The sequence below is a fragment of the Lepisma saccharinum genome, chromosome 4, assembly GCF_977018435.1.
Source record: "Lepisma saccharinum chromosome 4, izLepSacc3.1, whole genome shotgun sequence".
Taxonomy (NCBI): Eukaryota; Metazoa; Arthropoda; class Insecta; order Zygentoma; family Lepismatidae; genus Lepisma; species Lepisma saccharinum.
Window position 1 is genome coordinate 77,860,147 of NC_139232.1, and position 246,939 is coordinate 78,107,085.

The window sequence follows — 246,939 nt, forward strand, 5'->3', positions numbered from 1 at the left end:
CTTGTCTTTGTGCACTGAGCATTCCTCTCTGATCTAGTTCTCAGATAACTGGATAATGTCAATAATATTCTGTTTTACCTATCATTATATAAGCTCGTAATTGCTTTTCATGTATACCCTCTCTAGAGAAATTTTCTGAATTTGGAGCAATGGAAAGTTCATAAAAATGAAGTTTCCTATTATTTACTCTAGCTTATAAAAGTCAGTAATATTTTTTTCTATTTCTCCTAAGGGGTACTTATTTTACTAAGTACTGATTTTACATATTGATTGATTTATTTGTACATATAACTTGTTCAATTACAAGTACTTCATTATATAAAACTATCTTCATTCCTATCAAAAACTTTCACCTAAGAGAAACTTCTACTTTAGATAGGAAGCGCTTCTTGTATGTTAATATTAATACATATCTTTGACGATTATATATTAAGTCAGATTGCTAAGTGTTCATTTTACCCTAGCTCTGACATTTTATTATGTCACCTTCAGACCTAGTTCCCTATATTTGATGTTCAACTCAACCTTAATAGGTTTTAGATTCCAATTTTATATGACTTATTCTATTGGTAATAATCTCTCCAACGTGCCCTATCTTTCCATTTCTTTCAATTTCTCTTCACCTAAACCTTAATAGGTTTAGTTTACTATTTGATATGGCTTATTCTATTGCTAATAATCTTTCCAACGTGTCCTATCTTTCCATTTCTTCCAATTTCCTCTTCACCTAAACCTTAATAGGTTTAGTTTACTATTTGATATGGATTATTCTATTGTTAATAATATCTCCAACGTGTCCTATTTTTCAATTTCTCTTCACCTAAATTTTAATAGGTTTTAGTTTACTATTTGATATGGCTTATTCTATTGCTAATAATATCTCCAACGTGTCCAATCTTTCAATTTCTCTTCACCTAAACCTTGATAGGTTTTAGTTTCCTATTTGATATGGCTTAATCTATTGTTAATAATCTCTCCAACGTGTCCTATCTTTCCATTTCTTTCAATTTCTCTTCACCTAAACCTTAATAGGTTTTAGTTTCCTATTTGATATGGCTTAATCTATTGCTAATAATATCTCCAACGTGTCCTATCTTTCCATTTCTTTCAATTTCCTCTTCACCTAAACCTTAATAGGTTTTAGTTTCCTATTTGATATGGCTTAATCTATTGCTAATAATATCTCCAACGCGACCTATCTTTCCATTTCTTTATATTTGCTGTAACTAAAGCTAAAGTGTAGCTAAGTTTAGGCCCAGCCTCGTTTCGGAACTTTCGTCTAACATGTTTTAATTTCAATCTTGTTTGCATTGCAACATTCAATTTATCAGCTTGTAAACGTTTTTCACCTCTCCTTTACTTGAATAAACGATTTATCACTAAGCTGTTAATCATAAAGAAGCGACTGGTCGGTACTGGACGGCATTTTTCTATACCCTGGAAATGTATCTATTTTAGTTCATAACGAGTTCTTTTCAATAACTTTATGAGATATCACAAGCTTTCCGTGATTTAGCATAAACCCTGCTGTAGATCACTGTTTCCACAATTGTGATTTGTTCACACTGGCGCATTAACGGTAACAAAACTTACGGTGGAGGGTACTGCACGACTTTCCCCTATGCTAATCTTACACGCTATTTATGTGGTTGTTAGGTATGACGTGTAATGAGACTAATGAAAATGCTGGAAAATTATGTGATAAAGAATCAAATTGGAAAAAATCAAGAAAGATGCATAGGTGTAGTATAGAAAATGATTATGGAAGAGATATTATATTTCCATGGTTAAACATGGCTTCGGTAGAAAAGAAAAATGTATGTGGAAGAGTCCAAAAACATGTAGGTACAGAGAGAGAGATAGAGTAAGACAGAGAAGATGGCAAAAGAAAGCAAGTAGGAAACATAGAAGCAGTCCGGTCTCCTCTTTCATCGTTTAAAACTGAATGTAACGCCTGCCTCCGTTGCGGAGTGCTTGGCGCTACGAAGCCAGAGATCCTAGGCTCGAATCTTTCATAAGACATGGGGTTTCATGAATTCATGATCCATCCTCATTGCCGCGATTAAACTAGAGAAGTACAAAGCGGCGTAAAATAACAAATAAACAAATACAACTAGAATGTAGCCTATGAAAGTGACAGGAAAAGACTAGAATCGTAGGAATGCAAGTGAATGAGAGCAAAATGAGAAGGAGTATGAACAGGACCCGGGTGTAAAGCTGTTCGTACACGATTCATTTTTTATTGAATCAGAGCATTCACGATCCAACAAAATCGACAATTGAAAGCCGTTGAACTGGGTTCTTATTGGAAATCTTGAAAGGTCTGAAAATTCACGCGTACACGATCAATGAAAAATATCAATTTCACATTTTGTACGTCAAGAATAAAATAAACAGATTAGCTATCAACCGCGAAAAAGAAATGTTTTTTCCAAAGAAAAATGTATAAGTGGGTTTCATGTAAGGTCAGGATGTGCACAGCCGCCATGTTTGCTGCTAATTTTATTTGCAAGGAAATATCCACGACGTAGCGTTCGTTACAACTGCACCAACTGCACGTTTGTTTTAAGGCTCCTTCATACCGCGACGAAAACGCGCAGTGCAGACGTTCCGTTTTAAACAGATTTTTCAGTTACGAGCAAAGATAGGACCTCGGGGTTTGTTTTCTATCCTTCAGAAAATATGGCTGCGTATCTCCTACAAAGCAGAAATTTAAAAAAAAAACCTGCTTAATAAGTAAATTGGGCATAAAAATGGGGAAAACCGTAATTTTCACATGCAATTATCTCGTTAACCACACAAGCTTATGGAAAACTGTTTTGTTGGGGTCATGCAATGTTCATTGTTCTTGACATTAACATCATCACTGTAGAAGTCAGTTTTCCTATTTTAAGACTGTTTGAGAAAAACGAAACCCTTGCAATACGTAAAAGAGTCCCTGCACTGTGGCGACACCTCGTGCAGATAGTTAGAAGCGCTCTAAACCGCACCCACAGTAGAACGCGGAGGGATACAACAAAATAGCTCGTGAAGACAAAACACGATCGCAAGTGGCAGGGAAGTGTGCATGCGTCAACTGGACGTGTTCAATTGCAAAATATGGGTGACGGCAGCAAGTGTGTTTGGCGTAAGATGCGGGCTCCGAGAAAATCGTCTGCTGCAGAAACAACAATGAAGTTTCAAGCGCTACAAAATCGCCGGCAAAATAACTACACAGACGTTCACGTATTGTGGAAGGGTTCAGAATGAAATATAAATAATACCTATCCGTTTACTACATCATCAAATGTGGAAGTATTTATCGCTTTCCATTAGACGTTTACATTGTACGTACGTAAACAGTAACGTTATTTTGAGTAATTCAATTAAACCGGTCTCCTTGGCAAATATTACGCTATAATACATAGAACAAGTTTCCTGGGGGTCCGGATCCCCCGAAAGGATTATAAAGTACTAAAATTAAATAATGTAAATATACTCCATTAGCAATTTTTGCATATTCGATGGATAATTTCCTCTGAACGCGTATTGGAAGGGAAGGATTATAGCTATAAATATAATACGGCTTTGAAGTATAGCATCCGAAATACTTATCAAGTACAACTATTTTTACTCTGAATATATTGGAAGGCAATGATTAGGATTGACATCATACGGCTTTGAAAGACAAAGGATTTATTTAGGGCGTCTGGACATCCTCCCCCAAACGAAAAGATTACCAAGTAATAAAATAATAACAATACTCGTTTAGCATTAGTGAATTTATTGGAAGGCAAGGATTATATTGGGATCGTACGGCTTTGAATGATATTAGAAAGAAGGTTTATGCATACTACAACTCATAACAATATGTATACAATATTAATCACAAAACTTCACTGTATCTAACATTTATTTCGTTATGCAATAGTATTCAATTCTTCTTCTATTTTACATTAATTTAATTGCCAGGCACTTGTTCTTATGTAAATGTTTCTACTTTTAACTACAGGTAAGCTACAGAATGAATATACACTGTTTGCCTCTTTACCTAGTCACGTAATAATAATATATTAATTTATATATTGAAATTAGTATTACTTTAATTCAATTAAAATATTATTATTATTATTATTATTATTATTCGTAGACATTTCGTTCATATCCCCTCCGAAACATTTCTGGATACGCCACTGATTGTGCAGAATTTTCTTTGTTCCACTTCGAAACGGTTTATTACGAGGTGTAAGAGCTATCACGAACACAACACAGCGAGCGAAAATAAACTACACAAACAAACGCACACAGATGAAATATCACAGCATAGGATGACCAGATATTTGTTGACCAAAAAGAGTATAGTCTATAGGTTGAAGGTGCGCATGCACAAAACAAAAAGGAAACTAAAATAAGGGTGGCTATTTGTTATTGCTTCTATTATAGCCCCTATAAAATAGGCCTACACTCTACAGATTTAAATTACCTATGGGTCTAATGTAATTAGCTAATTACAAATAATTTCTCACCAATGGCACCATCGTTCATACTTCTGGGATGATTTTGCTTTCTTGAGTATGTTTAAGTCGTCCTTTATTGCCTGTCCAAACTCTTCACAGGTCATGTCCACATTGAATTTCACTTTCATTACTTGTTCGAGTGTTGACACCAGGGGTGTACTTTTTTCCTCTCGCCAGTAAGTTTTAATAACACTGAAGAGTCTTTCAGAACCAACATTTGTACCAGGCAGAGTAAACAAGAATTTTATAAGAGGCACAATCACTTTTAAATTTGACCCAGCCTGTACTAATTCTTTGCACACTGACCTCCACCTCCACATCATTGATTCTTTTCTTTCCCCCCAATCTTCAAGATGTTTTTCAACGGCTTTAGAAATTGCACAGTAAGTTTCAAAAATATCATTATTAAGCCTATACTTTCCAGCATTTTGGTCTTTCACGGGGTCCGCAAAAATCCCGTGCGACTTCTTGACAGTCTTAATTATCCTGAAAATTATGCAAAATTAAAACTTCCTTTTTATTTTATACTATCGGTGGGAATTGGTAAGAGTATCGCTTCAAAATGGTATCGGCTCAGCCCTAATCATTATCATTAAATTCCAATGAATTTGAAATATGTTTTGCTTGTTGATGGAATATGAAAATGACTCTTGAAATTGTTCATAGGAAAGTCTTGAGTCAAGGAGTAAATACTTCAGTTTGTTGACATCTTGACGTTTTCCGTTCTGTGGATTTTAAGGCATTTTTACGCGTAAAATAACGAATGAAATTAAATAGCAAGGAAAATAGTATATTTGGGGATTTTTGCAAATTGAAAAGAGTATAGAGTATATGAACCTCTAAAAGAGTATAATACTCTTAAAAAGAGTATGTCTGGTCACCCTATCACAGCATTGTTTAGAGCTTGTTTCTACCTGCTTCCCTTCTCGCGTTTGGAATAGTCCTTCCAGATGGTTTTGTCTCCCGTGGCCAGACTGTCCAGACTGTAACTGCTACTGAAGTGTCGTGTTCGTTTCATCTTTTAGTGTAGTTTGTAACATGAAGCCGAATATAATTGTGGAGGGCTTTAAACGAAGTTTGGAGTTGTACGGTGTGAAGTTCGCTACGCTTGTGACTGATGGGTATTCAAGCGTGTATGTACAACACACACACTCCATTTTACAGCCTACACAAAGAAATGTGCGCCGAGAACAGCCCAGGATTTTTCACGAAGTTGCTAGAGTCAAGGCGAAAGCGTCGACTAAGCCTCTCCAAGAACCGGCAGCATCCCAGAACCAGAAAGAGGTTGCGACTTGAGCCTACGTCTGTTGGTAATACGCATAACAAGGATTACGGTCCAAATGCCCAAAAACCAGACCTTTCGCCTGATATGCTACAGCAAAGATGTCAAGAGTTCCTGCAGTCGTTATCACGCACAGAACAGGAACGCCAAGAGCTCGAAAGGAGCACTGTAATGCAGAGGAACTGCGGGCTTTGGAAGCAAGAGAGGCGTAAGTTACTCACAGCATCCCATTTCGGGGTAGTGTGCAAGAGCTACACTGGCTGCGAGAAACTAGTCAAAACTCTACTCTACAGTGACTGGGACTGTGAAGCAATGCGGTACGGTAGGGAAAAAGAACTCACTGCCATTGAACATGTGGAAAAGGAGGTTAACGTGACGGTAGCACCGTGCGGCCTGTTTGTTGACCCCACCATTCCCTATTTAGGAGCGTCCCCAGACGGCCTGGTAGGTGATGATGGCATTATCGAAATTAAATTTCCCTTTTCTGTCAAACATATAAGACCTGCACATGCCATCAAGACGAAGAAAGTAACTTTCTGGAAATTTGACGAAGAGCTTAACGCCAATATCGTGAACACCGCACATAATTACTATTACCAAGTGCAGGGGCAACTCCATGTCACACGGAGAAGGTACTGTATCTTTGGTTTGTGGACACAGAAAGGTGTTAAAATAGAATACATCCAGAGAGATGATCAATTCTGGAAGAATAATATGGAAACGCAGCTACAACAATTCTATGTTGAGTGTCTACTACCAGAACTTGTCGATCCACGGCACACACGCTTAGAGGCCAGCATAGTCTGCATTTTACCTACCCACTGCCCGCTTGCCCGTGAGGACAGGTATACCTGCTAGCCTGCCCACGGCAACGAGTCGACTTGCGTCTTTACCCGGGTTCTTCGTCTTCCAGGCGCTCTGCGCTTACAAGGTAACTGGCCATTCAACAAGACCCGGGCGCCTGCAAAACCTGCTGGAAGGAAACAGCCCTCCGGCAGCGTGTCGCTCCAGGTGTTTCATCACCACGTGGACAGCTTCAGCCAGTGTTGCCTACTTACGTAGCTCGTAAATCCTACGAGGTCCTAGGAGGAGCTCTCTCCTCCAAGGAGAATTTATATACTTAGCGATTTCAGTTCAGCGTAAGCAGTTTTTATCTTATTGCCAGGAAATGCACGCAGTATTACAGCTTCATTTATTTAAATGAATGATCGAGCAAACAAAAATCTCCTCACTGAAAACTAATTGCTTTTCATTGCATGGTGCCTTAACCAGGCACGCAGTGGCGCAACCAGAGGGGGTAGGGTGCATTGCTCACAAGCTTGGACGGAAATTAAGTCTAGCGGAAGGGTCAGGGTGGGGGTCAAACATTAAAGTACAAGAAAAAACAGACTAGCAGAATTTAAGAGTAGCAGGGCTAAAGGGTACTCAAGATGGAATTAATTTTCATATTTTTCTTGCATTTTCCTTCCAGACGGCCAAGGGCACCTGCAGAGGGGGAATGGAGGGGTAATTGCAACCCCTTGATTTCAAATTTTATGAAAGTAGAAATATATTATAAAATATTATCCAGTCTCATCAAGTTCAATGCCGTAGCAAAGGGGTAGCGGGAGTCGGCCCTGAGCGCCGAACGATCTAAGTGAGAAAAGTTTTAAAACAGAGAATGCTATGGCGGCCCGTGATATTATTTGCTATTAATGTTGGTTTGTTACGAGTTGGATGAATTGATTATGTAATACGTCGCTCCATGTGAAAAGAAAATATTGTAGATGGAAATTTTACATGCCATATGTCTGTACATTCGGAATGCATTTATCATGCACTTTCTTTCTTTCAAAAACAGTTTGTGTGCTTGTTTTCCATTATTAGCTAATGTGAAATTGACGTGTTGAAAAAAATATTTCTAATCCTCTGTTTCAACACAAATGCGCGTGAGAACCGACTTCTACCCCCTTTTTGCGTGATTTATGAGGATTATAATGCCTTTCATGCTACTTTATTACTATTATTGTGATTGTTCTTGTTGGCACGTTTATCCAAGTACTTGGCCCTACCCCCCAAACGAGGGTAACGGCAATGGCCCTGGCTGGCTACGGCCCTGGTGTTCGCAGTAGAACAGTGTGTTGTTCGACTCGCGACCTCAGCGTCGAACGTGACATGTTTCAGTCCTGTCCTATATCACTATATATACGTATATTGGTTGTTTACGACATATACTTATGGATCCTGTGCCACGGAAAACCTATTTCAATGTGTGTGTGTGGGGGGGGGGGGGGTAGCAACATTCGTAAATCTCATTTCATTGGTGATGTGGCTTACGAAGCTTCGAGTTCCCTTTTTTAAGTAGTGAAAATCTATTGCAGTTGGCAACACTGCAGAACGGTGTGGGCCAGGTGCAGTTTCTACTCGAAGCAACTACGTCATGCAGAGGGAGGGGTCTGCAGTTGATGGAAAGAACGAACTGAGACCTACTAGGTATCGTAAGACTGCGGGTACCCGGCGGGTCTACAATGCCTGCCAGGAACGATCTGTGCAGGTGGGCATACAAGCTCCTCAAGCGAGGGTGTTGCGCAGGTTGCATGGCATTTCAGGAGCGATGTCTCGCGAACGGGTCTGCTCCAGGTCTTGTGCAGGCCTTTATTCATGTTTGTGGAAGACTGAAAAATAATGTAAATTAGCAGTTTGAAATTTGGGAATTTCTTAAAACTAACCATTTGGCGACCTCTCCTGAAAATTAAAGGAGATGCACCACACAATAAATATTGTTTAAAATAAAACTAAAATAGTTTAAAATGGAGTTTTATTGTGAAAAATACGTATCAAAGCAACCTTTTTGCTGAATTAAAAGTAAAATACTGTAAAATCATTATATAACATGTAAGCCTAGGATGAACGTTGAAAATTTATCGACAAATTTCTTTTTAAATAGAAATTGAAAGCATTTTCTAAATAGACATATTCATATTCACCCAAGGCTTATTCGTAGTTCTTTATTTCCCCCTTTCTCTCACTGTCACCATACAACGTGCATGTTTCGTGCATACACTTCTGACGATGTACTTTGGATATTCCCTTTGCCAGTCTTCCAAGTATTCTAAACATTTTAATTTCTTTCTTACTTGATTCCATCTTTTCTTCGTCACATGAGGATTCCAGAGCATAGCACCTTTCCAAAAATGCAGCTGTTTTATTCCGATGGTTTGCGAGATGTATGTATTTTATTACATGAAATCAAGTAAAATGAACACTCTTTTTTGTACCTTTTCGTGAGATTAGCACATTTATCCCCTTTTACCTCCTCTTTGACGCTTCATCACCCATTTCCTTAATTTTCTTTTATATTTTGTTAAAAATTGGACAAAAAAATGAATGATTTTCACATCTTGAGCAGCTACATAAAATCCTATAGTCTCCTCTTTCATAGCAGAACGAGAGCTATAAAATGGTATAATATAATCATTGCGGCCCCAATAGTTCCCAAGATAATGTAGCAAAACCAACAAACTTCAATAAAACCTTCTCGGCAGAACCACAGTTCTCTATGCGGTCCACGCGCATTATTTTCAGAAGCCGCAGAAAAAGAGAGCTCTGAATAAAGGCATTTTATCATAACCTTTTTGAAAATATTTTCAGAACGTTCTTTTTTCCTTCCCGACCATGATTTTGCACCTTAAAATCCTTTCCCTATTCATCACTTATTGGCTCAACTAGTATTCTTCATCGTGCAGATTTCCCTTTAATATACCTTTCGTCTGGAATTTCTTAGATTTTTCTAAAATTTTACGAAATATCTTCATTTATTCATTCTTAAGAATTATTACAATTAGGCTATTCTTTTACAGTAAATTAGAAACAAAATAAGTTGGGACATCTCTTCCCACATGAAATTAATGGGGCCCCTTTCCATTCTCTCAAAACAGGCATTTGTCCCTTTGTCTAAGGAGAGATGCCTCGCTCTGTCGTGCTCGTTGAAACGACGACATGCGTTGATATCGTAGGAAGAAATTTCAAAATGAAGCTAAATTAACCATTACTTTAGAAGTGTAAATGTAAATAAAACGTTGATCTTTTACTCTTGAGGTAGAAAAGTGATACAACTTATCTTTTGCCTCAGTAATTTAAATAGATAAAAGATGCGCCAATTCAGACTCCACATGCGATAACGTCCAGGCTGCACTCGAGATCAACGATTAACTTTTAGTTTAAAAACCCTAAAATTTCAAAAACCAATTATTCAAGGAGTCATTTAAATATCTGTGACTGTTCTCACTCGTACTCAAGCTGTACTTGGAACACAGTTTGCGATAAATGAAGATATTTCGAAAGAAAACCACACAACCATTCAATTGAATGCTCTACAATGAATTCTAAAGAGATGTATTTTCTTTTTTGCCATTTTGTATATCGTAGATATCGTAGCGAGTTTTCAAAATTAGAGGAATTTGAATGACAGATTCCTTAAGTCAACGATGCCTCAACAAAATTTTCTTTATAATATTAAATGAGAAATTTGTGGGGTCATTGTATTAAAATTTTGCGTTTCGTACATAAACGTTTAAAATATAGCGAAGAGAATTACTTGTCAACGAAACAAATGCAAGCAATAAAGAAAGTTTCTGTTGATGTCCTCAGCATGTCTTTTAATTTTTTAAAATACTTCACCATATCTAATCTGCTGTATTTCACAAAATTATTGAACATGTTAACACTAAGCTTGCTGCAAAATCGACAGTAAACTAAATTTGCAATTTTAAAGAGAATATGGAGTAAATTGTACTTGCCAACCATTTATGACTTTTGTTCTCCCAACATGCAACATTTGGAGTCTGACTGTCTTCACATTGCCCATTGACTGTCGTTCATGAGTCGTCCATGCCTCTGAAAAGTACAAGGTGAAACACATAGAACCAAATACTGTAATGTTATTTAATAGCAACTGAAGCTAAATGCAAATAGAAGTTAACGTCAGTGAGACCAGAGGCGCAACTCAGGCACTCGCTAGAGGTCCCGCGCTACAGTGAACCCCGCTTTAGATATAGGGTAAGAGGGGGGAATTGGGAGGTATGTTTTTAAAACGAAGCTGTGATACTTGTTTTAAGACTTTGGACCCAATTTATTATCTTGAGAACCTTCAATTACGATCTCTTAAACACAGTGGCGGTCCCTCCATGGAACAGAGGGAATAGGCTGTTCCCTCGTATTTGTCGCCCTTTTCAACCACTTACAATTAGCTATATATTAACATAATAAGAACGTTTCTTTCTCGCGAAATCAACGCTTCCAAAAGTAACACTTGAGGAGAAGCTTTCACCCTGGCTGGACCTTTGTTTACATGTACCCTCGTCCACCCACGTCGTTTCACCCTACTCGTCTACTGCTGACCCGAGTATTTACGAACACGCGCAAAGGTAAATGACCCACTGCGGAAGCTGAAACTCCAAGCTGTTCCCCCGATAGATATAGTGAATTCGCTTTTCTTTGTGTTTTTCCTGAGTTGTGGAATTTAACCGCCTGCTAGTGATAGTTTTGATTGTGGTAAGTCAATAACATTCTAATCTCATTACAAACTTGTGTCTAACATTCCTAACGAACTAAAAAAATCGTCTACCGTGTAAGTGCCTGTTAAATCCTTCGAAATGAGCTGGCCATGGAACAGCTCGCATCCACCTGTTCCGCCAAATCTAATCCCGAAGTTCCAACGCGAGCAGCGGTAGGACAAGAAAGCAAGGGTCTCGAGTGTTGTGTGATAGATCAGCTGAAGGCGAAAGCTTTCAGTTCATTGAAGTTTTCAGAAAAGACAGCGGTCCTTTTATATGGCAAACCGACACCTGATCTATGTGAAGTAAAAACTAAAACGAAGTCATACACAAGACATTTTCAAACTAGCTATTATAGCTCTGTAAAATGGTTAACCGGGTGTTCGTCCAGCAGCAAATTATATTGTTGGCCTTGTTTGTTGTTTGTTAGTGAGAAGGGGGTCTGGAACGGTACGGGGTTTTGTGACATTAATAATTTCCACAAATCTAGCGGACGTCATGAAAAGAGTCAGAGCCATCTGCATGCCATTACTGCATTAAAAACATTTGGATTCACAAGAATTGATACGCAACTCGATGAGCAACGTCGTCATGATGTAGCCATCCATAATGAAAATGTAAAAAAGAATAGGCAGGTGTTGGAACATTTGATAAATGTCACTTGTTTTTTATCAAAACAGGAATTGGCATTCAGAGATCACGATGAAAGCAATACTTCGCTTAATAAAGGGAATTACATCGAACTAATAAATTTGATTGCGGAATATGATGAAAGGCTTTCAAACCACTTGTCTACCGCAAAGACATTCACAGGAATGTCCAACAGAATTCAGAACGATATGATTAATTCTGTAGCGGGAGTTATGTTTAATGAAATAAAAAGGGAAATTACCCAAACTCCATTTGTTGCGATATTAATTGATGAAACTACGGACATTGCAAGCAAGTCTCAACTTTCAACAATGATGCGCTATGTGACGAACAATGGCAAGGTTGAAGAACGTTTCTTGGGCTTTACGGATGTGAGTGGAGATAGGTCTGCAGCGGCTTTAGCTGAACATGTGTTTGAATGTCTTCTCAAATACGGCATCGGTCCAAATAAACTGGTAGCCCAGACTTACGATGGAGCTGCAGTAATGTCTGGAGAATTAAGCGGCTTGCAATCGCGTGTGAGACAGAATTATCCAGATGCTCTCTTTGTACATTGTTTTGCGCACAGACTTAATCTGGTTCTTTCACAAGCCATAAACAATTCCAAGGACTGTAAGATATTTTTCAAAACAATAACTGGGTTCTCAGCATTTTTTTCAAAATCTTCGAAAAGATCGCATGCTTTAGATAGAGAGGTAAAAAAACGACTTCCCAAAGTTGCACCCACAAGATGGAATTTCAATTCTAGAATCGTTCAAACAGTTTTCGAGCATCAATTATCATTGGAAAATTTCTTGCAAAACATTATTGACAATCCTGATGAATGGGACACTGAAACATATCTTACTTCTCGGGGGTTTCTGGCTTCACTTCAAGATTTCGATTTCTTATTTCTCTTAGAAATTTTCAATGAACTCTTCTCTATCACTGACACTCTCTTTGAGATTCTGCAAAAGAAAGCAATGGATATCAATTACTGCTTGCACAAAATATCTGAATTTAAAGTTATTATTAATGGAAAGAGGGCAGATTTCGACATGTTTTGGGAGAAGATACGAGATAGTCATGAACTACCACCAAAAAGAAGGAGAACAAGCGATCTTGATGTCAAAACAAGTTATGTAAGGCTATATAACAAAATAGTAGATAACATTGCACATCAAATCTCTGAAAGATTTCGAGAATTAGGAAACCTTCAGTTTCTAGAACTTGTTGACCCAAGCAAATGGAGCGAACATAAAAAATGTTTTCCTGAAAGTGCATTCAATTCTTTAAAGGAGACATATGGCCAGCATTTTGATTTTTCCCGCTTTCGTAGTGAACTTATTGCATCCTACAATATAGAAGACTTCAGTGGGAAAAGTGTGTCGGAAGCAACTACTTTCTTGAAAACAACTGAGCTGAGTGAAGATGGTTTTCCAGAACTTTTCAAATTGTGTTGCCTCATTTTGACTATTCCCGCGTCTAGTGCTTGTGTTGAACGGTCCTTTTCCACTTTAAAAAGAGTGAAAACTTACGCTAGGAATACCCAAAGCGAAGAAAGACTATCAAATTTGTCCTTTATTTCGATAGAGAAAGACATAATGAATCATCTCAAAAACTCACATGGCTTCTACGATGTAGTTATCGACAAGTTCTTAACGAAAGAATGGATTTGATGTACAAATAAAAAGATGACACAGGTATGTTCGACAAAACATTTATTTCTCTGATCAATAAGTTTTAAATTATTATTTTTTGCTTCTTGTTCATCAACGAAGTATTTTGTTTTGAATGTTTTCTTTACATTTTCATATTTACTTTATTATTATAACGGCCATATGTAAAATAAATGTGTCTAATATGTGTCACTTCTGGTAAGAAGGTAAAGTGCTCCCCTGTGCTTAGCACCACGCCATGAAGGCGTATAGGGGGTGTGGGGGTAACGCCCAACACTTTCTTGATCCGGTCATGAGTGGGTGTGATGAGATCAGCATCACGACCCTGACCGCATTTACCCCCCAGGGTTTCCCCCAGGTACCCATGTTATTCGACGCTGGGTGGGCGCCGGGGCCGCTTCCAACATTAGAAAAGTTCCCGGATTTGAACCGGCCGGGGATCGAACCCGGGACGCGTTACCGACTGAGCCACCGTGGCCTCTGACAATATGTAATATTATGCATCACATAGTATTCGTTATTTGATTTATTTGCAATAATTGTTGAATTTTACAGGTTATGCTGCTTTATATTAACGGACACACATACCTGTACATATATGGGGGGTGAGGGTGCAAGTGAGGTGACCTGTTCCCCTGCCTGATCTAGCACCGCACGCCACTGCTTAAACACACTTTATTTTTTTACCTCCTTATTCTATGCATTAAAAAAAAGTAATTTACAACCCAATTACCCCTATGGGAAAATTTGGAGGTATACCTAAGAACTAACAAGATATTAGTGCTACAGTCTGTGGACAAAAGGGTATTAAAAATAAAGTAAAAACTACATTTTACACTCAGTTTTAATAGGAGAAAAAAATAATATATTTTTTTAAAATTACAAATGTTTTTTTAAGAAAACCTCGCAATTTTGTTAAAACTAAATAAAATAATATTATCCCAGTATTCTAGGGCTTTGAAAAACTTACTGCTTACAGTTTATATATGTATGTAAATGATAATACATACAGTAAATTTTTTTGGTACAACTTAGAATTTTTTAGAGTATCTCAAAACTTTGAAAAACATGTGGGTAATTGGAAGGTAGTTTTCTACTCTCCTTAAACCCCGCCTCCCTTTAAAGTGCATGTATTAAGATTTTTAAAAATGATTCATACTCCTTGGAGTATATTTACTTGTTTTAAGGCTAAAAATCAAACAATTCCCACTTGACAAAAAATTAGTGTTACATTTAGTTAAGACAGGACAAACTTACAACGTAGTTTTACAATTTTAAAGTCAGAAAAGTGCAGTAGCCGAAACAATTCTTTTTTACTCGCTAGAGAATTGAAGCAAAATGCTGAAAAAAATACAATTAGTGCCCAGTGAATATAGCTATCATTCTATGTACTAGTTATTTTTTATGACAATACAGGAAATTAATAAAAATAAAATAACATGATACCACCCAGTTACCCCACCCACCCAATTCGCCCCGCTTACCCTAAAAGTTAGTTGTTTGTGTGCGATTTATCAGGAATTTAGAGGAGGCTAGTGCTTCCCACCTTGGTGTCATTCTAGATCTTCATTTTCATAGCTAGAAGCACCATTCTACCGTTGAGACCATCATGCATTCCTAGTAATGCAAGTGAACATTCGCACCCAAAAGTATCTCGGGCATCCCTGGTGCGTGAACGAACGAAAGCAAGTCTCTGCGCAAGTAGCAGGGACGGCGACAGGGGTGGGCACGGGTGGGCGAGCGCCCACCCAAAAATTCCTGTGCCCACCCGCTTGCCCACCCTATCAAATTCACTAAGTATTTACATATAATTGGGATATGTGAATGTTTCAATAAATAAGTGTATTCTGGTATTCATTACACGTATATTTTACTCATGAATATTATCTATACTAGAAATGTTCACATATCATCATCCCATAAAAAGCCCTCTTAAGTTTATCATTAGAAAGCAAAAGGAATTACTAGAGATTTTGAAACAAAAAAGCTGTGATCATTTGAATACTTCTATGATTAGAAGCAGCTACTAGGCTTAGGAGGTGCAAAATTATGCAGGGTATGATCATGATGAGGTCAGGATTTAGGGTGACTTTGAGGGCTGCATCTCTGGGCCTTCACTGGAAAAAAAAATGCTTGGAAAAGTACCACATAAAGAAAAAAATAGGTACTTCGGATGTGATGGAAAAATGTAGAAATACGTATAACTAACCACCTCATGTAGCTTGGCGAGAAGTTATAACTGAAACTGAGGAGGGGATTGGGGTGGGGTCTTGGTGTTGTAAGCTCCGGGCCTTCACATAGCCTATATAAATTCCGGCCTGCGTATGATTAAAATAATCTCTAAATAAACAAATAAAACCCCATCTTACCGTTGCTTCCTCCAGCAACACAATAAATTATTTCGACTTTTTAATTAGGTCTACATTGAAATTCCAGAAGTGTATTTTTTTTTATTTCATTACAATTTTTACTTACATGTCATCTTCAAATATCTACATGGTTTACAAAATAACAACTTTGAACCGAAGTGTATAAATTTTAATGTAACAGTTATCTGGGTTTGGGAATATCTGCAGAATTATTGAATTAATAATGGGTGGCTACTTCTATTTAGAAATCTTCGTTGCTCACATAAATTTAACCTATCAGTTACGTAATCATGCGATTTTTCTTGTGATTAGCTTACGTAGAATTAAATGAAGCAGTGACGTGCACTGAGGAGTAGCTAGTCTAGCAGAGATAGGTCAATCAATCTCACGTCTCTAAATATTTTCAAATCACAATATTTATTGTCTTGAAGCATCAGTTCATATGCAACACTTCTTTCCACGCGCTTCTCGTCCCTCGGTGTGATCAGCTGGCAAGGCTGGATACCCTAGCTGGTTCTTCTTCCACCTTACCAGATCCAGGTATAGACAACCGCCCGAAGCGAAAGGGAAGATTTCTGCCTGTACCTCCCTTGTCCCTTCGCCCCCCGCTCCCATTGTTTAAAGCCCGTGGTTTCAGGTCCTCCAGTCTATCTCCTATAGGACAGATAGGGGATTGGTTTCCCTTCGATTCCTTTGTAAATCCTCTAAAGAACTCAGGGGAAAATTTCCGGAGTACTTATGTTCTCTGTATTTACACAACCTTTTAAACGTTGTACAATATGTATGTATAATATGGGATGTAATTTTACTTGTATTATGTGCAGACCAAAAAGTTATGGTTTCTTTTATCTTTTTGTCAAATATGGAATATATAATGATTAAATAACAAATATTTGCTCACGCTCTCTCTCACTCTCGTTTTAGTAGTGTTTTATTTAAATATACTAATAATTTGGCCTCCAATAAAAAATGGGTAAGCTAAACAGTCATAAATACGGATGTATTAATTTGGGCAAGAAAACGCGCGATCTAATTGTTGTTGTTGTTTTGGTTTATTTTCCTTCACCTTTCTGCCACATTTGGTTATCGTGAAAATGAGGATGAGTGATGATATAATGAAATTGATGAGGGGACCTCACAAAGAACAATTCTGGCCGGGATTCGAACGTGTGACGAGCGCGCATTCTTGTTCATATGTGTTGTACTCTGCAGTGAATAATGAAATAATTTGGAATGAAAAATGTATCCCAGAACTCAAAAAGCCAAATGAATATCATTCAAGAAAGTAGAAAAAAGTGTGTTTCGTTACCTGTTTATCTCCTCTAATATATTGAATTTTTGCCACCTCCCATTGCTTTTTCTAGCTGTATAGATTTAATCGCGATAAGTAGCTAATGAGCTTATGGAAGTCACTAGGGACAATCATAAACACAGAACTCTGGACTCCTGATTTCACAGTGCCCTGCAGATGCACTGGGAGGAAATTATTTGTATCCCCCCCCCCCTTTCTTTAGCGTTGCTTTTCCATCACTTTACCTAAATTCTGCCATGACGATGAACGTTGATTAAATTAAACGGATGAAAAGTAGTTACAAAGGAACACTCATGCACAGGCCAGGGCTCGAGCCCGGATCCTTCAGTAACGAGATCGTGAGATGGAGAAATTAGGGAAATCAAGCAATACAATTTTTTTGAAGAAACGTTAATCATATGCAAATACGGTGTTTCAAAAATTCAATTGAAATTTACCACTGAGGAAAAAATGCAGTTTACTTTACCGATACCCACGTATCCGAATAGTTAGAGCTTTCCACTCATCCTTGTTGTCGGCCGACCTCCGTGGGGGAAGTGCAAGTGGTTCCGGATCGGTACCCGGTGGAGGCACATAGTTGTTCGCATCCCACTTAAACTGTAGGTCCAGTCCCAATTAGCTTTTATGTACATAAAGTGGACTTAAACACCAAATCAACCAACCGGGGGGGAGTGGTTATCACTGCACGCTAGGAAGGAGTTCTGGGTTCGAATCCCGACCTCGGCACGGGTGTTATTTGTGTTTGTCCCTTCATCAATTTTATCGTATCATCTTGACGATTTTCGAAAGTGGGTGGGATTAACGTGTGCTTCTTTTCAGTAGTCCTTCCTCATTTTGCAATCCTTTCCTTTCTTTGACGTTCTATTTTTAGGAATACTGGGCCCTATAGGGGGAGGGGGGTTTATGACCCACACCAACCTCTCTTGGGCACGCCACTGATTGCTACCCCAAGTGTCGACATCACCGCACGTCACTGAAAAGAAGGAGAAGTTGGTAGGAAAGCTTTGTTTTGAGGGCGTCAAAGAACTAACCAATCACGATAATAATGGTTTAAACTGTAGAAGCATCAGAGGTTCAGCCGAAAAGGTCAACAGAATCTGTAGATGCAGATGAAGTAAAGAAAAAAGGTAATATCACGAAGTATCCAATAGAACATTTTCTTTCTTTGTTTTTAAATCCACTTTTATGTTCGGATAGGCTAATCGGGACAGTTTAAAGTTTAAAGTGGAGTCCGATTCACCAGGGGAGGGGGCAGTACAACCCAGAACTTCTTTATTTATTTATTTATTTGTCTCTTATTTATTTGTGGCGGATACATACATAGGTTTATATACATAACAGGCCATACAAATATTTATTAAACATGTATTAATTTGACAAAACAAAAAAAATCACTCCATAAGACTTTCTCTTAATCTTCTTTTGAAGATACCTATGCAAATTGATTTTCTCATTTCATGTGAAAGTGCATTCCAGTCCCTAACCACTGATAGAGTAAAAGAGTTACTAAAAATTCAGTTTTGTGAGTTTTAATTGTCAGAAGATTGGAACTTTGGGATCTCTTGTATGATAACTCTGGGTTTCCTAAGAGAAGCAATCTGCCTGTGAGATATAAAGGACTTACTTTATAAAGTATTTTATTTTATTCCGTTGACCCTTGATTAAATGAGCATTATAAGGCGAAAACATTATGCCAGTGAAGAAAAAATATATACAGAAAGAACTCAAGGGAAAGGTGTCATCTTATCACCACAGAAGATGCGTTCATTTAAGAGGGTGTATTGCCAGAGGGAAGCATTTAAGACTTTCGGAAAACAACGTTATTGTTCACGGAGATAGCTGCCTTCATCCAACAATATAACACTGTGAAATTGAAACTACCACCTAAACTTTGGAAGGGGTATGAACTAATGCAGCTCCACTTTTGTAAGAGTAAATTGTTGCTGATTCGCCTGATTTGTTCTATGTGAAGTCACTTTTCTGCTAATTTTGGCTAATGGCGGCGATGAGGTTCAATGGTGATTAGATGAAAGTGACGAAGGGCGAAAACAAATACACGCAGACACTGAAAATACAGCACCCCACAAATTATTATTTTTACTGTGGTTTCAGGCGCCAGAGACTCGTTCGCCTGCAAGATTAAAGTTTCCAGGGTATACTGGGTAGGATAGAGGTAGACATTTGAGTGTGTTCGAAAAGGTCGCGCCATACAACCCAAGTCGTCTGTGAAAAAGAGATGAATTACCGGGTAAAGTGATCAATTTCTATGAATTCCTTGTGTCCAAAATCACATTCTACAAATGTAAACTATTTGTTACCAGTGGCAAAGCGTGACATTTTTACGTAGTCATCGCAAGATTTGCCAAACGTCAGGGTCGATCTTTCAACGGAGGGGAAGGGGGGAGGTACAATATATTTGTGCGATATACGCCAAGGTAATTGCCAATTCAATGTACAGACCTTACGACTACAAAAGACACATAATTCTATCCCATACGATGAGAATTATTAAATATGATCGAAACTGAAATGAAAACACCTCAATTGTCACCTGTAAAGGTAAGAACTTTAATGGTCCGCCGTCAATTGTTGTTTTGATAATGAAAAGCAGATTTCATATCGTTCAATGTGTGCTTTTCCTCTTAACAAGTGGAAATAGCAGACATTCGCAGTGGTGCGTAAAGGATTTTCGAAGGGGGAGGGGTTACGTGTACTTTTTAGTAGTCATTCCTGAATTCCTCATTTTGCCATCATTTTCTGCCTTGGATGCTCTTTTTTTTTGTAAGATTATTGAGCCTAAGCAGGGATTATGACCCTCACCAACCCCTCCTTGAGCACGCCACTGTACACTCGGAAGAATCTTGATGACTCCAGAGAAACCTTGCCGTGGCTGTAAGCATGGGGATGAGGGCTGAAAAAAGGGCCTGTTATGACCCAGACCTTCAAGAGTGGTGGAAAGTAGAGGTTGTTGACCTTGTCGTAGGGTCTGCCTGTTCGGAAGCGTTCGGCTGTCCTCGGCACCGGCAAAGACAAGAGGGATTCGCACCACTTCTGCGATGAGCTGAGATTTCTAACACCATTGCCTTCAATGGGAAATTTGGCAGGAGGGTTCGGCGCGAGTGGTAGTACTGGGGCCTCTTTTCGATGAGCTAAGATTACCGAATCTATTGCGTATTTCCAGCTGTTTCATGCTGTCACTTGGCTTATTTCGCACAAATATGCAAGTATGCTTACTTATTTTTTACTTCTTCTCTAAAATATATACATATATTGCGGAACAATATAATACAGACATGTTTAAGCAATATATGTATACCTTAGGTACTTTAGGCTTTCATGTTTGCTAACATAAAGCGTACAAAACTGCCCAGGCTCACTGTTAGCGTACTGAACCTTATTCTTAACAGTTTGACTGCTTGACTAACCTTGTATTAATGCGAACAGCACGCCTCCCCTCCCCTCCCATCCAAACCGATTCTATAGGCATAAGAGTGTTTCATTTCAACCCCAACGCCGCGATCAACCACAGGTAGGAAGAGAAACTGTACATAATAACCACAACTAGAAATCAATAACAAGTCAATCAAACGAAACGACCTCCCCCATTTTTGCTTTGTCTGAAGATTTATAGAATTGATATAAAATCTTGTCCTCCCCCCAAAGTTCCTATGACGCAGGTGCGTCAATGATCCCCCTGAGTGCATGTGTTCATCTAACCATACGTGTGTTACTTCTCCCGCATGAGTAACAAAGACTTACTTCAGAAAACGAATAGCAACTTAGCAAATCTATTCAATTCTTAACAGATTTTTCAATGTTACTTGATTATTACTTTTGAGCGATATTTGATCAAAATAGCCTTTCATAAGCCTAGGGATAAGAATAAACAAAAAAATGGTTCTTCCGTGTGTGTGTGTGTGTGCTTACATTCCCAATAAGACATTAATTTTAATCCAAATACTTAGTAGCGGCGATTAGGAGGAGCGAGGGGGGAGTTCCCCCCGCCACATTTTGCAACTTGCTGCAACCGCACTATGGCCTCTTAATGCTAAGACTGTTATACCAAAAAAGTAAACTGTCCTTGCCCCCAGGTTCTGGCATCCGTTACTACAAACATACATTCAGATACATTTGTCAGTTGCAAAAACCTTGTAAACAAAGAAAAGTGATCATTAACCCCCAAGTTTCAGTCAAACTCATATGATGAAAATAATATAATCAGAAACATGTATTTATATATGGCCTTGCATTTATACCTGCCCACCCTAATCTATCAATATACAGCTTCTGCCCACCCGGTCTAAAATTTCTGGCGCCGTCCCTGGCAAGTAGTAACTCAAGAGGGCTCGATCAATAAACGCGTGAGAGGGAAAGGGATTGCGTGGAGGAGAAGAGCGACTGCAGCTAACATTTTCATTGATATCATAGTTTACCTGCTTCTAACAAGGCACTCCTCTTGACAGGCGCTGTCGCTGGGATGTCTTCCTCCATGTTGCCTTCTTTGACATCTTAGCTCGGATAGGAAGTCGAATTTAGTTGCATCATCCAGCATTTCTCGGTTGGTGAAGTGTGACAATGCCTGTGAAATAGAAATGGAATTTCGTGTACAATTCAATTCGTTCCCTGAACTTCCAATAACAACTGATATGTAAAGCTAAATAAAAGTTTGTTTCTTTATCCTCAAATACGCTAGTTGAACTGTGAAGTAAGGATCGAACCAATGCATTGTGTCTTCACCAAGAATCGAATCCCTTGTCTTGATTACAGAAGACATCTTTTTACTACTATGTTGAAATTCATCCTATGTTATGATAATTGATAGGATAAATGTATTTGTGAAACTACCTTCTGTAATATGAGTTTATCTCTGTTGATGGCAGCAACTAATTAAATAAATATTTTAATATTCATTTCATCAAACGTTTGTCTTGTTTTTATGTGTAAGTAATGTTAATAGATTTGGCGTCATTGTCAAATTTAACGAAGTAAAGGAAACAGTAGTATAAAAACGTACTTTCACACAGTATACAGTGCTCGAAAAATTAATGTAATAAGTTTATGTTCTTCCTTTACAAACCTAACAAACATGTCTTAATTTAAATCTTTATGGAAATATTCATGGAGGTACTAATATTTTGTGTTGCTATTAAGGAAAATGAAAATCAACAGATATTTAGTTCATCACTAATTAGCACAGTCAAGTGGCTGTTCATTGTGGTAACACGTCACAATTAATAATTGAGCATCAAGTGATAATTGACAATCGCTTAAATATATGCTTAATATCATTTGAATGTTTAATTTTCTATTAATAATAATAGGTATTGAATAGTGATTGAATTTTATAGTCGTGTCATGTTTCTGTGACGGCATTTACCATGCACCCCCTCATTATAACAAAATAAAATTCCTGATGCAAATGAAATTTCGAATTCTTGAAGTTTACTGAGCGAACAAAAAAACAAATATGTTCAATTTCTATTATTATTATATAACCCTTACTTACATGTATTTTTCGTTGATTGAATTTTGAGATCTATTTTTTTTTTTTTTTAGTTTCATGACAAAACAGCTTTCATTTTAAGATGATAAGTTCTATAGAAACAACATGCAAGTATTGTTGCCTTCTAACAATAACAGAGTTCAGATAAACCCAGACCTATCTCCAAGGGAACCAAGAATTAGTGACACACTGTTGTGAGAAATGACGTGCAGTGGGCTGTATAAGCATTATCAAGCAAATTGTCCATTACCATGCTCATTTTATGTTTTAACCAATGAGAGGTTTTAGAATTTAAAGTATCAGACGCTGCTGACAACCTACACCAGTATACATAAACATCTATTCCTTAAAAACTCATAGGATTCAAGCGAAATTAATAAAAATAGCCATGGACAATTTACCTAGTAATACTTGTGCATCCCTATGTACTCTTCGCGACATCTTATTGTCCGCCCTGAAAAAATTCAGTCCTGAATTCGTAAATTTGGCAACATAGTACTTCAGAGCCAACTTGTAACAGTTCTTCTTTCTAAATAAAAAAAATACTCTTGTGAATTTTCATTCTTTCACATTCCATGATGGCAGAAACCCTAAACTAGTAATACAATACATAATTAATTAAACAAAACTCGTAAGTAGATATGAGAGTGCTGAATTCCTTTTTACGGTTCTTCGTTCTGAAATTGAAAGTAGGGAAATTCATGTGCAGTTTGAAACACTGAACAGGTTCTCCTCCACCTGGAGGAAATTATAGACATGACATCATGTATGTATTGGCTTCTTTAAACTGGTAGCTAAGTTTATCGTGATCTACTTGGAGTAGATATAGCGTGATTGTTCATAAAGAGGGTGGGATCCCGGGTTCGATAACCGGAGGTACATAGTGGTTCGGATCCCACTTTAAACTGTAGGTCCAGTCCCGATTAGCCTTACTGTGCATAAAGTGGACTTAAAACACCAAATCAACAAATCAACCAACCATGAAGAGGGTGATCGTAGGTTCGATTCTCTATGGAGGCATGACTTTTCTTTTTTTCAAGAGTGTAGCGTTGGGCGTAAAGTTTATCCACCGTGCTTGGAAATTAACTTTGGTGTGTGTATTTCACGAGGTGAAAGGAAACAGTAAGAGGTGCAGCATTTCCTGAAGCTATTTCGATGGTAGGAGGCAATCATGTGTCACGTGGAATGCGCAGAATCAAGATAGGTAGAGCTAAGTCTGAGGGGTTGGTTCTGAATATTGCGAATTTAGTGGAAAGATTGTTAATTCAAATACTTCGTTGAAATAAGACAAGTATTTTGGATACAAAGCAGTGGCGAATTAACGATCATTCTCTGCTTTGCATATCGCATGAATCTTGGTCACAATAGGCATTTCCTTACGTGAATTGGTGATTTGCTATTAGTTTTAGACGCATCGGAAGATGGAGGTGAGAGTATTATCAGTCAGAAGAAACGGACACAACATAACCAATCTTAGCCATTTGAACCTTAAACATCCCCTTCGTTACAGTACTGCACTACATGATTGCTTAACATAATTCTCTCAGTGTCTGTGTGTGTTAGTATATCGAAACGAAATAATGAACACTTTAGGTGTGCAGAACAATACAATACATATCTTAAATAACATTACATACAGCATTCCGAATACATGCGATATGTGAATTGGTCATACTGTGTGTGTTAACTCAACTTATGAACACTAGCTAAAATGAAAAAAGTTTTAACCGTAAATCATGGGAATCAATTTAATAACCATTAAGCTTCTAAGGGGAAAAAATGCGCACAAGGGACATCCCTCGAAGTGTGCATCGGATTAACTTTTAATGTTCTAATACCAACGGCGTGTTTTCAGCTAGGAAAAAAAAAGAGGAGAGGGTTCGATTTGAACCACACGACCTTTCATGCTTGACGAAAAATAAGGATACTACGTTCTAACCAACTGCTCTACAACAACCTACTCAGAACATGCAATTAAAAACATGTTGACGTGTGTGAAAGCATAAACTTTCTTCTATTCCAAGCACATTTTTCTCCACAATTTGTGAAAATCATGATTTTTTGAGAACTGTTTGATATCATGCAGGGTATTGTGAATAAAATCGCATAAACTCCTCTTTCTGCTCAAACTTGATGGCAATTTCCTTTAGGTGGAGAAAAGTCCTATTCAGTGTTTCAAACTTATCTAATTTAAAGTCGAGCACGCAGAATCGTAAAAATTACTCAAGATACTTAATCCAATTTACTATTTCTGTTTGGCGCTTAAGTGCAATGTTGCTACGTTTACAAATTCCGGACTTAGAATTCTTTCTGAGCGGTCAATTAAGAAGTTGGGAAGAGTGCATTTAATTATTATGTAAGCCATACTTACTTTCTTTTCCCTTGTTAATTGAATTTGCCAGTTAATTCTGCCATTCTTTGAGACATTTTTACAAGACAAGCTCTAAGAAACGGTTAACATGTGAGCATTGTTGTGCTGTTACGTACATTTTTGTAAGCCACCACAATGAATCGGGCAAAGGTATGAATCATTATTCTTTAAATAGTAAATTTTCACTTGAATACCTTGTCCACAGATTTTCCTTCTTAAATTTCAATACACCTTAAATGCTACTTTGAGACCTTAAATGCTACTTTGAGGTACAAATTTTTTATATAGTTCATTAACTATATCGCAACAATGAAAAAGATTTTGCTGTTTTTGATAGAGATATTCTACAAAGGGATAGTATATATAATATAATATCCATTGTTTGTATTGAGTAAATAGGTACAAAATTATCCACAATATATTTGTGAAATAGGCTATTAAAATTTAATGAAGTCGTAAAACTTCATTGTTGGATATTATATTTATTTGACGTAACATTTACCATAATGTTATAGAACTGGAACATAATACGAGTAAGTAGGGCTATGTTATTAGAGAAGGAACTGAATATCCTTTATTATGGGCAGAAAGTAAATACGTGACCTATACACATCGATCTACACAATTTCCGACAACGTTTGCTCAAAAATATGGACATAAAAATTCTATTTTTTTCGTGTTAAATAAAGCAATATTAATAGTAATATGGTCGACATCCATGTAATCAACATGTTCAATCAGCTAGGTCCGTACTTCGCACTGGTTGAACTCAAACATTTTTGCACTAACATGTAACTGAAATTTGTATTACACACAAGGCACAAATTCATTTGTAAATTATCAGGATATAATCATTTTTAATTTGAGATTGTAGTTATTATTCTTACTCTGAAATAAATACATTTACACGATCTGTTTTTCGAACTACTTGGTCATTCAAATAGGGTATTTCCCCAAAACATAGGCTCATTCTTTTGACCTCATCAGTAAAGCCCGGATTTTTATGTAATATCAACCCCTAAAATATGTACATAAATATGTAATAAAAATGTCTGAAATATGTAAAAAATATGTAAATTCATAATGAAATATGTACTATAAATATTTATTCCAAACGTTACTTCCTATTTTTGTTACATTTTTTCCTCACAAAGGGATATGTCTATTTCAAAAAGACTTACAAAAATTGAAGTTACAATATTACAATGCTTACATTAAGTATTTTTTATGTTCTTATAGAGCAAAAATATTAACCACAATTTGAATATATTCCATATTTAATATACAATGTCACCAGGTACCATTCAAAATGTTCAGTAGTAAATTTTCGTTGCCCAAATTTTTCACTCAAAAAGGACTTACAAAAATTCAGGTTACCTTTGATCTTGGGGCAGGCACTGTATTTAATTATTTAACTTACAATATGTTACCAGGTACATTTCCAAATATTCAGAAGTAAATGTTTGTCGCCGATCAGATATGTTCTTGTACGCAGAGAAACTTCTCTCCACGTCACAAGAAGTAACCGGAGCGTACTTCAGGAGGTGAATGTGGTCGGGAGAAATATCATTAGGAGGGTTAACCGTTTCACCATTGAGAATGCGCCTCACTGTAAATAAGCTGACGTAACCTGGGTTTCTTTCAGTCACTGCGTCAAATTTTCTTCGAGCTTTCTCTCCCACATCTCCTCCAACAGCAGACAGTTTCTTTCTTGCATCCTCATATATATCCATGGCTTCCAGGAGAGGAAGCCCAACAGTTTCAAGTTTTTTTATGCTTGTATCAATCCAACCAAAATTGCTGTTTATGTATGACATATCGCAAGCAAGTTTGGTGTCCTTGAAGAGATTTTGAGCAGTGCGTACCGATACAGCTGAGTCCGCCGAAAATGAGTCAAGCACAGATTTCACTTCTTCAAAATGTTCGTTGTAAAACTTACTTGCCCGGATCCAAGTGCCCCATCTAGTAAGAATAGGTTCCGGAGGAAGTGGTACACCTGGCAATTGTTCCTTGTAAACTTGCACAGGTTGTGGTGCCTTCAGAAACACCTTTTTCGTGGAAGAAATAAGTTGGTTGACTTCCGGGAAATTGCCTCTCACCTCCTCAGCAATGCGTTGGAGAGCATGTGCCAAGCAAGTAAAGTGGATCAAGTTAGGATAAAACACTTTAAGTGCCGTAGCAGCTTTTAACATGTATGACGCACTGTCTGTGAACATGAGAAGAACTCTCTCTTCTTGTACGCCATCCGGATACAACAATTTAAGACTGTCATTCACAAATCGTGCTATGGTGGAATGATTAGTACGCTCTAGAACTTTGCATGCAATGAGATGTGGTGTAGATGGAGAATCAGCAATTAGCGTTCCAACAATGAAATTACTTACATACCGTCCCAAAGCATCAGTTGTTTCGTCGATGGAAATCCACACATAGGAACTGCCTACTTCTGCCCTAATTGATTCTAAAGTTTCTTTGTAGGAATGTGGAAGATATCGCTTTTGAAGGGTTGACTCGTCAGGAAGTTTACGGCCACAATATTTTTCCAGAAAATCCCGGAACTTCGGTACTTGAATTTTATACCAAGGGATGTTTGCTGCAATCATTGCTTCGCACATTTCCTTGTAAAACACACTGAATGAAGAATCCTCTTGCATCTGGGTTAGTAAAACTTGCTTCTTTTCACTCCGTAGTTGTTTGTTTTTCACATGAAGTGAAGTGCGAACATGTTGATCTAATTGAGACTTCATAGTGCACCCAACTTTTTTATCGCACACTCGACAAAAAATAACTTTACCATCCGTAGTAAATGCATCATCGACTGCTATCCAAGATCGCAACTTTTGAGATAACGAGGAGGTAGGCGGAGCCATTCCAGCTTTCTACAGCTAAAACACTGTTTAAATACTGAGGCAAGCTTTCTTAAAACTCCAATGGTTAAAATGAAAAGGCGACGCAACGAAATATATATACGAAATTCTACGGTTGAGTTAACAATACTTCATTCAAGATTTGTCGCCGCCGGCTGCAAAAATCAAAACGATCACAACAATGTACGGATGAAAGGTAAGTGCATCTCAGCATTGTACTTGCCGCCTTCCATTGTTGGTTCTCTTCGTTCGCTGTGTGTTGCTTGCCGCTCCATGTTACAAACTGGAAACTGAAACACTGTCAAATCTTGATGTAATTGTTACGATGCGGAGTAGTAGTATTGGCTATAATATAAACTCGATAAAGTATGAACCCCCCTCAGGCAGATTTGGCTACACTTAAAACTAGCTCAACATGCCCATATGAGTTTTTTGCTCAAGTGTGGCACCCTGTCTAATCCAAGATTTTTGTAAAAATGCCCTCGGGAATTTCCCGTGAAAGTATGACCCCCCTCAGATTGATTTGCCTACACTTATAAAAGGCACTTCTGTGAGATTGTTGTCCATAAATTTGTCAAAAATATGCCCCTCTTGATATTTTTTTTGGATACACTTAAAACTAAGCCAAAAAGTCACCCACACACACCCACACCCACCCACACCCACCCTTATTTACTTCCGGTCCACTTCCGGTTTAAGTTCAATTGGGCACCAGGCTCAACTTGCACATCTAGTACTAAAACAATGTAATATGCAGAAATCTTCTAGAATTGCTCTGTGACTCTCTCATTTCTTACATCATAAACATATGATTTTTCACCTATAAGGATAACACTACATATGGTGTCATCGGGGAGTGTATCATGGAATTCACAGATAATTTTAATGTTTGTCCTGTCATTAACCACAACTTGTTTCCTTTTTGAAGTGTTGATGACAAACATGGGTCTCTGTGCTTTGAATTCATCTGGTGCGTAATACATGTCAGTATTGCCAGTAGTGACCCTTTTGTATGCTGTAAATGCCTCGTATAATTTAAGGAAATCATCCTTGGACATGTTTAAATTATAATTTTCTCTAGGGAACACCTCATTTCTGCCATTTTTAAGATATATGTTCTTGATGTTGCAGCTATCAAACTTACTTGAATTTTTTTCCTGATTATTGTGTCTTCCAGTCTGAAACAGTACCACCACAAAATCCGGCATGTCATATTGTATACTGGAGAATGAGTTTGTAGCATCAAACTCATAATAGCTACCAGTGGCAGGCTTCTGCACACATTGATATGTATAAAATTGTAAAGGAATCTGTGGATTTTTTAGGATATCAGCTTTGTATTTAAGAGCATAATTGGCTTCATATTCAACAACTGGAATTCTTAGCTCCATAGTCTGAATAATGCACTTGCCTTCATCAGGTAGGGTATTAGGCAGAGCTTCCCCTGTAGGGTTTAATGTACTGTACCTCATCAAAGCATTATTATCATTGGCAGCTCTTCTAAATGTAATTCTTAAACCACCCTTCCACACAATATCTTTGTAATCTGAGAAGAATCCTGGCAACAGGCGCATGGGGAACAGCACTGTGTGGCTTTCAGATATAATTTTATCACCAGCCTCAAATCCACCTATTTTGTAGTAAGAAGCCTCGGTCTTGGATAATTTTAGTGTGGCCAAAGCTGTGGAGGTAATGCCGGGGTAATCTACTCTGTTTATAACAACACCATGTTTTCTGATCTCAATTTCAGAGAATAGATGTGGCACAAAATTGTCTACCAATCTTATATTTGAATTTGCCGGATAATCTGTACCATCGAGCTTTACAACATCAAATTTGATGTATAGATCTGCTCTGTGGGGGTGTATAAAGCCATCCCCTACATCAAGATCAACCTCAATCTCTGTGTTGGGTTGATTTAAATTTGCAAATGTTCTCCTGTTTGGGGGGAATGATTGTAGCTCATAACTCTCAATATTTTCCATTTTTTTTGTATGTATTTTTATTTAAATATTAATTTCTATGATAGCAGTTGTTGTGGCTCCAGCAAAATCAACTAATTCTTCTTTTTCATTAGTAACCATCAACTCAATATAATCTATTCTATTATGGCATACAGGAAAATATAATGTTGGTGATGGAGTGTAGATGATGGGCTCCATAAATTCAGAGTTAGGTTTGAATGTTGCAATGATGCCAGTTTGTTTGTGAGTGCCTATGCCATTTGATTTGGTGATCATACCCTCGGCCACATTACAGTGAATATTTAGAGTCTCTATGGCTAAGAATTTAGGTATATTAATAGCAGTGTGTTTGATGGCTGGTTCAAGTTTTGTGTTGTTCTCAAAGCCTAACAGCTCTCCTATAGTACCCAGATCCACTGTTTCTGTAGCAGACACAATCTGTACTCTGTGAGTGACAGAATTTTGAGTTAATACTATACCTCTGGGTAACTGAGCATTTAGAGTAGACAGATTAGATTATGTCCACAATTAACATCTTTGAAATTTTGAACACGGGCATTATTGTAATAAAGATTAGTTGATTTTAGATATTTTACTAAATTTTCAGGTGGAACACCTCCAAATGAATCAAACACAAATGCCTCATCTTTTAAATATTTAAGATAACAGATCCAGTGTGTGCCCTGATTTTTGTACTTATCCAAATTAACTACGCCACACTCTTTGTTGAGTGGTTGTTCTGGTAAAGAATCAGACATGTACACACCTCTAAAATTTTTGATGCCCAGTGGCTTGATTAAAGCTTCAATATCTTGGTTTGTAAGCGGCTCTTGTTTTTTTTAAACTTATTCATGGCTCTCTTAACACCTTTGCCTTGTTTCTCAATGGCCAGGTTATGGCGCTTTAATTCATCTAATTCTGCCTTATTCTTTTTGGCATCTATTACTGTTTTTGCTATGGCAGCTGATCCCCCAGCCAAGCTCCCAACAGCCCCCAAAGCTGCTAAGATGGCCGGGATAGTAAATATAAATCCACCCACATGTGATTTTTTTCTAGATTGCTGTAATTTTTTTAATTGGGGGGTACTAAGCAACAATTTCATACCATGGCCCTTGGCAAGACAAGAGCTTTTTTTCTTGCGCTGCTTTTTGGTTAAAATACTATCAATAGTTTTAAGAGATTTAAGACCTGCATAAGGTATCTGATACATAACACCCTTGGCCTTCATCGTAGGTTTATTATATATATATTCACAACCCCCACCCCAGTTTTTGTTTGGTGTTCATAGCTATGGTGATCCCCAATGCTGCTATTCTTTCACTTAAAGAAGCATCTTTACTTACAAATCTACCAAATGCAGCCTCTTCTAATTTCTTGTCTGCAACATGTCTCTTGTCAAGATCAGAATGTGTGTTGTATGCTATGTCATGGTCTCTACAAGCAGCATCTAGGGGATTAACACCAGGATCACCTCTGTTTAATCTATGGTCCAATTTTGTGCCTGGACCACAATACTAATAGCCTGGAATGTGTAGTTCAAATGGCAGCTTGTTTATGATGTCATTAACCAACCCCCGACCCTCAGAGATATTCCAAAATTTAGGTGGTAGAGTATTAATAATTTTTATAAGATATCCAATGCCCTTAGTGTCATTCACTATAAAATTAGACAATTTGGTGCTTATCATGTCCATAATTCCAACCTTTTCATTGTAAAAATTGTGGTTGCCAGCATTTTCCTCCACAGCTATCACCAATAACCTATCTACAAGTTTCCTGACATCATCAACCCACACAAATTCTTTAGGCAGGGTGTTGTATTGTTTGATTCCACTGCCAGTCTTGATCTGTGACCATATGGGCTTGATTAAATTGTTGTATTTTGCTCCACTGCTAGACTTGACTCTTTTTTGTGTGGGATCATTGTTCTGGTATAGAGCATCTGATTTTATTAATATTTCTTTGTAGTGCTCATAATCTTGATCTGTATAGTTGCTAGGCCTTTTCCTAGTCATCAGTTCCCACAACCCAGGTGTGCCGGGATATTTAACAAAACCACCTTTTTCTCCAAGATGAGATTCTGAATATACAATGAGATCATCTCCCATAAATGTTACTCTGAAATTGCCAATTCTATGTATGATGCTACCATCACACTCTGTGTCAGCATATAAGCCAAAGACCTCATCTTTGTTGTCTTTAGGTGTGCTTAAATATTTTTGAGCAAGAAGACCCAATTCAATAGGATCCTGAGTAGCTTCAATTCTTCAAGGAGCAACAGGACTAGGTGTATGAATACTAGAAAGTGGGGTGATTGGATAATCTAATATGTTCCTAGCAGCTACAGGTACAAGCTCTGTGATCAAATTTTGATTTTGCTCTGTAACAGTTTTGATATTTTTACCTAATTCACTAATAGCATCAATAATAGGCTGTTCTGTTTGCTTGTGTTTTTCATAGATTCCTCGGTTCTCTGATTTCCATCCCTTAAATCTTTTTACAAGATAATCTCTTAATTTAAGATCATCAATGATTGGCCTTTTCATGGTTATTTATATATGTTTCAATGTCTAGAAAATTGTTAATTTTATTTCTGTATTTACCAGTATTGGCTTTCCTTGTCATATCAATTGTGACAAACCCATAGCTGTCCTGATTCCAGCACCTACTGCAAAACTTAGAAAAATCATTGTAGCTCAAGTCCCCACCTACATATTCATCATGTTTGTGTTTGAGGTTGGTATGATCTTGATGAAACACATATAAAATTGCTGTTGTCTCGGATCAGCTGCTTCGGTATTTTAGAAAAAGTCTGTGCCAGGTAGAAGCAATCAATGTTTTTGTGTCGGCCCTGTGTAAAGAAATTTCTAACCTTGTTTTGATTATCCAGTATAATGTCATCAAACACAACAACAGAGTTATCAAGACATTCATGGAGTGGCTTAACATCTGGTTCAAAAGTGGCTATATCCAATCCACATATGTGTATCGGGTCCCAGGTTTAACTTGAACCACTGTAAATAATTCAGTGCTCCAGTTTCTGGTAAAGCCTCTTTTGAATAAGTGCTTATATTTGCTGATTCTTACTTGATCACCCACCTTGTATTTGGCTTTTCTTGTTGTTGGCTGGTATCTAGGATAATAAACAGTGCTGATCAATTTTTGCTCATCAGATGAAGTTACCTCAGAGGGCTTCATGTTGATTGTGGAATGGACCGAGTTGTTATATTTATGTAGAAGTTCTGGTAGGATTGTAAGCCATTTATAATTACCTTGCAGGGTGAATTGTTTATACATATGATTTTTTAGGGTTTTGTTGAATCTTTCTACAATTGAGGCCTTGAGATCACTGTAACTCGAGTAATGTTGTATTGACTGGCTTTTAATAAATTGTTGGAACACAGAATTATAGAATTCTTTGCCATTATCTGTTTGCAAATAGCGCGGTGATCTTCCACTCTGATTGATGATTGTCCTGAAGGCTTCTGTAACACATGCTCCAGTCTTGGATTTGAGTGGCACAGCCCAGGCATATTTTGAAAATGTATCTATGACAGTGAGTAGATACTTGTAGCCCTTGTTGATTTTGTCTAAGTTTTTCAGCTGTCCACTTGCCATTTCCACCAAGTCGCACTGCCATAAATCATCTATGCCTTTTGTAACCACTGGCAGTCTCTTATAATTATGTCTGGCTTGTCTGTGTAATTCATCAACAATAATTTGTCTAGACATGGTATGTAAACAAGAATATTGCAACTATAGGGTGTTCAGCAGCTGATACTACAGGATTTTCTAAATACAGTTTGTCTCCTATTTGTATTTTAAATTCCAGAGAGCCATCATCTTCAGCATAAGATGTTTCTAATGTATTGGGGTCTGTAAAATCCTCTAACTCTACACTGGTGACCTTTGCTTTGTTATCAGCATTTGTTATTGATAAGGTAGGGTAGTGGTGTGCCTGTGGTTGTAGCCAATATTTGATCTTGATTGGTCTAAGTGTGCCCCCAACAAAAAACTGGTAATAAAATTGTGCAGGGGACAGCATATATATTTTGCCACCTGGTGTAAATGGTGAATCATATTCTTTGTTGGGGATACTGTACAATTCAAGAATTACTGTATGTTTAGGATTCTCGATTAGGCCAGTTATTTCTTTTTCTGCTGTAAGCAATCTGCTTATTACAGATTCAAGGTGCTCATTGATAGTCCTAACAACATCATCATGGCCTGGCTTGATCTTTATGTCCACAACAAGTTTCTTGTATTGTTGCACAATTTCTTGTAGCTGGGTGGCAAAAACAGACAAAGCATTTGCTTGATTGGATTCCATGGTCCCTAGCTGTTGCTTGATATTAGCTACAATTTGCTGTAAATTTTCAACAACTGCCAATTTTGAATTTTGAGCAGTAAGATCATGGACTTGTCTTCTGATATCCTCAAACAGGGCATGCAGTTCATTAATATGTTGATTAGTTGGTAGAGTGGCCACTGTCTGAGTGAGTTGTTTGATCTCTGTCTGGATATTCTTGATATCTTCTGATTTCAATATGCGATTCACAGCTCTCTTAATATTTTTAAGTTCCTGTGATGTAGGCAGATTTGATACAGTATTTTGCAAAGATTCAAGTGCCAATTTTACATCATTTAATTCAGAAGCATCAGCCACACCATGCATAGCATCTTGAAGCAGGGCTATATCTGCCTGAGTAGGTGTTGATTGTTGTAAAATTTCAAGCTTTGTTTGGATATCATCGATCAAGTGATGAAAATGAGATAGCTCAGATTCAGTGTTGAGGTTTTCAAGTTTTGTGATCTGTTGCTGGACACTGACAAGGGTGTCTACAATACCAGGCAAGCGGGATTCTAGAGATTCTTGTACATTTGTCAAATCACTTTGCACTGCTGCTATTGTACCCTCAAGATGGGTTATGGTACTTTGAATTTTTCCAAAATCTTCATATGTTTCAAGTTGCAGCTTAATATTGGCAACACTCCGAGTTATTGCACTCAAAGCATCAGAAGATGGCAAGTTGTTCATAAAATTTTCAAGTGTCTCAATTTTTTCTTTAACCTCGGCTATGGCATTGTTCAGAGGGTCCAGATTAGGTATCTGGAGTGATTGAATCTGTTCCTTTAGAGTGGAAATCACTAGATCAAAATCTTCTTGTGATTTTATGCTTTTGACAATTGTTTGGAGCTGTGTCTGGACATTATTTATCTGCTCTTCCAATTGTTGTTTCAATTGCTCAGAGTTGGTGGCCTGAGTCTTAAATTTGGCTTGAAGAGCTGCTACAGCTTCCTCTAAACTTTGAAAATTATCTAATGTGGCCAAATCAGTATATTTCTGAAGCAGCAATTTGAGTTCAGAATCAATTTTAAGAAGAGGGTTCATGCATTGTGATTGTAAATTTGTAATTTCTAGTTGAAGACTGGCATTGAGTGTGGTTTGTAAAGCTTGTAAATCACTTCTTAATTTTTTCACTCTGACATCAAGCATCAGAATCTCATCACTGTGATCTTCATGCCTTGTATGGCCAAATATATCATTAGGCATTTTGATTTAGTGGTTATTTATTATTGAATATCTAATTCTTAATTCTATAAAAAAAGGTATAAGCTTGTCATAGGATCCCGGGACCTCAATATATAAGCAGTCACCAGCAGAAACAGTATATACAGTGCCAGAAATCATGTTTAAGTGCTTTATTCTATAAATATTTCTCCCTATTGAAACCTTGACATTACCCTCGGGGGTTGTAATAAATTGTAATTGACCACCTACAGGTAATTGGTAATGATTTAAATTATTGTTAAATATGTACAATGTTTTACCTGTTTCATCATCAACATCTGTAAGTATGCTGTTCAAATGAATAATTATCAAAGCACTTAGTTTAGATATTATATCAGAAGAGGGTTGTGGTGTTGGCAGGTCCATAATAGCCTGTTTTTTGAACCCAAATAAGTTCATAGGCATGTTTATTTATTTCAAATCATGCTCTGTAATTGGGCATTGTTTGCCACTTTTCAAATCACAATGACCCCATGGTAAAGTATGTATGCCACATGACAAAATGCATCTCTTATCATCATGTGGGTCCAGAGCTACTTTTCTTACAACATTTGTAGTCAACAAGTGATCCACACTCTGAATTCTGCATTCTGATGTTCTGATTGTGCTACATGATTTGAGGCAATTTTTGTAATCTTCAAATTCAAGGTCTTTGTCAACAGTTACTCTGCCAATGCCCTTGGCCTTTTTTGCAACAACACCACTACATGTTTCAAAGCTGTACATCTTGGCCCTTAACCCAGCAAATGCCACAATAACATCACCAAGTGTCTCATCTTTTAACTTGCCAGGCACCTTTTTGTTGTGGGGTTGAATCTTTGTATGTTCACTGGTATCAAAATATTCAAGCAATGCAGGCTGGGACATATCTTTATAAACATCTTCTGTTTGAATATCAAGGATAAAACTATCTGTGTCCATGTACATCAGTTTTACACAATCACCATAAAAAGGCTTCAACACATCATAATATAATTTTAACATGTGTAATTTGGCCAATTCCAATATCACAGCCCCTACATAAATAGGCTTATCAAACTTAATCTTTGTTTTTTTCATGTTGAAAAGTGCCATATGCTCATCATAAATTCTTCTGTAATAGAAGTTGGGCTTTGCTATCAATTTTTTGCTCCGGCTGGGGTCAGTAATTAATTTAACATCAGTATGTTTTCTGACATTTTCTATGGTTTTGCCATACACAGAATTGACCATCAATTTAAACAAAGATTTATCAAATTGGCTCATTGCAGATGTTCGAAGCACTGTGTTTGTATCAATATATGGATTCAACCATCTTGAGTGCCTGAACCTCAAAACTTTTCCAACTTTGGTCACTTGAACACCATGATGCATCAGGAACTGGAGGTTTTTGTAATATATGACATAATCCTGTTTTGGCTCTAGAGTCATCATCAATTTCTTCTGTTTAGAGCCAGGTGAACACTTAACCTCAGGAATTGGGGGCAGATCAGAAAATGTGTTGTGTAAATCATCAGGAATTGTCAGATCAACTTCTAAGAACAGCCCATAGTCATTGTCATCAAAATCCTGAAGATCTTCAATGTTGATATCTTCAACCCACTCAAGCCCTGCATATGGCAATTTATCCATCATAGCATAACCATACAGGCTGTTTGCATCCACATAAAGTATATAATTTGATGGCAGTGCTGGGTCATAATCGGAAATATACTTGTTATTTGCTCTGGCATATCTCTGAGAACATTGCACCATGCCTCCTCTTATACATTGTTCCATAAACAGATACATGTCCTGATCCTGAATGAGATCCAACTGCATTTTAGTGTTTAAAAACATTGCAGACCATGCTAGGCCTGGAGCACTGTAAAAATACATTGGATCCAGCTTATAATTTTCCATGGAAGATTTTCTAAATGCCTGAAGTATATCAGCTAAGAGAGTGACATCAAGTTTTAAATATGCCTTGTGATAATCACCAAATGTCTGGCATTTTAAATTGTTCCACATCAACTGGGCATGGCGATAACCATCATCAGTGATTCCAGATGCTCTGATTTTGCTGTAAAACTCTTGTTGTGGTGGCAGAGAACACTCATCAAATTTAGAAAAATCTGTAACATAATCATATGGATATACACCCTTCCGCCTAATTAATTTCAGGTCCTGATTTGGAAACAAAGCACATGTGATTTTGAATTGATCATCAGATAATTGACTGGCCAGTGTAGCCAGGCTAGCCGATAAAATTCTGTATGAATCAAGAAATCTTAAGTGAAAGGGAACACCATTAACTTTAATTTTCTTGCTAATAGCAATATATTTCTCATTATTTTCTGCTAAAATATTTAAATTCTGCTTGTCAAACCCCTTGTACCTGATCAGATGATGGAAATCATAATTGGATGCACCATGGTAAAATATAGGGACAAATTTTGGTCTCTGGATCTCTGAATATTACAGCTATTACACAGGGCCATTAAGAATTTACCATCTGTATGGGAATGGTGATGCACCTTGATATTTGTATCTGAAAATTCAGAATCACAAACTGGGCATTTTTCTGCATTATTGAAATCTTCAATCTGATCCTCTGTTAAAGGCAACATAGGTTTTGATTTTAATAAGATATTAGATGCTATGTCATGGCACTCATTTTCTATTCTATGTGCAAATTCTTTGATGGCATCTGCTCCCATGTATAAATATTCTTTACTAACCACACCATCCTATACAATCACATAATAAAAACTAGAAGGTTCATGTAGCTGGTATGATGTACTTGAAGATTCATCAGAATCTGGGCTGCAGAATGCAAGGGGTTTGAGGTTTGATTCAAAATCACAGACTATATATGCTGGGTGTTCCAACAAGGCTTCAAATTTTTTGAATTTGGCATTTTCACTTGGATTAGGCATAAGCATATGAACAGGTTTATGATTGCCACAGTATTTCAGATACTCAATTAACTTGTTTTTAGCAATTTCTGTATTCACTTCCCGAACCCCATTCACCATTTTTCTACCATCAAATACAGTTAAACATCTTCTACACAACTTGAATATTGTCTTAGATTTGTCTAGTTGTGTTCTAATTAAAGCTTCAAGATTATGTATCAGAGTGTAATGGTGTGTGTCGTCCCCTTCAATTAAGAGCAGATCAATCGGAACAGCAGAATCATCATCAAGTGTACTGATTCTGAGAGGATCTATCAAGCAATTGCCACGGCCAGTAGAACAAATAAATACATTAATAGATAATTGTTTACCATTGATATCCCTGGCCTTTTTTTCAAATTTATCAATATTCTGAACTGACATTGGATATTCTAAGCCCTCCATTGCTTCATCAAAATTGTGTTCATATTGTTTATAATAAGTTATTCTCTGAGGGTTCCTTAAAACTGGATATAAAGCAGCTAAAATACACCACAAAAAGCATTTCTCATCATTATTTTCTATGTTAACCACGGCTCTTTTGTTTTTAATATTGGCAGGTAATGGCAGATATGTACATCCTTGTAATGGGCTGAATTCAGAAATATTAACATAGAGCTTGTGTGGAGTTCCGCATAAACTCCATCCCGATTCTTTTGCCGCAAATTCAGTGTGTTTAATATTCAATTGATCTATCAAACTGCTTATTATTTTGTCTGAATTTGTATTTGAATATACAGCTACAGTTTCTGTTATGTGGGGCTGTGTAAATTTTGTGCCATTTGGTTTCTTATATTGTGTAAACAATTTGAGGGACAACTTATAAGAGCCATTTTGTGCATTTAGAATTGCCTGCACATCAGGATTTATACTGTTCAAAAAATTCTTAATACCACATTTTTGCTCTGATACAAACCGGTAATCCCTAAGTTGGCCAGCAAAACTGCTATGGATGGGTTCATAGCGTGGCTGCTTTGCTGCTCTAGCATTAACAGGTGCTTCATGCTTCCTTTTCAGACCAGATGTAGATGGTTGTGGGGGCAATGTTGATGACTGCGCAGAACAAGTATCTATATGTTTATATGTGAAATATTCCATGCTATATTTTCTATGGCATTTAGGGCATATTTTAGTGGGAGTTCTGCATTTGTCTGGATTACAATTCTTTTGATGCTTAGCCCAATTGGGGCTGGATATATTCTTTTTGCATTGATTACAATGTTTCTGATTTGGCATTTTTGTTGTTGGTTTATTATATACAATTTCTTGGGATTCAAATCAAAATTCTATACTTAATAAAAAATATCAGTTGGGTTCAGCAGTGTGCTTTGTATACTTAGTGTGTGTGTGTGTGTGTGTATGTGTGCGAATATTTTTGCCTTTGGTATTTATATAAAATTTCTTGGGGTTCAAATCAAAACTCTATACTTAATAAACCTATGACAGGTTGTATAAAGCTGATAGCCTACATGCACAAAGGTAGAATAAGTACAGAAGCACTGCCCTAGCACAAATGCATGTCTACACAGGCATGTCCTAGAAAAACAATGACCTAATACCATGTATCATGTATAACAAACTGGGGCAGATATAAACCCTTTGTTCAATATGTTTGATATAAATAATAAAAAATTCTCTATATTAAATCAAACAAACCTATAATTCAATTTATACAAATCTGCTATATTTTTGTGTTTAAAAAATATGAGGAGCACTGCAACAACACATCCGTTCTCTTCAACAACTCTCACAATACTGGCTGATATGCAATGCAAAATCTCTTTATATAGCCTAAGCACGGACCGCATTGAAAACATCTGAAACAATAAGCCAATCAGAATATAACACATCATCACATTATGTCATAACCAACCAATCAGAAAACAACACATGCCTAATAATTTATTGCATAATATTGGGTAATAATTTTTTGCACATGATGCAATAGAAATAAACCAGAAATAGACCGGAAGTGGACCGGAAGTGGGCAGAAATGGCCGGAAATGGCCAGAAATGGCCGGAAATAGACCGGAAGTGGACCGGAAGTGGGCAGAAATGGCCGGAAATAGACCGGAAGTGGGCAGAAATGTCCGGAAATGGCCGGAAGTGGATCGGAAGTGGGTAGAAATAGCCGGAAATAGACCGGAAGTGGCCAGAGATGGCCGGAAGTGGACCGGAAGTAGGCAGAAATGGCCGGAAACGGCCGGAAATAGACCGGAAGTGGACCGGAAGTGGGCAGAAATGGCCGGAAATGGACCGGAAGTGGGCAGAAATGGCCGGAAATAGACCGGAAGTGGGCAGAAATAGCCGGAAGTGGACCGGAAGTGGCCAGAAATGGCCGGAAATAGACCGGAAGTGGGCAGAAATAGCCGGAAATAGACCGGAAGTAAATATGTGTGGGTGTGGGTGTATGTGGGTGGGTGTGGGTGTATGTGGGTAGCTCTTATGAGCATCTTGGCTTAGTTTTAAGTGTATCCAAAAAAAATATCAAGAGGGGCATATTTTTAACAAATTTATGGACAACAATCTCACAGAAGTGCCTTTTATAAGTGTAGGCAAATCAATCTGAGGGGGGTCATACTTTCACGGGAAATTCCCGAGGGCATTTTTACAAAAATCTTGGATTAGACAGGGTGCCACACTTGAGCAAAAAACTCATATGGGCATGTTGAGCTAGTTTTAAGTGTAGCCAAATCTGCCTGAGGGGGGTTTATACTTTATCGAGTTTATATTATAGCCAATACTACTACTATGCGGCGAATCAACGAACTGCTATGTACGTACAACGAAGGCAAATCGCACTTTTAAGTTACTATATTTTTTTAGACCTGGAAATGGGGAGGGGAAATGAGAAGATACTTTTTTAACTAGTAAGCCAAAAGTTCATTGGATTTTCCTCTTAAGGACTGTTTTATGTAAAAAAATATTTCATATCTTAGGAATATGTAACATTTAGTAAAATATGTAAAAATATGTAATATAAAATTTCACTGTGACATCTCTACTGACGTAATTCGTCAAAATATTTTAATTCCACGCTTGTACATATAAAGGAAAAAATATGTAATTACATAGAAATTCGGGCTTTGCTCATCAGCCATTCTCGCATCGCAGATTCAGGCCTGTAGTCGGGCTGCCTGTTAGTTTTCGCCCCCACACGTAGCAGACAAGCTAAAAAGATGGACGAGCGATTTGAAGAACGTTCATTTCTTGTCTGCGGTTGTAGGAGATTAGCCACTGCTGTAGATGTAATTAAAAATTAAAACAAAAGTATGGGCTATAGATTGGCTCGAAAGAATATATAGTAAATAAGGTATTCACGATTAAAATTATAACTACGGCTATTTTATGTGCATCTTTCCAGTAGGGGTGTGCGGCATCCCGTAAAGTCGGTACCGGCATCGGGAAAAAACATTTCCCATCCCGATCCCGACTTCGGGAAATGACTTCCTGACTTTTTGGGATCCTGAGCAGTCTGGAAATACCGAATGGTTATTTTAAAAAGTATTTAATTTTCGACGTCTTCTGCGTCTAGAACTTATCGGAAATTGTTAGTTTTTATTCCAGAAATGCAAAAACAATCATTCAAGGTGAAAATGACATGTAGAATCCGAGATTTCCAGGGCTTCGGGAAATTTTGAACATTTCCCGTCCCGACTTAAAATAATTCTGTCCCACACACCCCTACTTTCCACCGGGACATTCCTACCCCCTTCTGCGGGTGCCATTGATGGTTGTCCTAACAACTGTGTGAACTTGTGTATATACCTTATATTTTCTATTTACTTTGAACAATTTTGCTCCTAAAGTTTCTGTTAAAACAGAAGAATGAATGGATTTTTACATGCATATTTTCTAACAAGTGATGTGAGAAATTTTATGAAAGGAACTGGCTATATAGAGGATGTCTACCTGGCAACTGTGATGGAAGCAAAACAACGTGTTATTTACAAAAAATATTTTAAGGGGGTTCTAAAGCCATGTTAAAGAATAGGCCCAAATTCCCAGACACAACCGTAGCATTAAGATAGATTCGGTAAAAAAAAAATTTCTGATATGAACCATTGTTTTATTCACTAAAACCTGGACCTACCTATAATTTTGTTACGATTAAAGGTATTTAAGTAAATAACAGAAGTTATAAGGTCTCTGTCATGTTCAAACTGCTGCGTACAGATGGCGTTGAAGCTATCCCCGTGGCGGAGTGATTAGCGCATCGCGCTACAACGCCAGGGGTCCCGGGTTTGAATCCTGGCATGGATGTTTGTGTCTATTCATTAATTTCATCATCCAGTGTGTAGCCGCTAGTACTTGAAATATAATATGAAAAGGTGAAAACATTTCGTATCTTCAGAAAGTAGTGGTTATGTTTATGGTTTTTGAAGTGCCATATCGCCGTGGTGCTAATTTTAGCATACACTATTGCCAAAATTTCACTCCGTGTTTTCTAACGATATGATCATTACAAGTGCTTGATTTCCCGAAACTCAAACCAAGCTACCAGAGAATAACTAATGCAACTACTACATATAGGAGAACAAGGGGACAAATATTTCATCGGGGATGTGAGAAAAATGGAATAACTTGAAAGGTAAGTCCCTTGCCTAAAATAATAACACTTGTTTTCGTATAGCTCAAAATGGCTATCTCTGGATCCTCTCTGTATTTGCATTTACATTTTTGTTATTATCGTCGTTCTTGTACGAGACGATGATGATGAGAAATTATGAGATGCAGTTGGTTAACGCACAGTCACAAAGAACACCGACGTCCAGCCTGAGATTTGACCTCGGAAGCATCGGTGACGACATCGTGAGAGCACAAATCGCGGCGTTGAGGCCTTGTAATCAAGGGGTCAGGGTTTCATTCACTGCGGGGTCCACATATAGTCAATTAAAGTTTTCACTAATATTAGTCGACTGAATACACCGACTAATATTACTCAAATTACTACTTCTATTAATATTAGTCGAAAAAGTAGTCAAGTTATTAGTCGACATTTTTCTTCGACTAACAACAACTTTGTCGATTGAAGAAATTAGTTGATGGGTGCCCATCACTATAAATGGTTTCCATCTATAAGGAAAGGATCCACGGGGAGGACAATAGGGGCGATCGCCCCTCCCAACTGCCAAGTTTTTGGATATATTATTATGCTTAATATTTTCGAAGACTCAATTGTCTTGTCTTTTAACACGAAGTTTAACAGACTGGAGAATATTTTTAAAGTTTGATTTAAGGTCAGCTGTTGCTCATGATAGACTAATCGGAACTGGACCTACAGTTTAAATTTGGACTCGAACCACTCTGCAAGATGCCTCTAAAAGAGGATCGAACCCAAGACCGTAGTAGATTTTTCTTTGTTTGTTTATTCACTTTACTCGTAATATCTGATCGCTCAGTTTACCTTGACAATGAATTTATGATAATAACAACACAAAATAACAACCATCCATTCCAGTCCCGAACCCCTATTTATCTAGAACATGGTTGATTTCTGCTAACAGAACAACATGTCATTTACATAAAACAGTGCAAGTGTAGGTTAGAATTGATTCGAGGTGAGGTGAGGTACCGACTGAAATTGCCCCTCCCAACTGTAACTTCCGGATCCGCCACTGCCCTTGATGTCTTCTCATTTCATCCGAGGAACTTGGAATGACTTTTCATCTATACTCTGTCCCAGCTAACTGTGGAGAAGGCAAAGAAAACAAGTCTCTGCGCAAGTAGTGACGCGAGACGGCTCCACCAATGAACACGCGATAGGGAACGGTGTATCGTGAAGGAGGGGCAAGCGACTGCAGTTACCAGCCTTTCAGCAGCGTGTACAGCTTCGCTCTGGCCACTCTATTTCCCCCGCTACTCCGACGCTATGCTCAGCCTTGCTCCACAGTTAACTGGGACAGGTTATAGCTTCCTCATTGTAGTGATTAGTAGAATTACGAGGTAAATATAAAAAATACAACTACATCCATCACAAGTTTTACAAAAAAAAAGCCTATCTAATAGAATCATACGACTTTAAGTTTCAATATTTACGAAATGGTAAAATATTGTGTGAACGGATACAACATTTTTGGAAAAGTACGTTACGTTTGCAGCGTGGAAGGCGAATCTCTTTGGTTTTAGTAGTATTTTCCAACGCGAGACTAATCAATGCAATTGAATAGGCATGCAATGGGAAATGTGTGTGTGTTAGTTGTAATACATTTCACTGAAAAATGCAAAATTAATATTATTGTAGAAATAGCAAAAAAAAACTTGTTTTCAGTTTTTGGTGCTTTATTATAATGCATTTCTTCCATTGTAGAACATTTTTCTAGCCTTTAAAATTTCATATTGAAGATGAAACTGGTTAATGAACTCGTGGAAGTGATGATAAGGGAGACAATCGTAAAGATAGCCATCGTTTCTTGTGAGGGAGGGTAATGATGTACATTACCCGATTTGTTTGATTGATTTACTTTATCTTGCTTCGCTTGTAGTGCCACTTTTGGCTAATTTGCGAAGATGGGGATGAGTGATGGTGTGATGAAATTGATGAATGGACACTCACAAACATCCATGCCCAGGCCGGGATTCGAACCCAGGACCCCTGGTGTCGTAGCGCGATGTATATTACCCTTAATAAATAAAATTCAAGTTTTGCCAAATTATTTCTTCCAACGAAATCGCCAAAATCGTTAACTGCAATCCATCAAATTTGTGTGTTTGTGTAGGAAGGGGGGGAGGGATGTAATGTTTTATTAAATCACTCATTACGAACAGTGCTAATAATGAACCATTGTCACTAACTTTCAGAGAAGCACATGTTACGAAGTTGATAAATTTAATAATATCAATTTGTTCACACATGAATAAAAGAGACATTTGAAATGTCTATTCAAAATCAATTTCTACCTCTAATGCTGAGGTCACCGCACGTTCCTATTTCTTATTAATAATAAATAACCACACGCGGAGTGTCAAGCAGATGAAGCAGTTACATAAACGACATGCCCCCAGCGATAAAGCATGCACGTGGGAACAATTATCTTCTGTTATCATTGCATTTGCACTCTTGCAAATGCACGCTTCTATATTTCGTACTTTTCATAAACCAAGCAACGTCCATATATTTATTCCTCCTGAAGTAATTCGATAAACAAATGCTGCAACTTACAACCGTTTCGTAGTTTTATCAATAATAATGTGGGTACTAGGCGACTAGTCTAAGTCCATCGCAATTATCAACTAAATGAAAGTATTCACCATACACAGCTTGCACCTATTTCCATTCAAATTTAAATCCTCTAGTTTCAGTGGTACTGGCGGTCGAATTTTAGATCGTTCATTTCATAGACTGTTTCACTTTTCCAAATGTTGGCATGGCAGCAAATTCTTCCTGCCATATGCTTAATAGAATTTAATCGGTCAATAAAATCATATGTGGTCATGAAGTAAATACATTTCAAAACAGTTTGGATATTACGAAGGCCTACCAATGCAATTAACCAAACATTCCAATCTCACCTAAATATTTTTAGAATTCAAACTACTGGCTATTCAGCTGCGCATTTCTTCATTTTGTTTAGTTACTCTTTTAGCTGCACTTGATGCCTCTTGTCGTTCTTGTGTACGTGTGTGCATTCCCGACATCCTTCCCACTTCTTCTCCAAGAATAACAGAAGTTTTGTATCCGTCGTTACATTTCCAGAACGATTTTGTGCGAACAGGGTAGTAAATATCATACACATGGCCATCGTAGTACCACAAATAAACGTATTTGTAGAGCAGCAGTTTACCACGATGCTTTGGATCAAGGAAACATACGGATATATTTCCTGCAAAAAATTTCACTTCACCATTAGTTGTGAACAAATGTTATTTGTAGTCTCACAAGTTCGTTTTGCATGGCGTGGATGGATATGTTTACAAACGAATATTTCGATGAAGGATCGAAACCCATCTGTAGAGTATCCTTCACGTGAATTATTTCTCCCTCTGGTTTCAAGGAAAAACGGGAAAAGGAGACTTCCCTTTTCGCCTACAGCGTCTCTCAAAAGTTTTAGGATAGCGATATTTTATACTAGGCAACCCAACTTGCACAAAGGGCCTCCCCCATGGCGCAGTGGTAGCGTCATTGCCTTGTAATCAAGGGGTCCCGGGTTCGATACCCGGTGGAGGCACAAGTGGTTCGGATCCCACTTTAAACTGTAGGTCCAGTCCCGATTAGCCTTACTGTGCATAAAGTGGACTTAAAACACCAACTCAACTCAACTCAACCAACTTGCACAAGACGTTGTTGGGTTGTGTGGCGTTAGGTTCAAATTCAGGGTTGCCACAAGCACAATAGATATGTATGAAGTACGCGAAAGGGATAAAACCAAGTATTATGCACGTAAAAATATTAAAAATATCAGTATTATATCGCAAATGACACGTACTTTCTGAAAGAAAGAAAATCGATTTCCTACTATTTCATCGCTGATGAGGAAAATAAAAAAAACAGAAGAAGCGAAAGGAGAAGAGGAAAAGTAGTAGCAGAGGAGAGATTGATTGAATTGTTCTTTTAAGTCCATTTTATGCACAGTAAGGCTAATCGGGACTGGACCTACAGTTTAAAGTGGGATCTGAACCACTATGCCTTGTGCCTCCACCGGGTATCGAACCCGGGACCCCTTGATTACAAGGCAATAACGCTCCCACTGCGCCATCGGGGAGACCCAGTAGTAGAGGAAAGGAAAGAGGAGAGAAGTAATGAGAGGAAGTGAAAAATGCGAGGATAGATGGGGGTGGGGGAATGGAGCAGAGAGGAGAAAACGAGATGAGATGAGAGTAGGAAAGAAGAGGAGGAACCTAGAAGAGGGTAGTGGATAGTAGAGAAATCTAATAATCACATAGCCTTTCAAATCGCAAAGAAGCGACGTTCGTAAAAAAAAAAAGAAGTAATTTTAGAACCTGATTTCTTGAAATTACCATTCCATTTAAGTGAAAGTAGATGTATAGTAGAGACTTCAAACGTAGTGTTAGTAGGGGCAAATAGAGAGTACTGAATCTTCTTTTGAGGCTCGTGAGGCTCGATCGCCTTAATGGATTTCTCTCGTAAGGCATGTGTTGCCAACTCCTTACCCGAAAAAATCACCAAGGTTGTGGCGCTCGTCGTAGCCTTTTATGATGTATATTTTGAGGGGTAGAGTTGGCAACACTGTGGGTTTACTGTAGTTTTTTATGAGGGGGGGGGGTTTATTGCCCCCTGTTTACATCTGGCAACACTACCGTAGATTTTTTGACAGTGTTGTTAACCTACTGGGTTTTTTCACTGTAAATTTTCATCAAAGGACCTGAGGGGTCCATGTATTTTTTATGTCTGGCAATACTGTTGGGGGCCTAGTGTTGGCGACACTGTAGGTTTACTGTAGCTTTTTATGAGGGGGGGTCTATTGCCCTCTGTTTACATCTGGCAACACTACCGTAGATTTTTTGACAGTGTTGTTAACCTACTGGGTTTTTCACTGTAAATTTTCATCAAAGGGTCTGAGGGGTCCATGTATTTTTTATGTCTGGCAACACTGTTGGGGGCCTAGGAATAATTGTACAACAATTTGTACCTAATTGTACAACATATACACAGACATAAAAGAGAGAGCCTTCCCGTAACTTACTTCATGTACAATTTATATGTTTTTACAACTGTGAAAAGAAAGCATATGTGTTCTGTATGCATACATTTATTCTTATTTTTCGAAGTTGAATGAAAGCACGTGTTTTTACGCTCTCGTAATACTGACCTTGCCCCAGTGATTTTAAATTGCTTCCATCCGCTTTTTTTCTGTGTTATTTCCGTATGCACGCAACATTCGCTTTCAATAGACAGAAGGAGTTTTAGTATAGCAGGCTTTGAGTTTACAATTTATTAAATTAAACAATAATTTATGTAAGAATATACTTGTACTTACCGAACACAAAATAATAAAAAGCACATGTGAATCTTTGCGTGTGTTCATGTTATATGACGACTGAGTAAAAAAATAATGTTGACTCCCCGAAAGATAAAAGTTCTTAGTTCGACATCAGATGCATGCAAATTTTATGTTTTGCTCTCCAAAATCTTGATTTTTATGTTTGTGCTATTTGTCATACAGCAGAGGAGAAGAGGGGAGAGGGGAGGGGAGGGGGTACTATTAGCGCCATCTATTAGCAAACAATAGAAATAAAAAAGTAGGGTCAAACTTTTTCAACACCCAAACATTTTAAACGTCCTCGTTTAGTAATACGATCAGCAGAAGACGTTTAAAAGAGTACTCTTAGTCGAGAAAGCTAATTGCTAGGGCCCATATATTGCTAAAATGTTTCTTGATTTGCATATTTCTCATACCGCCATATGTTGTTCTAGTTGACTTCTTCCAAAAAAATGCTAATTAGCGAGAGTTAATTAAGCGAGGCAAGTAAAAGAAGCAAAATAGAACAGCATATGTGCCGGCGTGAGAATATGTAAAAATTCGACTCGATTCGAATTAAAGTTGGGGGATATTTTGCATTTTTTTCCTATAATGTACAAAATATTTACCGTACATAATTTTTTCTATTTACAACAGTATAAAATAAGAGGAATGTGTGACAATATCCATATTAATTAGGAAGGTATGTTGTATGCTAGGTTAGCTAATTGTGTCTTCTACAGCTTCACTGTATAGAGGAAAGATGGAAAAAGAGAGCTCTACGGAAACTGACGCTCTTAACAATATTGTACGTTTGTGAAAAATTATATATATAAATAAGGCATAAGCGTATTATCTGCTTTCATGTCAGATTTTCCCAACCTGCGAGCTGTAGTGTTTAGGTGACAAGCGACCTGCTCAAATATAATACTGTTGACAATATTGAACGCCCCGTGAAAATTATATATAAATAAGGCATAAGCGTATTATCTGCTTTCATGTCAGATTTTCCCAACCTGCGAGCTGTAGTGTTTAGGTGACAAGCGACCTGCTCAAATATAATACTGTTGACAATATTGTACGCCCCGTGAAAATTATATATAAATAAGGCATAAGCGTATTATCTGCTTTCATGTCAGATTTTCCCAACCTGCGAGCTGTAGTGTTTAGGTGACAAGCGACCTGCTCAAATATAATACTGTTGACAATATTGTACGCCCCGTGAAAATTATATATAAATAAGGCATAAGCGTATTATCTGCTTTCATGTCAGATTTTCCCAACCTGCGAGCTGTAGTGTTTAGGTGACAAGCGACCCGCTCAAATATAATACTGTTGACAATATTGTACGCCCCGTGAAAATTATATATAAATAAGGCATAAGCGTATTATCTGCTTTCATGTTAGATTTTCCCAACCTGCGAGCTGTAGTGTTTAGGTGACAAGCGACCTGCTCAAATATAATACTGTTGACAATATTGTACGCCCCGTGAAAATTATATATAAATAAGGCATAAGCGTATTATCTGCTTTCATGTCAGATTTTCCCAACCTGCGAGCTGTAGTGTTTAGGTGACAAGCGACCCGCTCAAATATAATACTGTTGACAATATTGAACGCCCCGTGAAAATTATATATATAAATAAAACTTAAGCGTATTATCTGCTTTCATGTCAGATTTTACCAACCTGTGAGCTGTAGTGTTTAGGTGACAAGCGACCTGCTCAAATATGATACTGTTGACAATATTGTTCGTATATTGTATTGTATAGAAGACTAGAAGCATATAATTTGGCGAAAAAAAAAATAGAAAATAGTTAAAAAAAAAAGTGAACAATTATATTTTGCATTGCACAGCATTAGGTATTAAATAACATACCCCCAAAAAATCTCTGCATTATGTGTTCTGTAAAAAAATTGCCCTACGTGCCAAATTGCTGTGTTAAGTAAATATTTTCAAAAGCACTGTCGTACTTGTGTGCTGGGAAAGCGAATATGTGCGACCAAACTGTGCTCTAAGTGTGGAAAAAAATATTTCTATTTTTTGACACGTATATATATTATTATTTTTTTAACAGAGGAAGAAAGTTCGTGCTTCGGAAAACGCGATGATGTGCGTAATGATATTTTTCTTCTCCTGCTCAGACTTGTACCAATCTACTGTGTACCGTCTTCTTCCCTGCATCGCCTCGTTCAGTTCGTCCGACCTCTTGTTCAATTTTTCCCCAGCAGCCGAAAGCAGAATGTTGAGATTATCGCACCTCAGGCCGCTGATCTCCCGAAGATGGTCCTTGAGAACCATTTCACAAGGGATGCGAAATTCCGGTGTTGTTCTTGCTATGATTACAAGTTTCCCTACATCCTCACAATCTCCGTTTACTGCGTGTTTAAATATTTTACATAGTAGCTCGGGCGGCAAATCAGTTATACGAGACATGTTGTTATTATTATTATTTTTCACTCTATGTTATTTATATACCCTACCCCAATTTTTTGTTTCGTGTTCATGGCGATGGTGGTAGAGTGCCACACACGTAAATTTGCCGTTGCGTAGAAACGAATTTTTGTTTCGTCCCCCTCTCTCTTAGCATCATGTGTTCTACCCTGCTCGATAATCTTCGCTATTGTTGCCACATTGTCATTCCATTCCTGGACACACTCGCGCAAACATCATTGAAAACAATTGAATAGCGCTCCAGCTTGCGGTTTGGTAGGGACGCTAATGTGGCAATATAGCACGGCGTAGTGCTTGCTTCTTTTATGCAGTGCATGTTTATTGGCTAGCTAGTAACTAGTGTTGCCAACTGTAATAATGAAGCACTATTTCTGTCATGGAAGGGGAAAAGGCAGGTAAAGTGGCGGTGAGTTTTGTTGGATTGGAAGCACCATATTTTTATTTTATACTAAGTATTTGACTGGTTTGATGTTGTGTGCGTGTATTGCGTGTGTGTATGTAAAAGTGTGTGTTTGCTAATGAACGTTAAATTCCATAATGCCTCCAGTTCTGTCGAAGTTGAAATCAAAAACCTTGCATAGCCAAGCTCGGGAAATTCTAAGCAACGTGCACGAGTTCATGAAGGAGGAAGCCAGTCATGGTGTTAGCATCCCAATAAAGCATTTTGGCAAGAGAGCAGCGAACAGCAGCAACAAATTGTTCATATTTCATAATTTTGGAATTATTCAAAATAAATAAATTATGTAGCTCCAACATTATTTCAACTCTGGCTCCGGCACGTGTTCTTGTAGAAATTGCATAGAGGAGGCTGTTATTTTTGCTGCTTAATGCGATACATATTGTTTTCTGTGTTAAAATTGCCATGCTTTGATGGGTGATAAGCCTATTGAAAACTGTGATCGAGCGAGATATTCTTTTGCGCTGAATAGTATTGAAATAGCATAAGAAGTCTCATTATTTATTTTATATTTTGATGTTTTAGTTAGGAATATATTGATTTTCAATTTTCTGTTGCTGCGTAATGACCGGGGGGTCGAAATAGAGCGGCATCTGCCGCCACCCCCCAGGGAGGCAAAATGACTAGCGCCGGCCCTGTTTCATAGCAAAAGAAAAAGCCGCGCAGCTCATCGTCTAGTGGCAGTATATGTACTTGTTATTGTTGTGGAAGCCGGCATTCTTTGTAAATGTACAACAAAGGCAACCGACTGTTGCCGATCTCAGAGAGGAAATAATAATACTGCTTCAGGAGGAGTGTTATGGTGCAATTGTAGCGGTTTAACACGTTGGCATGTTATTATCTGCCGTTGCAGTTCCATACCAGTGTATACGGGTTTTGGAAGTGAAAAGTTAAAACGCCACCAGTGCATTAATGCAATGAAAAATAATATATATATTTTTTTATTTTGTTTGAAATCATTCAAATAAGGAATCGTATGAAGAAGTCTTCTTTGCAGCATTTTTGGTAATTTTACTTATGTGTTAGTTCATATTTTGCGAATTTTTAGTCCATATGTATGTAGCTACATACAAAGTCACTTGTTAGTACATATTAATCCTAGTCCTGGTATAATGCATGACGTTTAAAACTCAACGTTAGATAGACCTGAATTCTCTAATTTTATTGTTGTACGTAACAGCTGTGCATCGGCGCACTGCAGCGATTTTTCTATCTGCTCCATTAGCAACACTGCTTCTTTAGTTGTTTCGCACATTGCACGGCAGAATTATCTGCGCTGGACTCTACCCAGTGCGGCGACCTGTTCACCCAGTGATGCGTCTCTGCTCACGAACCTTTCGAAAGCTGCGTGCTCTAACTTTCTGTCTGTTTCGTGACGTGCATCCAGATCCGTCTGCGTGGTGTTGTAAGCAATGTCGTGATTTTTGCATGCGGCGTCCAACGGATTCACACCCTTGTCCCCTCTCTCCAATTTTTTCTCAAGTTTGGTACCCGGTCCGCAGTACTGGTAGCCAGGTAAATGTACGTGTTCTCGAAAAGTTTGGAGCAATCCAAATACTAGCAACTGATGAAACTGTACGATGGTCTGGACATTGCAACGTTCGCCTCGGAAATAAAACCACTCGACGATTGTCGTGAAAATTCAGTCGTTGTGTTCGACGACGCTATCCTGGAAAATCAAAATGAAATTCGCAACTTTTTCACGCAAGGTCGTCACAAAGGAATGGATTGTTTTTACCTAGCTCAAACGTTTTCCAAAATTCCAAAACAAACAGTTAGTACGCGACAACGCTAATTTCATATGTTTGTTTCGTCAAGATCACACCAACCTCAAGCACGCGTACGATGACTACGTAGGCGGAGACATGAACTACAATTAATTTTCGGAACGCTGCAGCTCTACTTGCTGGAACGGTGACGATTTCGGATTCGCGACGATCGACATGACGAGGAAACCCAACGACGGAAAATACAGAAACAAAATCAACGACTTTCTAAACGTTGCAACGTTGTGAGAAACGACGTTTATTTATATACGTTTGAGCTAGGTAAAAACAATCCATTCCTTTGTGACGACCTTGCGTGAAAAAGTTGCGAATTTCATTTTGATTTTCCAGGATAGCGTCGTCGAACACAACGACTGAATTTTCGGCTGCTGGGGAAAAATTGAACAAGAGGTCGGACGAACTGAACGAGGCGATGCAGGGAAGAAGACGGTACACAGTAGATTGGTACAAGTCTGAGCAGGAGAAGAAAAATATCATTACGCACATCATCGCGTTTTCCGAAGCACGAACTTTCTTCCTCTGTTAAAAAAAATAATAATATATATACGTGTCAAAAAATAGAAATATTTTTTTCCACACTTAGAGCACAGTTTGGTCGCACATATTCGCTTTCCCAGCACACAAGTACGACAGTGCTTTTGAAAATATTTACTTAACACAGCAATTTGGCACGTAGGGCAATTTTTTTACAGAACACATAATGCAGAGATTTTTTGGGGGTATGTTATTTAATACCTAATGCTGTGCAATGCAAAATATAATTGTTCACTTTTTTTTTAACTATTTTCTATTTTTTTTTTCGCCAAATTATATGCTTCTAGTCTTCTATACAATACAATATACGAACAATATTGTCAACAGTATCATATTTGAGCAGGTCGCTTGTCACCTAAACACTACAGCTCACAGGTTGGTAAAATCTGACATGAAAGCAGATAATACGCTTAAGTTTTATTTATATATATAATTTTCACGGGGCGTTCAATATTGTCAACAGTATTATATTTGAGCGGGTCGCTTGTCACCTAAACACTACAGCTCGCAGGTTGGGAAAATCTGACATGAAAGCAGATAATACGCTTATGCCTTATTTATATATAATTTTCACGGGGCGTACAATATTGTCAACAGTATTATATTTGAGCAGGTCGCTTGTCACCTAAACACTACAGCTCGCAGGTTGGGAAAATCTAACATGAAAGCAGATAATACGCTTATGCCTTATTTATATATAATTTTCACGGGGCGTACAATATTGTCAACAGTATTATATTTGAGCGGGTCGCTTGTCACCTAAACACTACAGCTCGCAGGTTGGGAAAATCTGACATGAAAGCAGATAATACGCTTATGCCTTATTTATATATAATTTTCACGGGGCGTACAATATTGTCAACAGTATTATATTTGAGCAGGTCGCTTGTCACCTAAACACTACAGCTCGCAGGTTGGGAAAATCTGACATGAAAGCAGATAATACGCTTATGCCTTATTTATATATAATTTTCACGGGGCGTACAATATTGTCAACAGTATTATATTTGAGCAGGTCGCTTGTCACCTAAACACTACAGCTCGCAGGTTGGGAAAATCTGACATGAAAGCAGATAATACGCTTATGCCTTATTTATATATATAATTTTTCACAAACGTACAATATTGTTAAGAGCGTCAGTTTCCGTAGAGCTCTCTTTTTCCATCTTTCCTCTATACAGTGAAGCTGTAGAAGACACAATTAGCTAACCTAGCATACAACATACCTTCCTAATTAATATGGATATTGTCACACATTCCTCTTATTTTATACTGTTGTAAATAGAAAAAATTATGTACGGTAAATATTTTGTACATTATAGGAAAAAAATGCAAAATATCCCCCAACTTTAATTTGAATCGAGTCGAATTTTTACATATTCTCACGCCGGCACATATGCTGTTCTATTTTGCTTCTTTTACTTGCCTCGCTTAATTAACTCTCGCTAATTAGCATTTTTTTGGAAGAAGTCAACTAGAACAACATATGGCGGTATGAGAAATATGCAAATCAAGAAACATTTTAGCAATATATGGGCCCTAGCAATTAGCTTTCTCGACTAAGAGTACTCTTTTAAACGTCTTCTGCTGATCGTATTACTAAACGAGGACGTTTAAAATGTTTGGGTGTTGAAAAAGTTTGACCCTACTTTTTTATTTCTATTGTTTGCTAATAGATGGCGCTAATAGTACCCCCTCCCCTCCCCTCTCCCCTCTTCTCCTCTGCTGTATGACAAATAGCACAAACATAAAAATCAAGATTTTGGAGAGCAAAACATAAAATTTGCATGCATCTGATGTCGAACTAAGAACTTTTATCTTTCGGGGAGTCAACATTATTTTTTTACTCAGTCGTCATATAACATGAACACACGCAAAGATTCACATGTGCTTTTTATTATTTTGTGTTCGGTAAGTACAAGTATATTCTTACATAAATTATTGTTTAATTTAATAAATTGTAAACTCAAAGCCTGCTATACTAAAACTCCTTCTGTCTATTGAAAGCGAATGTTGCGTGCATACGGAAATAACACAGAAAAAAAGCGGATGGAAGCAATTTAAAATCACTGGGGCAAGGTCAGTATTACGAGAGCGTAAAAACACGTGCTTTCATTCAACTTCGAAAAATAAGAATAAATGTATGCATACAGAACACATATGCTTTCTTTTCACAGTTGTAAAAACATATAAATTGTACATGAAGTAAGTTACGGGAAGGCTCTCTCTTTTATGTCTGTGTATATGTTGTACAATTAGGTACAAATTGTTGTACAATTATTCCTAGGCCCCCAACAGTGTTGCCAGACATAAAAAATACATGGACCCCTCAGACCCTTTGATGAAAATTTACAGTGAAAAACCCAGTAGGTTAACAACACTGTCAAAAAATCTACGGTAGTGTTGCCAGATGTAAACAGAGGGCAATAGACCCCCCCTCATAAAAAGCTACAGTAAACCTACAGTGTCGCCAACACTAGGCCCCCAACAGTATTGCCAGACATAAAAAATACATGGACCCCTCAGGTCCTTTGATGAAAATTTACAGTGAAAAAACCCAGTAGGTTAACAACACTGTCAAAAAATCTACGGTAGTGTTGCCAGATGTAAACAGGGGGCAATAAACCCCCCCCCTCATAAAAAACTACAGTAAACCCACAGTGTTGCCAACTCTACCCCTCAAAATATACATCATAAAAGGCTACGACGAGCGCCACAACCTTGGTGATTTTTTCGGGTAAGGAGTTGGCAACACATGCCTTACGAGAGAAATCCATTAAGGCGATCGAGCCTCACGAGCCTCAAAAGAAGATTCAGTACTCTCTATTTGCCCCTACTAGTGTTCCTTGTATGCTATTAGTATTATAAATTTCCTTTACCGTATTTACCATTTAATAATTTGAGACTCAGAATGCTTCACCCTTCGGCGTAAATGTTAATATTTTTGGAAAAGAATTATACATATTGCATTGTAAATTGCGTATCGGGGTATGGAACAGTGGCGTAGCATTATAGTACGCCCGTTCGCCGACGTTCCCAGATTTAAAATTTCAAAAATGTGTAAATGCTGTGAATATAAAGTAAAACGTGACTAATTTCATATATGTTTGACCTTCATGCTACGACCCTGGGGGTACGTACTTAAATTTAAATGTTATTTACCACGGCTATAGAAATATCTTAATCTCAGGTGATAGGTTCTTTATTCGAGAATTCCAAATAAGAAAGCGTTTTATAGCCAAGAGGATATAGTTAAATGCGGATCTATATTCTGAAAACTTTACACAATACAGAGAAAATATATAACGAAGCTTGTATATACATTGAAATATATATATACACACACACACACACACACACACACACACACACATATATGCTGATTCCAAATTTACGTCGGTTATATTCTTCTTATATACAGGGTGTTGCAAAATACCTGTTACAACGCTTGGGAGGTGATTCTACAAATAAAAACAAGGAAAAAATGCCATGTGAAAAAATGTCGAAATCGGCACCGTTTTCGAGTGACAGGCGTGCGAAAATCGCCTCACACCATGTTTATGGCACAATAACTCAAGAAGGAAGAAAGATATCAATGTCGGATTAAAATAATACAAACAAAATCGTACCTGGCGAATACAGTGGTGCATCAATTGAGGCCCAGTGTAAATTGCGCAAGGGGACTCTCAAAGAAAGTGGGGAATCCCCTGATGGAAAATACAAGAAATTTACTACTATCTTCTACATAATGTTGAGATCGGAATGTAGCCAATAAAAAATGGCGATGTATGTCCACATGTCCCACTACTGCTGGGACACCGTCCCAAACCCGGGAAATAGGAAAATAACTGCAAATCTCCTGTTGTACACGGTTCACATTGCGGTACGAAGAAGAAAATAAACCAATTTGTCGCATGTCTCATTACTGCTGGAACACCATCCCAAATGGAAAAAAATACTGGAAAATCATAAAAAAACGTTTTCAATCCCTTAATGTTGACACACTACTTTGCAGTACGAAAAACAAAAGTTAAACAATGGCCACATGTCGTCAGGCTGTACATATACTACAAGAGAGTTCCCCAAAGAAAGTGGGTAATCCTCGAAGGAATGAAGACGGAGAATGGCGAGAAAATGCACACAATGGCATGTAACATTTCCAGGCACAGCACATCTGGAAGGGATTCCACTGAGAAGCGCACAACCTCCGCACATGCAGATCGACGGTATGAAGTACAGCGATATCCAGCATCTTCACTCGCACCTTTCACTAAAGGACACTATGCGGTGCTGATAGGGGCTCACAAACACCGGTATACTCAGAGACGTTGTTGAAAATGTCTGCCATTGACTTCAAGACAAAGATGGCATCGGCGAAGCACTGATTGTCTGGTACGCGCAAATACCTCTGGCATGTCACCAATTGTCCCAGCAGCGGCACTAACACGAGCAACGAGATCCTCAGCACTTTCCACAGAGGTTTCATACACGAGCCTTTTCATTTCTTCCCACACAAAAAAAATCCAGTGGTGTGAGGTCGGGGGAACGAAGTGGCCACGGTAAAGGTCCACCCCTGCCAATCGAACGATCGCCGAAAATATCGTTGAGTAAGGCCCTGGCTCCCCGGTCGAAATGTGCGGGGGCGCCGTCGTGTTGAAACCAGATACGTTGTCTACCTGCCAGTGGCACGTTTTCCAAAAGTTCAGGTAATACGTCATGTAGAAACACCCGATAATTCCAACCACACAAAGTAGAGGGCAAAATGTACAGGCCTATCAAGTGGTCACCTACTACGCCACACCACACATTCACTGCGAACCTATGTTGATGATGGCGCACAATGATTGCGTGCGGATTGTCCATATCCCAGACGTGGCTGTTGTGGCTATTGAACATGCCGTCCCTGGTGAATATTGCCTCATCGGTCCACAAAACTCTTGTTGGGAAATCTGGAATGGCAAGAGTGTGTTGCACGTACCATTGGCAGAAATCCATGCGTAGGGGAAAGTCCGTGGGCAGTATGTGGTGCACCTTATGCAATTTGTATGGGTGCAATCCCTCCTCCTGAAGAACGCGGAACACATTGCTATGGTGGGTTTGTTGAGTACAAGCAATGACACATGTGCTGGTGTCAGGACGGTCTCGTATCGCGTCCAACACGTCCTCTTCAAATTGCACAGTGCGCACAATGTGGGGTCTTCCACAATCCCACCTACGGGGTAGTAGAGACCCAGTTTCATGCAGTCGAGCATCAAGTCTTTGAAAGAGTGCATGTGCTGGTAACCGCCTATTGGGAAAACGTTCGTGATACGAACGCCGTGCTTCACGGCTGTTTCGGTTTACCTCTCCATAAACGAGATGCATATCAGCAAGCTCGTGGGTGGAGTACTCGACTATTGTCATGTTCGAGAACTGCCCAGCAACAGGGGCACTTTCCCTCCGAGTGACGGATCACAACTACCGTGATTAGCACCCATGCAATGTCACACAGGTGTCCATGCAGTTGTTGCAAACCGAGAAAGAACACGAGAATACGTACTCTACTTACAATATTCCTTGGCGCAATTCAACCATACACACACGCCAGACTAAACTCCACGCTGCGAGACGCAGAACAAGACATGAAAAACAACGGTCGACTACACTCTCTACGTAGTATCCACCAACACTAATACGTAACAGGTGACCTACAGTCACAGCGCCTCTAGTGGGGCTTTTTGTATCAATTAGCTGAAATCAATCTCAGCGTAATCTGACGGCATAGCATCATTTTCGAGTGAATTTCCTATTTCCCGAGTGTGGGACGGTGTCCCAGCAGTAGTGGGACATGTGGACATACGTCGTCATTTTTTACTGCCTACATTCCGATCTCAACATTATGTAGAAAAAAGTAGTAAATTTCTTGTATTTTCCATCAGGGGATTCCCCACTTTCTTTGAGACTCCCCTTGCGCAATTTACACTGGGCCTCAATTGATGCACCATTGTATTCGTCAGGCATGACTTTCTTTGTATTCTTTTAATCCGACATTGATATCTTTCTTCCTTCTTGAGTTATTGTACTTTACACATGGTGTGAGGCGATTTTCGCATGCCTGTCACTCGAAAACGGTGCCGATTTCGACATTTTTTCACATGGCATTTTTTCCTTGTTTTTACTTGTCGAATCACCTCCCAAGCGTTGTAACAGGTATTTTGCAACACCCTGTATATATGTGTGTAATTGAAATTAAACCATCTTCTTCTTTTCTTCTCACAATTTTGGGAAAAAGGCTTCTTCTTCTTTTCTTCCTTCTATTTTGGGAAAAGGCTTCTTCGTCTTCTTTTCTATCGTTGATTTGGGTAAAGACTTCTTCTTCTTTTCTTCCTTCTAATTTTGGAAAAGGGTTCTTCTTCTTTTCTATCGTTCTATTTTGTTAAAAGGCTTCTTCTTCTTTTCTATCGTTGATTAATGAAATAGGCTTCTTCTTCTATTCTTCCTTCTATTTTAGGAAAAGGCTTCTTCTTCTTTTCTTCCTTCTAATTTGGGAAAAGGGTTCTTCTTCTTTTCTATCGTTCTATTTTGTTAAAAGGCTTCTTCTTCTTTTCTATCGTTGATTAATGAAATAGGCTTCTTCTTCTATTCTTCCTTCTATTTTAGGAAAAGGCTTCTTCTTCTTTTCCTTCTTCTCATTTATTGTCTTTCTTTTTAAAGCGTAATCTTATTTATTTTATATATATGCGCTCGTTTTCCCCGCTTCTTTGGCAAAGGACACAAGCTATACTGATAGAAATAGTAGGGTCGACAATAGCGCCACCTCCTATGTAACGACCAAAAGGGGAATAGCCCAGGATCGCTAACAGCAAGCGCTGCCTATGGCCCAGTGCGTCTAATAAGAAGCTCAACCGTAAGTGCTTCGGGGCGTCTAATTTGGACACAGCGCCACCGAGGGACGGACAAATACAAAAGCTGACGATATTCTCCTCGTCAGAGGTATTAAATCAAATTTTGATCACTAGGATCAAAAAGGAGAGAGATACATTTCTGAATTCATTTGCTCACTTATTAACTTTCCTAATTGTTTCATATATGAGCATGTTCTTAATTATCTTAATTGGTTATATACAACATTTTATTCACTCCTTCTATATTTTTTATACTCCTCCTTTACATATTTTTCATTTACTATAATATATATAATCACTCTTCTCCGCTCCAAGTTTCTACAATGAACTCTGCTCTTCTTTATATGGCATGCTGCCATCTGTCGTCGCTCTCGGGAAATATTTCTTCCTAGCATTTTTCATTGTGTCGTCGGAACTGGCACGTGACATTCATGGCATTATAATAGCTATTTTTCGCGATCCGCTTGCAACGCTCCACTAACAACACTTGTTCTAGCATATTTTTTTCAATGCCTTTCCTTGCCGGACGCCGAGCAGGTTCGGCGTAAAGGACTCTATATTCCTTGCTGCCTTTCTGGAGGAAAAGCTTGGATCTCTACAGCACGCGCGTAAATGCTCTCTCGTACAGCAGCGTACGGAGCAGGGCTACGGTGATTGGTTCATGTGACCCTTCCTGCCTTCTGAAGCACACGACAGAGGCAGAATTCCTACTCGGTTCTTCGCGCTCATGCCACTCATGCTATGTGATGTTACAATACGTAATATTGACTGACGTAACTTTACCAAACTCAAATATACCACTTCTTAATGGCCACTGCATTGTATAATTTATTGCACGAACAGCGACGTGCATTAAAAACTAAAAGATCAACACAGGTTTTGTCAAATAAGTTGGTGAAGTCCTCGTGGTTGAAGTTCAGCCTGTGGCTGCTCCACCACCTAACCCGCAAACTAATATTTTATTATTATTATTATTATTATATCGTTAGTATCTAACTGCTTAATATTGTGTCAATGGAAATGTTTATCATTGATTTGAAAACTTAACATCGAATGGTCTCTGGACAAAATTATTTCTAAAATGTTTATTAGCATTCTCAAGATGTAATAAACAGTGGTCTGAATTACTAATTGACACTGTTACGTCAATAGAGTGTACGATAGTTGAATCATCCACCCACCTCCGTGTCAGAGTGTTTTGCACAGCGCGCCAAGATGACAGAGGCCCCTGATTCGAATTCTGGCGTGAGCACGGGTGTTCTTTGTGAGTGTCCCTTCTTCAATATCATCACTCATATTCGTATTCGCGATTAACCAAAAGTGGTAGAAAAGCGAAGTAAAATAAACCAAATCAATCAGTAGTTGGATCACCCACAACAATGACGTCTAATGTTGTGCAGAGGCGCTTGTGATTCAGGTAGGTTTTTAATGACTTGCGTCATGCAGAAAGGTATAAAACACCAGAGTTCAAAACATTTGTGGCATAGTGAGGCATCTAATTGTTTAGCTAAAACATGCATGGATGATGTTTTATTGAAAACCCAGCCGACTTCAAGCAAATAAACAATACCTATGGCGACTAATACCATAAGTAAATTATTAAGCAAGAAAGGGCCGACCCTTCCTTCGGACTTGGCGTTCCCACCCGAAATGTCCATGCTACGCCACTGGTATGGAACGTGTATATTTACGAGTATTTTGTACAACTATTTCGTAGGCACACAATGTCCATAACCATTAAATAAATAAGATTAGAAATTACAAACCCTGAATGTGTCTATATACACGTATTTCCATGTAAGTTTGTTAATGATCACTAATTTCATATTCCAGAAAATTATTTTCATGTGAGGATTGAAAGTGTAGCGCGGAGATGCTCCCTCTACAAAATCCAGATAAAACTGTGTGGTGAACTCGAAGTACTGCAGATTTATATCAGATTCACAATTGTCCGTTGATGGCTTAGCTTGGCTTGGGTTTCCGAAGAGATGAAATGACCCCGGCTCATTGTCTCGAAATGCGGTCACAGGGCGTGTCTTCGGTTCTTGCTAGCTTGGGCTCTAGCTGAGTATCCTGGTCATCCGTGAAGCTCCGATGAAAAGTAGTTTGCCCTCCCATGGCGAATCCTCTGTTGGTCCTGACAAAAATAAGTCCATCTTTTCTCCGTGATGAGCCGCTTCGGTTGCAAATATGCCATGTACTTTGCCATGTTGACAGTTCGTGCTGTCACTCAGAAAACCCATCTCCCAACTCCCGATGTCTTGCTCGGATATCAATTTTACCACATATGCATTGGAAATATTCAGATAACATAAACCAAACTTCACACTTTACAGTTAACCATAATATGATTAAATAAACAAATTGATTAATATTGAACGGTGATTTTTGACATGTCACTGGATACCGTGACATGCCATCAACTGAAAAATGGTAATAATTACAAATTTTTCAAACACATTTTTCAGGTTAATGTATGGCTCGCTGTAATGGCATGGTTTCTTTCCTAAATCTGTTAATAATATATATATATTTTTTTGTGTGTAAATTATTTAAATCTACAAAGCACTGTCATCCAATTGCATTTGTTCTGTTATACATTACTGTCATTAGGTACCCAATAAAGTTCTGTCGGATTTTCACAGGGTGTCACATGCTCAGGACACATTTCATTTCAAGGTGAGACATGTAAGAAAAAGGTAAGGTGTTAGTGAGTGTTTCCTCTTGTAGCCTGCTGGTTGTGTTCACCACAGGTCAACAGGGACGTCAGTGAGAGCTTGTCAAACATAGGAACCTCAAACAGCGTTACACGGGCCTCTGTGCTTTACGAGTTTAGACTGAAAGCACTGGTGAATGGAAAGAAAAATCTGCTATGCATTCTGTAGGGACATGGTAAATAAGTGAAAAGTACAACGGTGGTTTAAGAAATTTAAGAACAGTGATACAGTCCTCCAGGATGCACCACAACCCATAGATAATAAGGCTTTCAAGGCAGCACTGGGAAAAGCATTCAATTGCAGTGCAGATAACATTTGCTAATATCTTCATCAGCTTGGAAAATGGTATAAAGTGGAACGATGGGTTCTACATGAGGTGACAGAGGCTCAGAAAGAGGCTAAGGCCTGTGTTACTTTGCTGCCACATCAGAAGGCTCCATTTCTGGACAACAGAGTGCTGATGTGCGATGAGAAGTAGGTTATTTACGATACTCCACGGTGCCGTTATTATTGGTTGGCACCACATTAACCCCTTCCCAAGCAACCAAAATCATCACTGCATCAACAGAAGGTTATGCTCTGTGTCTGGTGGACTGCTTGGGGGTATCGTACATTGTGAACTGATGCAAACCTGGCCAGACGATCAATTCAATTGTGTACTCGCAGCGATTGGAACATGTGCATGAAAATTGGAAAATTGTGAAGGCAGGGCTTAACTACGGGTCAGGGTATGTTGTGCCCCAGGCCATCCTTGCGTCCGTCACTGGGTATGCAGGAAACATTTCGAATAACTCACTCAAGTTATGACCAGTTAGCAATAGGTCATCTGAGAATGCTTAGTTGATGTGAGTTCTGCCCAGTGTTCTGAATGTCATGTTGAAGAAATTTAGGGTGTTCAACCTTCTGAATATTAACACTTCTGCAACCTGTCATTGTGATCGTGGTTTGCCCCTGCTAGCACCAGGATGCTTACTGTCAGGATATCCTTGCTATACAAATTCGTAACCTTGGATCCTTGATGGAAAAGGTAACTGATGGTCACATCGTTATGTTATGTCCTGTTTGCCATAGGTTATCTGAGAAGGCTCAAACCTGCATCCAACCACACAGTTCCATGTCGAGCGGGAATAGGTAACAGACTCGGTGGCTCACAGGTTACCGTTTCAAGTGGAGAGAATCGATTATTTTCAAAGCTCTGCACTTGCTTGCAGAGTTCTCATGGGGTACATGTGATTTTTCGCTTTTAGTTTCACCCTGCACACGACTTGGGTGCTACACCACTTACGTATCAAGTAGCCCCTTCCGTGATTGGGAAACACTAATGCAGCCACCATATTTCCTGGACATTGCACCATTGGAATACCATTTGTTCCATTTGTCAGTTAACCCTCCAAGGGGAAGACGGTTCTGAATTCTCGACGAGGTGAACTATGCACTGGACAACTTCTTTATTCATGTTCGTCTGAATTCTACCAGCATGGAATCCATGGTCTGCCCAAACGTTGGAGACCGGTTATTGTTGCTGATGGGATTAATTCTGATTTTCCACCTACATCTTACTTCATATTGCGGCCTTCTATTTCCAGTAATGTGTTATCATTGTCTATTTTATGTCAATGATTTATCATGATGACTTATTTATGATAATCTGGTAAAATAGTTGTCAGAAGAAATATCCTTGCATTAGGGGAAATCGAACTCAGGATTCCTGACTTCTTAGTGCAATATAATAGCTACTACACTACTCAATGTTAATATAAACTACACCATCTAAAATGTTATGCAATTTTAAAAAGTGCTTCCAATTTTCATTATCCTTTAGGAATTTTTCTGACTAACATTGCATACCTGATGTTATATATCATTTTTGTAATTTATTTATTGCAGATCATTTTGAAAGAAAAATTGTAAACTTTTAGTCTATAACTCTGCTTATACTTTGTTAGGGTGACCAATCTGTATAACCCTGACAATCAAGTGAGGTGGAGATTCGTCACTCATCATGGAAAGACAAGGCGAAGGATGAGAATTGTACGAGGGATGGTGGACATTGCAGGTGGGTTTGAATATGTTGCTAGTTACTTATTACTTTTTTTACCAAATACATGAATAAAATAAGTATGTTATAATTTATAATTTTATAATTGGTATAGGATATGATCTATTTCTGTTTTGTATTAATTTGCATCTCTTTTCTACCTCTTGTAACGGTCTGCTTCGTTGCACGATACTGGGCCCGAGGAAAAAAAACGTGGATGTTAATTTTAATAAGTCGCAGAATGTACAAAATCTTTGGGTTGAAGTATACATACCGAGGTTACGGTACACTTCAAGGCTCTATGGAACCTCTTCGACAAATCCACTCGAGATTGCCAATATACAAATTCGAAAGATGATTACGTAAATAACAATCCTTTGAAAAGATTTTCCAAAAATAATAATAAGGCGATATTCAAGATTGCAGTTCAAGTACCCAGATATAGAAATTATTAACGCTACAAACATGCACTGTAATTAACACACAATACACCTATCAAGCAACAACAAACCATACTTTCACTTCAAAAGGTGTATCATAAATATGCATCGTACTGTATAACTCTAAATACTCTTGTAGTTTACAGTTGTTAAGAAAAAGGAATTAGAAAATAACGTATCGTCTAGAATTTCAAATTTCCAACAATGATTTTATTTTCTCATAAACTTTCCACAAATATACATATATATATACATATTGCTCGTCAACAATTATTCTTACAAACATGCGGCAGTCATTTGCTCTTTTCATTTACATGCACACATCTGGACATAATTAAATTTTCTATCTAAAATTGTGTCAAGAGTGGGAATACCGAGAACAGTTAACGTGTAACTACTTTCATCAAATACAACAGAAGTACAATCTAACTCAATAAGTTATATTTTCTCGTGCATTTTTTGACTAGACACAAATTTTAATAATTTAATAATATGTATTAATATTTCGACCAGCGAAAATGCAATTAACTTAATTCAAACAATTACATAAACTTCTACCAAAGATAAAGTCATAATTTTGCACACAATTATTTAATCAGAATTATACTACTCATTCAAATGCTCAGGTACATCAATTTTAAATTGAATGTGGGGTGTTAAGGACGTGGGGGGAGATTTTCCAAAAATGTTGCTCTCTTTTTAATGAATTCGACTCTAATTTTACTTTGCTACAAAGTCACTCTCCAATTTAACTAGGTCATTATCGCACGCATTATTTTACTATTCGTTCAACGACAATCTTGCCTATCAAGTTTCACGCAATTGCCACTCTTTTAATTCAGTACGAAAACTAGTGAAAAACGATGCACTTTTTTGATAAACCAACGATGTTTGCAAGAATTCGTGCACTTGTCACATACCTGTATCTTTAGTTCCCCGTAACCATGTTGACGCATCTACTCTTTGACGTAATATTTCACTTTATCCCTGCCTTTGATCTTGTCATCTGCTTCCCAGGAGGGTGCATCATATTCGGAAATGTACATGGAATTCTTGTGTGAGACCCCAACCTGTCACAAGGAAGGGTAAACCAACTTTTGAAAAGAACAAATATTGACAAATTAGTTGTTTCTCTTGGATGCTCTAGCCACTCAAAATCTTTGGTATCATCACCGGCCCCGCTTGGTGGAGGGGTTAGCACATCACACTACGATGCCAAGGGTTCTGGATTTGAATCCCGACCTGGGCATGGATGTACATTCATCAATTTCATCCCTCACTCATCACTCGTTCCCATCTTAGCAAATTAGCCAAAAGTGAAGTAAAATAATGGAAATCAATCAATCAACCTTCGGTATCGGATGGTATTGGCAAAAAAAATTGAACCGATACTTACCGATACAGATACCACAAGGAACATCCATGCCCTACCTAAAACTCGAACCCATGGCTTCTGGCCCCACAGCACGGAAACATTTTGGGGAAATGAGGCATGATACAACACTCACACACACGATAACACATATTTAAATAAAACTTATAGCCACTTTTCATTTCTAAACCTGCATTATTTTTGTAATTCAATAGTAGTAAAATCCCTTTTACAGTGTCAGTTGGAGGTGTTATTGGACTCTTCATTGGGGCTAGCTTAATGAGTGTGGCGGAAATCCTCTACTTCCTCTGTGTCAGACCAATCTTCATATTCCTCAAGCTAAGAAATGGAACAAGGAAAAATAATGACGTATGATACATTATAGTGTTAAGCCAGTATCTTTCTGGTGTAAATTGTTAATGTAGATATATAATAATGGTATACAGTGGTGTAGAAAATTCTGGGTGCACAAATTGTAAAATAGTGAATGGTATATTGACTCTATGGTGTTCATAATTTTTTTTACACACAATTCGCAGTTTTCAAGATAATAATTTTGTGTTTCATGCTTTTGATATTTTGTGGGTGTACTTGAATATCAACAGACTTTGTAATATATTTAAGCAAAGTATGTAATTAACAGGGAATGGATTTTAAGGTGCAGCACCTTTCCAAAAACATAGCTGTTTTCATACCGATCGTTTGAGGTATGCATTTTAGGACATGGTATCAAGTTAAATGAACACACTTTGTTGCACCTTTTCATGAGATTAGCACATTTATCCCCATTTTAACCCCTCTGTGATGCTTCAGCACCTTTTTCCTTGCCTTCTTTCATGTTTTGTTAAAAAATTTGACAGAAAGATAAATGATTTTCACTCTTCTTGAGCAGGTACATAAAATCCTATACTTTCATTTTGCAGAGCAGAACAAGAGCTATAATTTGTATAATATAATCATTGCAGCTCCAATAGCTCCAGAGATAATGTAGCAAAACCTGCGAGAGAAGACAAGAACTTCAACAAAATCAATTCGGCAGAACCACAGTTCTCTATGTGGTCTGAACACATTATATACCGAAGGTGCAGAAAAAGAGAGCATTGAAAAAAAGCATTTTCATCAGCACCTTTTTTTGCACCTTTTCGAAAACATTTTCAGAACCTTCTTTTTTTTCCCTTTCCCAACCATACTTATGCACCTTAAAATATTTTCCTTAGTAATTAAATATAGTAAAATTTGTTCAATATAGGATGTAGAAGATATCTCATTAAACACTTATACAAAGACATGTTAAAATATATACTGCAGGGTGAGTCATAAGCCTCCATACAAATGGTGAAAATGGTGACTAATGTTTATTTTTTTTTCCAGGCAGGTGAACCAATGAAAAAGAGATTCCACTAACGAAGGAAGAACGGATTGACATCATTCTGTTGGCTGGGAGTGGTACCACCCGTCATGTAGCACGTACATTCAATGCAACCCACAGAACGCAGATAACCCATGACACCGTGGCCAAACTTATCAAGAAATTCAGAAGGAGAGGTTCCGTCATCAACAAAAGTAGGCCTGGAAGACCAAAGACAGCAACAGATGAAAGGAGGGTAATGCAGGTGCTGACAGCAATGACCAGGAGTCCCAACAAAGGGGACCTGACGCCTCTCTGCAGAAATTTGAGTCAGCCAAAGCAGTGCCATGCGCAGTTTCCAAGTGAACAAGTGGCACCCATACAAGCTGCAGCTCTTGCAACATCTTACAGAGGATGATCCCGACTGTAGAGCAGAGTTCTGTGAAAGGGCACTGAACATGAACGAGAATGTTCCTGGTTTTGTTAGTTCCATTCTTTTTTCAGATGAGGTTAATTTTTTTGTCACTGGTGAAGTGAAGAGGCAAAATGTCAGGTACTGGACGGATAGCAATTCACAATCCAATCTGTTGCTGTATTTGGTCTTCCAGGCCTGCTTTCGTCGGTGGAGGAACCTGTCCTTCTGAATTTCTTGATAAGGTTGGCCATGGTGTCATGGGTTATCTGTGTTCTGTGGGTTGGATTGAATGTACGTGCTACATGACGGGTGGTGCCACTCCCAGCCAACAGAATGATGTCAATCCGTTCTTCCTTCGTTAGTGGCATCTCTTTTTCATTGGTTCACCTGCCTGAAAAGGAAAAATAAACATTAGTCACTGTTTTCACCATTTGTATGGAGACTTATGACTCACCCTGTATATGTTATCAGCAGGAAATGGATTTATATGTATCAAAAAATATATGTCTATATTTAGTTATTTTAATAAAAATATGGAATTAAAATTGTAATAAAATTCAATATTCATTAATCATTTTCCATTGAGCAAGTGGCTGGATTACCTAGTTAAATAAAATGCATTACCCTTACATGATATTAATTTTAATGTAAAATTAAGATACAAAGTGTGATTTTATTTTCAGTTACCAAAACAATGGATTACTAAACTTGTCTTACATGACTAATTGTAATGCAAAATGCAAATACAAAATGTGCTTTATCTTTTGTTACCAAAACAATGGATCAGCAAACTTTCTTAAGTGCTGAAAATTGAATCTCCTAAAGATGAATCTCCCAATGATATATACTGCTGGACAAAAAAAACCGGACACTTGCATTTTATGTGATAACACAATGGGTCGATAAAAGCTCTGGTACAAGGGCTAACTAAATGTTGCAGAAACTGAATTAAGTACGAATGCATAAACAAAGTCCGAGCCTAGGAATGGTGCATATGGTACTACATGATCTGCCGAACATTCTGTAATATACCTGCGAGCTGTTATTGCAATTCAGATGTCAAATATTAAAGTGTCCGGTTTTCCAGCAGTATATTTGTATTGACTGAAACTGCATTCAATATCACATTAAGTCAAGGTCCGTGAAGACTTTCCCCTACCCCGCTTCAAGAGGTGTGACCATAAGCACCCCTTTTCCACAGGAGGCAGGGATTGTAAACTCGTGACGTCACCGCAGAAGCAAGCTTTCCCTCTGCTTTGACAAAGTCATTTGAAAACAACGACTGTGTGTCAATACTTTTCAATAGTTACAACAAAATATTTGATTCATTACGTCGTTCACTTCATTTCATTTCAGGGGCATGGCATGGACTAGATTCTGCAATGAGCATTTTTCGCTCGAGTGGCAAATAGTGTGGGGGTGTAAAGAGTGACCCCTTCTCATGACACCCAAATGTCAACCTCACTGGACTCCATTATTCAGGGGCGTCTGAATCCATGGCCAGTATAATCCTCATTGGGTCTTGTGTTGTGTGCTGTCAATAGGTATTTGTGATTGTACCCTCATATATATATCTTACCACCATTTTTCCTCGTCTTCACAACTAGCCAAAAGTGGCAAAAAGCACCAAGTGAAATAAAACAATTCGCCATTCATAATTGCTTGTGCAAGAGAAAAATAGAGTGATTATATTATTATTATCATGATTGCATCCTATAAACACAAGATCTATCGCATCTGTCACTTCAGGAAATTAGGTTCTCAATTAAAACTTAAACGAATTACACTGAATGAAATGTATATTTTATTCTAAATTTGTCAAGAGACAAATTTAGCTCTTTCCTCTTTACCTATTGTTTACAAGGTGTAACACAGGGTGGACTTTCGTGTATTATGTCGCAGCAGGAACTGAGTTCCGTCAACAAACTGAATTCCAGAGGGTTCCGGCTCACTTTAAACCCTGCATACTGCAATTGGTTATTTAATTTTCGTACTTGGCAACATTTTCCTGGGGAGCTTGATCCCCTCGGACCCTCTCTCTAAGTACGACGTTGCCTACAAAAACTTCAACAATAATTGCATACACATATGTCTGTATACTAATTGAAAACATTTGTGCCTCCAATGCGCTTCCATGTAAAAAGACTGGCGAAGGAAGGCAAGTGATTCTGCGATGACGTCCCAGAATTCTTGACCACGGGGGTTGTTAGAAAGCCCACTTATGGCGGGACCTTCTCAGGCAGGGAGGAAGACTGATTCCACGGACCTTGGCATGAAGTAATGGGAGTATATTTAAAATATACAGTGGATTTCACCACAAAAGCTTGAACTTGCACAGGAAGACACATAAATCTGTTATGTCGATGATAAGAGGTTTACTTTTCTGACATCTCAAACGGATCACTCTGTATGTTTTCTTAACTGTTTACTTAACAGCATGAATACGTGAGTGTGCTTTCCAGTGACAGTGCTGGTAGAACTGTTTATGACACACTGCACATGCATAAGGTTTTCCCCCTGTATGGTACCTCATATGTTTTGATAAGCTGCTTCTACAGGAGAAGCTTTTTTTTACAAGTGGAACAAGAATATGGTTTCTCTCCAGTGTGTGTCCGTTCATGAATTTTTAGGTGATGATTTTGTCGGAAAGTCAAACCACAATGTGCACACACAAAAGGACTCTCCCCACTATGCAGTCTAGAATGTGAGGACAGGCACAATTTACTGCTGAATGTTTGCTTATATATCGGACACACAGGCCTTTTTTTATCAGAAGAATGTATTTCAAAGTGTCTGCTAAGAGCAGACTTGGAGTGGAATCTCCTGTTACATACAGAGCATTCGTATGAATTGTCTTGCATGTGTGAGCGAATATGAGTTGCCAAATTACTCTTCTCAGTGAACGTTTTGGAACATATGGAACACTCAAAAGGCTTCTCTCCTGTGTGAGACCTCATATGACGTTTGAGTTGGTCAGTTGAAGAGAACTTTTTCCCGCAAACAGAACATTTATGTTTTTTTTCACGAAAGTGAGAGTTTAAATGGCGTTGAAAACTGGATTTCTTCATAAATTTCTTCTTGCAGACTGAGCATTCAATTGTTGCATCTTTCTTGTGCATGGTTTTGTGTATCTTCATTTCCATCAGGTTGGGTAGTGTTTCTAAACCCACAGAACATTTATATGCTCTGTGCACACGCTGATGCGCTTTAAGGTGTGCACCTTGAGAAAAAGCTTTACTGCATACAGTACACTTGTATGGCCTCTCTCCACTATGGTTTCTGTAGTGGATTGTCAGTAGCTGCTTGTATGGAAATCCCTTTTCACAATCAGGACACTTGTAAGGCCTTTCACCAGAATGCCTCCTCAAATGATATCTTAAACTGTGTGAATGCATAAACTTTTTAGAGCAAATATTGCATGCATATGGAGTCTCTCCAGTGTGTGTTCTGAGGTGAACTTTGAGATCCCTCAGAACATAAAATTGCTTTCCACATTCTGAACATGTGTAATGTCTCTCTCCCTTATGCCGTTGGAGGTGAACTCTCATATTGCTAGAAAAAGTGAATTTCTTACAACACACTGAACACTTAAAAGGTTTTTCTCCGGTATGAATCCTCTGATGGACCATGAAAGACCATTTACCCATAAATCCTTTCTAGCAGAAAGAACACTTAATTACTTCTTTATGACTCATTACATGCATTGCAATCCAACGCTTGTGGCAATATCTTTTGGAGCATTTGGAACACTTGTACGATTTATCACATGTATGTGGACTTGGATGATACTGAAATTCTCTTTGGGCAGGGAAAACAGTCTTGCAAACAGTACAGTTGTAAGCACCCTTTTGCTCCTTCTGCACTGACAATCTTGATTCATCATTTTCAAAAGATTTTTCACTTTCACACCCGATACAGGAATTACTAACTAAGGTTATCTGCATTTCACCATTTCCTTCACGTTCCAAAGATTGTGATTTTAGTCTCTCTGTGACGGGAGTATTACCACATGAGGAATTTTGTTTCTGCAAATCTAGAAAGATCTTCTGTCTTCTGCTGCCATTACAGGTGTCGACAGGAATTGCTCTTTCAAGAGAGTGTTGTATAATATATGGCTTCTTTGAAAATAACCTTAAAAATACATAAAGCAAAAATATAAGTTATTTCAACTAATGTGAAATTTGAATTGTGTGCAATGTAAATATAGGGTTACCAGATCGCTGTAAGGGAAATGTACGACAAATGTCCCAAAATGTAGGACACAAAACATTCTCAATAAATAATACATATTTCTATAGAACACTTTAGAAAGTAGTTGAAAAACGACACTTTTCAGTTTTAAAAAAAATGAATTCTTAATGAATTTTTAAATGCAAAATTTCAAAACTTGCAATCATACTAATCAATGCACCTCTTGCTACATGATTTAAGTGGTACTTCTCAGATGAGACAATTTTTATCAAAATTTCAGATTTAGTCAAATTATATTTAGTATGTTAGAGTAGACAGTCACACTCTTTGAAATTATAAGGACCAGTACCAAACAAATATTTTACAGACTTTATGAAAAAAAAAAACAATTTCTCTCGTGAGTCTGTTGTGCTGATGGTAATGAAAATACCCTCTCAACATTTCAATTATGACCTGTAATGGCAAACAAATATTCAGCAATTAATAATAATGGTTCCAGAAGTTTCATCTTGGGTAGTTTTTAGTTCAATAACAGGGTGTATACGAAAATAACACATCCAGAATTCTTGACTGTTTCTGGACTTTTCTAGACCTTTTTTCCATTTTTCTTAACGTCTATTTATTCAACCCCTACTTAGGTAAAGTTGGAAATTAGTAATTAAGAAAATAAATGTTTATTTAATGAAAACCCTTGTCGGTTGTCCCTATATGTTTGTGACAGTCCCTTCATCTTACCATCATTCATCCTCATCTTCGCGATTAGCCAAAGGGACAGAAAAAAGTAAAGTAAAATAAACTAAATCACCCAATCAGTCGTAATGATAGCAAAAATTCTTGACCACAAGAATAATCTATCACCTTTTTATTGACTTCTTGACCTACTTGTTGATTTCTTTACTTTTTTCTTGACTTCCATGATTTCTTGACTGGCAGACACCCTGAATAACTTTGTTCTCTATACCCCTTCTTTACAATCAAATGATATTGAATAAGAATGGGCAGTACCTTGTTCCATCAGTATAAACCCTAAGGTAAGAAATTCTGCTGTCACTGAACAGTGATGTTATCAGAAAGTGGTCCCAAAACTTTGTTCATTAATTGCTTCCGTTTTCCCATTTGTTTAATACCAGGACAAACTTTTCTTTTTGGGCAATGACAAATCAAAATAAATTTCACTATTGAGTTTGGAAGCGCAGTCCATAGACTGTAACTTGCATGATATTTTTTTTTTACGTATTTTCCTAATTAATATTATGTGATACTCAAAATGTAGGACATGTGTGGGGAAAACCAGACATCTGGTAACCCTATGTAAATAACACACTCATGCACAAATTAAGTTTCTACACATAATACTCCTAATATGTATACTGGTCAGAAATGTTTCAATTTTGGAGGCAGGTGAGAGGAACTCATTAAAGGATGTGTGTGAACAGCAAAAAATGGATTCTCAACGCCCATTTCTATTCATTCTATAACAATTAGAGAATCTGTGTAATTTCATTTACAGGAATTGCAAAAGGGTTTTTATTTTTTCATTTCTTTTTCTAATCTTATGGGACACTTTGTAGAGTACAGTTTCTTTGTGAGAAGTTTCAGAAAAGAGATACAAACCTTAAAAAACTAGGGCAGAAACCACAATCCAGTTGTATTTCAGACTGAATTTAAAATGCGGAGTTTAAACTGAGACATAAAAGTTTGTTGTATTAAAGCTTTGAAGCTCAAGATTCATATACAATGACAAAACTGTATTCTTGTTTTATTTAGTTCAATAAACCCTTAGTACACATGCACATTATACAAAGAAAAACAAAAAACAACAAACTTCAAACTTTATGAAGTCTGCCCTCCAGTATTTTTGAGGGTGGCAAATGAACAAATAAATTGTTACTTTATTGTTGCAATCTTTTTTATTATATTGGGAAAAGAGGAAGATTATTATTGGCAATAATAGAAGAAAATGTAGCAGATATATTTAGGCTCGCAATCCTAAAAATTAATACATTTATTGATTTTGAACACTAGAAAAAATGAATAAGTAAGTACTAGTGTGGATCCTCTTATTAATATTATTGTTTCAACCTTTAGATAATTGCTGGTATACTGTATGCACCAGTACCACATGGTGGCATTTAACATGCCATTTCTCAAAAATCTTACATGATATTTTGAGTTCTGGATTTATCTTTTGTTTAGTTTTATATGTGTGAACACATGACATGCTCACATTTCAATGCAATATAAATATTAGAAGTTTGGCAACAAAAATATTCAGTATAATAAATGGTACAGTGTATAACACTTCCAGAAACCCTGTTAGCTTTTCAAAAGTGTGTTTGTGTTCCTCCTGCATTAGTATTCATGCATACTGTTGCAATTAAGATAAAGGGGGAGAAAAATAATATGGAATAATCAGTATAAAAAAATGTCATTTTGAAATATGCACTGTACTTATCCTTGAATGGGACGAGGGAGTGGGGGCAGGGTGTAAAATCCTTATTATTAGAGTATGAAATGTGTAGAATTAAATTTAATTAATACCTGTTGAGTTTTGTTTTTAACTTTATTTGTAGATATGCTAAATGGAGTGGACCTAGTACTTAAAATGGGATTCAAACCATGATGTGCCTCCAATGGGTATCGAACCTGAAACCCCTTGTCTATAAGGCAACGATGTTACCACTATGCCACGAGAGAGGTTTTACTCGATATTAAAATTAATGTATATAGCAAATGAATTCCTTCACCTGTTGGTTTAAAATTTCAATAAATTACAGAATACTTAAGGCGAAGAGGGACAATAACGCACCAGGCATGCATTTATTCCAATATCGTCGGAATGAGCAATGCTACTAAAAAGATCTCCGCCAGAAATGAAGAGTATGAATTTCTCCCCATTTGGCAAGTGAAAGCGGTTTCTTAAGTTGATTATTACGCCTTATACGGTCTTTGAAAAATATGATGAATTAGTATTTACAGAATCCCATGTATTCCTTATGGAGGAGCAAATTTAAATTCAAGTTACGGCTAAACCAATGGGAGTTTTGTATTTTCCTTCTGAAAATATAATCTTCAATGGATCCTCTACCCCATCATATGTTTTTTTCCGCCATCGGAAGTTTGATATTCCCAAGAGAACCAGTAAAGTAATTCTCCCATATGCGCAATGTTAAATTTCTGCCTATCTGCTACAGCTACCCCGCACACGCTTCACCCCTCGAGGCTCGTCGCGGAGGGCAGAGGGGGAGGGGCGAGAAGAGGTCTGTCTACTGGTCACCGAACGAGAAACACATGTTCGTTTTAGAGGAAAAATCTTTCTGATGGGTCCACCAGAGTAAACAAGCTTGCAGGGTGGGATTCGCGACCAAGGCATGCTAGGCAAGAAGGCCCTGGAAGCTATGAAAAGTAGGGACGGTAGAAAAACAAAAGCAGACAGCAGGGAATAGATTTCAGGTAGAAAGGCAGGAAACATATTATACAGTTTCTTGTAATATGCAGTAACGTACTTGAACAAGCCTGGAAAATTACAGGCAGAATACGGGAGAGGCATGGAGTTACTATAATAATTATGTAATTCTTCATGGATTTGTCTCAATATATATGTAACCGAACAAATACAGTACATATTTACATTATATCTATATTTATTTGGTTTACCATTGTTTACCTATTGTTTTACTGCAACTTGTACTTCTCCTCATTACAATTTTTCGTTTCCGCACAATATATATTAAACTTTGGGACATCTCTGTTTCAAGAACGATGATTTATTAGTGCTGGGGTAGGAAATAAAACCAGTAGCGTACGCAGGATTTCATCAAGGGGGGTGTTATTTCGAAAACTTTCTACAAATTCACATCACCATTGTTTTATTACACTTTAATTAATTAATAAAAATAAATTAATTAATAATTATTATAATCAATTAGTTTAATTACTACTAATAATTACTACTAATGCAGCTGCTATTTATGAAAGAAATAGAACAAAATTACATTTCTTTTGTTTCTTTGTTACGAAATAATTGTCTAGTCAACGGTTATTTGTATATGATAAGTGAGACATTTTAAGTGTGAAAAAAATCCATAAAAACAAGCAACTATATTAAATTTATTGAAATAATCGATCGAAATATGAAATTCATTCAAGGAGCCGCGCTGGTCAAGTTTGACAACTTCGTGGGATATCCGGGTTCGATTCCCGGAATTGGTTGGAATTTATCCAACCTTGTCTCCGCACCCAGCCTCATAGCAATGGGTCTGAGAGCAACCCTGGGGGACGAAGGCTGCCGGAGCATGGTGCTGATCACATCACCTGCAAAATAGTTCGAGATCGAGAATCTTTGGGGCCCACCACACCACTACGTGTGCCTTCATGGCACGGTGCTATATGCACGAGGGAATTTACGTTACCTTTACCTATGGAACTCGCCCAGGATGATGATGAAGCGCGAGAATACATGTTGCTGAATTCCACTGAGTCTATGTTTTCGTTGAAAAGTAAGTTTATAGACATTCCAACACATTTATCACTTCTAGGTGATTCACAAAGCACTTCTTCAACATTATTTAATGATGTGAATGTAGACTCAGCATCACTTGAGAGTGCACAAGGGGATGTGAAATCAGTACCGGGAAGAACGTTTGAAATAAGGTCGGCACACTGCGACGAAGCAAGGAATTTTCACAATTTTCGCGAGAGTCACTGCGCGACTTTTTGCAAAACAAATTGCAAAATTGAACTTGGCGGCCGCTTAGATTGTGTTTGGAATGTTGTGTTTTTCTTCATGCTGCATGGGAATAATAATTCAAATTATTATTATTAATACTGTCGCAGATCTTTGACTGTGATAAATTAGCCATTTTCAATTTTTTTCTACAGCATTTTCCATAATATTTCAAAAGCTCAAGGGGGAGGTTTGAACCCGGTAACCCCCCCCCCCCCTTGCGTACGCTACTGAATAAAACGGTGTTATTTTGTTCACAGGGCTTTTTTAAATCTCCCTGAACAAATTGTTCGGATAATTTTGGGATGCTCTGTGATTTCGGACGATAAATAGACAGGTTTTTGTGTATTGAATGTTTATTTTGCTTTTACTGAATGTGAATTTCACACTGAACGTATGTTAAAATAAAAAAAATAAAAAAAAATAATAATAAAAAAACCTTTACATTTCCTACTTTCAAGCATACTACTACAGAGCATTCCCTGACATTCGCTACGAGACTCGGCGCCAAGCTGCCCGGCATCAGCGCTTGTCTTTCCCGGTGAACGGGTCAGCGACAGTCGCTAGAATCGGCTATTAAAATTACAGTTTTTATATTGTGTACTAACCTTGACTACAGAAGGTGTTAAAAATGATGTCCCTCTGCTGCAACATATTCCTGGCATCTCCGAAGGAAATTGACATTTACACGTGCAAGTTCGTCTACTGTAATTCTCCCGATTTTTCGTACAATACTCTCTTTTAACTCACGGATGGTGTGCGGATTGTCTTTGTATACTTTATTTTCCCATTTTTCTTTCCTCTTTTATTCAGAACTGACCCTGTTACTCTAAACATTTTTACGAGGTTTAATATAAGCGGCTGTCGCGGACCCATTCACCGGGAAAGACAAGCGCCGATGTCGAGCCGCTTTCCGCCGAGTCTCGTACCAAATGTCAGGGAACGCTCTGTATTTTGCCGAATTTACTTTCCATCATGGAAATACTTTGGAAATGATCAGAATTCCATCGAATACTATGTTTACTTTTTCTTCGTACCAGGGAACTATTTCAAACAGATTCATACAGTGATCCACAAATAGACAAACTTTGTCAGATTTTTTCGTGTATTTTTCAAACATTATGCTTTTCAAGGAATACTGATTGTAGCCGCTTGTGCGTCATAACCGATGAGTCCTTCAGGAACAATGGACTGGCTAAGCGTGGATCTAAAGTGCATTTTGGAAAACTTGAAAGTGGTATGTTTTCCATCGAAGTTCATTCTCTATGTATGTATGTGTGTGTGTGTATCAATCCTTTTTTAAAAAATATCCGGTTTCCTTGCATCATTTGTTCATAAACTCCTAATCTGCGAAAAATGGGCAAATTATCCAGGCATTCTCCAGAATCTAATGTTTACACTGATACATGATAGCTGTTTCCTAACTTCTGTCACTCTAACAAAAGATAACCTTTAATAATCAGTTTTCAATTTCCCAAGCGTTTACAAAATTAAACCCAATTTTCTTATGTTATTACTTAATTAACCCCTAATCTGTAAGTAAGTATTAATATATATACGGGAGATAGGGCCAAGGTCCTTCAAGGGCTATCAAGCCATGGGTTATAATATTTATATATATATATATATATATATATATATATATATATATATATATAAACACACACACACATATATATATATTCACTGATACTTTATTTTCTAACTGTTGTCACTGTAACAAAAGTTACCTCTTTCTGATACATTTTCAAGGACAAAGGCAAGAAGCAAGCGGGGTGTGAAAGTTTGTTTGGGAGCTAACATCCAGGGCATTGGTTGCTACTGTAGGAATGTCAACAATTAGTCAGTAATAGGAAATAATTTGTTTCCAAGAGTAAAAAGAGAGGGTGTCGTGTTAGTATAAGATGTTAGTGACGTCATGGGACTTACAGGTACGAATTCCCCTACATGTTTCGAACCTTCTGTATCTTTATTTACAAACCCAGGCCAGTACTTCACTCTTGTTACTTTTGTTAGCAATGTATAGAGAAGTGAAGTCCTTACCTTCAATTTTTTATACTTTGTTGGAGTCCCGCTTGGTTTTTAAAGTTTTGCTATTTACCGTTGGGTTTTTTTTTGCCACTTTTTACTAATGGCGACGATGAAGATGAGTGATGATGATTCGCTGGCGAATTTTTGCATATTTCTTTTTTTCCTTGAGGAAAATTCAAATGCTTTCAACGAATTAATTCATTTGACTCGATTTGAAACACTTTGTGCATATTTGGGTTTGATGTTCATATTAATTGCATATATTAGAAGACTTGGCAGTTTCGTACCAGGTGTACATTTATTTCTACATCGTCGGAATGGGTACTGCTACTAAAATATAACCTTACCACATGATATAGTGTGAATTTCTCCCCCATGTTGCAAGTGCAAGCGATTTCTAGTTCATTAGCAATACACTATGTTTGAAAATCATGATGAATAAATGTTTATAGAATCCCATTCATTCCTTATGGAGAAAAAAATGCAACAACTTCAACTTTACTTCACATGACGGAAATCTTCAAACTGAACAGTTCATATGCCGGCCTCCGTGGCGGAGTGGTTAGCATGTCGTGCAACGACGCCAGGGGTCCCGGGTTCGAATTCCGGCCAGGGTGTTCTTTATGAGTGTATCTTCATCATATCATCACCCATTCACATCTTCGCGCTTAGCCAAAAGTGGCAAAACAGCGAAGTGAAATAAAATCAATCAACTCGCATTGTGAAAGGATAGTTGATTTATTATAGTATGCTTCTCTGCGCCATTGGAAGTTTCATATTTCCAAAATTCCAAGAGAATAATAAAAATTATAATCCGCATTTTCTCCGATTCTTCACAACCATCTAACTACAAACCCCTCCCCCTTCCCAGGTCGCGGCGGAGAACGGAAGTGAGGGAGGGGCGAGGTGTCCGGTGAAATGACGAGAAACATGTTCCTTTCGGAGGAAAGAGTCCTGCATAGTCCAGAGTAAACACGTTGCCAGTTTTAATGAAATAAATTAACCACAAAATGTACAAATAAAACACAGGCTTCAAAAAAATAAAAATTTCGCTTTTCCTCTTTGTGAGTGAACTAATGGTGTTTACGGATGAAGAAATACCTAACTATTGCAATTTTCATTTTACGAATCTCAACTATGTGGCAACTGCCTCTTTTGCCTTCTTGGTCAGTTCCTTTGATTTTCAGTGAGTCTCAACTTAGTCTACAGTCGACTGCTCAGGAGTACATTTGTGAGTGTGTGCGTGGTTATCTTCTAAGATTTGTTTGTTTGTTTGTTTGCTGCATCTCGAGAATGGGCAATAAGACAAAATGCAAGGGAAGCTTGCAGAGCAAGGCACAGAAGAATCAGAGAAAGCTATCACTTCGCAAGTAAGTTGTATTTCATTTTCAGAGAGTTTTGCTGTGGTAGTGGACATTACTATTTACGACAATATATTTTAGTTTTATTGTACTGAACAGGCTAGAGAAAAACCGGCAGTGATTTCTTTCGCATTTCTCGAAGTCTACCTTTTAATTTTGCCCTATTGGGCTTCTTTACTGTAAGACAAGGGTGAAACAGAGGGCGGGGTAGTTGATGGGTCAGTAGGCACCCCTCCAAAATACATGATCTGAAATTATTATTTTTTTTAAAAAAAATGGGTTTAGCATACATCACATAGAAATATAGATGCTAGAAATTAACAATCGAGATATTTTTCTTCATCAAAAATTTTGTTGCAATTTATTGAATTATATGTATCAAATCAAACAAACAAATCAATGGCATTTAGTTGTCGTTGATTAATTTACAATTCTCCATGAACTTTTTGTGCATGTTTTGATTTAAAAGTTGTAAACTTTTATTATTTCATAACATTTACACACTGGGACTAGTTATACGATTATCTCAATTCGAAAGTTGGTTATATTGCCTCACACTTGTACCTCTCCAATTAATCGCGACGATAATGATGAATGATGAAATGGTTATTGCGCAAACACAACGAAACATTCCAGGTTTGAACATGGGATTTCTGGATTGGTAGCCATTTACGCTTACCATTTTGCCACGGGGATCGGATTGTACGATTATTTGTTGAATATCATTCGTGCACGTAGTAATTATGTGTAAAATGTGAAACAAGTGACCAAATTCTGATTGTAAGTATCGCTAATGACAGGCGTGTTTTTGTAGGTTGTATTTCTTCTCTTTGTATTGGTCCCTTTAATATCGGTTTCTGTGTCAATTAATGCGACGATGAGGGTGAATGGTGAAATGTAAATTAATTTAAATAATGTTATGTGAAGTAATGTACCACATCCTTCGCTTTCAGGGCTTTGGAAGCGCGGCACAACAAACGAAGGATGGCAAACCAAGTGCCACAAGAAGAGTGGAACTTTTGCAATAAGTAAGTATCTAAAAATGAAGCTGTAAATCGACAATGCTTGTTCATGAAACAACAAATCAATCAATAAATCAATATTTCTTCTCAAACGGAAAACTGATTTAATTTTCAATAAAAATAAATATAAATTTCTTATGCTCTTACAGAGCGAATGAAGCAAACAAGATAATTTCGCGATTACATACCATCGACACGCTACAACGTTTTTAGTGTTTTCAAATATCAAGATATAATAGCCTATTTGTCTATTGATTAGTCATGATGACTACTTCAACTGCTTATGAGAATGACTTCTTGAGGACAGATATGTACTCACTCACAGTATTTCAAGAGGGGAAAGAAGTTTAGTAAGCAAAAAGGAAAGTAATATGAAATCAGTAAAAATAAATAAAAATATGCAAAACAATATTTTCAAATTCACCCCCCTCACCCCGGTATGATTGATTGATTTCGTTTATTTTACGAAGATGGGGATAAGTGATGACATGATGGAATTGATGAATGGACAGTAACAAACTGCATGCGCCGCCCCCCGTGGCAGAGTGGTTAGCACATCGCCCTACGACGCTAGGTATCCCGGGTTCGAATCCCTGGCTGGGAATAGATGTTTGTGCACTTCCATTCATTAGTTTCACCATATCATCACTCGTCCCCATCTTTGCGATGAGCCGAAAGTGGCACAAAAGCGAAGTAAATTCAAGCAAATCAATCAAATTCCAATATTACGCCGGGATTGAAACCTGGGACTCCTGGCGTCATAAGCGCAGTGTGCTAACCACTCCGCCACGGAGACCGGCCCATGTTTGAATGAAGGTGAAGTGGGAGCAAGAGGATCACCCCAAGGGCTTGGAAAGAGTTTCCTCAAAATTCGACAGGCAGTTTACTACAAAGAACGTGTTAGGCGGTGTCTTGATAACTACAGAAACTAGGATGTGTTCCTAAAAACCTATTTGTTGGTCTAACATTTGAACTTATCCCCATTCGACAATTGCACTATAAGTGACATACATTGTGAACGCTTCCATCAGGAAATATACTCCTGAACTCTCAAGATAGATGTTCCTCAAGCTAAATACAGCAGAAGATCCCTTACAAGTAAGTACATTTTACGTCAGTATACAGAATGTAACATATATTTGTTTCAATAAACAAAGTTATTTCATTACAACAAATAATTTGCATGATGATAAAACAATCTGTGCCCGATAGAAAAAAACAGTAAACAGATTTGAAATCAGCTGAGAAAATGCTATCAGAATCACTCATTCTTTTCCATTTTTGTTTTCCATATTCATTGTAGCTTTTCATCTTATTAACGACGATTGCAAAGATTGGGATTTATGATGATTTTGTAAATTATTTATTTAAAAAAAAAGTGAATTGACGATTTCAGGAGATAAATGTAATGAAAAAGGTTTAATGCTCCTTATATGCACAATTGTTTTACATCCGAAGTTCTTGTCATGCCATATTTTTATTACAGCGAACAAGACTTGCCGGAACTTCTGATTGAGGTGGGACCACCCCACCCGAGCACAGATCCTAAGGTGGCAACTTTAGAAGGGAGGAGAATTGTGGATATAAAACACTTCCTCACCCAAGTACGAGACCTTGAAAGGCACAGGTAAATGAAAAGAAATTATATTACGTAGTATTTTGAACACTTTGGAGTAGCTTGGAATTACTAAATATCAATACCACAAGGCACTGCTGAGAAATGTATATTAATAAGATAATCTAATATTAGTGTGTAAATTAAACTTTTTGCTGCAAGAGGTATGTGATAGCAAGCATTAAAATAAGGTATTAATAAAAGGTTCCCCTGTGCATAGCACCACGCCATGAAGGCGTATAGGGGGTGTGGGGGGAAACGCCCCACACTTTCTTGATCCGGTCGTGAATGGGGGTGATGTGATCAGCATCACGCCCCTGACCGCCTTCACCCCCCAGGGTTTCCCCCAGGTACCCATGTTATTCGACGCTGGGTGAAAAAATACTTCAAAAGAAAAGTTTTCTGAAATTAAACATACATTTCCCACCTACTTTCCCTTGTGCCTGTCTCTTGTGTATGCCAATCGCGATGATAATTACATGAAATGGACGAAGGGATACACACAACCAACCATGCCAGGACAGAACCTCAATCTGTCTTTTTTATTTGTTTGTTTGATTATCGTTATTTTACTTCGCTTTTTGTGACACTTTTGGGCAAGGTGAGGATGAGTGATGATGTGATGAAATTGATGAATGGACACTCACAAGCATATATGCCCAGGCGGGGATACGAACCTGGGACCCCTGGCATCCTAGTGCGATTTGCTAATAAAGGCCTGCACAAGACCTGGAGCAGACCCGTTCGCGAGACATCGCTCCTGAAATGCCATGCAACCTGCGCAACACCCTCGCTTGAGCAGCTTGTATGCCCACCTGCACAGATCGTTCCTGGCAGGCATTGTAGACCCGCCGGGTACCCGCAGTCTTACGATACCTAGTAGGTCTCAGTTCGTTCTTTCCATCAACTGCAGGCCCCTCCCTCTGCATGACATAGTTGCTTCGAGTAGAAACTGCACCTGGCCCACACCGTTCTGCAGTGTTGCCAACTGCAATAGATTTTCACTACTTAAAAAAGGGAACTCGAAGCTTCGTAAGCCACATCACCAATGAAATGAGATTTACGAATGTTGCTACCCCCCCCCCCCCCCACACACACACACATTGAAATAGGTTTTCCGTGGCACAGGATCCATAAGTATATGTCGTAAACAACCAATATACGTATATATAGTGATATAGGACAGGACTGAAACATGTCACGTTCGACGCTGAGGTCGCGAGTCGAACAACACACTGTTCTACTGCGAACACCAGGGCCGTAGCCAGCCAGGGCCATTGCCGTTACCCTCGTTTGGGGGGTAGGGCCAAGTACTTGGATAAACGTGCCAACAAGAACAATCACAATAATAGTAATAAAGTAGCATCAAAGGCATTATAATCCTCATAAATCACGCAAAAAGGGGGTAGAAGTCGGTTCTCACGCGCATTTGTGTTGAAACAGAGGATTAGAAATATTTTTTTTCAACACGTCAATTTCACATTAGCTAATAATGGAAAACAAGCACACAAACAGTTTTTGAAAGAAAGAAAGTGCATGATAAATGCATTCCGAATGTACAGACATATGGCATGTAAAATTTCCATCTACAATATTTTCTTTTCACATGGAGCGACGTATTACATAATCAATTCATCCAACTCGTAACAAACCAACATTAATAGCAAATAATAGCACGGGCCGCCATAGCATTCTCTGTTTTAAAACTTTTCTCACTTAGATCGTTCGGCGCTCAGGGCCGACTCCCGCTACCCCTTTGCTATGGCATTGAACTTGATGAGACTGGATAATATTTTATAATATATTTCTACTTTCATAAAATTTGAAATCAAGGAGTTGCAATTACCCCTCCATTCCCCCTCTGCAGGTGCCCTTGGCCGTCTGGAAGGAAAATGCAAGAAAAATATGAAAATTAATTCCATCTTGAGTACCCTTTAGCCCTGCTACTCTTAAATTCTGCTAGTCTGTTTTTTCTTGTACTTTAATGTTTGACCCCCACCCTGACCCTTCCGCTAGACTTAATTTCCGTCCAAGCTTGTGAGCAATGCACCCTACCCCCTCTGGTTGCGCCACTGCGTGCCTGGTTAAGGCACCATGCAATGAAAAGCAATTAGTTTTCAGTGAGGAGATTTTTGTTTGCTCGATCATTCATTTAAATAAATGAAGCTGTAATACTGCGTGCATTTCCTGGCAATAAGATAAAAACTGCTTACGCTGAACTGAAATCGCTAAGTATATAAATTCTCCTTGGAGGAGAGAGCTCCTCCTAGGACCTCGTAGGATTTACGAGCTACGTAAGTAGGCAACACTGGCTGAAGCTGTCCACGTGGTGATGAAACACCTGGAGCGACACGCCGCCGGAGGGCTGTTTCCTTCCAGCAGGTTTTGCAGGCGCCCGGGTCTTGTTGAATGGCCAGTTACCTTGTAAGCGCAGAGCGCCTGGAAGACGAAGAACCCGGGTAAAGACGCAAGTCGACTCGTTGCCGTGGGCAGGCTAGCAGGTATACCTGTCCTCACGGGCAAGCGGGCAGTGGGTAGGTAAAATGCAGACTATGCTGGCCTCTATTTGCTAACCACCCCGGTGCGGGAGCGCGGCAGAACTTGAATGTGGAACCTGCCGTGGTTTGTTCGTTGAGTCGACCACTCATCATTCTCGGATCCCGAGCGGCTAGTTTCATTTGTAAAACTGCGTTCATATGTATGCCTAATCCTTTGTTGCACTTTATGAATAGTACTGAATGATTTGCAGCTATATAACAAAAATATTCTTCATTTCCAGATGTCCAGTTCATCCGGGGGGAAGTATGAGGTTGCAGAAAGAGAAGAGGTACGGGCTCATGTCCGTGTTCGACTACAAGTGTGGTTATTGCAACCACACTTGTTCAATCACCACCGACCCCGTGGAGCGTCTCCCTAGTGGACGGAAGCCTCGCCTCCAGGAAACAACCAAGCTGGGAGTCACCGATGCTGCCGTTTGGGGGTCGGTGAGCACCGGCCATGGACATGGGCCCTTGGAGGAATTTCTCTCCATCCTTGGCGTTCCCCCCATGAGCGCCAAGACATACCGAAAACATGAGGACTCACTGGGACAGGTATATTCTTTGTTAAAACTATTCCAATTTCCGTATGCTTTAACGAAGCAAAATTTAATATCATATTTATATAACGTCGCCTTTGTTCCACTCTCTGTTAATCGCGACTATGAATATGAAACGTATGGGTGGCGCATAATGAAATTTTCAGTAATTATTATAGTTCTCTTAGCGTTATTCGACAATCTTTTCTCGCAACGGCAGCAGCGATGTTCATGTTTTCTTCCGTATGAGCACTGACCGGAGTTCCGGGTCCGCACATTCCTGTGAAATTGATTGCCTTCCCTCTTTACACATTTTAAAACCACTTGTCTTCGATCTATGCTATAGGGAAGAACACACTCTCCATAGGCCTCCTTTAGCATTGCATAACCCCCAGCTTTTCATACGAAATCATAATTTCAACGCAGCGTATTGTTCGTCGCGTGTAACCTACGATATTTAAGTAGGCGGAACTTGATGTCTGAACTAGAACCTTGTATACAATACACATTAAGCTATCTATTTAACATAACATTAACTTCTAGCGCGAGAAATTATGTCAATAACAAAATAACGACCATTATTTCTTTCTTGATAGAATGTATATGCCACCACGGACATATAGTATGAGAGTGTACATTTTTTTCTTTTTTTGATAGAACGTATATGCCAATCTTTTTTATAATTCCTCTGTACAGACACTATCATGTTACTGTTTAACATACCCATACCTTTTAATAAAATATTTTTCAATTCTCTGGTTGTCTCGTCAGTTCTCGATCTACTGACGGAGTGTCACAATAAATCAGATTCAAACTTGTGAATATTGTCGTAAGTGAAAATAAATATTAGAGAGTAATTAACGGCAATTTCAATTAAATTAATAATGTTAATCCAAAGAGCACACAACAATATAACATTTTGCATTTTGTTTTCTTATTTATATGTTTTTATCTCTTTTAATTGCAGAAATGGGAGGAAATACTCTCACAAAGTATGAAGAAAGCTGCCGAGGAAGAAAAAGAATTGGCAATGGCGGCAAATAGGCTGAATGACGGTGTTCCATGGACAACAGGTATTGTCGATGGGGGCTGGAGCCAGCGGTCTCATGGACATCGCTATTCAGCCAAATCTGGATGCGCCGCAATTGTCGGCTTTTATACAAAGAAATTGTTGTACGTAGGAGTGAGGAACAAGTTTTGCATTGTGTGTGCCAAAGCAGCCAACCGATAAGAAGATGCGGGACTACACAAATGTTTCAAGAATTGGAATGGCTCTTCTACAGCTATGGAAGCTGATATCCTTGTAGAAGGCTTCCAATTCTGCGAACAAGAATATGGCCTCCGAATAATGGAGTTTGTCGGTGATGGTGACTCCAACGTGCATTCGGCTTTATTGAATTCAGTTTCCTACGGGAATAGAATCAAGAAAATCGAATGCGCTAACCACGTCATAAAGAATTTCACCAAAGTTCTTTATGACATGGCAAAAGGTTCGAATGGGAAACATTTGAGTGCGTCCCGCATCAAGCACCTATCCCGGTGTGCACGCCTGACAATTTCCAGGAATACTGGAAATAAAGAAGGTCTCGTTGCAGATCTCAGGAACGTACCTGATCATGTATTTGGAGACCATAGTCGGTGCAAACCTGAGTTCTGCAAGAACGCCGGGAAGAAATTTGCCCCCCTTCTGCTAACACAACTTCCACCGGGATTGCTAGTGGGTATCCGACAAGCGATAGCACGCGTACTTGGAAAAGTGGACTCGCTTGCTAGGAACTGCACTTCCAATCTTGCGGAGTCGTACATGTCACGAGTTGCAAAGTTCATTGGAGGGAAGCAAGTGAACCGATCGCAGCAGGGCTCCTACACTCGTAGGTGCCACGCGGCCGCACTTAGCTTCCAGCACGGGGGCAAGTGGCATGAACGGACGTGGAAGGCGATCACCACCAAGAGTCCTAACCAGGTGGTGAAACGCTTGTGCGACAAGACTTTTCAGCGCCAGGCAAAGTGTAGGCAGAGGTTGTTTCAGAATCCAGGCAGAACAACATTTCGCCCCAAAACAAAGGAAGCACCTAAGCCTGACGGGGACAAGTACTATGGTCCCGAAGCGACTCAACCGGATGTAAGTTCTGAGGAACTGCAACTTCTGGGTGAGGAATTTGTGAGTAACAAAGTACAGGTTACAGCTGACCAGAGAAAGGAAATAGAAGAGGCGACCCGCGACCAAAGTGGAGGCAGTGAGTCTGCTCATGGATTATGGCGGGAAGAAAGAAAGGTAAGGCTCACTGCTTCCAACTTTGGTGCTGTTTCTAAGATGAGAGATTCGACGCCTTGCAGAGCTACAGTTTCGAGACTTCTTTATCCCGAACCTGTCCAATGTTCTCCCGCCATCAGGTTTGGGATAGCCAATGAGCCGGTGGCCATTGCACAGTATGAAGCTCAAACCAACTCGTCAGTAATCAAATGTGGTTTGATTATTGACGAGGAGCTCCCTTTCCTGGCTGCTACTCCCGATGGTCTTGTGTCGACTGAAGGTGTTTTGGAGGTGAAATGTCCTTTCAGTGCCAGAAATATGACACCTGTTGAGGCTGCCCGGTGTCTGAAGCAATTTTGTAGTGTAGTTGATTCTGGAAATCAACTGTACTTGAAAGTCTCGCACAATTATTACTATCAGATCCAAGGACAACTTCACATCACAAGAAGACAGTGGTGCGATTTTGTTATTTGGACTCCGAAGGGGACCTCGATAGAAAGAATTGTGAGGGATGATACGTTTTGGAATAGTGTGATGTACCCAAAGCTCCATCGCTTTTACCACTGTTGTCTGCTACCCGAGCTCGCAAGTCCGCGCTATAATATAGGTGGGATTCGCGAGCCCAGGTTTGTCAAGGAGGCCCAGGAAGCTCTGGAAAGTAGAAAGGGAAGAAAAAGAAAAGCAGACAGCAGGGAGTAGCTACGTACCTGAATACAACTGGAAAATTATGGGTAAAATGCAGGAAACGCCTGGAATGATTACAATTATGCAATTCTTCATGGATTTGAATTCAGTGGCCACAAAAACGTTTGAACTAACTTATGTGTGTACTAAAACCTGTTTTTCTCCTCATTGAAATTTTGCCGTTTCCGTAGAATGTATTTTAAGCTTTGGGACATCTATGCTTCCAGAACGATGATTTATTGGTGCGAGGGTGTGAAATGAAATCATGTTATTTAATTTTTATGTTTTTTAAAATTTTCTAAAGAAAAATATTCGGATAATTTTGAAAGGCCCTTATATTTAGGACGATAAGTAGAAATGTCAATTTCATAATGAATTTGCAACATTTCATAATTTTACATTAAGTGTTCTACTTTCAAGCATACAACTGTTTCTTAAAATTAATTTTTAATCGTGGAAATACCTTGGAAATTATCAGAGTTTAATGAAATGCTATGATTATTTTACTTAGTACCAGGTGCCGGCCCCCGTGGCGGAGTGGTTAGCACATCGCCCTACGACGCTAGGGGTCCCGGTTTCGAATCCAGGCCTGGGCATGGATCTTTATGAGTGTCCATTCATCAATTTCATCATGTCATCACTCATCTCCATCTTCGCAAATTAGCCAAAATACAAAAAGCGAAGTAAAATAAAGCAAATAAAAATAAAAAACTTGGTACCAGGAAACGATTTCACACCCCGGTTGATACCGTGACCCACAAAGATATATGTGCACATTTTTTTTCCACAATTTTTCTGGTATTTTACATAGTGCTTTTAAAGAAATAAACTGTACTCATGTTGGTACCCACAGTTTTGTTTTCCAAATTTCTCCTTCAACTTCATGTGTTTTACAATGGACAGTGTAAATCTATTTATGAACAAACAAATGGACACATCTCTATGGGTTACAGCTACTCTATCGGTGAGCTTTTGGCACATACAAATCAGAACTTTTACCTAGTGTTTCTTCCCAAAGTGCACTGCGTGATGACGTCAAGTTGAATATCCATTGTGCTGCTATTGAGGCAAAGCGTGTCCTCTGCTTTCTTGGTTATCTCTTTTTAATTCGCTGTAAAACAAACCGATTGATCAAAATAGGAAGCATTTGGCCTACTATGCCGCTTGTTGTATTTTCGCTTCAATATAAGCAGGATATTTAGCCTTTAGCCTATTTGACCCAAAGTATCGTATGTTCACAATATTTACTTTTGTATCCTCACTCCACGTGACGTTTCACGCTCTTCATAATAGAATATGTAGTTATGATATATGATAGAATGTTTCTTCATATTTCTGACTCATAACCTGGTGAATTCAAATCAAAAATCTAATGGTTAGTCCTAAATATACGTACTAAGCATATCTTCTTGCATATTTTCGCAGAACATTCTGACAAAGTTTCACAGTCGATATAGTAATCGCCTGATTTTATATAAAGGATGTGCAAATTTCAATTTGCATGAAAATTGTCAATGAAGGTGAAGGTCTTTGAAATATCTTGAATAAACATGTGTGGGTTTCAAGTAAATTGCTACAGAGAAGTTTTGTTAGTACTGTTAGTTTATGTATTCTGCGTAAAATTGCCATATTGTGTTGCCAAAAATTTCAATGTTCGTAAGAGAAAAAAAGTATCTGTATTTGTTTCGGTCACTTAAAACAGTTGTACATGTTGATTAGAACAGTTTTTTTTGCTTCGAAAGAGAATAATAACTCACTTTCAAAGTTATTGTAAATTTTTCATAACAATGACGTATTGTATATCTGTCCATTTCAATAGATTTTTAGCATAACTTATGTTGTTTTTTTCATTTTCCTAATGTTCAACCTCAGCCATGATATTATTATACTTTCTAGTAATTACGTGTTGAATATGTTACACAGACAAATTATGTATGAATATTTTTGTGTGTGTGTGTGTGGTTTGCGTGATTATCTGTGAAATTGAACGTAATTACTTACATCTTTATTTTTTTAACCTGACACATTGTTTTAGTTTGCAGTAAATTGTGTTGTGACAAATAGTAGTTAATAATAATAATAGTAAATAATATAATATTTTGATCTATTTTCCGAAGGAAATATTATTGCGGAGACCTTCATGGTATAATGTACGTGAGCCCTAGATCATGCAATATGCACAAATCTCGATTTCAAGGACAAAGGCAAGAAGCAAGCGGGGTGTGAAAGTTTGTTTGGGAGCTAACATCCAGGGCATTGGTTGCTACTGTAGGAATGTCAACAATTAGTCAGTAATAGGAAATAATTTGTTTCCAAGAGTAAAAAGAGAGGGTGTCGTGTTAGTATAAGATGTTAGTGACGTCATGGGACTTACAGGTACGAATTCCCCTACATGTTTCGAACCTTCTGTATCTTTATTTACAAACCCAGGCCAGTACTTCACTCTTGTTACTTTTGTTAGCAATGTATAGGAGGTGAAATGTCCTTTCAGTGCCAGAAATATGACACCTGTTGAGGCTGCCCGGTGTCTGAAGCAATTTTGTAGTGTAGTTGATTCTGGAAATCAACTGTACTTGAAAGTCTCGCACAATTATTACTATCAGATCCAAGGACAACTTCACATCACAAGAAGACAGTGGTGCGATTTTGTTATTTGGACTCCGAAGGGGACCTCGATAGAAAGAATTGTGAGGGATGATACGTTTTGGAATAGTGTGATGTACCCAAAGCTCCATCGCTTTTACCACTGTTGTCTGCTACCCGAGCTCGCAAGTCCGCGCTATAATATAGGTGGGATTCGCGAGCCCAGGTTTGTCAAGGAGGCCCAGGAAGCTCTGGAAAGTAGAAAGGGAAGAAAAAGAAAAGCAGACAGCAGGGAGTAGCTACGTACCTGAATACAACTGGAAAATTATGGGTAAAATGCAGGAAACGCCTGGAATGATTACAATTATGCAATTCTTCATGGATTTGAATTCAGTGGCCACAAAAACGTTTGAACTAACTTATGTGTGTACTAAAACCTGTTTTTCTCCTCATTGAAATTTTGCCGTTTCCGTAGAATGTATTTTAAGCTTTGGGACATCTATGCTTCCAGAACGATGATTTATTGGTGCGAGGGTGTGAAATGAAATCATGTTATTTAATTTTTATGTTTTTTAAAATTTTCTAAAGAAAAATATTCGGATAATTTTGAAAGGCCCTTATATTTAGGACGATAAGTAGAAATGTCAATTTCATAATGAATTTGCAACATTTCATAATTTTACATTAAGTGTTCTACTTTCAAGCATACAACTGTTTCTTAAAATTAATTTTTAATCGTGGAAATACCTTGGAAATTATCAGAGTTTAATGAAATGCTATGATTATTTTACTTAGTACCAGGTGCCGGCCCCCGTGGCGGAGTGGTTAGCACATCGCCCTACGACGCTAGGGGTCCCGGTTTCGAATCCAGGCCTGGGCATGGATCTTTATGAGTGTCCATTCATCAATTTCATCATGTCATCACTCATCTCCATCTTCGCAAATTAGCCAAAATACAAAAAGCGAAGTAAAATAAAGCAAATAAAAATAAAAAACTTGGTACCAGGAAACGATTTCACACCCCGGTTGATACCGTGACCCACAAAGATATATGTGCACATTTTTTTTCCACAATTTTTCTGGTATTTTACATAGTGCTTTTAAAGAAATAAACTGTACTCATGTTGGTACCCACAGTTTTGTTTTCCAAATTTCTCCTTCAACTTCATGTGTTTTACAATGGACAGTGTAAATCTATTTATGAACAAACAAATGGACACATCTCTATGGGTTACAGCTACTCTATCGGTGAGCTTTTGGCACATACAAATCAGAACTTTTACCTAGTGTTTCTTCCCAAAGTGCACTGCGTGATGACGTCAAGTTGAATATCCATTGTGCTGCTATTGAGGCAAAGCGTGTCCTCTGCTTTCTTGGTTATCTCTTTTTAATTCGCTGTAAAACAAACCGATTGATCAAAATAGGAAGCATTTGGCCTACTATGCCGCTTGTTGTATTTTCGCTTCAATATAAGCAGGATATTTAGCCTTTAGCCTATTTGACCCAAAGTATCGTATGTTCACAATATTTACTTTTGTATCCTCACTCCACGTGACGTTTCACGCTCTTCATAATAGAATATGTAGTTATGATATATGATAGAATGTTTCTTCATATTTCTGACTCATAACCTGGTGAATTCAAATCAAAAATCTAATGGTTAGTCCTAAATATACGTACTAAGCATATCTTCTTGCATATTTTCGCAGAACATTCTGACAAAGTTTCACAGTCGATATAGTAATCGCCTGATTTTATATAAAGGATGTGCAAATTTCAATTTGCATGAAAATTGTCAATGAAGGTGAAGGTCTTTGAAATATCTTGAATAAACATGTGTGGGTTTCAAGTAAATTGCTACAGAGAAGTTTTGTTAGTACTGTTAGTTTATGTATTCTGCGTAAAATTGCCATATTGTGTTGCCAAAAATTTCAATGTTCGTAAGAGAAAAAAAGTATCTGTATTTGTTTCGGTCACTTAAAACAGTTGTACATGTTGATTAGAACAGTTTTTTTTGCTTCGAAAGAGAATAATAACTCACTTTCAAAGTTATTGTAAATTTTTCATAACAATGACGTATTGTATATCTGTCCATTTCAATAGATTTTTAGCATAACTTATGTTGTTTTTTTCATTTTCCTAATGTTCAACCTCAGCCATGATATTATTATACTTTCTAGTAATTACGTGTTGAATATGTTACACAGACAAATTATGTATGAATATTTTTGTGTGTGTGTGTGTGGTTTGCGTGATTATCTGTGAAATTGAACGTAATTACTTACATCTTTATTTTTTTAACCTGACACATTGTTTTAGTTTGCAGTAAATTGTGTTGTGACAAATAGTAGTTAATAATAATAATAGTAAATAATATAATATTTTGATCTATTTTCCGAAGGAAATATTATTGCGGAGACCTTCATGGTATAATGTACGTGAGCCCTAGATCATGCAATATGCACAAATCTCGATTTCTAGAACAAGAATATATGTGCCGTTCAAAATGTTCTGGTTATATTGTTATATACAGAAGAGGCGATTGAGTGCCAAAACTAGGAGGGAAGGACAGCTTACTTTCTCTTGATAAATAAGAGGCCATAGTGCGGGGACAAAAAGTAGGGGGCAACTGCCCTCAACGTCTCCCTAATATAATAGCCGCCACTGGTATAATATATATATACAAACACATTGAATTATTGTAAGGAGTATAGTTATTACTCCTATTAATAATAGCATTATATTTTGTGGTTAAATGGGATAATAATAACAAAAACAGAGGGAAAAAGTAATCATAAATAAATAAATATGTTGTGTTAAGAAACAACGTGTTTATATAATATGCTCTACGTCATTATCACTGGTTTGCAATACGTTTCTCCCACTCTTGATGAACAACCATTAGAAATGAACACGTTAAAGAATAAATAAATATGGAAACTTAAAAGCATTTTTCCCCCTATGTATTGCGACTTTTGGCCCACCCTGTATGTGTGTATATAATGGTTGTACGCTCGCACACACATTTCTCTATCTCTCTCTCTCTCTCTCTCTCTCTCTCTCTCTCTCTGTGTGTGTGTGTGTGTAATCTTTTCTCATTTGGCGTTTTTTTTTTTACTTTTCGGATGCTCTTTATGGGTCACATTTTTAGATTGCGATTTTCAAATCAGCAATGTGGGAGAAAGCCAGGAAACTTATAATTCGGTACAAAACGATAGTTTACCGGTTGACTGAAGGGCAGGTTTTTGCGACTAGTCGGTATGGTATCTGACTGCCACGCGAGATACCCGGATTCGATTAAGGTTGGAATTTTTCCGGCCTTGTCCCCATTTAAAACGGCTCCGGTTTTCACCCAGCCTCAAATCAGTGGTTACCTGGAGGAAACCGTGGGAGGTGAAGGCGGTCGGAGAGTGGTGCTGATAACATCACCTCCAAAGCGGTCGAGATCGAGAATATGTGGGGCCCTATACCCCACATCCACTAAATGTGCCTCCTCTGCACGGTCCTACATGCACGGGGAACTTTGCCTTGACTTCCAAAAGACGAGACCAACGTTGAGACGTGCTTCTCTAAAGACTGAAAACACCGAGACCTACTGTTCGACACTCTCGTCTCGTTGGATAGCTGGTCAATCAGAATGTGTGGCCTTCGAGAAATTAACCTAAACCAAAGTCGCGCTAGACCTCAGAACTCGAAGGGATTGGTACAAGTTTGTTACATCTCAATATTGTAAATTGTAATGACAGGGCCGAGAACAAGACAAACTTTGTAAAATCGAGACGAGACAGAGACCTACTGTTCGATAATGACCCCCGTTGGAGACTTTGGTAAACTGTAATGTAGGCTATGGTGTTTGAAAAATACCCAAAAACATAAATACATTATTATTTAATTTATCACATAAAAATGGGAGTAAAGTTAATTCATTTCATTCCTCTGACGACCTAGGGCGCCCGAAGATTTTTTGTCTGCAGGAAGGTGAGGCATGTCTTCATCTTTAGTCATTAGGAAAATATATATTACCTATATTAATATTATTATTATTATTAGGGCTGAGCTGATAGCGATGCCGATGTATCGGTATCGGCCGATACCAGTGATATCGGTATCAGAAAGTATCGGTTGGAATTCTTCCACCGATATCAGCCGACACTTTCCCGGCATTTTGGTCCTTCACGAGCTCCGCAAAAATGCCGCGCAACCCTTTCGTAGAGTCTAATTATCCTGGAAATTATGCAAAAGTCAAACTTTCTTTTCACCAATTTTTGCACCAATTTTGCAAGACAAACTATATTTCTTTATGACATAATATATATTTTAATATTCTGATGCAATTCTTGAATATTATAAAGCAAATTTCTTGGTAAATCGATACATATAATTGGAGAAGAATATTTACACACCAATATTGATCAATATTTTGAACAAATTTTAATTATTGCAATTTTCAAGTATCGGTATCGGTGAGAGTATCGGTATCGGTGAGGGTATCAGCATCGGTATCGGTTCAAAGTGGTATCGGCTCAGCCCTAATTATTTTACAGATCATAAAATTCTAATTGAATTCATAATACTTTGGCATTGTTGACAAGTTCATATTTGAGTCCACTATCATTATAAAATAATCGAGAAAATAAAAACATATAGAGATCACTTTCTCTGCTCTCCTTCATGGTATCCCTGATGCATGATTTTACGCGCCGAAAGATTCTGCAGAAGAAAAAAAAGTAATTGAAAATACCGTCGCGTGTATTGTCAATGTCAGTTTCCGACTTCCGTAAATGATTTCTGCACTTTCTAGATCCCGAAAACGAAAGTCTAGAAATGTCAATACAAATTCAAAATTTAAATTTCATGAACTTGTTCCAGATATCTCAGGGGGAGAAGTTCTTTCCCATCTGGTGGCTTCTTTCCAGACGCCACAGCAACTCTCATATTGCAAGAAAGTTGACCGAGGGTTTGGGTGTTCCTCGCTCCCATCAACAGTCATAAATTATATTGCCGCTAAGTGGACGAGGGAGGCAGCTGTGGACTTTGTTTGCTCTTCGAACGACCCGCCTCTTGTGCAGTGTTCCCTTGCGCAGTGTTTCCAACGAGTGTAAACCTCGGCAAGTTTTTAATTGTCCCCCATCGCCTTAAAATGGTTTTATTAAGTATTATTTTTTTCTGAATTTTTATTCTCTATTATCGTTTTACAGGTCAATGTTCCATTTTTAAAACATTTTTCCTTTTTCTTTCTTTTACATATTTTAGTACACCATATTATATGGCCGTTGTCCACCCAAAAGAGTAAGAACATTTTTTCATACACTGCCGGACACCGTGGCCAAGTGGTTAGCACATCGCACTGCGACGCTAGGGGTGCACGGTGCATTGTCTTGATGAAACAGCACTTTTTTCTTCTTCAAATGGGGCCGTTTTTTCGTGATTTCATCCTTTAAACGCTCCAACAACGCTATGTAATAATCGCTGTTGATGGTCTGGCCCTTTTTGAGGTAATCGATGAATATAATACCATGCGCATCCCAGAATACTGATGCCATAACCTTGCCAGCCGACTGTTGCGTCTTTCCACGCTTTGGATTCGGTTCATCATGTGCAGTCCACTCAGCTGACTGTCGATTGGACTCTGGAGTGTAGTTATGGAGCCATGTTTCATCCATTGTAATATATCGATGGAAAAAATTCGTGTTTATTACGGTTGAATATCGCTAAACATTGCTCCGAATCATCAAAACGTTGTTGCTTTTGATCGATTGTGAAAACGCGCGGCACCCATTTTGCACACAGCTTTCGCATGTTCAAATATTCATGCACAATATGTCCAACACGTTCCTTTGATATTTTTAAAGTCTCAGCTATCTCGATCAACTTCATTTTAATTTCATTTAAAATTATTTTGTGGACTTTTTTTATGTTTTCGTCGGTAACAGCCTCTTTGGGGCGTCCACTGCAAGCATCGTCTTCGATGCTCATTTCGCCTCGTTTAAATTTAGCAAACCACTTCTCAACGGTTGATTTTCCTGGTGCAGAGTCCGAATAATGTTTATCAAGCCAAGCCTTGGCTTCAACAGTATTTTTTTCGCCAAAAAGCAATGCTTTATTAACACACGAAATTCTTTTTTATCCATTTTTTCACAATAACAAAAGCTGCTTCACTCACAATGCTATATCTCACGAACTAATTATCCGGCAGCTGTGAAATTTATACACGTATCTTTTGAAGGTTAGTACTAAGTAAAAATCACATGGATTTAATTCTAGTAACGCCATCTATGAGTCAGCCTATGAACTTTTCAGCCCAACTGTTAAGAGACAAAAAAAATGGCCATAATAAAATATCTGTGAATTGATATGATGAATTTACTTATGCAAAGAAATCTGTTTTTGGGAACCCATTGATGTTTTTTTTCTTTTTGTATTGCATAGTGTGTGTGTATGTATATACATGTAGGCTGGAAATTTTTAATAGTAATCTAATCACAGTACTGTAGTGCCAAAAGGAAATGGTCATAGGTGAGATCCAGGTCATGCAAGACTGAACTTCCCCTCTCCATGCTGTCATAAGCAATGCCCTGCCACATGATGCACAGTAACACTATGCAGTCAGTGCAGAGCAGGAAGTTGGTGGTGTAACATGTTTTCTAAGTCAGAGCATCCAGGGTCCCTGGTTGAAAATTGAAACTGCGTGGAGGTTGTAGCACACAAAAGTGGTACAGGGACTAATAAAGGCCTGTGGAGCTGATGCATTACCATAAACTACAGTAAGCATGTGGATGAATGCATTCAAGTTGGGACGTGATAATGTGCACAATGAACCTAGGCTAGCAATTAGCACTTTCACTGACAAGATACGCATATGCTGGGCATCAAGTTTGGTTCACTGTCAGGTTGTGGTGTCCATTGTATGGGCACAATGCTAGTCTGTTTTTTGAGCCATGGTGCCTAGCTTAAGGGCACCAACATCTATGAAGTTTCATGTGTACTTGAAGTAGCTTGCCTGGCAGTAAACCAAACCAACATTGGCAACTTAATACCTGTTTTATTTAAGTCATTGAGCACTTTTAAGATATTCGTAATACAGATCAATACAATGGTCAGAAGCACTTGGTGAAAATTTTGTGTACTAACAACTTGGAATCTAAAACTATATGTCAATTAAGGTTTGACCATGAAATACAATCCACAAATACAATGTTGCTGGCTTCTGCTCAGGCCAGTGAAAAATAGAAATCTGTTCCACCGTCAAGTTAGCACTGTATAGTGGTCGCAATTAGGTTTCAAAACTGGTGGGTAAGGACAGTTACTACCTCTTGGCAGATAAGGGTTTGTATAGTGTGAGGGCAAAATGTGGGTGCAAACTGTCCCCTTCATGCCCCTCTATTTGCTGCCACTGGGACAGTACAATGAACATTCATACTAACTGTATTCCGCAGGGATCATGATGCCTAACATCTGGGCACCATTACAACTTGTATTCTACTTCATAAGTGCTACACATACAGGACACTGTGTCTGTCATATGGGCATCATCACAAATGCGAAATATTCACATTATTTACAAAGTATAAACAATTTAGATCACAATATGCATAGAGACATTGGGAACTAAATATTGCACTATATACGAGGGTTGGAACTTAAATAGTGGCAACTATTTATTCACAACCAATACACAAGAGTTACATGTTTGTACCTGTTACTGTCCTTCAAAGTAGTCACCAGCGTTGTGTAGAACCCGTTGCCAGCAATATGGAAGGCGTAGTATACCGTTAGCAGAGCCTGTTCTGTTGATGGTGCGAATGGAGCGGTCTACTGCCTGTTGAATCTCTGGAACAGTTCTGAAGCGAATGCCACGAAGTGGTTCCTTCATCTTCGGAATCAAATCAAAGTCACAAGGACTTAAGTCCGGGGAGTATGGTGGATGGTACAGTACTTCCCAGTCCCATCGACCGAACAGAGCAGCCACAGCTTGCGCTGTATGCGCCCGTGCATTGTCATGCAAAATGATGGGTGGGTTGTACAGAAAGTGTCGCCGCTTCTTTCGCAAAGCTGGTCGCAGTTGATGCTCCAAAAATGAACAGTAATACTGGGCATTGACAGTCTGCCGTGGAGGAACGTAATGCGTTAGGATAACACCATCACAGTCGTACACGAGAATCACCATAACTTTCACCACACTGGGGCTCTGACTTTCATGGCGACCCATAATGACGCCATTCGATGGATTGGCGTTTCAGTGTTGGCTCCTAAGATCTGGCCCATGTCTCATCCAGTGTTACGATACGGCGTAAGAAAGCCTCACCTTTGCACTCATAGCGCTCCAAGTGTGTCTGAGCAGCGTCGTAACGCACCCATTTCTGAATTTCCGTCAACTCATGCGGAACCCATCGTGATGCAATTTTGCGCATGCCCAGGCGTTCCTTCAGGATGCGAAGCACAGTTGTATGCGCTAATCTGGTTTCGTGGGCGAGCTCACGAATCGTCATGCTTCGATCACTGTCCACTAACGCGGCAACAGCTTGCACTTCTTCTTCAGAGACGCTGGGACGACCTGCCCGATGCATGTCTGCCACAGTTTGCCGACCTTCGTTGAAGGCTTTTACCCACCGTGCCACTGTTCTGTACGGCAATGCCGATTCCCCGCACGCCTCTTGAAGCCCTTAATGACACTGTCGTGCTGTACGACCTCTGGCACATTCAATCTTGATCCAACTCCGTTGTTCCTGTTTGGAAAACATAGTGACCTTCACGTTAGACCGCTCGCTCACAAGTGACTGTGTTTCCCTCGCTTGTGCACTTGCCTGTGACGTGGGACGGGCGAGTCCATTTGCTCGGAGGTAAGGTAGGTATGTCAACAACGTGTGCTATCAGCGCCACTACTACATTCCATTGCATAGTGTCTCCACAGCAGTGTTGCCACTATTTAAGTTCCAACCCTTGTATGTAATCAACTTTGTCCTGGGGATAACCTTCACTGAAACCTCTGTGAAAGTGTTAGGGACACACAAGTAGAATCTGTGCCTGCCTTGCTGGGTCGATCAGAAAAAGTGGTCCCAATTGCATAACCATCCTAAATATCCTCAACGAGCACCTACAGATGCAGAAAAATGTGGCATGAGGTTACTCACATGTTGGTAGATACAAAGTGGCTAGGATCCATCAGGAATGCAGGAGACAAATTCTTACGAAGAATTATTGCCTTGGATAAAACATGGGAACACTTGTATGATGAGTGGCACAATGACACCTCTTCATGTTTGAAAGGAAGTGCATCCAAACCCCACACATGTAAAAGTCAGGATTATTATTGCATACAATCGCAACAGAGTGATCCTTACTCACCAAGTACACAATGGACAAAGTATTGCTGCTGCATATTGTGCACATTTATTGTAACGCATTCTGCATGAAGTCAGCCCTGTGGAAGAAACTGCCACTTTCTGACCACTCCACCCATTATTCTCCATGACAATGTCCATTGTCATGTGGTTGGTTTAACTTCTGACCTGGTCACAAGTTGGAGTAGGGAAGAGTTGTATCTCACCAAATACATATATGGCTTTGATTTATTCCCTAAACTTAAAGAACCTTAAAAGGCATTCCTTTCCACAAGGTTCCTGGCATAATTGCGCAGTACACCCCTCCATCCATGGTATCAACACATCCAGCACTGTTGACATCCTTATGAAGCTACCATACGGATGGTAAGGGTCATGGACAATGATAGAGACTATATTGAGGGACTGTAAAGCGATTCTGTACAAAACCTTTCCTGTGCTTACCAGTAACATTGTGATCACTACTAAAATTCCAATACTATCAACTTGTGTTTACATGAGCCTTTAACCTCTCAAGAGTGGAATTTGTTGAACAAATCGCTACTGGAAAATGTAGGTTTCTCGTCAAATTCAGTATACACCCTCCACATTGTACTGCTGAAGTGCAGAAGGCGTATGTATATATGTACTTTATGTTTGTTTCAACTATATTCCATTTCGTGTGGCGTATATAGTCACACAGACATTTGGTGAGATAGTTCTAGCTGTAGTAGAAACAGAAAATAGTAGCAACAGAGGAAAAAGAAGAAGACAAAAAGAAAGAAGAAGGGAAAAATTAGTTTCATCTTCTTCTTTTTCCTCTCTTGCTACTACTTTATTGTTTCTACTACAGCTAGAACTATCTCATCAAACGTCTGTGTGACTATATACACCACAGTAAATCGAATCGAATATAGTTGAAACAAAGAAACACACACGCACACACACACATATACAGGGTGATTCTAAAGGTATAGTACAAACGAAAACCACAGATACCTCCCATGAAATAGAGACGAAAGTTCCCCTTCCACTTTGACGAGAGATGCTTTCGTGAGGAGCTAGACAACGCCGAAAACGTGTGAAAATGAACTTCACACCTCTGTACAGCCAGTACCAGTGAAGATAGAAAGGCGGAACAAACGAAGTCAAAAGGAACACCAAAGTCGCCCATCCGAAAAACACTAGGCGGCAGCTGCGCAACGCATGCACATGAGGTTCCACAAAGGAAATAGGAGTGTCCCGCAAGACAAGTGAAGGGAAAGGATAGCGATCGACAACGGTAGGGAGAAAAGAAGCTATGAAGCATGAAGTAACAATTGCACAGCGGGAAACAAACACCATGACTGAAGGAGTGCAGTCAAGAAAAGTAGTGCGGGGTTGCAGAACCACGGGAGGACGACGTAGGATGTAAAAACACACCGAGAATGCAAGCAAAGTGGTCCGTGATGTCACACCTAGAATTTTAGTCACCCACCAGAATCGAACTCAGTAACTTTATTCCGACTACCATATTCCTTTAACCATAACTTTCCTTTATGTTATTCATTGTTCAGCAATGGTAAGTTTTTAAGAGGCTTACAAGAGCTCTTTCGACAAGGAAAATACTTGTTTATCAACTTGGCAAAAAGCCACAACAGGATACAGTTTATCTCATATGTCAGAGGTCTGCCCGCTTTGGTTGATAATCTGCATTGTTTGTCTTCCGGAGGGAAGCACACGCTGTCAAGGGTTATCCCAGCCAAGCCGCAGAAAGAAATAATGAGCTTCCTGTTTGTTTGTAGAGTTGATAAGATCACGCCACACATATGCTCGAGTGAATGATCAATTACCATGATTTCCTTATCCAACCTTCCAAGCCCAAAGAGCCAAAAACATTAACCTTTCATATATGGTAATAGGAACTTTCCCAATTCTTTAGAAACTTGTTATTTCTTAGTTTTTAACATAAGTCAGAGTTCAAAGAATAACACGTCAGTCAGAGGGTGCCAGTAGATAACCCCACCCAGTGACAAGCCTTTCCAAGTTGTATAAAAGCTTAGGTTTTTGTCTAAAATGAGAGCGAGACAGAGCTTCAGAGCTTCAGTCAGAGAGACAGAGGAGTAGAGTCAAGCCAGATTCAAGAGAGAGATTCAGAGTCTTTAGTTCGAACTCAGGTTCAAAGCCTGAGTTATGAAGCCAACTTCACTAGAAGCATAGCTGCAAGGTAATGTATGTGTTCTTGTATATTTTTATATACTACTAGGCCTAACGAGCCCATGTAACTTTAATGTTCATCGTAACACTCCAAAGGAAAGGAGATTCGATCAAGCAGATCGAGATGTACAATTCGAACCATCACTCAGGGCGAGTGAATACATTAGGGTCTGTATAAAGCCCGATCTTGTAACATTTACTAAAGAATATATGTTTATTAAGTTTATCTTTGTGTTTCTCTTTTATTTGTCTTGATTTCAGAAGGTAATGCATACAAGTCTCGTTCCGACAGTCATAGCTACAGATAGTGTCTAATCTCTACGGAAATGGTAAAGGTGAATGTCCATTGCTTTAAATTCTTAACTCTTAGAAGTTAAGTGGTGGAACCCCCCATAGATATATATATTGCCCTTTTCTCTTTGTATCTTGTACTCTTCTGCCGGGAGTACAGATGAGAAAAGAGTGTACAGCCCAAGAACCTAGTTCTGTGTTAGGTGAGCGCAGTGGCTGTGAGATCCCTGGTGAGCCCCGGCAAACATATGTCCCACGGACTCTGAGGGTAGCCTAGTGGTAGACTTGGGAGTCTATGGTTCGAGTCAGGGTTCGTGACATATTAAATGGTGGAGGTGTGGGGCATCTCACCAAAAGTAGTAGGAAAAGTGAGAAGGCATCTCACCAAAAGTAGTAGTAAAAGTGAGAAGGCATCTCACCAAAAGTAGTAGGAAGTTGATTGACACTCAACAAAATAATTGGTACATGTAATTATTGAAATTGTGGAAACTATGACTTTGGAAATACTTGGATGTCTGATCAAGAAATAAAAGAGACAAGACGTAGTGAAAGAATTGCATCACGTAGACAAATAGAAATTCCTTGTATTCTTAGTGAATGTAATCAGCCTATAGCAGAAACAAAATCACAAATAGTCACAATGCCGACCGATTCAGAAAGCACTAGTACAACGACAACGTCAGTTCCATGTCACGGGCGAGTACCGTCCGTGCAGCCCGACACGTTTTCAGGAAATAAGGGTGAAAACGTCAGACAGTTTATTCAAACCTATGAAAGGGTAGCAACCATTTTGGGATGGTCCGAAAGGGATAAAATAAAGTACCTTCCAGCATATTTAAAGAACAGCGCATCTGATTTTTGGGAATTGCATAAGAGCACCTTAGAGGCATTAAATTTGTTTTCTGAACTAAAAGCAAAATTAGAAGAATCCTTTTCACCCGTCTATCCAGAAGGCGACGCTTTGATAGAACTTAGTGCACGAAAGAAGGGTGATGATGAGACAATAAAGCAGTATTACTATTCCATGTTGAAATTGTGTCAGAGAGCTGACCCACATATGAACACTGAAAGTAAAATGAACTATATTTATAGAGGACTCAATGAGGACCAAGTTGAGAAACTAGTCCCCATGAGACCGGAATCGTTAAGTGATTTGCTAAATAACCTTCGATTAATGGAAAGAGCTAAAAAGCAGGCTTCGTTAACTAATAGTGCGTTATCAAAGAAAAAGGTAACTGAACAAAAAGAGAAAGATGTTCCTTCATCTTTTGATAATAAAGGACAAAATACCTCTTTTATTAAGGCAAATCAAGGGTCTAATCAAACACAGAATCGACCACAAAACCAAATAGTGCATCGACCCCAGAACCAACCGGTATCACAGAATAAGTTCTTTCAAACCAGGTATAATCTTAGGCCCAGGCCAGAAAGACAAGACAACCAATATCAGCGAGGAACAGGTAGGACATTTAGGAATCCACGTAGAAGTGATTTTCCCAAGCGTACTTTCACAGCAGAAGTAGCCACGTCACCTAGAAACGAGTATAGAGGCAATGATTTTAGAGGGAATAATTATAGAGGTAACAATTACCGAGGTACTTTGAATCAGTATAATCGCAATGATAGGGGTATAAATTCAAATCAGAATTCTAGAAACAACGATAAGAGTAATATTCAGTGCTTCTCTTGTCGAAATTTCTGTCATTATGCAAGAGAATGCCCACAAAGAAGAAGGTCCGACTTCGATAACCGAACACACGCAGGTAATCAAGTTTCCTTCAGAAATCAAAAAGGTGTTCAAGAGTTAGTACAGAAACCAGTAGAACACCAAGTCAACGAAATGTTAGCCGAGATGTTAGTGTCAGAACTGCTTGGAAAAACGCGTTTGACGGAGGGTAATGACGCACTTGCCCATGCCGTTCGAACCCCAAACGAGTAAGGACGGAGCGAGATGGGGATCGTTTCGTAAATCAGGCGAACTATGTAAAACCCCAAAAACCATTAGAGAACCCGTTAAAGTCTGTGATATATGAGTCTCACCATTATCCGAGACCACACCTATATGTACATTTATTTGGGAAAAAGGAATTAGCTTTATTAGATACAGGATCAGAAATTAGTATCATTAATCCTGCATTACTGCCAGAGAATTTCGTCAGCAACAGTAAAAAGATAGGTTTAGTGAGTATTCGAACCTTGCTTGACACAGATTCAGATTTGTATCCAGTCCATAGAGTATACTTTAGAGCAGTGGTTTCCAACTTCAAAAGGTCCGAGGGCCAAAATTATATCCAGCAGTTGATAGGCGGGCCGCATTTTTTTTTTGGGTGGGGATTAAAAATTACAAAAATTGTAAGTACTGAACTGAAAATGTAGTACTTTCGCATGACCTAAATTTCTAAAATGAGGCAATAAAACAATGGAATTACAATTCAAAATTGTATAATTACAATTTATTTCACAAAAACCCAATACTTATTGATGAATTGAAAGAAATTAAAGACACCATACAAATAAGAATCCTTCATAGTAAGTGTTCAATGTGAAAATTAAACCCGATCTGCTTCTTTTATTAAAGTTGTATTTGAATTTCTGTATTTGAAAGTCTCAGAAGGTGAAGCAGTGAAGAATCTGCCAGTCGGCTTCTGTAGCGGTTCTTGATGAACTTCATTGTAGAAAAAACACTTTCACATGTGTATGTGCTGCCAAACATCGATGTCATTCTTTGCCCAAAACTATGAAGGTTTGGAAAACTTTCCTTTGACAGGTATTTGAAAAACTCTGGCCCCTTTTCTTGCCTAGTTTGAAGGAACACATCGCCTTGCAAATCACGCAATTCAAGTTGGAGAGAAGCTATTTTAATTTTCAATCTTACGTTTTTTGGAGATATTGCTCATTTCGATATTTGCACAAACTTTAACAATCAGTCACAGTACAATCCGAGTTGGAACACTGGAAATCTCTTCGTACTTCGTGCGTAAAGAAACAGATCTCTATAGCGCCTATCTGCAGTTTGTTTCTGAACACAAAGAGTGAAGCCTTCTCGGAAGCAGACGAGTTCATTCCACATAGCGAAGGGATGGAATGCATGGTGTGAAGAGAAAGTTACGTCACTTTAGATTCTTCTGATTATCATTATTGACTGCAAAACCAATTCTACCTGTGATATTGTCTTTATTCACAGAGCATCCGTTCCTTCAGTAAAAAAAGAACGTATTTTAATAAAAATAAATAAAATTAATGTATTTTGCAAACTGGCTTCGCGGGCCGCAGAAAAAGGCAACGGGGGCCGCATGCGGCCCGCGGGCCGCCAGTTGGAAACTCCTGCTTTAGAGCAAACGGCTTAAAAACGTGGATAAACTTCGTTTTTATGGAACCAAAAAGAGGAGAAAAGTTCTCCCCTGTATTACTTGGTAGTGATTTCTTTAATAAGTATGTGAAATGGATCAGTCCAAAGGAAATATGTTTAAAACGCCCAGGAGAATTCCAGCAAATGGAAAGAATAATTCCGTTGGTAAAAATGGACAGTAATGGCAATATTTCTTCATACTCTGGTCTTATAAAAGTTGTCAGTTTTCAAGCCCAAGTAAAAGAAAGACAAGAAACATATTTTAACCAAAAATCTTCATATGGAGATAAGGAGTGCGGATCCCTAATGAGGAGTGATAGTGACGTTCAAAATAAAGGAAGGCCCATTCAGATAATCTTAACTAAGCTCATTAATATTATCAAGAAGCTGAAGCAAGCTAACGCTTTCCTTATCAATCAAAGCGACCTAACGCCAACTTTTGATGGCCACGTGATGTCGAAGCGACGCCAAAATATCACGCCACTAGGCAGCAAACACGTGATAACGTCCGGTAGCAACGCAATGACGCCACACCAGCGATTAGGACTTAACCACTCAGGGAACACCGTCGAGTCTTGCGACCGCACCCAGTTGCGCGCGCATATGACGCCATCATGTCGCCAAGAGGGAACACATGATCGAGTCAACCAACCAGAGGCTATCTCAAGGAACGCCTACCGCACCCAAGTGCGTACGCAAACAGTAACGCAAGATAGCGCCGAACATAAAGTGTCGAGTAAATCAACGCAAATCAACAGTGAGTCTGAACTTAGTGAACTTTCACGTTGTGATTGTGATCCGGCACCTATTGGGAAGCCACCAGCTACAGAGATTTTGAATTATCCAACTTCTTTACCAGATGATCAGGTAAATATAACTTCTTTGAAATGTTCAGGTTTTGATAATTTTGAAACTAGTTTAGAGGCTAGAAAAGAGAGAAGAAAGAGGAGAAAGGAAAAGAAAGTGTTTAAAGTAATGGTCAATACGTTTCTTCCATCTCGTCAGCATACGCAAATCGCCGTAACTTATCCATATACAACTTCAAAAGAAAATGATCGTGAGTATTTACTGGAACCTTCCGATGGTCTATACAATCAGTTTAGGTGTTTAGTGCCACGAATGTTTGTGAAACCTTCCGATCTGAAAGCTGTGCCAATAATTAATATGGGTTATACCAGTATAAATATCCCATCCGGAACAGTGATAGAAAAATTGGAATGCCTTTCACCGCTAACGCAACCCCAAGTGAAATCTTGCTACGCAGTGGATTTAGATGTTTTACACAGTGGGACCACTCCAGGGAAAGAAGATGAACATGACCTAGCAAAAGAGTTAGACATCAATCCCGAATTGACACCAGCACAAAGGAACGAAGTTCTCGATTTAGTGACAAGGTATAAAGACTGTTTAGCATGGACTGCCGATCAACTAGGAGAAACAGACGTTTATGAATTTACCCTGCCATTGAAGACGGAAACTCCTGTAAGTCAACCGCCTTATAGGACGAGTCCAAAGCAGCGTGAGTTTATAAAACAAGAAGTTCAACAGATGCTTGACATAGGAGTCATAGAACCTAGTAAATCACCTTATGCTTCACCTGTAGTGTTAGTACCGAAGAAGAATAACGAGATACGCTTCTGTATAGACTACAGAAAGCTGAATGCTATCGCAGAAGAAGATTGTTATCCTTTACCACGCATAGATGATATCATACACTTTTTGGGAAATATCAAATATATAACATCTTTAGATTGTCGTTCAGGATATTGGTCAATTCCAATTAAGGAAGAAGATCGACCCAAAACCGCGTTTATCAAGGGAGATGGTTTGTATCATTGGAAAAGAATGCCATTTGGTTTACACAGAGCCCCAGCAGCATATCAGCGATGCATGGACCAAATTTTCGCTTCTATGAAATGGAACAGCCTTGCAGTTTATTTAGATGATTTAATAGTCTTCGCAGAAGACTGGGAAACAATGGTATATCGCTTGTCAGAAGTGTTAAAAAGACTAAGAAGTGCTAATTTAAGACTATCACCAACTAAATGCCATTTCGGATACTTTGAAACGGAAGTATTAGGATTTATCATAGGGAGAGACGGAGTTAAAACCGACCCCAAGAAAGTTCAAGCCATCAGAGAAATTCCGGAACCTCGGAATGTCACAGAGATTCGTAGATTTTTAGGAATGTGCGGATACTATCGACGATTCGTCAAAGACTTCAGTCAGCTTGCACAACCGCTTACAAGACCAAGAATTTATTTTTGGAGAAGAGCAAAGAAAATCTTTTCAAAAATTAAAAGAATGTTTGATGAATGCTCCTGTATTAAGACATTTTGAACCAGGTATTCCAATAGAATTGCACACCGACGCTTCAAAATCTGGTATAGGTGTTGTACTATGTCAGAGTAGACCGAATCCAAAGGACCCGTCATCAAAGAAGAGAATTGTAAATCCGATCGCTTATGCTAGTAGAACCATGAATGGGCCAGAGAAAAATTATTCTATTGCGGAAAAAGAAGCATTAGCTGTAGTGTTTGGAATCACACACTTCCGAACGTACTTAATAGATCAAAAGTTCACAGTAGTAACTGATAGTCATGCTTTATGTTGGTTAAAACGATGTAAAGATCTTGTAGCAAGATTAGCTCGATGGGCAATAAGATTGCAAGAATATAGCTACGATATTGTTCACAAATCAGGAAAATTGCATTGCGCACCAGATTGTCTTAGCCGTATTCCATCTACTTCGCTATCAGCTCAAGAAAGAGAATGCATAGAAGAAGGAGCCATTGTCGCCGTCGCCCAGGTTAGAAAGGAGACAGACGACACGGAGAAGGAAATAAAGGATATCGGAAAATTGCAGAGAGAAGATCCAGTGGTAACACAATTAATAACAGATAAAGAAACCGACCCCGATCAACTAAGTGTGCGATACTTTGAGATTAAAGATGGCATATTGTATCGAAAGTTTGGAAACCAATACGTGTTAGTTGTACCAGAAAAATTGAAGGGAGAAATTTTGAGAGAAGCTCACGATTCTCCTCTTACCGGAGCCCATTTAGGAATAAGTAAAACTCGTGGAAAAATCACGGAACGTTATTACTGGCCTAATATGAAAAAGGAAATTATTTCATATGTCCAAGGATGCCCGACTTGCCAGCAAAGAAACCGTAATGTTGGTAAACCTCAAGGTTTATTACACCCGATACCTATTGGAGAACCATTCGCTCGTGTATCCACAGATATATTAGGACCGTTGCCAAATTCTAAAGGATTTCAATATGTTATTACTGCAACATGCTATCTTACAAATTGGATAGAAGCAAGATGTCTGAGAACAACAACAACGAAAACAGTAGCCAAATTTCTTCTAGAAGATGTAATATGTAGACACGGATGTCCCCGAGAGATACTCTCCGACAGAGGATCTGTATATATGGCAAAAGTAACAGAAGAATTATTGGAACTCATGAAAGTAAAACATGTATGTACCACAGCTTACCACCCGCAGACGAATGGTAAGGTAGAGAGATTCAACGCTACGTTAGCACAAATGCTAAGCAAATACGTAGAACATCATCAAAAGGATTGGAGTGATTATTTGAGATTGTGTGTTTTTGCGTACAACTGTTCAAAGGTAGATCAGATTGGTTTCTCGCCTTTTGAACTAGTGTACGGTAGAAAACCGGTATTCCCTTTAGAAACAATGGGAATAGAATCACTTAAGACACAAGATCCCACCGTGCATACGACGCACCTATCTCAACATTTGGAAGACATACGCCAAATAGCAAGAAAAAGACATGAACAAAGACAGGTATATGATAAGAAAAGATATGATGAAAAAGGTAAAGACGTACAATTCGTCGCAGGAGATTTGGTTTTGGTATACCAACCTGCACACAAAATTGGATTAACAGAAAAGTTAAGACGAAAATGGAACGGACCATGGGAAATCATCAAATATTTGGGAAATAACGTATTCCATGTAAGAAAGTTAGTAGGACGAAAGGAAATGAACGTCAATGTTAGACGTTTGAAGAGATATTATTCGCCGAATCAATGGTAATTACATTTTGTTTTTGAAATGTAAATCAGTAAAGACCAAAATCACAAATAACTCAGAAAGGAAAGAAACTCATCCTAATCACACGTAATTTTGTTCCTTTGTTTAAAGAAGGATCGAACTAGTGTTTAACAGAAAAGATAATCCAGGAAACTAATATTTCAGTTATGCATAAAAGAAGAATGTATATACATTCTCTTTCAATATGTATTTCATTATCATTATCATCTTCTCGTCAATTGAATGAACTTCCCATTCATTTAAAAGACAATCATTTCCTTATCATCTTTTTCATTTATTACTTCGTCGACTAATACAACGACGAAAATATATATTTGCTATTTATTGCAAATCATACGTATATCTTCGCCTATATCAGGATTTATCTTTAACAGGTTCTACTTAAAGATTGACCCAGCTGATATCTTCATCTGAGACAATTTAGGATCTACATCCTGTTTCTTCTCACGAAGAGCAATAAGAAGTTAGGTGAGTTAAGAAACCTTATGAGTTGTGTCACCAAATCAGTGTTTTGTGATTAAATGTCTGAATCTGCATCCGAAGGAGAGTTAAGCAAATTAGATATTTTTGAAGTGTTATTAATACCAGACGCCGTCAGAAGACGAGTGCAAGAAACGATAGATGAGATTCTAATCGAAACGTTTATTGGTTGTTCTTTAATTGAAGTTAAGAAGAGTATAGGACCAAGTGCTCTTGTTTTTTTTTTGCACAGAGCCTTTGTTCATATTATGTACCATTTGCTAACTATCAAATAAATCCCGAGATTAGTGGAGGAGTTCAGGAAATCCCCTATTTAGAGTGGAGTAGATTATTGTTTAACGTTAAGAGAAATACAGAAACAGTTCTCTCAGAGTGGAGAAAGAAATACGGATTAAATTGGAAATTAAAGGTTACCACCGATTCAACAGGACATATAAAACTTGCACGAATACCACATCCCGTTAAGAAAAGCTCAGGTTACTGAAAGTCAATGTCATTGCATTACACTAAGAAATATCCTCATATTCCATTGGAATTGGAAGATAGGAAGATTAAGTATAAAGAATTCTTGCCCTATTTCTTTGATACCAAGAGGTATACAGTAGATCAAGTCTTAGAAAACCAAAGCATTGCTAGATTCGAGTATGTGTTAAATGATATACTTGCCAAGGTTACCGTAATAAACTTCGCCGATGTATATTTTGTACTAATAAGAAGATTGTTCGAATTGTGTACGCCATACGGTCCACAACCGTTAGTAACTATACAAACAGTACAGGGAACAGAACTAAACCAGTTAGATACTTTGTCTAAACCATTTAAGAAAAGAAAATTAAACAATGAGTCTTCAACCTCTAGCCATTCTACACGATAGAAATAAGGTATATTGTCCTTATTGTGAGAGACAAGAATTAGCTGAATTCCATGATTTTGGACATAATAGGCTGTATTGCATTAATATGCTTTGTCGATATTATAGATATGTCCTAAGACAAGAAAAGTAGTACTTGTTTAAAGCGCCATACACATTAAGAATACCTAGAAGCTATTTTTGCAGATTTTGTAAAGAGTTTTGTTATAAAAGTGTTCAGCAACATACAACCTGCTTACGGTTTTATGACGAAAGACCTTGTTCTTTTGAAAAATGAATAACTCTGTACCCAGCAATATGATTGAAGTTATGAGTATAATACCTCCTCGATATTGGACGAATAAATGCAGTACTTTAATAGCCCACGTAGGTAGATTTTCTCTGCCATATTTTTGTTACCCACCAGATCATCAAACAATAATTTACACTACGAGAAGACATTTCACTTTCCCTTATGAACCTCTAATTAGAGCAACGAAAGTCATACAAGAGTATGGGGAAAATCCACATAAAGATCTGTATGTTTATGAAGTACGAAACTTACAACATGAAGACGAAATTCATGTAGTCCAGTCTTTTAAGGATCTTGTCAATGATGTTTTATCTGAACAACATCCTACCTTGGTATTGCACCAACCCGGAAACCATGTTGATGATATATGCTTGTTTATAAGGGACTATAATGATAGAACCCCAAAAGTAAAACTTTTTCCATTTAGCAAAGTAAAAGGAGACCTTATGTATACCGGGTAATGTTATATTTTCTTCCTCCCCAGACACAAACCAGGGAACCCACAAGATTTTGATGGCTTTGGATCTTACCAAACCCGACTTATGGACTTGGATTCTAAAGAACGTATACGCTCTGTTTGACGTACAACATTTGCTATTTCGAGGAAATTATATGATCAAAGAAGGAACATTGTTTGAATGGAAACAATTCTTAGACGCTAATGTAGAATTTGCCATTATAGATGATATGGACATAAATGTTTTTCTTCAGAAAGTTGCAAGTGATACTAAGAAATTTGTATTAGAGAATTTCCAGAGATATGGTAGTAAATGGTTATTTACGTCTGCTTTTGATAGGGAAACAAACACTATCAAATTGATAGCTTATATCAACCCAGAGAAAAACATTCCAACCTCAAAGTAAACAGTAGTAGTACTATAGAATTGTTGTAAAATTATATAAGAAAAATGGCTACAAGTAATAAGGATGCTCCCATCGAACAGCTATTGAAACAATACGCCCAAAAAGAATTAGAGCAATTACACCCAGAAACTATAACTCTTAGTGATTCTAGTACAGGTTCTAGAGCAAGTATTATAGTTAATGAAACTTTACCCTCAAGTGTTACTTATAGTATGTTTGAAAGGGATTTACCACTAGCAACTTCTAGTCCAAAGACATTTGTGAGTAAGGAAATGTTAACGATGTCAGATCATGATACTATTATAGATATTTTGGATTCATCATGCATTGAGAAATCATTAGGGAGAGGGACTATCACTATAAGCAGTGATGACCCTTCTTCCAAAGAGACAATTACAATTTCTTCCGAAGAAGAAAGCGATATTGTCGAAGTCACATCTAGATGTTCGACAATGTCTATCAGTACACTATCTTCAGAATTTTCTGATTATTTTGACGTAGGAAGAGCCCATAGTTCAATTGAACTAAGACAAACCCAATTAGAGAGTAAAGAAAGTAAGGAGAATGTTGAAAAGGTAAATGAAGGAGCAAGTACAAGTGGAGATAGCGCTACTTCCAAGGTAGTAGAAAACCAAAATTTATCAACAGCCCAAACCATAAAAATAAAGGATATGTTAGAAATAGCTAGCCTTGCACATAAATTTATGAAAAGTCCTTTTAAGAAGTGTTTCATAGCCAGAGAAAATAAACACATTCCGTATGGAACCAATGTTTTACCTTTAATAGCACCTAATCCGATTCAAGGAAAAACTACAATTGAAAGACATTATACGAATTATATTCGTTTTGGTTTAAGTTTGAGACCAAATAAAGTGGATAGAGAGATATGGCTTAAGCAAAATGCCTATCAATTAGACGCTTATATACAACGTATAGTGATCAGTGGAAATTTAGTTGCCACTTTGATCCAACTATAGCTAGGCTAAGACTTGCTAGTCTGCCTATAGAACCACACCCTACTCAAGGTATTTGTTGATTTATACGCGCCCGAAATGATTTGAGATTCCCTAGTAATGATCTGATAGTAATCTATGTTACTAAATTTCTAACTCTGTAATAACTAATAAATTGTATTTTTAGTTTTCTAACCAGTTTCAGAAATCTCAGTGAATAAATTGGTATAGGTTCCAAACCTATTTCCAAAGATACCAATCAACCGGATAGATCAAGACGAGACCGAGCCAGAAGATGACTCGCCTATTGTTTTTGAAAATCTACTTCGGTATACTGGTAACTATCTCTTTTCAGGTTTATGGAAACCCATTACCACCAATACGTATAGTATCCGGAGGATACTGGAATATCATTAGTGGATTAACAATGTATGAAGCCACGATCCCATTAGTATATGAAAATGTCTTAGTCAAACCTCCAGTTATAGAACCTAGTTTATGGAAAATTTCAAATTCAGAACGAAGTCATTTATGTAATGAACATGAGGAAACAGATTCACTATTTTGTTTTATAGATGAAGCCATAGGACAGTTAAAATAAGCTTTTCTTGCACATTTGAATAAATCGTCATTAGAATTTCCTACAGAGGAATATTTTGAGTATGAACCAGCTAGAAAGAAAAGAGGACTTCTGCCATTCTTAGGAGACTTCCTTGGATGGTGTTGCTCAGTAGCAACAGATAAGAAGTTCAAAGTTCTAAAGTAGAAAATCGTAAATTGAAACAAGCAATTTTAAAGATCACTAGAAGCTTAAAACATTTTGATAGAGATATAGTCACCATTAGATATGGATTAAAAGATATGGCTAAACAGATAAACAAATCACTTGATGCAGTAGAAGGAAAATTTGAACAAATTCGATCATTAGAGAACTTTCATTTCGCTGAATTAAAGAATATGTCCGAGAATTTGCAGTATAAAGGATTATTGGAACAAATGCGAATCATGTTATTTCATAAGATAGTGTTAAATCAGGTAATAGAACAGGAATATAAAGAAATTCAGAATGCATGTTTTCATAATACTTTACCCATGACTTCTATTAGACCGCCAACTTTAAGAGACGATTTGATGAATATAATAGAGAAAATTTCTAAGAAAGGTTTTACATTAGCCATTCCACTTAATAAACTAAGTCAATACTATAGCTTACCAATAACGCAGTGTATTTTCTCAGATACAAACGTAGTTTTTCATGTTAAAATCCCTATAATCAGGATAGGAGAAAGAGTGTTATTAGAACGATTTCAGACAGTACCATTTAGATGGCATAATTCGACATGTATATTATTACATTCCACAAGTTACGCAGCCACTACAAGTACGAGTGTTAGAATGTTGTCAGGAACCTTCCTTTCAACATGTAATCCTCACACAGATAAGTTATGTTACTTACCACGCTATGGACACGATGCTGTAATAGGCACCGGTTGCCCACAGAAGATAAGAGAAGGAGCTACTATAGAAGAGTTAGCCAAAGTTTGTGCATTTCAATGTACCCAAGGAAATCCTATAGTTATCACTGAAATATCGCCAGACAAATATGTAATAACCAATGCTTTAGATGAAATTGAAGTAACATGTAATGGAAACAAGCGTAAATTTCCTACTCATGGCAATCAGCCAGGAGCTAGTAAGTTAAATTTGCCTTGTACATGTTCTGCTAAGATTAGTGATGATGTATTCATCCCTCAAACTTTTCCATGTTCAGACAATGCTGAAACGACTTTCAGATATCTAGAGTTATCCCCGCCAGTTGGTCTCACATACCTACATTAAAAGTCACAGATATGAAGACAAAACAAGAAATGTTAGAGTTCAAATCATTTCAAGATTGTTTAGATAGTAATTGGACACAGAAACTACCTCATATCTATATTAAACCCACAACTGAAAATCAATCTGTTAACGATAGAAAAGAATTGTTAGATGAAGTTGAAAATATGGTTACAGACATAGGAAGTGAATTAATACTTTCAGATACCACAGATAATTTGGTATTTTATCTTTGGAATGGAATAATTAGCATTCTATTATTATGGTGTATTTTTAAATTAAATCGCACTAATCGATTAGTACAAAATGTTGCTATACCTATGAGTGCTATACCAGTAAGTCAAGTAGAAGCTCATGCTTGTGAATTAACCACTATCAAAGAAATTGCTGTTTATATCTGTGTAGTGATAGCATTTTTAGTCATCATAGTTACAGTTTATTTGATATGGATGACAACTTGTAAAGAGATTCGAGAATTCAGGGATAGTACATTACGAAGAGCAAATGTAAGATCAAGTCTCGATGAAACAAAAATAAGATTTCATAGTCCAAATTTTGAAGGAAGGCCCAGTTGTGTATCATTTGAAACTAACGCTAATCCTACAATGGAACCACAATATGCTACATTAAATAAAACACCTTCATCCTGACTATCTACATTTGTACTTCTTATGAATTTTTCATTATTGTCAGCTTTACAAATACCTAATTATATAAATTCAGGATTGCAAATAGAAGAGTTAAGCTCTCCTATATATTATGAAACATCTTTGCCCATTATATATGAGATAACCGTTTCAATACCACAACCACATGTAATTGATTGGGAGAATATAATTTCACGCGTTGGTAATCATACCTTTAACGCTGATCCTCTTACATATGGTTGGCAGTATTTTAGAATTGAAAAAGTGCATGTTAAAACACTTTTTGTAGATAGAAAAGGTTATGACATTATAAGAAGTAAAATTTATGATTCACCAGCCTTATCATGGTTAAATTTTAAAACTTTATCAGTATGTACGAATGAAAATTTGATGTTATTAATAAATTCTTGCCAACAAAAAGGCATAAATCCAAAGTTAATATCATTTGCTAAACTTCAACAAGATTTGTTAGATGTACAGCAAAAGTTTGTAAAAACTAATCATTCTATCAGTATAGACGTTACGAATTTAGGACAATTCTACAATGTACCTTTAGTTGAATGTGTAATATCAAAAAGCAAAGTGTTGTTTGCCATAAAAGTTCCAATTATCTCAAACCAAAGACATTTACGTAGTTTTTCTGTAAAACAAATCTACTTCAGAAAACAAACAGAAATTTGTAGTGTGTATAATGAAGATGTAAACATAGCATACGATAATAACTCTAAGAGTTTATTAACAACTGAATGTGATATTGTTAAAGATACTTTATGTTTCGTTCACCCGAAACATGGATTTTTGAGTAATTTTGAGAGGTGTATAATAGCTACTATAACAAAGAATGTGCATGAGATGTATAACTGTTGCAATATGACATGCACTAAGAATAACAATGATCTAGAGTTTTACAAATTTAACGTTTCTACCCAAGCTTTTGTTGGAAACAAAGAATATAATCGTACTTTACGCATTGTATGTAAAGATATTGAGATCAATTTTCAAATAGAATTTCAATATGGTGTTACCTTAATACATTTAGGTTGCTCATGTTATATTAAGTATTATGAAAGACTTCATATTATACTGCTTTTCCGGATTCTCTGGAGTACAGACGCGCAGAGGGGTAAGCTTGTGGGCGGGGCCAGACTGGGTGGGGAAGGGTGCGGGATGAAAGCAACGAAGTGCTGCGCGGTATAAGGGCCGTAAAGCTAAACGCTTTCTGCTGCCAATTTCTTCTCTTATTCTCAACAATGGCCAGTCATGCCCGTAGCCAAATATTCTTTGTAGGGGGGGGGGGGCGAAGTCAATCCTAGAGGGGGCTTTAATATATTGTGTCGCATTGGCATATATAGCAGGGTACGCAGAGGCACTTGCCCCCTCCCCCAAAAGAGATAAGTAACAGAAACTGCATCAAACAAACAAACAAAAAAACATCAAATAGCAATATTTCGATAATGACCTTTCAAGATTGCCAAAGAATTTGGAATATTGTATAAGTTTAACATAAATAGGCTAATAGGGACTGTATCTACTTGATATTTACAGGTCGATAATGTTAATAGATGATTATTATGTACCAACAGCTTTGGGCCTCTCTGCAGAACTGATTAAGTGAGTCCTTTCAAAATAATGCTTCATAATGATTCCGTCTTAGTTTCCAGTATGTAAGATTTTTATGCACAAAGGAATCTAACGAGAATCCAGCAACACCATTGTGTTGTGTTATGCAAGAAAAATTGAATTAATTAAATATTAATGGTTACATATTATCTACACTTTGATGATTTGTGTAAAAATTTGTAATACATTTTTTTGAACTTGCTAAAACATTAAAACATGAGTCCCTTAGTCCACCACGGACTCTATTTCCTTCAAAGGGGAGACTCTTGCATCACTACACACAACGTTTGCCTACTGGTTATGTTAACCATTTTGCAAAATATTGTGTGAATTGTATTATATTATAGTTGAAATACATGTTTTGACACCTGACAAATAAATAGTAATCCCTTGATTGATTCATGACTTCAGGGATTACAGTGTCATCATTAATATTTCATATTAAGTTTCACAGAGAGAAATTCTTTTAATAGGGCGCAAATAACTTTACGGAGCGCCATGGCATTATCTTTAACATTTTTTACTATAGATCGTTTGGCTCCGAGGGCCGACTCCCACCGCCCCATAGCTATGGCTCTGAACTTTGACTACAATAATAGGAGAGATTGCGAGCGAAGCGATCAAGAAAATTTTACGAAATGTATTTCTATTTGTATAAAATTTGAAATCGAAGGGGGGCAATTGCCCCTCTGTGTCCCTTGCAAGTGCCCTTGGCCGTCTGGAAGAAAAATGCAAGAAACACATTAGAAACTAATTCCATCATGACTACCCAATTGTCCTGCTATTCTTAGATTCTCCTAGTCTAGTTTTTTACTTCAATGTTTGCTTCCCCTAGAATGGACTTCGGTCCAAGGTTGGGGGGGGGGCAATGCCCTCTGCCCCTGTGGTTGCGGCACTGTTTATGAGTGTCTCTTCATCAATTTCACGTCATCACTCATTGTTGCGATTAGCTAGAAGTGGCAGAAAAGCAACGCTAAGTAACAAAAATTGAATATCCACTCCCTCTTTCTACCACATGAATCACTATTATCAAAAGGTAGACTTGAGAAACAAAAATTTAAGGCTTCGTAATGCCTCTAGCGCAAACTCATCGAAGTCTGCAAATCGTTGAGCTCGTTTCGGATGCTTCTTGCCCGGCGTTTCCAACAGGGATGTTCCATCCTTTCCTCGCGATTGTTTCGCTTCCTTCCGGATATTATAGACGGTGGATTTCCCAATTCCCGTTAGGGCAGCTGTCTCCAAAACACATTCAAGTACTGTTTTACCACCTCGTTCAAATAGGTTCTCGAACACATTCAACACTATGCGGCGCTCTCCTGAATGCAGAGTTCCCCTAGACTTCCGAGCTGACATGTTTACTACGGAACTACTATACCAAGAATGAGCAGTCGAGTCGCAACCTCCCGTGGATGCCCCTCCCCTCCGCGCGGTCATTGGACGAGGCGCACACCCTTCAATATGCGCCGAGAACGCGAACGCGTTCTCTTACTCCAGAGAATCCGGGAAAGGAATATAGAAGTACTTTTCCTTGTATATTACCTACAGATACTACCGCTAGTATAAGTCGTTTAATTCCATTAACATGGATAGATATAAACAACAAAAACTTAACCATACCTTACTTATGCCATAAAGAAGAATGTCACATAAATTTAAGAGATACAAGATATGAAATATCTGTTATTTTATGGTTAACAATATTAACTTTACAAACATATCTACTCATATTTTATATAATATGGAAAGTATATATAAACACATGTGAGTGTAAGAGACCACGGTCTCATAATAAAAGGTTAAGAGTAAGAAATATGAATATTTCAAGACCGTTACCTGCCTCACCTGTCATTCGTTATGAATCTGACAGAAATTATGAAGAACCAATTCATGTAGTAAATCAAGTAGATCCAAACGAACCAGAGTATATCACTGTTGAACAAGCCAATAGGCTACATAACGTGTAAAATCCTAAAGACATTATTTTGTCAAGTGTGTAATGGTATAATACTATGTTATACAGTTATAGAAAGTATATATATATTAATATATTGTGTGTATATTCCTTTGTATAGGAATGGAACATGTCACTATATTAATTAACGAGTGAAATCTTACAAGGACTCAACAAAGTTCATATTACTATGAAAATAAACTGTGTAGAGTAGTGCTACGATTTAATCTAACACAAACAATAAAAACAATTTCTCAGAACTATAAACAGTGTCAACTACAGACGTAAGTGAACTTACGAGAAAATATAGTGAAATCTGAACTGTGTTATAAAAACAGAAAATAGTGTAAACATTATATATTCTTTTTTTTTCTCATATGAACTTACCTTATATGAAAATAATGTTACAAATATCTTACGTACTATAATCAAGCAAATTAGCAAAAGATACATATATCTACTTACATATTCAATGTAATCAGTATAATCACTTAACTACATATTAATCTACTATTTGTGTTATATCATATATATATTAACCTTCTATTGCTAATAACAAATATGTTATGTTGTCATATATTTTTAAGTGATAGAGTTTAATTACTTTATGTTTGTGCAATTATGCAATTGGTAAGGTTGTGAGATGATAGTTATTTCTCGTCGAAGGAAAAGAAATAACGAAATCATGAATATTCCCGGCATAGATTCTCAAGCTATCATACAGCTCATGTTAGCTGAAAATGACCCATATGTCAAGTGGCATATAAATAAACAAGTAAGAAAGGCTAAGAATCGTAGAGAACACAAATTGTTCACAGCATATATAATGCAAAATCCAATTTTAATACTGGACAAATTTGTTCAATATGCCTACGATAGAGCAAACATTTTCTATCGATATGGAGACATTGAACCAATCTGTCAACCTTTCAAGACAAACTTAAAGGAGTTTATATGTTTTGCCTTAAGTAAATGTAAAAGGACACGAGAACAGCATTTGTTACATCAACATGTTCTCAAATGTATATTCAGAGTAATAGAAGAATATCATGAGATTCTTGTACCAAAAGAATCTAGTGTGTTTAATAGCTTTACATTGTTATGTACGGAAGAAAAACCCTTCCCTACATTGATAGCCTATTCTCATGTATCAGAAACAGAGTCTAAGCCCAGTCTGCTTAGAGCTCTTCTTACAGACAATAGTGTAAGGATCTCATTAGATCCCTTTGATCCTTTTCATGCAAGGAAAAACATGTATGATGCTATGGAATTAGTATCACTTAGCTTTTTGGTCAGGTTATATTCCTGAATATGATTAATTATAATGTCTAGCATTTTAATCAATTTCATTTTTCATTAGTTACATATCTTAGGTTTAGGTATTACAAAAAAAAGGGGTATAGAGAATATTTCCATATATGTATAATCATCATTCCAACTTATAAGTTGGATTGACTATATAAAACTTTTTCATTTTTTTTGTTCGAGTTATGCATATAACTGTTTACTCTTTTTGAATATGCAGCACTTTATTTGTAAGCTCCAGTGAAGTTAGCTTCTCAAGTGTTGAACCAATAGCTGATTAGTTCTGAATCAAAGAAACACCAGCACATAGTGTATCTTCGACAATATAATCCAGTATAATCTGCATAAGTAATGATATTAATTACCCATTTGTTTGTGATAAAGTCTGAACAAATATAGAAGCTATTGCAGCATAAAGCCTTGTAAATGTTAACGAGACAGATTTTGTTTCACCCAACTTTAACATGGAAGCACTAGAGAAAAAGAAACATCGGGAGATATTTCAATCTCAGGTGGAGGGTATTGTCACACCTAGAATTTTAGTCACCCACCAGAATCGAACTCAGTAACTTTATTCCGACTACCATATTCCTTTAACCATAACTTTCCTTTATGTTATTCATTGCTCAGCAATGGTAAGTTTTTAAGAGGCTTACAAGAGCTCTTTCCACAAGGAAAATACTTGTTTATCAACTTGGCAAAAAGCCACAACAGGATACAGTTTATCTCATATGTCAGAGGTCTGCCCGCTTTGGTTGATAATCTGCATTGTTTGTCTTCCGGAGGGAAGCACGCGCTGTCAAGGGTTATCCCAGCCAAGCCGCAGAAAGAAATAATGAGCTTCCTGTTTGTTTGTAGAGTTGATAAGATCACGCCACACATATGCTCGAGTGAATGATCAATTACCATGATTTCCTTATCCAACCTTCCAAGCCCAAAGAGCCAAAAACATTAACCTTTCATATATGGTAATAGGAACTTTCCCAATTCTTTAGAAACTTGTTATTTCTTAGTTTTTAACATAAGTCAGAGTTCAAAGAATAACACGTCAGTCAGAGGGTGCCAGTAGATAACCCCACCCAGTGACAAGCCTTTCCAAGTTGTATAAAAGCTTAGGTTTTTGTTTAAAATGAGAGCGAGACAGAGCTTCAGAGCTTCAGTCAGAGAGACAGAGGAGTAGAGTCAAGCCAGATTCAAGAGAGAGATTCAGAGTCTTTAGTTCGAACTCAGGTTCAAAGCCTGAGTTATGAAGCCAACTTCACTAGAAGCATAGCTGCAAGGTAATGTATGTGTTCTTGTATATTTTTATATACTACTAGGCCTAACGAGCCCATGTAACTTTAATGTTCATCGTAACACTCCAAAGGAAAGGAGATTCGATCAAGCAGATCGAGATGTACAATTCGAACCATCACTCAGGGCGAGTGAATACATTAGGGTCTGTATAAAGCCCGATCTTGATTGATTGATTGATTTGGTGTTTTAAGTCCACTTTATGCACAGTAAGGCTAATCGGGACTGGACCTACAGTTTAAAGTGGGATCCGAACCACTATGTGCCTCCACCGGGTATCGAACCCAGGACCCCTTGATTACAAGGCGACGACGCTACCACTGCGCCATCAGGGAGGCTAAAGCCCGATCTTGTAACATTTACTAAAGAATATATGTTTATTAAGTTTATCTTTGTGTTTCTCTTTTATTTGTCTTGATTTCAGAAGGTAATGCATACAAGTCTCGTTCCGACAGTCATAGCTACAGATAGTGTCTAATCTCTACGGAAATGGTAAAGGTGAATGTCCATTGCTTTAAATTCTTAACTCTTAGAAGTTAAGTGGTGGAACCCCCCATAGATATATATATTGCCCTTTTCTCTTTGTATCTTGTACTCTTCTGCCGGGAGTACAGATGAGAAAAGAGTGTACAGCCCAAGAACCTAGTTCTGTGTTAGGTGAGCGCAGTGGCTGTGAGATCCCTGGTGAGCCCCGGCAAACATATGTCCCACGGACTCTGAGGGTAGCCTAGTGGTAGACTTGGGAGTCTATGGTTCGAGTCAGGGTTCGTGACAGTGACACTCGACAGGCAACAGACGCGTACATGGTTCGGGGCAGAAATGGCGGCGCTGGCGGTGCAGCGCAAGGGGAGTCCCCAAAAGACAGTGAGGAGACACCGCAACAAGAACAAAGCACGGTGCAACCAAAAAGAAAGAGGACCGGACGGGGAATGGTACCAGCCAAGGAGACAACAAATGCGGGACGAGGGATTCCCCGTAGCAGCACCGAGGGGATGTCACACAGAGGTCCTGCGCCAGCAGGACAAACACAGCAACTACGGGCACAGGAGGTTATTGCTAATGAAAGGTGCACATACAGATAGGACCACGTACCCCGTACTGACGTAACAAACGTCGTGATGGGGCCCAATCAGCCTCTTAGAAATGAAGCCGGAGGCACATCGCTGGGTGGGAGCGGGCGAAAGGCTGCTGGAGTGTCGTACGGACCCCACCACTCCGTACGGTGGACGACACTAATGGACGAGGTCGGAATGTTTCCATCCCGATCACCAGGTCCACCGTTCCCAGACCTGGCGCGGCTGCTTGCTTCCGAGCGCAACCCCAGCCGAACAACTCGAGTCCCTCCTCGGCTGCAGCCTTCCGCTCCGAAACCAAGCGTGGCCTCACACCACCGCAGCCGCACACTGCCGCGTGGGTGTGAGACCGGGCCGAGCAAGGCTGGACAGATAAACTGCGTGGGACAATCGTGTAATGAAGCTACGTGGGGGTATGCACGTCTGTTCAACTCCTGGGTTACCCCACATTGGTGTACACAAATACCACACAATCGTACGTAGTGCTCCCCGTCGGCTCGAGCAAGACGGACGAAGTACGTGTTGTGGGGTAAGAATGAAGGACGCTACATGTGTTCCACGATGACAAGGCCCCACCTGACGGCAGTGGTCAGGTAGTGAAGAGAACAGGCACGGGTGGTTCAGGAACGTCAGCTGATTGTACCACAGCGCCGTGCGGACGTGTGGGCTGATTGGAAGTGCAGCGTCAGGGAGCGTGTCAGTGAAAGAGCCGGTGCGGTGGTGGTGTGCTTGACGTACGACAATTGAGTATGTTGTTTCGAAGCCGTTGTGACCAGTGTGTGTGTGTGTGTGTGTGCCACCTGTGCACTGCAGTACAGTATTCCATAATTGGCACTATCCTCACCGTACCATGGAACGCTACACATTTGTAGAACTGAGGGACATGCATTTTGTCTACGGCCTTGCAGATGGCAATGGCCGAGCAGCTGCACGCCTTTATCGCGGACGGTATCCGGAGAGGCGACAACCCGACAGCAGGTTGTTTTCGAACGTGCACCGTACCCTTGGTGAATCGGGTGTGTTACGTGCAGGCCATCATGTCGGTCACCCAAGACATGTGCGCACCACGGTGGTCGAGGAGGACGTACTTGCTCGCGTGGACGACACACCGTCCACTAGCACCCGTAGCATTGCACGTGCAGTGGGAGTATCACAGTCGACAGTGTGGCATGTCCTTCATGATGATCTGCTGTATCCCTATCATCCACAGCGAGTCCACGCGTTGCAGGCTGGGGATTACCCACGACGTGTGGAATTCTGTCAACGACTGTTGCAGTTTTGTACCGACGATCTCCGTTTTTTGCGCCAAGTGCTTTTCACGGATGAGGCAACATTCACCTGTGAGGACATCTTCAATTGCCGAAACAGCCATGTGTGGGATTATGAAAATCCACATGCAGCAGTCGAGGTGCACCATCAGACCCAGTTTGCAGTGAATATCTGGGCAGGTATCATCGATGAACAGATTATCGGTCCATACCTGCTGCCACCACGTTTAAATGGCCGCCTCTATCGCACCTTTCTTGCATCAGTCCTTCCAGAGCTGCTAGAAGATGTACCCCTCAACGTGCGACATCGTATGTGGTTTCAATTGGATGGAGCACCTGCACATTTTGATGGCACAGTGCAAACCCTTTTGCACCATACCTACCCACAGCGCTGGATCGGCAGAGAGGGCCCCGTCCCCTGGCCCGCCCGTTCGCCTGACCTCACACCAATGGATTTCTTCTTGTGGGGCCATGTGAAAACACTCGTCTACGAGACCCCGGTGCCTGACAAGGAAACATTGGTAGCGCGGATACTTGCAGCATCGGCCGAGGTGTGTACCATGTCAGGGATTTTTGATAGGGTTCGCCAGAATTTCCTGCGATGTTGCAATGCCTGCATTGAATGTGGTGGTCGTCAATTTGAGCAACTTTTGTAACAATGTCAGTCCGGGGTACGACTACGTACTACTCCTATCTGTAAGTGCACCTTTGCGTGGCAATAAACCTCCTGTGCCCGTAGTTGCTGTGTTTGTCCTGCTGGCGCATGACCTCTGTGTGACATCCCCTCAGTGCTGCTACGGGGAATCCCTCGTCCCGCATTTGTTGTCTCCTTGACAGGTACCATTCCCCGTCCAGTCCTCTTTCTCTTTTGTTGAACCGTGCTTTGTTCTTGCTGGGGTGTCTCCCCACTGTGTTTGGGGACTCCCCACGTGCTGCATGTGTTTGTTTCCCACTGTGCAATTGTTACTTCATGCTTCATAGCTTCTTTTGTCCCTACCGTTGTCGATCGCTATCCTTTCCCTTCACTTGTCTTGCAGGACACTCCTATTTCCTTTGTGGAACCCCATGCGCATGTGTTGCGCAGCTGCCGCCTAGTGTTTTTCGGATGGGCGACTTTGGTGTTCCTTTTGACTTCATTTGTTCCGCCTTTCTGTCTTCACTGGTACTGGCTGTACAGGGGTGTGAAGTTCATTTTCACACGTTTTCGGCGTTGTCTAGCTCCTCACGGAGGCATCTCTCGGCAAAGTGGAAGGGGAACTTTCGTCTCTATTTCATGGGAGGTATCTGTGGTTTTCGTTTGTACTATACCTTTAGAATCACCCTGTATATATATATATATATAAATATATATATATACGTCATCCACACTTAAAGGGTTTCACATACATTTTTGGGAACTGAATTACTTTAAAAGAAGTCTGCATGGCATAATATGAAAACCAACATGTTGTCAAGGGATTGTTTAGACACTTGTACAATAAAAATATTTTTAATAACTTACTATTTATCTTCTAAGTATCATTATAAATCTACTCAGTGAGCCACCAATTATTTAATAGTAGGAATGAACTCTATAAGGCATTAAACATTAATGTTCTTAAACCTGCATAATGTAACAATTCTTTCAGGAAATTAATAAAATCAGATAAATCATTTTTAAAGTATTTTCTTTTATTTAGAACTTGAAGAAAATTTTTGCTACATTCATACACATTCTTGGCACAATCTATACCTCTTGCATAGCACCCATTTTACACTTCAAACAAAGCTCCTCAAATTCAATCTAAGTTATTGTAAAACAATGTGTGTGTGTGTTTGTACTTCTTTTGATCAAAAGGCTGTGTGTTATAGCACTTATCTGTATTGAAATATATTGATTGATTGATTTGCTGTTTTAAGTCCACTTTATACACAGTAAGGCTATTTGGGACTGGACCTACAGTTTAAAGTGGGATCCGAACCACTTGTGCATCCACCGGGTATCGAACCCGGGACCCCTTGCACCTGTGTAGCATTTCAGAGACAAGAATTTCAGTTTTGGTTTTTATTAACACTAACATTTCACCAAAGTGAAGAGCAAAAACTCCTAAGAGCCTTGTGTGTTTCTTAAATTCTAATTAAAAATATCACAAACACATAGTAACATAACATAGCACAAAATAATAATTATTTAGTGCTGATCAACATTAATAATCACGGCTATGCAACACAAAAAATATAAACTGGTGAAAAAAAGAAATTTGATTAAACACTGACAAAATACTACACACTGTATGTTGGTGCTCAGACAGGTTTTATCATAGAAATATGAAGGCAAGGTTATTACTTAAAACACAAGTTGGATTTTGCTACACACACAAAACATTAACCACCATTGTGAAGGCTAAAAGAAATAATAATATTGCATATGTTTTTAATTGTATATCTTAAAAATATCATTAATGCACATTATCATATCTTAGAATAACAGTAATAAAATAATAAAAAAGTATTGATCACCATTAATAATCATTATATAAATATATTTTTGTATCTATATTTATACACAAATATAAGATCTGTCAATAAGCAGTCACACAAAAATAGAAAATATAACCTCTGTCAATAAGCATGTCACACAAAAATGGTAAAGGGTCATTAATTATTAAAATATAACATTAGTACTACTCTAGTTCAACAGCTATGTGACAACTCCTGACACAGTCAATGTGAAAACAAAATGGTGCTTCGGTGGAAAAAGTTACACAAGGGGATGTGTGTCAGAGTGAGGTGATAAAGGTGATGGTGATAGATACGTAGGAGAAAGTTCTAGCACGCCTTCATGACGATTGATTTCTCTTATGTTTTCGCATTGGATCTAATCCACACGTTACAAAACTCAAGGGTTAAGATTACTAGTACAGTCTTCTTCTTCTTATAAGGCGCTACAGCTCTTTATGGGCTTTGGCCTGCTCAATTACATCCTTCCACTTTTCTCTACTCAACGCACATTTCTTCCAGTTCTGTATCTTCAGTTTTCTTATGTCATTTCGGACATCGTCTATCCATCTGGTTTTGGGCCTTCCTTGTGATCTTGTAGCAATAGGTCTCCAATTGTAAATTTGTTTCACAATTCTTTCTTCGGGCATTCTTTCAATATGACCCAACCAGCTCAATCTTTGTGTTTTTATAAATCTTCTTATATTCTTACTCTTTATTAATATTTCGAGCTCTTTGTTTGTTTTTATTCGCCATATATTATTAGATTGTCTCGTTGGGCCATATATTTTCCTTAATATCTTTCTTTCAAATACCATTAGTTTTCGAATTATATCTTCTTTCAGCACCCAGGTTTCACAGCCATATGTAACCACAGGTCTTATTATGGAATTATACAGCTTTAATTTTATTTTTCTGGTAACTAGTTTGGATTGAAATATCCTCTTCTTCGCATAAAATGCTCTGTTTCCAGCTGCAATCCTTTCTTTAATTTCTTCTTCAATTTCATTATTTCCATTTACTATTGACCCGAGATATTTAAATGACTGTACCTGCTCTATGTGCATTGTATGTATATCCTCTTTTTGTTGTTGGATTTTTCTTCTTGTACACCTCATATATTTTGTCTTTTTTTCGTTCACTATTAATCCATATTTCATTGCCTGTTGCTTTAGTTTCACTAGTGAGTCCACCATTGCTTGCTTAGTTCTTGTAGTAATTACTATGTCGTCTGCATATGCACAGACCTGTCTTATTCTTGTTGAAATGTTTCCTCTGATTTCCAACTTCTGAATTATTTCATCCATGACTATGCTAAATAAAATTGCTGATAATGGGTCTCCTTGTTTTACTCCTCTATTTATTGCAAATTTCTGACTAAAATCATTGTTTCCTTTTACTACTGCTGTAGTGTTTTGTAATGTCATCTTTATTAATCTTATTAGTTTGTTAGTTATTAGTACAGTCTACTTGAACATATTCTTCCCATCTGGATTTTGATTCGAGTAATTTGCTTTGTTTTACTTTGCCTTTTGTGCCACTTTTGGCTAATTTGTGAAGATAGGGATGAGTGATGATATGATGAAATTGATAAATGGACACTCACAAACATCCATGCCCAGGACAGGATTCAAACCCGGGACACCTCTTCGCATCCGGAGTCTTGGTTCTTGGAACCTCCAAACCAGATGTTGAAAAAAATTCACAAGACAATTGAGTGTTTATAAGTTTTGAAAGGGAAGCACATTGTGCTGTAGTCAGTGCACACATTAAGACAAGCTGACTTTGGCCACTAATCTGAAGATCCACTTTCCGAGCACATTTATTTTGGACAAATTTTATTTGAGAATTTTCCAAGGTTCCAAATAAAATAGAAACTGATGAATAGTTTGGTATTTTGACTTTTACCCCAGATATTCTTTCCACTGGCATGAGCTCCCAAATCTTATTTTTGACTCTAAAGACAGTTTTACAACCAGAGCGCTCCCCATCCAGACACTGACATGGGTCCTGTACTATTACAATTATGTTTTCGTAGGAAGACCAGAAATATCAACACAGTTGTTCAAGAGAGATATTGTCTAATAAAGGACCAGTTTGATTGGCAGAAGTAACAGAGCTGTTACAATTACAGTGGGTGCCCTCTTAACCTTGGTTCAACCGGTCATCTGTTTAACCGGCTGCTCGGCTGAGGGAAAAAATATTGACTTCTTCTTTAAATACAAGGTCCGCCCATAAAGAAACCGAAAAAGAAAAAAAAAGGTACCATATTCTGGCAACACTGCAAAAAGCTATATCTAAACTTCCTGTCAGTAAATGTTTCAACCTGTTACAGGCAATCAGTATTGGAGCAAGCGTGCGTCAGATGCAGGTCATGTGAAGGCGGAGTATAAAATACGTGCTCCAAGATGGAACAATGTTACAACAGAAAGTGTTGGGTGAATCATTTACCGAAACGTTACAGATGGTACGGGCAGTGTATGGTGATGCAGCATTATCAAGAACCCAAGTGTATGACTTGTACAATAGTTTCCTCTGGACCAGAGGTCCTGGACCTCTGTGATTCTGCCCAATGGTTTCTGTTACACGATAATGCTCGGCCTCATACCGCATTGTCTGTACAACAATACCTTGCTAAGCATTCAGTGACAGTGATCAATCAACCTCTATATTCTCCAGACTTATCGCCTGCTGATTTTTTCCTTTTTCCCAAGCTTAAGATGACTATGAAAGGGTGAAGATTCGACGATGTCGCTAACATTAATTTAAATGTTACGCGTATTTCGTGAACACTTACTGTCAATGACCATCAACAGTGATTCCAAGACCTGTACAAACACTGGTCAAAGTGTATTGTATCCTGTGGTGATTATTATGAAGGTGATAGTCATTTGAAGGTAATTACTTGTTTTCTATCCTAAAAAAAAAATAATAATAATAATAATTATGGACGAACCGTGTACATGTATTTTTGTAGATGTAGTCTTCAATTGTTTACTTACGCAAAATTTAGAAATTCCGTATTTCCTCGTAAATAATTATAAACCGCGTTTACCGTATCCATCATGAATTCAATTGTTTAGTTTAAAAAATAAAACTGTACAGTGATACAGTAGTGTTCTGTGCTTTCTTTCTGTTCATCTTGTGAAGTGATGCAGCGATGTTTATCTGCATTACATTACATAATTCAGTTTAACTGGCAATTTCATTATCTGGCCAAGGGTCTGGTCCTGTGGTGGCTGGTTAAGAGGGTGTATAACGGTACATAGTAATGCACCATTATAATCTGATCAAATTATAAAAATACAATTAACATTGAAATAATTTATTCACTAAATATATAGTGTTCAACAGCAGTGGAACACAAGTTGTTAAATTTTCTTTTGGTAATATTTTAACAGATTATAATTTTTATGTAAATTGCAGAACTGCGTTGAAGTTTTAAAATGTTTAAAAATGAAACGTACATTAATTTGTGCTTACAGCAGCAATATAAAGTGCTTACGATCACAAGAAAACATACATAAAAACATTGAAAAGGCAGGATTTATCTAGTTTTGCAGGATAATTATGCTATGAGGTGATATTCTTGGTGATTTGCGTTCAGATTTTTCTGAAAAGGGCATGTTTAGATCTTAATTCAGTGATAAATTCAACAAAATGCATGAAAAGTGCCTTAAATTCTAAGTTAATCCTAATCCTACTCTTAAATTAGGTAATTCCTTGTAGCCATCTCTCTCTCTATGGGAAAAATCTAATAGGCGTGGGGAAAAAACTTTTTCCCTCCATAGCTGAAAATCTTAAAACTAACATTTTAAAAATGAAAAATAACTAAAAACTTTTGATTTTGTATCAAACTATCTTTATATAGTACAAATAATGTTTTATAGTAAAAATATCAATTTGACAGTGTATACAAATAGGTTTCACATGTATATATTTTCAAAGTTGTTAGCCTGTGACAATAGGGAATGAGTGATAGGTTTGGCAACAATTGAGAGAGCTGTGGAAAAATGGAAGGAGTGTAGAAGTGTAACACTTTCGGTGAGCCTAAAACAGTAGTCGTTTTGGCTCAAGGACTGGTTATTGGTGAGTTCAAGGTCTGAGAGTGTTATACAAACACACAGAGGTGTATTTGGTCTGTGAATTTGGCCATAAGTGGGTCCAAGCAATAATTGAACATGAATTTATTTGATCAAACCAATTGCAGATGGGTACTTTTTGTAACTGCTTCTAGGTAAAATTTGTTGAATTTGACTGTTTGAGAAAGGAAAATAAGTGATAACGCAAATGTGGGATAGTCTCTCAGAACAAAAGTGAGATGATTGATGCAGATCTGTGTTTCCCATGGCCAAGTTATTGATCAGAAGTGATTGCACCAGCTGTGAAGGCTCATGAAACATAATTTGGATGCTGCAGGCTAGCATGGAGTGACATAATCATTTTAATAGGGCATCTCTTTGTACATGTTGAGGTATATATGTGAAAGCTTTGATCAGGGTATGTATATATTATGTGTTGAGGACTGTTGAATGTTTGTTTGGCCAAACAGAACTGTGATTGTATTTATAGATTGGAAAAGGTTAAATATAAGAGTTACTTATTAAAATAGTTTATATTTTTAATGAAATTCAAATTGCAACTTGATGTATTATGTATAATTTTTTGCCAGACGTTGAGCTAAAGTTTTCCATCCAAAATTCCCATTCGTTATGAGGGCATGTCTCTCTTGCTTGTGCAATTGTTGAATTTTGGCAATTATACAAGGCAAAGTTCCAACATCTTGTGTAAATTGTCGTATAACTGAGGCAAATTGAATTATATATTTATAGTGGATGAGTAATGTAAAAGGTGTCCACACTGTAATGACAGTAAGGCACATAAATACAACTGTGTATCATCTACAAAGAACTGCTGAACTATGTATACCTTACTAGCTGGAAAGATTTTTAGCGTTGCCATCCTCTAAACAGTTCAAAGCCTACACTCATGTAAAGTGAAATGTTTTTTGTCTCCTTAACCTTACAATTTTAGGTTGCCCAACCATACAGGTTTATTAGGACATATATGTCTGTTTTAAGGCTACTTTCTGATAACATAGGCTAACTGGAAATGGACCTACAGTTTAAAGTGGAATTTGAACCATGGTGAAATGTTGCATCTAGTAGGAATTAAACCTGGCACCCTTGGATTTCAAGGTAACAGCATTATCAGGATGACAACTGGAAGGCCTAGGTTTATCTGGGACACAACAAACTTTGAAATTCAGCTTAAGAAATCAAATTCACAAGTGTTAAAATGTAAGAAGAAATGCTAAACCCTTATGCTTCAAGTTAATTTCACTAGCCTGCAATGGTTCTGTGGTAAAAATGGAAATAGATGATTCAAATAGACATCAATGACTTAAACCCTAAAATAACAACAGTTTTAGTGTATCACATCCAGTTGTTGCAAAATGTAAGCTTTTTTTTTTGTTATGTAGTTACATTATATGTGCAGCGCAGTAATACTATCCCATGTCTCCACATTACACTGAATATGAACAAATATCTTGAATGAAACAAAAAAGAAATGAGAAATACATTAGATACGATGCACAATGGCACTGTTGAAACGTATGTGGGTGTTCAATGGAAAGGTACGCAAAATAGATTCTTTCATGAAGAAACTGTACTTCTTGTATTACAGAGTGAAGGTAGGTGATCAGGATAAATCTTTTGCTCCACATTGTGCATGTAACACTTGTGTCGAGGGACTACGGTATTGGTATGAAGGAAAACAAAGGAAATGCCTTTTGCAATATCTATAGTGTGGCGCGAATAGGAAAATCACCATGATAACTTTTTTTTTTGTCCTAAGTTACTGGTTACAACAAAAAAAGAAAGGAATTAAATGCCCCCATCTGCCATTAGCTAGGCAGCCTATTCTGCATGGACCTGACCTGCCAATACCAAAACCACCAGAAAGCGTAAGTGACTATGAATTTGAAAGCAGTTCCTTTTATTTAAGCAATGATGGAAACAGAAGAGTTAGACACTTCACCAAAACTATTTACCCAACCTGAGTTGAATGATTTGGTAAACGACCTAGAGCTCATGAAAGAATAGATTAAATAATTACTTGGCTCAACACCACACACCCAAAAAAAAAATCTTGGCTCCTGGGGTTACATTTTCTTGGTGTAGAAATAGTGACAAACATTTTCGGAAATACTACACATAAGGAGGTCAACTGGTATTTTGTACCGATATCCCTAATCTTGTGCAACAGTTAGAAGAGGAAGCATATGATTCCAGTTCCTGGAATCTTTTATCGATTCCTGCAAACTAAGTTTTACAGCCATTTTGCTACACAATGTCAGGTGACAATTATTAGCACATCATACACTCAAGTGCAAAATAACTTGAGTACATTTCAATGTATCAACACATTATTTCTTAATTTGTGAAAATTTTGATTTTGATTCTCCAGGAGAGTTTTCACTTATTTTTTGGTTTACAATAAATTATAGTTGTCTGTACACCTACGTACATAATTTTCACGATTCAACCTATTCATCACCCATGGTGTATTTCATTATTGTTACCTGTGTGAATTTACTCGCAGTGCGGGGGGGAGGGGGGGATTCTCATGCATATTCTGGGGGGAAAAAAAAGCTGTGAACATAAGCAGGAATGTCTCACTATTTGCCGGTGGCGGTCCATCCATAGAACAGAGGGAACAGGCTGTTCCCTCCTACTTATCGTGCTTTTGAGCTATTTAAATTATTTATATTAACATAATAAGAACACTTCTTTCTCCTGAAATCAACATTTCCAAAAGTAACGCTGAAGATAATCTTTCACTGTGGCTGGACGTTTGTTTACGTCTACCCCCAGCGCATCATGGTTCTCACCCTCTACTGTCTGACACCCAGTATTTCCGACCATGCGCGAAGGTAAACGATCCCAACGGCACCACGGAAGCTGAACACACTAACTGTTCCCTCAAGAGAAATATTGCGGATTCACTTTTCTTCCAGTATTTGCTATGTGCTGAAGTTTAATCGTGTCATAAGTGATACTTTTGAGTGTAGAAAGTCTCTAACTTCCTAATCTCATTGAAAACTTGCGTCTGACATTCATAACGAACTGGAAAAATCTCCTACAATCTAATCGTCTGCTAAATGCCTTGGCTAAACGATGGGAAATAGCTTCCAAGGGAACAGCTTTTATGTTCCACCAACCCCAAGACCAATGTTTCAAGTCACGCAGTGGACAAGAAAGTGAATGTTGTGAGTCTTGTATGATCGACTGGCTGAGGACGAAAGCATTTAGTTCATTGAACTTTGCAGAAAATACAACAAACCAACACACATCCTAACTGAATTAAAAACTGAAACGAAATCATACACAAGGCATTTTCAAATGAGTTACTACAACTCTGTAAAATAATTAACTGGATATTCTTCCAGTTGCAAATAATATTGTTGTCCTTGTTTAATCCTGAGAAGGGAGTCTGGAACAGTTAGGGTTTTGTCACATTAACAACTTCTACTAATCTAGCAAACGTCATGAAAAAAACTCAGCCATCTATATGCCATTATTGCATTGAGGACGTTTGAATTACAAGAATACTCAACTCTATGAAAAAAAAAATGTCAATTTAATCTACGAATAAAGAGATGAAACAGGTTCAGACAAAACATTTTTTTTTATCACTCATAAATTTATATTATCAAATTTTTCTTTGTTGCGCATCAACAATTTTATTTTTAATGTTTTCTTTATATTATAGCCTATCACATATGCTTTAAAATTATTATTGTCATAATTTTAACATGCCTCATGCTTGTCACTTCTGACAATTTGAACTGTATATTTATTTTGTTTATTTCAATAAGGGTTGAATTTTACTTGATCTACTATATTGTATTAAGACATCCATGTGGTGGGGGTGGGGCAAGGCAGGTGACTTGTTCCCCTGCCTGATTAATCACCACACGCCACTGCTATTTGCATAACCTTAAAGGGGCAAAATTTGTAGTTTAACCAGTTCTGGGAATTTTCTGTTTAATCTTAAGTATTATCATAGTGGGTAGTGGGGGGAAGGTTGCTCACTCCTTCCAAATACGTGATGAGATAAACAGGGTGTTCTAAAAATATTTGGTCCACGAACTTTCTAGTTTGAGAAAGCCAATATAAAATAAATATTTTACTGCTTCAAGGGCAATTTTCTTTTGATTAATTAAAAGTTTACTTATTGGACTTCCTAAAGACTGTAACCCTCCAGTCTGTGCACCTCAGGCTAACGAGGAAAACGTGTGAGAAACCATTGAAGAGAGGAAAGTTCAAGTTTGATTAATTTTGGGAAGGTTGGTGTTTAGATTGGAGGTCTCTCATAATTCCTGTGGGTTTGGGGTCCACTTCACCACGGGAGTGTCGTCTCAATCTGAAATTCTTCCCTGGACAATGTTATTACAATGACGATGTCAAAGAAGTCCTTACCATGTGGTTTGTATCACAGGCAGCATTATTCTACAAAAATGGTGATGCCTTGCTGTAGGAAGTGCACCTCCAATGGTGGTAACTATGACAAAAAGTAGTGTACAATATGTACATCCAACGGCAATATAAATGATTTGTAATTTTTTTTTAATACCTCACCTGAACTTACATTTTGGATAACCCTTACAGGATATTTTGAATTTCCCTTAACTTCTTTTCAGAATGTAAAAAATGAAAAATTTCTTCACTTTCTCCCTTGATAAATGAGAATATATGAAAATAAAACCCACAGTGTTACCATATGTAAATGTATAAGAAGAAACTTGCTACATGTTAGAAATGTAAAAGAAAGAAGGAACTATATTAAATTATGAACGTGGCTTGCATAGTCATATTAGGGTTATTTTACATTTATACCCATATATCATTCTTCAAGTACTATAGCCAAGGATAGCTTACAATTGTAACATCTGAAAGGATGTAACCTAAGTGCATATCTGACATGAAAACAGCAAGTGTCACATGTAAATATACCATTATATTCAGTATAATACCTGATATAGTGTAGATAACACCCAGAAACCCATAAGAAGAGAGAAGAATAAAAATTAATGAATATGTATTATCCTTGCACCTTGCTAGCTCTTCAAAAGTAATGTAGGAAATAAAAACTGACCAGCAAATGATGATATAATGGAGAGACTTGGTAGAGCATAACAATGGCTTGCTGTTTGATCTGTAATGGCATCAAGAGAATATCAGTACAAACACAGATCAATTTTAGAGCAAATACAGGATTTCATAAGTCTGCTCACAAATTAATTGCCCCTACATGAATTCTTAAGTATGAATACGAGTGTGAACTTTCCAATGACTATGTTGAGAGAACTTTTTTTGACATACATTACATGTATAAGGCTTCTCCCCCGTATGGTACCTCGTATGTGTTACTAAGGCAGATCTGCAGGAGAAGCTTTTTTTACAAGTGGAACATGAATATGGTTTCTCTCCAGTGTGTGTCCGTACATGCATTTTTAGGGAATCGCACCGTGGGAAAGTCAAACCACAATGTGAACACTCGAAAGGTCTCTCCCCACTGTGTAGTCTAGCATGTGATGAAAGGCTGGATTCACTACGAAAAATTTCATTACATACCAGACACACATGCTTTTTGTGATTAGAAGAATGTATTTCAAAGTGTTTCATAAGAACAGACTTGAACGGGAATCTCTTGCTACAGACAGAGCATTCATATGGCTTGTCTTGCATGTGAGAACGCATATGAGTTACCAAATTACTCTTCTGGGTGAACGTTTTGGAACATACAGAACACTCAAAAGGTTTCTCTCCTGTATGAGACCTCATATGAGATTCGAGGTCACCAGTTGAAGAAAACTTTTTGCCACAAACAGAACATTTATGTTTTTTTTCCGCAAAGTGTGACTTTAAATGGCTTTGGAAACTGGATCTCTTCAGAAATGTTTTCTTGCAGACTGAACATTCATATATTGCATCTTTCATGTGCATGCTTTTGTGTATCTTCATTTCCATCAGGTTGGGTAGTGTCTCTGAACACAGAGAACATTTATATGCTCTGTGCACATGCTGATGCCTTCTAAGGTGTGCACTTTGAGAAAAAGCTTTACTGCACACAGTACACTTGTAAGGCCTCTCTCCACTATGGTTTCTGTAGTGGATTGTCAGTAGTTGCTTGTATGCAAATCCCTTTCCACAATCGGGACACTTGTAAGGTTTTTCTCCAGAGTGGTTCCTCAAATGATGTCTTAAACTGTTGGAATGCATAAACTTCCTAGAGCAAATATTGCATGTGTATGGAGTCTCTCTGGTGTGTGTTCTGAAATGTTTTTTAAGCTCCCCTTGACCAACGAATCGCTTTCCACATTCTGTACATGCATAAGGTTTCTCCCCCGAATGCAGTCGTAAGTGAACTCTCAGACTATCACTAACACGGAATTTCTTGTGGCACACTGAACACTCATATGGTTTTTCTTCCGTATGAATACGGCGATGCTTCTCGAGATCATTTTTTCCCGTAAAACCTTTGTGGCAGAAAGAACACAGATAATGTTTTTCTCCGCCGTGTCTTTGCATGTGAATTTTTAGTCCTTTTCTTGAAATAATTTTCTTACACACAGGGCATTCAACATTTTTGGAAGAATGACCTGCAATATGGCTTGCAATCCAGCTCTTGTGGCAAAATCTTTTGCTGCATATGGAGCATTTGTAAGATTTGTCACATGTATGAGGACTTTGGTGATACTGAACTTCACGTTTCCCAGGAAAAGCTATCTTGCAAACAGTACATTTGTAAGTTCCTTTTCCTTCTTTCTGCAATAAAAATTCTGATTCATCATCCTCAACAGACTTCACTCTTTCACACCCAAGACACAAAATATCTCCTTCAGTACCTTGCTCTGCACCACTTTCTCTGTCACACATATTGCTTTGTAAATTATTCTCTTCTTGCATCTGCCAAGCTGTGTCCTGTTGTCTACCACCAGTATAGGTATTGTCAGCATCTGTTCTTTCAAGCAAGTGATGGGTAACACGTCGCTTCTTTAACAACCTTAAATTAAGTAAAGTAGAATTTATAAGTTCTTTCAAATAATGTACAATTTGAAATTTATATACATTCATCATTGCAAGTAGTGAAAGCTGAAAGAGTACGTAAAAATAATGCAAATATCCTGTTCATACATGTAATAAATACAGGGTGATTCAGAATTCCTATTACACACTTCTAGGGGTAGTAGAGGGGACTTAGTAGATCAAGTTTTGATAAGGAACCCATGTCCGGAAAAGGACAGTTTTGGTAATACACAGATGACAAGATCACATAAGTCTGTATAAAGACTGGACTGGAATTACAAATTCAAAACTTTCTTTTAATCAATTTCCAACAATACAATGCACATATTAAGGTTTACTACAATGAATAGCCAATATCACTTTGAACCAATACCGATGCCAATACTCTCACGGATTCCCACAGATACTGATACCGATGCTTGAAAATTGTTATAATTAAAACTTCTTCAAAATACTGAACAATATTTGTGTGTAAGTATTCTACTCTAATTATATGGAAGAATTTACCACGATTTGTGTTTCAAAATTTTCAAGAATTACAATAGAATATTAAATTACATGTTGTGTCATTTAAAAAAATCAGTTTTTTCACACAAAACTTGTGCAAAATAAAAAGAATTTTCAAATTTTGCATGATTTCCAATGTAATTGGATCCGCAAAAGTGTCTCGAAGGCCCAACTACCAGAAAAGTATCAGCCAGTATTGGTAAATAAATTCCAACAGATACCAATGGCTTCAGCAGGATACATCAATACTGATATCGGCTCAGCCCTAATATTCATACTGAACATTGGTGACAGCAGCAAATTAAATGCTGTGGGATTTAATGGTACATTCACAAGAAAATTTCCTTGGTTAGGAGTTTACTGAGAAACATGTTGAAGTTCCTACAAGTAACACACCATTCTGAAAAACAACCTTGCACAGTGCATTCCCTCTTATTTTTTTTTATTGTTGCTTGGCTTGTCTGCCAAAAAGAAATGTAATTTATAGGAATTTTATGGTGCTTTGATTCCATGGCAACGGCAATTTTCTTGTGACTGTACAATTCTGTTCACATAAAATTGACTTGATTGTGCTCAAGTACAACTGAAATGACACTTGGGTATGTCAGTACATCAACAGTAAACATTCAGCAACAACAATATCCAGTGTTGTAAACTATCCACAATAACCAGGCAATTTTGGGCACAACCCAATGCATGGTAATAGATTTTCACTGTAAAGTTAAAACATTGAAAAATAGTGACCTTAGTTTGACATTCAGTTATATTGCAATGGACCTGGTATGCCTCTTATTGCAAGCACTTCTTTCAATGATCCAAGACATGAGACCTGACGGGTCAATAAGAAAACTGTAAACCACTGCTTGTAATCAAAATGTCATGATTCATTTTATTATTGTTCTAGCTACCATTTCTCTGATTAAACAGGCTTACTCATTTAGTATAGACATGGAAATATGAAAAAGGAATTGCTCTCAAGACATTTAAATAATTTAGTCTCTTTCATGCCCCTCCCCCCACCCTGCCTTGATAGCCAGACCTTGGTTCTCCAGGTCCAACTGACCGTCACCTCCTATGTGTGAATCCTGTCTTATGGCTCTCCTGGGGGGATGGGAGGCTGAGATAAGTCTTGTATAAAGTGAGCATGAGAAGTTTGTTTTAACATAATCATCCCACATAGATGGACTTCGAGACATATTCCCCGAGAAAATCAAGTCTGGAAATACTGAAGGGAAATATTCTCTTCCTGTATTTGGTTGTGATATTATCTATGTCTGCACATGCTTAGCCTGGGGATCTTCACCATTACACTGGAAGGTATACAACATAACCAAATTTTCTTCTTATCTAAATGAAGAGTAGACTCAATACCAGGCAGTGTGCTTCAAGTCTCAAATTGAGGTGCTGATTAACAAAGGCTGGAATATATTCTGCCTCTGCACAGTTACTACAGATGGACTTAGTAGCTATGAAGGCCATGAAGATATATCTAAATTGCAGTTATTTGAAGCTCCTCAACTGACCTGGTTGATTGATTTAGTTTATTTTACTTTACATTGATGGCACTTTTGGCTAATTGTGAAGATGATGATATTACAAAATGGATGAAACGACAAACACAAAAATGGAGAGCAAAAACCCCAAACTCGCTCTAATTTGCATAAAATGTTAATTTTTGATGTCCAAGTGAGGTTGTACAAGCATGGACACTTCTGGGTTGTAACGATTCCATTGAAAATTAATTGTCATTGACAACTTTGAAGAAGTCTGCTGCATGTTGCTGATCAGGCAGGAGATAACTTATTGCCTGTGCAACGTGATAGAAAAACAACTGGCAAGCAAGCCGAACTCTTTGGCATCCTCTACCGAAAACATATAAATGTTCAGGTGTTAACTTCGGGCATAGTTTCATTTCGGCATTGTCTAAAGACAAAACTTCAACAATAGATTTTCCAATATGCTTGCCATCAGGAAGCGTAATTACATCGTCTCGGAAATGGTTCCTTAACAGTTTTAGAATGTGGGGAACATCTGCAAAAATCCATATACGTTTTGATGGATCTGCAGGGTTTCCAAAACAGCTATTCTTGAAATCAATGTTAAGATCTTTCCATGTTTTTGCATTTTTACCTCCCATGTCACAAACAACAGCAACAACTGTGAATCCTACCTTATCGATGTTTTCTATTATTTCTTTCAGTAATTCGCCGGTCATCTGCACATCGAAATCGTAATATATAGGCTGCTTCCAATTTGTGCAAAGCCCGCAGACCATAGCAACCAGTACCTGACTACAGGGACCATAGATTCAATCTTCTTCTTGGTCATAACAAACACGAAGTATCCACATTCATTTCGTCAAAACTCACAACACATAACTTCTCTCCCTCACTAAGTTTTGTTGCTTGTGATTTCATCAATTGCAAAACATCACCTAAAATACCTGTCTGGCAAACAAAATGAATTTGACACCCATCTTCTTAACGTAGAAAGTCCAGGTAAAGGTATACCAACTGTACTTCTCAAATAAATGTAACATTTTTATTAAATGGATCAAAGAGTCAACACTTTGCTTATATCATCTTTAGTCCATTGGGATTTTGTTTGCATTTTATTTGAGTGTCACTGAACACTTTCCCCAAGATATTCGTGATTTTTGTTGTCGTACTGTTGGTTAGGTTGTTTCGTTCTTTTGGTTAAAGCAAGTTGCAAGAGCTTGTTTTTAATCTTCAATCTATTATTTCATTATGTAAACGTGTCCTGTTCTTCTGTAAACGATGAATAGTGTTTTCCAACAACGAAACATTGCTTGCAGTTTCTGTTCCTACGTTTTTCTTTACGTTCATTTTTCTTTCTTTCGGCGACATAGTATTTAGCATATTTAAGAAACGTTTCCTTCTTTCACACCTTCAGCACATCCTAAAAGCAAATCATGTATTGAAGAGGATGGTTCAGGAGAATTTGCTACACCACATTCTCTATTATTTTGCACTGAAGTAATATGGTGTAATTTTAGCGATGGCACTGCAGTTGACTTCAGTACTTTCTTTGGTGGCAAACACAGAAGTTCTGCTTTTAGATTTCGCACTTTACAAAAATTGGTACTGTACACTCTCGCATTTTGAATATTAAAACTGTGTTCTCGTTCACAAGCATGAATCAACTGTTCACTTACACGATTATTAGCTGGAAATCTGTGATATTTTATATCACCTCCTTTAGCCTTTTGGTTATAGTTCTCACAGCTTACTACTGCACAATTTGTCATGGTTATAGGTGAAATGAACAAAACAATCTAATTTCAAGAGAGACAATACAATAAAAATAAATCGAAAGCGACAAAATCAACAACTAGCTTGCTCCAATTTTCTTGATGTGTTAGCAGCTGAATGTGCCCTGCACAAACCCGATCCTTCCACATGATGTAATGCATCCACGGACGACTGCACATACGTACTGCACATAGCAACAAGCAACCCCTGAATGTGGTCCACGTTGACTCAAAATAATAAAAACTTTTTTTCATATGCTAAAGAAACATAAAAAAGCAAATTTTCATTTAGCACTCCCACCTCAGATTAATTTGTTTATTCTTTTTGAATAGGCACACAAAATTATGTTAATAAAAATTAACAAGTTGTAGAAACATGTGCTAGATTGGCAGTGCATAAGAGGCAAAAAAAATCGACCATAATATAATCGTATCTGTAAATTGATAGTATAAATATAATTACTGAAATAAATCTATTTTAGGACATCAATTCATCAAGTGCTTTTTGCTAATGCATAGTGTGTGTATGTGTCTATACATGTGGGCTGGAAATTTGCCAAAAGGTAATGGTGATAGGCGAGATCCAGAACATGTTGGTACATGCAAGGCTGAACTATCCCATCCCCATGGTGTCATGAGCAATGCCCTGCCAAATGGTAAAGGTATGCAGTCAGTGCATAGAAGACGGTCGATGGTGAAACATGCTTTCTAGTCAGACCAGCCAGTGTTCCTGGCTGAAAATTGAAAATGCGTGGGGGTTGAGGGGAGTGGTGCAGGGACTAATAGAGTCCTGTGAAGCTGATGCATTACCATAAACTACAGAAAGCATGTCGGCAACACCATGCTAGTCTGTTGTTTGAGCAATGGTGACTAGGTTAACTCATATCTGCCGACTGTCGACATAAAACTTAATACTCCCTCTGTCCCATAATTATTGTCCAGTACACCTTTGTTTGTTGTCTCATAATAATTGCCCGATATTCAAACTGTGACATTGGTGTATACAGAAGAAGAACATGAAAGAAGGGAATGAGTCATACAACATTACTACTCAAGGATCAGTACAAATTGTGCTTTCCATCTGCCTCTTCGTCTGTCATTTCTGTACTACCATTTTGACATACCGGACTATAATTGTGGGACACAGGGAGTAATTTAGTATATTTTCTTTGCTCATGTGTTTTGTGGTATTTCTTTACAACGATAAATTTCGTGGATGAGTTGGCAACTACTTCAGTGACTGCAGCAGAGTGACATTCAATTTTCTTCCACAGAGCTTGGAGATTCATTGTTCTTCACACATGTTTCCATTGTGTTTGCATCGTGCGTTATGGCTGCTAACAATAGACATGTTTTTTCGTATTATCCTAAAACTTAATTAGGTAATTTTTATGTGTGCATAAATAGCACATATTGGTTATATTTACGCTATGTTCAATTTAGTTGAATGGTTGTTATCATCTTCTACGTACGTCGTTTATAATTTAGTGTCAACATTTGTCGACAGTGAGCACTGTTTTCATCACCGGCGGTGTTACGATATCAGTTGTATATTTTTCCAGGTTGACTGTAGAGCAGTTCGCTTGAATATTAGAAGAGACAGACAACCTCTTTGATGCAATTGTATACACCGAGCCTCCTGAGAATGTTCTTCTAAGCGATGGTGACAGTGATGAACCCGTTGGAGATCTGAACAAACTTTCTGGTAACCAACTTCGGACAGGTGCAGTGCTGGTTTTGCTCCAAAATCACCGATAAGGGAATAGTGCATTTGAGACAGGGTGAACCAGATGATGATGCGAGCAATAATGTTGCAGCTATTTCAGTGTCTGATGTGCCTCAGTTTGTTTTTGGAAGTCCTCCTCAGAAGCGACCAAAATCTGAAGGGTCAACAAGCACAGATCCAGGTAGTTGTATTCAAATCAAGAGTAAACAAATCAAGACTGGAGTAAAAGTTATACCTTCACATCAGTGAATAAAGTCTCAAGTTCGTAAGTGGGAAAAGAGTGACATCAGAGAAACTTTCGATCAAGCTCACACGGCCCGACTTTCTTCAAAATGATTTCACACCTGTACAATTGTTCGAAATGTTTTTGGATGATGAAGTTATTGAATTTATAGTTCAATTATGCTGTACAGAAGGGAAAACCTACATTTACATTTGCAATATTATTCCTTTCTGGATACAATGTAATGGCTAGAACCAGAATGTATTGGGAGTTAACTGAATATGTACATCACAAAGGTGTTTCGAAAGCAATGTCGAGGAATAGGTTTGAAGAAATACTGCGATACATACATGTTTGTGACAATTCAAAACTAGATGCTGTTGATCGTTTTGGGAAGATAAGGCCAGTTTGGTCAATGATAAATGAGCATTGGCTCCAATTTTATTCAAGTGATACATATCTCTCAATTGACGAGTCAATGGTGCTGTATTAAGGGAAACCTATTCGCTTTGGTTTCAAAGTATGGACATTGTCGACTCGTCTTGGATATCATTATCAAGGTGCTGCGACGGGAAACATAATACCAGAATTGGGAGTAGGCGGCTCTGTAGTCATAGATTTGATATGTAGTCATGGATATCCATACATGACAAACCGTCCACTAGCAGGAAGGCTAAGCGTTAAAGTCTCATCACATCACATCATTTGGAAACTGTTTCCAAGCAAGTCCGTGGTGGACATTGTCGAAAGGCTACAAGGAAAAAATGTAAGAAGTGCAATGTCGGTTGCCATATACAGTGTTCAGAGCCATTTCACACACAAAATAGATCGGTAACACTTACACAAAATATGCATTGTTTTCTATTTCCAAAATTTACTTATGTTTTTATTTAGTTAGCTTCGAAAGTAGCAACTCAATTCAGAAATATTTGAAAAAAATTTATTATGTACTGCTGCAAATGTAAAAAATGAACGAGCACTGTAATGTCTTTTAAATATGTTCATGTATGAATATAATCTGAATGTCAAACAATAAAAATATAAAATATATGGAATTTAGTTATAATTACTGCCAATATATTTAGTAAAATAACCATGTTTAATAAGGTTTTGTTATTCAATATTGATCAAATTGTACCTCAACTTGATGGTGCCATCCGTGCTCACTGTCGACATTTGTTGACATGCTATATCTAAAAGACTATTGGCCGAAAAAAAAATAATAATCATTATTTTGGTATTATTTTAGACCAACTACAAAAGGTTTTCAAAGGATACAAGAAATTTTGAAAAAATAATAATTTGGGCAGTAATGGGTTAAGGGCACCAACATCTATGAAGTTTCATGTGCACTTGCCGTAGCTTGCCTGGCAGTAAACCAGTAAGCATGTCTGTGAATGCATTAAAGTGGGTACATGATGAACCTAGGTCTGGGCAGCCTGTCATTAGGGACACACAGTGTCCTGCCTTGCTGGGTCGATGATCCGAGTTGGACTGCTTGCGAGATCACCTGTGAAAGTGGTCTTAGTCACATGATCATCCTAAAAATCCTTATATGCAGAATTTTAGAATGCTGACGATTGAAGCTTGGCAGCAGTACAAGGTGGTTAGGATCCATCAGAAATGGAACGGACACTCGTACGACAAGTGGTACCATAACAGCTCTCCAAGTTCATAGAAAGTGCAACCAAATCCCATACATGTGAAACATATGAAAGTCATCGTTATTGTTGCATACAATTGCAACAGGGTGATCCTTACTCACCAAGTACCCAATGGACAAAGTGTCGCTGCTGCATACTGTGCATGTTTCTTGCAATGCAATCTGTATGAAGTACTGTGGAAGGAACAACCACTTTCTGATCACTCCCCTCAATATCTTCTATGACAATGTCCATTGTCATGTGGTTGGTATCACCTCTGACCTGGTCACAAGCCCGGGTAGGGAAGAGTTGTACCTCAACAAATACATACATGGCTTTGATTTATTCCCTAAACTTAAAGAACCCTTAAAAGGCATTCCTTTCCACATGGTTCCTGGCGTAATAGTGCAGTCCACCCCTCCATCCATGACATCCACACATCCAGGACTGTTGACGGCATTATGAAGCTACCACACAATGGCAAAGGGTCATGGACAATGATGGAGGCTATATTGAGGGACTGTAAAGTGATTCTGTGCTACACCTTTCCTGTTCTTACGAGTATCACTGTGATCACTACAAATATTCCAATACTTTCAACTTTTGTTTACATGAGTCAAGTACCCTTGTTTCACAGGCATGTACTTTTGGGTATTGAATTACTTGTAAAGAGGTCTCATAAAATGAGATAAATCAGATTTACTATATTTTTTATTATTTCATTTTTTTAAGAACTTTTCTATTCAAGTTTTGCTACATTCAAACACTTTCTTGGAACAATCTAAGGCTCTCGCATAGCACCTTCATAGCACACTTCAAAGCTCAACTTCAACCCAAGATATTGTAAAAGAATAAGTGTGTTTGTTACTTTTCTTTATCAAAAGGCTGTGTGTTATAGCACTTATCTGTAATGCAGTATCATGTACACAATGTACAGGGTGGCTCAATAAGTCACTTAACACCCTCAGTACAAGGCCACTGCGGCATGGAATGTGAAAATGGCGACGACCAATCATTGCCTGGCCAAGGGGGAACCACATTGACGCCACCGACATGGTCGGCGGCCATCTTGATGTCCGCCATCTTGAATTCAACTTCAGAATTTTAAATGGGAAGGGGGTCATGCGACATATCAAAATGGGCTAGAATTTCACGAGAAATGCAATGGTGAAGGTTTTTTCGACGTATTTTTAACCAGTAAAAAGTTATGACTGAATTCTTGAACCAATTTGCTCCTTTTCGAGGTGTTAGAAAAATGCCTTAAAATTTGTTTAGTGCATCGGTAATGCATCGAGATCAAAGTGACGTCTAGGGAGAGAAGTTCGCATGCCATTGAACACGATTTTAAATCGGATATATCCATAAAGAGCTGCGCATTATAAATGGTTGTCGCGAACAATTTACAGTGTGATGCTTCCATTGAATTAAAAGTCCTTCACAGTGACAAGGCTAATGTTTATGTTCAGAAGGAAGTTCATAAACAGAATATTCGATGCTTTTTATCTGATAACCCATTTTCGACAGATCAAAGCTGAATGGTTAGTGTTGGTAAGTTAATGGTGTGGCGTGCTTTGTGGAACACGATTGGTTAGTCAATTTTCCATCAACGGAACCTTAAATACTTAGGGCTACTTGGATTTGTTAAATAAACAGTTTCTTTCATCCTTGCTTATGGAAGAAGGTACTTTTTACAGAGTTTTTTCAATAGGGAAGAACACCAGAACACTTATGGGAACGTTATGAACCTGTTTTTGTCCAAAGTTAGTTATCAGATGACAAGGGTCACATATTTTGTTTATGAACTTCCTTCTGAACATAAACATTAGCCTTGTCACTGTGAAGGACTTTTCATTCAATGGAAGCGTCACACTGTAAATTGTTCGCGGGAACCATTTATAATGCGCAGCTCTTCATGGATGTATCCAATTAAAATCATGTGCAATGGCATGCGAACTTCTCTCCCTAGACGTCACTTTGATCTCAATGCATTACCGATGCGCTAAACAAATTTTAAGGCATTTTTCTAACACCTCGAAAAGGAGCAAATTGGTACAAGAATTCAGTCATAACTTTTTACTGGTTAAAGATACGTCGAAAAACCTTCACCATTGCATTTCTCGTGAAATTCTAGCCCATTTTGATATGTCGCACAACCCCCTTCCCATTTAAAATTCTGAAGTTGAATTCAAGATGGCCGCCGACCGTGTGGGTGGCGTCAATGTGGTTCCCCCTTGGCCAGGCAATGATTGGTCATCGCCATTTTCACATTCCATGCCGCAGTGGCCTTGTACTGAGGGTGTTAAATGACTTATTGAGCCACCCTGTAGTTTACAGAGTAGAGAACACCCACAAAATGCAAAACATTGCATTTTGGTGAACACACAAGTATTTTCGTAGACATTTAATGAAATATGAAGGCATGACCAAGTCTTGAATGCAGCTGTGTAGCATTTCAGAGTTTCAGTTCTGGTTGAATTATATTTCTATATATGACACTAACATTTCACCAAAGTCAAGAGCAAAACTCCTAAGCATTTTGTGTGTTTTTAAATTCTAAATTTTAAAAATATCATGAATACATATTAACGTAACATAGCATAAAATAATTAAAATTATAATTATTAAATGCTAATCAAAATTAATAAACTGGTGAAAAAAAGAAATTTGATAAGCATGTGGCTGGGATCAATAACTGAACTCTTCATTACCAGCAGATGTATGTCTAACAACAAAAATAGAGGTAACTATGAATGTAAATAATACTTCATATGATCAAGGCATTTCCATACAGGCTTCCTGGGAAAGTGACAATGACTTTCATTATGACACTCATTTTATAAAAATGTTGCGGTAGCTCCGTCGTTAGGGCGTTCGATCCCCAGTGGGGGAGAACCGGGACTTTTTCAACCTGTTCAAGCTGCTCTGGCACCCACCCAGCATCGTATAAAATGAGTACCTGGAGGAAACTCTGGGGGGTAAAGGCAGCCAGGGGCATGGTGCTGATCACATCACCCCCACCTCGGCCATGATCAAGAAAGTGTGGGGCGCTGATCCGACACCCCCTATTCACCTTCATGGCATGGTGCAAAGCACAGGGGAGTACTTAACTTTTCTTTTTTATCTTATGAAAATCGCATGCATATGTTAGTTGAGGCAAAAGCAAAGTTCAAACAGGAAAAATTTTTACAAAAGGATTTCAATTTCTGGTGTTCAGAAATTGGATTGATGCTGTATCTACCACTGTGCCAGTGACCATTATTTAGTAATTGCTACATTAAGACAAAGACTCTCGGTGATAAATCATATGCATCAAAATCTAAAAGTTATAAAATTTAATACAGAAAAATTTGCTGATGAAAGAATTAAGAAAGATTACCAAATTAAACTGTCAAATAGATTCGATATTTTGCAGGATTTAAATGACCATGAAAATATAAATGAAACAGATGTAAATAAGAATTGGGAGCACATATGTAATGTAATAGTAATAGTTTTTCTTGTATGTATGCATTTCTTGCATTATAGAATTATTTTCCTGTAGTTTACGGTTATTACAAGCATAAGAGAACAGTTTTTCTTTGTGACGTTTAAGGAGAATACACGCTCCTTTCATCAGACATTTATTTTCATTTTGACTAAAGATACAGTTATAACAATGGTTAGTAATGTAATAGAATCAGCAGCTAAAGAAAGTACAGGATACCATAAACCAAGAAAAAGTAAGCCATGGTTTGATAATGAATGACATAACCTAATAGAAATAAGAAATCAGGCTAGACTTAGGTGGTTAAATAACTCTGATGATACAAATCTAAACAATTATAATAGAATAAAGCGAGAAGTTAACCGTACGTTTAGAAGTAAAAAAAGAGATTACTTGAAAAGCAAAATTAATGAAATTGAAACAAACAGCAAAAATAAAAATATCAGAGATTTATATAAAGGTGTAAATGAGTTTAGAAAGGGTGCCAACCTAAAGTAAACTTGATAAACGACAAAGATGGCAATTTTTGGCTGACCCAAGCGATATTTTAAATAGATGGAAGAACTACTTTAATGACCTTTTAAATTTTCATGTAGGAGATAAATCAGAAGTAAATGAAGTACACACAGCAGAACCTTTAGTTCCAGTACCTAACTTGATAGAAGTTAGAGATGCTATTAAAAGGCTAAAGAATAACAAACCACCTGGCATTGATTTAATACCAGCTGAGTTAATTAAATATGGTGGGAACTCGTTATTATGTCAAATTCCTAAATTATTTTTTTTTTAATATGGAATAAAGAAGAAATCCATCAACAGTGAAAATAATCCATAATTGTTCCTTGTTTAAAAAAGGTGATAAAATGGACTGCAATAATTACCAAGGAATTTCTCTACTCTCAACAACATATAAAACATATCTAACATTCTTTTAACAAGACTAACCCCATATGCTAATGAAAATATATGTGATTATTAGAGGCAAGCACATTTGGTTTTTGACAAAAACACGAAATGTGAAATAACACATTGTAATGCTAATTTTTCATGTTTCAGAAAGGTGTGATGTGCATTTTCATACCCTGTTTTGTCACAAAATGATGCGAAATGAACTACAAAATGCGAAATAGACTCTTAAACACGAAATTTAGCGTTTTTATACCGACGTGACACTTTCTGAAGTCTGAAGTATCCTGTGAGTTATGCAATTCACGGACAATTGATTAATTCTGCTGCAAACATTTGAGAAGCAAAAATTGACCCCTTTATACAGGAATAAACTTAATATTCTGGTAATGATTTAATGTGCTATTATAAGGGATATGTTTATTTTGTGTAATAGACTATTACTAATAGTGCAGTTTTTAAATCAAATGTTGGGATTATATTTGCATTTTTAAAACAACAACAAAAAAAAAGCCGAGTGGTTAGCACATCGCGCTGCGATGCCAAGGGTCCCGGGTTCTAATCCCGGTCGGGCTTGGTTGTTTGTGAATGTCCATTCATCAATTTCATCATTTCATCAGTCATCCCCATCTTCGCAAATTAGCTAAGAGGCAAAACGCAAAGTAAAATAAACTAAATCAAATCAAAATCAAAATTAAAACCAAAATGTCATTTTATACGCTGCTTTTTCAACGCTGTAACAGCGAAATTTCATTTCATTTACTGCTTTTGAACCCGAAATTGACTGTTTTCGTACAGATATTTTGCTTTTTTATTTACCAAAAATATGCACCTCTAGTGATTATCAATGTGGATTTAAACATAATAGATCAACAACAGATCAAATTTTTCACATCAGACAGACACTTGAGAAAAAGTGGGAATATAATAAATCAAAATGTCCATTAGCTATTCATTGATTTTAAAAAAGCATATGATTCAGTCAAAAGAGATAAATTACATAATATATTAGTCGAGTTTGGAATACCTAAGAAGCTTGTTAATATGATAAAAGTATGCACCAGTGAAACAGAAAGTAAACTACGTGTGGATATTAATATGTCTGACAAATTTACAATTCATGATGGGTTAAAAGAAGGAAATGCATTATCTCCATTGCTCTTTAATTTTGCCATAGAATATGCTGTTAGGAAGGTAAACGAAACTAAAGAAGGACTAATATTAAATGGTATGACTCAGTTGTTAGTATATGCAGATGATGTTGACTTACTGGGGGATGATGTAAATACAATTAAGAATAATGCTAAAATATTTTTCAAAGCAGCTAAAGAGATTAGTTTGGAAGTTAGCAAAGAGAAAACTAAATATACGATTACAGACCAAAACCAAGTTTTAGGTAATAATCAAAATCTAATTCTTGATAAAAACTCATTTGAAAAAGTTTCCAAATCCAAGTACAGTAGAGCGTCGATTATCCGAACGTCGGTCAACCGAACGACCGCTTAACCGAACTGTGTACTCGCTCACTTTCAGATATCTGTAATGAAAAAAGTACGTGACTTAGCTGCTCATAAGCGTGTAGGCTTGCTTAGACAGACCAAAATAAAGGATTTTTTTAAACGTTAATTTTGTGTACTGTGTGTATTGTTCATGCAAAATGCGTATGTAATATGTACATATTTTTGTTTAATAAACTGTACCACATACTATATATTCCTACTAAAGTTGCCTTTGTACGTTACTTTGTAATACATACTTAAAGAGATGCCTGTTTTTATGAATAAATTTACTGTACAGTACTTCTTTTTGGCAAATAAACATGTACAGTTCGATTATCCGAACAAACCAGTTTTCCGAACACCCATGTCCCCCAATTACTTCGGATAATCGACGCTCTACTGTACTTAGGAGTAATACTAACAAGTGAAAATGATATTAAACAGGAAATAAAAAGTCGACTTAATTCAGGAAATGCATGTTACTTTTCTCTTCATAAACTTTTGTCGTCTTGAGGAATATCTAAGAAACTAAAAGTTAAAATATACAAAACAGTAATTTTGCCTGTAATATTATATGGATGTGAAACTTGGTCCCTTACATTGAAAGAGGAACATAAATTGAGAGTATTTGAAAATAAGATCCTTAGGAAAATATTTGGGCCTAAAAGGGATGAGGAGACAGGTGAGTGGAGAAGGTTGCATAATTTAGAAGTAGATAATTTGTATTCATGTCCAGATATTATTACAAATTATGTCCAGATATTATTAGAATGATTAAATCAAGAAGACTTAGGTGGGCAGGTCATGTGGTATGAATGGGAGAGGAAAGAAGAGTTTACAGGATTGTTGTTGGGAAACCTGATGGTAAGAGACCAGTAGGAAGACGAAGATGGAGGAATAATGTTGACATGGACCTAAAGGAAATTGGTAGGGATGGGAGAGAGTATATAGATCTTGCTCAGGATAGGGACAGATGGAAGGCCATTCTAGTTTTTGGACTTTTAACCACTGTTATTTTTTAAAGAGATTTAAAAAGATTTAAAAAATGACAGTGGTTAAAAGTCCAAAAACTACAATGAATAAATCACCACTGATTAGCTACAAAGAAGAATGGAAGGACTGTGTTGCTGCAACCATGAACCTTCTGGTGCAAGAAGGCTAGAGAGTTAGTTAGTTTCTGTGTCTACCATATAGGGAAATATGGTTCCAAACATTTGGGCCATGTAGTTGATGGATAATTATACTTTTGGGTCATTCAATGTCAAATCGACCAATTTCAGAAACGTTTCCAGGTCATGGTTTCTTGATTTGGATGAAATTTGGAAGGAAGGCTTGTATTCCAAAATTTATTAGGTTCCTCTGATGAATAGTTCTGGAGTTATAGTCTGGGAAGAAGGCAACAGAAAATGAGATCAAAATATGAGAAATGAGCCTCAGAGCTAACTTCAGGACTCAATAACGTTGGAACTATTGATCACACCATAGTGATATTAACACACCAAACAAACCTTCCATCAAGGAACAAGTGTATTGCATCAAAATACCCTCAGTGTGTTTAGACCTTCCTCTGATGTGTGTCAAAATTTCAACTTGTTATTGCAAGGCCCTAGTGCACAGTAAAGGTAGACCTTAAATGCCCTGTTTGATTGACTTAGTCATAAATATCAATAATCAGAGGAAGACATATACTTGTATAGTGTGTGTATGTGGTTAATAAGGGGGGAAAAACATCAAATATTCAATTAATATTTATTAAAAGAAATGCTATGCAACCCACCCACTTGCCATTAGATCCCCTCTTTTTCTTCTCTTCTGTTTACTCTCATCTAAACTATTTCTCTTCAAACCATATGATGCTTAGTTGAGCAAGAAACTGTGATAATAGAAGAAGATAAATGATGACAATATGAATGATGAAGATAATCTGAAGACCATACTAAGAAAGATGTACTTGCACAGAGGGGGTAACCTGTAATCATGTCAGAAGGATATTAGTAGGAATAAATTATTCATCTTTGGCACAAATCAAAGAATTCATGGGAAGCTTTTGACTTACATGCTATCTTTTCAATCAGCTTTTGACTTACATGCTTTCTTTTCAATCTTCTCAGGTATGAATATGCAAATGTATATTCCAGAGACTGTCCTGGGAAAATCTTATGACATATGTCACACGAATAAGGCTTCTTCCCTGGGTGACATGTGTAACACCAGGGCACCTCTACTCGAGAATCTTTTTTCACACATGGAGCAAGAATATGGTTTCTCTCCCATGTGTGTCCGTACATGAGATTTTAGGTAATCATGTCGTGGGAAAGTCAAACCACAATGTGAACACTCAAAAGACCTCTTGTAAAATATTCATGTAATGAATATTTTACAAGCACATTTGTTCAAATGCCTTCTGAAATAATTATAAACAAACGCCACTGAATGATGGGACAAATTAAGTGGCTAAATATGAGGTGTTGCATACAAACCAAGGAGTGACTAACTCATCCTATCATTCACCATGGATACTGTGTCATATATTGTGGATTGCATATCCTTTATTCTAAAGTCAACGGTTGAAAATTTTGTGGCCTGGAAATTCAAAGATTTTTTTACCATCTTTTCACACTGTATAATGTATATATTGTTGTCAGATGCCTGCATCATACTGTAACAGACCAATTTACAAGGACTAATGAGATAGCAAAACACACGGCAAACAATGTTTTGCAAGTTGTATAAAGTGTTCCCCTGTGCATAGCACCACGCCATTAAGGCGTATAGGGGGTGTGGGGGTAACGCCCCACACTTTCTTGATCCGGTCGTGAGTGGGGGTGATGTGATCAGCATCACGCCCCTGACCGCCTTTACCCCCCAGGGTTTCCCCCAGGTACCCATGTTATTCGATGCTGGGTAGGCGCCGGGGCCGCTTCCACCGTTAGAAAAGTTCCCGGATTTGAACCGGCCGGGGATCGAACCCGGGACCTTGAGCATGGTAGTCAGACGCGTTACCGACTGAGCCACCGCGGCCACACTTGTATACGTAGGTTTTCTTTAAGGAGACTCGCCAGGAATCGAATGGCTGATATGATTTTCTGTTACTTGCAGTTGCTTCAGAACTTAGGAGTTTCATGGAAAAACATTCAGTTACATATGCTAGAGGACATACAAGGTGGTCAGAATGAAAGTTCCCCTACTCAGAGCCCTCTAGGAGCCCATTCAAAGCAACAGATTGCAGTTAAAACATGGTGTAGAAACTATGCAGACCATGGAGGAGTGAATATCAATGAGAAAAATATTAGTGCAAATTTTAGACACCAGGTGGAAATGTGGGTCATAAAACAGGAAACAAATGTTAATACTAAACTATCATGCAGAAGTATGCCTATTATGAAGGTAATTTGATTAGTGAAGTTTGTCCAGGTGAACTTCATGGAACTGAAGAGGCTGAGGTTCCTAGACCAACTCAATAACTTAACTCCAGTTCCATCGAGTTCCACTGGACTTATAGACATGTGAACTGAAGAAGGTTATTTGAAAACATCCATCGACATCAAATCTACCATCCACATCCAGTACTTCCACTTCTCGAGGATATCTTAACACCTCATCCACTTCCCAACTCAACTACAACTTCCACCTACTTGGTCAATCATTGTTATCCATCCGCTCTGGTCACAAAACCAATCTTCCCCTCCAAAAAAACTAAGAAACCTAACACATACCCACTTGTCACCCGATACCACCCACACCCTACATTCCCTCCTCTTTACCAGTTCCATAGAGATATCTAAATCTCAAGAAAAAAATTGTTACGCCCCCCTCTCAAAGCAGACCCGAACCTGTACACATCCCATATGCAGAATCCAAAGCATAACACCTCAGGACACACAGCTACTGCGCAAGACAGTCAACTAAAGTAATAGAAAAAATTCCTTCAACCCTGTACATTTTTTCTGCGTGTAAATACAATATGTAATGTTCTCTTACTCACCTGTTCGAAGGAATATTCTTTTTAAGAAAATTATTCATTTATGTTCTTGCTAATTATATGATTTAATTATTTTTTTTTGCATAATTTTTTTTGAGAGTTGAATCACATGTCAAGTAGCGCAGGCAATGGAATTTCCCACCATCATTTTATTAAAAATAGTATTCATACTATGGGAATGAGAGATGTGGTAATAGATAATTAAGGTACTCACATTCTCCGTGAAGCTGTTTTACATTATTTTCTATTAATTTCGGTAGCTACTGCCACCATCCTCGTTGCAATTCATTGTGTTGTTGCTTGCTGCATTTTTGTTGTTTTTTCCTAAATGGCCGCTAGGTGTGCTGCTGTCGCCTATATGTCCTCGTCTGCTGTTCACCTGTGTTAATTGCTGCAGTAACGGAAGCCAGGCGTGGTGTGCCTGACCACTTTCTATATCCATTCACTATCCAACCATTCACCCAAGCAAAAGGCCAATGTATGGCTAAACTTCTTCCGAAGAGCCTTCTCCTACTGTTCCAGAGAAGAAGACCTGAAGGACGAGATAGCAACCATCATGGAACTGGCACTAAAACATGGATATACTGAATGTCAACTCTCCACATGGTGCAGCAAAGCTGAAATCCAAGTCAGACAACCTGCACCATCATCACAACCCGCACAACCATCACAACCAGATCCCAGTAACAAAACCAAGTGGTTTGCCTTTGCCTACCATCCTACCACATCCAACCGCCTTACCAAAGCCTTCCGCCCCTACAACATCCCAATAGCACACAAACCAACCTCCAAAATAGCTGACCAACTAAACAAACATAAACGGTACTTCCTCTCCCCCTCAACTATCCAGGCGTCTATGATGCTGAATGCGAGTGCAAGGCTCATTACATCAGCAGATCCATCAGGGCCATCAGTGAGAGAATTCAGCAGCACCTATCAAATGCAAAAACTGCCCAACCCACCACCGGACTTGCCAAGCATATCAAATTCCACAACCATAAAGTTGAGAAAGTACATGTCAAATACAAGGCATACACTCTCATAGACACAAAATTTAAAGAAACATGCGCTAAAATGCACTATAACCATGAACTGAACATAAATAGTGGTCAGGTACACCACGCCTGGCTTCCCTTACTGCAGCAATTAACACCGGTGAACAGCAGACGGCATATATGCAGACATACAGGCGACAGCAGCACACCTAGTGGCGATTTAGGAAAAACAACAGAAATGTGCCAAGCAACAACACAATGAATTCCAACAAGGATGGTGGCAGTGGCTACCGAAATCAATAGAAAATAATGTAAAACAGCTTCGCGGAAAACGTGAGTACCTTAATTAAAAATAGTATGTATGAATCCTTACCTTTTAGATCCTATTTCAGTGCTTTCAGAGTCTTCTGTAACATCATTACGTAATCTGCCTCCAGTGTTCACCCTTCTATTACTTTGTGATCTGCCTTGCTCATGAGGAAGTGAAGATGTGGAGCAGCTACTGACCTCATTATCATCAGATTCATCTGCCAAACTGTTACAGTCCTGCTGAAAAGAAAACAAACTTCAAGAAAGAAAATTTCATAGCATGTACTGTATATAAAATCTCACAGGTACTATTCCCTGAAAGCAGCAGTGAGAACCTTTTAATTATTTTCCATTTCTTTCTCTTGTGACATATGTGAGCACAGTGTAACAAGTAAGGTTAACTAAATGCATGGCCATGAAAGTAGCCACCTGGGCAGAACTGCACTGGTGCCACATATGGGAAAAGCAAAGTGAGTGCGGGACAAAAATCACTGGTTCCTGCCCACTGTGAGGAAACGTCCACCAGGCTGCATTGCCTACTTTGAGCATCAGACCGATCTCTCTCCGGGGCACTTTTGTGACATCCCTGACCTTTCGAGCAAACACTGTCAGTTGGTATCACATGGATTACAAAGACCAACTCTTCAACGAGATCTTTCATTCTCATAAATCCCCAAACATACAAAGTTGTGCTATGATGTGTCAACAGATTCTGCCACCTGCCTAATTTCATGATCATTCGTTTAGGTTTTACTGTCATTAATATCTTCATTGTTCATGACCAGGGACTCCATAAGCGGTAACATTAGTCCCCCCCCCCCCAAAGATGTGTTACTATCCCTAACATGGCACAAACTTAGAGAACAAAGCTGCACTTCACAAGGGAGATCAGCTGACACCACCTCCCTTCAAAATCAGATAAAACTTTTCTTCTATTTTTAAATTTTGGTATATTTTTTCTAGATTTACACCTATTTTTCCTATGATTATTTCCATTTGCTTTTTCACTCTCTTGTATTCATATGTTCGTTATTTTAAGTCTCATTGCTACCACTTTTGGTTAATCATAAAATAAGGAGTAGTGTGATTACATGAAACTAATGAAGGAACACTCACAATGCATGCCCATGCCCAGCTTGGGACTCAGACCTGGGAACTTCGTTGATGAGATCGAAAGTTGACCACCAAGCCTGGAACATATACTCCATTGCATATGAATAGGAGAAGCTGTTTACATTTTGATATGAATGAAAAAGTGCACATTCCCAGAATCTGCGCAGGTGCTCACACCTTTGCAAGAACATGCAGTCATGAGCATAGTTCACCAGGTTCTCTCAAAAAGTGTATCTATCCATCAGAAGTAGATTGGAAAGTATGCAATGCAGTGTTTGCCTGGGTGGGACCAGCCTAGTTTTCGCCACGTTGGTTTTTGTTTTAAAAAAAATAATATATGTTGTAAATTATTGCCTTAAATACTTGTGAGGTATTGTCAACATTTTTTGGAAAACTTGAGAAGAAAATGCTTAGCATAGCACATAATAATAAAATAATGAATGTAGTACAAGTCACACGGGGTTCTTCAGGCTATTTTCCTCAAATCATTCTAGAAATGAACTTTTAACAGAAATAAAAATAATATACCTTCAGTACAAAAAGTACCCGGAATTTGGCTGCTAAAAGTCCCGCATTGGAACAATCGAGAATTAATTTTGTCCGTAGGATGGCAGCACTGTACTGAATGACCACGCAGAGGGGTAGAGTAATCTATCCATCAGTTTGTGCACAGAAGCTATTTACGTTAGTTGTGTTGACGGGTGTCCTGCAATTTGCAGAATGGAGACAAATATCGAGCAAAGAATTTGTTTGAAATTTTGTGTTGCCAACGGACTGTCATGTACTGAATCGTTCAAAATGCTACAAAAGGCCTTTGGTGATTCGTGTTTGTCGAAAACACAAGCGTGTGCATGGTACAAGGCTTTCAAAGAAGGCAGAGAAGTTGTTTCTGATTTGCCCCGTTCTGATCGACTTTCCACATCGACGACTGACGAAAATGTCTGAAACATCAGGACAATGGTGCTTGAAAACAGGCGTGTGAGTGTGGTGGCTCATGAGCTTGGCATATCACACATGCCCATTCACAACATTTTGACTGATGTGTTAGGCATGAAACGCATCACAGCACGACTTGTTCCGAAGGAGCTGAATTTCCTGCAAAAAGCACATCACAGGGATGTTGCTGAAGACATGATTTTGTGAGCCTCTAGTGACTCAACCTTTATGAAACGCATCATAACTGGTGATGGGACATGGGTGTATCAGTATGACATGCAAACAAGTCAACAATCTTCGGAATGGCACTTTGAAAATGAACGAAAACCCAAAAAACCACGCCAAAGTCGCTCAAAAATTAAGGTCATGCTCATTGTTTTCTTTGATTATCGTGGTGTTGTGCACTCAGAATTCCTTCCAGCAGGACAAACTGCGAATAAAGAGTTTTATGTTACCGTTATGAGGCGTCTGCATGAGAATGTTCGCTGGAAAAGACCGGAGTTATGGAAAAACAATTCTTGGATTTTGCATCACAATAATGCATCGTTGCACACGTCAACTCTTGTTCGCCAGTTTTTTGGCCAAAAACTCAACACATGTCCTCGCCCAACACCCATATTCTCCAGATATGGCTCCATGTGATTTTTTCTCTTTCCGCAACTCAAGTTACTACTTCGGGGAAGGCATTTTGAATCAATTGAATCCATTAAAGGAAATTCGTATTAAGAGCTCTGCCTAAACTACATTTTTGGAGATTAAGAAAAAATAATCTATTAAGAATTTTTGGGGGAATCTTAAGCCAGAGGTTCCCAAACTTTTTTGTTTCACGGCACCCTTAGTGTTTCAAGATTTTTACATGGTGTCCAAGTCAGAATGTAGGTCTTTCAACGCTCAGTATGGTTAGTTTGTTTGTCTCAGCTTAAAAAATAAACATATATTTTAAATTCAGAAATATTTTATGTCTAAAAAGTACTAAATAAGCTCATATTTGGAAGAATCATATCATTGATTGAATTTCAGTGAAAATATTGGAGCATTTCGTGCCCCTATAAGGCAGCCATGGCACCCCAGGATGCTGTGGCGCACACTTTGAGAAATACTGACTTAAGCTATAGTTTGACAATAAATGTCTTGAAACATAGTGCATGTTTGGCCAATGTTGGGAACGAAATTGGGATCACTAATGTTTTGACCATGGAAAATGCCATTTTCATAGCGGCCAGATATTTTGGAAGATGGATAAGATATTCCATTTGGATTAAATCTGCCAGATAATTAAATATTGTAGACTTATAATTGAAACAGAGGAGGTATTTATGCTTGAAAAATCCAGAAAAATAATGGGAAAACACAACTGTGAACAAACTGTATTGAAGCAGATTTAAAACCTTGTGTTGTGTAGTATTTTTGGATTATTTAATGGCCTACGGCAGCTTATAAGGAAATGAAATAAATGAGATAAAAAATGTGTTTGTACTGTACCCAGCTTCCTAACATTTCTGCCAGAACTAAAGTCCTCAGTTATCATACCCAGGTTAATGACCTTGTCAACTGGTAGTTTCTCAAAGAACAGACAGAGATAGTCAACTTTCACGAAATAAGCTGACAACCCATTTTTGTCAAGAAAAGTTTTGACCACAGGGAAGAGATAAGTTAAAATATTAAAAGAGCACATGATGAAATAAAATACATACCTCATTGTCACTAGAATCAGACGATATGTCACCACTCCCTGTCAGTGTACAGTTACTGGTGACACAGGTGTTATGAAAATTGTAAAACAGTTCTAGTCTCCTAATACATGTAATGCATGCATGTTGTATCTGCATTTTATTGATGCTACCCTGTAAAGAGAAAACAAATAACTTATGCCTCATACAAATATTGCTTCCATCCTCCCCCTTCCCCATTATACATGGAATAACCATGTGTAATTTCATACCTTATAGTTTAAGGAAAATAAGTTTAACCTAAGACTGGGATTTATGCATTGACTTCAAGGTGTAGAACACAAATATATATGCTGTTCAAACGTCCTCAATATCAATAATTTCCCCCCAACCTCTTATTAAACAGGCACCTGGGGGTAAACATAGCCAGAGTGTAATGTTGATCACACTATCCTCACAATGGAAAGATTATGAATGTGAAGAGCTATACCTATATCTATCCTAAGGTCATATCTGTATTGGATGTAAACTACAGATTGTTCATTGTAATTAGTAGAGTGCGGATTTTCCATATTTTATTCCGGTCCTCTAATTAATATGAAACCGGGTTCTAAAGTTGTTTCAGAGCATTCCGAACCGAAGTAGGGGGTTTTAAAGTGCATATAAATGCATATTTAAGATGTTCATGCATATTTACTGCGTAAGCGCATATAAATGCATATTACGTGAAAAAAATCATTAAATTGATAGTTTTTTTAAAATATATTTGTTTACTTGGTTAATGTTTCGTCTGTGGAGTGTTTCTGAGAGTAAAATTTTCAAGCACAGGTTTTCAAAAACCTCTGTTTATGCACTGCAGGGCAGACGGTCCCCCCCCCCCCCTCCCTCATGCATACCTGGCAATGACACAGAGAACACATACATCCCCTCCCCCGGCCTTCTTCCTTGGCCTATATTAGGCAACAGAGATTTTTGCTCGTAAACAGTCTGTACTCCGTTGAATTAGTGTAGTTTGCATTGTGTGAAGATGCCGAAGAAAAAATCATCGAAGATTGTTTTACTGAAACAGTGGATTATAGGAGAGCCTACTTTACAAACAGAGGGGAGAGCGATTTTTTGCAGAGTATGCTGTAAGGAAGTAAGTATATTTTTTTTTTCTTTTTTATACTTAACTTGGTCTCTCTGTTTTTAGAACTACAGAAGGTTGTTCGCTTTATATCCAACCATTTTTGATTCGGTGCTGCCACTTGGCATATCATGCTGGAACTATGGGTCTGCTGGCGGGAGCAGTGTTGTGTCTGACCTTGTAGGTGCGTGAGTGTTGGTAGTGAATGTTATCAAATGGCACCGAAAATCAACTGGTATTGGGAGGGTTACGTAATGGCCCTTTCCATGCTAAGTTTTCATACGTATGCATTGTGAAACAGTGTCGGGATAATGGGTTAACACTCAGGGTGACTACTGCGAAAGTTATTGTGGCCCGTTGAACAAAACAGGCTCTCCTTGCGAAACATTCACCCGCGAAAACCACTAGGAGAAGGGCTGCAAGCAAAGTGTCACTGCTGGTGATCACATTCGGGCAATCACATACCGTGATATTGAGGGCAAGGGGCGCAGCAACTTTGTTTCGTCAGTGCAGGGAAAGTTTCCCTCGTGGCTTTATGGTTGTGAAGGGATTCGGATATGAGGGTAAGTTGATGATACGAAAGGTGGACATAAACGTGAAGGTCAATGCCAGATACTTCCAAGACTCCCATTCTGACACCTATCTATCGCAGAGACATCCCACAATTGTATGGAATGGACGCAAACCAGGTGATGGTCCATATGGACAAGGCTTCGAGTCATACCGTCAGAACATCACAACGTTTTTATCAGGAAATGGCAGAGGAATTAGGAATTCGTGTCATTCCGTTTGAAGACATTCCTGTGAAAAGCCCAGATGTCAGTCCAATGGATTTTTGCGCATTTGGACTGTTGAAACGATGTCAATATCGCCACATGCGACACCCTGGATGGTCCATGGAAAGCTTGCAGGGAGGAGTGGGTCAGAATTCCCATGCCTGTCTTGCACCAGAGCTTGCTGCAATGGAAACTGTGATGCCGGGCAATAGTCCACAATGCTGGGGGTCCAATAGAACATGATCGGTGGTGGTGGCACGGTATCTCTTAAGGTGAGTACCCGTCAAAAATGGTCGGATATAAAGCAAACAACCTGTATTACAAGATCTCACGCCAGAGGACATAGCTGCATTGAAATATTGTCCAGTGACAAGTTGTAGTGTGGAGAGCACCTATTCTTCATACAAGGATAAACTAACTGATAAACGGAAAAATTTCACTCTAACCAATGTTGTAGTGCACTGCAATTTACATAAATTCAAAACTACTTAACGATTTTCGTTATATTGTGTTTAACAAATGGAAATAGAAAATTCAATTTAATACAAGATTTTGCAACCTTACTTGACATGGAAGCTGTTGTTACTTCGTCATTACCTTCAATGGTCACTATGTGTGTGTAGTACTTTAAAAAATAAATGTATTTCGAAGAATTTTTTTGTGCCTATATTTTTCCTTTAGTGCATAATTTGAATATTTGAGTGCATATTTTACTTGTTTTTAGTGCATAGATGCATGCATATTTTCCACTTTTTTAGTGCATATTGATCCGCACTTTAGTAATTAGAATGACAATGTTTCTAAATAAAAAAATACAATTTAGAAATAACACTTTCATACCCATCTATGTTCCTGCTATTGCAGCTTGATTGGTTTGTTTTATTTTTTTTTCCTTTTGCCATTTTTGGCTAATCATGAAGATGAGAATGAATGGTGATGAATTGAGATTGAAGTTTGTGATGCATATTTTGCAACTAAATAATTTTATATAGTGTAACAGCCAAGAGACAGATATGAACCATTTCTTCTCCTTACTCATTTGTTTTTCACATGTGTATGTATGAGTATGCAATGATGGCACAGTAGTAACGCTGATATTTTGCAATCAAGAGGCTCAATCCCAGTGGAGACATATTGCATAGTGGTTCAGCTTCTATTCTGAAACTGTACATCCAGTCCTGATTAGCACATCCTAACAATAAAATAGTCTTAAAACAACTATTGCATGTTTGTGACACTCATGTCAAATTTAAATGTTAATGTCATGAAATATGAAACAATGTTAACATCAAACCATTGGATATTTCAGGACAATTTAAAACCTTTACTATTCACATGTATGAAGAAGTATACTTATTACATAAATGTGTGTATACCCTCTTTAACAGACCAAAGCAACAAAGTGTCTCTTGGAAGTTAACCCTCCGAGGTAAATGTAACCTTTCAAACCGAAGTGACACCGTACGTCACACTTGGCCTGAGCCGTTTTCTCAATGGCATGCATCGTGTTGTCTCGGTCTTCTTCACACATGCATGATGAATGCTTACTTATAGACTGATGGGGCGCATATTGCTTGTCACTTCGATGTAACCCAATTGTGTGTTGCTTGTTGCTTCAGTCTCAATTCTCTCTATTGCTTAACAAGATCTCTTTGCCACTTCAAGGAAAATTAAGAATTAATTTACACTCTACATTGTAGATTCTATTTTCAAAAATATACAAAACTGCTCTAGTTATGTGAATGTACATATTATATAGATATATATCTAATAAGCCTACTGAAATATGAAGATAACACTTAGAAAAAGCAACCATTAAAAAAAACTAGCATTTTGAAACCAGTGCTTATGTCTAGCCATGAATTTAGGCTATGTTGTAAGTTGCATTATAATTTTTGAAATTAGTGTCTTTCACAGTAGAGAGATAAGTGAAAATCATGTAACAAATTCTGACAGCACATGTACTTTCACTGATTTGAAACTTCTTTTTTTAAAAAGAAAACAGGTTTTTTATTGACCACTTCCAACTCTAATGCCCGACAGACATGTACCTAGAAAAATATTTTGTATGTGGTCCGAACCAAGTGTCTCAATAATAATAATAATAATAATAATAATAATTATATAAAGTATAATAATAAATATATAAAGTATATATAAGTAAGTATATAAAGTATTATAATAATAATAATAATAATAATAATGTTTAAATTAAAAGAATTATATTAAAGTAATATTAAGGTAAAAAAGACTGCTTGAGAATAGAGACATAATCACACGTATTCATTATCTAGCTTACATGTAGTCTATATCACCAAAATTTGAATATAACTGCCAAGGAAAGTTAGCCTATGTCAAATAGATAAAGAATTGAATATTTATTCAACAAATAATAATAATAATAATAATAATGTTAGATCAAGTTGACGAAAAGTAAAGTTTCTGGTTAATATTTGCATGTATTATTATAAGTATGATCCCAATCTAATCCTTGTCTTCGCCAGTAATTTCCAAGAAAATAAATAACCCTCATAACACAAAATATGCTAAATAAGAATATTTTCATCATTTAATATTCAGTATCCTAAATACATCCTTGATGACACCATTTGTTAAGGATGACAAGAGAATGGAATTGTCTCTTAATCATTTGTTGGTTGTTCAGAGCTTCAGAGACAATCGTGGTTTCTTCCGAAAAATTCACCCTACCTGTAAATACCATTCAAGAATGCATGAATTTAGCTAGAGAGTTAATATAAGGGTTTTCATCCAGTTGGCTTTTCTGCTATCATGATCATGTTATCTGATAAAAATAATCAAATACCAATGGCAACAATCTGTTTGCGGCACATGGCTGCACAGAACCGTGATAAAATAAATTTCTCAAGGACTCTTAGAGCCAAAACAAGACCGCAAATAGCAAAACATTTACCAAGGAAAGTGGTAATGGTTTGTACTTGAGATTGCATATTACGTAATGAGATGTAAGCATTTATGTACATTTTTTTAAATGCTAGGAGCAGGGTTTGAAAAAAACCCGTTTCTTTTAAAAAAAAAAAAACCCACCTAGGCCCAGCCATCACCCCCCAGAGCTAGAAGGCCACTCCCTTGCCACGTGACGTCACGCATATCCGACCCTTCCAGCAGTAGCCAGAGCTGTTCGTTTCTCAGCAGTTCACGATATTGCTTCTACAGCGGGAAAGAATTACTACATAATGTTGAGCAGAATGTTGTTAAACAAGAATAGTAAATAAGGATATACTACAAATCTGCTGAAAGTCAATTATTTTAATATACCAAAATATAAAGTAATATATACGTACATTGTACTAGATAAGTTCGAACATCTAATTTTTTCTTCCAAATGTAGTGATTTACATTTATGTACACACATTTCTTTGCATTTTGATCTTAGCATTCAACCGCATTTGAAAGAAAAATATTAATAGATAAAATTGAGGAGGATATACTGATTTTCAGCCAGCTATTAATTTAAACAAGTTAAGGCATGTATGTTTATTCTTTCATTGTCGTTGACACACATTTTCATGAGCTCATTCTCAAATTTACTGGCAAAAACACATAATGTAAGTAAGCTACAATTACATTAAAACTAAGCAGATTAAATAAAAAATAAATCACCTCTAAGCAAAATGTTAGAATCTCAGAATAATCTCACACAATTAAACGCAAAGATTCCTCCCTCCTACAGTGAGCAGCCCCTCACAAAAATAAAGCACAATTACACAATATAAGTAAGATACAATTACATCAAAAGCATATTAAATTCTCATTTTTTTCATAGTTTGATAGGAATGTCTTTCTCGGTTTCGTATCAAGCTGAAAATGTTTGTATCGTTCTCAGTTTCTTTCTTCTGCAAAGATGTTTGTCTCATTTTCGGTTTCGTCACAAGTTTGAAATGAATCTCTCATTCTATCGAGCTGAAACTGATTGTCTCATTCTCGGTTTTTCATAGTTTGAAATGTATGTCTTTCTCGGTTTCGTATCGAGATGAAAATGTTTCTTGTTCTCAATTTTGTCATACATTGAATTGAATATATTTCTAGGTTTCTTATCGAGTTGAATATGTTTGTCTCATTCTCGGTTTCGTATAGAGTTGAAAATGTTTGTCTCGTTCTCGGTTTTTTCATAGTTTGAAATGAATGTCTTTCTCGGTTTCGTATCAGGATGAAAATGTTTCTTGTTCTCGGTTTTTCATAATTTGAAATGAATGTCTTTCTCGGTTTCCTATTGAATTGAAAATGTTTGTCTCGTTCTCAGTTTTTTCATAGTTTGAAAGAAACGTCTTTCTCGGTTTGGTATAGAGTTGAAAATGTTTGTCTTGTTCTCGGTTTTTTTCATAGTTTGAAATGAATGTCTTTCTCGGTTTCGTATCAAGTTGAAAATGTTTGTATAGTTCTAGATTTTTTCATAGTTTGAAACGAATGTCTTTCTCGGTTTCACATCGAGATAGTTTGAAATGAATGTTTCACTCTCGGTTTAGTCTCAAATTGCAATTGTTTGTCTCGTTCTCAGTCTCTTTTCAAACTGCAAAAATGTTGAGCCGTTCTCTGTTTCGCCACAAGTTTGAAATGAATGTCTCATTCTCAGTTTCTTCTCGAATTGGAAAAGTTTGACTTGTCCTTGGCTTCATAAGCACTTCTGCTTGTTTGTTGATATATCTCATCAATTCACTGTTTGTACTCATCATCGTGATTAACCTAGAGAGTCTGAAAAGCAACGTATCATTTTTATAAAGTACAAAATTATTCTAGATTGTCTTTAAGTGATACAGATACCCAACTAAATATTAGAGAGAAGAGAAAAACATATCAAGGGTGAGTTTCCGTTTATTTAAGTTAAGCATAATGTAGTGTAAAGTATGTGCAAATGGAGGATTATCATAGAGAGAGCTACGTCTACAGAAAAGTAGTATTGTCTATAACAATGAATAGAACATAGATTCTTGTCTAGTTAATTACTCATGTAATAATTTTAAATGAATGAGAGGAATTGCTAGCTGTTTAGGAGTATACAAAGGCAACTTGCAAACACCATTTCAAACAAAACATGCATCTTATACTAGCTATTTGAAATTACCTTGGAAGCTTTTGTTGGTGAAAAATATTTCCTGTAGATAGCTCTAATCCATTTTTCTCGGCTTTCTGGATGGTTTGGAAACAAAAACATTGTCACTGTTGACTCATTGTCGTAATTGCCTTTACAATATGGCACACAACTACGAAATGGCATGATGCCATCAAAAGTTTACTTCTTGTACAAAAAACAAGAAAAACCCAACTAAAACACTAAATGTAAGGCGAAAGCACATTTACCTGTAAAAGCACACGTTCACAGTACACAGCTAGAAGCTCAACTAAGTAGCACTTTTGTAGGGTGTGGAGAATTTCCACCCTCATTTCCTTGACCCCCAAGGGTCTGCTTATCACTATGTCATGAGGGGGAGGTTGTTGACCGAAATGGCCTTGAGTTTCAGTGGGTGATGGCCCAGGTGGGTTTAATCATTTTTTTTTCAGGTTTAATTGGATTTTTTCAGGTTTGATTGGGTTTTGTCGAGCTTTTATAAATAAAATGTGAATACATGTAATAATTCACATTTGTAACTGCCGTTCAACCTACCCACTATTACAAAATTTTATACCAATTGTATATATCTTCACACAAAAATGGGGGGATCGTATCGTTTGATTGACTTGTTATTGATTTTTAGTTTTGGGGGAGGGCATGGTATTCACATTATAACAAGGTTAGTCGAGCAGACAAACTGTGCAGAATAAGGTTGACTAACAATGGCAGTGAGCCTAAAGTATCTAAAGTAAACATATATTGCTTAAATATGTCTGCATTATACATTGACGCAACCACAGGGAGCAGGGGCCATTGCCCTTACCCCCCCCCCCCCCCCACCTTTGACGGAAGTCAATTCTAGGGAAGCAAGGGGGACAAACATTGACGGCCAAGGGCACCTGCAGGGGAGGCACAGAGGAGCAATTACCCCTTCGATTTCAAATTTTATGCAAATAAAAATTCATTTTGTAAAATTTTCTTGCTTGCTTCACTTGCATTATCTGCTTTTCTACTTCTCGTCACGTTTAGAGCTGTAGCTAGGGGCGGCGGGAGTCGGCCATGGGTGCCGAATGATCTAAATGAGAAAAAGTTTTCTGACAAAAATAATTTGAGTAATTAATTCAGCATAAATGGGGGGGTGTTCTACCCTTTGAGGGGGAGTGCATCATGGGGCTTGGGGGATGGGCACCCCTGGTTTAACATACATATTGGAATTTTTTGTCTAAAGTACCCGTAGAATCTACAACTTAATATAGGCCTAAGTAACTTCTTAATAAAGATTAAAAGTTTGTATTGGTGCACTGAGCTCTGATATTTCATTCTACTTCATTTCAATATTACAAGTGTTGTGCATTAAAATAGCAAAATTAATCTCAAGTTATAATGACAGTCGTGATTGTATTCTACAGGGTGGCTACGAACAAGCAGAAATAAAATTCTCTGCCTTTTCAAGATTTTCCAGGACAAAATTTACATTTTTCCCTGACAATTAAAAAATAAAGTAAATGGATGTTTTTGCAAATGGAAATAATAAACTCATACAGATCCAGGTATGGATTTGATAAGTACCAATATTATCTTCTATGAAATTGACTTAATTTCTCTATTCTCTATGATTTGAATTCAAACTGCAAAATAGTGAATTTGGAAAATGATTACAATTCACAAGCTATGGAAGGATTATGGAATTTTATCATACACAGTAAGTTTAATATAAAAAAAAAAGGTAAAGTGTTCCCCTGTGCTTAGCACCACGCCATGAAGGCATATAGGGGGTGTGGGGGTAACGACCCACACTTTCTTGATCCGGTCGTGAGTGGGGGTGATGTGATCAGCATCACGCCCCTGACTGCCTTTACCCCCCAGGGTTTCCCCCAGGTACCCATGTTATTCGACGCTGGGTGGGTGCCGGGGCCACTTCCATCGTTGGAAAAGTTCCCGGATTTGAACCTGCCGGGGATCGAACGCGGGACCTTTAGCATGGTAGTCAGACACGTTACCGACTGAGCCACCGTGGCCAATGTTTAATATAAAATACTTGATTATTTTTATAAAGTTACAACTAAATGAGATTAGAGTGAAGAGTGATTGATTAAGAAATACATTTTGTAATTTATCAGTCTCCTTATCGATTCTCTGTATTATATGTTCCTATTTCCACTGAAGTTTGGAACCCTCTGCTTGCAAGAACCATGAGGTCTGAATCATTTTTCGATGCATAAAACTACTTCTCTCTTCTCTGTAAAGCAAGCAACTTTCATATAAGTGAAACAATTGAATTGTACAAAATAAAGTGGTATATTTCCTTACATTATCAATGGGATTACTGCTTCAGTGCAGTATATCCAAGTGAAGTACTGTGAAACTGACAACATGCAGAAAAGGGTATCTAGGTATTGGAAATTTAACGCAAGCAATTTATAGAATTGCATTGTATAGGTACCTTATTTAGCTAACAAAACATTAAAACAGGAACACACTGTTAATAACAGCTTCTGAAAGCTCATATACGAGGGGCATCCTGAATGAAGCTCCAACGGGGCCTATACACAGCACTAGTGGTCGGAGAGCGACACACACATGAGGGCAGGAAGAAGTGGCATGTAGCTGTTATCTGGTAAAATCGCAATGCAGCAGTTTTAGAACAGTTTTAAGTTAAAGATTGCAGCTCTCATACAGTCTCCCACCAACTGCGATGTAGCTTACGCATAGTAATCAGATTTTTGCACGCTCAGAATTTGGCACAGAGCCAGCAACAATTGTGTGAGGTGTGCAGGCCTGATGTCGTGAGTGATAGTATGGTCAGATGATGGTGCAGACAATTCACAGAAGGTCAATCGAATGTGCACAACCCCATACAGCTAAGTACATGTGGGCCCTTTGCATCACCTCAGGTGAGAGATCTTGGACCAATCCCTGTACAGCCCTGGCCTTGCATGTACCGACTTTCATCTATTTGTTCAAGTGAAGAGGTTTCTGGCAGAACAAGGATTTAACAGCTACACTGCAGTAGAGATAGTTCCAGTCTTTGCTGTCAGACACATATACCATGGGTATACAATATTTAGTGCCATGCTAAGACAAATGCCAGAACAACGTTGGTGATTATGCCGAAAAGTAGGTTAGGACTCACTGTTACTAATGCAATAAATTACTACTGATATTCTTGTTTTATTTATGCCTAATCGGTAGGGACCTTGATTTTTCTTTCACATTGGTGATTTTTTTTACTTTTTACTATTCTGTGTTATTTTCCCCAAAATTCACATTTCCATTTTAGTGCACTTTCTGGAAATAACTGAAATTATACCTTCATTGTGTTTTTAAACTACTGTTTCAAATTGTAAGTCACATGGCCTACGCCTCTTTGTGAGAGTATGGTATCCTGGAAGTTATTTTGAGAAAGTTATTTTCCATACCCCCTTTTTAATTTAAAGGTAAAGGTTTTAGATGATGGAATTTTCCTCGCATATACTGAAGGGTGCATAATGACCATTAGTGGCGAGGCACCCAAAAATTTTAAATCAATCAATCTCACGTGACAGATACCGATACATTATGGTACAAAAAATGGCATTTTTTCTTTTGACTTGTTAGTGTTATTTTTCCCAAAATTCACGTTTTTGTTTCAGAACATTTTTCTGCCAAATATACCAAAACTTAATACTTCCATTGTACTTTGAAACTATTACTTTAAATTGTAGGTCACATCATCTACATATTTTCGTGACAGTTTGATATGTTAGAACAGATTATTGAGAAAGTAAAAGTTAAGTGCTCCCCTGTGCTTAGCACCAAGCCATGAAGGCATCTAGGGGGTGTGCCCCACACTTTCTTGATCACGGCCGAAGGTGGGGGTGATGTGATCAGCACCATGCTCCTGGCAACCTTTACCGCCCAAAGTTTACTCCAGGTACCTGCTTGATACGATGCTGGGTGGGTACCTGAGCAGTTTGAACAGGTGGAAAAGATCCCAGTTCTCCCCAGCAGGGTCTCTCGTATGGTAGGCAGATGCCTTAACGACTGAGCTCCCTTATTTCTCGCTCGACAAATGCCAATGGTGCGCACTTATCTTGGTAATTCAAAACACATCTCGCACGACAAATACTGAAGATGCGGCTCCTGTGTGAAGGTAGATACGCACTAGATCTCCTGTTAGATCCCTGCCACTTTGCTCTGTGATGCAAATTGTTTTGATATAAGTTGAAAAAATTGTGGGAAATAAACGATTTAATGTGGATGTCGGAATTATTTCATGTATAACAAGCAATATAATTTACTCTTGAATAAAATGTTGGAAAACTTGCATGTTCTATGTACACAAATATGGCACACTTTGTTTCTTTAAGACAAAAATGTTGGATTTCACGGAATTTTTGGTTGTTTTAGGACATTTGTTTAAAAAATCGCCAAAAACACCAACAATTCTCATTTTATGCCAAATCCACGTAATTTCGATATTTCTAACGGGGGAGAAATGTGTCCAGACATCACTGCACATTCATAAACACAACTTCGCAGCAATTAACATTTTTCACGGTTTTCACGTTTGCGAAAAATCAAGGTCTCTACTAACTGGAAATTACTTTCTGGACACCCCTCATATAAACCAGTAGATGAAAAGTGAAAATTTAGCAGGGCTGGCAGAGAAAAGTCAATTCTTGAAGAAAGTGATTTGCTGGTCTGACAGGTCTGTCGCCACCCTGATTCTAAGAATCTCAAATGCAATCTTCATTTGTATACACCTCTATGACGTTCCTTCATTTCAAAAATCACTCTTGGCGAACCCTGGCTAGGAGGGCTCAAGTTCTGAATGTTTTATTCTGAATTTGTCATGCTGCACAGACATTTTTCACATGATTTGATTTCCATTTATGTCATATACTTCAGAGGCATAGTGATTGCTTACTGCATGCTTTCTGGAGAATGATTTTTTTCCTTCCATATAGTACACTTCGCAACATCTTATTTGACCGCCACGAAAGAATTCTAAGTCCCGAAATCGTAAACTTAGCAACATTGCACTTCAACTCCAGGTGAGAGTAGCCAACTTTGAGTAGGTCCTTCCACTAGACGAGAAACGTTGCGGTGATAGGTTTTCAATTTAACATGGAACTTAGAAAGTATAAACCGCTATTATAATACACAATCAAACAGAAATAATAAATTGGAAAAAGAACCATTAAGGATATTTACGATTCTGCTTGCTTGACTTGAAATTTGGGAGGTTTGAAACACTGAACAGAGTTTTTCTCCACCTGGAGGAAATTGCCATCAAGTTTCTGCAGAAAGAAGCAAATTTGTGAGGAGTTTATGCAACATTTTATTTACAATACCTTGCATAATATCGAACAGTTCTCAAAAACATATATTTTACACGACTTATCGAGAAAATATGCTCGAAACACAGGAAGGTGGGAGTCTTCATAAACGTCAACATGTTTTTAAGGGTATAATGTCATTAAGTTAACGTAGAACAGTTGGTTAGGCGCTGTTATCCTTATTTTTCATCAAGCGTGAAAGTCGCGGGTTCAAATCCCACCCTCTCCTCTTTCTTTTTCTTTTTTGTTTGCTGAACAGATACCGTTGATATTAGAATATTAAAAAAAATGAATCCGATGCACACTTGAGGGACGTCCCTTCTGCACATATTTCCCCTTAGAAGTTGGAGATTTCCAGGATTTAAAGTTAAAACTTTTCTTTTTAGTTATTGTTCATATGTTGTGTTAACACACACATTATGATTAATTCACAAATCACATATATGTATTCAGGATGCAAAATGTAATGTTATTTAAGTTACGTATCGTTTGTTCTTCACTGACACCTAAAATATTAATTATTTGATTTCGATATACTAAAAAAAGATACACAGTTATGTTAAGTACAGGGTGGGAAATAACCTTTTGCTAGGGGTCTGCAGGAAAAAGTAACAACAATTAAGAAATTATGGTAATACCAAATGTTTACTACGACAATTGTGGTTACAAAAACAAAATTAAAAGTTAGTTCACGACAAAGCACCTTGCTTCAAGGCAAGTGCTAAAACTAAGACCTTCTTCGGCGAAGTGGCACTGACTTCTTCAGCAGTTCTGAATGGCCGGGTGCATCACCAGACCTGAATGCAGCGGAGCATTTTGGGGCTATTCTGAAGGACGCAGTTGAGTCCTTGATGATAGTGGAACGCGGACCGGACCGCTATTCCCGGCCAACACTCCTTGCACATCTGGAACAAGTCCTCCTTAACATGGAATGGAATACGGACTGTTTGCGAATCTTCTGAGCTCCTACCCTGATCGTCTTCGTGCTGTGAGAGAAGCAAACGGCGGACATACTAACTTTTAATTTTGTTTTTGTAACCACAATTGTCGTAGTAAACATTTGGTATTACCATAATTTCTTAATTGTTGTTACTTTTTACTGTGGACCCCTAGCAAAAGGTTATTTCCCACCCTGTAGTGATGTAGTGCTGTAACGAAGGAGAGCGTTTAATGAGTTCAAATTGCTAAGATTGGTAATTTTATGTCCGTTCCTTCGTAATGACTGTTGTCAATCCTCTCACCACCATCTTACCATGCATCTAAAACTAATAGTAAATCGCTAATTAACATAAATAAATTGTTAGTGCGACGAAGGCCGATTCGATAAGAAACTACTAATAAGTATTTATATAGTGAGTGACAAACAAAAAATTCAAAACCTCATAATGATCGTTAATTCCTCACTGCTTTGTATCTAAAATGTTTGACTTCTTTGAACAGAAAGTACGAGTATCAGATATAACAAACTTTCCGCACTAACTTCGCAATATTCGAAACCACCATTACAGACTTAGCTCTACGTAACTTGATTCTGCGCATTCCACGTGGCATGTGACTTCCTCCTATCATCGAAATAACTTTCTCTTACTATTTCCTTTCCTCTCGTGAAATACAGAGACCAATGTTAACTTCTTAGCACAGTGGATAAACTTTACACCCAACGATACACTCCTGAAAAAAATCCTGCCTTGTTGGACCTCCCTCGTAAGAATCAAGCACGTTACCTCTTTTCCAGGTAGCTCATGTTAAAATTTGCTACCAGTTTGAAGAAACCAATTCCCATATAATGTCATATCTATAATTTCCTCATGGCAATTTTCATGGTCATGAGGAAACGAATTCAGATAAAATCGAGAAACGCTGAAAGGGATAAATGATGAACATGTCTATTGGCGTTTTGTCATATTTTGTAAATTGTGTAAAAATTCCGTGTTTTGAACAAGCAATCGTTTAGTTACGAATTATTTTGTTGTTTGTTTAAAGTAGGAACAGGAGAGCGAAAAGGAGTCATTTGAACCAGACCTCGTTTGACAAGAAACTTCAGTTTTTTTCCAAAGACTGTATGAAAAGAGAGAGGAACGTATGAAATATAAAATATGTGTGAAATTAAAACAATGGAAACCTAGAAAGATAATACTAACGAACATCAAACTATGAAAAACATATTTTCGTGGTGGAAAACTCCAAGTCATTTTCGAAATATGAACTTGATAATAATCCAATAGCGCAACAGCCCAATATCGGGCCAAGGCTTACCTACCGACTGCTGGCCTCCCTCCCACGCGAGCCACCAAGGGGGCGTGGAGATCTGCAGCCAGACTAGGGAGACAGGTGGTAAGCCCAACCGACCCCCAGCCGTTGTAGGACTTCGCGACCGAATTACGCTCACTCACTCGGAGCTCCCCAATTTCCTCACGATGGTGGGTTGCCACCGGCCCTATACGCAGGCCGAATAAATTCCGACCAGAGCCGGATTCGAACCTACGCCGTCTCGCAGCGAAATATGAACTTCATGTTTTTCTTTATTATGAAGTGGAGATATGGGACGATACGATCCCTCAGCAAGAAAATTTTAAGTAAGCTACCTCCAACTTTTTCAATGGTCATAATTACTAATTAGGGTCCGGAAGTTGATTAAAAATCAACTTTTTTTCTGACCCTGAAAACAATGCTAAACCTGATATTATGTCCGTTTCCCTTCCGTTAGAGCCGGAAAACACTTTCTATTTTACATTCTTTTTTCCATTTTTCGGCCTTTTTTGGCTTTTAATTTATTTGACAGTATTTTAACAGTTTTTGTTGCATTTTTACTTATTTTTTAGGTTTATTTTTCTCATCCCCTGTTGTTTCGTGCATTTTAAATGCATTTACTAGTAAAACTTACATATTTAGATGTCTTGACATGGTCCTTTTAGCAAATTCACCATGAATCGAAAATACGGTCAATGGAAAAGCATAATATTATTCTTAACTGAATGTTTGGCAATGGATTAAAATACTTTGTGTGAAGATCTACTTTGAGGTTCTTTTTCTGGACACTATTATTGCTTTAATCTGTAGTTTTAAAGTAAAATTAGTCACAACATTAAATGCAATTACACTCTGGTATACGCGAAGCAGAACTGTATTTTTGAATGCTGGCCGACTACAGTATCATAGAAGGTCTACTCTGAAAGGAGATGAATTGGTTGATTTGTTGTTTTAAGTCAACTTTATGCTTAGTAAGGCTAATCAGGACTGGACTTACAGTTTAAAGTGGGATCCGAACCGAGTGCATAAAATAACGTGAACCGCAGTGTGTAGGGGGATCGTGTGCTTATGGAATGGAAGGTCATGGGTTCAAACCTACTTCTTTGCAAAATCTTTTTCGGGAAGTAAACGGCTTTGAACGAGAATGCTTATCTACGTTTCTTGGATATTCCCGTTGATATTTATGCGATTTATGTCCAGCATTTCCGGATGCAGAAAGTTGACATGTAAGTTTGTAATATGTGTTAACATATAACAGCTGAATGAAAGGAAAAGTATTTCCTAAAATCCTGCCAATCAGTGAAACATTAAAAACATTAGTAGAATCATTACTTGAGGCATGCACAGTGGCGACGATTATGGAGTGTGGAGGGGCAGATGACCCAGCACTATGCTAAACATTATCTACCAAGGGAAAGAAACTGTCCTTGCCCTCCCCCCACCTTGCCCAACAGTTTTGAAACCCAATCGCCGCCTCTGAGCATGCATTGCATAAATATTTACAGTAATATCATATAATAAATATTATATTACGTTATTAGAACACTTTGTACTCGGTAAATTAAAGGAAAAAATAATAAGGAAAGGGTGGGATTTGAACCTACGATGTTTCGATCTTGACGAAAACAGTAAAAAAATGAAAGTTTTGTCATCTAACCAACTACTCCAGGAGATTGCTAACAGAAATCTCAGTAAAACACGTTAATCTCAGTTGAATCAACATTGTGCCGGAGTTTCGAACCATTTCTCGCCAAGAACCAAGGAAAGGCACACTCTGCAGAATCGTTTGGTGTTGTGCAAGGTATCTTTACTAAACATTTCGCATAAAATCATCATAAATTTGCCTTCTTGCATTCAAATGAGACCGCAATTCTCTCCAAGTGGATGAGAACTTGTTCAGTGTTTCACAATGCACATACATTTTGCTATTTTCAAATTCAGAACGAAGAATCTTGAAATATTTTCAACATTCGTATTTCTACTTAACATTTTTTTGTCTACTCATATACTTTATTACTGCCTTAGGGTATCTTTACTTTATGGAATGTGAAAGAATGAAAAAAAAATCACGAGCGTTTTCTTTCAGGAAGAAGAAATGTTGCAAAGTTGGCTATTCTTAGTTGGCTCTGAAGTGCTATGCTGCCAAATTTACAAATTCCCGACTTTGAAATTTTTGAGGACGGTCAAATACGATGTTGCGAAGTGTACTATGTATTAGCTTGTTAGCAACAGTTTGGACTCTTAGCGGCAACAGTTCTGAATGTTTAATGATTCTTTTCAGTTTCATGGAAGAACAATGAAGTATTCTACTGAAGGGGTGTCATGCTTGAGGTGTTGCAAGCATTTATGGAAATTGTTGTAATGCTAAGAGTCCCAAATCTGGCCCACTTAACATAACTGTGAAAACATTTTGAGATGTTACTTTGATAATAAGAGCCTTAAACCTGACTCACCTAACCTAACTACAAAACCCCTTCGCACGACACACATGCAACCAAGACAACAGTAAACTAATGGCTGGTTGCAGGAGAAGAACCTTGTAGGAGTATACAGAAGTGAAAACCCATTCGTCAAGCAAGTACGTAGTATGCAATTGTTAAAACCCCCGGCGTACGCAGGATTTCTTCAGGGTGGGGGAGAGGGTGGCTGAAACTTTTCTGGTGCATAGATGCATTCACTGGCACAGGAACATTTTTCATCAGGGAGGTACAAAATTCGTTCTACACACACAAAATGTTCGAACATTTTAGAAGAGCGCACACAGATTTCTTGTTTCTTAATCGAAAGTGTACAGAAATACATTATATTTCTATTTTTTTTTTAGAAATTATGATTATTTAAAAAACAGACAATTCCAAAACATATAAAGCTCTAGACTTTGTTTTGGGCTCATTTCGAATGTGATATAATGGCAAATCAGACGTTTGTAATTTGAAAGTACTTAATAAACATGCATCAATTTATTTGCAGATACGATAGAAGGGCCCATTCTGAACCATCATATCTGTGGTTATGAATGACACATCTCAACCAGGAATAATTACTTCCAACCCACTTGTAAATTATATCGTACTTATGGTGTTCCAGTTGAATTCAATTAAGTTTATCGGACTATAGCTACATACAAAAATTTTCTTATGCAATTTATGGCAACTGCTGTGTGCAGTGGTGCTATTTTATATGAGCCCGAGTCCAACCGATAATTTATGTGATTTTTTTTAAACTTATAATTCCAGTGCCCGAGCCCACCTAATACTTCTGAAAAGTTGGTGACCCTGGCTGTCTCTCTCACTATTTTTTTAGACTGGTGTTCACATGTACTTTTAATACATCGAATACTAAAACTGGGCTGTGCTTTAGACGTATGCTGAGTCGCTTCATCGTTTAATCCTGTTCAAAATCTTGTTGAGATCTGTAGCGTTTTGTGGTGTCTTAAAAAAATAAGTCGAATGGTCCTTAATAGTCTCGTGGGAGGTTCAGGTTGGAAGGGTTGGTAAAACATTTGACAAGGTAGCTATTTATGATGGAATCTGCTATATTTTAACACTCTCTACAAGTACTGAAAGTACTATGATTGTATATGCAAAACCAAAATCCTTTAGTTCTTAGAGCAAAGCAAGAAATTGATATGGCTACTCTTGCAACATTGAAATGATTGAATCACAGCGTAGGAGGATGGAAGTTCCGGAGTTCTAAGAAAAACATATGTTCAAAAGCAATTTTTTCAATCTCTGTTGGACAATATGAATAACCCGTTTGAACATTTAGGTTTCTCTTCACATGTAGTCTTACTAAATGCACACACACGACATTTACATAATTGTGAATGTGTGCTTTATGGTGACATGACAGGTGAACTTTAGTGTAAGTAAAAGCATGTGAGCATGTCTTGAGTTAAAGATTTTTGCAACTACAAAGAAAATTCAAAACATATTTCCACCTCACTCAAGGATCATGTGAATTCAATTGAAATTGTACGAATTGTGAATGTAAAATTCACATGAATTCAGTGCCATGAATCTAAAATTTACTGATCAGAGTGAGATTAAATATTTGCTTGGGTCATAGAATGCATCGCCGTAAATCAAGTGCTGTGATAACCCTGTTTTTGGTGTCTTATTTTCATGAGGCGTAAGCTCCAATTAACATTTTAAGCTCTCGTTTTAAAAGTTATTAAAACATAAAAATGGTTATCGGTGGTAAATTTAAAATTTAAGTCTTTTTTTGAATTTACATAGGTGATGTTAGCACCGAATTGAAATCAGGGCCCAAGTTCCTTTTGTATCATTGAGATTTCATCATGCTACGAATGCAATTTTGACATGGTTCGATTTCGATGTATGTCTGTTGACACATACTGCGGAGTTTTAGTGATTACTTAAGATTTTGTTCAATATATGCTTTTGTGGTTAGGTTAGGCAGTTTAGGTTTGGTTCCCTTAGCATTAAATAAAGTGCCTAAATGCATCATACTAAGGTTCCAATTACTTCTACATTTATTCCCACGCTGCTATGATATTTACTGTCCCTTGTCGACGGAGAATATTATGTCCATGAGAAGTGTGTAAGGTAATTTTCAAGTTATTTTTTTCAACATACATAACTCTTTTTGAGTCCAACAGTGCTCATTACTTTAAGGAAGGTTCAAATTTCGTGTGACAATGATTTCCAACATTCGACGATAATTAGTCATTACTACTACTTTCATCTAGTCAAAACCCCAATAACTCTTTTATTTCGTCCTTTTTAACATTGCTACTTACTTATTCTGCATTGCGGAACATTCTATAAAGTGTAATTATCAATTTCTCACCAAAAAATAATCAATTTTTCATATTACAAGTAATTATTGTTGTTCCTTTTTTTTCTTTTTTCGCTTGCGTGACAAACAATATGGCACAAGCATTCTGGATCATCGTGCGTCGTGCTTGTGATTTGTCGATTTGGAGTGGGTATGCAGTGTTTCCAACCTTCTAAACCATAAAATACCTACTTCAGTGTTATTAATTTTCTATTTTTTCCCCACATTTGAAATTATGCTAATACCTAAAATTTGGGGTCATATAAATATTCACGGATAGCCCCACAAACCATTCACGGTAAGGTTAGGTTAGGCAAGCATAGTTAAAATTTGGGGTTGTAGAACCATGCACGGGTAACCCCACAAACCATTCATGGTAAGGTTAGGTTAGGCAAGCACAGCTAAAATTTGGGGTCACGTCATCTTCTTGAAAAAAAAAACAGGGTTGTTGGAAACAGTGACAGGGGGGTTACGTCATTAAATGCACGGAATATCCGGTTCACGTAGAGGAAGTACATGGAAGCAACGGCAATTGCGATATTTTTATACATAAAAACATGAATTATCGCTAAAAAAGATGAAACGATGACAGAGAATACATTCGGGAACTTCAACAATGCTACAGAAAGTGATTTGCATAAGTAGTTTCGGTACTACTTTACTATGGGGTGACACCTATAAATCATTTATTTCGCACTGTTTTACATGGTAAAATTCAAGTATCCCCGAAATGCATTTCTTCAAATTTACAGGAGAAATGGTACTACTTTACTATACCAGAGACACCTATCAATAATTTATTTCGCAATTTTTTATATTGCTAACGTACTATTCTGCATTGCTGAACATTTCTTTAGGTAAAATAATGAATTTTTAACGAAAATAATGTCTATTTCTTACATTAACGAGTACTTACTGTTGTTCCTTATTTCCCACAAACCATCCACGGGTAGCCCCAAAAACCATTGACGTTAGCACAAAAATTCACGATAGCCCCACGAACCATCATGGGGACGAGGTATGCCTACTAGGTTAGGTTAGGCCTGTTAGGTTATGTTCCATTAGCAATCCTTTCGTTCAATTTAGCATATACGGACAACATCGATTTTTCTCAATGAAAGAAAATACACGGAATTCTTTTAATTTTAACCTTTCACGTCCTGCATTCCACTTCTTTCTTCAAGATTCCGTGTCGAATTACAAATTCCACGATACTATTATCGTATGAGGGAAACAGCTACGAATCATATATTTCGGACTTCTTTACATTGCTAACATGTTATTTTTGAATGCGGAACATTTCTCAAGGTGAAATAATGCATTTCTAAGAAAATGTCTATTTCTTCTATTTACGAGTACTTACTGTTACTTGTTGTTTCGAATCTGTAACACATTATGGCCATGACAGTACTTGTTTAGGGGGCATTCTGAGAGTGTTTTGTCGATTTATGCAGTGTTGCAACCTTGTTCAGCGGAAAATATCTACTTTCGTGCCCGGATTTAAAATTATGCTAATACGTCGCAAACCATGAAAGAATTAAGAAAGATTACCAAATTAAACTGTCAAATAGATTTGATGTTTTGCAGGATTTAAATAATGATGAAAATATAAATGAAACAGACGTAAATAAGAATTGGGAGCACATACGTAATGCAATAGAATCAGCAGCTAAAGAAAGTATAGGATACCATAAACCGAGAAAAAGTAAGCCATGGTTTGATAATGAATGTCATAATCTAATAGAAATAAGAAATCAGGCTAGACTTAGGTGGTTAAATAACTCTGATGATACAAATCTAAACAATTATAATAGAATAAAGCGAGAAGTTAACCGCACGTTTAGAAGTAAAAAAAGAGATTACTTGAAATGCAAAATTAACGAAATTGAAACAAACAGCAAAAATAAAAATATCAGAGATTTATATAAAGGTGTAAATGAGTTTAGAAAGGGGTGGCAACCTAAAGTAAACTTGATAAAAGATAAAGACGGTGATTTTCTAGCTGACCCAAGCGATATTCTAAATAGATGGAAGAACTACTTTAATGACCTTTTAAATGTCCATGTAGGAGATAAATCAGAAGTAAATGAAGTACACACAGCAGAACCTTTAGTTCCAGAACCTAACTTGACTGCAGTTAAAGATGCTATTAAAAAGCTAAAGAATAACAAAGCACCTGGCATTGATTTAATACCAGCGGAGTTAATTAAATATGGTGGAAATTCATTAATATGTCAAATTCATAAATTAATTGGTTTAATATGGAATAAAGAAGAAATCCATCAACAGTGGAAAGAATCCATAATTGTTCCTGTGTTTAAAAAAGGTGATAAAATGAACTGCAATAATTACCGTGGAATTTCTCTACTCTCAACAACATATAAAATATTATCTAACATTCTTTTAACAAGACTAACCCCATATGCTAATGAAATTATAGGTGATTATCAATGTGGATTTAAACGCAACAGATCAACTACAGATCAAATTTTTCACATCAGACAGACACTTGAAAAAAAGTGGGAATATAATCAAAATGTCCATCAGCTATTCGTTGATTTCAAAAAAGCATATGATTCGGTCAAAAGAGATAAATTATATAATATATTAGTAGAGTTTGGAATACCTAAGAAGCTTGTTAGTATGTTAAAAGTATGCACCAGTGAAACAGAAAGTAAAATTCGTGTGGGTATTAATATGTCTGACAAATTTACAATTCATGATGGGTTAAAACAAGGAGATGCATTATCTCCATTGCTCTTTAATTTTGCCTTAGAATATGCTGTTAGGAAGGTAAAAGAAACTAAAGAAGGACTAAAATTAAATGGTGTGACTCAGTTGTTAGCATATGCAGATGATGTAGACTTACTGGGGGATGATGTGAATACAATTAAGAATAATGCTAAAATATTTTTCAAAACTGCTAAAGAGATAGGATTGGAAGTTAACAAAGAGAAAACTAAATATATGCTTACAGGCCGAAACCAAGTGTTAGATAATAATCAAAATCTAATTATTGGTAACAACTCGTTTGAAACAGTTTCCAAATTCAAATACTTAGGAGTAATATTAACAAATGAAAATTATATTAAAGAGGAAATAAAAAGTAGGCTTAATTCAGGAAATGCATGTTACTTCTCTCTTCATAAACTTTTGTCTTCTCGTTTAATATCTAAGAAACTAAAAGTTAAAATATACAAAACAGTAATTTTGCCTGTAGTATTATATGGGTGTGAAACTTGGTCCCTTACAAGAAAGAGGAACATAAATTGAGAGTATTTGAAAATAGGATCCTTAGGAAAATATTTGGACCTAAAAGGGATGAGGAGACAGGTGAGTGGAGAAGGTTACATAATTTGTATTCATGTCCAGACATTATTAGAATAATTAAATCAAGAAGACTTAGGTGGGCAGGCCATGTGGCACGAATGGTAGAGGAAAGAGGAGTTTACAGGATTCTTGTTGGGAAACCTGATGGTAAGAGACCAGTAGGAAGGCCAAGACGAAGATGGAGGGACAACGTCGAGATGGACCTAAGGGAAATCGGTAGGGATGGAAAAGAGTATATAGATCTTGCACAAGATAGGGACAGATGGAAGGCCTGTGTTGCTGCAGCCATGAACCTTCGGGTTTAAGAAGGCTAGAGAGTTAGATAGTTAGTTAGTTCGTCGCAAACCATTGATGTTAGCCCCACAAACCATTTTCCATAAGGTTAGATTAGGTTAGGCAAGCATAGTTAAAATTAAAAATACTCGACATGTCATGTTCTAGTGAAAACACGGCGAGGCTGAAACACTGGCTACAGGGTTGCATCATCTTAACACACGGAACATTGCACTCTCATGCAGAAAGCAAATGGCGGGAGCAGAAACAGCGTGTCGGACAGAGATTTTCGCAGAAAACAACACGCATTCACATTAAAATGGATCAAATCTACATTCAGGAACTTCCACAATGCTAAAGAAAATGATTTCCGTAAGTACTTTCTCCTGTAAATTTGAAGGAATCCGTTTCCCTCATACGATAATGTTACCAATTCCACGGCATCTTCCACACCCGGTAACAACTTCACGACGCATCCTCGACATGTCATCTTGTAGCAGCAGCAATTGCTGCTGCCGCCATTTGCATTTTGCACGAGAGCACAATATGCTCTCGTATTGTCCGTATATGATAAATTGAACAAAAGGAGTGCTAATGGAACGTAACCTAACAGGCCTAACCAAACCTAGTAGGCATACCTCGTACCCGTGATGGTTCATGGGGCTAATGTGAATTTTTGTGCTAACGTCAATGGTTTTTGGGGCTACCCGTGGATGGTTTGTGGGAAATAAGGAACAATAGTAAGTACTCGTTAATGTAAGACCTAGACGGTAAATTTCTCGTATCAGACAAACGGATTTCGGTATAATTTAACAATACAGGGAATTTCTCCAATTTGTTTGAATTTTCGGTTACTTACTAATTTGGGTCTCCTAATCACGAATCTGCACTTAAAATTTGGCGCTCACGTATAAATTTGGCGCTTATTTGGGGGCAGGTGAATCCGGCCACTTTCTAACATGCCCTTAACAGGGAGTCTATAGATATAGGCGGGGCCGCAATAGCGGTTGGGGGCGGTAGGTCGATTACCCCAGGGGCGGAGCCCGGAACCGGCGGGAAATTCGGAAATCGAGGGTGTGGAAATAAGAACTTAATTTCGATTATTTTGCTATTTCCATGTGTGAGCGCCAAATTTTGACTGCAGATTCGTGATTAGGGGGTCAAAATTAGTGAGTATGCCGAATTTCAAACAAAATGGAGAAATTCCCTGTATTGTAAAATCGCTCCCGGATTTCTTCAAATTTACACGAGAAATTACTTACCGAATGCAGTTTCTTTAGACTTGTGGAAGTTCGGGGAAGTGTTTTCTCGCATCGTTCATTGAATTTTGCCGGTAAATCATCTATTTTTCGATATAAATGTGTGACCGATGCACGAAAGCTCTTGCATCCATTTACTTCCAGGTGGATGTAGCCTGTGTGTGATGACGTAATCCCGGTCAGTGTTTCCAAACACGTGTTTCTGTAACTGAAGAAGGTACGTTTCCGCAAATGGTTTGTGGGGCTATGTGTCAATGGTTCGTGGGGCTATGTGCCAATGGTTCCTGGGGCTATGCATCAATGGTTCGTGGGGCTATGCGAGAATGGTGTGTGGGGCTACGCATATTTCTTTCTAAACCAATTTTTAACTATTGTAACCTATAGTGACCCTACCTAACCTAACCTTACTGGAAATGGTTCGTGGGGCTATGTATGAATGGTTCGTGGGGCTATGCGTCAATGGTTTGTGGGGCTACGTAGGTATTTTTGTGTGCAGTGGGGTGGAAACACTGCATGCCGAGTACGGTAGTGAAACTGTGACCGCCATTTTGCGTGTTACCGAAGGCAAAAAGAAACTCGATATGTCGCAAATAGAGCTTATTTCCGTGAAATAAGCGAAATGCCACTTTCAGCAATGTTTCTCAATGCAGAATACGTAAGTACGAATATTCAAATTAAATGAACTAGCAAATTTCAGCCGTTTGTCCGATACGAGAAATTTACCGACATGGACAATATTTTCGTTAGAAATTCATTATTTCACCTAAAGAAATGTTCCGCAATGCAGAATAGTACGTTAGCAATGTAAAAAATTGCGAAATAAATCATTGATAGGTGTCTCCGGTATAGTAAAGTAGTACCACAGAATCTACGGCACTTACCAAATTGGGAAATAGAGCTTCAAGTTTTGCACTGAAATGCTGTTCGTCATTCCTTAAATGGGAAAAATCAATTATGATGTCCTCCGAGGTAAAACATAACATGCACACAATTTGCGAACTATCATCATTCATCCTGAAGATATCTTTCGAATAAATAAAGACCTATGATATAGACAACGCCGGCCAGTTAACAATTTGTTTTTCTACTTTTCCGCCTGTATTTTGCTTCTTCTTTTTTTTTCTGACCCTGTCAGACAAAACACAGTCGACTTTTTCCAACGTTATTGTATTTGTAGTATGGGTACAGTATGGGACTAGTAATCTGTGGTATGGGATATCAGTTACGCAACTTTTCCAGTTCCCATGAATACACGACAGATGATACTAATAAATCTTCATTTTTAAATTTTTACATTCTATGTTCTGTTTATATTTCGATTTGACATTTTCGTGCATTTCCAATTTGACATGAAAAAACGTTTTAAATCCATTCACCGGCCGGAAAAATATCCTGCGTACGATGGTGAGTGGCGTGCCTGTGTATATGAGAGTTGATTTTTAATTTAACAACGTCTGTCTGTCTCTCATTCTCTCTATCTCACTCTCATATATATACATACATAATGTTGGTTGTTGTTAATTTTCTTAATGATTTGATCGAAATTTTTCTGACATTTGGGCCCCCCCAAACCGATCAACCTAGCTACGTTTCTGTTTTCTGTACATCCTGTGAACGTCTTCTGGTTATGTACGGGGCGGGATAGCATGTACACATTTCCTCTCTACGTGCAAGCCCTCATGTGCACAAATAGCCTACACATACACACAGTGATATGCATGCATGATTACAGCTCGTGTTGTGACCCCTCCCAAAAATTCTGTATTCGCCTTTGCGATACCGCGTTGGTTGGCCGCGGTGGCTCAGTCGGTAACGCGTCTGACTACCATGCTAAAGGCAGGGGCGTGCCGTGACCTTTCGTGAGAGGCAAGCGATGGGTTAATTTTTCGTTTTGGTTAATTATAAAAATTCAAATATAATATAAACCTACACACATCCCTATCTACAATAATGTGCATAATGGTGAAGTATCGGGCTTGAGTGTGTGAAGTGCATACATACCGTAAAATCAAATCTTCGCTGCAGGTTTATAAAGAAGAAAAAAGCCTCTCGATATAAACTTGTAAATTTCAACCATGAAGAAAATAGTGATTTACTTGATATTTGAGGGCAACTGTAAATTAAATTACGTTCTTTTTTAACCCTAAAATTAATAAACATCCTATTAGCATAAAGTTTCGATCTTAAATAAACGGACGGGATTCGGTTTCTTACTTGGCTAGAATTATGAATCATGACTTGTCTTCAGTTGGATGCACGCGCAGATGTGATTCTGGGAACGTTCATGTCTTTGCACTGCATTATAAAAATTGCTCAAGTCACTGTAGCTTGTTCCTAAATTTGTATTGAACAAAACACATGGCCAACAAAATAATTTATTAAAATCATTGCTACCACATAATATTGTTGTACTGAGATGTTTTAAACTGCCTAATGAAAACTTTCCCATCTTTCTTAGTTGGTTTGGTTGTGCACAGTTCAGGACACGGTCGCTCAACTCACAATCACAAGCTCCAACTTTACACCATATGTTCTCGAACTGAATGGTTTTGAAAGAAGGTCCCTAATCAAGGCCTTACCTGCAGTACTGCAAATTGATGACTCTTCTGGTATGTCAACCCTGGCGGAAATTTTCAATGTACTTTTACACCAGGTACAAAAACACGACACAAAGAACAGAAAAGAACAGCACAATATCACAGTAAAAAACAACACGCAACAGCAGCACCCACGTTTCTAAATTAACCTTCCTTTTCACCCTAACCTGCAGTGTTACATACCCTCCATATTTCCGAGTAACCGACCACATGACGAATATGTTCAAGTACCGGCTGTGATTTCATTTCTTATAAATAGCATACGACTTGTGATCACTGGCTAACTTCATAATGTAATTTGTTAATTACTATAGAGTATCAAACATGAAAATCGTACCGCGTTAGGTGGTGCTACAGATGCACAGAAAATTCTGGAAGTTAGCAACACTTGTGGCCGTGTGGACGAATTCTTTCCACCACCCTTGCCAAAGACAGATGCGGTCTTGGTGTTGCTTGCCCTCGGTCTTTTTTCCTCGTAAACGGGGATGGACAGTGTCCATGCAAGAACTGCATAAGTCACTCGAAAAGCGGGGAGAAAGGCGAGCAGTCCTCTTCTTCTAAACGCGGCCAATCGTGCCGCATCGCCCAACGTCGTCAAGGGTGTAGCCGGTTTATGTTTCAAGCCAAAAGAACAGAAAATAGAGGACATGAAAATTCTGCAATGTAAATATCTTATAGTAAATAAATTCTATTCTAATGTGTATAGAGGCATTGAAAAACACGAACTTTAAATATCAAAAGTGTTTTAAAAAACAACGCAAGCGGCGCTTGCCCCGCCTTTCCTTACCGCACGCTTCTGGCTAAAGGTCCCGGGTTCGATCCCCGGCCGGTTCAAATCCGGGAACTTTTCTAACGATGGAAGCGGCCCCGGCGCCCACCCAGCGTCGAATAACATGGGTACCTGGGGGAAACCCTGGGGGGTAAAGGCGGTCAGGGGCGTGATGCTGATCACATCACCCCCACTCACGACCGGATCAAGAAAGTGTGGGTCGTTACCCCCACACCCCCTATACGCCTTCATGGCGTGGTGCTAAGCACAGGGGAGCACTTTACCTTTTTACCTTTGCGATACAAAAATCTTATTTCAAAAAGTAATGTGATAGAAAAAATAAGATATTCATTAAGAGGTACCAACCTGATCGGTTAGTTCATGAGCAGGCGAACTTGGAGCCTTAAGGCGTGTCCCTACTATGACAGTTGGCAAGGCCGCACGCAAAAGCCGAGCAAGTGGGTACGTGTCTTTGGCCTGTCGACAGGCCAGTTGCCAGGCCGATTCCAAAAAGACTAGTAACGGCTTTCTTCAAAGGAAATCGGGCCGAAGCTCGAAATAGGGGTACGCAGTGGACGGACTCGCAAGTTATAGCATTATAGAAGTAAAGTACATTATACATATACAAAACACTAATCAAGTTAAACCATAAATAGTGTCATTATCATCAAACTGTAAATAAACATGGTAGCTGATATTTTTCAAACTAGCATTAAAAAATTCTTCAATTTTCAGTTACAAAGACTATAAAATTATTTAAGAATATTTTAAGTTACAATTTTAGAGTACATCCAAAATGTTTTAATTTCACTGGATGAAAAGTTACTGAAATTACTAGTTTTATTAACACACTCAAGAAACATTTCCATAGTAGTTGCAGTGTCAGAAACAGAAAAATGTATATTTACATATAATTTTGTATTTGCTTTAATATAACTGTTCAAATATTTTACATGGCTGTTTACTAGCCTTTCTACAAAAAAACATATATACCAAAAACCATACAAGCAATTTTAAGCGTGTTTTTTTTTAAGAAAATCGATTTAAATTTTAAAAAATCCTATTTAAATAAAAAAAATCAACAAGAATGATTTTTTAAAATTAAAATAATGAGTTTTATCCACCCTAATCCAACGTACATCTGTGAGTGAAAATAACCGCCAACCCTTGAACGTTCGCTAGATAGCCTACGTTTGCACGCTTCGTCCAACAACTGGTTGCGATTCATTTTGATAGGCCTATTGATATGTTTCCCTCCATAAATTATAGTCTGCGTCCATGGAAATTTTCTTACCTTGTGCGTATGATTATTTTAGGAATATAAGCACTGCTTTCAAAACCTCCCACAAGCCAAAAGCTTACTCGGGAAGACTGCCATGATTTGACGCTGGATGATAGACAGTGTTACAAACTGTGAAGAACTTCCTTCAAGTTATCTGCAGCAATAGCAATTTTGACAAATGAGGACCACAAGAACGAACGTGCTTTGTCAATTTTCTTGATTTTACAGGACAGCACGTTATTTCCATGTTAGGAGTGTTCGTTGTGAGTGTTCCTTCATCAACTTAATTCTATCATGACTCATCCTCGTCGTTACGATTAGCCAAAAGTGACAGAAAATCGAAGTTAAATAACTACAATGAAATCTCGCCACATAACAATGGAGAAACTGAAAAAGAGCACACCTTTGACATTTTCTTTCCCAAGCTCGATCAAATAGAGCAGGTCGTTCAGGCACTAAGCCCGGGGAGGGCTCGGGGACTGAAGCTCCACCCGAAATTCTACAAATATATAATTTAAACACTATATAGTGGAAATTAATTTTACTTCCATTAAACATCTTGTATAATAACTTGTAATGTACTGAGAAATTCATCCTAGGGGATTGTACTGGCCCTCCTCACACACACAAAATTTTTGCTTTAGTTGGTGGCTGCTGTCCTCCTCGATGTAAAATTCAGGCTACGGGCCTGGGGCCGTTGCAGGAGGGCCCAACATTTGTAGAACCGGCACTGTTTGTATGTAGTAGTAATTTCAAATTAAAATTCAAATAATCTGATATGTAATGGGGAAGAGCGGAAAAGTTCTATTTTTAGAGTAGCACACACCGATTAGCTGTTTCTATTTCTTCAAAATTTTATGGTTATTTGAAAGATATAGTATTTTTTAAAACAGGTTTAAAAATCGTTTTTCTGGAACAGACGAGACTATGTACAGAAAAAGATGCATACACAGCTCATATTGAATTGCCATTTCTATAGTTTGTGCGTCTACAGATATTCATTAAGAGGTAAACCGTAATGTGGATTTCAATGTGAAGCTGATCGTAGAAGAATTTGAAAAAACAAATCTTGATATTAAATTTGCATGGAAAATTACTTTTTACTCACACAAGTTCATTTCGTATCTGTATTTAAAAATTTTGCATACATTCTAACGTGTTACACACACTACACGAAAAGGTATTATAACGTCGCATCTCCCAGTTCAACATCCACATCATGTGATCTCCGATGAAATAACGATACAATCCAGTTCGCAAACCTTGTGCCAGGCGAATACAATGTGCAGAATTCATTCCAAAAGTTTGCATCCATTTCATACTCTGGTGTGAACTGCGGCGATGTACGGATGAGATTTCGTAACCGTTCTACCAGCGTTCCGTCCATGTTTGATACCTTCGTTACAACATAAGCTGGTACGAATACTATCGATAGGGATGATACCCCCCATCCTGCTGCTACAGTCCAAATGGGGAATAGCTCTGCCCCGTACGATATTCGTTTGCTGCAGACGACGAAGGAACAGAAGACGCAGAGTAATGTTACCGGGGTTATGACCACCCAACACAGCCACCACAAACCATTAACAGTCCTTCCACCGTGAACGAACATCAAAAGTCTTTCGTACTTTTTTATACCGTACATGAACAAAAATGCAAGTAATTCCATGATGCATATGATTGCTATTGTCACCGTAGAGTGGTTATCCAGCAGTTTGAACCAGTAGATGCCATTTTCTCGAAGGCAGAATGCGGAGACTAGGAAGATAAAGAATACAGTCACAACGATGCGAGGCACTCTATCCTTCTTCAGAACCGGATAAACGTCATACAGACTCCACTGGAAGGCGTCAAGCTGTATCACTATCCAAGAGAGTGCGGTATAGCCGAGAGAGGCAAATACCAGCACGTTCCATAGCAGGGAACAAGGCATGGTGGCTATCATCGCAGGATAAACGGAGAACATCACTGCTGGCCCGTCCTTTGCCAGGGAGAATAATGGGATTCCTGTTTGCGCTTGCAAGAAGCCCAAGCCGCAAAATAACACGAGTCCAAAGATCATGCTTACAGCCGTACTCAGGCCAGGGACGCAGAACACTTCCCACCAGCAATTGTGATTCACGTAGTTGAAGCGAGCTCTATGAACCACAGTGCCGTGTCCGACCCCGACGGTGAACAGCGCTTGGATTGCTGCGTCCACCCATGTTCCGACGCGAAGAAGTTCCTTAATTTCTGGTACAAAGAACGCTGTAAGCCCATTCGGTGCGCCTGGAAGAGTGACTCCACGGATCATCATGATTGTCATGGCAATGTAACCGAGCGGCACGAGAAAGTAGAAGCTTATGCGAAAGTTCTTCCAGCCTACTTTACAGCAAGTAACTATCAGAGCGCATAATACGAGATGAGATGCAACGCCTCCATCTGCAGCACAAGTCCTCCAGCAGGATCCTCGATACTTGAAGATGTCCTGAGGGCGAATTTCGTAAGATACTTCTCTGACGGGCTCTCTGCTTTAGTTGCTAAGCTTGCCACGGCACTGCTTCCCAGCTCGGTACAGTTTCCGTCAATCCAGACGTTCTTGCACTTGCTCCAATCTATACTTTCGCTCAGGGGATATGCCATGAAGAAGAGTGAGTACGTGCCAATGACTGATGCGAACGCGCATAAGAACATATTCACTATTAGCGTTGCATATCCAGCTCCTCGCGTGATTGGAGACGCACCAAACATTTTGATGTAGCCGCTACTGGTAAACTGTGCCACCACATGTTCTAGGTGGAACATAGGTAATCCACAAATGAGGATGAAGATTAGGTACGGAATGAGGAAAGCTCCTCCCTTATGAACACATGTATGGGAATCTCCAGACGCCACCGATGCCGATGCAGGGGCTGAGATAGTAGAACAGGACCTCCATCCTTTTTAGGTAAGTCTCGGCTTCGGCGGGATGTTCGTCGGGTTTCATCCGCTTGATTCTTCGGGTCTCATTCCGGATTCGAAGTTCGGAGATTATTGACCGCGAAAAGTTGCTTATGGTGTACTCCTCAACAACGTCTGAGAACTGAACCACTCTTGGGGGAATGTCTTCCGTCTCCTCCTCGGCTTCGTCATGGAGTTGTGGAATTCTTTGTGGGCCATTCTTCAGAGGAATCAATCTCGACCTGGATTTCCTCAGTGGACTTTGAGAAGGGCTCCTCTCAACTGAAGGGCCAGCCTCGTCAGTTACACTAGTAACTATCTCAGTCTCGGTAACTCTCTCGGACTCGGTAGCTGTCTCTTTCTCTCTAACTGCCTCGGTCTCTTCTAAACTTGACAGCGATTGCTCTTCACTCGACGTATTACCCATATCTTCACCGTCTTCTTTAGCTTTCGCTCGTGAAGATCTCGCTCACTATTTTCTTTTTCTTAATCTTTTCTTTGCTTGACTCAAATTATACGTTTAGTGCTAATCTTGTTTTTCGCTGCACTAATTCCATGGAAACACTTTGCCTATTTTTAAAACATCAACAATCAGGAATATCCAAGGCATTGCTCCTTCCTTGTGCAGGAAAATTGACATACCTTCCATTGTTTCGAACAATTTATGTCGGGAAAGAAAAAAGAAGGGAATTTTCAAGCCGTATCAATCAGTGACAGTGGCTTTAATAGAATTAAAATATTTTTAGTTTACCAAAAGATACTTCCAGTTCCAAACCCTTAATCCGAAATAAATAAATACACACACACATACGCGCACGAATTTTTTAACAATAATTATTTCTGTTTGGCGTATATATACTTCGGCTTACCTATAAATAGTCAGGTAGGAACCTGCTAAATACGTTTGAAGAAGTTGCATAATGAAGTTAATTTTGTGTAAGTAATTTTTGACATAATCTTGTATTCATGGGGTCCCAGGTTGATTCCCGGCAAAGCACAGTGTCTAAATTAAAATATCTGGGCATAAGGTATTCTTAAAACAAATGACATTGAGACCGAGGATCTGATATTAAGATTTGGTCTCGTCTCGATTTTACAGATGTCTGTCTCGTTCTCGTCTCATTCTCGCCTCGATTCTTACAAGGTCGTCCATGTCTCCGTACGATCTTTCCAAAGAGGCGCTTCAGTTTATTATGATGTGGACATCTTGTAGTTCCTCTTTTGAGGTATTAATATTTTGACATTTTTAATTGCAACCTTCCACATTTTTCATCACATTATTAGAATGAGATAAGAATGCTTAAATAACTATCTATATTCATTAGCACAATGAAGTACAATGGCCATCTCTGAGACCACCATATTACGCCTGACGAATTATACAAAGGGCGACATAATCTTTACCATGCACCAATGTTTGGAAGTAACAGTTACCTCTTTTAGAAATTACAACTATAAGTAAGTAGCTGTACCTGTAACAAAGTTACTATTTGCAGTAGAAGTAACGTTATCAACAGTTGCTTTACTTAAATTATTACCTTTAAAATTCTTAACGTGGGGGAAGGGCTGCATTCTCTGTATGCTAAGGTGAAAGGATTTTTATGGAATAGACTAAGGCAAGGAAACTTGCCTCGTTGGCATGGTAATATCAAAACAGCCACGTTTTATTACAATTCGCCATTTCCCGAATTTAAAACAAATCTCTTCAGGTATAATACTGGCATGCACACCATATCTGCAATTGAAAGAGTGTTCATTTCAGGGAATGACAAAGGGGCACTTGTCAAATTACAACTTTGAAATTCAGTTGCTGTTAAAACTTCATACCAACTTCATGAAATTGAAAAACCTTAATTGGGAGCTGCTAGTTTCCGGAGAAACGTGTTTATCTTTTGTGCAGGTTTCTTGAAATGTATTTAAAAGTTCTTACTTACAAAGAATGACAAATTAACATAGGTTAGAACCATCATGAGTCAGAACCTATAAAAGAACACGTTCAAGAAAAATAAATTGACCTGTGGTTTTGTTACAGATTCTAACTAACTAACTCTCTAGCCTTCTTAAACCCGAAGGTTCATGGCTGCAGCAACACAGGCCTTCCATCTGTCCCTATCTTGAGCAAGATCTATATACTCTTTTCCATCCCTACCGATTTCCCTTAGGTCCATCTCGACGTTGTCCCTCCATCTTCGTCTTGGCCTCCCTACTGGTCTCTTACCATCAGGTTTCCCAACAAGAATCCTGTAAACTCCTCTTTCCTCTCCCATTCGTGCCACATGGCCTGCCCACCTAAGTCTTCTTGATTTAATTATTCTAATAATATCTGGACATGAATACAAATTATGTAGTTCTAAATTATGTAACCTTCTCCACTCACCTGTCTCCTCATCCCTTTTAGGTCCAAATATTTTCCTAAGGATCCTATTTTCAAATACTCTCAATTTATGTTCCTCTTTCAATGTAAGGGACCAAGTTTCACACCCATATAATACTACAGGCAAAATTACGGTTTTGTATATTTTAACTTTTAGTTTCTTAGATATTAAACGAGAAGACAAAAGTTTATGAAGAGAGAAGTAACATGCATTTCCTGAATTAAGCCTACTTTTTATTTCCTCTTTAATATAATTTTCATTTGTTAATATTACTCCTAAGTATTTGAATTTCGAAACTGTTTCAAACGAGTTGTTATCAATAATTAGATTTTGATTATTACCTAACACTTGATTTCAGCCTGTAAGCATATATTTAGTTTTCTCTTTGTTAACTTCCAAACCTATCTCTTTAGCAGTTTTGAAAAATATTTTAGCATTATTCTTAATTGTATTCACATCATCCCCCAGTAAGTCTACATCATCTGCATATGCTAACAACTGAGTCACACCATTTAATTTTAGTCCTTCTCTAGTTTCGTTTACCTTCCTGACAGCATATTCTAAGGCAAAATTAAAGAGCAATGGAGATAATGCATCTCCTTGTTTTAACCCATCATGAATTGTAAATTTGTCAGACATATTAATACCCACACGAATTTTACTTTCTGTTTTACTGGTGCATATTTTTATCATACTAACAAGCTTCTTAGGTATTCCAAACTCTACTAATATATTATATAATTTATCTCTTTTGACCGAATCATATGCTTTTTTGAAATCAATGAATAGCTGATGGACATTTTGATTATATTCCCACTTTTTTTCAAACGTCTGTCAGATTCATTTATTTATTATTTATTCATTTTGTAAATGAGAATAATATTATGACCATTTTTTATTATTAACTACTTGCTATGAATAATAATATTTATTTATTTATAATTAAAATGAGAAACGATAAGTTATTAAATATAACAACTTTGTTTTGCATCCATGTATGTATTCTTAGTTTTACCTTTTAGAATTTAATAATATTATATTTAGTTTTCTAATAAACTATTACTACTTTATAAGTAAATTAGCATTTTTGCTGATAATGAGAAAGTGATATGGATTCATAGAAATATATAGCCTTATATTAACGAGTTAAATTCAACTCTAACTTGCTTCTTAACTATGATATTCGACCAGATTGCACCTCTAGCGATATGTCAAGTTGTTGATATAGTATAATTGCTAAAAAAAATCGTAGTACACGCTTTAATGTACAAAATGGAATCGTTTAGTACAATTGGATTATTCAAAATATATTTGTTTATATTCTGCTTTAAAGGATTCACAATTTCATGTAAAATACAGGGTGGCGCAGAGAAATGGCAAAATTTGAATGTGGAATTGGCAACACTGTAGCGCCGGCATTTGTTCGGGACCGATGAGACATCATAGTGGAGGCTTTAAAAACCTGCCGCAAAATTAGTTTGGTATTGACACTTGAGAACCACGTGTTGAAATCGGGTCTACGTCAGTGCGGGAGGGTGGGTTGCTGGCATGCGAGCCAATCAAAATCTTCCCAGTGCTTCACCCAGGCCCTGGTTACCTAGCAACAGAAAAAGTTTTTCTCGGTGTTGCCGCTTATCGGCCGATTCTTCCTGCGATCAGATTTCATGTTGTTGGGAGAGGACGTGTTGTTTGTTTGTTGCGTTGCGTTACTGTGATATTTTAACCAGTCCGTTTGTTTAGTGTTTATTGAATTTAGAGTATTCTTTGTTGTATATAGCGTGTTGTTTTAGTGTGTTATTTTTTGTACGTAATTTTCTGTGTTCTTGAGTGAGTCGTCAGCTTGTGTGAAGAATGTCAAGCACAGGAGGCAATACTCGAGATGACAATGTACCAAAGAGGCCATGCACTAAAAGAAAAGGAATTCTTCTCAAAGGACAAACGCGGGAGATGGTTTGTTCTGAGCGCAAATAATTTGAGCAAGAGAAAAACAATGGGGGTCCAATCATTTCTGTAAACAAAGTTCTGGACAGGACTGCTGCTGCTTTCGGCGTGTCTAAGAACACTATTGTTACCATAGGGAAAGAAAAATATAATGTGGTAGAAACAAATAAATAAATAAATGCGAGGCTTCAAAATTGGAAACCCCAGGAAAGAATAGGAATATCAGTAAACGCGTGACAAATTTAGATACTTTTCAGCAAGATGCTATTCTCGCCATATTTACTCTTATTATAGGAGGAAAGATCATCCCACTGTTGGGAAACTGCGCGTTTCGTTGAAAGATTCGATATTTTTTCAAGGTGGGGAAACATCTTTAAGGACAGTCATAAAATATCTGGGATTCTCATACAAAAAAAAAAAAATAATGGACCCAAAGTAAAGTATGGAGGCATATGGAGATGTGGAGATAGAGCTCCACACATTCTCGACCTCGACCTAGGCCATATTATGGAGGTGATGCGGTGATGTGGTTCACCAACCGCCTTTACCACAGGTTTGCCCCAGGTACTCACTTGGGCTGAGTCGACCCCGGAGCCGCTCGGGATATTTGAAAAAGTTCCACAAACCACCGCGGGTCTCCCGCGTGAAAGTCAGACGCCCCACCAACTGGACTTTGTGCACTTCAGTTGCGGTACAATTGAAAGACGGGCAGACTTTAACGGCGACTTCGGAAAGAAATGATTATTGAATGTGTGTATACAGAATGGATTGAAAAGGTAACCTGTAAACAATGCTCGTTTCATTAATTCGTTCATGTTGTAAGGGAGATGGAAATGAATAGAAAAAACAATAACACATTCATCATTGTTGTCATCGTTGTTATTCCATTTTCCTCGAAAAACAATAACACATTTCATCATTGTTGTTCCTTTTCATAACACGTTTTCCTCAACACAGCGTCAGACGGCTGCAGGGCGTACTGTACCGCATGATATGGCAACACCGTGACGCGTGTTCCTTCAGCTCTCAATACCAAACTAATTTTGCGGCAGGTATAGTAATGATGCAGCATTGGAATGGTTCGGAGCGTGCTTTCACTGTGAAAGTTTTTTATAAGAACGGTGATAGTGTGACTGCAGCGCAAAGGGTATTTCGGCAGCATTGCCAGCTAGGACGTCATGTTCGTGTCGCATCGGCTCGTGCGATTACAACATGGGTGCGTAATTTCGAAGAAACCGGTTCAGCGTTGAAGAAGAAGCCCCCAGGTAGAGTTCGAACAGTGCGTATGCCAGAGAATATTGACGCAGTTCGAGTTGCCATTCAGAGGAGCCCTCGCCGCTCCGTTCGACAGCATGCATCAGCTCTACAGTGTAGTCGAAGAAGCGTACAAAGAATACTGCATGAAATGAAGTCCCACCTCTATAAGTTACAGATTGTGCAGCAATTACATCCTGAAGACCCTGTGTTGCGTAAGACGTTTTGCGAATTGGTGTTGGCTAAGGTTAACGTGGACGCCACTTTCGTTAACAATTTGTGGATGTCAGACGAAGCCCATTTTTACCTTAGAGACTATGTTAACAAACAGAATTTCCGTTACTGCTCACAGGAAAATCCTTGTCAGCTTCACGAGCGTCCATTACATAGCATGAAGGTTACAGTATGGGTGTGTTTTCGGACCTTATTTTTTTGAAAGTGACGAAGGCATTGCAACAACAGTGACATCAGATCGATATGTTGTTATGCTTGAAACATTCATTGCACCGAAGTTGCACGACGCACATCTTGACATCGACAACATGTGGTTTCAGCAGGACGGAGCCAAGTCACATACTGCTCGACAGTCGATGGAGGCGATTCGCAAATTGTTTGGAAGGCGGATCATTTCACGTAACGGTGACATTTCACGGCCTCCGAGATCCCCTGATCTGTGTTTGCCATTTCTTTCTGTGGCGACATCTCAAAAGTAAAGTGTACAGCACACGTCCTGCAACCATTGCTGAACTGAAACAGAAGATTGCAGCAGAAATCACTGATAATCCTCGAGATATGATACAGCGGGCATTCCAGAGTTTCGACAGCAGACTTTCAGAATGTGTACGCCAAGATGGAACACACCTTTCTGATGTAATCTTTAAGAAGTAAAGTGACCTATAAAGTAGCATTTAAATGTCATAGTTAATGGCATACTATGTACTGAACATGCATACCAATCATTAAATGTATTTTTTCCTGTCTTTATTCATGCATTTTTCGTCAGTTGAAATTTTGCCGTTTCTCTGCGCCACCCTGTATATGTAGTTATCTCAAATAATTTCGCGAAATCTTATTTCTCGTTCCTGCTTTTTGGGGAGGGTAGACACATTCACCGTAATTCAGTACGCCGTTTAATCAGTGTTGCCACAACCAGGAAATATAACTTCCTGTGCGAAGTGCAAAATTCCCCCCTTTCACGCAAATTATCCCTTTACTCTAGAGAAAAAACTGAAATCACCAAATATGTTGTTATTCTTTATTATTACGAGTAGTAGTAGATTATTGCTATCATTTCAACTGCCTTACAAAATCATTGTTTCGCAGAAGTATTAGGATTTTCTGAATAGACAAGAGAAATTACGAAGGGGCAAGGGAATAATGAAGATTATTGGCAGCCATTTTTGCACTTGACGAAAATCCTATTTGAAATATGACAATTTTCACAAACATGAAGTTTTATGCTTAAGGGCATATTGCAATTACTTTGAAAATAATGGTAAGATATTGTTCCAGCCGATCCCTGTGGCGGAGCGTTTAGGACAAAGTGCTACGACACGAGGGTTCCCGGGTTCGAATCCCGGGCTGGGCATTGATGTTCTTTGTGAGTGTCTCTTCGTCAATGTCACCATATCGTCAGTCATCTTCATCTCGCAATTAGCCAAAAGTGGCAGAAAAGCGAAGTAAAATAAACCAAATCAGTCAATCATTTATTGCTCCCGAGTCGTCAACCAGTTTGACTTTCATATTTGAACTGGGCTATTTTCAAATTTACCTTCAATTTATATATTCTTTATAAAATTTCTTTCCTACTTGATCAAGAAATCGAAAAATTTTCGCTAAAATATGTCATAGAAATCTAATGAAAGAGGTAATTTTAATGAAACTTTGTTTACTAAAATTACAGACAAAAATTCAGAGTTCCTAAGATTGGTTTATTTTACTTCGCATTTGTACTACTTTTGGCTAATCGCGAAGATAAGGGTGAGTGAACACTCACAAAGAACACCGATGGCCAGGCCGAGATTCGAACCCGCAATCCCTGGCGTCGTAGCGTGCTGTGTGGAGGTCGGCCAGAGTTTCTAGGAAATAAATGCGACTATTAAAATTCCGACGCCTGTCACCTTTACCATTTTTTGATATTTTTAAATATAATTGATGTTTAAATCTGGCGTGGGACAGCCAAGTTGTTTAACTTTCAATTTAATATCGTATAGTACCTTGAAAAACGGTGTATGTAATAATGTTCTAATCTGACTCAGCTTTACTAACTACCCTTCCTTTCACGCACCATCGGACACTTTCACTTCACTAAAAAGAAAAACACTGAACAATGGACATTTCCACTCAATTTTTTTACAACAATTTTAAAAACTACACCCTGGAAAAATGACCCCTGCAAGTTCTCGCGTTTCTCTGCGTCCAGTTTAAGGCAGAAACGAGACTTCCAAAGTTGCGAGGCTAGCGTTGCGCTCAAAACACGCCGCCGCCATGTTACTACGTCACTCCTTAGGGAGAGCTCGTTTGTCGTCTGCTTCGAGCGTCCAGTTCTGAATGGGTAGCCCACGGTGAGCGAACACGTGCAGCAGTTTTACAAATCTGTACCGATTTAAATAATGGAAGAAGGAGCGATAGGAGAAAGGAAAGCTATGCTTTGTAATGATCATTCTTCTATGAAATATCCGTGCTGCTCATGTGCAAGATGAATGAAAGGGTTCAGCTGCGTGTGTTCTCAGGCCATGCGAAAAATATTGCTTATAAAATTGGTTGCTGACCAGACACTCAAAAATATTTTTTAAACTTATATTTATCGATATTTACCGTAACCTACAGGGGCGCCGACTTGTCAAAATTATTGGGGGGCTCTGATCACTGAAATATATGAATGAATGACCCACTCCCTCCCTTTTTTAATAATAAAAATTACGTCTTCGAATAGCAGTTCTTAAGCAGCTATTATATTCGTCATGCAAATGAAATGTAACATGAAAAACGTGTGTCTGCTCATTTGTTTTTTAGATAACAATTAACATTTTTATTTAAAAGTACCTAGGCTATGTATTTACATTAAGAGACCAACATAACAGTTTTATGCCGGCCTCGGTAGCCGAGCGTGTTGGTTGGTCGGGTTCGAGTCCCGGTCAGGGCATGGGTGTGTTTTAATGTCCGCAACAGACTTGTAAAGAAAGGACATGTGACGGGTGCAAAAAACCTTAGTGTTGACGTACCCATAAAAATAGCGAATATTTACAATATTTAACAGTTTTATTTAATTATTTACATAAATGATAAAACAAATCGTAGGCAAATAGTTTTACATTTTTGTTCTTGCTACAATATTTTACTTTTTAAATTTAATTTTGCAATAATAAATAAACACATAGCACGCCGTGCTTTAGCAATAATGCCTTTGATCATAGCCGTTCCCGCTTTCGCAATACAGACTTTTCATAAGCTTTCCTTGCGTATTTTACTGCAAGCCAGTGCTGAATAAACTCAAAGACTTTAGAATTATTTTCCCCTTATTCTTTGGTCTAGAGGAAGAGATTTCGAGGATAACTAAATATCGTACATATCAGTATTGCCTGAAAGTCGTGTTTTCGACCTCAAATTGTTCAGAATTCACTAATCAACATACTGGTATAATTATCATATCACCTCGTTATTTTGAAACTCTTTTTAGTAAAAATGTTAACAATACTCATAATTTTATACTTAGTATATAGTAATAAGTCATGTATTTTTCTGTCTCCGTTCATAGCCTCCCCAAAGTTGATGGTTTAGCGGTCTCAGCCCCCCAAATTTGATGGCTAGAACATTTTAAATGTGTATTTAAAGTTAAGTTCATGTGGCACAATTCAGAGTAAACTTTACAAGAGAAGCAAAATAATACATTAGATCCTCTTAAGCAAAATTATTTGGGGGGCTCTGCCCCAACATCATTAACATTGGGGGGGCTCGAGCCCCCCCAAGCCCCATGGAGTCGGCGCCTATGGTAACCTATGTAGTGCAAAATAGGAATTTTTACATTCTTCTCTTTATTTATAAAGCCTATTTAACTTTCTTTTCCATAAAGCAATTTCAGTTTGTGTTCCATTTCTGTTCCGCAAATTATGATCAAACACTTTTGTGCAGATAAGAGAAAATACACTGAGAAGATTACATTAATTGCACAATACATATCTATACTTAGTTTATGTATAATTATTACAAGGAAATAATGTGTATAACCATGGGCGTATTTAAGGGGGATTCAACGGGTCCAACCCCTCTTTTTCTTTGGTTCACTAAAATTACCAGTTTCCTTGTTCTATCCGCTTGTTCATAAAAAAATCCTTCGGACTTATTTCATTCTCTTAAATTAGAGACGTATAGGACGGGATACGGATGGGAAGGAAATTTCGTAATTCCACTCACCAGATGAGACTGCAGACCAATATATGCAATTTCCTGATAGTTTCGGAATTTCTGCGATAAGAAACTTCATTGAGACCATCAAATCAGTTATTTTTCCCCCTCGAATCATATTAAAGAAATTTGGTTCTTAAAAACGTAGTGACACAAGATGAACAGAAAAGTATCAATACTTCGTGACTACAAACACATAACTTTGTCGGGTCCAACATCCCCTCCCCCCATGCTCCCCAACAAGCTTCCGGCCAGCAGTGTCCTGGATTTTCACTTACGAAATAAAGCAACCCTAATCATACCAAAAGTTGATCCATCCCTCCCCCCGTGAACTATATATACGCCCATGTGTATAACAATATTCCATACTGAAATGGTACGATATAATTATTTTGAATTTTGTACTGCGAAAAAAGCCGCCTCATCTCGTTACCCCGAACGCATTAATTGGTTGGTTCACAACTTCACCACTAAGGATCCTATCGAGACGAGACATGGCAGCCTTGGTCTCGTTCTCGTTGAGAGTTGTAAATGTCTGTCTCGTGTTTATTTGTAAATGTCTCATTGACAGTCTCGTCTCAATTTATAAACATCCGTCTCGGTTTGGGAGGGCAATTCTCGTTCTCGTCTCAAGTCTAGAAAAATATAGAATTAACAACGTATGCAGAGGCTTATCATTATAAATACAAAGAAAACCTTTCTTAATATTTATTATTATTATTATTATTATTATTTTGACTCCTCGTTTCGACGGTACAGCCCTCGAAAACTAAATATTATCCTGCTTATATATGCAAACCAAACTGCAGATTCAGAATTACCACGAAGGAACTGGCGTTGTAATTATTATACACAAAATTCATGATTTATCTGAGAAAGTCGCATGTTCCAGGTTTGACTCTCGACCTGGACATTACTGTTTCCTTGTGAGTGACATTTCATTGAACTGGAAATTGTTACATGGGAGGATGTTTGCTCGAGACTTTGGGGACAGCTAGGGGGATGCTTCTATTGTTAATGTTAGTGTTGCTCACGAGACGAGGCTAAATACAAAAATTTGCAATATATATATATATATATATATATATATATATATATATATATATATATATACAGGGTGTATACAAACATGTGTCAGAAACTTTAGGGATTTATTCGTGACATCAAAACATAACAAAAAGTTCATATGAACATGGGTCCGAAAATCCTTCGTTAGGGAGGTATGAAAGGAATTCGCTGTAGTGAGTCCTAGTTGTGTAATGTACCTCAAATGTGCATTTGTACTCACTTTCTTGTTTTTTGTTTATTTTCTCTTTGTTGTTTGTTTTGTTTTACAGTAACTTCCATCACAACACATCACAACGATGTATCCAGTGTCTGAAATGACGGATATGCACTACATGTACGGCCTAGCAGATGGGAATGCGGACGCAGCACGTCAACGTTATGCTGAACGTTACCCTGGGAGGCAGTTACCTTGTGCACGAACGTTTGTACGACTACACCAACGCTTGCGAGAGACAGGCACATTTGAGAAGTGAGTTGCAGATGGTGGGAGACCACGCGATGTAGGAACGCCTGAGCTTGAAGAACGGGTTCTTCGAACTGTGGATGAAACTCCATCAACCAGTACAAGGAGAATTGCGAGAAGGGAAGGCGTTAATCACATGACGATCTGGAACATTGTGCATGAAAATCTTCTGTACCCGTATCACCTTCAACGGGTGCAAGGATTAAAGGAGGCAGACTTTCAGCCATGAATAAATTTCTGTCAACGCATGTTAGGGCAGTGTGCTGTGTTTCTGCAGTTCTTAGCATGTACCTTATTCACTGATGAGGCTGGCTTTTCACGTGATGGGATCTTCAATTATCATAACAATCACATCTGGGCTTATGAAAACCCTCATGCAGTGCGACAAGACAAACATCAACAGAGGTTCAGCCTCAACGTGTGGGGTGGAATCATTCATGATCATCTCATTGGCCCTTACTTCTTTCCTCAACGTCTGACTAGACAAACGTATTTACAGTTTCTCAGACATGAGTTTCTGCATTTACTTGATGATGTACCTCTAGACGTCATCCAACGAATGTGGTTTATACACGGATAGTTCGCCAGTGTCTCGATAACCAGTTTCCGAACAGATGGATTGGTCGCGGGGGATCCGTTGCATGGCCTGCCCGATCGCCAGATTTAAACCCAATGGATTTTTTCCTTTGGGGACATTTAAAATCCTTGGTGTATTCAACTCCCGTACCCAATGTTGATGTTTTGAGGGAGCGTATCCAACATGGATTTGACCAAATACGGAACACACCAGGAGTTTTCCACAACGTACGGTAAAGTATGGAACGCAGGCTCAGGGGATGCATGAAAGCAGGAGGTGGTCACTTCGAGCAATTTTTGTAAATGGCAATGATTTTGGTAAATGACTCATTTTTGTGCCATGAATATTAAATCCTTTCATACATGTAGATTTATTTGGTCAATGTCTCATTTTTTTGCCATGAATATTATTTCCTTTCATACCTCCCTAACGAAGGATTTTTGGACCCATGTTCATATGAACTTTTTGTTATGTTTTGATGTCAAGAATAAATCCCTAAAGTTTCTGACACATGTTTGTATACACCCTGTATATATATATATTAACTGAAGAAAACTGTCATTTACTGCAGGAAATTGAAAATCTCCCCGTACCTTTTTATACCGTATCACCTCTTATATTGCAGAAATTGGCGTGTAAACCAGTGTGTTCTAAAAGTATTATCTTAAAATTTGTGAAGAAAATATTATGACGAAAATAACTGTAATTCCAGAAAGGGCATTCCTATAATATTAAGTGTTCTTGCCAGTCAGAACTAACCTATGTATTCGCAATGAGCAAGGCTGTTCACGTGTTCAGCCATTGACTGTTACAAGGTTTGCTTTGTCACCCTAATGGGAAAACCCTCTACCGAGTGGCTGAATTGCAGTAAATACTACTATACTGCTAGGGCATAATTCATCTCCAAGAAATGGAGCACAGATTTTTGCACTGGAAGTTGTAAGATATTTGTTTTACACAGTAACAGTGAATTTGCTGTCGCTTCCGCGGCTCGTGCTAAGTTGACGGGACGAGCAGAAGCCCCGACTTCACGCATTTCTAAGTGATGACGTCAGAGGACCTCCTGTCTGTGGAGAGGACGTTTCAAATCCATGACGTAGGAGGTGAATTTCAGCGGTGTTTGAAGGCGTGTTTCTCGAGAACCGAAACAAATATCGCCGAGATATTTTGCACATCTCATGTTTGTGTCATTATCTGTAAAATGAATGGATTTAAAACGTTTTTCATGTCAAAGTGGAAATGTCCATTACACAAACATGAGATGTGCAAAATATCTCGGCGATATTTGTTTTGGTTCTCGAGAAACACGCCTTCAAACACCGCTGAAATTCACCTCCTACGTCACGGATTTGAAAACGTCCTCTCCACAGACACAAGGTCCTCTGACGTCATCAGTTAGAAATGCGTGCAGGCAGAGCTTCTGCTCGTCCCGTCAACTTAGCATGAGCCTCGGAAGCAGTGGCGGTCCCTCCATGGAACAGAGGGAACAGGCTGTTCCCTCCTACTTACTGCGCTTTTGGGCTATTTAAATTATTTATATTAACATAATAAGAACACTTCTTTCTCCCGAAATCAACGTTTCCAAAAGTAACACTGAAGAAAATCTTTCACCGTGGCTGGACGTTTTTTGACGTCATCTACCCCCAACGCATCATGGTTCTCACCCCATGCTCTACCATGGTCTCTTATACTACTTTTCCGGATTCTCTGGAGTAGCGACGCGCAGAGGGGAAAGCTTGTGGGCGGGGCCAGACTGGGTGGGGTAGGGTGCGGGATGAAAGCAACGAAGTGCTGCGCGGTGTAACGGCCGTAAAGCAAAACTCTTTCTGCTGCCAATTTCTTCTCTTATTCTTAAGAATGGCCAGTGTATTGTTTTACACAAATAGCAAATAATATTGCACGTTTATTTGTCATTTGATGCTACGAAGAACAGAAAAAAATTAAAACAAATTTAAACATACATTTTCAAAAAAACATGCAAATAACCACAAATTATGAAACATCATGCATCAAAATGTGTTTTAAACAAGTCTGAAAAACATGTTTAAAACACTTTGTTTTAAACGTTTTAAACATTTGTAAAAAAAAAACCATGTGTTTTATACTTTTCAAACAAGTTGTTCTCGAACACATTCAACACTATGCGGCGCTCTCCTGAATGCAGAGTTCCCCTAGACTTGCAAGCTGACATGTTTACTACGGAACTACTGGACCGCGAATGAGCACTCTCCCGTTGATGCCCCTCCCCTCCGCGCGGTCATTGGACGAGACGCACACCTTTCAACATGCGCCCAGAACGCGTTCTCGTTCTCTTACTCCAGAGAATCCGGGAAAGGAATATAGTATCATGCCCTCTACTGTCTGAAGCCGAGTATTTCCGACCACGCGCGAAGGTAAACGATTCCCACGGCACCACGGAAGCTGAACACTCTAGCTGTTCCCTCAGAGAGATATTGCGGATTCGCTTTTCTTCCAATTTTTGCTATGTGCTGAAGTTTAATCGCGTCATAAGTGATACTTTTGAGTGTAGAAAGTCCATAACTTCCTAATCTCGTTGAGAACTTCCGTCTGACATTCATAACGAACTGAAAAAATCTTCTATATTCTAAGCGTCTGCTAAATGCCTTGGCTAAACGCTGCGAAATAGCTTCCGAGGGAACAGCTCACATCCACCTGTTCCACCAACCCCAAGACCAAAGTTCCAAGGCACGCAGCTGCAGGACAAGAAAGCGAATGTTGCGAGTGTTGTATGATCGACCGGCTGAGTACGAAAGCATGTAGTTCATTGAACTTTGCAGAAAATACAACAAACCAACACACATCCTAACTGAATTAAAAACTAAAACGAAATCATACATAAGGCATTTTCAAACGAGTTACTACAACTCTGTAAAATGATTAACTGGATATTCTTCCAGTGACAAATAATATTGTTGTCCTTGTTTAATCATGAGAAGGGAGTCTGGAACAGGTCGGGTTTTGTCACATTAACAAACTTCTACTAACAGGGTGGCTACTCACCGGGAATTTCTTGAATTCCGGGAATTATGCGTGAATTATTGGCTCCGGGAATTGTGCGTGAATTCTGCTTGAAATTTTCTCTGTAGACATGAAAAATTGCAACTTTTTAAAATCCCAATTCCATTGAATTTATACATATTTATTAATGACCTGAAACAAGTTTTTCACAGTTTAGATTTTACTTTTATCAAGAAAAGAAAGCTGCGTGGAAAATAAAACAGAATTCTCTCAATCCGTTTTCTTTGTTAGTGTTATTTGCGGAACAATCCGTCTGATGGACGGAAGATTATTGCAAGATAAAATATCTTGAAGTTGATTAGGTAAATTTAAAATTCTTATAGAATTAACAATTTTTCATAGATTACTATTTCCTGTAACATTTGTGACTTGTGTTTGTAGATGTATTTATAGTCCCGAGTAGCAGTGGCGTGCCCAGGATTTTTGTAAGGGAGGGGTTACCTATACTTTTTCTTGGTAGTCCGCCCTCATTTTGTCATATTTTCCTACCATTGACGTTCTTTTTTTAGATATTGGGCCAAAGGGGGGGTATAACCCCCTACCAACCCCCCCTTGGACACGCCACTGCCTAGTAGCTATGTGAAATGACAAATGTAAACTCCGCGCCTTAAATTATATATACGTACCGTCAAAGTGGATTAGAATTATTGGATTCATTGGAATCGCACAAACCATTGTTAATATAAGTACCGTGCGTCCATTTCCTTGCGAGGCCGAGAGATCGGGAGAAGTGTGGCGGACGGCGCTAGCGGAGATGCCGACATTTTCGACCAGTAACGTCCCGCTTATTTTTATGGACGAAAGTGTTTGCCTTCGCTCAGAATCATTTGGAGGTTTTGAATGTGCAGCACTGTACCAAGATTACGTTGCCGACAAAAACCGTTAAAAGTCAATGGTTTTCGTGAGCATTGGTTGCAATCTGAAAGCTCCGAGCTTGAGTTGTTCTTTCCTTCGCGACTAGGTGCCCTGGACAGAGCTGCGAATGGAGTGAGGAGCAGACTTTGAACAAAGAGCGCGTTAATTTCGTACTGTGTGAAAAAGTGTATTTTTGGTTACTTGCCGTGTTACTTCTTTGTGTAATTGCAGTGTGTGTGTGTTGTGTGTAAGTGAGGCGATTGAAATGCCAGCCGCAAAGTTCACGTTAGAACAAAGATATTTTATGTATGACACTTACATGAAAACAGACTCGTGTCGAGACGTATGTAGGCAATTTGAATAGAAATTCCCTAGCGATTCACCTCCAAATAGAGAGACGGTTAGACGTCTTGTCCTTACATTACGAGAAGCTGAATCGTTAAATTTTAGAACTGAGGAAGAACTTTTGCGTGTGAATAAAAATTTCATCAAATGATGCCAGGAATGTGTGAATGTAGGTGGACATCACTTTGAACAACTTTTATAACACATGTTAGTGCTCGTTTTGCAATATTAATATAAATATCTGCATGCTGAAGATATGTCCATAAAAATAAGCGGGACGTTACTGGTCGAAAATGTCGGCATGTCCGCTAGCGGCGCCCGCCACACTTCTCCCGATCTCTCGGCCTCGCAAGGAAATGGACGCACTGTATTTGTAGGTGTGTATGTGTGCGGGTGGTGAGAGACGGTAAAACCTTAGTTTCAAATAGATAAAACATCTGCTTGAATTCTTGTAAAGTTCGCCTTGAAAACCGGGAATTATACTTGAATTTTATTATGGTCTTACAGTAGCCACCCTGACTAATCTAGCGAACGTCATGAAAAAAACTCAACCATCTGTGTGCCATTATTGCATTGAGGACGTTTGAATTACAAGAATACTCAACTCTATGAAAAACGTCAACTTAATCTACGAATAAAGAGATGAAACAGGTCACGACAAAATATTATTTTCTTTCTCTGATGACTCATAAATTTATATTATCAATTTTTTCTTTGTTGCGCATCAACAATTTTATTTTTAATGTTTTCTTTATATTATATCACATTTGCTTTAAAATTATTATTGTCATATAATTTTAACGTGCCTCATGTTTGTCACTTCTGACATTGACCTGTTCCCCTGCCTGATTTATCACCGCACGCCACTGCTCGGAAGTGACAGCAAAGTAACTTGTTACTGTGTAAAACAAGTATCTTGTAACTTCCAGTGGATAAATCTGTGCTCCATTTCTTGGAGATGAATTATGCCCTAGCAGTATAGTAGTATTTACTATAATTCAGCCACTTGGTAGAGGGTTTTCCCATTCGGGTGACAAAGCAAAACTTGTAACAGTCAATGGCTGAACACATGAACAGCCTTGTTCATTGTGAATACATAGGTTGGTTCTGACTGGCAAGAACTTAATGTTATAGGAATGCCTTTTCTGGAATTACAATTATTTTCGTCATAATATTTTCTTCGCAAATTTTAAGATAATACGTTTAGAATACTCTGGTTTACACGCCAATTCCAATATAAGAGATACGGTATAAAAGATAAATTTCCTGCAGCAAATGACAGTTTTCTTCAGTTAATATATATATTGCAAATTTTTGTATTTAACCTACTTTTACGTCGCTTTTCCGTCACTTTGTTTAACCGCAACGATGAGAACGCATGGTTAATTTAGTATGTATCTTCTCTAGCATCATATTTCTTCCCACTTTTGGCTAATCGCTACAATGAAGATCAATGACTACAAGCAGTATTCGAAGTCGGGGTGCAGGAGAACACACCCCACACACATTACCAACACCACCCACAAGCACAATCTAAGTATCACGCAACCTGCCACGATACGAGACGAACTTTTTCTTCTGTCCCATTTCATTTCGAAAACATTCACTTGTCCCATCTCCTTTTATGAGACGAGACGGAAAATGTCTCGTCTCGTGAGCAACACTAACATTAACAATAGAAGCATCCCCCAAGCTGTCCCCAAAGTCTCAAGCAAACATCCTCCCATGTAACAATTTCCAGTTCAATGAAATGTCACTCACAAGGAAACAGTCATGCCCAGGCCAAGAGTCAAACCTGGAACCAGTGATGTGCCGTAGACTATAAGTTTACGTCTACATGCGTTGTCTACACGTAATCTACGCGTAGATTACATTGGGTTGTAGTTTACATAGACTACATAGACAATCTAAAGTGTATTAAAATTAATTTTCAATTTTCAATGTCAAGAAAGTGACATTTTCAACTATATTAGTTCCTAATGAAATAAAAAGAATTCTATTTACAACAAAATTTCTCTTCTCTTCTATCATCAACTATGGAAGAAGATAAATAGTATGCAAAAAACAACAACAGATGGCAGTCGTGAGGCAAGAGTAGTCTTTTCCCCATAAAACACTAGAATATTTCATATATTAAGTTTCTTCCTAGGTGAGAAATTGTTTGAATTTGGAAGAAAGAGTATGAAAAGTTCTCCTCACACATCAGCAACTGATACTCAGTATAATGGATGGATCAACTTTTGGTATGATTAGGGTTGCTTTATTTCGTAAGTGAAAATCCAGGACACTGCTGGCCGGAAGCTTGTTGGGGAGCAGGGGGAGGGGGTGGTGGCCCCAACAAAGTTGTGTGTATGTAGTCACGAAGTCACGCTATTATTGATACTTTTTTGTTCATCCTGTGTCACTGCGTTTTTTAAAACAAAATATATTTAAGATGACTCGAGGGGGAAAAATAACTGACTTGACAGTCTCAATGCAGTTTCTTATCGCAAAAATTCCGAAACTATCAGGAAATTGCATATATTGGTCTGCAGTCCCATCTGGTGTGTGGAATTACGTAATTTCCTTCCCATCCGTATCCCGTCCTACGTCTCTAATTTAAGAGAATAAAATAAGTCCGAAGACATTTTTATGAACAAGCGGATGAACAGGTAACTCTGGTAATTTTACTGAACCAAAGGGGGGTGGACCCGTTGAACCCCCCTTAAATACGCCCTTGGTTATATACATTATTTCCTTGTATTAATTATACAAAAACTAAGTATTAATATGTACTGTGCAACTGATCTAATCTTCTCAGTGTATTTTCTCTTAATTGCCCAAAAATATTTGATCATAACTTGCGCAACAGAAATGAAACACAAACTGAAATTCCTTTATGGAAAATAAAGTAAAATAGGCTTTATAAATAAAGTGAAGAATGTGAAAATTCTTATTTTGCACTACATAGGTTACGGTAAATTTCGATAAATATAAGTTTAATATATATATATTTTTGAAAGTTTGGTCAGCAACCAATTTTACAAGCAATATTTTTCGCATGACCTGAGAACACGCACGCAGCAGAACCCTTTCATTTATCTTGCACGTGAGCAGCAAGGATATTTCATGGAAGAATGATCATTACAAAGCATAGCTTTCCTTTCCACTATCGCTCCTTCTTCAATTATTTAAATCTGTACAGATTTGTAAAACTGCTGCACATGTTCGCTCACCGTGGGCTACCTGCACCGCTATACATTGCTGGAGTAACACTCGGAAACCACAGACAAAAACGCTCCTTTGCACACTCACAGATTATTTATCTTCACATGGCGAACCTTTGCTCTGATTGGTTGTTCCACAGAATCCAGTCGAGGAAAGCAAGTAGCAATTAGAACATGTCCTATTCCTCCAAACCAGTCAAGCAGTCAGTCAGGCGGCCATGATTGCTACCTAGAAAGTTAGTTCAGCGCCAATTAGGGCATTCCTACTAGAAATTTAGTTCCGTGTGATAGGGGCTTAATACTTGCTTTGATTGATTGATTGAATTGATGTTTTAAGTCCATTTCATGCACAATAAGGCTAATCGAAACTGGACCTACAGTTTAAAGTGGGATCCGAACCACTATGTGCCTACACCGGGTAACGAACCCGTGACCCCTTTATTACAAAGTGGCGACTCTAACACTACGCCACCGGGGAGGCCCTATGTAACTCTTGTAAAGCTCTGTTAGTGTGCTTAGGTTGCTTGCCTTAAGTTAAAAAATAAACATATATTTCAAATTCAGAAACATTATTTATGTAAAATGTTCCAAATATGAACATGTATTTGGAACAATCATATCCAGTGGCGGCTCGTGGTGAACCAAAGTGGAGGGGCGATAACTCACAAATTTGCTCTATTGATTTGCTTTATTTTACTTTGCCTTTTGTGCTACATTTGGCTAATTTGCGAAGATGGGGATGTGTGATATGATGAAATTGATGAATGGGTACTCACAAACATCCATACCCAGGCAGGATTCGAACCCGAGACCCCCGGCGTCGTAGCGCGATGTGCTAACCACTTCTTTTTTTTTTTTTTTTTAAAAAAAAAGGAAATACCCCTTACACGGAGGTATCCCCCACCATTTACACTTTTTCTCTCCTTTACACTTTTCAATTGTTACAGTTTCTCAGTTTCTTATCATCTAGACAAACACAAATACCCATGCCTTACCCGGGACTCTAACCTGGAACCCCTGGCGTTGTAGCGCGCTCTGCTAACCACTCCGCCACGGAGGTCGACTCCACTCAGCCACGGGGGCCGACACAAATTTGCTCTACTAGTAATGTGAGTTTAAATGGTGAATTTCGTATAACAGCCAACGTGATAAGAAACTGATACGTTCGTGTTTACCGAATATCATGTTTTACACGTTTGCACATATTATAATAAATTAATAATTATTTTACTGTAATGCGAAGAAGATGGAAGAAGAAATATAATTCTAACAGAATTAGTCGTTTAACAGAGGGGAAAATTCAGAAGAAAGGATATTAATTTTTACACAACTTGATAAGCACAATTACGAATATTTACGTGCATTGATCGTGAAAAGTTCTAGTAAAAAAGTTACACAGAAAAAGTTTCCTGTCCAACATGACTAATTGATATGTGAAATAGGGCACCAAAATAAATATCTCACTGGAAAGGTGATATCTGCGTTACCAGAAGCTCTAAAGTAAAAACTTCAAACTTACCAGAAATCTTCAGTCACGCTTGTAACTGAAATTCATCCTTCTGTCCTTCAACGCGAAATTTGAGAATGAACTCACGACCTCCCTTCTTTGACACTTGTTCTAGATTCAAATTCGGCCTAGGTTTTTTTATGTTTATTTTTCCATCAAGACTTCAGACTTCTGGTAGAAAAACTTCACACCAACAATTTCTCCACACTGTTCATCGCGACAAATACACAACTACAGAACACAACTACCGAAAAAGCTTCACTTTTCCATGGAAAACGAAAAACAACAAGTGTCAATACTATAGTCTTCCCAACCATCCCGTCGTTTTATTGCTTCGGGGTTGCCAGGCAATTTTGCCAAATTTTCAGAAATTTGTAGTTCACAGGTTCCTGTAGCGGCTCTTAGTGAGTTTAGATGACGAGTTTCTAATTTATTTAACATCCGCCTTGAAAATAAATTGGAGAACTTTGTCACATTATCGGGATTTTTTTCAAACGTGCTAATCAAAACATGTAATTAAATCTACATGATGTACTCCACATCATTGTAATCCAAATGTACTTTTCACTAAACTCAGAAAAAATACAACACATTTATACGATAATTTTGCGTGTAACAAGAATCTATAGCCGACTTCCGTGGCTAGCATACCGCATTACAAAGCCAGGGCTCCTGGGTTCGAATCCCGGCATGGGTATGTGTGTTCTTTGTGAGTGCTCTTCCATCAATTTCATTATATCATCGTTCATCCTCATCGTCGTGATTACCGAAAAGTAGCAGAAAGCGACGGTAAATAACAAAAATCAAGCAAGAGTCTGTACATTTTCAGTTACCGATATTTTCTTTCCTCCTTGGAAATTGCGTTATTTATTTCTCTACTCTTATGTCATAAGAGAATAAGATTATGGAATACAGAATGATTTTTTTCAACTGTTGGTAATTTTCTATCTTCTGTTAACTTCGTTGCTTCTGGCAACTCTTCATTGTTTACCGTTCTCCAGAGAGAAGGCCAGTTTCGCCTAAGGGGTGAGTTTCGGACGACAAACCCTCCGTCCTCCCAGGCACAGATCCAGCGCGTGTTATTCAGCCAGTTTCCTCGCCTTATACCCCTCGCAGCCGCGCCTGAGAATGCTCTACGTCTCGTAAGGTGGGAGGACGGCGCCCTGCCAGATTTCTCTCGAAGTTCCGTATTCCCCCGCACGGTGGCGTGCAAACTTCGCAATTGTCGCGGAAGAAGGAATACAGAACCGACTAACCAACGATCTATAAGCAATGGAATATTTTCAATTCAGACAATGTAAAAGCTAATATATAAATGTTAATGTAATGTTTGTTCACTTGTGGTTACACACGGCAGTGCGGCGTCCGTATCGTCCTTATGAGCGGCCGCCCCTGATCATATCAATGACTGAATTTCAGTGAACATATTGGAACATCTCGCGGCGCCCCCGTAAGCCTACAATGGCGCCGCGACGCACACTTTGGGAACCACTGGTCTAGAGATTCCAATTTCTGTAAATCTGAGTCCGAGGTTTGAATACTGAAGGAGATATTATTTTCTTTCGCTATTACAATAACTGATCCCATTGTCGTCGTAATCAAAAATACTTTAAACTTTAAAGTCCATTTTATGCTCAAATAGATTAATTGGAACTGAATTTATAATTTAAATTTGACTCCGACCAATTGTTCAATGAGTCTTGAACTTGAACCTGGCACTCTTTGGTTACAAGGCAACGTGGTATACCACACCGGGGAGGTTCGCCGTGGTAAACGTGACGTTATAATAAATATGCAATATAAAGCAAAAAAGTGAATTTATTCTTGAGAATGTTAAAAAGCAACAACAACAAGAAACAGAACATTTGAGTCGCCAATAATATTCTGCATATCACATATCATAATTGTGATGGCGATTTGTGAGTTTTCCTTCATTAATTGCCATTCATGATCGTCAACATTGCGATTAACTAAAAGTAACAGAAAAGCGGCACAAAATTTAAAAAAATATATAATATACGTAGAATAAAAAAATAGGTGTGAAACTGAAAAAGAAAGGTAATAACAAGTTTATATTTACTACCTATTTCTTGTGCTTTTTGAATTTGTCAAATTTTGTCATTTTTGGCGCTAATTTACCTGTCTATTTAGCATGCTTTGTGGCTATTATAAACCCGCTCCCTACTGATAACACGAACTCAGACAGAAATAAACAAAGTGTGAAACAGGGGCGCCGACTTGTTAAAATTATTGGAGGGCTCTGATCACTGAAATAAATGAATGAATGACTCCCTCCCTTCCTTTTTAAAAATAAAAATTACGTCTTCGTATAGCAGTTTCTAAGCGGCTATTATATTCCTCATGGAAATAAAATGTAACATGAAAGACGTTTAGAAAATGTTTCAAAGTCTCTTTATGTCTTTTGTTGATTGATTGATTGATTGATTTAGTTTATTTTACTTCGCGTTTTGTGCCTCTTGGCTAATTTGCGAAGATGGGGATGAGTGATCAAATGATGGAATTGATGAATGGACATTCACAAACATCCAAGCCCGACCGGGATTCGAACCCGGGACCCTTTTATGTCTTTTGTGTCTGCTCATTTGTTTTTTAGATAACAATTAACATTTGTATTGAAAAGTATGTATTTACATTAAGAGAACAACTAACAGTTTTATGCCGGCCTCGGTAGCCGAGCGTGTTGGGTGGTCGACTCAACTCGCTTTGATCCAGAGGTCTCGGGTTCGAGTCCCGGCGAGGGCATGGGTGTGTTTTAATGTCCGCAACAGACATATGATGGGTTGCAAATAACCCATAAAATAACGAATATTTACAATATTTAACAGTTTTATTTAATTATTTACATAAATGCTAACACAAATCGCAGGAAAATAGTTTTACTTTTTTGTTCTTGCTACAATATTTTACTTTTTAAATTTAATTTTGCAATAATAAAAGAACACATAGCATGTACACTAAGATATAAAGTGACATACATATGAACATGATTTAAAAATAAAGCAAAAGTTGCTGTACGCAGTGGGTTATTATTTTATGAACTCATTAACGAGCGTTCTCAGGTCCAAATTATCAAGCACAGTTTGATGTATGTGGAGTACCGCTAAGCTGCTTCGCAGGGACGTCGTTAGGGGGGGGGGGGCGGGGGGGGGGCACAAAATTCTACTGTTTGTCACTTTTCTGGCGGGAGATGAATGACAAAGATGTCGCGGTTCCTTCAGGTTCCCACACTCAACCCTTGTGCTCATAACCTGCAATGAAGGGAAAGGCCATAATAAGCCTTTGTAATGTATCGAGTTTATATCCTTCCTTGGTAACACTCCACTCATTTTCAAGAAACATCTGCTTCTTTTTGCCCTACTGTGTTGATTGGTCGACAATTGATGACTGTCAGCTACTTCGAAGAACAGTTTGATCCTAGAAGTCGTTTCATAGTTAGCTTCTGTAAACGTGAGATTCCGGTAGGATCACGGAGTTCTTGAGATCTCATTTTCATGCTTTGCGAGTGAAATTTCGATTGATTTGGTTCATTTTACTTTGCTCTTCTGCCACATTTGGCTAATTGCGAAGAGGGGGATGAGTGATGATATGATTAAATTGATCAATGGACACAACAAACACCCATGCTCAGTCCGGAATTCGAACCCGGCACACCTGTCATCGTAGCACGATGTGCTAACCACTCCGCCACGGAGGTAGGCGAAGTGAAATTTCGAGTGTGAAGCTGCCAGCTCGTTTTCCTCTCGAAAAAAAATAAGTAGGATCGACTGATCGACCAAATGTCCAACACGTTGACTTTCTAAATTGGTGTCCGACTACCACACAGGTGACCGCGTTTGACTTCCAGGCCGGTTGATATCACATATGATGAAGAATAAGTCACATTTCAATTAAGGAAGGAAACGAGGTATGTAGTCAACATTTTATAGTAGTGTGCATGCTCTAGAAATAATACGTTTCAAAATTCTGCATACTTTGTGATTTTTCTTCATTTAGCCTCTACCAGGGTTGTCAAAGGTCCATCTACCCATAAATTCTTTTATTGGGTTCCGTTGCAGGACCGGAACCTTTCTTCTCGCACAATTTAAATTCGGTCCTAGTAGTGTATTGTTCCATTAAAAAAGGGTTACTGGATCGTATTTAAATTGATCCGGAAAATATTCCTGCACCGAATTTAAATTGATCCTGAAAAAAAGGTTCTTGGACAGTGTTTAAATTCAGCCGCAAAACAAGGTTCCTGGACCGTATTTAAATTTTACCGAAAAAAGAGTTCCTGCACCGTATTTAAATTCATACGGAAAGAAGGTTTCTGGACCGAATTGAAACCTAGAACCCATTTACACTGGCTGATTTCCTCTCCCGGATGTGAAATGAATTTATTTACAGTACCTGGACCAATAACAACCCTGGGATTGTTAAAAATTAGGGAACGCATAAATTCTAATTTGTTCTATAGGATTCCGTTATAGGACCGGAACCTTTTCTCTCGCACAATCTAAATTCGTACCAAGTTGCGAATTATTTCATTTCAATACGGAATTTTGACCCTATTTAAACTGATCCGGAAAAAAATGTTCGTTGACCGTATTTAAATTCTTCAGGAAATAAGGTTCCTGGACCGAAATTAAATTCATCTGGAAAATAATTCATGGACCGAATTGAAAACGTTACAGATGAAGAGGTTCCTTACGGTCCAGAACCCATTTACGCTTGCTGATTTTCTCTCCTGGATGGGAATTGAATTTATTTAAAATTCCTGGACCTTGAGCAACTCTGGCCTCCACCTGCAAATGCAGACACTGTGGCTGCTGCTTAGTGCTTAGGCGGGAAAGTTGACTGGACATACAAATAAAACTAATCCAAAGTTATATAGCGAATAATAGTTACTTACATAATAATATCATGAAATATTGAGAGCCAAATTACTTATCAAGCATTTTCTGTTATTTGCCTATCCTAGTGGGAGTGAAAATCTTTTGCCCTTGCTGGTGAACTCGGTTCCTGCAAATTCAAGACGGCATTTCTAATTTTCATTTCTATTTGGGCCGACAACTCCGTGGTGGAGTGGTTAGCAGGTTACGCTACGAAGCAGAATGTCCCGTGTTCGAATCCCGGCCTGAGAATGTGTCTTCTTTGTGATGGTCCTTTCATCAAGTTAATCTTAACTCATTCTCATCTTCACGATTAGCCAAAAAGTGTAGTAAAATGAACCAAGTCAATCAATAATTTCTATTTCGTTATTTTACGCCGCTTTTCTACCTCTTGGGTTAAATGCGACGATGAGATTGAATGATCATCCGAAGGAATAGCGATGCGAGACATGATGCAACCACACCTGTCCAAGGTCCGAACCTTGGATCTCTGGTTTAGTAGTGCGTCACGCTCATGCTTCGGGAGTGGAATCCTTTGAATGAAAAACTATAAAAGTAGGGTGAAAGAAAACAACATTGAACTATGCAAAAAAGGCATGTTTAGGTCCTCTAATGAAAACTACAGTTATTCAGTAAAATTAATTTTGAAGGACAAAGCCTCCGAAGTGTTTTTCCAGTTGGTGACGCATGGTCATCACATCGAGTCCCATCTAGTTTTGAGAGTGGAATTCGCTTACATATTGATTTCAAGTAGCTTCTCAATTGTCCTCACGATGTTAGGCCATCACAGAAATTTTGGAGTTTCTACCAGTGATCGAACCTTGAAAGACTAGGACGCAATAATTTGAGCGCGCGAGAATTTTTTTTGTTTCTATGGCCATCATATATTCAGTTTTGCACGCGCCAAGATGATTAGAGCCTGGAAGTTTGGCAAAATGCCTCTTTTTATCTACTGCATATATTGTTAAAATTTTTCCGGATATACGGTTTTTATGTTGTTTCGAATGGTTTAGAAGCCTTTTCATTTTGCCTATTTTGCCTATTTGGGACCCCACTGCCTATTTTCAATTATTATGCCTTTTTTTGCCTTTTTCAATGAAATTTGACCATTTTTTTTAAAAAGAACATGTATATAAATTATTTTTCTCCCAAAAAACGTTGTTGGCATTTATTTTTCTTCCGTTGATTAAGTGAATAATTTTCGCCTTATTTAATTAATATTAAACTCACACATGTTTCGACATTGCTGAAGGAGAAAAGTGTGAGAAAAAAGTATTTCCTGCTGAGTTAAGATATTGTCTTTCGGTTAACATCCATAAATCTGCAGCTGCTAAAATGATCGGACAGAAGAAGATATCCCTAACTTCAACAGTGGGCACTTCATCCAACAGGCAATCTCAGTTTTCTCTTGAATTGTGCAAAGCTTTCATGGAAGCAGGAACACCTTTCTGGAAAGTGGAAAACAAGTCACTGAGGAAATTCCTGGAGAAATACACAAAAGAAACGGTGCCGTCGAAATCTATGCTGCGGAAAACATATTTAAGCGTCTGCTACGAAGAAGCTCTGCAAAGAATTCGTGCTGAAGTTGGTGAAAAGAAGAACTGGATTTCAATAGACGAAAGTACTGACGGTATGGGACGCTACATAGCCAACGTCATCATAGGAACTATGGAACAAACATACGAAGAATCCTCGTCATTTCTTCTCACGTCAGAACAACTAGAGAGAGCCAATGGTTCGTCAATAGCTCAGTTATTCTCAAATTCCCTACTTCTGCCCTGGCCAGATGATGTACATCATGATGACGTGTTACTTTTTATCAGTGATGCAGCTCCCTATATGAAGAAGGCTGCCATAGCATTGAAAATGCTCTTCCCGAACATGCTTCATATCACATGTGTAGCCCACGCAGTGCACAGAATCGCCGAAGAAGTTAGAGTGTTGCATCCAGAAGTGGACAGGTTGATTTCAAACACAAAGAAAATATTTATGAAGTCTCCATCTCGAACCCGAAAATTTCAGGAAGTTGCGCCTGAGCTTAGTTTACCTTCACAACCAGTCTTGACGAGATGGAGTACCTGGATATCAGCAGCTATATATTATGCTAACAACCTTGAAAAAATCAGTGAGGTGATCGATGCTCATCCAGAAAATGAAGCGGCTTCAATTCGTGAAGTGAAAAACTCCTGTGCTATTCAGAACTGAAGAATGAACTGTCGTTTATTTTTGCACATTATGGTGCATTGCCAGAGACATCCATGAAAATCTTCGAGGAATCTATGCAGCAGATGATGGAAGTGCCAAGAGAAAAGGGGTCAGCTGTTTTGCGGAAAAGTGCAAACGGGTAGTGAGTGCAAATGAGGATTTGAAACAATTGAAAACAATTTGTGATATTCTAAAAGGTGAAAATGCTGTTACCGAAATGAGTCCAGCTACATTAGCTTATTTTATGTATGCTCCAATAACTTCTGTCGAAGTAGAAAGATCATTTTCTATTATGAAAACCATTCTCTCTGACAGACGACTATCAATGAATGTTGAGAACTTATAAAAACACCTTGTAGTTATGTGCAATCAAGACGGAGAAAATTGAAATGCTCTTCCCAATGTAGATTTTAACATTTTGCCAGAAATTTTTTTTAAAAAAAGTGACTTCCAAATCTGCCTTTTTCGGTTTATTTTGCCTTTTTTTTCATTTTCAGTGCCTATTTTCCATATAATAAATGCCTTTTTGCCTGCCTATTTTAACGAAAATAAATGCCTGAACTTCCGGGCTCTAATGATTACTTTTAAGAAACTAGATGTGTGCATAAAATTTCATATATATCGCTATCATTCTCCAATGTGTACAGTACGACGCCACAAAAGACTCGTGAATGTCCCATAGAATAGTGGTTAAGGGTGTCGCCTTGCACTAAAGGCCGCCGGATTCGATTTTGGTATAAACAATATACATGGGATGCCTATCTTGAACTCATTACACAAACATTTAATTTTCGCACCGTTGTCATACTTGTACGTACCCCTGATACCAGCATCCTTTTATATCTAAACCCACGGAAGAGGGTTTTCTCTACTTCTCAATTTTCTTCGAGCAAATTTACAAATCTAAGGAGTAAGGACTAATGACATTGTTCTTGGTGTCTCAAAAATCTGAAGAGAAAATACATGGATTCTTAAAGACTGTCTAAATGCCATTAAGTTAATAAGTTCATTCTGCATTTAGATTCCCGAATAATGGCCATGGATTTCGCGAGTCTATATCCGTAATTTTTGGGGGGCTACAGGAGAAAATAATGTTCTCTTCCAACAACATTTTATTATATATATATATATATATATATATATATATATATATATATATATATATATTATATATATATAATAAAATGCAATATATATATCCTCCTCCGTAGTCGAGCGGGTTAAGGCGTTCACTCGTCTTGAGATCGTTCGCTGCGGGACGGCGTAGGTTCGAATCCGGCTCTGGTCGGAATTTATTCGGCCTACGTATAGGGCCGGTGGCAACCCACCATCGTGAGGAAATTGGGAAGCTCCGAATGAGTGAGCGTAACCCGGTCAAGAAGACCTACAATAACGGCTGGGGGTTCGTCGGGCTGATCACCCGTCACCCCAATACTGGTCCAAGACCTCCACGCTATAACAGGTGACGGAGGAACAGTGTGGGAGGGAGACCAGCAGTCGGTAGGTAAGCCCTGGTCCTTCATGGGCTGTCGCGCTATGGGTTATATATATATATATATATATATATATATATATATATATATATATATATATATATATATATATATATATATATATATATACACTGTACATATACTTATGTAGGCCTATATGGTATATTAATAGTTTGTTAGTTTTTAATGGTTTGATAGGAAAAACATCTTAAGTTTTTGGCCCCCCCGAACTGATCAACCTAGCTACGTCCCTGCTGCTTCGTCTCTTCTGCCTCATTGTAGATCTCAAATATGTCTTTAGTCGGCTAATAGCACTGAATGACCTTTCGGCTGTGGCTGTCGTCACTGGCACAGTGCGGAGGACCATCATGAATTTGACTCCTAGAGGGTGCTGTCTTCCAAAAGAAACTTCCTTATGTCACGCATGGTAGTCAGAACCACTTTCTTCTGTTTGGCGATATCACCAAGCATGGACATGTGTAAGGAGAGCCTATCGGCATCAAAAATCTTGGCGAAAGAATTCTCGCGTTTGCTGAAAGTTTGTTGTGCAACTGTTCACAGCTGAGATGCATTCTTTCTCTATGGCTGTTACTTTTTGTAGTCCTTTAGATTCATGTCCTTGTTTAACACATGATTTTGCTGTGTCACACACGTCAGTGTATATTGATATATAATACTATTTTGGAGTGTAGAACTTGTGATGCTTGGCAGCATCAGGATTTTCAAGTCTCTTAGAGAAGTGACGTTGCCGGGGCAATTCTGGCTCATCAACGAGGCTGGGTTTGTCCTCTGTGCATTTATGCCAGAACTACTCAAAACACATTCGCTTTTCTTGAAAGATGTCAGTCAAGTATTTTAGTTTTGATTCCACTTCTGTAGAACCAATGAGTGGAGACTGAATCTTACAGTTAACTCTTCTATTGGACCCATCACATGGCAGTAGAGAGAGAGAAAGAAAGTTCATGTGGCACAATTGAGAGTTAACTTTACAAGAGAAGAAAAATAATACATTAGATCCTCTTAAGCAAAATTATTTGGGGGGCTCTGCCCCCACATCATTACCATTGGGGGGGTCGAGCCCCCCTAAGCTCCATGGAGTCGGCGCCTATGGTGTGAAAATACCTACTTCAGTGTCTTCGTGCATGATACTTGCACAAACCATCAACGTAGTTTTGCGAGAATGCAGGGTGCAAGTTAAGAGGTGCACAAATTTCGAAATTGCCGCAAAAAAAGTGGCACGCATTAATTTTTCTACTACATCTCGAGGCGCTGGTGTACACATGGGGGAGCTGATGCGGCTATAACTCTCTCGAAATTTCTGTCTTTGAACAACTTTCAAAAGGAAGCTTAAAAGTGGTAATTATGAAATATTTTATACTGTCTCTCACCCCCTCCCCTCTGAAAAAAAAGCTGCACAAGTTAGTTTCTAGAGGAGAGTTACAAATCACTCGCATAATTTAAAGTGCTGTTTCAGTTGTAATACTACTAAATGTGCTAGAATTTAAATTTCACAATATTTTCAATGTTAAAAGCGTCATCATTATTAATATTATTAATAATGTTTTTATAACGTCCTATTATTGTTATAATTACGTCCCTGCCTAAATTCACAGCCAAAAATAAGATTGATTGATTGAGTTGTTTTAAGTCCACTTTGTGCACAGTAAGGCTAATCGGGACTGGACCTACAGTTTCAAGTGGTATCCGAACCACTATGTGCCTCCACCGGTATTTAAGGGATCAAGGGAAGGAAATGGCATTCAAATGGCAGGGAAGACTTATAGTAATTCTGTAAAAACAAAAATCATCTGCATACTGAATAAGTTCAATATCCTCCAATTGTTCATAGTGTAGAGACTGTATATATTATATATTAAATAATATAGGACTGAGTGGAGATCCTTGTGGAATTCCTGTAGTTGTGAATCTAGGCCGCTGGATAGAATTTTGAAACCAGACAAAAAAATTTCGATCAGCATATAAATTCCAAATTAATCTGGGAATCATAGGAGATATATCTATTCTTTCTAATAATTGACGAAGTTGCATCAGTGGTACAGTATCATAGGTTTTTTTCCACATCGATAAATAAACTATAACAATAGAAATTCATAACAATGTTATTTTGAAATACAGCGTTGAGACTTGCAAATGCATCTTGACTACTGTGTTGTAATCTGAAACCAATTTGCGTAGGGGTAAGAATCGTTGTTTTTCTAAAGTCCACATAAGACGTTTTTGTAGCGTGCGTTCGAATAATTTTTCCAATACTGAAATTAGGACTATTGGTCTGTAGGAACGGGCATTTGATGGTGGTTTATTCGACTTTAATATAGGAATTACTACAAGGTATACTACCCCCGGTATTTGTTTTATTGTATATAGCGACTAAAATATCAAATCCCCTTCTAGGTAAACTCTTTATAACTTGGTATGGAATTCCATCCATTCTTGGTGCTGAATTTTTAACTCTATGTAGTATATTATGTAATTCTAAAATTGTAAAGTTTGTTGTGGAACCAGAGGAGGTTGATATTCTATATTTACTGTAGGAGGCGCAATCATGGAGAGAAATTCATTTTCGGGTGTTAAGGAATTAATTTTTTTCCAGACTGGTTTTATAGGTTCAGCATTTCCTACAGAGTTACAATAATTTATCCAGGCTATTTTTTTTTTTTGCTTTTTTGAAAGCTTTTTTGGAATTGTGGGAATCTGTGTGTATATCGCCCTTTTGAACGTATACCTACGATATTCAGAGTTTTTGTAATTAGTTGTATAAATTGAGGATACGAGATGTCAGTATTAGATCGTAAATTTTCTGATAATATCAAGGAGTCCATTGTTGTGGAATACAGTGACCAGTCAATAAGGTTAGTTTTCCAGCGTTGAAGGAGAGGTGCATTTCGCGGGATCTGTCTGTACATTATACATAAATCTTCCTTGAACATGTATGGGTAAGTGATCACTTCCACGCATATCCTCATCCACAAACCAGGTAAGTGGGGGGAAAATCAGACACTATTTGATGATCTATGCTCGTGTAGATGTTGATCAATGTGGTTAGATCCAGACTGGGGTTGCGCATTTTGTCCTATTGGGGGTGATGGCATATTCTCGTCGTCTTTGGATAAACTGTCAAGTGATCAAGATTCATAAAATAGCTCTTTAAGTGGTTTTGGAGTTTCTTGTGTCGATGTATTACTTCTACGTGAGTGCAGCCCATCTTTGCTCACGCTCATGTATTTTTCCTGTTTTCGCACTGAGGGTTGTGAGGATGTAACTATTTTAGGAGTTGCTGACTCTCTAGTTGTCACAGATATTGATGGACGTGCCATTGTACATTGGATGACCTCAGCGTGAAAGGGGAGCGGTGGAAATTGTTTAGCACTTAATGGAGGTGCCAAAATGTCTCTTCTGGTCAGAGTTGGTTTATATGTCTCCAATATTTTTGCCTTAGCTTCAAAGTAAGATAAGTTTTCCTCCGCATCCGCGTCTGTATTTGTTGTTTTGTTTGTCGTTGAGGGCAATCTGGGGATGTAGCTCTATGATTACCTGAACATATGACACAAAAAGGAACTTCTGTGCAGGAATCTCCATGTTATTCTTTTCCACAGTTGACGCAGATTGCTTTTAAACGGGAGTTCTTACTTTGATGCGCATAACGGAAACAAGTTTGACATTGTAAGACACTGTTTACTCGTATTCTTTCTGGTAAGACATTACCCTGAAAGGTTATTACATATTAATTTTCTCTCTCTCAGATCGAAATAACCCGCTTTATTCCATACTTTCTTCTGCATACGCCTCGCACTGATGACTGGGATTGCCGATTGCACTCCATCCATAATAACTTGTACACTGATATCTATGCCAACCCCGAAAATGAGACCGTCTCGCTGTACAAGAGCTTGAGGAATTCTAGCTCGAACCTGTAAATCCTTATGATACATTTCATTTCACATGGACTCTATTTTTGCTACACTGTTCGATCAATTTTATGTCTAGTCCTGCTTTTCGAAATTTATTCCCTAAACTGCCACCAGACAGTTTTCTTATTTTTTTCTGATCCCTCTAATAATACTATACATGGATCTGATTGTGCATTGTCATATGTGTACTGTCGTGATTGAGAACTTTCATTCTCGTTCGATCGGATAATTTTATCTGGTTTGGCAGATGATTCTGAATCCGCCGATCTCTTGTGCACGATGTTCTTGTTGTTCTTCCACCCCTTTCATGATTGCATCCTCATCACTCACTTTTGATATGTTAGTACGAAGGAAGACGGGGGTTTCACCACCGCTTAATGCTAATAGGGTATCAGCAGCACATAGGGTAGCTTCTTCCCCCATTACATTGATTAATAGCATTCAGGTGAGTCATTTTATCGTTACCACTGCTATACTCTTATTTACACAAATACACACTCTAAGTTAATAATTTTCACTCACAAGAGGTACTTTATAGCCAAACACGTAATAACTACGAAATAAACACCGGATAACATAATCATGATCCGAAAAAGCTCGTAGTCGAACACAAGATCCACAAGAGCAAAGGTATCCATAACCATCATCCCTGTATTTTGCTTCTGGTACTCCAACGGCGAAAGAAACAGTAGGCGGATTGATGGAATTACGTATTCTATGGTACGAAATCTTCCACAGAATGCACTAAGCATGTTATGTAAAATTTTCAATCAAATATTCCTATCGGGTAAAATTCCCGTTGCATGGATCTCTCAAATTATTATGCCAATTCTAAAAACCAAGAAAAAACCCTTCGTTGGGTCAGTCATATATATCGCCCAATAGCAACAGAACCTTCGGCACATGAAGTAGGGGTGTGCGGGATCCCCAAAAGTCGGGACCGGGATCGGGAAAAAAAAATTCCCGTCCCGATCTCGACTTCGGGAAATGACTTCCCGACTTTTCGGGATCCCGAGCAGTCAGGAAATGCCGAATGGTCATTTTAAAAAGTTGTTAATTATCAACGTTTTCTGCATTGCAAGCGTCTGAAACTTAGAGGAAAAGTTCTAAATATGGGCGAAGGTTTAAATATGGGTTTTGGAGTTATCAGCGCTGCCGGGTGCTGCAGCCTGGCATAGGCTATGATAACTAGTTATCTGTCAAGGACAAAGGTTGCGGCACCAATTCGCAAGAGAAAGTGTGTTTAGTTTCGGCCTTGGACGCTGTTATAGAATTGTGAGGTCCGAAAACTTTTTGCAGGGATGTTTTAACTCGGCATTTTCTGAATTTTCATTTGCTTTGTATAGGTTACAGCGTTGCCAGAGGCATACGCACGGAATCCACGAAAGATACTGTGAAATTACACACACACACTTATTTTCAAATTACACCTATATTTCATACATATGCCGAAAACGGGGTGGGGGTTTCAAGCGCAAGCAGGTAGATTTCCAATCTTAAAAAAGAGAAGAAACTAAAGAGGTTAGAACATCATTTTTGCATTATTTGATCGCTTTTTTAAATTCTTCATAAGTCCGGAGGATTGAGCGTGAAGCGTTGTAGTACCCTATGGACTGGATCGATTTTTTTCTGGAATACAGTTTTTTTTGGAGGAAAATGGCTTTCTTCTCCTCTTGAAAAATGCGTCGCTTTGAAAAAATCACGCACATTTTCATAAGCAAAGTTGGTGAGGGGGCGGGGGGGGGGGACAGAACAGGGCAAAGTGACCATAGGATCCTTCATTAAGTGTTTAACAAAAATTTACAAAGCAACCTGTATATGTAGCATGCAGGACTGGTTAGTGTATCACAATTCATCTGTCTCTGAACGTATTGTAATAAATTTATTGAGCTTTGACTAACAAAATATTCTTCAAAAATCCATTATTATAGGGATTGTGGGTCATTCCACGTCCAAGCATCCAGAATTTTTTGAAAATTTCACCACCCAGCCCCGATTTTGATGAAATTCAGTACTTATAGAATTTTTAATGCTGATTACAAAAATGACATTTTTTTTTAGATTGGTCACGGGGTTCAGAAGTTACACGCTTTTTAAAATCTCTGTGTACGCCACTTGGGGCTCCACTTTGAATGACATGCATTAAGTTATAAATGATGGTATCTTCCCTCAGGTTTGCCGTAGAAACTTCACGTTTCTTTTCATCGTTCAAAATAGTGTAAGCTTTCATTTAAATAAGGTTTCAGATGATTGCATTAATAACCATGTATTTTTATGTATAGTTTCATGTAATTATTTTTAGAAGAATAAATTACTAGCTTACGTGCAATGCCCCCCCTTCAATTTCCCCCCAATTTTATATGTAGATAGCTCAAAGTGTGTACTAACGCCTGATAGAAAAATTGGTATGGGCGGTTCAGAGACAGGGTGATAAGAAAATCATTTGCAACAAATGACATTGAAAGATCTTATTAAAAGTGCTTATGTATTTAGCACAAAGCCTGAAGTACAATATGTTTTAAGGTATAATATTCAAAATTTCTGTTCATTGTATGAAGGTAAGCATAGGCGTAACCTGGCGGGGGCAAAGGGAAGCATTTGCCTCTTCCAAAATTCATAAATTAATGAAAATTTACAAATAATAATTGCAGTGGAACCCCGATTTCAAATTCCTTGATTTTACATTGTCCTGCATTTTATATTACATTTTGGTGGTCCCAACATAGCAAATTGCTAAGAAATTTTCCTCCGTTTTACATTTTCTCGCATTCTAAGTTTATTCAGCTTGGCTGACTGAATAACATAAAATCGAGGTTCCACTGTATGAATAAAGATTATGATCTAATTCAGTCTCAACTGTCTTCAATTTTTTAAGAAATATAATCATCATTATTAGCAGTGGCGTCTCGTGGCCTCAAATTTGGCCGGGGCTTATTTTTTAAAGAATTTAAAATATAATGACAATTCACATGAATTGCAAATAATAGGTATTTTTTTTCTTCTAGACTACAAAACTGGACTTACTTTTTTGAAAGAATTTAAAATGTAATGACAAATTCCATGAATTACAAAAAAACGGGTATTTATCTTCAACTAAACTACAAAACTGAACTTATTTTTTTAAAGAATTTAAAATATAATGACAATTCACATGATTACAAAAGAAACCGGTATTGTTGTGAAACATACCTTTCTACGAACGTTGACTCCTGTTCTTCTGCTCAGCAAATTTTGTTATTACTTTTTCGTTGAAGCCCTCTACGTTTGAAATGTGTTCTTTCTCTATTGTAAGCAAGTGCCAAGGCATTTGGTCTGTCTTGTCCCATTGCATTTTAATACGCTTCAATGTGCTGAAACATCGTTCAGATTCAGCTGTTGCCACTGGAGATATTAAAACTATGTTTGTAATTTTTACTGTTTCTGAAAAGGTACCCTCTAAATAATTTTAAATAAAAAATATATGCAATCTACTGATAGAGTTTATGTTTTTCAACTCTTCACTACAATAAAGAACATGAAGTTCCCTCTTTAGTTTTCCCTTTTCTATGAAGGGATAATAAATCTGGGAAGATGCCTCTGTTTAAAGATTGTTCACTTTCATTATGTCCTCATAGAGGAAGTTCATGTCGACCACAGAATTTTAAGCAATCGATAATTCTATTCAATATATGCCTATTTTTCTGGACAAATTCATTGTGTCCTGTAATTGACAGCCTATGTCCTTCATCAATTTGTGTTCGAACATCAACCCTGCCAAACTCACTCAAACATAGCAAATGAAATCCACCACAACACTGCAGTACAACACACGAGATCGAACGTGACACAAAGGAACTAGCCCCGAATCAGCACCCAAATCCATTGGACTCTCCCCTTTTCTCTCTGCTAGCATGTGACCTTCACTGTAGCGTAGGTGGGTGTAGGCCACGCCTTCCTTTGCGACATGCCCCGGAAAACGATAATTGACATCAATGCTGCTAGGAGCGCTGTCGTATCCATTGCAACAGACAATGAATTTACGTGGGTAAAAATCGCCTTTTAAAAGACTGTGTGATAGTTATGCGTTATGGTGACTGATAATTACGTCAATACGTCCATTTTTCTTTAGGTGCTAAGCCCCGGAAGCCCCAAGGGACGAGACGACACTGATTATTAGCATTCCCAAGTTTAGCAAATTATCTTCGAGAACATTCCTTTTGTGCATTTTATCTCAATATGGAAGTTCTTTTTTTGGCTACTCTTCACGGGGATATGTAATATCGAGCTATTGCCATATACCACAGAAAATCTTGTGACGGGTTGGTTAGAACAGTTAAAACACTTGTATAGACTTCTACAGTATCAAGTAACAAGTGTGGCAATGATGTACCAATTAGAAATAGTATTCAAGGCATTACTTTATTATTAATCATGTAAGGTGAAATGACAAAATGTGCAGTACGGTGTGTCAGCGATTGCGAAGTACTAAACAACAGAACCAGGAAATTTAAGTATGCACTATTTCGAACTTATGCTACAGGTTCGGTAAATTACTTTTTAGAAGTAACAGAGTTACAGTTACTCATTTAAAAACTAACTCAGTTACAGTTACTGGTACTTTGAAAGTAATTATGAGTTACTTTACAATTACTGTGAAAGTAACTTACAGTAATATTTTATCCAAACATCAATTTGTATACCAAAAAAGTAAGTCAATATCAGAAGCTATTTTTGAATTTACAAATAACATACTAAAAGCGAGAGAGAAAAAATGCATGTGCATGGATTATTTTTAGATTTTACCAAAGCATTTGATTTGGTTCAGCATGACATTTTACTAGATAAAATGGAATCAGAGGTTTAGCAAAAAAATGGTTCAAGTCTTATTTAAAAGTCAGTATGTAGATATATAAAAATGGTTCAAGTCTTATTTAAATGTCAGTATGTAGATATTAACAAAATCAAATCAGGCCAATTGTTCCTCAATACAGGTGTACCGCAAGGCTCAATTCTAGGGCCAGTTTTATTTTTACTCTACATAAATGATCTTCCAGAAACCTTATCAGAGTCTCAAACAATACTTTTTGCGGATGATACAAATATCATAGTAAAAAGCCTGGAATATGAGCAACTTCGAAAGAATTCCATTTCAACAACAACACAACTAAACACCTGGCTAAACAACAACAAGCTTTCCCTGAATGTTAATAAAACAGTTCTAATAAATTTTAATCCAGCAAAACAAAAAAAAACTTAAATGTAATTATTAACAATGAAGTCGTCAAAGAATGCAATGCAATAAAATTCTTAGGAGTGTGGATAGACACAAACCTGTCTTGGGACATGCAAAATTACTAATTTAACTCAAAAGTTAAGCAGGCTCTGCTACATGATGAGAATTTTGAGAATGTTTTAACTTTGAATGATTTAAGGACAGTATATTTTGGACAGATTCAAACTGTACTTACCTATGGTATCTCTTTCTGGGGCAGCTCACCCAAAATGCAGAAAATTTTTATTTGGCAAAAACGCATATTAAAAATTATGAAGAATGTATCCCTCTCAAACCCAATAAAACAAATTTTCAATGAATTTCAAATATTACCTCTTTCATGTTTGTACATATTAGAAACGTTGTACTTTATTCATACAAATTCTAAAATCTTCTCAAAAAATCTGGACATACACAAGTACAGCACTCGTATGCATAACTCCCTCCACCTTTCTACCATTTGCACATCCAAAACACATAGTGGTCTAGGATTTCAAGGTGAAAAACTCTATAACAAGCTGCCAGAGGAATTCAAGAATCATAATCCAACCAAATTTAAAATAACAGTAAAAAGCTTGCTTATGAAGTATTTGTTTTATAGCACAGATGAGTACTTAGATCATATTTTTCATTATTAGACATAACCTTTCATTTTTCTTCTATTTTTATGTTCAGTAATAGCCATAACCTTTGATTTTTCTTCTATTTTTTAAGTTATACTTTTGAATATGCATAAGTATGTGTTAATTCCTTTGTACTCAAAATCATACATGTAATTAACCTATCCTATATCATAGTGCTATTTGTACTTATAAGATCAAATGGATGGAAATAAATCATATCATGACATACTCTAATGGTACACAGGTACTTCCACATAAAAATTCAAGTGTCAAACAAACTGCCTTCCCCCCCCCCCCAAAAAAGTCTCAAAATGTCATTTTGAGCGATTAAAATACACAATTTTGACCTTAAAATTTATTATGAAGGAATAATATTTAGAAAATTACGCAGAAATATAATTGTAGCCTATAATGTGCTTAACATCACAGATTTTGTCTCATTGTCGTAGGAATTACCAGAGCTGAGAAAAAAAAGTTGCCGCTGATGCTTACGAATGGAGAAAATTACGTGCGCCATGATAAGAAAATGCCTGCCATCTTCAAATCGGTGATAGTAAAAATAAAATAACAGTGGTTCTGAACTGTCAACATATGAGGCTCACACCACACAAAAAATGAACTTTTTTAAAAATGGTCGAGCAACCATGTTGTATGACATTGTACTTGTTATGTAGAACATTCTGCAGAATACTGTGTACATGTTAAAATTGTTTTGAATATTTCAGGAGTCAAAAATGTTTGTTTGACAGCCTTGATCATTGAATAGTTTCATCAATTTTCTTTTTGCCAGGCCCCATGGTGGAGTGGTTAGCACATCGAACTATGACGCCAGGGGTCCCGGATTCGAAACCCAGCCTGGGCGTGGGTGTCTGAGTGTCCATTCATCATATCATCACTCATCACCATCTTCGCAAATTAGACAAAAGTTACTTTGCTACTTTAGAAATATCTGATACATATAAAGGTACATATTTGATAATAATAATAATGTGTTTATAAATATTTATTAATTTACTTTTGTATTATTATAAATATGTATTATGTATATATTTGTGTGTCTATGTGAGTGCGTATATTAAAATCTTCCTTCCCCCCACCAGTCTTCAATGATTTCGCACCCTGACAGGTACTATTACTTTTTTCCAAACTCAAGAAATTAAGTACTATTTCTGAGATTCTGTCAATCGGAATTTATTTTGACTGTGACTGTACAACACCGACAACTTTCACAGTGCATAGCAAACATCAAGGTACAGGGGTGTCCACAGGCGGGTTTGAGGTTGCAACCACCCCACCAAAATTGGGGGGGGGGGGAGATTTTTCATTTGCTTTTTTGTGATGGAAATTTGACTGAATAAACAATACAGCATTGGACAGAAGTTGAACTTTGTTAACATGCAATAATCGCTTCATATACTGCTAAAATTCTGCTTAGGAATGGTATATGAATATTATTTGGGGAGGACTGCTCAGTTCTTATTGAGTTTTAAATTGTCAGGTGAATTCTTGTGGGAAGATTAAGCATTTGGGGGGGGGGGGGGGCACTATGATACTCTTGAATATCAAGGTTAAGTCTTAGATTATCACGGGAATTCTACTTGGGGGAAGATTGAGCATTAAATTGGCAGGGGGGAGACTCTTGAGAAGGGAATATCCAGTTATTGGATATCAATGTTAAGACCGAATCACACTGAACTGGATATCCAGTTAGTTGGCGCTGAACTGGCTATCTGCCCAGATGTGATGGTTGCCTGGCTGGCTGCTCGACTGGTTTGGAGGAATAGCAGTATAGCACATGTTCTAATTGCTATTGGCTTTCCTCGACTGGATTCTGTGGAACAGCCAATCAGAGCAAAGTTTGGCCATGTGAAGATAATCTGTGCCCCACCTAGTGGTCTCAGGACCTTGTCGTTGGTGGTGGGGCTTGTTTGCTTGCTTCAATGATCCCCCAGGCTATGCCAGCTGTAGTAGAGCTAGCTACCGGTAGGGTCTCCCATGCCGGGCAGGCTGGGGGGGGGGGGGGAGAACCCAGACTAAGAAGCAACCGATCGGCCCTCCAGTAATGTGGAATATAACCTTAATGGTACCAGAATCGAACCTGGCACCCCTTTTTTGAAGGTGACCATGTTAGCCACTATGCTTCGAAGAAGCCCGAGAATCTTTGCAACAGCTGATTATGCATTTGATGAATGATGACGTTGGTTGATTGATTGATTTGCATTATTTTTACTTTGCTTTTTGTGCCACTTTTGGCTAATTTGCGAAGATGAGGATGAGTGATGTTGTCATGATGATGAATGGACACTCATAAACATCCTTGCCAGGCCACGCGGGATTCCAATTCGGGGCCCCTGGCATCGTTGCGTGATGTGCTAACGAGAATGATGACTTTGGATAGGAAATTCCATACTTTCATAGAAATAGTCTTTGTATGTGCAGCACTGAAGATTTTATGGCACAGAATATAGGAGACCTCCCACTATTTATATTTTGAGCCTAACAATGAAAAAACAGGAATTTGGCATTGAAAACTGCTTTATTGTTTTTCGAAGTATTCTCCTTTATGGTCAATACACTTTTGCATTTGTTCGAACCATTTGTCAAAGCAGTTTTTCCAATCTTCTTGAGACACCTCCATAATATGGTTTTTGAATGCATCAACGGCATCTTCCGCTGACGAAAATAGTTGTCCACGCAATTTATTCTTGACATTCGGGAACCAGAAGAAGGCATTGGGTGCCAAATCAGGACTGTACGGCAGATGACTCATCAATTCGATTTTTTGACTGTTCATAAAGTCGGTTGTTAGACAAGATGTGTGACAGCTGGCATTGTCTTGATGAAGAATGATCCGACGGAGTTCGTTTGTTTTCCGTATTTGACCGAAGACCTCTGGCAAACAAATTGTTGTGTACCATTCAGAGTTGACTGTTCTACGTTCCTCTAAAGGCACAGTTGCCACATGACCAGTTTTCCCGAAAAAACAGGCGACCATTTGTTTCGATGTGCTTCGAGCACGAACAACTTTTGTTGGATTGGGTTCATCTTGAAACACCCATACAGTCGACTGCTGTTTACGTTCCGGCTCATATGCATATATCCATGATTCGTCACCTGTTACAATCTTATATACGTCTTTTGAAGCACCACGATTGTATTTATTGAGCATTTGTTTGCACCAATTGACGCGAGCATCTTTTTGAGTTTTTGTCAAATTGTGTGGGATCCAACGAGAACATACCTTTCTCACAGCTAAATGATCATGTAATATTTTATATATGCTGGTGGAACTAATGCCTATGGTTGCCTGAATCTCACAGTATGTCACATGACGATCTTGCAGTATTAGGTTTTGCACAGCATCAATGTTTTCTTGAACAACAACTGATTTTGGACGACCTTCACGAATCTCGTCAGTGAGCGAATGGCGGCCACGATTAAATTCGTTATACCAGTGTTTCACAGTGGCAAAGGATGGGGCTTCATCACCAAATGTGGAAGTAAGTTGATCGATGCACTCTTGTCTTGATAATCCACGTCGAAAATCGTAAAAAAATCATCGCACAAAAATGTTCACGAGTTATTTCCATTTTATTGTTGTCGCGCAATCTCCAAGGCAACATAAACAACACAAATGAAGCTATTGACAAAACATTTGAAGTACGTTATGGTCAATAATGCCAGACGATTCCGTGCAAACGTCAAATTGCGCCTAACTTCAATCAGTGTTGCCAAGGCTCAAAATATAAATAGCGACCCTCGTATTCATGATGGTTGCGGTAAATGCGGTTTAAAATTACTTACGTGAAATTTAGAAGATTTCGCACTTCCGCATTGCACAATTTAATGGTTAAATCCTATTAATTTCGAAGATCCACTGTCTTCATTCACAAAAGAGTACGTTGTGAATGAAGACACAAACACTGTTGTCCAATGTCCTGTGTTCTGCCTCTTCCCTACAAGAGCCTCCTGCATCCAGACTTCATCTGATGGCTTCATTCGAAGGTACATTCCATACACTTTCAAACATATATCTTAGTTTTTCGCGTTGTCTCGTTTGCGAGAAAAAAATAGTTGCCATGACTTATGACTTAACCCTCGTATTTGTATGTCTGTGCAACTTTACATCTAAGTAGCTGCTGCATTTGCTGGTGGAAATGGAGAAAACTCAGCGATAGGCGCAATTTTAAAACCTACCATTCCTAGGACATGGGAACTATTGTAAAACTCTTACTACATACCTAGTTTTCTTCCTTTAGTGAGGGGTGAATTATTATTCATTACAGCGCCTGTGTTAGCGGCACCACCCTCCCCCCCTCGAAAGTCTATCTTGCACCTTCTATCACACACAACCCAGTGGTTGATTCAGAAAAGTTTCGAGGCCCTGTGCCATAAGCCACCGACTTTTACCCTTAGCAGTTTCCCCCATTTATGAAAGGCTGAGAGTGTGCCCCAGATCGACTTATGCAGAGATATAGATGGAAAATTCCACATTCCCACCTAAGATTAACAACCCTGGGAGTCAAGCCAGGCTACTGTGTTGTGGTCACAGGTTCTTTTAGAAAACAAAATTTGAAAAAAATAATGGATAGTAGAGAAGATTGATTGATTTGGCGTTTTAAGTCCACTTTGTGCACAGATAGGCTAATCGGGACTGGACCTACAGTTTAAACTATATAACCACAAATTACTCTCGGACCACCAAACCCCTTCTTCACAACTGACAATCAACAATTGTCCAGAATGGGGTAAAAAGTGAGAGAGGTTTCTTGGAAAAAGGTGTGGAAAATTACCGAGGAAGTCGGTACTTTACAAAGGCTTATTACTTTGTCTCCAAGCAATAAGACTCTTACCCTCATGGCTTGTAACTGTAAGTGAACCCTCAAGGAACTGCCTATCGGCATGTTTTTCATTCATCCCGGTGCAGGAAAAGGGACAAAAGAGTTCTAAATCTGGTTTGTCTCGTTGTTGTCACGAGTGTCATCTCTTGACATTTCAAAGCATGAAGATATTCTTGCCTAGCCATAAAATAATTAACCCATAGAGTTATAGCGACATGCCTGTAATCCGTATAAACTAAGACAGAAATAAGAATCGTTCTCAAAGATACTCCGAAGGAGTGATTGCGATCTCAAGGGAAAATGGACAGCTGTTACCACTTAACTGGTGGCCAGGGAGAGAAAGTACATTTCCAAAAGGTCTCAGACTTCCCTCGGCGGGCTGGTCCATAAAACCCCTTCAAATGCATCTATTTTTGTATCTGACGAGGAAAAATCAGGAAATGAGGGACAGAAAGAAATGCCTTGCTTGTGGGCCAAGCAGGTGAAATATTTACGAGCAGGGTTTCAAACTGTAAGAAAAATTTACTGAAGAGCTATTTTGCACTATTTATCATCAAAGTGAAATTTTTAATACAATACACAGACAAATTTGCCGGGGCCATGTGAATATTAGCAGGTACCCATACCCCCTCCCCTAACGACGTCCCTGGAGTCAATGAAGAATAAGGTCATGGCAGTAGCTAAGGAAGTTCTTGGAACAGGCATTAGGAAGAACAAAAAGAATGGTTTGATGAACATTGCAAGGAAATCGTTGAATAGAGAAATAAAGCATACCATGCATATTTGAGTCATCCAACAAGATGGAAATAGCAAGAACAAATAAAGAGGTACACGCAATATGCTGGATAAAGAAAAGGAAGTATATAACAGAGAAAATAATTCATATTGGAGAACAATTTAAGTCCAACAATACATATATGGCATATAAAGAAGAAAGATCAATCAAAGAAGCATTTAAAACCAGAACAAACTGTTGTAAAGATACGGACAGGCTACTCCTGGAAGATAAGAAAACAATGAAACATAGATGGAAAGAGTATTTCTCTAGACTACTAAATTCAACACAGTCAGTGATTGCCCACAAAGAAACTAGCAGAACAGAATTGCCAGAAAAATGAAGAAGCAGTGAACACCCCTACAAGGCAAGAATTTGAAAAAGTCTTAAAAGCCCAAAGAAACAATAAACCTCCAGGAATAGATGACATGGAGCAGAGCTATGATAAAATGGAGAGATCAAACTCAGAGAGACACTATTTCAATTGATAACAGAAGTATGGAATCGAGAAGAAATGCCTAAAGACTGGCAGAGAAGCATAATTTGTCCAATATACTAGTACAAAAAGGGGGACAAATTGGAATTGAACTACAGGGGTATTTCACTCTTATGATATGATATGATTTATTTGCATCCAAGGACTACAATTTTGTACAAGTAGGTACATCTGTAGTATAGGACATGTCAAATAGAAGTACATGATAATAAAGTTTGGTAATTTTAACATAAGGTACACACATATATATTGATGTATTATACCCCTTGCATATAAATATATTATACTTGACAATTTCAATTTGATGTGCAACAGCAAGCTCTGCATGTATGGTAACTAACCATACCTTTTAACATTTATCTTGGTTACACATAGTAGTATAGGACATGTCAAATAGAAGTACATGATAATAAAGTTTGGTAATTTTAACATAAGATACACACATATATGTTGGTGTGTTATAAACCTTGCATATAAAGATATTATACTTGACAATTTTAGTTTGATGTGCAACAGCAAGCTCTGCATGTATGGTAACTAACCATACCTTTTAACATTTATTCTGGTTACATACACACAAGACCTGGAGTTCTTCACACTCTGTCCAATAGATATGTCTGTATGCATTCAAAAGATGAGTGTTGCCTCTGTATATTCTTGTATGCTGTAAAATGAATGTTTAATTAGCATGGTTTTTATTTTATTTTTAAACCTTTCCACTTTTGGTTTGTTTCTTAACTCTCTGGACAACTTGTTATACAGGTCAACTGCTGAGTTTTTAGGTCTCCTCTTGTAGAGAGTTTTATCTTTATTTCTCGTGTTCAGGCTATGGATATCTTCATTGGTTTCGAAAGTACTAATATTTTGTTCGATGTATACCAGACATCAGTGGCAGAGCATGACCTTTCCAACAGTGTAAGCCTAGCATGATGAAGGCTATTTCCCGTTGTTCTTATTTTGGGGCTGGCATATCAACCCCCCCCCACCCCTTTTCCAATTTTTTCAGTTCCCTAGAATTTTTCAGAAAAGCCTAATGTTTGCACTAAATTTAACCTTACGCCCCTTAAAAACAAAGTGACACTACACCAGATTAAAAGTTCTCGAAATATCCATGAGCATGGTGTTTTCATTGCTAGGCTGTGTTCTTCTATGTACATTGAGAGGAATGGTTGGTTGATTTGGTGTTTTAAGACAACTTTATGCACATTAAGGCTAATCGGGATTGGACCTACAGTTTAAAGTGGGATCCGAACCACTATGTGCCTCCACTGGGTATCGAATACATTGAGAGGAGAACTAATAATTACGTCAGTCTTATTCCTATCACTATGAGTAACCTAACAGTAAAAAATATACAAAGTTAGGTAAAATATAGAACGAAAATAGTTCGATTCAGAATATCTATCTAAATGAATTTAAAAATAAACATACCTCTTACATGCTACTGTTCCATTACAACTTGTAGTTCAAATCCAGTTGGCGATTTTTTTCGGCAAAGATGTCAATCACAGGATCATGGAAGGTAGGGCTCTTCTTTAAATCCTTCAAGAGTGTTCTCTCTATTGCCATCAGCGATAACTTAGTAAGTCTCTCCTGGGTCTGTGTGCTGCGCTGTGTGATCCTCTTCAAGGCAGAGAATGTTCTTTGAACAGATGCACTAGTTGCAGGTATGGTTAAAATTAAGGCAGAAAGCTTTGTTGTTTCCGGAAGAGCATTGGACAGGACAGTAAGTTCGGTTTTCAAAATTAGAGGATCAAAATATTGTCCATATGATTTCAATAATGATTTGTAAGCATTTATTGGAAATTTTTAGAGAATAATTTTGAAAATTATCAAAATCTAGCAAGGAGAGAAATTCTAGTTTCTGAATATTGGGGAATCTGTTGGTTAATTGGACTTTCATGGTGTCAATAATTTCATAGTAAAGTCTTCGATAAGAAGCTTTCCTGTCATTACCGATGAGAACAATTCTCTGTCTTTTGCTTGGCACCTTTAAGTGTTGTTCTCCAAAACTGGCACAGTCGCTTTCGGATCACACTTTTTCAAAGTCTTCCCTCTTAGTACTCAAGAAACTTTTGATACTCTTGTACCTTTCGAGTACAGTACAGTACAGTAGCCGATGTCAATCACTCTGGTTTGCAAAATTTCGAAAAGTATTTTAGCTGGTGGAAGAATGGCTGAAAATACAATTAACATAAAATTGAAATCAAAATCATGGAGAGTAGCAAAATATCCACGAGAAGAGAGACACGTTTCTCCATCCCACTGCTCTTGATTCTGTATCACTGATTCAAAGAAATTAATTAGATCTGTTTTCAACTGGGAAACAACTTCAACGAATCTCTCTGCATAGAGACATCGAGTAGGAGCAACTGATGACAGACGTCTGCTTACCATTTTGTCCAGTGCTGCTATCCTCTTTGAAGATTTAGAAAAGAATGCTGCAAAAGCAGACAGTTTCAAAAAATACTTTACATTCTTTGATGCCCTCCACAGATTGTTTCAGAACTAAGTTTAACTTGTGAGCATAGCAATCGACAAACAGCGCTGTCTTATACCTGTCTCTTATCAACTTTTGCAAACCATTGTGTTCTCCAGCCATGACAGCTGCTGCATCATAGGTTTGAGCGACTAATTTCTCGCCACACTGGAAGTCATTTATTACACCAAAAACATGGCCTGCCAGGGCAGCAGCAGTGCAATCCCCACTGACATCCTTAAAACCTATGAACAGCTCCTCTACGTTACCATTTGAAGTTACATAACGTAGCACCAATGAAAGTTGAGATTTCTGAGAGGCGTCTACTGTTTCATCTTCGATGACAGACACAAATTATGCTTCTTTCACTTCACTTTTTATTTTGTTCATCGCACAAGTTTAAAAAGTCGTTGGACAGTTGGAGATATAAATAAAACAAGAGGGCCGCTGTTCGTGGGGGTTGAATTTTCTCAATCTTTTCACGTTAACGTCAAACCCATCCCGTTGGTTGAACCATTCTAATTTATATTATACGGAAGAAATTCCATATTTTACTTAACTATAGTATGTAGCTAATTAATAATGCAATTTTAAAACTCTAAAATAGATGCATAAATTGAACTTGAAACTAGTCTTCGGAAAATAATAAATTATTGTTTTCTTTATAAATTAATATTAATAATATATAGAGCCTAGAACAATATAGTAGCATGTAGCATAATTTCAGAGTATACACGACACCATCGATGTTCGGAAAGGGTAAGGAGAGGAGGTCCATCCTGGAAAATGAATGTCAACCATAAAATTATATATTTCACACATAAAATTTCATTTCAGTCACAGCAAATTATGTTAATTATTGTAAGGTCATTGCAGAAAAATGTTCAAATTGAATTAGTATCTTTTGAGGAGGCAACTCTATTAAGGGGGAAATATGGCTAGTTTACTCCCACACATGGAAAAAATACTTTGCTTAATCCTCCCTGGTGGAAAGAAATACTGCGGACGTCCCTGAGCAACACTTTTTCTAAACATGAGGTTTGCAACGCTGCTGTAAGCCTCTGACCGAAGGTTTACAGACCTAGGGTTCTGGCCCGCTTTTCTCCACACAGATAGGGTAGGCAGGGAGAAGGAGGGTAGACACTGTTTGCTCGTGGTCAGCAACTTGTAAGGCAAAATTCAGAAGGCTTACAGCTTCCCACAAGCAGAAGGCGAGAGTTCCCATGTGCTGTGCCATCTTGTGCTGAAGTGTTGCAATCTAACAAACAGGATCTTGAACACTGGTGTCCACCCGAGTTGAACTTTGAACTTGTTTACGAATTTTGCCACATAATTACATACATTTTACTAGATGTATTAAACTGTAAGCCCGGCTTACATGGACGCTCCATGCCTGCCAGACATTCATAGATATACAAACAGAGTAATGTCAGCAAGCGGAAGTTATGGAAGAGATTTCTGCACGAATATTTCCCATTGACCCCTGCCACAATTCGAAGTGCTCTTTTTTGTAATTTAAACAGTATGGAGCTATGTGCCTTGTTTCCCCAGCTCATGATTCCATACCGTGTTACTGATTCATATTAGAGATATGATAGGCCATGTCATGAGAGAATTCAGAATACGAGAGAAGTTAGTCAGATTGGTAGAACTGACAATGAAAAGCCCTTTGCCTCTGTACGCATCCAAGCAGAATTGGGTGACTTCTTTGAAGTAAAGCAATGGCTGAAGCAAGAGATGGACTGGGCCCATTCATTTTCAACCTGGTGTTGGAATACGTTATCAGGCAGCTACAAATTGATACCAGAGGCACTCTACAATACAAATCTACACAAATAGTTGGATATGCAGACGATATTAACATCATGGGTAGATCACTAAGAAGAAAAAATGAAGACTTTAAGGACCCGAATGAGGAAGGCAAGAAAGTTGGACTAAAAATTAACAAGAATAAGACAAAGATATCAATCAATCCATTCAAGGAAAAGAAAAAAACTGTGAATAGAACATGGTAATAGAAAACTTTAACATCGAAATGACCAACAACTTCTCATACCTACGTAGGTACAAACCTGAATGATAAAAATGAAGAAATAGCAGAAATACAAGCACGTATTCAAACAGTAAATAAGGCCTACTTCTCGATATTACCTTTAATCAGATGTAGAGATGTCAATTGGAGAGCTCGAGTGATGCTATACAAAACACTCATTCATAATATTGTAGTATATGGATGTGAAGAATGGACACTTACGAAACAAGCTGCTAAAGAAGTCTACTCATTTCAGCGTAAAATCCTCCGAAAGATTTTTGGCCCTATTCAGTCACAAGGAGCGTGGAGAATTAGATATAATGACGAAATTTACAAACTTTATAAGAAAGTACCTCTCTCTCTATACATAAGAATAAAAAGATTAAACTGGGCTAGCCATGTAGCTAGAATGGATGAACACCGGATCCCGAAGAAGATGCTAGGAGGAAACATGGGAGGAAGAAGACCTGCAGGAAGACCAAGAACCAGATGGGAGGATAGTATCCAGAAGGACAGAACATATTACAAATGGCGGATGGTCGCTAGTGCGTAATGTTTGTGCTCCCGAAATAAGGTAAACAACTGCAGTAAATTAATTCTAATGGTGAACCTATTATCGTTGTAAGGTGAGATTAATATCTGAGAAGTGCATCTGCAGAAACACACCTTCAGTTCATTACTTTGCGCCTTGTTATTGTACTATTTACTAATTCACCACTCAGTATGGCACTGAAAAAATCTGGAAAGAACCAGAGATCACCGAACAGAGTAAGCAGTGTTTCCAACTGGAACAACGGAGAATTTGTGGAACGTGTTTGTGAGGAACTGAAGATTGCTGTGCAGGTACCTGAAATGGTGAAAATGATGGTGGATTCGATAGTCGAGGCAGTGATAAAGTCAGTGCTGCAAAGTCTGGAGGAAACTAATTTTTAACGTGGAAGAAATGCACAGCATGCAGGTTAACTGAAGAAGAAGGATGAGGAACTCCGAGAGCTAAGGGACAAATGGGAAGACATAGAACAGTACCAGAGGAGGAACAACATCTAGATATTCAGTATTCCCGAAACTTCCAAGGAGAAAACCGACAATATAGCAACCACCTTGTTTGAAGAGCAACTGGGCATTAAGATCCAGCATGGCAACATTTGCAAAAGCCACAGGGTAGGAGGACAGAAAAAACGGAGGTAAGCCAAGAGCCATTCTTGTAAAATTTTTGGCACTTTGGTATGAAATTCGTATGATGATCATTACTTAGGCTGTCATTTTTCTGAATCATTTGGAAGTCGTATTGTATCAAGGGGATTTTACTCCAGATTATCCACTAAACAGGGTTGCAGTGGGTGTCATGACCATCTGTCTTTGTTCTGTTCCTTCACTCCTAAAACTTAACATCGTATAGCCTACGTGAAAAAGTAGTGAAGTAAAATATACGTAGCATCGACTACTAAGAAATAAGTCCACGGGTAACTATTTTTGTTATTTTACGTCGCTTTTCTGTCACTTACGCCTTATATGAGTGATGGTTAGACACAGCATTAGCTACGGGAGAAGGCAAGAGGTCGTCACAAGCACCGATGCAAAATGGGTGCTGAACGAGCAAAAAGAGAAAAAATTGGAAGTAGTAAAGGTCGCTGTGCCATATGAAAATATTGACTCTTTATTAAATTAATTTTATTGCGTTTCATAATAAATACCCTAAAAATTGTCTTGCTCGCTCCACTCTCAATACTACTCACAGTGTACATGGGCGGATTGGAGGATGGAGGTATAGGGTGCTGAAAGTGACCTCTCCTAAAACCTGTAAAATTTTAATGGGGCACACTTGGTGATAATGCAGGGTGTACACAAAGTGTCTGACACATTTTAATTATTAATTAATCAGAATCTAATGAAGATACAAATAAACTGGTGGCAATGACAGATGATTATTGATCAACATAGATATCTTGAGGCTGCTCCACAGGTTCAATGATATGATTGATTGATTGAGTTGGAGTTTTAAGTCCACTTTATGCACAGTAAGTCTAATCGGGACTGGACCTACAGTTTAAAGTGGGATCCGAACAACTATGTGCCTCCAACGGGAATTGAACCCGGGACCCCTTGATTACAAGGCATTCAATGATATGAAGACAACAACTTTTTATAGGCAGAAATGTCTATAGCCTGGCAAGTTAAGTCCCGATATGCGCAGATCACTGCGGAGCACTTCCTATTACGTCATCCTCCCCACCACTCTTCTACTCACTGGTCTGGCGTTGAGAGTACCAGTGGTGCCAACTCAGAAAAATTAAGCTAAAACAAATATGACAAACGATTTTCACTGTTTAGCGTACCGGTGCATGCAGGCTCCTATTATATCAGTGGTTCATTTTATTTAATCCGGCCTTTGAAAATGCGTGATGTGCGCCGATCGTAAACTGTAGTATTACGCACATGCGTTTAGGTTTATAACGAAGAGATACTACTGGGCGATTGACATCATTTTCTGAATGCGACATCGAGCAGTGGCCAGTTTTTTTTGTTTTTTTTTTAAACGACTGGGGTGGTGGTTCGTTTGTTTATCGTAGAACAATCACTACGAGAAGGCAATCTGATAACAAGCTTGCCTGTGTTCTTTTCTAAAGCATTGAAATGTTCTTGCTCTTTACTCTTGGCTGCAAGATTCTTACTTTGAAAGAGGTGGACTTATGGAGGAGCGTGTAGATGAACTGATAATTAGACTTGGTGAAGCCGATTCAGACACGGACACAGATTCATCGGTAGACACAGACTCGGATGAGTGGGAGAGTGAAACTGAAGGAGAACTGGAAAACATTTAGAAGGTAAGCTCAGTTCTATCGTTTATATATTTTTTATTTTTCTATCGTTTTATTTCATACATTTCTTATGCTGGTAAGAAATATCGCTAATATAACTTAATTCATTAAAGATTTAAAGGGAAAATATCAAAATGTATTTAGAATTTAGCGTAATCAATAGGTAGCGTAGGTGACGGGATACTAATTCATGCCTTTCACATTAAAATTTCATTGAAAATTCTCAGACAATTCCGGCCCCTCCAGATTGCAACACTGTGAACGAACGTCGCCGCAGACAATAGAGTGGGGGGAATCTGATGTGAGGTGCGCAAACAATGGATTGCAAGTTATAGGCACTC

General features: G+C 38.0%; 4 protein-coding genes and 1 long non-coding RNA gene across 8 annotated transcripts; all 5 read right to left on the reverse strand.

Annotated features, from left to right (window-relative positions):
• Window positions 1–10,558: 10,558 nt before the first annotated feature.
• Window positions 10,559–22,863, reverse strand: LOC145987220 (uncharacterized). The gene is made up of 3 exons (XR_014441628.1): window positions 22,809–22,863; window positions 21,736–21,881; window positions 10,559–10,653 (listed from the first exon to the last, which is right to left on the reverse strand). It is a non-coding gene; the product is annotated as an uncharacterized LOC145987220 (long non-coding RNA).
• A 43,526-nt stretch (window positions 22,864–66,389) lies between these two features.
• Window positions 66,390–187,277, reverse strand: LOC145986611 (uncharacterized). Of its 4 annotated transcripts, none has more exons than XM_083120830.1 (4): window positions 187,047–187,277; window positions 161,966–162,115; window positions 158,287–158,462; window positions 66,390–66,796 (listed from the first exon to the last, which is right to left on the reverse strand). In XM_083120830.1, exons 1-4 carry the CDS (start codon window positions 187,176–187,178, stop codon window positions 66,703–66,705), a joined length of 552 nt encoding a protein of 183 aa, XP_082976956.1. In that variant the 5' UTR covers window positions 187,179–187,277; the 3' UTR covers window positions 66,390–66,702. The 4 variants fall into 4 exon arrangements, with proteins under 4 accessions (XP_082976956.1, XP_082976955.1, XP_082976954.1 ...); XM_083120829.1 differs by lacking the exon at window positions 66,390–66,796 and adding an exon at window positions 72,518–72,992; XM_083120828.1 differs by lacking the exon at window positions 66,390–66,796 and adding an exon at window positions 131,572–139,654 and having other exon boundaries at window positions 158,287–158,459.
• LOC145986612 (uncharacterized) lies at window positions 71,228–72,508 on the reverse strand. Its single transcript, XM_083120831.1, has one exon. It carries the CDS (start codon window positions 72,506–72,508, stop codon window positions 71,414–71,416), a length of 1,095 nt encoding a protein of 364 aa, XP_082976957.1. The 3' UTR covers window positions 71,228–71,413.
• Window positions 187,278–191,996: 4,719 nt separating the features above from the next.
• Window positions 191,997–193,118, reverse strand: LOC145986982 (sodium-dependent dopamine transporter-like). Its single transcript, XM_083121444.1, has one exon. The coding sequence runs from the start codon at window positions 193,116–193,118 to the stop codon at window positions 191,997–191,999; it is 1,122 nt and encodes a 373-aa protein (XP_082977570.1).
• A 77-nt stretch (window positions 193,119–193,195) lies between these two features.
• On the reverse strand, window positions 193,196–193,597 carry LOC145986983 (sodium-dependent serotonin transporter-like). The gene has a single exon (XM_083121445.1). The coding sequence runs from the start codon at window positions 193,595–193,597 to the stop codon at window positions 193,196–193,198; it is 402 nt and encodes a 133-aa protein (XP_082977571.1).
• Window positions 193,598–246,939: the final 53,342 nt, after the last annotated feature.

What these genes read in the sequence shown, in the direction of transcription:
- LOC145986982 (XM_083121444.1), bottom strand. Translation starts at nt 193,118, where the DNA reads ATGACAATCATGATGATCCGTGGAGTCACTCTTCCAGGCGCACCGAAT.
- LOC145986611 (XM_083120827.1), bottom strand. Translation starts at nt 187,178, where the DNA reads ATGAATGATGATAGTTCGCAAATTGTGTGCATGTTATGTTTTACCTCG. An exon ending in CTGATTCTAGTGACAATGAG is followed by an intron (nt 158,463 to 161,965) that starts GTATGTATTTTA and finishes TTTTCTTTTCAG; the next exon opens with CAGGACTGTAACAGTTTGGC. An exon ending in ACTGAAATAGGATCTAAAAG is followed by an intron (nt 139,655 to 158,286) that starts GTAAGGATTCAT and finishes ACTTAATTTAAG; the next exon opens with GTTGTTAAAGAAGCGACGTG.
- LOC145986612 (XM_083120831.1), bottom strand. Translation starts at nt 72,508, where the DNA reads ATGGGTAAATGGTCTTTCATGGTCCATCAGAGGATTCATACCGGAGAA.
- LOC145986983 (XM_083121445.1), bottom strand. Translation starts at nt 193,597, where the DNA reads ATGTTCCACCTAGAACATGTGGTGGCACAGTTTACCAGTAGCGGCTAC.